At 47.2% G+C, this 280043-nt stretch overlaps 13 protein-coding genes and 4 long non-coding RNA genes across 27 annotated transcripts; 6 read left to right on the top strand and 11 right to left on the bottom strand.

Moving 5' to 3' along the window:
• Positions 1-28574: 28574 nt before the first annotated feature.
• Positions 28575-32536, bottom strand: LOC137852959 (uncharacterized). The gene is made up of 3 exons (XR_011094095.1): positions 32426-32536; positions 29991-30124; positions 28575-28879 (listed from the first exon to the last, which is right to left on the bottom strand). It is a non-coding gene; the product is annotated as an uncharacterized lncRNA (long non-coding RNA).
• A 19703-nt stretch (positions 32537-52239) lies between these two features.
• Positions 52240-72702, bottom strand: DTD1 (D-aminoacyl-tRNA deacylase 1). 2 transcript variants are annotated; one of them, XM_068675776.1, is made up of 6 exons: positions 72247-72620; positions 71294-71384; positions 68817-69052; positions 63225-63322; positions 53733-53909; positions 52240-52855 (listed from the first exon to the last, which is right to left on the bottom strand). In XM_068675776.1, exons 1-5 carry the CDS (start codon positions 72287-72289, stop codon positions 53754-53756), a joined length of 624 nt encoding a protein of 207 aa, XP_068531877.1. In that variant the 5' UTR covers positions 72290-72620; the 3' UTR covers positions 52240-52855; positions 53733-53753. The 2 variants fall into 2 exon arrangements, with proteins under 2 accessions (XP_068531877.1, XP_068531879.1); XM_068675778.1 differs by lacking the exon at positions 52240-52855 and adding an exon at positions 60110-60217 and having other exon boundaries at positions 53770-53909; positions 72247-72702.
• An 806-nt stretch (positions 72703-73508) lies between these two features.
• On the bottom strand, positions 73509-74308 carry SMIM26 (small integral membrane protein 26). The gene is made up of 2 exons (XM_068675780.1): positions 74151-74308; positions 73509-73924 (listed from the first exon to the last, which is right to left on the bottom strand). Exons 1-2 carry the CDS (start codon positions 74266-74268, stop codon positions 73737-73739), a joined length of 306 nt encoding a protein of 101 aa, XP_068531881.1. The 5' UTR covers positions 74269-74308; the 3' UTR covers positions 73509-73736.
• Positions 74309-74334: 26 nt separating this feature from the next.
• On the top strand, positions 74335-79503 carry LOC137853443 (uncharacterized). The gene is made up of 2 exons (XR_011094501.1): positions 74335-74672; positions 76603-79503. It is a non-coding gene; the product is annotated as an uncharacterized lncRNA (long non-coding RNA).
• Positions 79504-79704: 201 nt separating this feature from the next.
• SEC23B (SEC23 homolog B, COPII coat complex component) lies at positions 79705-94617 on the bottom strand. Its single transcript, XM_068675772.1, has 20 exons — positions 94482-94617; positions 94090-94326; positions 93025-93082; positions 92279-92365; positions 91830-92066; positions 91487-91572; positions 90571-90715; positions 89881-90039; positions 88930-89045; positions 88008-88131; positions 87442-87522; positions 87008-87097; positions 86413-86519; positions 86083-86236; positions 84766-84843; positions 84320-84481; positions 83436-83522; positions 81852-82007; positions 80775-80840; positions 79705-79960 (listed from the first exon to the last, which is right to left on the bottom strand). Exons 2-20 carry the CDS (start codon positions 94308-94310, stop codon positions 79871-79873), a joined length of 2304 nt encoding a protein of 767 aa, XP_068531873.1. The 5' UTR covers positions 94311-94326; positions 94482-94617; the 3' UTR covers positions 79705-79870.
• Positions 94618-98199: 3582 nt separating this feature from the next.
• POLR3F (RNA polymerase III subunit F) lies at positions 98200-106270 on the bottom strand. 3 transcript variants are annotated; one of them, XM_068675775.1, is made up of 9 exons: positions 106248-106270; positions 105426-105543; positions 103984-104051; positions 102921-102988; positions 102041-102153; positions 101238-101381; positions 100384-100491; positions 99492-99683; positions 98200-98868 (listed from the first exon to the last, which is right to left on the bottom strand). In XM_068675775.1, the coding sequence occupies exons 2-9, from the start codon at positions 105480-105482 to the stop codon at positions 98791-98793; spliced, it is 828 nt and encodes a 275-aa protein (XP_068531876.1). In that variant the 5' UTR covers positions 105483-105543; positions 106248-106270; the 3' UTR covers positions 98200-98790. The 3 variants fall into 3 exon arrangements, with proteins under 3 accessions (XP_068531876.1, XP_068531874.1, XP_068531875.1); XM_068675773.1 differs by lacking the exon at positions 106248-106270 and adding an exon at positions 105632-105771; XM_068675774.1 differs by lacking the exon at positions 106248-106270 and adding an exon at positions 105628-105707.
• Positions 105843-127652, top strand: DZANK1 (double zinc ribbon and ankyrin repeat domains 1). Its single transcript, XM_068675782.1, has 21 exons — positions 105843-106100; positions 106765-106889; positions 107556-107709; positions 108952-109066; positions 109446-109542; positions 110325-110449; positions 111002-111087; positions 111415-111532; positions 112455-112568; positions 112865-112957; positions 114591-114713; positions 115745-115909; positions 116501-116729; positions 119482-119585; positions 121721-121795; positions 122710-122806; positions 123965-124053; positions 125178-125258; positions 125815-125942; positions 126181-126255; positions 126480-127652. The coding sequence occupies exons 2-21, from the start codon at positions 106781-106783 to the stop codon at positions 126643-126645; spliced, it is 2343 nt and encodes a 780-aa protein (XP_068531883.1). The 5' UTR covers positions 105843-106100; positions 106765-106780; the 3' UTR covers positions 126646-127652.
• LOC137853444 (uncharacterized) lies at positions 109497-124382 on the bottom strand. 2 transcript variants are annotated; one of them, XR_011094503.1, is made up of 5 exons: positions 124032-124382; positions 122367-122499; positions 116470-116569; positions 112505-112591; positions 109497-109585 (listed from the first exon to the last, which is right to left on the bottom strand). It is a non-coding gene; the product is annotated as an uncharacterized lncRNA (long non-coding RNA). The 2 variants fall into 2 exon arrangements; XR_011094502.1 differs by lacking the exon at positions 109497-109585 and having other exon boundaries at positions 112455-112591; positions 124032-124378.
• BIRC5 (baculoviral IAP repeat containing 5) lies at positions 126449-128639 on the bottom strand. Its single transcript, XM_068675779.1, has 4 exons — positions 128479-128639; positions 128250-128359; positions 128019-128136; positions 126449-127761 (listed from the first exon to the last, which is right to left on the bottom strand). The coding sequence occupies exons 1-4, from the start codon at positions 128605-128607 to the stop codon at positions 127678-127680; spliced, it is 441 nt and encodes a 146-aa protein (XP_068531880.1). The 5' UTR covers positions 128608-128639; the 3' UTR covers positions 126449-127677.
• Positions 128640-130084: 1445 nt separating this feature from the next.
• KAT14 (lysine acetyltransferase 14) lies at positions 130085-147093 on the bottom strand. 2 transcript variants are annotated; one of them, XM_068675770.1, is made up of 10 exons: positions 146838-147093; positions 144759-144877; positions 142429-142550; positions 140864-141045; positions 139883-140302; positions 138485-139056; positions 137821-137957; positions 137178-137353; positions 133943-134133; positions 130085-131346 (listed from the first exon to the last, which is right to left on the bottom strand). In XM_068675770.1, the coding sequence occupies exons 1-10, from the start codon at positions 147091-147093 to the stop codon at positions 131173-131175; spliced, it is 2349 nt and encodes a 782-aa protein (XP_068531871.1). In that variant the 3' UTR covers positions 130085-131172. The 2 variants fall into 2 exon arrangements, with proteins under 2 accessions (XP_068531871.1, XP_068531872.1); XM_068675771.1 differs by having other exon boundaries at positions 139883-140299.
• A 272-nt stretch (positions 147094-147365) lies between these two features.
• PET117 (PET117 cytochrome c oxidase chaperone) lies at positions 147366-151153 on the bottom strand. Its single transcript, XM_068675781.1, has 2 exons — positions 150947-151153; positions 147366-147515 (listed from the first exon to the last, which is right to left on the bottom strand). Exons 1-2 carry the CDS (start codon positions 151040-151042, stop codon positions 147366-147368), a joined length of 246 nt encoding a protein of 81 aa, XP_068531882.1. The 5' UTR covers positions 151043-151153.
• Positions 151154-159811: 8658 nt separating this feature from the next.
• Positions 159812-166576, top strand: OVOL2 (ovo like zinc finger 2). 2 transcript variants are annotated; one of them, XM_068675769.1, is made up of 4 exons: positions 159911-160151; positions 160717-160907; positions 163120-163309; positions 165690-166576. In XM_068675769.1, exons 1-4 carry the CDS (start codon positions 160052-160054, stop codon positions 165998-166000), a joined length of 792 nt encoding a protein of 263 aa, XP_068531870.1. In that variant the 5' UTR covers positions 159911-160051; the 3' UTR covers positions 166001-166576. The 2 variants fall into 2 exon arrangements, with proteins under 2 accessions (XP_068531868.1, XP_068531870.1); XM_068675767.1 differs by lacking the exon at positions 160717-160907 and having other exon boundaries at positions 159812-160151.
• A 3722-nt stretch (positions 166577-170298) lies between these two features.
• On the bottom strand, positions 170299-177825 carry MGME1 (mitochondrial genome maintenance exonuclease 1). Of its 2 annotated transcripts, none has more exons than XM_068675766.1 (6): positions 177803-177825; positions 176495-176678; positions 173140-173741; positions 172388-172610; positions 171981-172113; positions 170299-170613 (listed from the first exon to the last, which is right to left on the bottom strand). In XM_068675766.1, exons 3-6 carry the CDS (start codon positions 173675-173677, stop codon positions 170479-170481), a joined length of 1029 nt encoding a protein of 342 aa, XP_068531867.1. In that variant the 5' UTR covers positions 173678-173741; positions 176495-176678; positions 177803-177825; the 3' UTR covers positions 170299-170478. The 2 variants fall into 2 exon arrangements, with proteins under 2 accessions (XP_068531867.1, XP_068531866.1); XM_068675765.1 differs by lacking the exon at positions 177803-177825 and adding an exon at positions 177501-177750.
• Position 177826: 1 nt separating this feature from the next.
• On the top strand, positions 177827-192128 carry SNX5 (sorting nexin 5). 2 transcript variants are annotated; one of them, XM_068675763.1, is made up of 13 exons: positions 177827-177965; positions 183900-184004; positions 184497-184607; positions 185061-185182; positions 185542-185665; positions 186275-186370; positions 187211-187316; positions 187402-187477; positions 188306-188345; positions 188432-188518; positions 189589-189748; positions 190480-190565; positions 191574-192128. In XM_068675763.1, the coding sequence occupies exons 1-13, from the start codon at positions 177933-177935 to the stop codon at positions 191619-191621; spliced, it is 1194 nt and encodes a 397-aa protein (XP_068531864.1). In that variant the 5' UTR covers positions 177827-177932; the 3' UTR covers positions 191622-192128. The 2 variants fall into 2 exon arrangements, with proteins under 2 accessions (XP_068531864.1, XP_068531865.1); XM_068675764.1 differs by lacking the exon at positions 177827-177965 and adding an exon at positions 182175-182199.
• A 34999-nt stretch (positions 192129-227127) lies between these two features.
• RRBP1 (ribosome binding protein 1) lies at positions 227128-246638 on the top strand. Of its 3 annotated transcripts, none has more exons than XM_068675758.1 (24): positions 227128-227279; positions 231572-232276; positions 233609-233757; positions 234017-234139; positions 234599-234751; positions 235063-235181; positions 235888-236041; positions 238292-238430; positions 238581-238768; positions 238919-238956; positions 239610-239700; positions 240337-240429; positions 240811-240903; positions 241015-241095; positions 241196-241285; positions 241740-241832; positions 242581-242652; positions 242860-242955; positions 243244-243327; positions 244156-244248; positions 245018-245101; positions 245346-245444; positions 245659-245802; positions 246062-246638. In XM_068675758.1, exons 2-24 carry the CDS (start codon positions 231592-231594, stop codon positions 246098-246100), a joined length of 3000 nt encoding a protein of 999 aa, XP_068531859.1. In that variant the 5' UTR covers positions 227128-227279; positions 231572-231591; the 3' UTR covers positions 246101-246638. The 3 variants fall into 3 exon arrangements, with proteins under 3 accessions (XP_068531859.1, XP_068531862.1, XP_068531860.1); XM_068675759.1 differs by lacking the exon at positions 227128-227279 and adding an exon at positions 231289-231311; XM_068675761.1 differs by lacking the exon at positions 244156-244248.
• Positions 246639-249446: 2808 nt separating this feature from the next.
• Positions 249447-257941, bottom strand: DSTN (destrin, actin depolymerizing factor). The gene is made up of 4 exons (XM_068675762.1): positions 257807-257941; positions 251222-251529; positions 250913-250989; positions 249447-249734 (listed from the first exon to the last, which is right to left on the bottom strand). Exons 1-4 carry the CDS (start codon positions 257807-257809, stop codon positions 249625-249627), a joined length of 498 nt encoding a protein of 165 aa, XP_068531863.1. The 5' UTR covers positions 257810-257941; the 3' UTR covers positions 249447-249624.
• LOC137853430 (uncharacterized) lies at positions 257839-258724 on the top strand. The gene is made up of 2 exons (XR_011094500.1): positions 257839-257978; positions 258522-258724. It is a non-coding gene; the product is annotated as an uncharacterized lncRNA (long non-coding RNA).
• Positions 258725-280043: the final 21319 nt, after the last annotated feature.

Genomic DNA, 280043 nt, shown 5'->3' with positions numbered 1-280043 from the left:
TTCCAAAATCCAATACACAGTGGAAAGGGGTTCCTGAAGCCTCTGGGTTTCACGAGCAGCAACCAGGAGAGCAAAAGAGCATCTCTGTGCTGAGAGCCAAGTCAAGATGCTCTGGGGAGCGAGGGACCAGCTGCCTGTGGATGGCAGCAGCGCAGGCAGGCACCGTGGTACCGATGTGGGCATCGCCCAGCACCCTGCCTCCTCCCTGCAGCTCTCGGTTTGGGGTTTTCCAGCGTGAGAAGAGCTCCCCCAGGCTGCCAGCCCTCCCCGGCCAATACGTCTGGCAGCACAGCAGGGCAGGAATTGCTACCAGCCCTTGTAGCTCCCCTTTGGTACGCGTACAGAGAAGGCTCAGGGATTTAATTCCTCTTTACCTACATCAGGTTGCTTTAAACCTGCCAGGCGCCTGCTGCTCCTCCCAGCCCTATTTTCCTTCTCTTTCTGCCTTTTTGGAGCTTGCCTGTTCAGTTTCCCAGCTCCAGCTTCCTGCCACTCCCTCCCCCCTTCACCCTTTTTCCTCATTGCATTTGTCTTGTTTTCCCCAAGAGAAAAGAATGAGCCATCCAGACATGAAAATCCATACGCCTATTGGATTAAATAAATACTAGGATGTGTTTGGCTCTGTATACATCCTCCTCACACACATCCCGAGTCCTCCTGCCCCTTTAACATGGTATCCTAGGCAACCTGCATTTTTGTGTTAGGGATGGAACCACCCTTTTTTTCCCTATATAAAAAAAAAATTAACCTTCGCACATCATCTGAGAATTTCAGAAAGCACATAACCTGATTATGCCTAAACTCCATGAATTATTCATTTGTCTGCAAGTAAAATGGTTCAGATTTAATTATGTTTGAGGGGTTTCTTGTGTAGAATTAAGCACTGAAACCCTCATTTGTCTACCTAGTAGTTTTAAGCACAACTTACGCTGGGCTTTAAATACACATACGCATGCATGACATTAGTTCAAAACACGTGCTAAGGGAAACCAAAAATACACAACTACCTCCATGCGTACAAAAGACCTATCTACTCACAAGCTGCTCTTATCTTAAATTCAGAGAAACCTTATCTCCATGATTTTAAAGCAAAAGCAACAATAAATTAATAATACCAAGTTATCTCAAATATGGCCATGGGTCATATGAAACATTTATACACTCCATACGATCGATTTCTGAAGCAGCTACAGGCCAATGTTAGCTATTGAAAAGTGTGCAATCACAAAGTAACAGCCTCTCATCGTGTTTGGCATGCCTTAAATTAACAGCAAAGGTGAGACTTCAATTGTAATCAATGTTAGTCATCTGTGTGAGTACTTTACAGAACACTTTTACTCTGAAACAGATGAAGAGTGCCTTAAAAGAGCTATAATAACAACACAGATGCTTTCACCATTTCAAAAGGAACTCGTTGCCAATATTTAAGATGCACCCTGCCTGTTCACCCCTCATCATGATTATTTGTTTTATGGGCTGACTCACCCCTGTACTGATCATGTTTACTGGTGGACTTGGTAGCGTTAGGTTAATGGTTGGACTTGATCTTAAGGATCTTTTCCAATGATTCTTAAGTGATTCTCGGATTCTCATTTCACATGTGTAGCTTTGATTTCAGTGTAGATGTTGTCAAATGAAACTATAAGCCTATCACAGCTAAGCAATCCCATTATTTCTCTGCATTGAGGGTTTTTTTTTTTTTTTTTTTTCATTATTAATTTTCACTTGAAGCTGCTGATATAAGCCAAAATAATTCACCAACAGTGAGCACTCCGGCATACAGACTAGTTGAGAGGGGACTACTGGTTAAACTTAAGAGACAGCCAGGGACTTCCAAACTTGGTTTTGAAAGCGACCAGGTCACCAGCTGCCAGCTGAGCCACAGCGACTGCCTCGTGTCCAGCCCTTCAGAGCACTGCCTGGGCACTGGGAAGCTCAGTTTGAAGAGCAGGAATGGCTGGTCCACAACTGCTCCTGCTGCTTGATGGACAGCCAGCATGTGCATCAGCATAGGACAACAGCTTATGCATCAACACAGTACAACAGTTGAGGAGAAACCAGGATGGAGAGAATATTTCAGCTTAACAGCTTCCACTGGCCCAAAAGTTGGCCCATGGACAGCCCAGAAGCAGCATTTCACTGGCCATGGCCAAGCAACCCACAGCCACAGCCACCACGTCCCTCACCCCTGCAGCCAGTAATGTGTGAAACCTGCAGGTAAAGTTGCACTGCCTCAGTTTTCCCACCTAAAAAAACACATTCCACTTCCACATATAGTATTCCAGGTTACACTGAGCAAAGGCTTATTTAAGAGGCTGGTATTCTTACTTACAGCTTAGGGGGAGGTTTTGTTTTGATTTTTTTTTTTTTTTTAATGGAGTTAAGTATCACTCATACATACAAAACTCTCCCTAGATGTCTGGCTTTTCAAAGGGATACAAAAGGGATTCGGAGTGAGCTGAAGAACCAGCTTCTCCTGAACATCACGTCTTTAAAGCCTGCAGCTGTCTTATTGCTGAAGTACAACTGCACTTGATAAAATTCATTTGACTGAGGAAAAAAAAAAGCACCACTATGTTTAACAACAAAGAATAAATCTTCACAGACCTCCACATAAAACAGTTAAATGCATCCAAACACTGCAAAAATGGTAGGTCTCAGCTGAAGGATGCTCCATGCCCTTCAGGTGGTGGCAGCTGCAGGGACAGCCCAACAGCTGTTTGTGTGCTCGCGCTGCAAACACAGCACGGTCGCTATCCCCCGGTGGTTTTGAGCTGAACTGATATTTTATAAAAACAGAAGTTTAAAAACCCTAGGCTGCCCAACATGTAATGAATGATTAATATTTCATTACACACACCCTCTGCATTGCTACTGGGGAAAGCGAGCAAGTGACATGAATCGGTATTGGGTAAGGGTCAATACTGCAAAACGCAGATCTGGACTTTGAAACCCCTGAAGACTGTGGGGATGGGATTCTGCATCTAATAACTATACACAGCAAAGACTTCTTTCTTATTTGTATGCCTAGGCCAGAAGGAAACATTACTTACAAACCCAGAAGCCTAAATCTACCCCACTAGATTTCAAATCAGAGGCCTCATTTCAGGATCGAGTGCCAGAGATACTGATTCATTTCCGCAGCACTGAGTCTTCCTTGACAAATCTTGCTTGTGATTCACCAGGAAAGCAAAAATAAACAAGCAGCCCTTTATTTTCCACAATTACTTTCCTTGCCATTTGGAGAAGAGGAGGTCACAGCAGCACGCGCAAGGTATTTCATCCAAAGCACGGCATGCTTTAGTGACACCAGCCTGAATCGTTGCCTACACTTGGGATAAAGCTTGGTTCACACCGCAGCTGGCATCTTATAAAGGAGAGAGACAAACTGTTCAGCCTTCACTGCCCAAAGCTTCACACAGGGTGCAGGCACTCAGACGAGTCGCCCCATTGGCTTCAGTTACTATTCAGCAGTTGGAGCACCAGCATCCCACTAAAGCATCTTCATTTTCAGCTGCTGAGCAGCCATGCGTGCTCAGAGCCAATGGCTCTGAAAATGAGTGCATAATTCTGCCTTCAGGAGGCCAGCAATGGGCATCTGAATGTGACTGTCATAGCTACTGTGAATAGGCACAAATAAGTTACCCTGGTTTTATTCCAGCGTAGGATGCATATTTTAAATACGTGTGGTTGCAAAACTAGAAGAGACCCTGAAAATTGCTTCCTTTCTCCTAACACCTTACTGCACAAATAAAGCTCACAGGCAATGTAAATTCAAGTCTATCCTTATGTTCTTCCCTACAGAATGCCTTCTTAGTGTTTGTTTTCCATTGCAGGGAAATTAGATGGCTAACATTTTAATACTTTAATATATATTGACATTTCTGTTTTGTGAAATATTAATGAGTCCTTAATGCATTCTTACACAGCTGCTATAGGCCTCCAGAATGCCTGCTTTTTTCAGAACTGCTGTACTGCGCAAATTTAGGTTTTCTGTTGCTTTTCTAAATACTTCCTTTTCTGAAATAAACTCCCTGCCTAAACATAGATAAAACATCTACGTGGATGATTGTCTTCACATAACTAGACCCTCACAGAGGGTCTACTTGGGAGTTTAGGGCTTCCTTCCAATCCAACACAAAGTGGAGAGTGCTGTATCAGGTCTCTGTGGAGATTTCTTTTGACTCTGGATTATAAGACACAAGCTTAAAGAGTTACAACTCTAGTCTCCAAGTAGAATGATTATAACTTGAGACCTACCAAATTTACCATGTTTTCTAACAAGCAACAGCCCATATGCTACAATTCATCCTGATACAGCACTGAGCTATGAAAACCACACTCACCAAGTTAGGTGCATGTGTCGATCTGCTCGAGGGTAGGAAGACTCTGCAGGAGGATCTGGATAGGCTGCACCGATGGGCTGAGGTCAACTGTATGAAGTTCAACAAGGCCAAGTGCCAGGTCCTGCACCTGGGGTGCAACAGTGTGCTCAGGTGGCCAAGAAGGCCAACGGCATCCTGGCTTGTATCAGAAACACTGTGACCAGCAGGGCTAGGGAGGTGATCGTCCCCCTGTACTTGGCTCTGGTGAGGCTGCACCTCGAGTACTGTGTTCAGTTTTGGGCCCCTCGCTACAAGAAGGACATCGAGGTGCTTGAGCGGGTCCAGAGAAGGACGACAAAGCTGGTGAGGGGTCTGGAGAACAAGTCCTATGAGGAGCGGCTGAGGGAGCTGGGCTTGTTCAGCCTGGAGAAGAGGAGGCTCAGGGGCGACCTTATCGCTCTCTACAGATACCTTAAAGGAGGCTGTAGCGAGGTGGGGGTTGGCCTGTTCTCCCACGTGCCTGGTGACAGGACGAGGGGGAACGGGCTAAAGTTGCGCCAGGGGAGTTTTAGGCTGGATGTTAGGAGAACTTCTTTACTGAAAGGGTTGTTAGGCACTGGAACAGGCTGCCCAGGGAGGTGGTGGAGTCACCATCCCTGGAGGTCTTTAAAAGACATTTAGATGTAGAGCTTAGGGATATGGTTTAGTGGGGACTGTTAGTGTTAGGTCAGAGGTTGGACTCAATGATCTTGAGGTCTCTTCCAACCTAGAAATTCTGTGATCTGGAGCAATTCCACACACACCTTAAAGCCACCTTTAAACCCTTTCAAGGGACTTTCTCTCCCAGACTCAGTAATCTTGCATAAAAGAAAGGTAACTCCTGAACCCAACAAATTTTACAAGCCTATGTATGTACACTTGCAGACAGCTTACCTGTTGCAAGTCAGCAAAACTCATGCTTCAGGAAGCCTCTCCTCAGCACAACTTCCATGTGGAGGACCAAGGGACTTGCCCTACCTGCTGGTGGATGCAATTACCAGGCCTACTGCTTGCAGGTGGCTGTAGAGCTATATTTATGCTCTTTTCACTGATGACTGATACGAGAAAGCTGGCAGAGACCTAGTTGTGGTTAATATGTGAAAGCTGTGAGACAGCATCGTTATCTTCATAGGGGATGGGAAAGCTGCAGTAACTTATCTGTGGCACAGAAGTGTAAAAAACAGCTGTAAGCTTTAAGAAGTCAGGGACACCTTCTGGTATGACTGCTCTGGGGCCAGAGGTCTGCTTACTTACTCCAGAGGACTAATAGCAACTGAGGTTTCTCAGCTGGTTTCTTCTAGCAACAGTGACCCTGTAAGATAAGCTAAAATAGAGACATTTCTTGGATTTTCAAAAGGAAATTTTTCTTCTGCCAGCAGCCATCATATTCCCTCAAAGCCTTCTTGTTCTAAAGCGGTGTGCATGTGGATTGCACCTGCCCTCGCCTCAAGCACTGAGTTCTAAAGCTCGCCCCTTTGTTCTTAGCAAACCAAGAAGCAGCAAATTTTGGGGCATTTTCACAGAGGAATTCCAAGCCTGCTTCCTTTGCAGATTTGGACTGAAGCAGTGCAAAGTCCCAGATTTTACCCCAGAGCATCACTGGTTTGCTGCCAACCACATTGTAATGTAGCACCTCAAACATCTTCACACCGTGCAGGTCCCCCAGTCTGCAATGCATGCCATCTCTTCCTGCGGTGTTTATCGGCCAGGCAGACAGTATTCCTTTGTAAAGGAGACTCTCTTTTTGTCTTTCTATTTACCTATTACTATGATCTGTACAGCACAGAGCACATAGGACAGTCCTGCAGGTTCCATGTCTGCTGGCAAAGAGATACTTTCCTGGTTTTAAAGCAGGGGAGCCCTACCCTGTGGGCGTGCAGGACTTGGGAAAGTCTAATGATTCATTGATGTCACCTAAAAATGGACTCAAAAATACAAAATAGAAGGTTCTGACCTGGGTGATTTGTTCAAGATCATGCAGTCAGAGATGAGGCAAGAACTAGTAAAGACTCTCCTCTCTGAAAGCACTCTTGATTTAATGAAATTGCAAGTATTTGAAAGCAGTGACCTGAGCTCAGAGTAGCAAATTATGTCTACAAAGGTGCCTTTATGAGCCCATCCAGCTCCCATAGAAATCAATAGGACCCTGTCCATATTTAGCTCAGGCCCTAGAAGACAAATTACTCCTCTCGCTATGTAGGAGTGATCCTTCACACCAGAGCTGTCAGAGCAGAGAAGGAGCAGGCAGGGAAAAATTATTTCCCCATCAGAAATGTTCCAAGGCAAAAAGCTTCAAGACACTCTCTGTGTCTACACAGGCACAGTGTGGCTGCCCTCTATTTTCCAAAAGTTTGGTGTAGGTGTGTATGCTGCATGTTAACAGTTTTCACCCCAATTCATAAAAAGTGCATCTTTCCTCCTTCACTGAAAATAAGAAAGGTCAAGAAAGAGAGGCAGAAAAATATTACTCTGACATTTAAGAAGAAAAAGAAAATTAGTAGGAACTCAAAGCCATTTCAGATTTCACGGATAAGAACGAGGCATAAAGGCTGGGACAGAGAAAGTGATGCACAGCCATTCTCCTTAGCCTTTTGCCCTCTTGTCTGAGAAGGTGCTAAATTTTTTCTTCAAACACTGTTATTCTGTCTACGTCAGTAAGTATCAACGCTGAGCTCCTCGCTGTTTCTAGAATTACAGAGCTCATTAAAGTTACCTAGAGTTAATGCTGCTGATCTTTAATCCTCTCTGCTCTATTTCATAATCACAATTGTATGAAAGCCATTTAAGCTGTGAATTTACTTTCATTGTATTCCCCTGTAGACAGGGCTTGCCTATCATGGAGAAACCTGGAATGAACTCTGAGATCGTATTATGAGTGGCAAAACCTTCCTGGATGTTAACGGTACCGGGATTTCACTCATATCCTTTAGAAGGCACCTTCCTGAATGGCAAACTCTGAGCAGAGTTGAGTAGATTTCTTGAACTAGTCTCTGCCTATGCATTTTTCTCCTTTGAAAATTCACATCGTCTCACCTACCGCAGTTTGGGCACCATAGATAAGGTCACTGTCGACCTGTCTCTTCGGAGAGTATTTTATTGTCACTTGTTGGGACTGATGATAGTGTTGGACACTGGTCTGTGCTTTCTTTCTTGTAGCTAAAGGCTGTATGTTTCAGTCCCATCTTCTGTCCCCTGAAATCTTTCACCTTTGACCCCACTATCTCTTTGCAGAAGCTAAACAGGAGCACTGCAAAGCTGCCTGAAGAGGCTCCAACACAGCTTTAGAGGAGAGTTTCAGCAGCCGCCTCTCTCCCTCGCTGTGGCCATTCATACAGGCGCTGCAGCAGCTGCTGTAACAGTAAGGGACAAAGCTTATGGCCTTCACTTGTAGGGCAGCCAGCTATGAAGGAGGCAGGTTATCACCAGGGGGCTTCCTTGCTTTGTTTTTGGGTCATCTGGGGGTGGAGGAGAGAATCCGGTGGAGTTTCCAGAGATGAAACAAGCCCTGGCTACCAGAAGGACTGGTAGCTAGGGCACACACAGAAAAGTCCCTGCCTTTTAATGACACCTCAACCAAATGGGCTCAGAGAAATTTTGTACCATGACACTTTAACAGCTAACAAGCCACATCACGTTTATTACTGGTTTTGTAACAGCACTTTCATTAGTTTTAAATGCTCTGCTGGCTGTCAGAGGACTTTCCTTTCTGCACCATTTCTGCTGATAGAGCTGCCCAGGTTTGACACGATCAATACTGCCTGAACAAGACACTGGAGACAGCAAACAAGAAAAAGGCAAAGGCTGTACCTCATTCAGAAGCTCAGTCCATCCTCAGATTGTCTCTGCCACACTGCCTCTTTCCTATCTGCACCAGAGAGGCAGGCAGAGCCCCACCGCAGCTTCCCCTGGGCCAGCTTCAGAGCAGAGCCTGCAGCCTTGCCCCACTCCCCTGTGATGCTGGACATCCACATCAATGTGATGTATCACACCATGAGCACATAGAAGTGTAGAAATACAGGTAAAAGTGGCCAGGGGATTGTAGGGCCAGTCTCTGCATCAATTGCCTTTGGCGGAAGGGCTTACAAATAATCCTGACTCCCACTCAGGGTCTTTGTGTTTCCATGACCTGGAAAGTTCAAGCTATTGAGATGGAAGGAGTCAAGTGCCCGTGAACTTACTGCCAGTGTCAAGTGGTGATTCCTTTTTCCAAGCCTGAAATTTCTGCTGATACATTTATACATTCACAGGTTGTAGCATGAGACAACACCTTTAAGATTATTTTTTTCAGGTACAGAAATCCTACTGATACCAGAGCTTCTGTAACATCAAAAACCTATATACAACATACTTTGAAGGTTAAAATTACTCCCGTATGGCTTCCTCTGCTCTTCCAATCTCTCCACCTCTTCCCAAACCTGAAGCCTGAGCTCTTGTTAAAGTAAAGCTGCAGTCAGCGCAGTTCCTCCCCAGGGTAAAATCGCCTGGTAATATGACTGCTCTGCGGTCCCAAGGCTTCTGGTAGTTTGAGATGCAAATCATCTTTTGCAGCAAGGCAGCTGAAGTCTGAGAGAACAAAAACTTGGGATGCTCAGGAGGATTAATAACAATCTCAGGTAGAGTTGTTCTAAGGGAAATCAATAGAAACGGTTTTTGATTTTCTTAGCTCCCTAAAGTTGACATTATTCCTTGCAACATTTGGCTTGGCATTTTGTTCACACCTGCTGCCAACTCCTGCATACATTATTTATATATTCTGAATTGTCTACAGTAGGATCTCCTGTACAGGTTCCCTAGCTTTGGCCTGTATGGGCCTTGAGGCTTTTCTACTTTAGGGGAAGAAACCACAGAAAGATATACAAGATTCAAGCCACAGGCATCTGGGGGAGGAGAGCTGATCTCCTCAAATTGAATGGAGAGAGAAACCTGTCTTTCTGCTGAGAAACTGCAGATGACTTTGGCAGAGCCTAACCTTTCCTGGTATCTTAAATACCTGAGCTTGCCATCTTATTCTCTCCCTTTCTTCAACCACTGAGTATTTCTAACACATCTGTACGGGTGTCATTCTCTCCGGATTTTCATAAGAAGTCAGAATTAATTCTGTCATTATTCATATGGGCAACCAATGGTGTTGAAATCTTTAGACCCACATCACAGACCTACCCAGTCCTTCCTTCCACGTTGTGTCTGAGCAAGTCCAGAGAAGTGCTGTGAAGATGATTAGGGAATGGGAACATCTCTCATATTAGGAGATGCTGGGAGAGCTGGGCCTGTTTAGCTTGGAGAAGGCTGAGAGGGGATCTTATCCAGCTTTATCCCAAACAGAACATGTTCTGTGCAGGTAGCTCTTCAGGAAATGAGGCTCCTAAAACTTGGTCAGCCTCTGCTTTATATGCATTTAACTGCACTGTTTTAAAGGCAAATATTTCACTTTTTACATTCCTGGGGATCTTCCTGCCCAGACTAGAAAATTGTACAACTCTGACCAAAAAGAGACAAAAAAAAAAAAAAAAATCTCCCTCCCCAGAGCAAGGGATCCCTCACACCAGGGATGCGACACAAAATTTCAACCATGGCAAAATCTTGCTGTATTCAAAGTGATTAACATGACTGAAACAGAAACTCAACTAAGCAACTTCCATTTAGCAAAACTCCAACAAGCAAGAAATAGGTTAGATAAACACTAACCTTTACGCTGTCTTTGACACTAATTAGCCAGAGGTAAGTGGCTCGCTGTTTCCCCTGTTGAGACAAACTGCTTTCCAGCATTCAAGTCCCAGGACTGAGAAGGTCATCCCAGCACCAGGGAGGGAGGCATATCTCTATCCCTGTACAGTGAAAGAATGCACAATTATCCCCCTTTCTAAGGTGTGTTTGAATACTTTGAAAGGGACATTGCTGTGAACAAGTAGTCGATGTGTGTTATGTCTCTACAAATGTGAATATACACATGCTAGTTAGCAGGAATATATGGAAGAATATATATCAACAGCAAATGAGAGCAGCTTACTTCTGCCCTGACATTGTTAAATGTGTAAAAAAGATATCTGGGGATTTCCTTCAATACAGTCCTACAAAGTGCAGTTCAATTTATTCAGCTTGTTGAAAAGAAGGTTGAGAGGTGATTGAATCATCGTGTATAGGTAATTACACACAGAAACAGTATCTGATAGCAAGGGACTTCTTAATCTCACAAAGAGCTAGAAAAACCATGTGGCTGGAATCCAAACAAAGCTGGAGCAATTCAACCTTGAAATAAAACTACTCCTGCCATTAACAGAGTAATGGTAATTAGGAGCAGGAGAAGCTTAAAAAGAGAAGCTTTACACTCACTCATTATAGATATTATGACAAGATTAAATGTTTCTCCAACAGATCGGCATTTTATTCAGATTCTGGGACACATTTTACTGGCTGTATATGCAGAGTCCATTTGCAACATCACAGCAGCCCTGCCTTGTCTTGAAATTCCCTTCCTGCATAGTCACCTTCTTTGTTGTGTTCTAAATACATTTATAATATTTGCAATAGTACCGCTAAGATAACTACTACAACTGCCATAACTACCACATTTTGGAGCATCAGATAGCCTGCAGAATTTAGAAACAATATATCTTCCTATTCTCCTCCCACTAATTGTCCATTGATGAGGCATATTATTTTCCTTGGTTTTCTATCATCTTGCTTTCTTGCTTACAAAAAAAAGGGGGGGATTGGACAGGTTGTCAATAAAGACACGACACACCTGGAATGACTGATCAGAACCACAGAGCAGCACAAGGAATGCTCTTAAGCATGCAGTTGGCATACATCCCTCATGCATGCAGCCAAAACTCATACCAGCTTTGAGTAACTAGGAGGAAATTTCCAAAAGAAATTTCCTTCGTTTATCAGACACCACAAGTAGATAGAAAGCATATGGTCAAACAGGTCAAGAGGATAAAACAAGCCATTAACAACCTGCTAGTGATATTTCACCTGAGTTTATGCATCTAGTAGTTTATGCATCAAGCATCTCTTTAACTGGAAAGGAACACCACAAACAGGTCTGTCCTAAGCTGAGATGTCTCTCTCTTTGCCAGCTGCTAGGGACAGTCACCAGTAACTGGTTTGAACAGAATGTGCAGCTTCTAAAGACAGGTTGGCTGGACAGGGTTCAGAGCAGCTCTATTTTTAGTTAAAAATATGGAGATCATAAAGTGAAAACTACTGTAAAATGAAAATATAATTGGTCTGATAGGAGCTCTCCGATACATTTTTTTTCTCTGACATTGTTTATTTATCAAGTGTTGCTAGCACAATGAAAAATTGTTGATATCAGTGACTGCAAAATGAATATTATGTACTAGTAAAGAAAATCTGCAGTTTGCTCCAGCATAGTACATAAGCAAATATTTGAACATACAAAATTCACAAGTTAATCAGATTTTATGCTGCAATTTATACAGAAACAAGGATGTCATTGTTTCCATAATTCTTTTTTTGTGTGTGTATGAAGAAAGCATAAACTTTGAAACGCTCTGCCCAGCAAATGGGAGTAGAAAACTGTGAAGCTATAAAAAACTGTGAAGCTACCTCCTAAATTCATCTATGTAACAAGTAAAACATAAAATGCTTTAATAAACCTAGCAAAATTCATAGTTAGTTATTGTTTTAGGACAGCCTTTGAAACGAATAAATTTATCTTGGAAAACTTTCATAACACAGTCATTATGGAACTCCCAGTAAGTGATTAGTCACAAACATCTCCCAAATCCTGCCTGCTAACACCATCACATAATTTGATATTCCATATTCAGATCAAGTGTTTTCTCTTGAACAAAAGGAAGACATATCTAACAGACTGTGGACATGGCACTAAGGAGATTGGTTTAGTGATGGGACTCAGTAGGTCAGAACTTGATGATGTTCAAGGTCTTTTCCAACCTAGATCATTCTATGATTCTTTGTAGATTTGGTTTCCAGTCCTGCTTTGAGGCAGCATGCATATGGCTGAATGGCATGGAGCTGTCTGGAAGAGTAAAGTCCATAAAACATTCTCCTTACTGCACTTCTGAAATTCTTGGTCTGCTATCCCATCCTTCCCCATCTTACAAAAATATGCACAAACCACAGCTATCATGATGAGGACATCATGAGGGTAAAACAGACTTTTTTACAGAGGATAACAAAATTCCTGCAGATGTTCTTTTTATAGCTAGTATTTGCAATATACTGCAAATCGCATTAAAATTAACTAGCAAAATTATCATTCAGGATGAAAAAGACATTTGAAATTGTGATTTAATGTGAGGTGCAAGGTATAATTCCATTTCTCCAATTCAATCTCCAGATGCAATTCACAGAGGCCGCATTTGAAACCATATCTTTGTATGTCAAGTGCAAAACAATTTAACTGTTAACTTAGACACTGTTATGAGCATCATACATTACCTATAGTAAATAACTATACACCCAATTCAGACTTTTTTTTCCTTAAAAAAAAAAAAAATGCTTTCAAAAATAGAAAATGTTTGCAGACTTAGAACACTACAACAGCACATGAAAGAACTTGCTGTGAACTCCAGGTATGGCATAAAACTGCAGCATGAGAAGATGTTACTACAAAAAATATATTTACAGTAGCTTTTCTCCAGTGTCTGCTAATTGCTGTAATGACATCTGGAGCCCCAGAGTCAAGCCAGTGGCAGTGTCATTGCCGGGCACCAGCTGGAGGGGCTGATGGAAGATGTGGCTCCTGCAGACAAGCTGCGAATGACTGTTCCCAAGCAAACTGGTCACCCTGTAGATGCGCACTCTCTAGGACTGATGGCATCGCAAGATAACAAACATAAGGAAGAAAGGTTGAAAAAAGGCAAAAACAAACAAACAAAAAAAAATCAGTAAGTACAAACACAGGATTATACTGTTAACCTGTTTTTGCCTGATTATGACAGACCCCAAAGAAACAAAACATTTTGTCCTTAATTAGAAAGTTTCATCCAACCAGCCTAAAAGCACTACCTGCCCAGGGAGAGAGAAGCCCATGCACCATTACCAGAAAGCAAAAGGAAGTCTAGAAAGAAGTCAAACATGCCACCTTTTTAGGTAGCATGGGGGAAGACACTTTTAGAACAGGTATTAAATAATACCCTGAGTCATCGATTGTTGTTCAAGTTATCTCAGCTTAATTTCTCTTGATGTATGGACTGCTAAGACTCCTAATTATGTTATTGTACAGAGCATATATGAATCATTAGCTTACTTGCTTCAAAGTGAAATGAGAATCCACTCATTGGAAACAAATTTTCTTCCAATCATGATGTTAAATGACAAATGTTTTCCTCACATCTACCATGTTGTTGCATAATTGGACAAAGGACACACAAAGAGACACTAACAGAACTGCAAAGGTGCATTCACTCCAAAGCAAATCTCATGAAGACGGAGTAGTAGCGTATCCTAATAGAAGCTTGAAATTATTGTCTCAAATATGGCTAGCCAGCACAAAATTCAGGTGCCCGTTGGCACAGGTTGCAAACTTTCACTCTACTGAATCCTCTAGAAGGCTTTATCTTCTCCCACCTTCACATTTGACTTCTTTACAGAAAAGTCTTGTTTCTCACTATCTTCTGCGAAGCCTCTCATTAGAGACAAATGCTGCTGGCCTCCATTCCTAATTACTAAGAAGCCTCCTTCACACCCCTCTGCCAGCACAGCACAGTAAAATTATGCCTTCAATAACCTGGTGGTTCAAGCCAAATCAGAAATGTGATCCCAAGCCCTTTTCCAGTTAAAACATGAACACATTTAAAAGGTACATGTATACATATCTAAGAAATTATATCAAGTCCTTTCATGGAGGTACCTTGTGATGTCACAGTCAAGCCTCATAACTTTTAGAAAGTTTATTTGAATTTGACCGCAGGAAGAAAAAAGGCTAGTTTGAAAAGGGAGGCTTGCTTGAAACCTGCCTGCAAAGGAGATTTCTGTTTCTTTAGATGGGATAAATGCGATGCAATAACAAAGAACATAGACTGAACTCAAGTTGAAGTGGGCTGAAAAGCATGAAAGGAATCAACATCAGGCTTTCTGCCAACACCTTTCAATAGCTAAGAGAAGAAGGGGAGCAAAAGAACCAGCAAAAGGTGTCTGAGCCACATCTCTGGAAAAGAGAACATAGATTTGAGAAAAGTTTGAGTAGGAAGAAAAGCAACTAGAGGAGAAGGCCTCCTGTAGAATAAAAGCAGCTTCTGCCTTCTTGGCTAACTGACAAAGAGGTAAGTTATGGAATAAAAGGTTAATTTAATTAACAAAATACTCAGGTGCAGACGTTACATCATGTCTGTTGGCTGACAGGAAAATAAAAACAATTTCTGATCAGAGTTTAGCATAACCTTTTCACTATTAAAAGGTGGTATTTCATTTTCTTGTTTGTCTACTTAGCAACTGACGATCACACACTGTATCTTTGCTGTCCGTTCCCTGAGATGCATGGCCTGTGGTTACGTGATTTCCATAAGTAATTGTGTGACCTTTATTTCAGGAACAGGAGTGCAGCAGAGCAACAAGAGCTTTTATAAAATACAATGTGCATATATTTGAGAGCTTTAACTGGAAAACAAAATTGTATGTATGTCCCCAATTCCAGACAGGATCAGCCTGAAGTCCTTTCCAGCTCAGACCAGACCCAGTCTATTCCCATCCACTGCCTCGGGCAGGGACACCTCCCACCAGACCAGGTTGCTCAAAGCCCCATCCAGCCTGGCCTTGAACACCTCCAGGGATGGGGCAACCACAGCTTCTCTGGGCAGCCTGTTCAGGTGCCTCACTGCCCTCTGAGTGAAGAATTTCTTCTTTATATCTAATGTAAATCTACCCTCTTTTAGTTTAAAGCCAGTACAACTCGTCCCATCACTACACTCCCTGACAAAGAGTCCCTCCCCAGCTTTCCTGTAGGCTTCCTTTAGGTACTGGAAGGTCTGGAGACTGTAAGGTCTCCCCAGAGCCTTCTCCAGGCTGAACAACCACAACCTAGTTCAACCTCTCCTTCAGCCTGTCTTCACAGGAGAGGTGCTCCAGCTCTCTGACCGTACATGATTCCTGTAGGAGTGCACTAGTCTCACAATGCAAGCCATTTCCACCATAAATGCTCATCAAAGACCCAAATCAATTATTTAGCAATTCTCCAAAAATAATGAATAAAAAATTGATCTAAAACTAAGAAATATATGATTCCTAAAATACTTCTCTAGACATGACAAATAACTTGCACATCTGAAAAAAAAATCGAGCAGATGGTATGAGTCAAGAACAAACTAGCTGTCTTTAATATATATTCTATTCAAAATGGCATCTGTGGTTTCCTCTATATGTTTTTGTCATGCTCAAGCCTGACACTGCATATTCCTGGGAACCAGTTAATGCCAACGGCCATTCCAGTGCCTCCAAGCACTTCTAGAACTGCTTCTCCATTTAGATTATCCCAAAGGAATCTGAAATTTTAACTGCAACCATTTCTGCCTTACTTATGAGAAAGAAACCTAGTTCAGTTTACTTACTTTTTATGGTTCAGGTTGGAGAGGCACCTGATGTGATCAGATTGACCAATCAATCAACCGAACAATCAGACAGATGTTCCCAAATTTTGTCTCTGTAAATCCACATACCTCACCCAGGACTTTGAAATCCTTATTATGTAAAAGAAACTGTGGTTATAGGGGCTGCAATGCCTCCCAAGAAAGCAAAAAGACAAACTCTTCTGATATCCAGACTGAATTTATCACCAATGTTGATGAATCTCATGGTATTTATTACATGTTACGTAACATTTGATATATATATTTTTAAATGATCGCTCTTGAGATGTAATCATATGAGAATAATATTTGCCATTCCTAGAACCAGAGAAAATAAAAATATAAACTTTAAATATTCAAATTATGAATCAAAAATACTAATTTCTTCCTTTGTTTTCAAATCATAATTTTCATTTAATTTCCTGACCAACAGGGAGAAACAGTGTAGAAGAGGCACTTTGAGCTAATATTCACATCTTCTAAAGGCCTGGAACTAACATGTTGATGGGTCCTGTTTTCCAAAATATTTCCGGATTTATAATTGTTACAGGAACCATGGAGAGTGTTTATCTGCAAACAACACTGTACTGAGAACAACAGCGATCGATATGTAACAGCTTTGTTCTCTGTGGAACAGTAACGATCTATTCTTACCTGCCGTCGTCATTCAACTGGTACAGACTTTAGAACAATCTGTTTTTCTAATGAAAAAACTTTAACGTTCAACAAAGCTTGGTGGCATTGTCACTGCAAACAAAACCCAACACATAAAATAAACCTGGTCTGAATTCAGTTAAGAACATATTTTTCTGCTATGGAAGCCATAGCACAATTAATGCAGCTGGTCAGGAGCTTACAGTCACGCTCCCAGAAGCTAAGGCATGGTCCATTTCATAGACCAAGACCTCTTGTAATGTGTAATTGAATACAATATAACACATAGGAACTACACAACGTCTGCTGCACATTTGATGTAATGTAATAACTACAGATAAGTATTGGTTACTTTCCTGTGTTGAACAAGGAGATTAATGTTGGAAGTCCCAGTGGCAAGTCCCAGTGGGTAAGTCATACGACTTATCAATAAAGTACAGAAGTCTCCGCAGTAAATGCAGGATAATGATACTTCTATCGCACTGTAAATCCAAAGCTAGGGATTTTAGCACATTCTCACCAATAAAAATACTGCTTCTTATGGTGGTATCCAAAAAGCAATGAAGTCTATGCACTTTGATACTTCTGATGCTGTTTTCAATCAAAAGGCAGTAGCTTTCCAAACGTAAATCTTAGCTTCAACCTGCCACATTAATGAACTGCATTCAACATCATTCAGTACCACCATAAAGTAATTCCATTTAGTCACATATGCAATCAAAAACATGAGTAATATTTTTAAAAGTGATGTTTGCTTTCCTTATTTCAATCATAATATTCATGTGTTCTACAATACATTTTATGCTGCAAAATGGAAGTCTTGCTATGAATTGCAGAAGAAATCAGTTTCTTGGGAAAGTCTTCCACTGCATACTTGCTATTTAATATCATACAGCTTATTTGAAGAGTGCTGCATACACATCAAGTGACTAAAAACACAGACCTTTTAGATGTAAAAGTGGAAAAGAATCTGGAGGTTGCACTGAAACTTCTCAATTCATCAACCTTTAAGTGCACTGCAGTTCAGAAGTTACATCAGCCCCAGAGACTCTGCGCCCCAGAGACTCTGCGCCCCAGAGACTCTGCGCCCCAGAGACTCTGCGCCCCAGAGACTCTGCGCCCCAGAGACTCTGCGCCCCAGAGACTCTGCGCCCCAGAGACTCTGCGCCCCAGAGACTCTGCGCCCCAGAGACTCTGCGCCCCAGAGACTCTGCGCCCCAGAGACTCTGCGCCCCAGAGACTCTGCGCCCCAGAGACTCTGCGCCCCAGAGACTCTGCGCCCCAGAGACTCTGCGCCCCAGAGACTCTGCGCCCCAGAGACTCTGCGCCCCAGAGACTCTGCGCCCCAGAGACTCTGCGCCCCAGAGACTCTGCGCCCCAGAGACTCTGCGCCCCAGAGACTCTGCGCCCCAGAGACTCTGCGCCCCAGAGACTCTGCGCCCCAGAGACTCTGCGCCCCAGAGACTCTGCGCCCCAGAGACTCTGCGCCCCAGAGACTCTGCGCCCCAGAGACTCTGCGCCCCAGAGACTCTGCGCCCCAGAGACTCTGCGCCCCAGAGACTCTGCGCCCCAGAGACTCTGCGCCCCAGAGACTCTGCGCCCCAGAGACTCTGCGCCCCAGAGACTCTGCGCCCCAGAGACTCTGCGCCCCAGAGACTCTGCGCCCCAGAGACTCTGCGCCCCAGAGACTCTGCGCCCCAGAGACTCTGCGCCCCAGAGACTCTGCGCCCCAGAGACTCTGCGCCCCAGAGACTCTGCGCCCCAGAGACTCTGCGCCCCAGAGACTCTGCGCCCCAGAGACTCTGCGCCCCAGAGACTCTGCGCCCCAGAGACTCTGCGCCCCAGAGACTCTGCGCCCCAGAGACTCTGCGCCCCAGAGACTCTGCGCCCCAGAGACTCTGCGCCCCAGAGACTCTGCGCCCCAGAGACTCTGCGCCCCAGAGACTCTGCGCCCCAGAGACTCTGCGCCCCAGAGACTCTGCGCCCCAGAGACTCTGCGCCCCAGAGACTCTGCGCCCCAGAGACTCTGCGCCCCAGAGACTCTGCGCCCCAGAGACTCTGCGCCCCAGAGACTCTGCGCCCCAGAGACTCTGCGCCCCAGAGACTCTGCGCCCCAGAGACTCTGCGCCCCAGAGACTCTGCGCCCCAGAGACTCTGCGCCCCAGAGACTCTGCGCCCCAGAGACTCTGCGCCCCAGAGACTCTGCGCCCCAGAGACTCTGCGCCCCAGAGACTCTGCGCCCCAGAGACTCTGCGCCCCAGAGACTCTGCGCCCCAGAGACTCTGCGCCCCAGAGACTCTGCGCCCCAGAGACTCTGCGCCCCAGAGACTCTGCGCCCCAGAGACTCTGCGCCCCAGAGACTCTGCGCCCCAGAGACTCTGCGCCCCAGAGACTCTGCGCCCCAGAGACTCTGCGCCCCAGAGACTCTGCGCCCCAGAGACTCTGCGCCCCAGAGACTCTGCGCCCCAGAGACTCTGCGCCCCAGAGACTCTGCGCCCCAGAGACTCTGCGCCCCAGAGACTCTGCGCCCCAGAGACTCTGCGCCCCAGAGACTCTGCGCCCCAGAGACTCTGCGCCCCAGAGACTCTGCGCCCCAGAGACTCTGCGCCCCAGAGACTCTGCGCCCCAGAGACTCTGCGCCCCAGAGACTCTGCGCCCCAGAGACTCTGCGCCCCAGAGACTCTGCGCCCCAGAGACTCTGCGCCCCAGAGACTCTGCGCCCCAGAGACTCTGCGCCCCAGAGACTCTGCGCCCCAGAGACTCTGCGCCCCAGAGACTCTGCGCCCCAGAGACTCTGCGCCCCAGAGACTCTGCGCCCCAGAGACTCTGCGCCCCAGAGACTCTGCGCCCCAGAGACTCTGCGCCCCAGAGACTCTGCGCCCCAGAGACTCTGCGCCCCAGAGACTCTGCGCCCCAGAGACTCTGCGCCCCAGAGACTCTGCGCCCCAGAGACTCTGCGCCCCAGAGACTCTGCGCCCCAGAGACTCTGCGCCCCAGAGACTCTGCGCCCCAGAGACTCTGCGCCCCAGAGACTCTGCGCCCCAGAGACTCTGCGCCCCAGAGACTCTGCGCCCCAGAGACTCTGCGCCCCAGAGACTCTGCGCCCCAGAGACTCTGCGCCCCAGAGACTCTGCGCCCCAGAGACTCTGCGCCCCAGAGACTCTGCGCCCCAGAGACTCTGCGCCCCAGAGACTCTGCGCCCCAGAGACTCTGCGCCCCAGAGACTCTGCGCCCCAGAGACTCTGCGCCCCAGAGACTCTGCGCCCCAGAGACTCTGCGCCCCAGAGACTCTGCGCCCCAGAGACTCTGCGCCCCAGAGACTCTGCGCCCCAGAGACTCTGCGCCCCAGAGACTCTGCGCCCCAGAGACTCTGCGCCCCAGAGACTCTGCGCCCCAGAGACTCTGCGCCCCAGAGACTCTGCGCCCCAGAGACTCTGCGCCCCAGAGACTCTGCGCCCCAGAGACTCTGCGCCCCAGAGACTCTGCGCCCCAGAGACTCTGCGCCCCAGAGACTCTGCGCCCCAGAGACTCTGCGCCCCAGAGACTCTGCGCCCCAGAGACTCTGCGCCCCAGAGACTCTGCGCCCCAGAGACTCTGCGCCCCAGAGACTCTGCGCCCCAGAGACTCTGCGCCCCAGAGACTCTGCGCCCCAGAGACTCTGCGCCCCAGAGACTCTGCGCCCCAGAGACTCTGCGCCCCAGAGACTCTGCGCCCCAGAGACTCTGCGCCCCAGAGACTCTGCGCCCCAGAGACTCTGCGCCCCAGAGACTCTGCGCCCCAGAGACTCTGCGCCCCAGAGACTCTGCGCCCCAGAGACTCTGCGCCCCAGAGACTCTGCGCCCCAGAGACTCTGCGCCCCAGAGACTCTGCGCCCCAGAGACTCTGCGCCCCAGAGACTCTGCGCCCCAGAGACTCTGCGCCCCAGAGACTCTGCGCCCCAGAGACTCTGCGCCCCAGAGACTCTGCGCCCCAGAGACTCTGCGCCCCAGAGACTCTGCGCCCCAGAGACTCTGCGCCCCAGAGACTCTGCGCCCCAGAGACTCTGCGCCCCAGAGACTCTGCGCCCCAGAGACTCTGCGCCCCAGAGACTCTGCGCCCCAGAGACTCTGCGCCCCAGAGACTCTGCGCCCCAGAGACTCTGCGCCCCAGAGACTCTGCGCCCCAGAGACTCTGCGCCCCAGAGACTCTGCGCCCCAGAGACTCTGCGCCCCAGAGACTCTGCGCCCCAGAGACTCTGCGCCCCAGAGACTCTGCGCCCCAGAGACTCTGCGCCCCAGAGACTCTGCGCCCCAGAGACTCTGCGCCCCAGAGACTCTGCGCCCCAGAGACTCTGCGCCCCAGAGACTCTGCGCCCCAGAGACTCTGCGCCCCAGAGACTCTGCGCCCCAGAGACTCTGCGCCCCAGAGACTCTGCGCCCCAGAGACTCTGCGCCCCAGAGACTCTGCGCCCCAGAGACTCTGCGCCCCAGAGACTCTGCGCCCCAGAGACTCTGCGCCCCAGAGACTCTGCGCCCCAGAGACTCTGCGCCCCAGAGACTCTGCGCCCCAGAGACTCTGCGCCCCAGAGACTCTGCGCCCCAGAGACTCTGCGCCCCAGAGACTCTGCGCCCCAGAGACTCTGCGCCCCAGAGACTCTGCGCCCCAGAGACTCTGCGCCCCAGAGACTCTGCGCCCCAGAGACTCTGCGCCCCAGAGACTCTGCGCCCCAGAGACTCTGCGCCCCAGAGACTCTGCGCCCCAGAGACTCTGCGCCCCAGAGACTCTGCGCCCCAGAGACTCTGCGCCCCAGAGACTCTGCGCCCCAGAGACTCTGCGCCCCAGAGACTCTGCGCCCCAGAGACTCTGCGCCCCAGAGACTCTGCGCCCCAGAGACTCTGCGCCCCAGAGACTCTGCGCCCCAGAGACTCTGCGCCCCAGAGACTCTGCGCCCCAGAGACTCTGCGCCCCAGAGACTCTGCGCCCCAGAGACTCTGCGCCCCAGAGACTCTGCGCCCCAGAGACTCTGCGCCCCAGAGACTCTGCGCCCCAGAGACTCTGCGCCCCAGAGACTCTGCGCCCCAGAGACTCTGCGCCCCAGAGACTCTGCGCCCCAGAGACTCTGCGCCCCAGAGACTCTGCGCCCCAGAGACTCTGCGCCCCAGAGACTCTGCGCCCCAGAGACTCTGCGCCCCAGAGACTCTGCGCCCCAGAGACTCTGCGCCCCAGAGACTCTGCGCCCCAGAGACTCTGCGCCCCAGAGACTCTGCGCCCCAGAGACTCTGCGCCCCAGAGACTCTGCGCCCCAGAGACTCTGCGCCCCAGAGACTCTGCGCCCCAGAGACTCTGCGCCCCAGAGACTCTGCGCCCCAGAGACTCTGCGCCCCAGAGACTCTGCGCCCCAGAGACTCTGCGCCCCAGAGACTCTGCGCCCCAGAGACTCTGCGCCCCAGAGACTCTGCGCCCCAGAGACTCTGCGCCCCAGAGACTCTGCGCCCCAGAGACTCTGCGCCCCAGAGACTCTGCGCCCCAGAGACTCTGCGCCCCAGAGACTCTGCGCCCCAGAGACTCTGCGCCCCAGAGACTCTGCGCCCCAGAGACTCTGCGCCCCAGAGACTCTGCGCCCCAGAGACTCTGCGCCCCAGAGACTCTGCGCCCCAGAGACTCTGCGCCCCAGAGACTCTGCGCCCCAGAGACTCTGCGCCCCAGAGACTCTGCGCCCCAGAGACTCTGCGCCCCAGAGACTCTGCGCCCCAGAGACTCTGCGCCCCAGAGACTCTGCGCCCCAGAGACTCTGCGCCCCAGAGACTCTGCGCCCCAGAGACTCTGCGCCCCAGAGACTCTGCGCCCCAGAGACTCTGCGCCCCAGAGACTCTGCGCCCCAGAGACTCTGCGCCCCAGAGACTCTGCGCCCCAGAGACTCTGCGCCCCAGAGACTCTGCGCCCCAGAGACTCTGCGCCCCAGAGACTCTGCGCCCCAGAGACTCTGCGCCCCAGAGACTCTGCGCCCCAGAGACTCTGCGCCCCAGAGACTCTGCGCCCCAGAGACTCTGCGCCCCAGAGACTCTGCGCCCCAGAGACTCTGCGCCCCAGAGACTCTGCGCCCCAGAGACTCTGCGCCCCAGAGACTCTGCGCCCCAGAGACTCTGCGCCCCAGAGACTCTGCGCCCCAGAGACTCTGCGCCCCAGAGACTCTGCGCCCCAGAGACTCTGCGCCCCAGAGACTCTGCGCCCCAGAGACTCTGCGCCCCAGAGACTCTGCGCCCCAGAGACTCTGCGCCCCAGAGACTCTGCGCCCCAGAGACTCTGCGCCCCAGAGACTCTGCGCCCCAGAGACTCTGCGCCCCAGAGACTCTGCGCCCCAGAGACTCTGCGCCCCAGAGACTCTGCGCCCCAGAGACTCTGCGCCCCAGAGACTCTGCGCCCCAGAGACTCTGCGCCCCAGAGACTCTGCGCCCCAGAGACTCTGCGCCCCAGAGACTCTGCGCCCCAGAGACTCTGCGCCCCAGAGACTCTGCGCCCCAGAGACTCTGCGCCCCAGAGACTCTGCGCCCCAGAGACTCTGCGCCCCAGAGACTCTGCGCCCCAGAGACTCTGCGCCCCAGAGACTCTGCGCCCCAGAGACTCTGCGCCCCAGAGACTCTGCGCCCCAGAGACTCTGCGCCCCAGAGACTCTGCGCCCCAGAGACTCTGCGCCCCAGAGACTCTGCGCCCCAGAGACTCTGCGCCCCAGAGACTCTGCGCCCCAGAGACTCTGCGCCCCAGAGACTCTGCGCCCCAGAGACTCTGCGCCCCAGAGACTCTGCGCCCCAGAGACTCTGCGCCCCAGAGACTCTGCGCCCCAGAGACTCTGCGCCCCAGAGACTCTGCGCCCCAGAGACTCTGCGCCCCAGAGACTCTGCGCCCCAGAGACTCTGCGCCCCAGAGACTCTGCGCCCCAGAGACTCTGCGCCCCAGAGACTCTGCGCCCCAGAGACTCTGCGCCCCAGAGACTCTGCGCCCCAGAGACTCTGCGCCCCAGAGACTCTGCGCCCCAGAGACTCTGCGCCCCAGAGACTCTGCGCCCCAGAGACTCTGCGCCCCAGAGACTCTGCGCCCCAGAGACTCTGCGCCCCAGAGACTCTGCGCCCCAGAGACTCTGCGCCCCAGAGACTCTGCGCCCCAGAGACTCTGCGCCCCAGAGACTCTGCGCCCCAGAGACTCTGCGCCCCAGAGACTCTGCGCCCCAGAGACTCTGCGCCCCAGAGACTCTGCGCCCCAGAGACTCTGCGCCCCAGAGACTCTGCGCCCCAGAGACTCTGCGCCCCAGAGACTCTGCGCCCCAGAGACTCTGCGCCCCAGAGACTCTGCGCCCCAGAGACTCTGCGCCCCAGAGACTCTGCGCCCCAGAGACTCTGCGCCCCAGAGACTCTGCGCCCCAGAGACTCTGCGCCCCAGAGACTCTGCGCCCCAGAGACTCTGCGCCCCAGACTCTGCAGTTGGGCTTCTGAGGCCTTTTTTTTTGTTTTCCTCCAGTGCTTGGAAGGGAGCTTAGAACCCACATAAGTAATTTCACAGCAAACAGACAAGGTGAAGGAAGTACTCAAACTCCTCAACAGGAACAACCACAGAACCCAGGAACACTTACCTGCTGTATTCTGAAGTCGAGTCACTTCCAAAGTGCTTCGCAGTGAAATAGTGCCACCCGGGTTTTTCTGCAGAAGTCACCGCCAATATAACTAACTCATAGAGTCTCTAAAACTATTTCACAGAGAGGGTAGAAAACATGAAGGAAAAGCAACCTAGTAGGGAACACTGAGCCCGATTCAGCACGAGAGAAAAACACCCTCGGCTTCCCAAGCCTCAGTCTCTCCTGGGGAGGCAATTCCCCCACCACTCCTCAGGCTTCCTATATAGCAAAGGTGAAATGACCCACACCTGGCAGGTTTCACTTAAAAGGGTGAAGCCAAGAGACCTTGTGGAATAGGCTCATCAACCTGGTTTCAATGTTTAAGGTTCAATTGCTCCTTATCGCTAGTAGAAATAACCTGACAGGGGGCTTAGTGGTTAGAGCTGACCTAATGAATTACATACAAAAGGCATGTAAGGGTCATATTTCTGGTAGTCATTCTGCAAGGAAAATTAGTACAGAGCTTGTTAAAATAAGATAAATCAACATAAATAAAGAAATCAATAAAAGAAAAAAGAAAATGACCTAAAAGGCAAAACTGCCATCCTGGATTTTCACCTGTCTAGTCACGACAGATAAGGAATGTAGCAATCAGAAAGACTTTACTTGACATTAATGTTGCTTAAATTTGCTTTTCTGAGATCTCTTCTTTATGCCGGACTTTTCAAAATCTAGCGCCATGACCTCCCACTGCAGTATTTACTTTGGCTGCACATAAACTATCACGTCTAAATGCCAGGCTCCGGATCCTCTCTCCCTATTCAGGACAAGGACCGGGCTGCAAGTTTGGGCTTTAATTTGGTTACATGACTACATTGTTGTCGTCGTGGTTTCCCCCAGCCGGCAGCTAAGCACCACACAGCCGTTCGCTTGCCCTCCCCACTCTTTCCATGGAATTCATTTCTATGGAACAGGGGAGAGAAATAGGAAAACGAAGCCTGTGGGTCGAGACAGGCAGGACAGAGCAAGAAGCTGAAGCGTCCTTGGCTTGGTGTAAGCACTGCTCTGCAACAATTCAAACATCAGCTTGTTCATCCTAATCCACAACATAGCACCCTACCAGCTCCCGGGAGGAATGATAGCTCTCTCCTAGCTGAAACCAGGACAGCTGTGTTTTGGCAGGTCGCGGGGAGAAGATTGGCTGGCTTGTGGGAGCTTCCGTACACGTGGCTTTTAGGCTGCAGCCAGCGTGTTCCTCTAGATCTGGAAGTTTGAAGATGGCTGAGTGGTTAGAAAGCTGCCTGGTGGAGAAGGAGCTGGGAGTGATGGTGGACAGTCGGCTGAATATGAGCCAGCAGTGTGCTCAGGTGGCCAAGAAGGCCAACGGCATCCTGGCTTGTATCAGAAACACTGTGACCAGCAGGGCTAGGGAGGTGATCGTCCCCCTGTACTCGGCTCTGGTGAGGCCGCACCTCGAGTACTGTGTTCAGTTTTGGGCCCCTCGCTACAAGAAGGACATCGAGGTGCTTGAGCGGGTCCAGAGAAGGGCGACGAAGCTGGTGAGGGGCCTAGAGAACAAGTCCTACGAGGAGCGGCTGAAGGAGCTGGGCTTGTTCAGCCTGGAGAAGAGGAGGCTCAGGGGCGACCTTATTGCTCTCTACAGGTACCTTAAAGGAGGCTGTAGTGAGGTGGGGGTTGGCCTGTTCTCCCACGTGACAGGACGAGGGGGAATGGGCTTAAGTTGCGCCAGGGGAGTTTTAGGTTGGATGTTAGGAAGAATTTCTTTACTGAAAGGGCTGTTAGGCATTGGAACAGGCTGCCCGGGGAAGTGCTGGAGTCCCCATCCCTGGAGATCTTTAAAAGATGTTTAGATGTAGAGCTTAGGGATATGGTTTAGTGGGGACTGTTAGTGGTAGGTGAGAGGTTGGACTGGGTGATCTTGGAGGCCTCTTCCAACCTAGGTGAGTCTCTGTGGTGTGAGGGGGACAGAGGTCGCATGACGGGACACGAGTGGCATGAGGCGATATGGGTGGCATGAAGGACAGGGATAGCACAAGGGGACAGGGATGGTGTGAAGGTAATGGGGATGGTGTGAGACAGCAGGGGTGGCCTGAGGGGACTGGAATTCCCCAAGGGAATTGGAAAGGTGTGCAGGGGATGGAAAGGTATGAGGGCACATGTTTCTCAACCCATCCACCTTGTGGGGCCTGACAGGTTTTGGAGCAAAAAGTCACACCACTACCACCAGGTCTTCAATTGTAGTTTTATTGTCAGTAGGGTGGTGTTCAAATGTCCCCCCCAGGCTCAGCTGCAGAGCCAGCAGCCATGCACACCTATATTGTGTCTCACTGCCCCAGGTAAAGGACAGGGCTGTGGCCAAGAGAGCCCACGCACCAGGGCACACGCTGCTGGCTCTCCTGCAGGCTGGGCTCTTTTACATCCCCTAATGACCACTCAGGTCTGCCTAAACGTCCATACAAATACAACACAATTCCACGGTCAGATTATAAGCAGCACACAGCATGTGCTCTCCAGCTCGTGCTGCCTCTGAGATCACTTCCAGCCTGTGTCCAGGATACTGCTGGAGAGCTATTTGGCTGCACACGGCTCCTTGTACTTCATTAGAGGACCTGTATCTCCCAGGAGTCCCTGTCTGCCCCTTTTCATAGAATCATAGAATGATCTAGGCTGGAAAACACCTTCAAGACCATCAAGCCCAACCATCAACCTGACCTACCAAGTTCTACCTCTAAACCATGTCTGGTAGTGCCACATCCACACATCTCTTAAATACCTCCAGGGATGGGGACTCCAACACTTCCCTGAGCAGCCTGTCCCAGTGCTTGAACACTTTCTTGCGTGGTAGGGGCTGGCTGTGGAGTGGACAGAAAAGGCTGCTACAGCCTGACATAAGTACACAGAGATGCAGACGTCCTTGCTAAAGCAGTGTCCAGGCTGACCATGAGCAGCTCAGTCTCTGCAACAAGCAGAAGAGCAGCAGCTGCTCTTCTAGTGCAGCAGGGTCAGTGTGTCAGGAGCCTAATTAGGCAGGAGTGTAAATTCAGTATGCCAGGGACACACATCAGCTGGAGGTGTGAACACCAGTTCTTGAACTTGTCAGCACAAACCCTTCATTTTTAATTTCCTATGCTCAGCCATGTGACAAGCTTATCTCAATGCAAGTGCTTAGTACTTTTCAAGTGGGAAAGGCTGTATCTCAGCACAGCAGCTGGCCTGCCCATCCTGATTGCTCTTGGCTGAAAGAATAAAAATGTGAAAACTTCTGACTCTTTTTTCCTTTCTCCTCTCTCAGGGTCTGGTTACCAGAGACTGTGCATTCACTGTGCAATGTAGCTGCTTGTCTGCTATAATTTCAGTTAGACAACCAAGGACAGTTCCCCAAAGCCTGGGCAACACCAGCTGCCCACCACATCCTTGCTTCATGTGGAAAGTGTTCCTTAAAAAAATGTTAACTGCAGACTCTTTCTCGTGGCTAGTATCTACTGAGTTAAGTAACTCACAAACAAAGAAACATGAATATATGTGACAATTCTTTTAAATGCAGAGTTTCAAATAGCAAAGGAAACAAAGAAAGAACGCTAAATAAATTTCCCCATGTAAAACCCTTTTTCACTCAAAAAAATATGCTAATTAGCATTTAAAATAATATCCCAAAGAAAGTCATCTTTAATAACATTAACACAATGCAGTGCCTTTCAAAGAAGATTTTTTTTATTTTATTTTATTTTTTGTAAATGAATCTGAAACTCAGCCATTCATCCCCCAGTTATTCAATAACAATGTATAAGTCCTATTGCTAAGTCCATGCGTTAAAGCTGCTTCCTTGGAGGGTGAACATGGCAAGCACTGCTCTATACAGGTTATTGATTTTTTTTTGGCTGACCACATTTTGACTATAGGAGTGACAATGAGCTGTAAATATTTATTATGATAATTTGTGTGGTTTGTGGTTTAATTACTGGCAAGTGCTAACACAGAAGGATAGACACCTCATTGGAAATACAAATCAAATTTAAAAACTAATAAACAAAGCCAGTGGGATATTGCCTCAAAAATGTAATCAAATTATCTTCCCTTCAGTCTTCCAGAAGGATGAACAAGTCATTTTAGGAAGGTGCAGTATGAATTTATGCTCATTGCCCACACTTTGTTTTCCACACACAGCAGAAACCTGGCTGACTACACCCGGTTCCTGGGGCGCACCCCTGACAGCTTCCACCTCCGCATGCCTATACAGCCAGGCAGGACATGTCACCACATCCCAGGTCCTCACCCCATCACAGATCTGGGAATTGCACTTGCAGAATGTATAGGTGTACACACCAGTATAGACATGTTTATGATGATGTAGATGTATAACCAATACTAAAAATACCTCCCTGAAACAAGCTAACTGTTATAAGTTGCCCCCTTAATTAATTTTCAGAGAGCATTGCATTAATAATAGAAAGGAATTTATTGAGTAAGCAACAGCAAGCAAAACAGCGCTGGGCGGCCGGGGAGTCTCGGCTCCGCCAACGGCACGCGCCTCACCCCCCCCCCAGGGTCCCTTTTTATATCTTGGTGATTTCAGGATTACGCAGCACATCTTGGTGTATTCTGCGACTGCGCGCACTGTTGCTAGGGGGTCGTCTCTGTCCCTCTGGTGGTCGTGAAGATGAAGGCCATAGTCTTCCTCGGCGTTGTGGTTCAACTTCTTTCTTTATTTGGTCATGTTGGCCCAGCGTGAGACAGGAAGGCAAGATGTTGATACACTAGTTTAACAACTTATCAGGAGATGGTTACATGAGCTTTGCAGCAGTGTTTTTTGAACAAAAGAGGCTACTGAGATGCAGAAGGGGAGAAGGGGAGAGGGTTCTCTTTTTTGTTACATTAAGCAAAGGAATTTTCATAGTGTCTAGCTAAGCATTATACAGCTCCTTACTTCAGCAGGGAGTTTTCACAACTCCCGTTCCTCAAACAGAACTCCTTGTTTTTACAAAAGACAATGAACAAACATTTATTGTGTATTACACTAACTATGAATTAAACACTGTGATGAGTGAAATGTGTTCAAATATTTTTTTTTTTCTATAAAGGTGTGGTGGTTTTACCCTACTGGGCATCCGAGCTCCACCACAACCACTCCTCTCCACAGGCTGCAGCTCCGGCCTGGGGCCTGCTCCTGCGGGGGCTCTCCATGGGCCGCAGCCTCCTCCAGGCCACATCCACCTGCTCCACCGGGGGCTCCTCCACCCATGGGGGGGCTGCAGCGTGGAGATCTGCTCCATGTGGGACCCATGGGCTGCAGGGGGACAGCCTGCTCCACCAGGGGCCTCTCCACAGGCCACAGGGGAGCTGCTGCTGCCTGCCTGGAGCACCTCCTGCCCTCCTGCTGCACTGACCTTGGGGGCTGCAGGGCTGCTTCTCACTCCTTGCTCCCCCAGCTGCTGTTGCCCAGCAGGATTTTTATCCCTTTCTTAAATCTACTCTCACAGAGGCCCAACCAATGCCACTCAAAGGTTCAACTCTGGCCAGCAGCAGGTCCCTTCTGGATCCAGATGGAGCTGGCGCTGATCTGACAAGGGGCAGCTGCTGGGATCTTCTCACAGGTCACCCCTGCAGCCCCACTGCTGCCAAAGCCTTGCTATGTAAATCCAGTAAATAAATAAATAAATAATAACTGCTATTTCTGCTCCCCAGTTTCTGGGCATGCAATTGCTATTGATAATTTGACCTGCTGATGCCATTGTGCATTAGCATATTGCATTTAGCACCACTGATGTTCTGGAGAGTGGTGCACATAGAGAGGTTCCCCAGATGTATGCTTACCAAAGGGTCTGCTGGAAGCCCCTGATATCTCCTTATTGAGGCCTAGAAGGTTTCACTTTGCAGCTGGAGGCAGTCTGTCCAAGTTCTTGAGCTCCAGAATGACATTAAGGGCATTCTCATTCAGGGGATCAATCCTACATAACAAAACACTCCCATAAAATGTCAATGTTTTATACAATACTTTTACAATATTAATGAGAACAATACCTAGAATTCTTTCCTAACAAATCTCTGACAATCTACACCCTAAGCACTCAAAGATATCCAAGACAATTCTAAAGTAATTTTGACAGAATAACCCTTACTAATGCAATTCTATCTTTCTGTTACTTTTTAGAAATAAATTAGACTGGAGAAGAACATATCTGTTAGCAAATATATATACCTCAGTAACAAGCAACACTCTCCTGTATAGCAGCTTGTTATTCCATTTCCATCTAGGCTTTAACAAGGTCTCTTGTTACCAGGATGTTATAAGCATTTCCATCACATTTGGCGAAAAAGAAGTCAGACCCAGCATATTTAGGTATTTGCTTCATTTTTTAAAAAATACAGAATTCATAAGTGTTTCAAACTCACCTTCCACCAGAGATTGCATTTATGCATATTCAGAAATCAGCGTGACTTAACATTTCAAATCTTAACAATGTACAAAGAACTTTCAATGAAATTTTAACTGGGTAAGTCGGTAAACACAGCAGGTACCAGCAACTGTTACGGCACTACCTATGATAAAAAGCCAAGTAATTTCACAGAATATATTCCTAGCTAGATGTATACCTTCCTGATTTTCCATCTAAGTGGAAAGCTAAATGCTCTAAATGCACAACAATACCAGATGAAAAAAAATTAATAACTTGCTGTTTTCAAGAGACTCACGTCAAAGGTTATTTTATGCATTTTCTAAGTGTTATTATTATTTCTTTTTAGAACATTAAAGGACTTCATGTTTGACTGCAACCAGCAGAAAATATTTTTTATACAATTACTGAAAACCATGAAGGGTAAAGAGCTGATGCCTAACTTTATTTAAGCAAATGCTTATTTTGCTTTGCCACTGGTAAGAGGCACTTAGATTGACCTATCATGCAACTGCTTTGCACAGCAAGCCAGAGACAGTTAATCAACCATGTGCATAAATGTCATTTACTGTCTGCTATTCTCCTGTCATTTTCCAGGATCATATAACTAATATTATAGTTGAGCCTGCAGAAACATCAGTTTTCTAGACTATGTGATAAGCACTATTTAAAAAATACATATTTTTAAATGAGGCAAGCAATTTCTATAAAAGCATTTATGTATTACAAAAATATTAAAATATAAAAATATTAAAAATCGTTATATATTATGTATTTGGAAAGTCAGATATGTATGTTTGTCACTGGATAGCAATAGTGTAGCATGTCTACCCTTTCAATCACATTTAGTTTTCTGTATGAAAATACAATTACAGAATCACAGATGTACCAAGCTGCAAACATGCTTCTCTAACTACTGCTTAGAAAGGCATGAATGTTGATGAATGACAGCAATTCTCTAAATGAAAAACAATAAAACTATAAAAGCCATAACATTGAACTTTTTCAACATTTTTAAATGTGACTTTTAGATTAAAAAAATAGTTTTCTTGAAAATCATTTTGACATCTTACCAGTATCTGAAATACATCTCAATATTTAAAATTAATTAAATCTAAAAATTCTGCTTCTTTCCTAGAGTTAAGTAATAAGTGAAATGAGCTCATACACATCAAATTATTTTGGTAAAAGCTCACAAATGTGGAAGTCAAATCTAAGCATCTTTTCAAGGATAACATCATAATAATAATAATAATAATAATAATAATAATAATAATAATAATAATAATAATAATAATAATAATAATAATTCATAATTTTAAATACAGGTTTAATTCCATATCTAATTAAATATTAGGAATAACTGCTAAATTATATCTACATGCAAAAAAATGCCAAAATCAGTGATATTTTGGTCTTATTCTTTCATTGACACAATCTCTAACTGTATCCGTTTGCTCCCTCCTAACTGTGGCACAGTTTCATTTTCCTTTCATTTCCTACCTCTTCTGACCTCTTTTTTGGAATTTGAAATTCTCCTTCTCACATTTACTCAGATGAATTTGGAGGCTAATATATGTTCAGTGTAAGAATGGAAAAGGATGCCTTTCTATGGGTTGGGATAGTGGTAAAAATCTCAGCTTCCTTAAAAAAAAAAAAAATGCGAAAGAAATTTATTTTAATGAATCTAGCTTTATCCATGAAGTTTTTATTCCAAATTTTCTATAACCCTCACTATTTCTGATTGTGGTAACTAATGATTGTGCACATGTTATACAAGACTTGCACCAGCTTTGGAGAGTAGCATACAACATTTAAAAAAAAAAAAAAAGAAATAGGGAATTATCTGCTTACCAAAACCCACACAGTAAGTGCGCTGGATTAGCCACCTGATTGCAAATACAGCAGCTGCTCTTCCTGCTGTTTATGTGCTTCAGCTCATAGCTTGTGTGCTCTGGCAACTGGTCTGCAGCCCAGCTTCAAGAAGCCTCAAAATAAACTATTCAGGGTACAGGCAATATCCTATATTAATCCATAGCAGGGTGATCACATATTTCATAAGTGTATTAATTAAATTTTAAAAAATAGAAACAGCACACAAGGAACAGCACATCTTGTAAGTGTATCACAGACAGCATCTGCCATTCCATTTCTGCTGATTACCTCTAATAAAACAATTTTCTTTTACCAATGATCTTCCCAAACAGAAAAACCCACCGGGTCCACCCAGAGTGCAGATATTTCTAAGTATCAGCTTAAAATGTAAAACTAGTTTTGAAGACTCAAAACCTTACAGAAAATGCCATGTCCACTTGGTTAGGTTTCACCTTGAAACTGCCATATGAGATATAAACATACTGAACATACTGAACTGAGGATCTGCAACTCATTGAGCTTTCATCAGCATTTTAAAATGCTACTTTTAAATAATAATAAAATATTTATATATTTACTGAAAAATGTTTTACAGGATGTAGTGGAAGTGGCAGGATCCAAGCATTCAAGAGCTGTCAAGCAGGAGTTCATGATGTTAAGTCCTATTTCTGTCTACCCTCAATGTTACAACCAGAGCTACAGACTTCACTCTGTATGTGAGGACATGCATATTTACAAGGCCACTGAATCTGCAAAGTCCATTTCAGCTCACCCAGTAACTCATTCCTTTGTGCACAGGAAAAAATAGAAAGATATCGTCAAAATAATTTGCTTTCCCCTACCCACATTGAAGCTAGCAGTAAATCTTATTTCAACATTTTTTTCATTATTCTGAATATTTTTATAACATGATTAAATTCTGACCAACAATTTGGGCGTTCTTTTTTAGTTAACAATTTCCCTACATTTCACTTCCTTGAAGTGATCTGCAAGCTACCTGCCTCATTGTATGATCTACAGTACATTTTTAGTACGGTCATCATCTATCTCTTTCCTAAGTTATTGTATCATACACCGAGAGTAGGACACAATATGATGACCAAGGATATTTGAAGACATTTCCTAGGTGTTTGCAATGAAAATCGGAACAAATAAACCCCAGGCACCACTTCACTGCAAACCTTATACATAATTTATAGGAGACTGGGTAAAGCACACTGGCTAGTATCCTGGTGTGTGATTTCACATGCGCAGTGCAGGATCTGGATGAGCTCCTGCCTCAAGCAATCTACTTGATCTGCAGCCCAGCCACAGACACTCTGGGCTGTGATAGGTACCATTAGGTAAAAAAACTTCATTTAAAAAAAAAAAAAAAGTGTCCTTTCTGTGTCCTTGAAATAAACGCTTTTAGTTGAAGCAGGGTAAAATCAAGCAAAATATCACTGCAGTCTCTTTCCCTGTAGGAGAACTGCAGAACTGTCAAGTTATTTTATTAGGTCTGGTACCATCCCCAGACCAATGGTACATATGTGTTAGTGTTTTAAAAGTACTTCCTAAGCCAACTGCAAGAAGATGCTATCCTATTAATTACTGCTGTTTAATTCTCAAGAAAGTTAAGTGAAATGTGATCACTTTGCAGCCATATTTGTTTATAAGTTCTTTATGTCTCATTTAACATTTGAGTTCAACAACATACTCAAGATCGATATCAGCAAAATAAATTCAAAGGCAAACAAAAACTTCAGCAAAGATTATCCCAGTCACATTCAACAGCTTTTATCAGGGAAAAGAAGTATATCACCTTCAGAAAACTATTTTTTAAAAGAGTAGGCTTTTATTGAGAAATTACAAGGCAATTTCTCAAATAACCTCCCTACATCTTGTATATTCAAGCCTCACTTGACTACAGAAGTCATGTCATCTACAGACAAAAATCTTCTGGAATGTAATAACAGCTAAAATGTTGTTTAATTTGACTTTTCTTCCTGATAGGAAATAAAAGAAATCAGAGCTGGTCACAATTGGAAGACAAGGCAAAATGAGACACTCAGATCAGGAATTACAAATACAAGCCAGACCCTAGAGTTACCTTTTTTTTTTTTTTTTTGGGGGGGGGGAGGAGGGGGAGAAGGCAGGGGGGTTAACTGGACAATTTGTGATTTTTTTTTTATGTTTTTTAATGGGGATGAACTAAATTCACTGCTATCAAACATTCATGATCTATTGTGTTAGGATTTGAGTTTAAAAAAAAAAAAAAAAAAGATTTTAAAGGCTTTATGAAGTTCTTTTCCTTAAGGAAGCACACTAGCCTCTGGTGCTACTTCACATTGTAATCCTGAGAATTGTCTATAAAGGGTGAACAAAGGGTTTGAAAGGGTTTTGAACTCTTTCAAAAGGTAAAATGAAAGACAGCAACTGGGCACGGTCAAAAAAAAAAATCAGATGCATTTTCTACCACATAAAAATTCTCACTGTCTCTGGTATTCTCCCTGGCTTAAAACACGCTCAGGTGCATGGACACTCAGGAGAAGTGGCTGGTTCACCAGAGGGCCATGATACCATCCAGAGAGACCTAGACAGGCTGGAGATGTAGCCTGACAGGAATCACATGAAGTCCAACAAGAAGAAGTGCAGAGTCCTGCACCTGGGAGCAATGACCCCAGTTGGTATTAAATTGAAAGCATGGTATTCTTGGGGCTACCCAGCTGTAAAGCATCTCTGCAGAAAATGACCTGGGGGTCCTAATGGTAACCAAGGTGAGCAGGAGTCAGCAACGTGCCCTTGCTACTAAGATTACTGGTATTCTTGGCTGCATTAGGCAAAATATCACCAGCAGATCAAGAGAGGTGGTCCTTCCCCTTTACTCAGCACTGGTCAGGACACATCTGGGGTGTTCTGTCTACTTCTGGCCACTCCAGTACAAGAAAGGCCTAGACGTACTGGAAAGAGTCCAACAGAAGGCCACTAAGATGATCAAGGGCCTAGAGCACCTCTCCTATGAGGAGAAGTTGAGATAGTTGGGACTGTTTAACTGTAGTGCCCAGTGCCAGGACAAGAGGCAATGGCCATAAACAGGAACACTGGAGGTTCCCCTGAACGTCAAAAAGTACTCGTGTGCTGTGCAGGTGACTGAGCACTGGCCCAGGTTCCCCAAAGACTGTACAATCTCCCTCCTTGGAGATTTTCAGAAGACACAGGGACGTGGTCCTGGGCAACCTGCTCTAGGTGACCTTGCTTGAGCAGTGGGTTGGATCAGATGGCCTCCAGAGGTCCCTTCCCACCCTAACCATTCTGTGATCCTGCAATTCAAAGTTCCCATGAAAATCTGTAAGGACATTGACACTATAGCTGCAGATGGTATGCAAAACTAGAAACTCCTAAGTGGCTGAGATTTGATCCTGCATCTTGACCTGAGCTGTGTCAATATTTAACCCTTTGAATAATATTTTATGCATTAACTTTGTTTGGTAGGAGGGCAAGGAGACTTAAGAGATAGCAATATATTTAAAAAAATAATAATACCTAAATTAATTCCTGAAAAGTTAGGGATAAGAATCTGCATTATTAAAGGAAAAGTCAGTGATTAATGACATGAAGGCGGCTCACTGACCTACCATATGTATACATGCATATTGAGAAGTAAGTTTTTTATATTTGATTGTTTTTCCTCTGTAATTATAAGTGTTGTATGATAAAGCAACCACTATTTAATTTACTGTTTTATACTAGGTGTGTGTACATCAAGTCATGTAAAAGATGACAAGGGTCATGATCTAAAAGAATTTATCATTTAATTTCAAGTGCTCATTAGATTTGTTGTGCTGAAATAATATTCCTCTTCTATGGCATGGTGATCTTGTTCCAAAACTAATGAAACAAGTGAGAGATGAATGTATGTGGGAGGAAAACTTTAGTTATAAAAGTATGTACAAGACTTTTGTTCCTTTGTTTTCATGCCCAACACTGGCATGAGGAGAAAGTAAATTTGTATTTTGCAATAAGTTGTAATTTCTGAAAAGGATCTAGCTAATTAAGAGTCTGTTTGATTCAATTACAGCAACAAGTCAAGTTCCCAGAAGACAGAGATGGGTTGATAAAGGTTTTTGAAAACAAAAAAACTAGACAGCAATTATGTTCTACAAGATTCCTCTTCAAAGAGCTGAGCTTCTCCAAGGAGATTTCCACAAGGTTGTTTCACTCTTGCATGCGACCCAAACCCCACAGGTTTCAGGTGTTTAAGGTGCAACTCTGATATCTAAAGGGTTGAGGAAGGAGGGCAGGAAAACTCTGCACATCAGGAGAAGGAAAATAGAAAATGAAATGTTAAATAAAGGCCAATGGAGTTATAATTTCAAAATGTAAGATGTATACTTAATATTTTTCTAAAACCATGCACGTGAGTGAATGACCTACAGCTGAAGATTAGGCACTTCTGAGCATCTGGACTGGAACTTTAGGCAACATTTCCAAACACCCTTCATCACCACCATTAGGATACAGGGGGGTACACTTTGTCTTCCACTTTGTCACAGATCCTTTCCCATACGCTGTAAATCACAGATCCTTTCCCATACGCTGTAAATGCTTGGCACTATGGAACAATTACATTTTAATTTTCTCATCATTTCTTGTACAGTCTTTACAGCTTAAGAACAAAATCCTACCTATTTGTTGCACTACTGAATTTGCTTAAAAGAATTTATCATTCAGCAATATGATCATAATGAACAGTGTGCTTTGGCACAGCTTTGTGCCGATGACTAGCTGGGTAAATTACATTGCTACATACAGACTCAAGAGCTGCTAAAACGTTGTATTCCATTATTTTAAGTAAGCAAGGAATAAATGCACTCTAATTAGAACCAGAGACAGAGATGTCATATTATCCTGCAATCCTTTTCACAGCAATACTGAGTGCCCATAGCATGTATTTAGATCCAGACTTCTGTGAAGTTTGGGGGTGAATTGAGCTGCAGACAAAATGAACGTTTCCTTTTGTTCAACAGCACTTACTGAGATACAGATGCAGAATAATCATCCCGTTTCATAATTCACACCTCTCCACACCCTCCATAGTTTGCAGAGATTAGTGAACAAATGCAGGTTCCTTTGATACAAGGATTTATTGACGCTGCACGGAGATTGAAGGCTTGTTGTAAAAGCTACCAAGGCAGTATTTGACTTAAAGATGTTTCTAGTGCTGACAGCTGTGCAACCCAATCTTTCATTCTTAAAAAGCTGAAGAAAACCCAGCTCTCCCTATATCTGCTACGATCTGACCTCCTCATCAGTTGGGGAAGAGACCTCCACCTGGCACAGCTTCAGTGACAGTTCAGCTGATGATCTCCTTTTGGTAATGGTTAAGATCAAGCATCTGATAGTCATTTTGCAGTTAGTGGCCTGCCTTCAATACATTTGTGCTCTCAGTCACGTGCAAATGAAGGTGTTCCCCAGAGGTACTTCTCTGCAATGATCTGCTGCTCCAGGAATTTCTTTCTGCTCTCGAGTTTCTGCTGCAAAACTACTTAGTTCATAGGGACTGGGCAAATCTATAAGTACATTTCTGGAAGGATTAAAGGAACTGCTTTGTGGGTTTGACTTTTTAGCTGGCTCAGCTAATTCATTATTTGCATATGATTACTTCTGCTTCTTCATGGTCATGATTGTAATTCCAATTAAGAGCCATTCAAGTCTCATATGAAGCATAGGTTATTGTTATTTATACTCTAAAATGAAAAAGTCATATGCCCGTTAAGTGAATCGATGTCTGACTCAGCACTGTGGAAATCCCTCTGAACTCATTAGGAGATGGATCAAACTCAGATTAGAGGCTGAATTCAGAATAGTCGTTCACTTTTCTGGGACTGCTACCGGATATTGAAAATATGAAAAGGATTGAAAGATCTGAATGCCAGGCAGCATGATAACTCTCTTCTTTCTTTAAAAGCAGGGTATTCTCTTTGCTACCCACACACGGCACAGCCAGCCCTCACAGCAGGCCACAGCAGAGGTTTCTCCTTGGCTTGGCAGATGATGTTTGCATATGACAAACAGCCAGTACATTGCATGATGGATCATTACCCAACACAAAATAAACAAGTGACTGTTAATTAGTACTTAGGGACTTCACAGGGTGACTTGACCATTTAACGGGTTTTCCATAGCATTAAGCAAACATCTACTAGCTTGCTGTTGTTTAAACTGCCATGCTTCAACATATCACAGCCAGCAACCTTCTCAAATTCTACATGTGAGGATTATAGCAACAAGTTTCCTGTTTTCCTGAATAGGAAAGAATTCACTTATTTTTGAAAAATACTATTTTAAAGAAGATTTGGGGGTCTATAGCTTCTTCATACTAACACAATGGTTCCATGAGGACACATCATATTGGTCACCCTGTTTTTAAGTTAATCACAAAAACACTAAAAATTGCAGTGCAACAAAAAGTCACAATCCTTAGATTGTAGTTATTTATGCTGCACTACTTATATTGTGCTAAAATAACATACTACAGAAGGAAAATCACTTTCTCCATATGAAGGATACTGCCTTTATTCAATATGCTGCCTTTATTCAGCCTTGCTAAGCTGACAGATTGTTAGGTTCATATAGCTACAAATTACTGGCAATATACTGTACACTAATAAAAATGTGTAAGAAGTGGAACTATAAATCATGTTCACTGCTCCTTACTATCTCCAATCCTGCTCAAATGTTACATGTGATTTTCTACTCCCACTGTAAAAGAAGATAATGCTCTCATGGGACCAGGGGAACATCAGTTCAATTCTTTGAAAGATCAGCACAAAAGGAGATAACTTATTTTAGAGATATTCCCCCATGGAATACCAGTTAATATGACCAGTTAGTATGATTTATCTGGTTAGGCTAAGGCATCCTCAGGTTTAATACAGAGTTTTGGTTGAAAAGAATAATTGCACTTAACAAGTTTTATATCTCTATGTGAATGAAACTATTGCTGTCACTGTAGGACTCTACATTCACTGAACAATATCCTATTACATGAGCAATGTCATCAAAACCAAACTACTTTGCTAGAGCTACTAAGGATGTTTAACAATAGCCTGAAATTTGGTCTTTGATCTCATAGGTTTGATTTCCTATTCATGCTGTTACTTAAGGGAAAAAGCATAAAATTACCAAAACATATTAATGGCTTCCCATATCTGTTTGCAACTAAAGTTAAATTGAAAATATTGGAATTAACAATGTCCAAAAATAGTACTAAAACAGTATCTGATGACAATTCAATGCAATTTTAAAAACATAAGCTAAATTACTTATGACCATTACCAGGGGATAGAAGCTTTCTTAAATTCTCCATCTTTCCATGCTGTGCAGTGACAAACAAAGATGTAATTCAAAATCATCCTCACATCCCTTGTTTACTTTTTCCCCCAGGAGGCTTTTTATTTTCTCAGTGTATCCCAAAAATGAATATTTTTGCTCTTAAAAAAACACTGGGAAACAGACACGATCTATGCCAACTGAAGTCAGAAATGTGCAATATATTTGATTCTCTAAATATAAGATGAAAAATTAACGGTGGAACAAATTAGCAAATTTAATTCGCTTTTCACATTTTCTCTTTTACCCAATAAATAGAAATGGGAATTAAATTAGTTTATTAGAACCATTAAGCTCACATTTTTCTGTTCTGGAAATAGGCCATATATCTCACTTAGAAGCGGATACCAAACAGAACTCTTTCTCAAAAAGATCTCATAACAGATTCACTTCCCAAATATAATAAATGAACTCCTAAGTACATGCAATATTTATAATACTTATTGCTTCCTAATAGCTCACATAGTTTTGGATACACTCTTGTAGTGCATTTCAAGCTCATTAGCATTTAGACTGCCTTTTGGTTCTTAGGATAGGTTAGGAAAAATTGCCTGATAACAATGCAAACTGTATACAAATTACCACTCAGAATGCAGCAGTACATGGGAAAGATCTGATAGACTCGCAGGTTGCCTGTAATTTAGGAATTTCATCCTCACCAAGGATGGTGTCCATTAATAGGGGAGCAGGCACTTCACAATGCCTGCATGTCCTTATTCAGCAGCTTCAAACACAACAGTAAAGAAAAAAACGTTCTTCTTAAGGAGATATAATTAAAGGGTTCAGTGAACAGTTTCATGGTTTTGTTGCTACATTCATGCCAAAATAATCACACCTCTACCCTCCCTTCTTAAACACAAAACTGATTTCTCCTAACTGATCAATCAGCAATGATTACCATGATGTTTGTAGTCTAGTCAGTAAATCAAACACACACACGTACTGCCTTCTATTGTGTTTCATGAAAAAGAAATTATTTGCAGCACTACTTAGAGGCAGACAAAAATTTTCAGGTATGGAATGGAATTTTTCAGTGAACGGACAAAAGACAAGTACCTTCCCCTTTCTCCAGGAGGCATAGCAATAGAAATCACAGTCAAGTAAACTTAACAGAATCTATTTTCTAACTTTCAGAATCATGCCACTTTGTTTTAAAAACACTCATTAACCCCAACACAACATGCACGTATGGAAGTTACCACAAATAAAACAAGGTGATCCCTTGTGCAAAATAATCAGAATTACTGCTAAACTTCACATTCAATGATAGAATTTCAGAATTATTTGAAAGAATGCTATCTCTATGTGTTCAAAGAAAAAAATATATTATTTAATATCTTATTCATCTTATTATTTGGAATTTCATCAGACCATTGTAAAAAGTACATTGAAACTATAGGAACTTTCTTGGCTATTTCTATCTAGCTAAGAGTCTCAGGCCTTGAATGTAGTGTTCTGGATGCGTACTCAAGTAAAAATTCAAATAGCCAATTTCCTCACGTCTGTCAGGCCTGACCCAGATCTAGCCAAAGCAAACTGAAGATAACATGGGATTTTACTTCTGATTTAATTTGTAGGTGGGGAGCACAGGGTCAGTCCTGTTACCACTACAAATGATTCCTCATCTACCCTCATATTAAAGAGGATGTGTAAAATGTAACAATTTCTGCTTATCAAAGCAAACAGAGATATAAATAAATATATTAAAAACCTACTAACTGTTTAATCCCCAAAAAGACATCAATAGAAGAAGAGGAAACCCATCTCTTGTTAGACCTATGACTGATTCATCCTGTCAGACACTGCATCACACCTCCAAAAGGCGATGGTTAAATGTCTCTGCATGATACAAATTTAAGATATGTCTGTTGGAAAATAAGGCTTCAAAAACCTCATGCAGCTTTTCAGGAAACCTGAAAGCAGAAGGCAATGGGCATTGTAATAACCTCACATTGGATGTCACAGACTTACCCTGGTAAATCATAGAATTATGATTAGGTTGGAAAAGACCTCTAAAATTATCTAGTCCAGCCTTTAACCTAGTACGTACCAGATTATCCCTGCCTGGGAGCAACAGGTGCATATACATAGGACCAGCAAGATCTGCTGAAAGGAGAAAGGCTGGCAACTCTCAAACCAAACACAAGGAAAAATATTGTGTACAACCACATTGTCTCGAAGATCTAAGAGATACCTTGCATTCAGTAACCCAAGCCAATGCGACAAAGGCACAGCATGTTTCCAGAATACGAAGAGCAGTTGCTCTTCTCACCAGCATCTCCGTATTTCCCCATCAGAAGCATCATTTACAGCTTATTTTATCTGATCTTCTGCCAACCCACACTCATGAAGTAAATCTCCATTTTGTCTGGATGCTGGTGATGCAAGAAACCTGGACTAAATGAATTGGATGACCAGAAGATCTGGAAGTATCACTATCATATGAATAATACCATGGACCAAGAGGCCTTTTCACCTTCCTCAGAACCTCCCCTGTTTTACACGGGAAACAATAACAAGAACATATACAGGACATCAGGGATAAAAGGGTAGGTTATGTCCATTCTTCCTCATTCCTCTGGCATCTTTGAGGAGTCACCAGTCCACAAACAGCTTTTGGCCTCCAGAAGAAGTATATATGTCCAAGGTAAGGCTGGGACTTAATATAAAATAGATTTTACTAGCAGAGCATAGATGGGACAGAGGGTGAACTTCAGAAATCAAACACCGCTCTTCAGAGAGACACAGTTACTGGTGACTGACTGATGAAAATTATTGCAGCGGGTTAAATGAACATTCTAGCAAGTCACAAAGTGTTGATGCCCCAAATTCTTGTTACATATGCACTTAGAGATTAACAGATGGTCACCCTACAGACCCCACTTCAGAGCTCTTCAGACCAAGGGCCGATATATTTTATGTTTTATTTACAGCAGCTATTCTGGGAACACCATTACAGTGCATTTAATTCATCTCCTATGGCATTTACACAAGGCAGTGCTGGGCATTCTGCCATTTGTCTAGAAACTCTACATTAAATTCATACACAAGGCATCACTTACTCCACTTGGTTCCCTCCAAAAAAAAAAAAAAAACACTCTCAGATCCCATCCAAGCTTCCAACTGCTTTCTTTTCCAATTTACTCCACACTACCCCACCGGGGCATCAAAATGATTCACAACTGTACAAGTAAGCAGCTTTTCTTCCTTTCTTGTGATTTTTATGTTATTCTTAAATCCTTTAGAACATTTCTGAAGGCAACACAAAAAACACTTCACAAGCTATGCTAGAAATTGCATGTATGTAGAAGCCCCCATCGGGTGGGCTCATCTTTCAGCATGGAAATATGATAGATGCAGCATGACAGAGGGAAGGGAAGGATTGTGTAGAAGGAAAGGATACTGGAAAATAAGATAAAATGTATTCAAAATCATTAAATGCATCCAGGCATTTCCCTAAGAGGCTACAAGCATAAAATAAAAAAGGAATCCAATGTATTCTGGGTTTCTCTTTACAGATAGAAGTATTTCAAATAGACAACACTCACAAAAAAAAAAAAAAAAAAAAAAAAAAAAAAAAAAAAGTTGTCTGTTCTCATCTCTTTCTGTCTGTTCCAGCATAGGTCAGAAGAAAATCCACAGTGGTACTTGCAGCAGTAGCAGCACCACTCCCCCTGGCCTGAGGTCCCGCTTACCATGAAATTTTTCTAGGATAAACATGGATACCTATGGATAAATAAATGTGAAACCACACGAACACCACAGTTTAAATGCCAAAGCAGACAACAGCAAACAGGTTTAGAAGTTGAAATCAAGAGGTGAGTCCCAATTTCTGGGCTAATTTTGAATCCTTTCTCCTAAACCATGTTCAGCATAATCAGCTGCAATTTTAATCTCAGTATTTTACCTCCTGCAATAATGCACCCTTCAGTATTTACTGCCATGCTGCTCTTCAAGACAGTTTTCTTATCAGCATACCACTCCATCTCCATGAGCTTCTCAATGACAGCTTCTCTTAGACAGAGGACATTAGTCCAGAGATAAATACCGCAATCATTTTTCTTTATGGATTTTATAACAATAACGCACCATATTTCACCACAATTATCTGTAGGAACATTCTGGTTAGCACAATATAGCATAAACAAGGAAACATTATAGAAAAATGTGCAATTCCTCACACCATCTATAATATCTCTAATCAGTTTTCATAGTAGATCAACACAGATTTCAAGTTCTCCAAAATGGGTGGGAAATATAAATTTATTCATAACATCTTAGTTAGACCTGTTAAAAATCTGTGTTTGTTAAACAGGAAATAAAAGCATATTTCTTACCTCCTTCTTTCCCCTGAGACACAGAGGCAGTTTTGCAGCAGGCAGATCACTACTTGACAATTACAGGTGAATCCATGGACGACGTTCCAACAAATTCCCCCAAATTTAAACTTTTTTATTGACATTCTCTTTAACAAATAACAAAGAACCCACTGTTTCAGCTTCCCTCCCCTTTCTGGGAGTCCTCATTTCTTTACCTTCTTCTCACCGCACCCCATCCACATTAACCCAATGAGACTCATGAGGTGTTAAAAAAAAAAAAAAATCACACTTCAGTTTCCATTTATTACCCTTAATAGTAGCGTGGGTGATGTTCAAAGCACAGAGGCAAGGCTATCCAAATGCAGAATCAAGGAGGATCATCCTATCTATATACACACATACAATGTGCACGCACAGACACTGGGGTAGGACAGAGGCTCTACCAGGTCCCACTGAGGTTCCCCCAGCCTAATGAAGAAGGGAAAGGCCAAGCAAGAATAAAATGACCCTTTACCAAACCACTGTTCTGTTCTTCCTCCTTCTCTGATTTTGATACAAATCCCATGTTTGAATCCCTCCCAACCTTCCCAACCAAGTTTCTACCCAAAAGAAACTACCCAAAGGGATAGTTTCTTCCTATGCCTTTGTAGCAGCTCTTCTAAGTAAAAGGAAATTATGCTTATAGTGTAAAAATGGTATAAATTAGCACATCAGAAAATATGTCAGCAGATTCGCTTTTTTTTTTTTCTCAGATTGATTTTTTGAGAACCTTTATCAACTTTTTTGAAATTTTCCATACTGGCTGGGAGTTTGTTGGCTGGGCTTCTTGAGGTTGTTCCCAATACTGCAGAAAACATGCCAAAGAATTTCGAATTTCACCCAACTGATTGCTCCTTTGGCCTGCTCCAAGAAAAACAAAACCCAAAGTTGTAAGACCATGGCAGGGATTCTAAAAACCTACCAGAAAATACAGCAATCAACCCTCCATAGAGATGCTGGGAAAATTCCATTTTACTGTCCTTTTGAAATATTATCTTGAAATGATAACTTAAAAAATGTGAACAAATGTGTTTTAGAATTAACAACAAACGCGTTCTCTCTTTGCATTTTTATCATGTATCTCCCCAACCCAAATAAAACAACAACAACAAAGAACTTAATGAAAACCTATTTACAGCCATCACAAGCTTTTTATTTCTCTGCATGTACAAGTACAAATCCATTGTACAATGAAGAGCGTCCTGGCTAAGGCATCTCGAACAAACTCTCCAGCAATAATGAAATGTACGTCTGCAACCTAATTTAAGCCACAAAGTATCTGCATAAGCAGAGATAAAATATATAGAGCATATTACCTAGAGCAAAGGCAACCTCCCACCATAAAGAAAACATTTATCTGAGCACAGTTTTATTCTGTTTTTATTTAGAAGACAAGCTATCTTCGTAGGCAGATAATTTTTCACTAAACAGTAGTTACAGAATTTGTAAGCGCTGCATTTACCCCAGGAAAAAAAAATACCTCCTACCTTTAAACCTCACCTCTAAATCAGTGCTATACATGTCGACAGTGCCAAAATCACTGCTGTCTGTATTGGCAAACATTTTAAACAAAAGACATCCAAGGTTTTAAGTTTTTATTGTCATTATTTTGTACAAAGCAATAAAGCTAAAAGGAAATATGGAAAAAAAAAAAAAAAAAAAACTTTTTTTCTTGTTTATATTTCAGGGGTGAGAGATGGATACCTGCAGTGCGGGAGAAGTGGTGCAAGCAAAGGCTGGCCCTCGACATCCCTCTTCCAGGAATATCATCTGTGCTGTAGCCTCTGAGTGCAAGATGCTCACATTGCTTTCTTTCCCAAATACAAGTCAAGGGAGCAGAGCTTTACGTCAACACCTCAGAAGCCCTACTTCATTTCCAGTTCCCAGTTTCCATAACCGTAACAGAGAAAATGCTGGCACCAGCAAAGCTGCAGTGTAAGTAGCAGGGAGGTTTAGCAGCAGAGTTCCCAGCAGGGTTGCTACCTCCAAAGCAGAGCTGCCAGCTCCTGAATCCCACCTGTGTTTTCCTTACCAGCCTGAGGATTTTGCACAAACGTAATACTGATCGTATCTGTAAATATGCAAAAATGGGTATATCCTACAGTGCGTGAACAGAGCAGCCATCTACAGAAGGACACAGATTGCACTTGTCGACAAACACACAAATTCTAAAGGAAATAACTATCCCAATTAACGCTTAAATAATTATTTACCTGTAAGGAAGGATGATTTAATAGAAATCACCTTAATCCACTGCAGTGATTTTGTATTTCTTAGGTTTTACTGACACCTGGTGGCAAAAAGGAAAATAGCCTTAAAATGATAAACGTCCACGTTCCTGCTATGTGATCCCTCAACCTCTGAGCGATGATTTGGCATTTCTGTTACAGCAAGACAATGTGCTCAAAGCTTTAGAAGGATTGCCATGGAAGTCTTTTGCAGGTTTAACCTTGAAACATGTACGTATACCATAGGAACTGTTTGCCCCCAAATACTTCTGTCTGGCGTACACCTGTGTTAATGCAAAATGATTAAGAAGATTTATATTACCATCCCATAGCCATAAGCTTTTTGGCCATCCATATAAAATGAATGAGCACACCCAGTTCTTAATGTGAAACAGGTGTTTGCTTTCCTGCCTCAGCTGGCAGTGGTTAGTACCCCCCAGGTAACCTAAACACAAGAGGAAAGAGCTAAATATGCGCAGGGAGCAAAGGGCTCTCTTAAAAAAGTGTAGATCTCTTCTTACTTCACAGCTGAGCCACCAGCCCTGTACACAAGCATTACAACATGTGCATTGTATCAACAGGATTACTGTTTTGTCAAAGTGCTCAATGGAACAGCTCTCTAAAACATTGTTTCTGAAGCCAAATTCCTGAAAAAAAAAAAAAAAAAAAATCAAATACTGTTGACTTTAAGTGTTTAAGTCTTTATTAAAGCAGAGGTGCCCCTTAAATTTAATTATCATGGGAAAAAATATACATATAGGAGTAGGTTTTTTTACAAGGATCTTCTTGGTACACAACTGCTTTTGGTAAAAATCAAGTATTCATTGTATTCAATAAATATTTTACAAGAATATTTTCAGTATATTTTTGTATGAGTCTCAACACTACAACCCTAACCATATATCAGGCACGTGCAGCTCAGTAGTCTCATTAAGACTCCAGCTCTATAATGGTTTATGAAGGCCACTGGTATTTTTCACAAAGCTTGTTTTAAACACCGTTGTCACATTTATTTTTTTTTCCTTTGTAACTTACATTTTTCCATTTTAAAATCATCTTGGCCCTGTAACCCCAGGACTGTTCCCTGGGCCAGTCTGGCCTCCTCCACTTACACGTGGCATTAAATACCATTACCAAGAGTTCCTTTAATGAAGATTTCCCCACGAGACTTCTACCTGCCACAAACTATTTTAAGCAATTAATTTACTTAGTATTCTAAAAAAATTTAAAATGTGAATGGACTTGCAAATAAAGTTAAGACAGCAGCCATGGTGCTGACTGAGTATGGATGGGAGTAAAACACTAAGCCCAAATAATCAGATCATTTGTATTCTGAAGGTTCCATACAGCAGGTTTTAAGCATTCTAATTATGCAACCAAAAGCCATAAAAATGGTTAAAATAAGCAACTGTAATTGCTAAAAAAACACAGCTGATGCAAAACTAGAGAAATCATTGTGGTAAATTTGGATCTCCTGTTGCAACAGCATATAAAAATGAACAGCCCGAGATGCTGTTTGTTAAAGAAAACAAGTGGTGCGGTTGGAAAAGTTGCTGTCATTCTCTACAGGTCTTGCTCTGATTACCCCCACGACACACCACAGCCAGCATAACAAACGCTGTTATAGTTTAATATCATCCACAGGCTGTCTGAAGCGTATCAGCATAAAACTGAATATCCAATTCCTTGCCAATCAGCACAGTGCTGCCAGAACACAAGCAAGGCAAACACTTCTCCTAGCTGCTGGTTGCTCTTTTCTTTTTTTTTTTTTTTTTATTAACATTAAAAAACCTCGGAATACTCAATTATTTTTTTCCATTAGCAGGTTAATGGGAATACATGCAGAGCATACAGAAATGGGAGATCAAAAGCTTTCAAATGTTTAGAAGTGGAAGCTTGAGAGAAAGCCCTAGCAAGAGAGCAGGAGACTAAAATTAAAAAGAAAAGAAAAAAAAAAAAAAAGCATAAAATAAAAATAAAGTATAAAATAGAAAATAAAATAAAATAAAATAAAATAAAATAAAATAAAATAAAATAAAATAAAATAAAATAAAAAAATAAAATAAAATAAAATAAAATAAAATAAAATAAAATAAAATAAAATAAAATATGAATATTTTTGGAAGCACTGCCTTATAGGAATATCCTGTAGCTACCTGGGCACAGCCGACCAGCATCATGGGGCAGAGAAGTGGCTGGAGGAGGTGGGGGGCTCTCGTGGCCACCCCTAGGGTGCAGGACGGGAGCACGTCCCCTCCCAAGGGGCTTTGGGGAACAGCCCAGCCTGTATGAGAGGCCCATGGTGCACACAAGGAAGCTCTGTCTCTGCTCTATCTGCAGCCTGCTGAAAGAATTACAGATCTGTTTTAATTGCCAGCCCCTGAATTAATCGGAGCACTTTTGTCAGCACCGCTATCCAGGCTTGTTTTTGGCACGCTGTTGAAGCATGGTTTAGAAGGACTCACACTCCCCTTGTTCTGTGGCGTGTCAATATGATGGTGCATTTCAGAGAAGAGCAACAAATGATGCTGAGACTGAAACCTGTCATCACAGAACCACCAAAGTGGAACAGAGAGAGAGTTAGAGCCAAGGTTTTCAAATGAGATTTCTCTGAGAAACAGCAAATCTGCAAATCAAACCATTTTAATTCAGTGTCCATGCTACCTCCCAAAACTGGAAACTGTGAGCTTGATCAATTAGCCTTTATTTCCACAGTTAGGAGATTTTTGAGCATTTATGTTGATAGCTGTATGTTATTTTGCCTTTAATTCAATTGTATTGACACACCAAATCAAAATAATCCGAACATATTTTCAAATACCTTTGGCCCATCCTAGGAGCATCCCTTAGTCACATTGCCCCATCCTTAAAATCCTGCTTTTTAAAGCAACGTAATCCATCAGTACCCGAATTGAGGCATTTGCAAAATGCCTTTTGAAACTGGTTTTTACTGCAGTAATGATTATCTTTTCTGGACGCAGCAATCAATGAAAATTAACAGAAGATTGTCAAAGGTCTCCTAGCAGAATTTCTGGTTACCAAGGAGATTTCATTGGGGATCTTCTGCTGAGAATATAAGGATGAAAGAAACACAAGACCTACAGTAGACAGTACAAGCCAGTGTTTCCATACAGCATGATTTGCAGGCACTCCCTTGTTAGCTGGTATTTTAAAAGAAGTTAGAGAAAATATTTGTATTCGGATTCATATCATGTCCCAGACACCTGCTGGGAATTTCAATTTTTCAGTTTCAATTCATAAATCCAATGCAACTTTCTTGCAGGCCCGTCTTATCCACAAACGCTACCAAGTGTTTGCAGAAATCCTACTGAGAATATCTTCTGTAATTTTATGAGTGTGTTTGTTGTACGGGCAGAATTGCTTGTTAAAATACAACCACGTGGCAGCTGCACAGAGACTACAAATACGTTGAACTCTAAATAACCAAAGCCACAACAAAACAAGAGCCTAATGAGGTTCCTGTGCCTGAGGACAGCAGCACTGACCCTCACTTGTCATGCATATGATTTTCACAGCACTCTGATGTTCCCCAGGCATTTCACCGAGGAGGATGATTTTTGCCTGAGCTCAGAAGGCAGAGCAAGGCAGGGAGCAGCGCCAGCACAGGCAGAAGCAGGAAGGCAGCTCTAAGATTCAGTCAGCATCCTTGAAGTGTTATCAGCAAGGCAAACAGCCACAGGTCATTTGGTTTGGGGGGCACTCCCCAAAATAACCACCCCGCAGGTTCTGCTGCACAACTTTAACGTGAGGGTGGTCAGTGTGCAGCTGGAGATCAGACACTGAAGGGTCTCTGAAGGAGAAGCCACTTTATTATAGCTATAAAAATTGTCCACGGCCCTCTTTGAGGATCATCTTCTGGCTCTAGCCCATAAATCACAAAGAGGTGAGCTCTGGCAAACATCTCTGCTCTGTGAATCTGGACAGGAAAATGGAGAAAAGACTGTAAGGCTAAATCTGCAATTTATTCACAAATTCTGTCCTTTAGCGTTATTATTAAATAAATGTGCTTTTTCGTTAAATAAGGTCATTTTCAGCAAGTAAGGGAAGAAAAAAAAATATTAAAAAAAAAAAAAAGCTACCATTCCTTCTAAGATCCTCACCTATTTCACAGACAACAAAAGCCCACCAGGGCACTAGCAGCCAACCAAGCCTAAAAAAACACCAGGCAGAGGAACAGGTACAGGAGTTAGAGTCCTTGGGTTTTGCTTCCATAGCTCGCTATAAGCAACAAGCCATGGGTAAGATTACTGAGTTTCTAAGCTGTGTAACTGCCCTTTCGAACCAGCCTTTTCCCAGTTTTGCTGTCAGCAGAATAGGGATTAATTTTTTGTTAAACAGCACTTTTAACAGAGCTTGGCCTGTTGGGTTTGCACTGAAACCCTGAAACAAGTCACAGTACGTGAAAACACATCAGGCACAGGGCGACAGGAACCATCCCCACGTGGGGACGTCTCCATCCCCATGGACCACGACCACATCCCAAATTTATCCTCACATCTCCCACATGAGACAGGACAGCTATTGATTGGAGAAGCACGGAAAGTCCACATAATCTGGTCACTCAGGGAAAGTGTGGTTGGGCTGGGAGCCGAGCAGCACCTGCACTCATCTTTGGCCAACAGCCATTGTTTTACCTCTGCTTAAATACAGCCAAAGCTTGCCTCCCCTGGGAATTATTTATAATGCTTTTTCTTTTCAGTATTTATCATTCTTTTTTTTAGCTTGGCTTCTACCAGCTTACCTCTCAGGATGCAAGGAGACTGTAGGACTTTCTTCATGCCTTTGTCTTCTTAAGAACAGATTGCAAAGCAGAAGGCAAGATTTCAAAGATGCTGGAGCAAGCAGGAAACTTAAGTTAGATGACACAGGTCTGACACGGCTGCTGATGAACCAGCCCTCAACACCTGTGAGGCGGGCATTCCTCTATCTTCCCAACTGAAGGTGCTCTTTGCAGCCAAGTAAGCACTAATGTGCCAACAGCCTAGTGGGCTCCAGTCCCAGGAGATTGCACCCTGAAGGGACAAGACCCAGCACTTGCACCCGGAGATGAAAAAGTCCTGCTTGTGGCAAGGCTGTGGCTTCAGGCAAGCCAAGTTTCATATAACAGCCAGATGAAAAATTATGTACATCCTTAAAGGCAATAGTAAATCTAACATTTTAATCTACCCAGGCTACTCACCACTCCTTTACGTGGCTTGCAGAACCTTGAGGTTTGTGCATTTTAAATAGCCGTGTCAGAGTGGTTGCACACTGTGCAGCAATATCAGTATGATATGTGTCTGGATTAAGAACAACCATCACCAGTGAGTTGCCCTTAAAATCACACAAAGCTTTGATGGTGGCCATGGCAGTGGCTAGTGAAGACCATAGAACCAAGGCAGACCGGGAGAATACACTTCATAAAAGGTACTGCAACCTCTGAAAGTCAAAGATGCAACTGTTTGCACTCTTCCATCTCCCCTGCCTCAGCCTGCCTGAATCTCCCGTGGCTTTAACAACCAGAGGAGAGCAGTTCTGCAGCCTGCTGCTTCCTGACTCCTTCCCAAACCTGTCTGACATAAATGTCAACACGATGCAGTATGAGGAGCAGTTGCTGATGCACGTTGATGACCACCATAAAGTATCTAAAGGAATTACCGTGTTGGAAAGGGTAGATATTTCAGGGCAGAAACCCGACTTCTAAGTTTCCAAAGGAGAGGCAGATGAGTTACACTGGGAGGTGTTTCTTGGCTGTCACTTTTGCTCTGTGTCACCCTCATTGTCACGCACGTGGCTATGGATGTGGCTATGCAACAAACACCAACAGGCACTCAGCTAGCATCATTTGTTTAATAAAGTCTTTTCTGGTTTTAAAAAAGTTTACAAGACAGATGTGTTTCACATGATAAACAACTAGTGGCTGATCTTTCCTTTTAATAACTTAACCCATGCAGAAAGACTAGACTGCCTAACTTGGTGTTACAGAGCAGCTGGACAATATACCAAAATACACACAGACCTACAGGCTGCCATGGAAACAGGTAGCACATGACATCAGAGAATGAGAATCAAAGTACAAGCTTGCTTGGATAACTTTCAGAATTCAAGTGTAAGTTTAAGGAAAAACCCTGATTTATTTTTGAAATGGAATTTATGTACTGACAGTGAATGTTCTGCTACAATCTGCCTACAGTCATCCTTTATTCAGCAGTCATGTGAAAACACATACACAAAAATGTTACAAGTCCTTTTTACTACTGATACTACACATTAACAACTGAATCTGATAGCATTGCTTTGGTTGTTTCGATACAGAATGATATAGGTTTCTATTGTCTTGGTTCTGTTTTTCCATTTTCCATTCCTATCCAAAGTCCTCAAAGAGTGGTGCTGAGGTGAATGTCTGTAAGGTCTCTCCTCAAGAATCCAGTGTAGCTTTTATATGAGAAACTCTGGAAGGCAAACAAACAGAAACATTACTGTAGGTAGAGTAGAAAAGTACAGGGTTCCTTCAACTCACATGGACAGAAGTATCTTGACTTCCTGTCACGGCATGAAATTTAATGCTAGGTTGCAACATTTTAGAAATGTTCAGCAACCTAGATTTTCAAATGCTGTTAGAAAGGTCAGGCTGATTAAAGCACTCATAAAGCATGCAAACTCCTGCCCTCTAAAATGCTCTTGTATCAACACAGAACCCAGAAACTGTGGGGGAAAGCTTGTGTTCCTGTAGCATGGCAGTAAGGCCAACAGTTGTTGAAATACTGTATGTTCTCATTTTAGTTTCTAAGACAACATCCTCCTTCCCAATGTGCCTACTCATCACCAATATTAAAACAAGAGGATACACTGAGGGGAGGGGAGGGGAACTGTAGCTTCCAGTTCTAGTCTGTCTCCAATTTCCAGAATCTTTTCCACTTCCATTGCTAGGGATGATTTTGAAACAGGCAAAGAAACATGACCGTGTATCTCTCAGCACTGAAGAGCACAAAGCAGGATTCTCAGTTAAGTCACTGCTGTGCTCTAAGACCAACATTTTGGAACTTCAGTCTCAGCCTGAAAACAGTCGTGGCTGGGCCAGATTCAAGACACACACCTCCAGCCAAACACACAGCTAGGGAGAGGTTTTCACCCACTTCTACATTCTGGCATTCTGCTCTGCCAGCTGCAGATCATAAAGGTTACCCACCAGCAAGATTACCAGAATTTCACCATTCAACACATCTAATGTAACTCTCTGTAGACTCCAGGTACTGCTTCAGTGAAGTGCCCAGGGTTAGAGACTGCCAAGCAGGAGGACACAACTTTACAGCAGTGTAAAAGCCATACCTGAGGCCTGCTTTGGAGGAGCTAAGGCTCTCTTTCCGAAGACACATCTCCTTCTGCTCCACTGCTTGCGCTGGGGTCGTCCTTGTTACGGGGGGCATTTCTTTCTCTACTTGATTCAGAGGGTACCTTGGTTCTGGTCTTCTCTTTTCTTTGCTGTTGCTTTTCAAGTTTTGTCAGCTATTTACAAAGCAAGGAAAGTGAGAAAACACTTTATGGAATAAAGTCATTTCAGAAGACAGTATTTCTAAAAAATTGTAAATGTGAGCATTTGTAGCACACCAGTAACTCAGATTCATAATAGCTATACATACATCATTGAGAAACAAAAGAAAAAAAAGGCTTAGATTTTCAGGTATTTGGAAGAGGACAGTGAATTATACACTAGCGTGACCATGACCCCTAGTGTAAATGAGAAGTGCGCATATTCAAAGGACTATCCTCTGCTTTTCCTCTGAGTTCCTTTCCTGCTTGCTCAATGCACTCTGTCAATGTAGACACAAATAAAACACAAGGACCAGAAGGGGTGGCTGGATTCCACCAACCTCCTGTTCTGCTTTGGGTCTTAAGTAGCAGTGTCACAGTCTGCAGGTTTCTAACAAGTTCAGGCATCCATTCATACAATACATTTATTTCTACTAGGAAAAAAAAAAAAAGAGAGAGAGAAAAGAGATGAACTTTAGCATCGCATAGGACATAGAATAACCATTTCAAATCAGCTTGGACAAAGCCTTCAGCTAACACCACCTTGCCACCTCTCCACAGAGATATTATCAATGCTTCTAGAAAAGACAAACTAAGCTGCACTTAGCTGTCACTGTTACATCTCTTTCCCATTTTTCAGAAGCAGGTTGCAGTAAGTTTTGGGGATGCTACAAACTGATAGTTACTTAAATCACTATGGACACTGCGTGCAGTCCATCAGCTTGGTCAATTTCTGTAATTTTTTGATTTTCTCAAGTGCTTCCATGATGATTCCCCAAGGATAAAGCATGCTACTCATAAGTTGTGATTTCATGGCCAACAGATCTTTTCTGAGGTGAAATCTTCATACAATTGAGTAAGTGAGATTAAGTGTGTTGATTATGAATTAGACAGGCTTGTGGAAGATGCATGTGAAGATGTAAATCTGCAAGCCACTATGAGCTTTGAGGGCAGAATGCAGAGTCTGGGGAGGATGCACAGCATCCCCTTGTACCTCATGGCACATACACACCATCCTTACATACCTGCACACATGGGCTACTCAGCTGAAACAGAGTACAATGCATCTATTCAGCATGATCCAGTCCTTGGCACATGCAGATATGTAACAAGCACCCAGGGCACAATATAGGCAATATTCTAACTCACGTGTCTGATAAATGCACATTACTATTCTGCCAACAAGCCTACATAAACAGCACGTGAATGTTAAAAGTGACTGAGAAAGTGAGTGCATCTGCAAGAAGAGAAACAAATGTTTGAGAGCCCTTACTATCAAAGGTGCTAAGCACTGATTAACAGTACTTGCATGATGTCTATGCAGTTGGTTTTTATTTATACAAATGGCACTGGGCTCATTCTGCTGCTAAAACCAGGTTTTTGGAGACCTTCAGAGAACAAAAATGTATTGAAGTGGGAAGGCACGGTATATTAGCTGCAGGCTGCAGAAAGCACAGTTCCTAGGTTGCAAAATATTTATTTGTACACCTTTAAATACCGACATCATTTATCATTGATGTGTGTACATCATTCCTCCCTGGCCTTCAACCTAACAGTTGGTAACTACAAAGTACGCGCAATGCAAAGCCAAACCAGGCAAACTTTTTGCAACAAACCTGTAACCTAAACAGCTGCTGCAGCTGGTACCCCTTTCTTTTGCTGTAGCATCTTGGCTTTTAGTGGTGACCCTTTTGCAGCAATAATGGTGCAGAAAAAGTGTCTGGGTAGCACATAGTTCTGTAACATAACTCCATGAAACAGGAAATCCACTCCTCTCTAACTAGCGTTCTCCTTCTCATTACTTGAAAGAAAAAAAAAAAAAGCCTAAATCACATAGACACAATAGTTTAAATTGAATTACCTTTTCCTTTGAGGAGCTAACCCAATAAAGCCAACCCCAGATTTCCCAAACATGGGAAATAGTGGTGTGTTCACACTGTGAACCTTGCATTATGGAATACAGGATCCACGTAAAGAAGATATATTTGTTCATATATAATTTACACGGAGGCAGAAATGGCTCGATATATACTAGCATGCCATATTAGCATTTCAAACGTGCTTATACTGGCCAGTTTCCAAGGTGGTCTTGAGGGCAAGTAGCATGCTAAGACTTCTGAAGTATACATAGTTATATATCTTGGGCTTATAAATTTATTTATGTACATTTAGTCTTAAGTACAAAGGGATCAAATTCTCTTTTGAAATCTCTGTAGTATTCATATTCTAGAGTAAAAAGTAAGCAACAATTTCTAAAGTTATGACATAAATTTATCACGAAGGATCTCATAAATTACCACTGGTTCTGTCGTTAATTAGTTTGAGAATGGTGTAGTGGAGAAGCACTGATGGCAAACAGAATAACCAGAGAAAAATCCAGATCCATCTTCACACCTAGCTCTGTAGCATGCCCAAGACTGTAAGCATGACAACCTAACTAAACCTCTTCCTCACATCTTTAATAGATGAAGAAGAAACAACACCAGGAATAACCCTGAATTTATAGAACAATGCCCATGTTGGCATGATCTGACAGCAGTACTCACCCAGCTCAAAGAAAAATGACAAGTTCATTTATATGAGGGAAGAGGATAATTTTAATCCATGTTTTATTATAAACAAAAATTAAAAATTTATTGTAAATTATAATAAATTAAAGTTTGTAAATGAACTGTTTCATCCATCTAAAACTCAAGTAACACTGAAATAAATAAAGATTTGTGTGTACCTATGGCCATACACACTCACATACACGCTCTGCAGTCTGTGCATGTACCGTGACCAGTCTATAAACCAAAGTTCGGGCACAGAGATGAAATATGTATTTCTCTGTACTCACAAAATAGACTGATTTTCATTATGCAGGCAATAAAAGAATTACATATCTCTTAAGTTTTTCATGTCCTTGCTTATAAAGCGCTTGGTTGATTGAAAAGGACATTACAGAAGCATGCTCTGCCACAAAAGACCTGCCTGCAAGCTGAAAAAAAAATCATGATGGCTCATTTTTTAGTATTACAGCAAGTAACTCTTCAGATACACAATTCCAGCTCAATGAAACGTATCATTAATGCTTTTCATGTAAGTACAGAGTGTGTTGACAGTTATCATCTCATCTTTAGACCTATCATGAGCTGTTTGTGTCTACTGCACCACGATGCTTGCTGGCTAGCTGCGGAGATGGTGCACCTGCATGGGAAGCACCTAACTCTACATCTAAAATCCTAAATTAAGGCTGAGACCCCTTGGAAGGCTCCTCAGCATTCAAAGCGTGGCCCTCTTACAGCAGACGCAGCGCTGTCATGCAGCAAAAGCACTGTGTGTGCTGATGGTGCAAAGCTGAGTGGTCAGCAGAGTGAGAAGGCTGAGGAGGAGGCAGACAGCTGGAGCCAAGCACACCACAGCCAAACCCTGCTGGCCCCACCAGCACACAAAGAAGGGAAGGAGGCCAGTAACGCAGAAGAATGGAAGCTTAAAATGGCAAGGACCAGCAAGAGGAAGAGACATCCCCCAGGCCTGAGGTGCCCTGGCAGAACTGCTCCACTGCTCTGCGTGCTGAGGATGAAGGACAGGTCACACCAGAGGAGATGGTGGGGCAGACTAAACCAGCCCGATCTGCTCCCTGAGTAACTACCAGTGTGACGGGTGATAGTAGTGGGTGACCCTCTTCTGAAAGGTACGGGGAGAAGCCTGCTCTTCTGGGGTCGGATGGGGTCTGTCTGTCTGAGGAGAGAAAAAGCATCTTTAGTTACAGGCAAAGAGGGCTTTAAACTACAGCTGCTGGGCACAGGGAACGCTGGTCAGCATCAGCAGTGGCTGCCCGGAGAGAAGAAAAGGAGCTGAGGTCAGTGAGAGCACATTAAGAGCAGTAGTCAGCTTCTGTAGGGCCCAATTTAAAGGCCTCTTCACAAACAAGAAAGGGGAGATGGAATTTTAGCCCTGTCTCAGAGCTATGATGCCACAGGCCTCAGTGAGGTGTGTGAGGTGAGCTGAGATGGGTGGCTACAGGCATTGAGGAGAGACAGGCAGGGAAGAAGAGGAGAGTGGTTAGTGGGAGTCCCCACTAAACCATATCTTAGGGATATGGTTTAGTGGGGACTGTTAGTGTTAGGTTAGAGGTTGGACTCGATGATCTTGAGGTCTCTTCCAACCTAGAAATTCTGTGATTCTGTGAGAAGAGGTAGGCCTCTACGTGAGGAAGGGTCTTGATGGCGTGGAGCTTAGTTATGGTGATGGAAGGGTTGAGCACCTTTCGGTAAGGGAAATAATGTGGTAGGAGCACGTTATAGACAACCTCATCAGGATGAAGAAGCAGACAAAATATTCTATAATAATTTAATTCTACAGTAATTTAATGATAAATTATTGAAAGTCGCTTGGTGAGCACTGCTGCCAGCTCCTTCAGTTGCGTCAGGGAAGGTTTAGATGGGATATCGGGAAGAATTTCTTCAGGGAAAATGGGCAGGCACTGGAACAGGCTGCACAGGGAGGTAGTGGAGTCACCACCACCCCTGGGGATATTTAAGAGACACGTGGATGTGGCACTTAGGGACATGGTTTAGCGCTGGAGTGGGTAGGGTTAGGTTGATGGTTGGACTTTATGATCAAAATGGTCTCTGCTAACCTAAGCAATTCTGTGATACTGTGTGTAGTGCGGTTATGTCTGCACAAGCACTGAAACGTTCACATTTATAACACAAGACCAGACGTCCTCTGCGTTGAGCTACAACATGTTAACATACCACAGACAAAAATATGGGCACAGGATTAGAATCAGGACCCCTCAAGCCCTTTAGACAGCCTTACGTACAGACCAAACAGGAGTAACAAAGCCTGAAAAATCACACAAAATAATTTCAGATGTAAACCTGCAAATGCTGATCATTTTATCTAAAGCCACAGTACCCCGGCATGGCTCCATGTTACGACTTTGGCAAGAATCACAACCCACAAACAGATCAGTTGTTCAGAAACTACTAGCAGTCAATCAAAATCTGTGCTTCGCCTCCCTGGGGAATCAGTATCTGGTCTGAGCCTGCTGCTGAATTTCCTAAGCATGGAAGAAGTCAGAAAGATCTTGAAATATCTCAAGTGTCCAAGACCATCTTCCTCGTGACAATACACAAAAATACAAGTCTTCAGTCCACAGAAACTAACTTTTCTTATCTGCCGTTGCAATACAGATATTCGACACTGCTGGGACACTGCTGATAAACAAGACATTTTGAACCTGTGGACACTGCTTCCTTCCCAACAGATTGTCTGAAATACCGAGTAACAGTTTTGGAAAAAGGTCAGAATTTACATTTGGTTTGACAGTTTCTTTGGCACATCCTAGCTTGATGCAATTTAATAGTACATCACAGGCATGAAAAAAAAAAATGAAAATGAAGTAATTATAGTGGAAAGCTAGGCTGCTCTTTGAAACGTTTCACTATTCAGAAATGTCTGCCATTCCATCAGCTGTAATACTATGATACATTACTTTTGAAACCAATTTGCTGTAGGATGAACATGCAAACTAGCACAAGAAGTCCCCTACTTGAAAAAACTAATAATTCTCTGGGTTGTTTGTTTTGCTCAAGTTAATTTCCCACATCCTAAATCTCCTCTCTGTCAGTCTTCCTTGAACAAACAAATACATCCAGCGTTCCTGATTTTCTGTGATCAGTGTGTACACAGAGATTGATTTCTGCTCTCCAGACAGCTTTTCCTTTATTTAACCATCAATAACACCAGGAAAAAGTGAATGACACCATTGGCGGAATTGTTCTGTCAGCAGTCTGCCAGAAAATCAGTGGCAGTACTCATGTTTCTGGAACCACAAGATGATTTGCAGATGTATGTTTTAGATTTCAGTACTTGTGTCCAAGCTGCTACAATTTCAAACCTCAAAGTAAAAAATGAAGAGGAGAAGAGGGGAGGGATTACAACAACTTTAAGGATAGGCTACATTTCCAAGAGACAAATCCTTCAAACTATCATAGGGTCACTACAAATAAAGCAGTTTAGTACTAATATCACTAAGTGACGATAGCACAGAGATAAAATGATTATTAGAGCTTTACTGCAAAAATAAAGCCACTGAAAGGCTGTGGCACAAGGACTGTCTCACAGCCTGCTAAGAAGGCAGCACATCATCTAACTTCTTCATTTTCCTTTCCACATATCTGTACCTTAGTCTTATGATCAAAGCATTATCAGCTTTTTTTCCTTAAGAAGAGGACAGGATCCTTTAGGCCAATGAGCAGCTCACGCACGGAATTGCATACTTCATTTTGTTCCTAAAAGAAACGTAAGCAGCATACAATCAAGTTACAGTATCTGTAACTTCAGCTTGAGGCAAGAGAAGTGGTACCTGCCATTCATCAGTTAGCCTGGTCTAACTGTCCTCCCAGGGGCTTGGAAAAATTCCTTAGCAGAGCAGTTTATCCCTGTGTGGGGATATCTCCACTTGTTCTCCTCCCCATTCTTTATCACCAGTGATACTGTTAACAAGCTGAGCTCTTTTTGGTTCATTTTTCTCACCAAAACTTCTGGTATAAGAAAATGAACTCTTAGGTTTCGGGTTTGTTTAATAAGTAAGCTCAGCATAACTGGAAGAAGGCAAGTATCAGAGAGGCAACACAACATCTAGGAAAAACATCAGCTAAAAGAGTTGAGGAGAGGACTGTACTTTACTTCTCATATGGTGCATATGTCAACATGGGTAGGAAATAAAACTAGATTAAAAAGAAAAATCAGGGAAAATCTATTCTTCCTGCAGATGGAGGCCATCACCATACAGCCATTTACCATAGATTAGGATCACAAAATATTTGACACCAGCTGCATAAGTACAATGGTACTGATCACACAATACTAAAACAATCTCCATCCTTCCCCAAAACAAAAACACAAGCTGAAGCAATACCCTCTTGGGGGAACCAAAAAACCTTCACACTTGTGGTTTGTTTTTCTCCACTTGTGTCCACATCACTTCCCCTAACACTTCTTCCCACTTTTTTTCCATCTGGCTGCTTCTACTAGCTACAAAATCCTTTGAAACAAGATAAATTACATCTTTAGCTTTCCCCAACATAGGATATAAATATACAAAGCACTCTGGGCATTGCTAACCTAAACTCAGCAATGATCACAACAAACTTAACTGAGACAGCACAGACATCTTTTGTCTTGGTGCCTACCTCTGCAATTATCCAAATGGATGCATGCAAATCCAAAAAGTTATAACCCAAAAATTGCTTCATAGGTTAAGGCTGGAAACTGCAGTGCCTGTGATTTGTTACTAGATCATTAAAAAAAATCCTTTTGTTTCCTGCATCGTAACCGCAAGAAATACCCAATCTACCCTCGCTGCAAGACTTTTCAGAAACACTTGATCTACCCTCAGAGATGATGTAGGAAATGTAGAACAGTTCAAATGGGAGATCAAGGCATACCATTGCTCTGCCATCCACATTTCGACAAGTTATATTTTCCCAGCAAATCAGCAGCAGCTCCATTCCTCCACAGGGGAATGTGAGTGCTTACATCTGCTAGCCCTTAATCCAAAGACAGAGCTGCTGCTGCTCCTAATTATGTATGGCCTGGGCTGTGAACTCTGTGCTACAGCTGTGAGAGTACAGACAGGCAGAGAACAGGTTTGTGTAGCTCTTTTAGGGTCTAAAACATCACAAAAGGATGCAGAGCAGAATTTGAAGATAAAAAAAAAAAAACTCCAAAACAATATACCCTAGCTATTTAAGGCAACAAAAATAGACAGCTGCATGCTGTTTACAGCTTGTTAGCTTGTACAATTTTAATTCCAATGCTTTCTCTTCTCAAATGCTTTAGCCATACATGCCACATCAGTAGGATTGGTCCACCTGCTGCTAATCACGTATGGTCTCATCACCAGTCTGAAGAATTGAATGATTTTACTGCAACTGATCCTTTGCTCAGCATTGCAGTACAGATCGCTGATAGAGACCTTCTGTCATTTAAACAGAAAGACTAAACTGAATCTCAAAAGTTCAGATTAAAAGTAGGAAAATGTGGAATAATCCCAGAGCAGAATCAGATGGGTTTTCCTATCTTGGTACATTTATCTTGGTACAGGCAGCATTCCTCTCTTCATACACACAAATAAACAACAGCAAACAGGATGAAAAACATCTGTGACCATGGGAAACAAGATAATTGGGATGGATTTAAACTGCAGAAGTGTTACAAAGACTTAGCCTAAGATTCAAGCTGTAAAGCCCTGGAAAAGATTACCCCATTAAGCACTGGCATCTCCATCCCTGGAGGTTTTTCAGAATCCAATAGCCAACCCTCTGACAGAAATGCACTTGCTCTGGCTGGCCTGGCTGTTGTGCAGGGTGACAGAACTGCTTAACCTCCAGCTAACAACAGCACCCACATACTAGCAAAACTTCTTCCTTGCCCAAACACTGAAGGAGTTGGAGAAGGTGACCTACACAAGTCCCTTCCAACCTCAACCGCTCTGTAATTCTGTAATTAGGGGAACTGTTTATGAGAAGCTAAATAGTCAGAAATACCAAAATACCAATTAAGCTGTTACGTTAGCACTAGGATAAATTTGATTCTGTTCCATCTGATGTTTTCCACTCAATGCCTACTTTCATCTTTAAGATAGCTCAAGGTAAAGTATTTGTCAGTATAGCACTGCTTTCATCAGTTACTGTTATGAATACCTTTAATTAAGAAAATTAATAGGTTTGAGATATGCAAAGGGAGTTTATCTACAAGATATTACTTCAGCTTTTAGCTAGCCTGTTTGTGCAACATGACGCTCAAAGACACGGTGAGCAAGCAAAGGAAGTGCTTTAAATCACCATATTATTGTTCTTGTGTACCCTCTCCTGGTGCCTGTGAGTTGGTTTGTTTTTGTTGTTTAATTTCTTGATGTAGACTTTTTTTTTCAGTTGACAACCTCTTTCAATAGTAAGCATTCATAATTTTAAGGAGAAACTACTGTATAAGAGACAATGCTTTAGACTGTCCCATGTTCTTTTCCCATTAGTCTCCAAATGCCTTAAGTATGGTGGGTTTTTTGAGCTATGAAGAATTCCCAGGAGATGCATAATTCCCTGTATTTTCCAACCTCTGTTAGAACACAAGAGGGAAAAACAGAACAGTGTGCATGAACCCGCCAACTCTGAAGAAAGAGCTCTGCTGCCACAGAGTGCCTTACATGCCAGTATTCCCAAGTACACATAAAGGCAGATGTATGAATTCACAGAGGAGGCACAGCCCCGTACATCTGCCCTTTCCAGACTCTTTTACCTGTTTAGGGTCGACAGCGGCAGCCGGGGACTCCAGCTCTATTGTTACAGGACCGTCGTTCTGGATGTGTACCTGCATGTAGGCACCAAACTTGCCATCTGAAAAGGGAAGAGACAGAAGGGCTGAAAGGGTAACACGTACCAAAATCTTTCCCTAATGTGCTACTTAAATAAGTGATAAGTAAATAAAGGACAGCCAAGTAAAGAACTGCAGAAAGTTACTAAGAAAAAAGTCTACATGCGCTCAGCTTTGTGCTCTGATATTCAGAGACAACAAACACACAGCAAAGTACAGAGATGTCCACAAAACAGAACAAGTCCACAGATAATCACACTTCAGGTGAGGCAGGACACTTCTCATAGGCAGGAGACAAAATTGTAAAGGATGTAACAGTTAAGTCTAGGGATCCAGCCCAGCTAATAAGCTGAAGTTTTGAAGAAATCTTAAATATGGGCAAAGGGTTTAATAAAATAAAAAAAAAAGCCCATTCTGAAGCACTACTTTGGGACATCAGTTTGCAGGGCAATCCAAATCTGATACAGTAATTTCTATGCTTCTGTCTCCAACCTAGGCCATTCTTCGTAGGAGTTTGGTGAATAGCTTTTGAAAGATTATTTTTTTTAAAAAGAATACTTTTTAAATAGCTCTCTGTAACCATATCCTCCCTCTCCTGTACTTTACTCATGAAAAAGGACAGCCATTCACACTTCCCATGCACGCTTGGACCTAAAACAAGCAAACAAAACCCTCCCCAGCACCTTTCTTCAAGGCTGAGAAAGTGGTAGAGAAGCCATCACGTTTACCTGTACCCTCACAGCACTCCCAGGTCACAGCACTTTCTACCTTAATTGTCTCTGCCTCAGAACTGCATTCGAGGGACATCTTTGTAACAGCTCTCTCCCATTCTCCTCATACTTAAACTTCCAGTCTTTTGACCCAAGGAGAATTCACCTCAGGTCAAGGTGAAGCACTGCTCAGAGAGTTTAAGATTAAGAGCTAATGGAAACAGTACTTAAAAGCAGAAAATGCTGCCCTCCTCTGTGGCTTCTCTCTCTTCCAGATATTCCTCTCAGCGCCTTGAAAACACCACAGTATGAAAGGCAGAGCAGGCTTCAGTCGTGGCAATCTCATTCTCTTAAGCAATTTAAAAAGCCATCCAAATGGGAATTTCTTCATGTACTCCAAAATTATTGCACTTATTCCAAAATGTCTTGTGGGCCGCCACTCGCCTCCATCTTCAAACTACTGATTGCAAACTATATATTACAAAGTTGATCTTGTTCCTAGAAGCAGCTGCCACCCCTCCTTACCAAAAACTGATGTGTCCTGTAGTTTCAGGAACTACAGACCCTGTGCTGTGTGTGCTTTCCTTGTAGGATGCTTCTGGGCTTTTGTGCTGGCAGCTTCTTTATACAACAAAACTAAAGGGTTCTAGCGGTGCACCAGTTAGCATGGCTCTTTTCAAAAAGTGGCCTCACTGTAATACCGTTCTTATTCTCTGCAGCTTGGGGGTCTGGTCTTGCCTGAAAGAACAAGAGAAAGCTAAAAACTAAATTCACTTCTTCCATCAATACCCAATTCTTCATTAGAAAGAGATGCTTCTACAGCAGTATCTCCCCCAGTGCTGGCTGCTGGCGTCAAAAACTTGTTCCTGCCTTCCTTCTCTTGTCTTAATGTCAGCAGTAGTTTCAGTATCAGGCACTTCACACAGGCTTTCTGAGAGGGCATTTATCATTTTTATGTTTTGGTTTCCTGAAAGTTGAGACACAAGCCTGACTCCTAAAACAGCCAACATGTGTGTTATTGCTCCATTTTGCATTCACCTCAGAGCACACCTCTGTGGTACTTGGGCAGAAGGGCTGCGAAGGAGCTGATTGTTCTGCCCTTTAATGCAATTTCTGATACTCTGACGGAGACAAATCCCTCTTCTGCACAGGACTGCAAGGAAACTGAGGATTTGGTCTCTTCCATCTCTGTGTCCCAAGGCAAAATGAAGCCTCTCTGGACTGATTTCATATTTCAGTTAGAAAGAAAGGAGCTGAAAGAATCCACCCTCCTACCATGTCACTTGTTACCCTGGTAACTTTGGGTAAATTTATCCCACACATGGTCCTGTAATGACCATGGGAAACACTAGCAACTTACCCACGAATACTATTTCTTTTCCTGCTTTTTCTACCACAACGCTCTTCAAAGTAGTAAGCAATTTTAAGACTTCTTAACTGATCGAGTCAGCTCCTTGCAGCCTCCTCTGCAATAAAATAGGATCCTATAAGTGACAAGTTTATTCTGCTGGCCACCCATCTCTTCAAATTCCTTTGCCCTTAGACTCTGGCACACGCCTTCTTCAGAGGCAAAGAGGATTTTTATCATCTGAGCTGCGAAAGACAAGACAAACCTACGATGTAAAGACTTGAAAATGAAATATAATACACTTTCAGAATATTTTTGGACGTATCTCCAGCCTCATGACCTAGAAATTTCACACTGATTTTATTCAGAAGTTACTTCTAAGCTTGTCTATTTGGAAAGTTATTCCTAATTAACCCCATGTGAGTAACCTTGCTCCAGATAAGCGCACTTTATTCCAAAGTGACAACGCTCACAAAGGGAATTGATCCGCCAGAATAATTCTGCTTTCATCCTGCACCAGACCTTAATCTGAACTAAACTCCTTGTTGTGGAAAAGTCCTCCCACATTGCCTCAGATCTTGCTATTAAGGCAGGGAGATGTTTCACGATCTTTGCCACGCTAATCCTCACTGTCTCAGAAGATTAATCCACGTTCAGGACAGAGAGGGAAGGCCTGACCCACCAGAAGAAGCCTTGTGTAGGCCTAGTTTTCGGATACTAGCTTGTGCAGAGTCCTCAGACTTGCATTCACCAGCTCTGTTCCTCACGGTGAATTGAGGTATTTAGGAATTAATTAAGAATTAATTCCACAACAAGAAGTGCCGAATCAAGAGTAGCACTGATTTCTGATGCACCCTTCTCTCCTTTCAAGATACCGTTTGTCAAATGTTCCCCTGCTCGGGGTGTGAGAGGATGGTTTGCACTTCTCTTTGGGGACCACTGGTCACTCTTAGCTCTCAGTTGGCAAGTTCCAGATAAACCACAGGCCAGATGGAGGAGTCGCCTGCCCCAGCATGTGTAGTACCTGAACTTCTGACAGCCAGATGAGACTAAGGAAACAACAGCAGGAGTAGAAAACACAAGGCTCTTAAGCAATACGGCAATACATTCATGAGCCTTTAACTCAGGTACACAAATACCCTTTTAAATAATGAATTGATTCTTCTAAAAGGCATTAAGCGTATTTGCAAGATCAAAGGGAAAGCCACCTGCACCAACCCAGAGAATCAAACTCTAATCTCCTGGTGACTACAACTGCACGTGTGTGGAGGGGAAATATCTGAGGTCACATTTTGAAGACAGCAGGCAGAGCCTCACGCTGATAAACTAAGCCTATTTTAATAGCCCATCAGCTCATTGATCAGCGCTCCTTCCCAGGGCATCCCCATTACCCTTTGTAACCTAGTGGCACGCAGGACAGACCCCAGGCTCTGTTTTTGTTATGTTTTTGGTTTTGTTACAGCTTTTTCAGCGCAGAATTCAGTACGTTTGCATGTCGCACTGAATCATAGCCCAGGCATCACAACTGCAAAAATCTCTATTTACTCCCGAGCAGTCCTGCTTGCACGTGGCCAGCCAGCATGCAAAGGCTCCATCTTTTAACCCACCTCAGCTCAGGGGAATTGTAAACTCTGCTGGTGCAACCGCATGGCTTAGCCTGCTATCCCAGAAACTGCCAGGCTACAGAAAGCTTGCACCCACAAATCGATAAAGAAATGAATAGCAGACAAACAAAAAACACTGGCAAAGCAATTGGCACAACAGAAACTTCAATTGTAAGAGACTAACAGGCTTGAATGCAGCCCAGTGCAGGCTGGAACAAAACAGAAATAAAGCAAAATGATAAATTAACAGGTGGTTCCAGTGCTGAAAGCAGTTTCAAATGCATGTGTTATCTGACACAGTAGCACAGGCAGCCACTCTGGCATTTCCAAATCTATGTTTTCAGCATGAAAAAAAAGAACAGAAGCAAAGGCTGGCTTTGAAGAAAACATTGGCAATCAAGTGCCAAGATATGGGCACTCAACAGCAGTGGCTATTCATTTCAGGAGTACAACTTATTCACTGAAAAGAGAAGGTTAAAATGTTGCTGTCAGAATGCACAAAATGCTTGAGAAACAGAGCATTTTCCAAATCCCAAGGATAAAGATGTTGATATGTAAAGATGTTGATATGATCAATCTTTATGGACCTTGTTTAAGTGAAAGAAGCAAGCCCATACCTGCTTTTACTTTACCCAGACAAAGGGGCCCAACTTAATCAAATCTTACCAGAGCAAATTTTATTCCCATTGGCTTCCCAGGAAGTTCTGTTATCAGTTTCAGAGGCACAGGAATGGGTCCTAACTTAATCACAATTCAACAAAAGATAAAAATTAGAAAAGCACACACTCTGAATTTGTTAGACCAGACGTTTTTTGTTACGGACCAAAAGGAATGCACGGAAGGGGTGTAAGAAGTGCACTCCTTATCACCAGCAAAGGGTGACTGGAAGAATATATCAAGCTATTGGAAAGTTGACATACGACAAGCATTTTATGCACATGTTTCACTGCACCTCCTTGGAAAACACTTCATAGTAACGGTACCTTATCCTTCATCTACAGTCAACACTGAGGTTAACCTCTAAACCTTCCCCTAGTTTTCTGCCTTTTCTCCCCTTTTCCCTCATAAGGAAAGTAAGGCTGACCATATCATGATCTCAATTTTTCCGCTTCAGTCTAATAATAACCTCCATTTAAAAAAAAAAAGTCCTTCTACACTCATCTTCTGGACAACCATATCAAAAACTCAAGTCTAAATCTGCAAATGGATGGAAAGCAAACAGAAAAGATTAAAGGTGGATAAAGCACAAATGCAAAGGGAAGCCAGGTATTTTCTGGTAAAGAGAAAACTGTTGCATAAACGGCATATAGATGAGGAAAGAGAGTCTACATCAAACGCTGTTTTCAAGCAGCACATTACACCTCCCACTGTCTTCATTATCACTTACCAGAACGCAAAAATAAAGTGACAGATTGAGATGCACTGCCCATCACACGCCAGCAATGCCTTCCAGCCTGGCCAACCCCCTACCCCTCAGAAGAAATGTTTGCCCTGGGTGAGCCTGGCACCAGGACATCCAGCCTTTGAGCAACCCCAGAGCTCATTCTCATGGCTGCAGCCTCCCTGGGTTATGTGGTCAGTCACTGCTCACGCTGTACATCTGACAACAACACAGGAGCATCTAAACATCAAACTGTTCCAGAGGAACACCAAGAAATGGCTTGGCTAGAGGAAAGCTGGACTGATCACCCCATCACGCTGCTTGTAAATGCACTGTAAAACTGCTCATCTACCACTGCATAAAGACAGCTCCTTCGCAACACATACACTCAGAGAATAAGGTAACAAGCACAGAAGAACATACAAATGAGGTCTACTGGTCGCATCAAGGACCTTACCAACCTTTCACCCTTACCTTTAATAAGCTCTGGTTTGTAGGCTTTTCTTAGCTGCTCTAGGAAGTTGTTATAAAAACTCTCCGCCTGCTCTGTGGGCATTGCCATGTGGTAGTCGGGTTTATTTCCTTTCAGGATGCACTGGAGAGTAAACTGGCTCACACACAACACTTCGTACTGTTTATCCATCACACTTTTGGACCAGTGTTTCCCACTTTCATCTTCAAACACTCGCAAGTTTAAGATCTTTCGAACCCTAGAAGGAGAAAAAGATTTACAAAATTTCTAAATTGTCCCATGCAGCATCAACGAGTACAAGTAATACGTACCACACAGGAAGAGGTAAAAGGGATGGCAGATGCACGTTCATTCTGCCTCCACATAACAGATCCCTTTGTCCTTTCCTTCCTAAACCACAGAAATGTCCTCACATTAGGTAGAGCCATAACAAAGAAAGTCTTGCACACAGACATAATACTATCTGACCATTAATTAACATCTTCCGTCTTTTTGTAGAGAACGAGATCAGGACAGAACGACTGCACATCCATCACAGGGTGACATGAAGATGGGATAATAAGTCAGAAAGCCTGTTCTTTACTATCTGATTTTACAAGTCACAACGTTATTTAACAAGTAGAGCTTTGGCAATTTATTCCTCCTACTGCACTGGGAAATCACACTCATTATGAAATGAGATCATCCTGAACTATGGTTGTTACCAAACATGATTCACACACACTCCTCCAGCTTGGTCTCCCACTAGCATGCATCCCAAACCAGATGCCACAAGCCCTGCAAGGAAAGCACTTTTCCATCAGGACCAAAAGAAAAGCTGAGAACAGTGCAGAAATAGAGGGGGCAGCAAAGTGGTGACCGGGATTTGTGACTTAAATTTGCATTAGGGCTGATGTTTGGATGTGGGGGCCAGAAAAGACTGGTTTGAATACTCAAAGAGGACAAGGACAAGGGGACTTTCACAAATGAATCCTAAAAAGCAGCAGGCAGATGTACAACCCCATCAATGGTTGGCCTTCGATTACAAGAGTGCACGCATGCTACTCTCCAGTCTTTAGTTTCTTCTCTTAGCTTCTCCACACCTGCAGCATCTGCCAAGTAAAGCACATCAAGTGCAAAGTATTTCAATCGCAGCTATCAGCCAGACATTTTACCTGCACAAGAGGTGAGGCAGGTAGCATGAAGTAAAGGTGAAACTTTATTATGGGCTAGCTTCAGGCTTTGCCACCACTAAGGCACGGTCACAGAAAAATATCCCTGCCAATTTGTGTATGTCAAAGGCAAACAGAAACAGCTTCTGAATGAAGCACAGTTAGAAGCTTTGCAAGGCCTGGCACATAGGTTTAAATTATCATCACAGCTGTGTTTTAATGAAAAAAGGTATTTGCTGTTTCATCTACAGGATTACAAAAGTTTCCTTTAATAGCACTTGAAGAGCCTGGTTAAGCTGATTTCTTGTTATTTGTTCTTTTCAGATGCCGGCTTCCTGCCTTTTCTGCGTCAGCCATCCAAACATCCTGGCGTTGCGAGCACGGTCGTTGGTGATCACCCACTTGCAATATTCAAAAGCATCTGTCATTCACCAAGGCAGGAATGAGAAAAAACAATATATTAAATGCCACACACCGAAGAGACAAACAGAAAGACAAGACACTGGAGCATGTCTTGATTAAAGTGTCTTCAGCTTTTCTGCCATCTTCCATGAATTTCCTAAGACCTTCCGACCTTCAGTTTGCACCCTCACATTGTACTTTCTCTTCCACATCTGCTAAGCATTGTTCTCACCCTCACTTACATTCTCCTCACTGTCTTCCCTCTTCTTGAATTAACTGTTTCTTCTTTGTCTTTATAGGAACTGAGATCAGCCCCAGAATAATAAAAAACCTGAAGGAGACAGAAGAATCGCCTGGAGAACTCTCTCTTGTGTTTGGTGGCTGAATTGCAATATTTTGCAGCCATGGAAGGGATGGCAGAGCCAGGCCTCCAGGCTGCCAAAATTGATTCATCTTTACAGAAAAATAACTGATGGGATTTTCCAGTCTTTTGGAATAGGAGAATTTGTCATGCACAAACTAAAAGTCTGAGGTTTCTGATATATACCATACTTGAAGCATGGAGTCCTCTAGGGTAAAACTCTTAAAAGTAAAAAGGTCGGACATTCAAATAAGGGAGATAAGAAGAAAAAGAAAAAAAAAAAAAAAAGAAAACATTGATTCTTCCTCTTCTTTACAAAAAAAAAAAAACAAAACACATAGACAGGAGTTGAAAAACTTACTTTCTCAATGGGACATAAAAAGAAAACACCAACTAAAAAAAAAACTGCGTTCCAGGTAAAATCTCAAGAGGAACTAACACTGGCAAAGCCGTGTTTCCCAACAGGAGTGCCTCATTTCCTTGACTAGCAGCATAGGCACTACTGATTCAGAGTCACAAATTTACAAATAAAAGAGTGCAAGGCAAAAGGAAATACATGACTTACATGTGCTCCAGTTCTCTTTGTGTATCTTCCAACGAAATACCCAGCAGCACACAGAGGCCTCGTCCTATTGAACTTATTTGCTCACCACCCACTAGGGAAGAGGAAAAACAAAGATTAAATGCATTGTCTCATTTTGTGGCACAGGTAAGTATTAATTTCAGCTGTACAACCACCACAGAAAACATCATTCTGAACCCTTTTTATCAGTCTTACTTTTACTAAAGAGTAAGGCACTGGGACGGGTTGCCCAGGGAAGTGGTGGCATCACCGTCCCTGGGGGTGTTCAAGGAAAGGCTGGACGTGGTGCTTGGGGACATGGTTTAGTGGGTGACATTGGTGGTAGGGGGATGGTTGGACCAGGTCTTTTCCAACCTTAATGATTTGGTGATATGTACGGATAATTCTTCACTGTGAGGGTGGTGAGGCACTGGCACAGGTTGCCCAGAGAAATTGTGGATGCCCCATCCCTGGAGGTGTTCAAGGCTGGGCTGGATAGGGTTTGAGCAACCTGACGTGGTGGGTGGCATCGCCGTGTGTGGCAGGGGGCTTGGAACATGCTGATCTTTGAGGTCCCTTCCAGCAAGATATCACAGAAGTCCTCCAAATGCAGGGTCTCAGCAGTGAGGCACCCACTCACCACACTCACTTCACCATTTAGGAGCACCGCACACAGCCCACAACCGGCTCAGCAGCGCTACCGAGAGGCACCAGGACTCCCCCCAAACACAAAAATCCCCCCCCAGGTGAGTTATATCCGCGAATTCACCCCATTTCCCCACGGCTCCCCACACAGCCCGAAGGCTGAGCGAGGTGTGGAAGGGGAGACACGGAGGGGGGGGGAGAGAGAGGAGGAGGAGGCGGGGGCGGGCGGAGCGTGGCGGGGGCGGGCGGAGCGCCTCCTCCTCTGCCCCCCGCTCCGTGTCCCGCTGCCGGTCCCGGTGTCGCCCACTGACCTGTGACACTGGCCTGTGCCACCCGCTGGACGATGGCCTTCATGGTGGCGCAGCGGAGGCCCGGATCGGGGAGGCTGCGGCGGCGGCGGCGGAGCTGGGCAGGGGAGGCCCGGGGGGGGGCTGGCAGCGTCCCCTGGCGGGGCGGAGGTGCTGCGGCAGCCCTGGAGGGGCGCCGAGGGTGGTGCCGAGAGGGAAGACCCCTAAGGGAAGCCCCCAAACCCTGGGTTTTAGGGTTTTAGGCGAGGAACCTGCTGGGAGGTACCAGCAGCCTTCTGTAGGAACTCCCTCTGTAGGAATACGGTGTCCGTAGGTGCCCAGGAAACTTCTTCTTGAAGGCTTCTTGAGGAGGTGGTAGGCGTAGGAACAGGGGAGCCAGTAGTTAAAGTGTGTCTGTAAGTTGGGGGCAATGTGGTATAAAAGCCCCTGTGGAATTTGGGGTGGGGCAGCAATGTGTATAAAAGCCCCCTACAAGGTGAGGGGGAGGGACTGGGAAGCAGCTTTCTATACACCAAGGTGGCATCTGCAGTCTGTGGGGAGGCTGTGTAAAGACGAGCAGCAAGCGGGCATCCTCCTATAAAAGGCCAAAGGGAAAGGGGCAAGCCCCTGTAGAAACAGGAAGGTGTCTGCAAGGGCAGGGGCAGTCCCTACAGAAAGGAAGGTCTGCATATGCAGGGAATGCGGTCAGCTTCCTTCAGATGGGAGGCAGCATACAGGAGAAGTCCCTGAAGAAAGTAGGCTATGTCCACAAGGATATGGGGGAAACCTTATAGAAACAAAAGTTACAGTCACAGCAGTGGGAGGCAGCATGTGTAAGGATTAGGGATACCCCTATATGAACAAGAGCATGGCAGGGGCAACCTCCTTTAAAGGGACCCAGAAGCTCTAAGAGGAGAGGAAACCCCCTATAGAAATGAAAGTTAGCAAATTCAGAGAAAAAGGTAATGAGTATAGGGACTGAGGGCAGCTGCACACAGGGTCAAATCACAAGACTTGGTCCCCGTACCTGAACACAGTGCCCACAAAGACCTGCGAGGGGACAGCAGGTCTCTCGTATAGGGGTGCTGTTTGCTATAGGAAGCAGTACCCCTGGAGCCACGTTACACAATACAAAGCTTGCTTGGTCTTTCAGAACATTCTTTGTGCTTGTAACAGAACAAGCACCACCACTGAGCTGGGAAATCACAAAAAGCTGCAGCGGGTACATGGTCAGACTACAGGGCGCAGGACACCAAGCAGCACACAGGCTTATTAACACACCACTCTTAGATGAATCATTCACATTTAATAACTTGAACACAAGTGCAAATACAGCACTGATCTAAGCAGGCGAGAAGGTGACAAGTCTTGCAAAGTGATTTCAGTGATGGAGCTGCTGTTTCAACAAGACAAGAGAGAGTTTTTGACTGACGGTGCGATGCCAAGCTCCAGGACGACCTTCTCAGACAAGGCAGCTCTCCCCCAGCAGCACAGAGTTCAGTTTTCCAGACTACTCACTTTTCAGAAGGAGGGCTGTCAGTAGGGTCAAAGAAAGACTTCACACGCCTGAGCAGCCGGGTAGCAGGAGGCACAAAGTCCTTGTTATACGTTGCTACCGTTGTGACTCTTATCCCTATAGGCGTATCTGTAACGACTACTTCCCGCGAATCCGAGTCTTCTACTGGAGGATGATTTTCATTCTCTAAGGCATAAAAGAAAAACAAAAAAAGTTTAGTACTGTAGTGTTTCACTGCTGTGAACATTTCAGTCCTGTTATTTCCCCCCAGCAGCCTGCTGAGGAGGACCTAGCTCGGGGGGGGCACAGCGAGCCAGCAGCACCCCCGGACCCCCCCCCTGCTTCACCCCCCGGGGCCGGGGTCCACATCCAGCACCCCCAACCCCTCAGGCGAGCCCTCCCGGCCCCGTACCGTCCCCAGCCCCGTCGCTGCTGTAGCTGTAGTGCATCATGCCGCCCAGCGCCGTCCAGCCGCCCACCGAGTACACCAAGGCCCAGCGGGCGTTCCACACGGCCGCCCGCGCCGCCATTATCCCCTCACGCCCCCTGAGGGGCGGGACATGGCGGTGGTGCCGCCATTACCGCCCCGCCCTCCGACCCTCCCTCACAGCCTCCCCCAAGAAAGCGCTCAGGCGATCAGTTTTAGTTTTAATACTTCCTACTGCTTTTTCTTTCCTATTGTTTTTCGGAAGTGGAAAGGAGGCAGGCCAAGCCAATCCAATAACACATTTGGTGCCGTGACTCGGATACGGGTTACCTTGGCCCGGGATCCAAGCTCAGGGGAGGCGCCCCCAGCTTCGGATGCCCACCGGGTGGACGACACCCCGATGAGCCCTGTACCCTAAATCAGGCAAGCAAGCAAAAGAACGCTGCAGTGCCCCATAATTTTTGTGCACGAAGATCCGAACGAAGGCTTAGGACTGAAATAAGTGTGGTAAGTGGTTCCGCTCGGCCGGGGTGGGATTCCCAAAATGTGCCTGAATGAGATGCTCCTGAGGGGCGAAGTGAGTATGGACAGCAAGCCTTCGGACCCCATGGGGGACCCAAGGCAGGATTGCCCGATATACCGCCAGATCATCCCTTGGGGGTAAGGATTGCCCACTGGGAGGATTGGCCATCCAGACGAGGTGAAAGTAGAGAAAATGTGGTACGTTATTGTATGCAGGTGTGGGGTGGGAAACGGATAAGAGGAGACCACCTAATACTTAGTCCTAAAGTGGTCCAGTAATGTGTATTGGGATTTATGAAATTGCTAAGAAGATTGTGGGAGAATGCTTAACATGCCAAAAGGTTAATAAATAACAAGTTAGAGAAAGAATACCCAGAGGGCAGGGACTAGCTAAGAGACGGTTTGAAAAGATGCAAGTTGATTTTACAGAACTTCCCAAGGTTGGGAAGTATAAGTAACAAACCATTTAGCGAACATCAGAGGAAGGATGAGACCCCCACCAAGTGGCTTGAAAGACTACCCTGCCACTCCTGTGAGGCAAGCTCTGTTAAAAACTCAGTTTGTGGTAGCACCAAGAAGTGGAGTTCCTCGTGGATTCTGGGGCAGAAAAATCTACTGTCCAGACAGTGCCCTGGGGATGCTTACCTTCCCCGGAGAAATTACAAGTAATAGGAGCAAAAGGAGAACCTTTTAAGGTCCTGGTAATAAAGGGAGTAGAAATAGAGGCCCCCTCTCGAATCGGAATAGGATCCTTTTTATTAGTGCCTGAAGCAGAATGTAATCTATTAGGAAATAGCGGTTAAATTATGCGCCTTCACTGCGGAGGACGAGGCAAAAATCAATCCTGAGGTGCAGTACACTCCTGAGTCGGTAGGGAAATTAGACATCACCCCTTTTGAAGTTACCATTAGGAATCCTGAAATCCCCATAAGGGTAAAACAGTAAGAGGAATTACCGAATGGGGAGAAATTATTCGTAGATGGATCATCAAGGGTAATAAATGGGAAACCAAAATCAGGTTATGCCATAACAGATGGGAACACCTCGGAGGTAAAAGAATCTGGTCCTTTGGACGCAACCAGGTCGGCCCAGGCATGTGAGTTATATGCAGTATTGAGGGCTTTACAGCTGCTGAAAGGAAAGCTGGGGACTGTGTTTACTGACTCTAGCTATGCATTTGGAGTGGTTCACACGTTTGGGAAAATCTGGGAAGAACAAGGGTTAAATTCTCAGGGGAAGGGTCTGATACATGAGGCTCTGATAAAATAAACCCTGAAGGCCTTGAGAGGACCTAAACAGATTGCGGTTGTACACATGAAAGGTCACCAAAGAGGTACCTCTATTTAGGTACCTTTTTGAAATAACTTAGCTGATGAGGAGGCAAAACGGACCACATTACTGGTAATAAAAGAAGCAGAACAGGTCAGAGAAACAGCAAGAACAGGAGGTAGCAAGAGCTTTACCGCCCAAGAGGCAGAAAAACTGCAAAAAATGGGAATCATTGATAAAGAAGGGAGGTGGGCGCTCCCCGATGGCAGGGAAGTTATTCCTAAAGGCATGGAGAATAATGAAAGAATTCCACAGGCAGACCCACTGGGGAGTACAGGCACCTGTGGCTGAGAACACAGCCTTGGACCCATACTGTGATCTCCCCTTTTGAAATGTTGCATGGGATGCCTTATGATTTAGAAATACCAGTTGAACACCCAAAGGTAGAAGGTGTTAAAAGAGTATATCATCGAGCTCATAAAGCGAAGACAGGAGCTAATAAAGAAGGGATTAGTAGTACAGAGGCCACCCTTAGATATGGCAATATACAAGATTAAGCCAGGGGACAGGGTAATGATTAAAGCTTGGAGAGAATCCTCCCTGACCCCTCGTTGGAAAGGATCCTTTCTCGTTTTACTCACAACAGGCACCGCGGTTCGAACGGTTGAACGAGGATGGACGCGTGCTAGTAGGATAAAGGGACCCGTCCAAGCATCTCATTGGGAGACATTTAGAAACCCCAACAATCTGAAGATCAAGTTCCAGAGAAAAACTGATAGGTGAAACTATCTTCTGTGCCAATTTTTGCATTTGTTTTTGTGCCGACTTCTGTATTTGATATCCTTTTGTTTGTAAAGAAAAGTGGAGGGTTCATTGCTCCTACGGGTATCTTCCTAGAGGTGATTGTGACAGGTACTGCGTGTGGGGGTGGCAACCGGGAAAATCATAAAGGGATCCAGAGAGTGGTATTATAAGTCCTGAGAAGCATCGCTTCCGTGTAAGCAAGCTCTGCCCAACAAAGGCAGAAAATCCTTCAAGTGGCCTGTAGAAGGACAGTGGCCAGGATAAGGTGTGGAGCTAGGGGAGTGAAGCCTCTTAATTAAGGTAGGCTAAAGATGAAGGAGGTTCCCCTGAAGAATACGGCTGCTGCCGAGATGGTACACCCCGTTGCTCCAAGCAAAAGAGTAGACGGAGGAGGCAGAGACGTAATGCTGAGGGGATCGAGGTTGGTGAACCACCTCCGAAATCAGCCCACGAGGCCCCTTGGAATGCCAGTTCCAAGCCAGGTTACCCCAGTACCTCCCCAACATCTCCCACCTTCTACAGGAAGCAACAAGGGTAAAAGACAAAGTGCCCACCAAGAACTCTGGGATAGCCGTAGTAAAGGTAGGACCCCTCCATTTTTCTCGGGCTTAACTTGGTTTGTATGGGTAATGGGATTCCTGATAATCTGGCTAGATGTCACAAAGGGAGAAGAGAGCCCCCACCAGCTCTATAAGTGGAGTTTAATTAGGTGGGATGACCAAACTATCATTAAGCAAGTGACTACGGCAGGTGCACCAAGTTTCCTCACATCTCTTTGTCAACTAGCACCCATAAGTCCATGTCTGAACCAAAAGGGTTTTTACTTCTGCCCCAGCTCGAACCCAGGAAGGGGATATTGCGACTATCCCAACTCCTACTATTGTGCTTATTGGGGTTGTGAAACAATTGCTTCGGATTGGAGTCCAGGAGCAGGGCAGGACCAGTTCCTAACTGTAGGATACGGACCCTACGGGTGTACACCTCCAAGCCGAGACTGGAGCGGAGGGATTCGGATGCCCTATGGAAATTGCGAACAACTCTACGTAAATGTAACGAATCCAACCGACCCTGCCTGGCTCACAGGGCAAACATGGGGTGTGAGATACTGGGAACCTGGGGCTGATAGAGGAGGTTTAATATTTATAAAAAAGGAAAAAGTAAAGAATCTCCCTCAGGGAGTTGGTACTAATAAAGTCCTGGAAGGACCTGAGATAAAGATACCACCTCTCCCGGTTGCGACAAGCACAGTAACCCCGGTTATGGATAATACCATACCACCTCCTACAGGTGTAGCTGAGGAAAACCCTCCCTGGAAAGCAATGCAAGCTACTCATGATACCCTGAATGAAACTAGTGAGCACTGACGCCTCACCCTCCCAGTGCTCTTGGGGAGAGAGGAAAACCGGGATAACCATGCAACACCTCTCTGGTACAGGAGCTTGCAAAGTACCAAAATCTAAGCAAATGCTTTGTAGCTCCCTCCAACCCACTATCAACGAAACTAACAAAAAGTGGGTCGTTCCTCAAGAGGGAGCTCAATGGATATGTTCTAAAACAGGGCTTAACCCATGTGTATCCCCTGAAGTGTTTAATGCCTCTTGAGAATACTGCATTCCAGTCACTATTATTCCACAGATATTATACCATTCAGAAGGGGTGGTTTATGATTATTGGGACACTGAAACACATCACATCATAAAAAGGGAACCTGTAACAGTGGTTACAATAACCACGTTATTGGGCATCGGGGCGGTGGGGGCAGGAACTGGAATAACTTCTCCCATCCAACAGCAACAAGGGTTTAGTTCCCTAAGAGCAGCAGTAGACGAGGACTTGGAATGAACAGAAAAGTCGATAACAGCATTGGAAAAGTCTCTAACTTCATTATCGGAGGTAGTGTTACAGAACAGGAAGGGGATGGATATCCTTTTCCTACAGCAAGGGGGATTCTGCAGCATTCGGGAAGGGCTAGGAAAGCATAGAAGAGAAGCTCAACAAGGATGGTATGAGTCTTGGTTTAGGAGTTCTCCCTGCTTAACTGCCTTGCTATCGCCAATAGCTGGGCCGTTGGTACTGTTAATGCTTATTTTGACCTTTGGACCCTGCATACTGAATAAGGTCATTGGATTAGTAAAGAATAGATTGGAGGCAGCACACCTACTGTTGGTAAGAAAACAATATAAACACCTAGAGGATGACAAGGTTGTTAATAGAGAAACTCCCATCCTCTCCCTAGCCCGAAAAACCATTACTCGGTTTGATGAACAAAATAATAAAAAACAAAAGGGGGGTTGTAATATATATTGCATAATGAATTTGTCAATCAAACTGAAGGGGTTCATCTTACAAGATGGTTCAACCATTGCAAGTTTATATAGCCAGAAAAGTCCCCAACTCCAATATCCTGTTAAATAAAAGGCAGTAACTTGAATGTCCAACTAAGGAAAAGACAATCCTTGGCACATACTGCGCGTGCTCCAACCAGCAAGGCCACAATCCACAACACAGAAGAAGACTACAACCTTCATCCCCACGACCACCAGAGGGGCCCATGACGACCCCCTAGCAACAGGATGAGCAGTCGCAGAGGATACCAGGAACCAGGATGTGCCACGTAAACCTGGAACGACTAGCCCAGAAAACGGGGACTCTGGCAAGGGTGAGCAGAGACTCCCCGGCCGCCCAGCGCTGTTTTATCTGCTTGGTCGCTTGCTTGAATAAATTCTATTTTGCTGAACCATAATTCAGATTGGCTCTTCTGATTTATCACCGCCACGTATAACAACCCGGTTTTATTTTTCGTTATTGCAGGTTGCTAAAATACACTGTTTAAAAGCAAAGAATGTTACAAAATAAGGTAAAGACTGCTAAGGGCTACTTCAGCTCTAATTACAGTATGAAAGATGTGGAGTGAACAATAGAGACAAAAAGGAATGCAAATAAATTAATATCTAAAAGGGCAAAGTACAAAACTCTCCCCCCATATTTATTTCATTCAGTATTTAAAAACCGTATTCTAAAAGAGAAGGAAATGTAAATAGATCGTTCCACTTTTGTCATCACCATGATCCACATAACTCTTCTGTTCTTGCTTCTCTGTTGGATCCAAGTCATGATGCACTGGACACTGCCAGCTTCTTCAGGTGGTCCATGAACACCTGGAGGCTAACATCATCTGTCAGGATTGGAGCTCCTGATTCCTGCAAACAAATTAAAAAAATAATGAGTCTCAAATAGCACCAGGGCCTAACTGAAACCAAATCAGAAGTCAGCAGTCTACTAACACTGATTGCCTATTAAATCAATCACCTTTTCCTTATAAAGGGCAGACCTACTCAAAAGACACCACTTTTTGACAACTGCACTGACAACATCCTTCCGTGCTGTCTGCACCTACAGCAAAAAAGCCTCTTTTTTCTAAAGCCATAGGAAGTTTCCTGCCCAAAGCTCTACACAAACAAGAATACCTGTTATTTGCAGAAAAATTAGGTATGTATCCGTATACTGGTTACTTCTTACAAAACAATACAGTGTCCTAAGCACAAAATGCTGAAAACGGGGGATGGGTTCCACCAAAGAACAGAAGCAGTTTTGCCATCTACACTTGAAACTTCTATTCTGAATATCTTGTCATCTAGCGCTCCCACCAGTACCAATTATCAACAACTATGGACCCAAATAATCATACTGAATGAAAATTTAACCTTACTAGACAAATCTAGTAAATCAGTTGTGTCTTTTAAATGCTACACCTATTACAATCTCAGCCAGTAATTCCATCAGAAATCCTTTGGTGCATAGAAGTGACCTTGCTGCTTTGTGCTGCAAAGCACTGTAAAGTTTTCAAATCCAACCACAGATGTCTTGCAGAAAGCTGTTAGGTGAGAGCAGGACAAACATAGCCACTTTGTGGCCAAATAGCATGCGATGAAGCAGGACTGCCACTATGCAGACAAATATGTAGATGTACATTTTACAGCATTCCCAAACATAAGCAGCTCTTCCATTGCTTACCTGGCCCCATGCATAGAGGTTATTGTGGGTCTGAGAAGGGTTCACTTTAGACAAGAGGAACCGGGCCTATTAAAACAAAACATGGGAAAACTGTTTTGACAAAAGGGCAGCCTTGTCAGCTTTCATAAGACTTACCACCTTAGATACATGAATAGTGATTTTCCTCTGCTTTTACAAGCAACATGCTAGCTTAACTTAAACAGGTTTGAAGTTCAGAAATAGCCCTGCTCCAAAAACGATTTTACTGAACTTAAAACTTGGGATATCTTCCTGCTGTCTCAAAAAGAAAACTGCAAGTTCCGCTAATTGCATTATCTACAGAGTAACAGCAGGGAAGGGAGTTTACCACCAGGTGGTGGCAGTTCCCTATGGGTGCCTCCATTTCGAAAGCAAGGATGTCACCTTGAAGGTCTGCCCACGGGGCATAGCTGTGCTGCAGCAAGCGGTGCCTGCTTGGCAGGGCAGCTCTGGTTCCACGTGACACAGCCACGTCACCAGCAGCGTCCCGTGCAAGTCCCCATCTGCACTGCAGAAAAGAGGTCAACAGAGAACCAAGGTAACACTCATAATATCAGAAATTAACACCAAAATTTAGTTTTGGAGCATGGATTCCTGCCTCTTCACCCCTACAAACAACCCAGCCACAGATAAGCACTGAACTACTGCAATTCTGGAAAGAACAAAAATAGGAACTATTTTATATCCTCATCTGGCATCCGAGAATAAAAGGACAGATGTTTAATCACTCAGTGCGACTTATGGTCATGGCAAACTAACCACACTCCCTGTCTAGATTAAGTTTAGATATGTAGCCAAGTCATTTATTTCCCACCTCTTTTGGGGGGAAATAATCCCCCCACCTTCCATTCTCAGATTTCAAAAGCATACATAGAGAGTGACTGGCTTATTAAAAGACAAAAGTGGCAGTAAGAGCTCATGAGAAAATATACAAGCTCTATACTTTTAAAAGCTAAATTACCACAGTACTTAACTTACAAAACCACTCCTTTTGTAAAGCAGGAAAAGACAGGTATTTGCTTTATTCAACGAAAAGAGTTCCTGAATAAACCTCCTTACCTGACTGCCCCCATGCTCAGTGTGGATGTAACGTGGCATTGGGAATCTAGTCTGCAAGATTTCCTGGGCATCATCCAGCGGGGCTTGCAGTAGGTGCTTGAAGTTTTCATATTCAGGCATGTCTTGATAACCAGCCTTCTGCCACTGTGCAATAGTCTATTGACAGGGAGGAAGATAGAAAGTGGTAGAGATGTCTACAGGCCTCCCCTTTGTAACTGGGGCTTCTTCAGGCAACAGAACACCACACATACTTCCTCTTACAGAATATGAGACAAACGAGCTTTCACTGTTCTGTCAATAATATTGTTTAGTTTCTGTTTGTTCCTTAATTTAAGAAAAGGCACTCAATACAAAATTGGGTAGCAGTCTGTGCAATACAAGAACAATTTGTTCAAAGAAAACTGCAAGCCATTATGTGTCAGCCTGCATTGACATAAAAGTACCAAGCAGCTATAAAATCACTGACACTTGGAATTTGACTTGGTCTTAAACAAAGCAACCACAGTACTACACCATTTTCAAGTGACACTGGTAACTGACAATTGCTCCACACATAGGCAGATCACACACCTCACTCTTCCTTTGTCTAATTTTACCCAGCTGCTGTGTTACTTCAGAACATTTAAGATAGGTAGACACCGGTTAAGGTGACTTTGGGAGATTTATTGTTGTTGACTCCACCATTCAACTCCTGCTCATGTCACTTGCATATCCCTGCTCTCTTCTCAGAGAGAACAAACACTACGTGGAGGAATGTTGGGAGCCAATAATGGAGCTGCTGCAAGCTATCATACCAAAATTTAAGCATTCTAATAACAGTCATTAAATATCAATAGCTCAGTTCAAAAATGAAGGGAAGAGTTAAGACACCTCCTCCAATAAAAAAATAACTAATAGGAATGTTTGACCATAAGCCAAGATGAGTTCATTTAAATTCTAATTCAATTTCATGTTTAGGTAGAAGAAACTTCATGTGGACTACTCCCCAAGCAGGACTGCAAGGATATGAGGGCGGTTAAAAAGACATCAAATAAAAGTGATATTTCCAGAGAAAGAAGAGGAAAGCAAGCCAGCTTCAAGGCTTTGGATACTGACCTAAATCTGAAGGTTCAGAAGGAGCCTGCACCTAAGTGCTTATACCAGTGATGATGGAAGGAATGCAGGAGCAGACTTCAAGAGCATCCAATATTTACAAGCAGAAACTACCAAAATTCGTAACTGACTTCTTTCAGAGTAGCAGTATTTAAGTATCAAAACCCAGGAACCAACTGTGCCACGTATCTGATGAAAAACACCGCAGCTCCCTCTGCCCTGCTGAGTCTCATCCTTCTCTGGCCTTTTCCAGGCACAGCAAGAAAAGTTCATCTGCGTTACCAAGCTAACATGACAGCTGTTGCTCACTGCAGAACACATCCGTAGCTACTCCAGTGGGGTTTTTGTGCCTTACAACTGGCAATATGTGTGTGACGTCGTTCTGCTAGCGCAGGCTTTGCAAGCAGTTTGTTTTGTACTAACAGTGACCTTGTTTGCCTGCATGGCAGGAGGAAGAGTGCAAACAGAGAGCGAGAATGCATTTCACCATACCTCACCAAGGTAAATAACTATCTGGAAGAAGGTATCCATCAGTAGGATTCTGTCAGGAAGAATACTGCTGCTGTCCAAAAGCACCGGCTGCAGAAAACAAAGAAGGTCAGTCACTACTTCGTCCTCAGAACTGTATTAACTTTGACAGCTGGGGGGGAACCATTTGCTCAGCCACACGTGTACAGAGGAGACTGCCGAGGGCTGCTCAGCCCATGAGAATGCCTTGCAGAGCACCATCAGCCTCCTGGGGCATCACTGAATGGAGCAGCAGGTCCTCAGTCACTGTATGAAATGCGTGTGAAAGCAATTTCTATGGCTATCAAATTTAGTTTGAAGTGATCTTAAGCAAAAGTTAAAAAAAAAAAAAACACGGACTCTGGCAAATGCTGCCAAGAATGTTTTTAAGTGTTACTCCAGCAGCTTCTGCGTTGCTTTCCTGCCAGACACACTCCACTCAAGGTAGCTGTCAGAGTTTGTCCAGCAGTTTAACAATGCTGTATAAACAGCTGAAAACAAGCAGCTGGTGAGAGATTATGACCTGCAAGGGCTGAGGCTTGCTGACTTACACAGTGGAGGAGGCAGCCTTTGCAGAGAAACAGAATTGCTACTGAGAGCTTCAAGATTCACCAGGTGTTTGGTTTTTGGTGGTTTTTCTTTGCTGTGTATATGTGTGCGTTCTAAAAGCCTACTGAAAGTATGATTTACATACTGAAAGAAAGCCTACTGAAAATATAATGTATACTTCACATCATCTCAAGTCATCCTCTAGCAATAACCTTGATTAAAAAAAACACACAGTGGCCTTTTTGACAAACTATTGTTATTCTGACTGAACACTCGTTATTTTGGTTTGATCCACCTCTTTCTGTTAAACACAGGCTTACCTCAGGAGGCCCATGGAAAGAATAAGCATAAAGGATGGGCTGGATCATAATGAGAGACTGGGTCAAATCTTGCCTAGCAAAGTGGTGACGGTAATAAGAAGATTCATCTGGGCTGTTATTGAAGACCTGCAGGAATGGGGAGCGTCGCAAATGGAACATGAACTGCAACAGAAAGATGAGTAAGAAGAGAAGTGTCAGTAAGGTTACGCTGAAAGCTCTGTACTCGGAAATCTGTATCGGTGAAAAACAAATTCTTTGGAAAAAATCTCCCAGTGAACTCCTCACTACCAGTCATTTGCAGCACTGAACTACAGAACCAGCCCACCAAAGTCAAAAAGCATCTGTTCCTTCCCTTGTGAATCTGAGGGACGGTACTAGATGCTTTATCATCACTCTCCCTCACCCTTGCACATTTTTCCCAGAGCTCCAAGAAGATAAATTCTTACCTGAGGATACAAAGAAAATGATTCTGACAATCTGAAGGAGTTGGGATCATCTTTGTTGTACTGTCCAAATTTCTGACACTGTAGGAAGCAAAATGCATACTTGGGTTATATCCCTCTCCACACACACACTCCTCAGTATTAACTTTTTTTGAAAAATTTTTTTTTTTTATGTTTTTAAACAGAGCAACCAAGTCATGAATGCAACAAGAAGTAAAATAAGAACAGACTTTAAATTTGCTGTGTATGTCAGTGACTTCTGTATCTAACTAGAATGAGAACGACGACTCAGCTAAGAAAAATCTAGAGTTTTGAATCTAGATTTGAAAAGTTATCTGAGAATTAAAGAAATGGTGCTTCTAGTACCATCCATTTTTCCATTGGATCAGGGTTACTACATCATACTTAAGCTTTGTACACTATGAAACACTTCTGCATTAACTCTGCTTCCTTCTAGAGCAGCAGCAGACTGGAATTTCACTAACTGCTTCACTGAAAACAGGAAGCATTTTCAATAAATTCCTTTATCAGTTTAGAACTTCTTTATCAACTATAAATGACTCCACAATCATTTCAGCATGTGGCACGCCCACGTGTGTTTCGGTGCTCAAATTCCTATTTGACACTGGCTGTTTTTTTTTCCAGTTTTTGATGTGCCGTAACTGTCAGTATCAAATCTGCACAGGTGTTCAGACAACCCTGGAACCGATTTGGTTTAGGTAATTCCAGCCTGTGAAATCTGAAGACAGAGACAGAACGAGGACACAGGACAACGCCATTAGCTGGGAAGTGACAACTCGTCTTTAGTTGGTACTGGTGAGAGCCCATCTGAAGGCTGCGTCCAGTCTGAGGCTTCCTAGTGCAAGACATAAGAGGACGTTCTGAAGCGAGCCTAGCAGATGCCACCAAGCTGATCAGCGGCTGAAGCAGTTGAGTTTGTTCAGCCTAGTGAAGAGTGGGACCTGGGGTCATACTGTAATGTCTGCTGATACCTAGACCCAGAGCAACCTGTAATACAAAGCTAGCCCTGCTTGAACAGGGTGCTGAGACCTCCAGAGGTCCCTTCCCACCTGCACTATCACGGGTCCACTATCACTTCTTTCATCTTGGGTTTGGCCCTTTCAGGACAATGAGATGCTTACCTACCCCACCACAAATCTACTGATCATATCATCTTCCAAATATCACTTACTACAACTACACGACCATGATCAGAGCACAATGAAACAAGACAACCTGGAAAAAGAAAGGTGTTTTCATTCCAATAGACCCTTTTTATTTGAATTAAGACTGCACCCAACTGCAGCCTACTGGTCTTACCAGTCTGATCAGCTGCCTGTCCAGCCACCGCAGGACATCAGGCCCCTCCTCAGATTCAGCTCTGTACACTCCTAGCCGTGCCATCAGCACAGCAGCTGCTTCCTGGTCAAACGCAGCTTCTATGTGCTGGAGTTGACTCTGTGCATCTGCCCAGCTGAAGGATTAGTAAAGGGTTAGCACGTTCATTGTCAGCAAAACCCAAACCAGATTTATCCCCCCTGTGCCAAATATTCTGTGGCCAATGCATGCAATAAAAGGCTAATACAATTCCAGCACAGTCTGTGATGAAGTTTCTGCCATTCTGCCAAAGAACTGGCACGAGATACTCACTTTCTGGCTATGGTGGTGACACGAATGCGTTTCTGCGTACTGGAGTGTTGATACTGAGTGACGAACTGCACTGCCCCTCGGCCTCCCTGAGGAATCGGTGCATTGTGCTGCAAATGAAATAAGGTAAGCCTTCAATTCAGGCTGGCTTTGCCAGAGCTCTGTACGCTACAGGGACAACTCCAGGGCATCAACTGAATAATCATAGAGCAAATTCAAGCTTGAGATGGACAAGAGAAGAGAAAAACATCTGCTTGTGAGCCATCTCATATTACAACTCAGAGGATCAATTCTCCAAGAATTTGAAAGCAATTGTCCTTTTATTCTCCAGAGCACCTAACAGCAAAAAGACTATTTCTTCTTTGCGAATGAATGCCATCAGAAGAAGACAAGAAGAAAGAATGCAGTTCTTGTAGAAGAATTTGTACAATAAAAACATCATGCAATTTATGCATATGGAAACAACCTCTAAGAAAATTACTTTGGCACTTTACAGCCATCCATCAAAAACACAAGCAATGCCATTTCGTTTCCTGGCCCTGTTACAACTACTCAGCTTGTAAAAATAAAGACCAAAAAGAGAAAAGCAAGGGCTGACCTGATTTACCACTTCAAAGTAAATGGCCAGAGTTGTGCTGGGATCCAAACTACAAATCTTCCATTGAGATGTTCCTCCAATTCCAAGTTCCTGCACAGAATTGAAAAGAAAAAAGCCTTTTTGTCTCTGGTAGTGGGTAATGCAAGCAGTTAAATTCCAATCAGAGCTACAAGTCATGGCAGTCCTTCTGCATTTCTTATCTTCCGGGTATGGATTAAGTTACGGAAGGGCATGCAATTACAAAAAGATTTTATAGGGCAAGAACTTAATCTAGGAAAAAATGCCTTTTCCTTTCCAAATCACTCTTCTTGAAAACTCTCACATTCTAGCTGACCTCTAGGTCTAGCCAGAAATTTTGCACTACTGAAGTTTCCTACTTCAGTATAGGTGTGATTTTTTTGTTTGTTTGTTTTCTTACCAGATTGGAAACTTACATTTTCAGAAACACACGGCCCTTTAGCATTCAAGGATACACACGGTCCAATAGCTCCTGCAATTTTCAGCTCCCTAGATGTCTAGAACAATGTCAAAAAAGTTTTCAAATAAAAAAAAAAAAAGAAGTTAGTAGAACAGAACATACACAGACTGAATCAGCTGCTCAGCTTTGATTAGAAATTTAATATACACGGCTACCAGGGAAAGCACCTGTGAGTACCTTCCCAGGTCACCTACTGCTACAGCTGGTGAACATAGGAGAATCTACATGGCCACATTTTAACAGTGGAGACATATCCATAGTCACCATGAGAGAGTATGAAACATTGCTTGCTGAGTGAGGAAAAGCAAAATTCAGAATTTTTATTTTAAGAAAGAAAAAAAATAATAAGCTTTCAAACAAAAATCCCTCCACTCAATCCATTATAGTACTTCTTGCAAAGCAGGCACTACAGCCGACCTCAAACATGTAGAAAATTCTACAACACAGATATTTAACCAGCTTTTCCTATCAACAGCATTTGCATTTCCCAATTCATGTCAGCCAATTTAACTGGAGCCTCACCTTCACTTCCAAACTCGCACCAAAAGCCATCCGAAAGTCCCCATTGAACCCTTTGTTAAACACCCGCTGGAAGGTCTGCTTGAAGAGAGAAGTGTTGAAGGAGTCTCCCATCACCATGTGTCCTCTATGAGAAAAACAAAAAAAAAAAAAAGAAAAAATTGAAACAATTGGAAACCGGAAGTAAATCACAAAGGATACACCCCCCCAACTCTCATGCATGAAAACATGGGCAGAAACTGTTTTAAAAGCATGCATTTGCATAGGTAGAATTCACATTAGAGAACACAGATTAATAAATGCCTCCAAAGCCAGACAAGCTAATGCTCTTTTCCAGCTTGCTTTCTCAATTTATTTCTTGCCATCCTTTCAGCTGCCTTAAAAATGCTCAGGGGTTACAAACATACATCTCAACCCAAAGAGAGCTTTGCTCAGCCTGCTTCCCCTGAGAAAGCAAAATGAGCTGTTAAGCAGAGAAAATCTTGCTCATACAAAGAAAGCTTCTGCCCTCCGTGCCTGAAGCTCTGCTCTTCTGACGGTGCTTCAGTCATGCACGCACCACAACGCATGGGATCTACATCCCATCAATTCTGTGAAGGACGCTCATTACCTCCCAAGGCATTTGAAGGAGTCAAAAGGCATTTGCAAAAGACATGTTGCACCATGCTTTAGAATACCTTTCTCAAAAGCAGGACATCAAGTTTTCTACCAGCAGCGTTAATTCATGTGCTACTGTGAGACTTCAGAAATGTGGACTGGGATCAGGGGAGCTTTGCCAATATAACTCCTGGCAAATTCAAACCACAGTTTAGAATAAAATGACGAAAATCTCTCCCTTTTGTCTTGCAAACTAGCTGCTTTCTGAACCATTCTCCCCCTCCAAAAAATGCAGGTGCCACCTTTGTGTTTCCTGCCGTGAACGTACCCAGTGAGGTTTGCACAACATTTCATCTCCAGCAGTCCGGTCTGATCCAGGGCACAGGCGTAGATGTCGATGCAGTGCCCGTTGGCTGCAGTGCGGTTGGCCAGAGTCTCATAGTGCTGGGGAGAACAGACAACAAACACCACAGTTTTAGGATGCTGCATCAGGCAATGTCTCTTCTGCTCTCCAGCCGAGGCCAACACATTGAGGCACAAAGCACAAATGAAACCAATACCAGGAGTGTAAAGGTAAACGGCTGCCTGCCTAAGCACATTTCTCCTTCCTAGGATGTCTCCCATGGATAAGCTTGAATTGCAAGTCACAGGTACAGAGAAGACATGAACTGCTACCCTCATCCACACACAAGCTCTTTATCTGTGATAACATACAAGAAATTCAAAGGTTTCTAGCTGATAGTGAAGAGGACATGTATGATACTGCTTCCTCTAAGCTGCCAGGCACATCTCGTGCCTGAAATTTTGACTGTTCTTTCATATGTCAAGAGACAAAGGAACCTTTGAGGAAGCTACCAGATTTTGGGAGTACAGGCTTTATTTTATCCTCCTCCTTGAAGGAGATTCAAAGATCTCCACCCACCACAAGCTAGGAAGTAGCACTGAAATACTTCTCTGAGAAGGCACAAAACCAGGCTGGAGAAGTAACTAACAGCAAGTCTCTTTCACCACTCCCTTGAGCTAAAAACACAGAACGACTCATACATATGTTTGTATGCGTCTGTGAAATGTACGTTGTATATGTAACAGACATGCTGTTCCCATATCAAGAAAATGAGATGTTTATTCCCTGAAGAAGGATATTGGACAGCTGTCTACACAGGTTTGTGTCATGTCCCAACACTCACAACACCGTTTTTGTCTTTACATACACACTGTGCCATGCAACAAGCCTAAGCTGCTGCCCGTGGCTTTGCCCCCAGCTGACAGCAGCACCTACTTTGGTGGCCTTCTTCATGAACCTTGCGTTGTCCTTCTCGATGTCATGCCACGAACGAATGGGTGTCTTCAGTTCATCTCCCACCACCATGCCCGGTCCCTGCGTTGGTGGCCCACCTGTAAATAGCATTATTCTGGCCCCTGTGTTTGGAAACGTGCCCTAAAATAAAAATAAGGCCTTACATTAGAGAGTGGGAAGAGTAAAAGGGTGTTTAAAAAGGACAACACTTTATTTAGAGGAGCATCTGCTTGCTCTTCTGCAATATCATTAGGAACCCATCGCTGTTTGAGGCAGCTCTGACAAACAGCAACGCATTTCCTGTCAGGCACCCTCTGGTTTAGGCTCAAGCTACATCAAGCTTCACAACAGGAAACAGGCAGTTTCTGTTCTTTCTACATATATCTCAGATGACCCTCAGAGAAACCCAGTACATGCAATCAACTCCACGTGGCCATATGCACAAGGATCAGAGACCTTTAAACACCTGCATTTTCCGTAATGTAATTTACATTTAATGTAAATCCCCAGCCCACTCTGCACCAGCTGGTGCTGACTCTTGTCAAATGCCAGTAGAGACAAAACGCATCGCTGCATGCCAATATAAAGGGGCCACAAACCAAGCTGGACTGGGACCTGCACGTGTCTCAGCAAAGACAGCTCATCTCAAAGAAACAGCAGCAGCAAGAGTACCTCTAACAAGCCAACAGCAATCGAAAGAGCTACTCCAGTGGAACGTAAAGGCCTCTTTCCCTGGGTCACTGGCCACGGGTCCCTTTGCAGTTCTCCCAAGAGGTCTGTTAAATTCATGTCAATCTTATGAACTGGTTGCAGAAACCTGAAAAAAAAATAAAATGAAATGTTTTCCTGCTTACAAATCCCTTCGGTTTAAGAGAAGAAAAGTGCCTCTGTTCCTTGCACACTTAAATTGCACTGAGACAGAGTTATCAGAAGCAAAAAGTCATGTGGCACACTCCTACACGTACAAACTTTCCAAGGCAAAATAACAGAACTGACCAAAGCAAGTCATCAGGAACCAATGAGAAAGCAAAAAACACACAAAGCATAGGAAAGGGACTTCACTGGTGATTTTGTATACCAAAACACATTGAAGAAGAGGAGCTGAGGAAGAAAACACCGTGTTCAACAAAGGCAAATACAGCTTCATTGTTCATGGTCACTGCCTGCCTACCAATCATTTTTTGGACTTAATTGGGTAAGGAACAGAAGGTGACACGTAGAAATGTCACTCAGACAAGGTCCCCATTGGCTGGTGAACCAAAACCCTTGCTCTAAACACATACAACCCCTGAGCAACAAATATGGGTTCCAAAGACTGCTACCTTATGTTTTTCAGATAGAAATCCAGCCTGAATGGCAATTACATTCTTGCAACTGCAAAACCAAGATGCTACAGGAGCCTAAAACATAGCTCTAGTAAATCCCATCCACACATATCCCATGACGGAGGGAAATAACTGTGACAAGACAACACCATTTAAGTCTTCTTACAAAAAATTCCTCTTAGGAAACCTAGGTTTAGAAGCGTGATCCCAAAGGGTCATAAAACATCTTCCCTGATCTTCTGCTGTGTTGATGTAGCTCTTACCTGCTTGAAATAGCAGGTTGCTCCTGAGTCTGAAGAGGTCTTCCTTGTTGAATGGGGACAGCTGGCCTTGAAAGCCCAAGCATATCCTACAGAACAGAAAAAAAAAGGTTTAGGAAATTAGGAAATCATCAACAGATCAATCATGCAAGATATAAACATTCTATCTTGGACAAGCTTCTAAACATTCACAATGACAAAAAGACAGAGGGGGCACTGGGAAGGCAATGGCATAACAAATAATAAAGAGCACTGAACCTTCCTTCCTCCCTCAGAGCTTGAAAGACAGCAGTGGTGTCAGAACTAACAGGAACAAGCCACTGGCCTGACAGATGGCAGGACATACCTGTATTTGCTTAGCCGTCAGGTCTTTCGTGCCCCTAAACACGTAGCTCTTGGAAATCCCTTCACAGCTCAGTTCGTGAACCTGGACCATTCTGCCAAAAGTGATAAGCCCCACCAGAGCATCAGCAGGCAGCAGACTCAAGGACATCTGGAGGGACTCCTTCAGTGCCTGCAAGTCCTCCTCTTCCAAGCATGTGTCAACAACATACAGGAAGATCAACGGTGTCTGTGGACCTCGCTGGTGTGGAAAGAAATGGGTTTACTAGGCATGTACACATGTTAGGTGACACTTCCTATCATGACTCCAGTCAAAGAATAAAATGAGCCCTATCTTAAGCATCTTATATAAGTCATACTTATTTCCACTATCTTAATTAAAACAAATACATACAAAAGATATCACCAACAAGACAGTTCTGGGGGCTGCAAACTTGCCTATGACTCGCTTACCTGCACAATATATTCAATTGTTGAAAACTGAGGCATAAGCTCTGCTGGTTGATTGACTTCAGATATGCCTGCATACGCTGGAGGGAACTGAAAAACAGAACCAAAAATTAGGACAAGGAATTTGCAGGGCAGAAATGTAGGGCCCTTCTCTGCAGTACAGAGGCTGCCCTGCTTGTGATGTGGTTGTTCAATTCTCTTTACTACCACCAGGCCAATCTGATTAATTCATGACAAGAGCCCGGCTTTCCTAATATTGCTACTTTCCTAAGCACAGACATCGGTGGCCAGCAGTACAGACAGCTACTCACTCACCCCACTCTAAGTGAAAGGCAGGATTAAAGCAGTAGCCACGTGTTAGCAAAAAATTGTTTAACCATGCAACGTTTTCTAATGGCAGAAGTCTTTCCAAACCTACTAAGGTGCACACTTGGCAACAACAGTAAATGTCAAGCGCAAAAAGAACCACACTGGAAACACATGTGGAAAAAAAAAAAACGGCTCACTGTCTCTTTTGTATGCCCTCCATGCTGGTAAAATCATTGACAAAAATGTTGAAAATAGGCAAAATGTCACATAAAACAGGCTCATTAACAAGTACTCTGGCCTGGGTTCATTAAGGGAAAAAGGCCAAGGGATGAAATCTAGAGAGGTGGAATTTCTGCTCTTTTTAGCATCCTTTACCAGGGGAGGCCATCAATAAAACACTCAATGAAAACATAGGAAGGCTGAGGCTTTTTTCAACATACCTGATTTCTCTGAAAACAGAAGTTACAAGCCCAGAGCTTGGCCCGATAGTCAACCTGGCTGCAGGGAAAAGGCAAGGCATTAGTACAACTGTAGGAACAACCTTACAGCCCAGCTTCACAGTTATCTACAGTGCTTCATGGCACTGAGAAAGAAACAAAACACCAGACACTACAGCTCGAATGACAGGGTTGTAGCGATTCAGACTCTTGTTCTTATGTCAGAAAGGCTGTTAGCTCAGCCAGCTTGGCTGCTTCCAGGCTTGCCAGCATGAGGGACCACCAACAGCTCTCTGAAGCTTCGGCTTTAGTAGACAAAAGTTTACGTCTTATTATTCTTTCGCTATGCTTGGGCCTATCTCAGTGATCCCATTGTTTGTATAGCTGCAGCACACAAGTGCTCCAGTCACAGAGCAGCAGGAGCCACCCACCCACATCCTGTATAAACGCAGAACAAACTGCACCGAGGAGTTTACTCTCCTCAGCCCAGTACATACAATAATTGCTAGCGCAGTAAAGCCTGACCATATCCTTATTTCATGGCTTTGATCTCTTCCTACTTCCTCTAACCAGTTTCCTTCCTTTTTCCTCAGCCTGATGCTACGCTCCACGTAAGCGTGATCACCATGTGATTTTGGGACAAAGATTTCATCTTAAATTCTTACAAAAACCGCAAAGATAACCTAGTATTGGAGACAACCCACAACTAATAGGATGTGTGTAAAACCAGGAAACTAAATGAACGCCATGGCCCAGAGAACAACGTCAATACAACCAGCATTTCTGTTTGTTCATTTCATCATTTACCACAAAGTTCTCTGGGATGGTAACAGGACTGCCTGTTTCCATGTTACCTTCAGCTTAACAGCCCTCCTGAAGACAATCCTCTCTCCTCAGGTTCTGGCAGCTCCAGCAATGAGCTGGCATTTAACACACCCAGCGTGGTTTTTACCAGACCCACTACAACCACACGAAGAAAGCTGACAAGCGCCAGGCTGGGGAAAAGGAGGAATGAGGCAGATGAGGATAACGCCTCTCTCCCAGCACCCCCAGCCGAGCGCCACGTACCAGAGCGGGTTGAGCACCGCTTTGCAGGTGGGCCTGCTGCACAGCACCGGCTCGTACTGCAGCGGCGGCAGGTCGGGGCGCTCCTTCAGCGGGGTGAGGAGGCAGGCGAGGGGCACCACCATGCGTGTGGCCTCCAGCCGGCTGGAGGGCCAGACGTTCCAGCTGAAGCGCACCCCGTCGCGCTCCTCATTCTGCTGGATGAACTCCAGGTAGGTCGCCATGGGGGCTGCAGCAGCTCTGGAAGGAACGAAGCAAAGCACGTTGAGGCAGGTTGGCTAAAAACTCACCAAAACCAGCAAAGAAACACGAAAACACCACAGTCGATGCCCAAACGTGAGGTGGGCGCTGTTGGAGGCTGTGGAGCCCCCCCCCCCGCCCTGCCCTCACCTCACCTCAGCGCTCCCCCGGCCGCTGACGCCCGGTCCCGGCAGGCCCCGCTCCGCCGGTAAGGCCAGCTCAGCGGGACGCCGCCTGCCCGCACACAAGATGGCGGCTCCGGCACGCCCCGCCGGCATCTTGCTTAAGGGCACCCGCCCCTCGCACAGCGTTCCGAAAGGGGTGACCGCAACAAACGTGGCGGCGGCGGCGTCTGGAGGCCATCTTGGCTAAGGGTAGAGGGTGAATGGAGGGAAATGGGTGCCCTTAGTAAATATGGGGGAGGCGGCGTCCGCTCCCTCACGGGCACTGCTGGGCTGGCTGTGGGGCGGAGGAGGAAGGGGCTGGCTGAGGGAATGACGAAAATTCCCCGTAGCAGCGCACTCCTAGGCGTGGTGTTAACGCTTGGGTGTTTTTTTTTTCCTGTTTTCTGGCCCCTCTGCCAGCGTTAGGTTCGCTAAAGCACTTAGCAAGTACCGCGAGCGGGCGCACGGAGCAGAATCCCAAAGCCCCGTGTTCATACACAGGCTGCCACCAAAAATCCCAGCAACAATTTTCCCATTCTGTTTACCTGGAGCAGCCAACCAGCTCAAAAATAGAGGGATGGCGGGGTATAAGCCTCCCTCTGTTCCATGTTTAACAACCCCAAGGAGAGCGCTTTGAACTCGGCTCCCTCCCATCCCCACCCACCAGACCTCCACAGCAGCACCAAGTACAATAATTAACAGCTGGACTTGATGACCTGAGGGGTCTTCTCCAAGCTAAACGATTCTAATCAACTTTCTGAGGGAGCAAGTGAACGTTTTCAGCAGAAACTGAGACCATCTGTGGCACACCTTGTGGGACACCCTGTTTCAAAGCGTGAAATGTCTGGAATCAAGAGGAGACCCTGCTGTCCCCACTCAGTGTGGTTTTCTCCCCAGTACCTGCTCTGCCTGTGGAGGCAAAACAGCAAGCCAGCATTTAAAACTTTTTTTCTTTTTCGTCTCAGGGCAGCCATACCAGGAGAGGACAGCAGATGGCACTCGAACAGCAGCAGAGGAACAACCACCACTCCACCTCCTGCAAAGGTGAGATGTGTAAGCAAATTAATTAAAAAAAAAAAAAAAAATCCAAACAGCCAATCAGCCACAATTTGCTTTAAGCTTGTCATTGTTTTAAACTTTGGACTGTGAAGGCTGGGCACGTTAAACAGTACCTGGCAGCTGTACTTTCTCTCAGTTCACAGTACAGCCTGGCACTGTAGTTAATGTTTCTCTTGGAAACAAAAGCAATCCTGCACTTCACTTCACATTAAAATGGCATTTGGGTGTGACCTCCAACTTGCCTCAGGACTGCTGCTTACCGCTGGACAAGCTGCACACCATAGGGCTCATAGGAATGGGACTGAGCTCTCCAGCACAAGAGGTTGAGCATCATCAGATGAACAACCATCGTGCATAACACCTCCAGCAGCAGCGAGAGGTACAAGCAGAGTACGCCTGCTACGTGTGCTCTCTTGTTATGAGGCTAACATAAAGAAAGGAGCAGCTTGTGCTTCCTTCCCAGGGCAAGATGTTTTGGTGGTGATGTGTTTTGGTGTTCAGTACTGCAGCTAGTATAATGTCCTCAAAACATTACATTTCATATCACATTTTAGTGGGGATAGCTTTGCCGGGTAGGAGGAAAAAAAATGAAGGAAGCCAGGGAGGAAAAAAGAATATTAATGTCACCTTTTGGTATTTATTCTCTTTTTAAACAGGCTGATAGGTCAGACGGGTTCATGAAGATCTTGAGTAACAAAGATCATTCTTCTTATTTAGACAGATCAGAGATTCCTATTTTACAGGTAGGAAAGTGAAATTGCTTTATTTTTCTCTATAGGTCTTTTTTTTCTAAATTTGAGAAGTCTTCTAACAACCGCAATGCTAAGAAGGTTCAGGGACCGCAAAGATAAGGTCACCTAAACCAGATAAACCCAGTATAAATGAGCCAGAATATAAAGGGCTTGATAGACCAATTCTTCACTTCCTAAATCTGTTCACTGACAGCAAGCTCTCTGTCCTTTTTCTTATTGTCAGTGAATATGGTCACACCACAAAGTGACACACTTGCATGATACGGATGTGTTGTTTCCCTGAAAGCTGTCTTCTAGCTGAAGCAGAACACAAATAATTTGCGTTATCTCTGCAGCAGCAGGATGCAGACCCTGTTGTGTTAAGTCATCCTTGAAAGCAGCAAGACAAAGGCAATCCCAGCCCCAAACCTCAAACTACCTTTGGCCACATAAAGGATGTCTGAAGCATCCTTTATGCTAAGTCATTTATGTTAAGACTCCTTTCAGTGAAGCATTTTTCTCAGGCTTCAGTGCGCTGAGGGGTTAAAGGCAGCAGAGAAAGAACAAACATATAGTAATTTCACCCCCACATTTCTTTTTTGCCAACACTTCTGCCTCTGTGGATAGAGAGGTGCATCCCTGTCACATCAAGCAAGAGACAACACTACGACAAAAGAGACAGCCTAACACCAAAGTCATTCCCCAGATGTGCCAGTTTGTCATCCCAGTTGTCTGCTCCGGTCTAAGACATCATGCCTGGCTGCCTCTGTGTATACACATTCCCTTTATGGGACAGCAAATGCTTTTATTTTTTTATTCCTTGCACAGTACCTACCGGCATTAGCCTTCTGCCCACAGTCCACATTATAAGCAAAGGTGCTTGACCATTGCCCTCCCAACAGAGTGTCCAGGAGGGCTTATATTCAGACGGAGTTCTGAAAACAGCTCGATGCAGCAGGTCCACTGTTGTGCTCAACCCCACTAATAATTTCCCAGCACTGTGAAGCTATCACAAAGATACTGGGTGGTTGTGTAGACATCCAGCAAGGCTAAGCCATAGGAAACAAGTTGTACTGGGACCAGGCTCTCTCCGCAATGTTCACTTGTCTACAGTGCCCTGCCCATGAGTACTTCATCCCAGCCCTCTGGTTATTCTGGATGGCAGAGAGCTGGCTGTACCATATACGCACAGTATTTTAACTCCTGAAAAAGATGACTTCTCAAGATGTTGCTTGATTGCAGATTAAGGAAGAGGTGATGTAACTAGTTAGCATAACAGTTGGTACAAAAGTCTATTTACTTCCAAAGCAGGATTTGAACCATACTTCCAAAGAGTGTCACGCCTCTGATACTGCCAGATATCCGTAGAGAGCTGTGTCTAGTTTCCTCAAAGAACACATCCGTGTTCCAGCATGCCTTGGGCCACCATCAAGGGCAATAGGCTTATTACAACACAATTTATAAGTTATTGCCAATTCATCAGTCCAGAGAAGCACAGAGGAGCCAGGGAGGCCGTGCTTACAAGAAACACAAATTGGCTCCACATCACAGGAAGAGAAGCTCATGCTTTTTGATGATGTGCCAGTATCGTGCCTCTCTCAGATCACAAACCAAGGCCAGGGGCCATATTTATGTACAAACAGCTGTCACTGGCATCTTTGGCAACCCTGAGGGCATTCAGACAGTCTATAAAAGTTTTTCCTGTACCTGTAGTATCAGGCCAGAGGAACTGTTTCTCTTCTGGAAAACACATCTTTACAGAATACTTACAATCAAAATCTCAGCTGACGTGTGTATATAATGCAGCTGCCAGAACACAGCAACACAGATTAGATGATCCTCTAGCCGTCAGATGAAGGAATAAATAAAGATACATCACCAGATAATGACAGCAGTGGAGATAACGAAGCACAAAAATATGTAAGACAAATCAAACAGCGTTTTAATGATAAATTAGCAGGTAAGAAAGATGGTGAAGAATCAGTGAGTTCTATTTAACATATTTAAGATTTTTCCCACATTAGATTTTTAGCTTCCAATTAGATGGTAGCTATCATGGGGAAAAAAAAGCGTCAGCTTTAGGACTTAAGCTCCCATCAGCAGCATTAGTTGGAATGCAAAGTTTGGGATCTCATTCTTGGCAACACTCACCAGCAAGTTTTTCTGATCAGCTGATGACTTATTTTCTCTCATTTTAAGTAAATGTCAGCAGAGTACTCAACACAGTCCTTGAAAGTGACACATCACCACCCAGTTCTATGACATTTTTCAAGTCACACACATTTTTGTACAAGAATGGATCTGTTTTCACTTCAGCCTTGATCTTCAGTCCTGGTTTGAATTTCAGTCCTCTCACAGGACACACAATTGATGTGTTGCTGCTTCATGTTTACTTGAAAAACAAGGAACTTGAAGTTGTTCACAAATTTGGGAGTCCACTTCTAAAAAAGCAAGCTGCTTTGTCACCTTGGCTATATGGAATGAATCCAGTTTACAGTTTTTCTTTCACCTTAATACTCCAGCCACTCTGTCATATAAATACAGTTTGATGGAGAAATCTCACCACCTTCATGGCAATCATCAAAAACCTGGGAAAGAAAGCCCTGTGTCAGTGGAGTAATTGTGTACATCAAGCATGACTGAACTAGAAGTAGCGTGGTCTTGTGTTTTCTGCTCCTTTCGCTGTAGAAAAACCAGTAGTCTACCGCAGGACAAAGTAAAGGAAGTCTAATACCAGTTCTGAGGAAGAATAATGTGAGCATAGCAAAGCAGAACAGACCCCACTGTAGTAAATGATGCAAACAGACATGCCTGGCAAGTTTCACCCACGTATCAGTTCAGGATCCATTCAGAAAAGACCAAAAGCTAAACAGAAGTTAGTTTGTTAAGATATGAATAGGTGGGGAAAAAAAAAAAAAAAAAAAACTCAGGATCAGATAAGAAGTTATATTTTGGAACAGGCTGGACTTGAAAGCACCCTGTTACATACAGTAAGGGAAAGAGACAGCAGGTAAGTAGGAAACATCCTGGTCTAAACTAAAGACTGCCCCTTACATTAAGATGCTAAATGATACTCATGAGCATAGCTGGCTTAGAAATCCACAAGGAGCACTCACAGGCATAACCCTGATTTACACTGGCTGACCATTTAAAAGGTTTTACCCAAAATTTGCATGCACCCACATATTCACATACGGAATTTGTTACTTACCGGGCAGAGTCCGCAGGGTGTCCTGACTAACCCAGTAGGTTGTAGGAGAGGACTGACAGCTCTGTACAACTTCATCTGTCCATCCACGCTGCCTACCGTCCCTTCCTTTGCAGCAATAATTGTCATCTCCACTTTTCCATCATATATTAGTGTATTTAAAATGGTTTCAATGTCTTCCATTGACAATTCTACCTAAGAAACAGTAAAATAAATACAATAAAGATGTGCCAGTAAGTCCTACAAGGAGAAAATGAGATGAGAAAATGTTCCATAAGAACTCCAAGTCCTTGGAGTTCTAACCTATCCCAGATGAAGACACATTTCTTACTGGGCACTTTATGGGGTTGTGCAGATACAAAAAGAAAAGCAAACAGGTGTCCTTCCTCCCAGGCACTTTTGAATTACACTAGCCTTGATTGGCTAAAAAAGATTTTCCTATGCGCCTCAAGTATCTGCATCAGCCTAGCATGGTACATTTCCAGTTTTACAGCAAAACAATTGTGGAAGAAGAAGAAGTCAGAAATACTGAAGATATGTCTGTTGATGGTGACCAGTAATGGCTTTTTTTTGTCCTTCTAAAACTGTTTGAAGTGCACAGGCAAACTTGAAAGAAATTATAAAACATACCCCAGGTGAGTTTATTAAATGAAAACTAATTCCAGTTTCCATCTGCAAGGATGTGAACACTAACCGACCTACACACTCTGCTAGATTCCCATACAGCACCACTGACACTCCTCAAAAAGCAACAGAGCAGCAAAATCCACCTCCACATCAGTAACTGCAGGGTACTGAGGCACTTATCAGCCTCTTACCAGATTTGCAGGACCTAACTCCTGTACCTAGCCATGTACTGAGAATTTTGAGAGAAGTAATACAAATCTGTTCTGACCTTACTGATGCCCAGTTCACAGATGTACTTCCACACCTCATGGGATGATGCAAATGAGCTGTTCCTCTGAATCATGGGGTTCTGTTTGCTCTCTCGAGCTGCTTCTGCCTGAGGGAAAAAAACAAAGGCGATTTCTCATCAGTACTCATTGACAACAGTTTCCTTCACAGTTCAGTTTCAGGCAGACTGAAAAATAAAAGTTAGTTTGCAAACCATTTCTGGGACATTTTTTTTTTATTTAAAGTTATGTCCTCAAGATTGATATATGTGAGATAATGCAGTGCACATCCAAATGTAAGTTTCATGTCAGTTAGTGTAAAATTGCAGGGTAATTTAGATTGATATGAAGAAATATCAGCATCTGGTGTTTTGTTGACACAATGAAAAGTTTCTGCTGTACCTATCACCTTGTTTATTTATTTAGCAGATAAATCTGCCTAGGACTTGGTTACTGGAGAACATGATTCTATGGTTAAGACTAAAGAAAATTGTCTTCCAGGCACAGCTGCCTGTCTAGAGCCTTTAGTCTCTCTGAAATGAGCAGCCCTGAAGGGAAAAAAAAAAAAATAGCTGTTTTGTTTGGTTCTGTGTCCTTTGCTGCCTATCTTGTCATTGGAGTTTGGAGGTAGGTTTCACTCCCTGTGAAGGGTGCAACAATATGCATTGTTAAAATGCAGTATCATCACACTTGCTGTGACAAACAAAAATCCAGCACAGATTTGCTGATCCAGTTAAAACAATGGGTAACACAGAAGACACAATGGAAAACTTAAGCCTTGTCCATCACTGGTTTTAGAAATAAAAGAATTACTTGCACAATACAAATGGAAAATTGGTTTAGCAGTGGCACTCACCTTACTCTGTAGAAATTTAAAACATTGTTGATTTAACACCTCCACAAATTCAGACTCGAAGTCTTGGTCACTGTACCAGGCCCCCCCAGTCACTGAGCGGTCAGGCTGCAGGTTATACAGCATGTACACCTTCTTTTTGGATGCCTGTTAGAGAGAAGTGCACGGCTCTTAACCGCTAAGAAAAGAAGATTTAACAAAGTATCTACAGAAGAAATGGTTTACTACACCTAAAATCTAGGGCACAGAACTGGCTCAAGCTCTCATTAATGTGTTTGACCCTTAGGTAACATGGACATAAAGAAAAGATTCATACATTTAGACTCCTCATCATTTTATAATATACTGTTAGAGAGTATATTCTACTAACAATGTTAGAGAGACCATCATCATTTTATAATATACTGTTAGAGAGTATATTCTACTAACAATGTTAGAGAGACCATCCTACTAACAATGCACACACAGTTCAAACATCACTGAAGATAATCTCTGAATTTAATTTTTAACCTAATTCCCCTCCACTGGCAAAGGAGGGCAGAAGAAGAGTATCTTTACAGGAACTTGATGTATTTATTACTTAATTAGATTATTAATCAGTTCATTAGTGGTATGCTCAATATTTAGCAAACATTATGGCCTCTTACATCTGGCACACCTCAAACATTCATTCTAAAGGTGGAGAGTCCGGCATCAGTGCATAGTCAGTGACTAAGCTGGTGCCAGAACAAAGCTTCTCTGCTCCCAGTCCCCTGTTCAAACATGTAGCTAACATCTGAAATGGTTAAAAAGTCACAACTACTCACTGCTACGGATTTAACTGCTTTAATTAGTTTCTTGCTTTCCAGGTTTTTCAGTATCTTGTTGATCTCCGTTAAAGGCAGATTACTTTTGTATCTGATGTCCCTGCTCCAAATGCCTGTTTAAAAACAGAGAAATGAACAGAAATTAATTACGAGAAGCAGCCACTTGTTTCTGCAAGTACTCACAAACCAAAAATCACAACACAGCATTGCTTGACTTGCTTGCCAGCCATAGGATGTATTTCTGATTCCTATGACTCCCAGAAAAAACAAAAGGAAGAGTTAAAAGAGGATGGAACAAAAATCAACTGATAAAACAAAACACATATGGCAACGCCATCAAATTGTCCTTCTGCCCTTTATTCTTCTTCTGAGAGCTCTTAAATGCAGATCCCATTTGACTGTTAACATGAATAGATCAAGTAAACGTTCTTGCATTTTTTAGATAACTAGTATTTCCTTCGACAACAACATAAAATACAGCCAGTTCTACCTGCCATCTCTAAAACAGAGTGTGCAAAGACTGCTAAGAAAGCACAGTTACTAGTAGTAGTTTCTGCTGGCAGTACAGATGTTAAACCTCATACAGATGGCAAGTTTTACTTTAAGTAGTGAGTGTTCTGCACAGATTCCTCAGTTTGAGTCCCATAAATAAGTCATAATTCATAATCTGAAAGAGGCCCCAAAAAGCCAACTAGGAGAGGTTATTTTAATAGAGAAATATGTCTTTCTTTGCTTTCGAAGGGGAATATTAGCAACAGACTCATTAAGGGCACTCTAGATTTTATATTTGTATTGTCTGGACAAGCATTTAAAAGTTTGGACAGGAATGGTTCCATGAACAGAGTTAGTACCATTTACGGTTATAATTTATTTGAACTACCTTTGTTGCCTGCATCTTCTATAATTTGGTAAACCAGCTTCTCTTGATTGTCGGAGCCTTTCATTTTACTGTAAAGTAGAACAGACAGCAGGATTTTTAAAAGGCCCAAAGTTTGAAAGTTTTAAACTGAAAATAAATACAATTTAAAAAAAAAAACCACGATGCACAAAGAAGAAAATCTGCACAATAAACCAGCCATTGGCAAATATAATATATGACACTAAACCTCTCCTGATCAATCCAAGTTTGCCAGTGAGAAGCCACAGTAAAGAGAAAAGAGCCCAATTTGAAAAGAAACGTGAATAAGCCAGAGTTACTCAACTTGTCATAACAATGGGGAATTGAAAGCCACGTACTAACACAACTGCGGAAGGTCAGTCACAGAACAGAGCATAATTTGAATAATCTGTCTCTGGAAGGAATGTCTACAAAGGGACAGTAGAGTGGTCCCACCTCTAAAACACAACTTTTCACTGGGCTTAGAAAACCTGAATGCATCAATCTGTTTCTAATGCATTGGAGAGGGTGAGATGCCAGCGTTGAGGATAATTTTGAAGGATCTTTCTTTCTAGAATTAAGTCTGGCACCTCTTACTCACATAGCCATCACAAAACATGGTTTGAAGGTACTTTTTAATAAATCAACTAAAGAGCATGAACTGCAGATCAAGTGGTCTCCTGGAACCTCTATAAATGTGAGCACTGCTCAACCAACATGAGCCATGAGGAAGACCACAGAACCACAGTTGCAGATGGTATGGTCAAACTTAAGCTGGATTTCACCTGAGCATAAACATCTGCTTGCACAGATCACTTTGACAGCTCAGGAACTCCACTAGCACATCACAGGGGGAGTTCCATGATAGCCTCTGTTCAATACAAAGCATTAAAACAGTTTCCAGGTTCATCTCAGGCGAGTTAAATACTTGTTTTAGGAAGGTACACTTAAGTTCTGTAACATTCCTGTTACAGAATCTACGTTAAATTGTTTGGTGGCTTCTCAGCAATGAGGCACAAGCGTCAGAATTGTGTTCAAATATTTATTCAACAAGTGTGAGGCTTACCTTGCATTTTGAGACTCTTTAATTCTATACAGGAGACCTGCATTGCTCCTGAGAAGATCCAGTTGCCCCTAGGAGAAACAGACACAGCATGTTTACTTTCCTTCAAACAGCTTGTTTCAGAATTTGGCAAAAATTCTTCTTAACTTATAAATGAAAAAATAAATAAATAAAGACTTCTGAATAAAATTAAAAAAAAAAAAAGGAAATTTAACATTTCTATCTGCTGGACACAGTGATACTGTTAAGGCTCTTTTTCTCTATGAGTATCCATTTATCATTAGCTATCAGAAAAAAATAAAAAAAAAAAAAGAAGAGATACAGTTCCAGCCTCTTCCCACAACATCTGTGTACTTCCTGTTCTTTCTCCTAAATTTTACTGTTGTACAAGGAGCACCAAGTTCTTGTATACATTTGCTTCCCAACAAAATACTCCATCCAGAAACAATGTTAGAGCTCTACTGAACAAGGGTTTCAAACAGTTCTAACTTCCAGTAGCAAAGGTTGTTTTCTTTTTTGTTTGGTTGTGTTGTTTTGTTTTTTGCTTAAGTATTGATCACTAGAAAACCAACAGCCAGGACTGAGAATTACTAGCATCTCATACACAAAAGACTTGTCCTGCTATGCCTAAGCCAGGCAAATTCCTATTTCCTGTGTTTGGAGAAAGAGACAAGCAATTAGACAAGTTGAAGGACATGCATATAACACCATTAGTTAACATTTGCTCTTCTGTTGCTATTTGATCCCTTCCCTACTTATTAAGGCCTAGCTCTCACCACAGCTCTTTCCCCTACCATAAGGCACTTACTAGATCTCCCCCCGCATCCCACTCCCCAGGACATCTATTTTAAACAAGTTTTAGAGGCTTAGCTGTCTTCGAAGCCTCACTCTGAAATCTGGACAACCAATTCAAAAGCTATTGAACAAAAAAGCTCACAGCCAATGTCCTGATACACATACTGATAAATAGGAAAAACAAAATGAGGTAGGTTAGGTTAGTTCCAGCACCAGGCCTTGTTATCACTGTGACTAACCCCACAGTAACTACACTTGCACTTGCCTGTTACACACAAGAGCGCTGTATCACGTTCTGTTTTACATAGTAAATACAGAAAGTAATACATGGAGGGGGAAGAGCAAAGGATTCTGCACACATCAGAAGACTAACGTGTTACTTCTCGGTGGTAGCTTCCTAACCTACACAGAGAAGTAGACATACACACTGATGTTAACTTTCTGTTACAGAACAGAACCAGTAAATTTTGAGGTATGTTTAATTGGTAATGGAGACCCTACGTGGTTACGGCCACCAAGAAGAAGCTGTGCTAACCATAAAATGACAGCAAAGGCCACTGACTCCAACCAGCCCCGTTTTGGCAGGCTGCCACCACACAGCCCATTCCGTACGAGTGGCACAGGGTGCCTGAAGTACCGGGGGGACCTACCATGGAGAGCAGCCTGTTGATGGCCATGGCTCGCTGCTGGGCTTCCATGTGGGGCATGTCATTCTGGATCACCTGGTCGGTGATGCCGTGAGGGAACTGGTGGCACAGCTCGATTATCCTGCGGGAGGGAGGGAGGAGAGCGAGGTTAAAAACCCTATCCTGCCACATCCCGAAGGCTGGGGGCGAGGAGAGCAGAGCTCACCCACCGGCTCTCGATGTCCACCGGGTCGGGCGCCTCCGGCTTCACCCGCACCTCCGCCATGGCGCCGCCGCGGCGCAAAGCGATGGCGTCGGAGCCGGGCGGGGAGCAAGGGGCGGGACGGGGCGGTTGCTAAGCCGGGATGGTGGCGTCTGTGGTAACATGGGGGGGATCGAGTGGCGAGGGCAGGGATCAAGGAGGCGGGCAGGGGTCGGTGGGGGTGAGCAGGGGCTGTCTGCATGCCGTGGGGTGGGCAAGTCTCTGCTCCGGGATCCAGTGTGAGGGGATGGAGCGGGGCTGTGTGGTGCGAGGAAGGGGCACGGGGGCCTGGTGAGGCTGATGCTGTCTCCTGTGACCTGTGCTGTCCCCCTGGTGGGCTCCCACCATGCTGACCGGGGACCCCGTGCTTCTGCCCTAGGTGTGCGCCAAGAGCTGGTGAGGCTTTGAGGAGAGCGGGTCACAGCCCCCGGTGTCAGGTAAAGGTCTGATCCGCACGCCCTGAGGTGATTTTGCCACAGGGTGCATGCTGCACAAGAGAGCTTTGGCTGAGATAACGACATCATATGTAAATTATGATAAATTAAGTTTGGCACGTGCTTTATAGGTATATTTTCAATGCATACCATAAATGAGATAAGCTTAAGGAATAGCTGTCTCTCTCTAGCCCTCTTCAGGACATCTTCTTGCATTGCCCTGACACCCATTCAGGTGGCCACAACAAAACAAGTAGCTTGTTCTTCCTGCAGAGAAAATGATACCATATCTTTAATGATTAGGGTCAGGATACTTCACTGTTCCCTCTTAGCATGTATCACTGATGTATGATGCTAAAGCTGTTTCACTTGAATACTTGGAAGTCAGTCGTGAGCAAGGAAAGCTGAAGTGAAATAAAGGCAACAGAACTCATCTCAGGCTTTGTTCAAGGAGAAAATGTCAAAAGTGTGATGATGGTTAGGATCTTATTTTTTTTCAATGTGAAAAATATATAAATATTAATGAGTGAGCAGTTTAAAGTATCCAGTGTTCTCTCTCCTAAAATAAACAAATGAAGATGAGGAATTACATTAAAAGACCACATTTCTTAATGCATTCTTCTGTAAAAAAAAATGTTGTCAGCCTTTTTGTTTTTCTGTTTTAAAGATCACTGGTGAGAAAAATGACAGCGGGCTCTGTCTCAGTTCCTCAGGTCATACCACTTCGAATCCCTCTTCCAGGGAAGGCTAAACATGAAATAGATACAAATACTCTCGTAGAAATAAAATCAGGTACGAATAATAGCTTTGACTCTATGTAAAACATTTTCTTATGTGACCATTTGAAACTTTTTTTATCATATGTTTATGAATATCCACTTCCCTGAGTAACTTATAAAATTAACTGTGTTTTGATTCACCAAATACACTTGCACTTGATTTATTAATACAAACAATGTCATTGACATGGGGGCTATTCCTCTATGTTAGCAGTCTTAATTGCTTTCAAGATCAAGCTCTTTAAGTTGTTGCATTTTGCTGTGACTGCAAAAATAGCACTTGAAAGTAGCCTGTGCTAGGCTCACCCTAAAGGACTTCCTTACAATTCCACATTTCATCGTAGGAGAAAATACATTTTTTTGTTTTTAGAACAGATGAGTTTTTGCAATGTTTCCCTACAAAACCATTGTACAGCTACTTTAAGAAGAGAAATACTGCGTACAATTGAAATTGTATTCATTTAGTAACCAATTTTTCATGGGAGAAACAATTTTGGTCATGAACCAATTTTTCATGGGAGAAACAATTTTGGTCATGAACTTTCAGTCATTTATACAACTGCTTTATTCTGTTTATGGGAAAAAAATCAAGCACAGTAGAGAGGATTTCCAGAGGTGTGGAGTTTGTTTTTATTACAGCTCTCACACAGTTTAGCTAATTACTTTCTCTGTCTTTCAGATACACCTGAGGTCTCCATTTATTACACATTAGATGGAAGTAAACCAGAACCCAGTAAGAAACTTGGCTATGGAGAGCACAACACTTTTAAGTATAAAAGTCCTATCATATTACCAGTTGGGAAAATCATGGTCAAGGCACTTGCAGTTACAAAGTAAGTATCCTGGTTTCTTTTAGTTTTATTTTGTCAGGGGATTGATATCCCAGTAGCGGCTTACAGCCATGTTGTTTAAACTACCCTGTATTTGGAAAATAAGAGACAACTCTTTCCCCAGCCAGTTTGCAACCTAAGTGATCTTTATGGGTGCACTGTCTTCACTTTCTCATAACACTTTTTATTCATTGTTTATGGAGATGGATTATCTCCAGAATCTTTATATTCTGTGACATGGATATAGGCCAATGATCCATACAGGCTGTGGGTGAGAGATTAATAAAATACACTATACTCAAAGTTCATCTGTCAACGTGATCAAAATGCCAGAGGGACTAACGTGGTATTTTCTGCCATCAGAAGTCATCCAGCAATTCAACAGATTTAACAAAGCTGGTCTTCCCAGGAATTTGCATAGTTACTCTGGAAGGAGCACAGAATGGCAGACCCCACGGCTCAAGAAAAATGTTGCATGCACAAGAGTAAAGTAAAAATGCAACATTCCAGAGAAATGGATTTTGCTACACAGACACTGATTTTCTCCTAACTTCATGCCTAGAGACAGGGAATGCATGCATTCTCTGTTGTATTTTTATCCTGTTTTTCAAAGGGGACAGAAATACCCAGTCCAGTTGGGAATCTGGACTTGCTGTTCTCCTCTATTAGCACCTGCAGGTTGCCTGTGCTTATATCTGTACTGGAATATTACAACGTTATATTCCTTGTGCAGGGACACGCAAAATCTAGGCCTGGATGTATTTTCTTGGATTAGCACTTGTTTCCAGCATGTTTTCATTAAGACATTTTCAGGCGGGAGAAATAGATGCTCTAGGATGACAGTAAATCCCAAATGAATGGTTTGGACATTCACAAGCCTTTTAACATTACTGCTGTAATTTAAGAAATGCTTGAGAAATACAGTTGCTATATCAAATTAATAGTGTGCTACCTGGTGCTTGGCTGGGAAAATTAATATGGTATTATGAATGGAAGAAAAGTCTGGCTGTCCTCTGTTTTCTGCAATTCTGGCAAACAGTAATTACCTCAGAAAGCAGACACAGCAGTATCAGGAGTTTTACAGGTAAAAGATGTTGAGGGATTAAAATACTAATACATTTTATTGATAACTTGTTGTGCTCACTTTTAACTTTAAATAAAAAAGAACCATGTTCACCAATTATTTACTTTTTGCTGCACATGGCTTCATGACATGTATATAGCTTTGTGAACATTGATTTTCAGGGACTGCAGGGAGAGTACTGTTGTAACAAAGGTGTTTCTGGTAGAGTACAAGCAACCAAACATCTTTTCTGTTGAAGACAATGACAAGAATTTCCTAAAAGTTGTCACCACACAGGCAAGTTTTAACAATTGTAACCCCTTGTCTAAATTTAAAGAGTTGTATGTATGAGATTACTTAAAGATTAAATCTTGATAACCTATACTTTTTATATACTTAATTTTCCCTGTTTGTCCATCTTTGCTGCCTCAGTCCTTTTTGTAATACTAAAAGTTCAAGGCAACATTTTTTTTTCCCACTGGTCTTTCTTGACTAATTCATTTTTAAAATGCATTTATAATTCAAGCTTTTCAAAGTCTTGCACTGAAAATAAGAACCTTAACCTTTAAAGATGTATTTATAGCTTAAAAATCCTAACAAACACCTATAGGAAAAAAGGATTAGAGCAAATATATATGCATATATTGTTTGGAATTCAATTGGAATTACTTTTTAGGAGAGGGAAGATGGATTGTTTACTACAAAGTCAAAGAAAAATGGAATGAACAGGGAAATCAAACCTGCCTGGAGTGAAGCACCCCAAGATTTTCAAGGTGTGGTGTTACTGCATAAAGCTGAAATATACTTCTCTCTTAGCTGAAAGTAGACAGGGTAAGGTTTTCATCTTATATCATTATTAAAATACAGGTCGTTTCAAAACCACCTCAAAAGACTAAACATCTTTTGGGAATTCCAATTTCCAGTTCTTAGCACTGCAAATAGAGAACAAAAGTTGCCTTTACACATATCAAATTGCCTCTTAAAAACATTTTAAAAAAGGTTGTTCAGTTTGAGCAACATAACAAGGCCCCCATTTGTGCCAGAAAATGCTGTTAAATTGATTGGATTGCAAATCCTTTACATTTTTATTTTTTTTTTTACTGATATTTGAATGTTGCCAGCAGTAATATTCCAAAATAAATACACAAAGTAAAAGTGAAAGCTTGACCCAGATTTCCTGTATAAGGGCTTTTATCCCATGGTCACAGGAATGGGACTGTTTAAGAGTAGGGAATCACATTAATGTTTACAAATTAATTTACTCTTATAAGATGGATTTTTTTTGACAATGTAGGAAGGAAGAAAAGCCTAAACTGAGAAAAATATAAAAGTATGCTCTTTTAGAGAGGAATGAGGTTTCTTCTAGTTTAACTTCCTGCAATTCCATGGAGTTTGTTTTAACCCAAAATATGGATTTGAAAATAATTTTGGAATAATGACTAGAAACATGCTTGCCTATTGGGACATAAAACTTGAGAGCATATAATGTTCATGTTAACATATATCTTAACTCCATGAAGTAAATGACAGTGGAATAACAGGTTTGTAATTTTAGACTTGGAAACAGAAAAAAAGACTTATCACAAGTCCCTGCAAGGACCACAGCTCCTGAACTGCCATTTGGAAACAACAGGACGCAGAGAGGAATCCATCTCAGCACTACCAACAGAGTCACTGCAGGCAAGCAGAGGGGTGTTGAAGAAAAACATAAAAGTCTGTCATAAGAACTGAGGTCTAAAAAATGTAAAGATTTGAAAATTTGTGATCGTTTTCATATAATCTCTCAGAAGCTAATACTTTGGACTGTACGATATGGCACTAGTTTAAATTTATAGGTAATGACATGCTGGAATAGGGACGCCCAAAGCAGTACAGAGTTATCAATAAAGACAAAACCAGGCAAGGCAAATTAGCAATGCCTGCATTCCTACTAATCCTCTTCTAATACGTTACTGAATCTGCAATTAGCAATATTTAAAACTTAAGATATAGTAATGCTCACTTGGAAGTAAATATTTTTTTGAAGAAGAATTAGAAGAAAAGGATGTGGGTCCTTAAAACAGCTAATGGGGGAATCAAGATACAGTAGATGCTCTTTAATGCACTGCATTTCAGTGCACTTTAACTCAAATAACATGTCTTTAGCTGAATCTGTTAGACGCAATTGTGTGTATCTTCTATGCATTTTGCAAACATTAGCTAAATAATGCTAAAGAATTGCCTTTTTTTCAGTTTGCTACTTCTTCTGTGGTGACTAGCCGAAAAAGCTTAGCAAGCACACAGGTGGCAAGGATCCAGAGGGAGACGAATTTCCTCAGGTAAGTGACTTCTGCTTTTAACATCTTTGTCCTTGGAAGGTAACAGAGCAATTGCTACTAGCAACCAAGTTGATAATACTATGAGACTCTGTTAAAAATTAGGAAAGACAAAGCAGATACTGGCTTATAGCAGAATATGATCTAGTTCAGTGTTTTGAAAATTCTCTCTCTTATATATAATTTTATTTTCATATCAGTGTTTAATATTATAAACTTTCTTACCATCCTTTTAAAAATTCCTAACGCTTGTACGATCACAGGAAAAGCTGTATTTTCAAATTAGAAAAAATATCAAAACACGCTCAGCTAGTTTGCTCTTATTCTCAGATGTGCACACTGTTCTGCACCTCGCCTGTCTGACCCCTTGGCTCACTTCTGCCAGGAATGTGGATCTCCTATCCCACCTGTGCCAGTACGTCACTTCCCGCCCCCTGAAGGAGCACAGGTCAGCAAAAATCATAACACAACAAATCCTCTTCATAGGACCAACCTTCCTCAGCAAACTACATATTCACTATTTAGTCACAGTTTCTTTTAGGGCGTTCTGCTTGTTTTGTTTTAAATTGTTTTGTAACTTCAGCAGTGGATCCAAAGTAATTCTTAAATGATGGACAAAATTAACCATGGATTACTTCAAGTGCCATATATTTTAATAAGGATAACATCAAAAAGGTAAATTTGTGTTTTATTCACTTCTGTTGGGAAACATCACCAAATTCAACTTCCTGCAACAACCACCACTACATCTTCAGGATCTGCATGTGCATCTTACTCCAGTGCTGACTAGTGGAGTTAGTAACTAGTATTTGTGTCATAGCTGTAGAAGATCCATCTAGTTTGCCTGAAGATTTTAACAGTGGTATGTGTGCATATGCAAGAACACCCTGAGTTTTTACAGTGCTGCCTATAACTGTCTTCCGTGATCTCTTCTCATGAAATAGTAACCCTATCTAACAAGTCAAAGGTGATTTTTTTTTTTCTGTATCCTCAAAAAGAAGTCTTGTCTGGAACAATGCTGTAGTCTCAAGTGATGACTGAAAATATTCAGCACCTCTTTAGATGAGGTTCATAGTTAGAAGGATTTGAAATACCTACACACATATTATGGTAGCATTTAAATCTACTGAAAGTAATTCAACACCTTTCTGGCACACATAATAGTCATCACTAAAGCATTCTCATTCTGGTTGTCTTTGTGATTTCTCAATAGCCTTTGACCTTTATATCAACACCATTTTCCTGTCAATTGCTGTGTTTACAGTGACTGCTGCTGAGGTAGACTTTAATAAGCAAAATATTGAAAATCTCACAATAAACTTAATGATCTAATCATGGTCCTTAATAAGGTACAATGTGTCTTCTTTCAGATGGCACCATGTCTTGAATGCAGACATCTCGTGCCAATGAATACTCCCACCTGCATTGTATGTGAGTCACCAATAGCTCCACAGCTGCAGCCCCAAACCAACATCTGCTTGAAGGTAATTGACAAAGCAATCTGAAACTAATGTATAAAAAGATCTGGAGTTACTGATAACAGATCTCACAAGTGACCTGTACCATAGCTTAAACAAAACTGGCACCAAGATACGCAAATTTGTGATGACTAGGCAATATGGCTCAACTAAAACTTAACTCCACAGCACAGACTTGAAGGATCTCTTCTGTCTGCAGAGCTGAATAACCACAGCACTTTCTGTGATCAAGTCCTCTTCTTATTATTGTTGCTAACAGTTTTCAAATACCATGTGAAACATATTCTTTTTCTATTTAAAAGGGCAAAGTACTTTGTCAGGCATGCGGCACAGGAAATCCTCTTCACCATAAATATTGTGTGACTTGTGAAAGCAAACTGCCTGAAGCACAGATGGTAAGGCTTCTTGCATCAATTGCAGTTGGGTTACTCAAGTCAAAACATAAAGTTATTTTCTTTTGAAAAATGAATTACTATCCCTTTGTGCCTATATTACAAAAGCAGAGAATCCCTCCCACACGCCATGTTCCAGACCAGAACTCTCACTGATATGCCATCACAAATACCATGCTAAATATTATAAATATACCCTATACCTCCAAATTTCTCCTGTGGAAGTCAGGATTGCAAAGCTCAGAATGCACTTAAAAAACAGAGACTCTTTGGGAGTCCTGCTGGTATCCAAATCATTAATTGCAATACAGAACTTGAGTAGATACATCCAAAAGATCATTCTCATTCACCTCAATTACTTTTTGAAAACAAAATAATCTTTTACCTTATTTTTGTTAACTCAGTTTGCTGCTGCCCCTATGCACATACAGCTACTGTGCTTGTATTTGTCAGTGATTCTGCACTGAGGGGAGAAACACAATAAATGTTCCCCTAAAATCACTGTCTGTTTCAACTCCCAGTTTAGCTTACTTACTTATTGGATTCCTTGGTAAAAAGAGGTCTTATATAAAAAGCTTAAGATACATTTCACTTAGGCCACATTTCAGCCAGTGAAGGGTCATTTCAAAGTGAATTTCAGATGAAAACTGTACTTGTTTAAAGAAGATAATCATGTATTTAACTGCTTCACTGAATGCAGATGTGAATGTGTAACCACATAAAGTTAGGCATATGACTTTAATGGCGAGCTCTGTAGAAGCTAAGAGAAATTTCACTGCTCACTGAATTACTATTAATAGCAATCACAAATGTTACTAGTTATAGTGATTAATTAGTAATTAGTGATGACCAATAACAAATCCTGAATAATTGATCATTAGTAATGAAACTGGTTACTATTATTATTAATAACCATTAAGTACTGTTAATGGTTATAAAATAATTTAGACTAATAACATGCTTGGACTTATATCCCTGTTAGACTCCTGAGGCAAAACCAAACAAAACATTTTAAGACTTGTTTGTCCTAGCTAGGATCTATACTCAACCTCCAAGTTTCAGCTGAAAAATCTGTTTTCTTTTGTATACCTATATAAGTTAATTGTAGTGGGAAAACTAGGTAATATATAACTTGTATGAGGTAAAAGGGTACAAAAATATTTATGTAGCAAATATCAAACTGGGAAAAAAAACTTGTTTTCTGAACACACTCCTCCCACCATACCACAACAAAGACTTTAAAAGGTAATAAGAAAAATAGCAGTTGTGTTTTGGATTTGAAAGTACAAGTTTATCAGCAGAGCAACCTCCCTGTTTATTTCAAGTGTACTTACACATTGGGCCATATTAATGAAGTACTCAATATAAATTAAGGACACAACTGATAAGGAAATATTTTTTTTTGCACTTATTCCTACTAAAACAATCAAACAAATTAATGCCACATTTTACAGTGCTTTTGAAATGTTGCAAGTTAGATCAAAATCAGTCTGTTGCTTATTCTACGTTGAAATAATTCTTTTAGACTACACATTATTTTATCAAAGTTGTTTAATTTTCTATTTTGCCTTAGTTAGCTACTGAACTTTTCTTTATAAGAAGTGGTTTCTGCCTGATGTTTGTTTTGTTTTACTAGCACATGCTTCAAAGAGATACCCCCCCACCTTATAGCAGCCAGCAAGGGAAGACAATTTCCTGCTCAAAATGCAATCGTGTTAACCAGTGTGACGCTCGTTTCTGTGACTGGTGTGGAGCCAAGGTACATGCTGTTGGTGTTTGCGTTGACAAATCTGGTTTTACTCATCTATGAGCTGAAACACTTTCAATCTTCTATTCACAAAACTCTTACCAGTTAGTACATAGCTTATTATTATCAAAATACTTGCTTAAAGCACATAGGATAATATAAAGAAACATTAAATGCTCAGGTTAATTAAAAAGTTCTTGACCCTACTTTTGTCAATGACTTAGGGTTTTAGAGATGTAAATATATTGTTGTGGGGCCAACGAGCATCACCTCATTGCATCAGATAAGATGCATTAGCTGCGTACTCCACCAGAGTAGCTTATCCATCAAAGGCTAAAGCATAGGCTAACCTAACTCAAGTTCTCCCACAACTACACTGGGTCATGATCATCTGTACAGGGAATTACCAGAGATAAGATGATGCATGTTGTTCTTTTGGCTGAAGACCTCATTAACTTCAGTAAAGACAAGTGTTTTGTCAACTGATGCTCTGTTGAGTTTTGCATGGTACAACCAACGTGAACATTTTCTTTGGGCATGTATTTTGTTTGTAGCGTTTCAAGGTAACATTACACTGGTGGAGAATAACATTTTTTTTTTTAACATGAGCTGAGTCTACATAAAATTTTAAGCAGTCCCCTGCATGCATGCACAATTATTGCTATCTATACTGTTCCAGGAAAGCTCAAAAGCTTAAAACTGGAAGGGTTTCAGTCAGTATTTGGTATTAGAGCACCACACTAGTAATGACAGGGTTTTGACAAAGAACATAAATATTTTTTGAAGTATACATTAAAAATAATATGCCAAAATAGTAAATCTGTCTGGAAAAAACGTTTGCCTCCTTAACACAGTGCTGAGATCACTAAAGATTCACTGTCTTGCATCTGCTGGTGTGTTAACAGTTTGGTACCCTAGTTACTATTCTAATCACTTTAGGTATTCTTATTTTGCTTCCTTTTAATTTGTGTCATTGTTTTTATCTCTCCTGAAATGCTCATCGTATGTTTCTGTAGTAACAAGTGTTTCATTAAACTTTCCAGCCTGATCCTCCTCCGTGCTACTTTTCTTGTTTCAAGTGTGGTACAGACAACCGTCCATATGCTCGGTTCTGTGCGTTCTGTGGTGTTTACATAGAGCCTCCATCAAGGGTGAGCTCCCAGAATGGAGTTCTCATGGATGCTGGGGACTCGCTGAGGTTTTCTGAGGTAAGACACACAGTATTACAAAGTCAGGCTTGAACACAGCTAAAGGATAGGCCAGTCCACTACTGGTATAAATCAACACAGCTTAACTTCTTTTTTAAGATGTTTCTGTGAGAATTCTGGACCAAAACCAAACATATGTTTATTCTGAGAGCCATTTTCTGCAAAAATGTAGCCTTAGCCAAAGGCTTTAAAAGCCTCATTCTAAATATCAAAGTGGGAAACTAGCAGTTTTTCAAAAGTTTTCATTCTGTAAGTATTTTATCTTACTACTTATGAATTACTGTGTCCTACTAATACAAAGTAATCCTTCATGCATTGAAAACTGTGTTTTAAGAAGAGACCATAACACTTAGCAAGGACAGCTAAGCAGCCTGATTCTTCCGACAGTCATGAAGAGTTTTGCTTTCTTGAATATATCTGATAAATCACATCATCGTTACTGATTGGTAATTATAATCAGTAATCGTTAATGATTCTCCCTTCTAGCTTTGTCATTCTTTACAATTTTTAGTTTATTTTTGCTTGTAAGTCATTTAATTATATCTACTTATTTTACTTACACTTTTTCTTCCCCTCCACACTCTCCCACAGACTAAACCACTTCAAGCTCAAGTTGCCTGGCAGTCTCTTCCTATTTCCTTGTCCAAATCACGAGTAGATCTAAAAGAAACAGAAGATAAAGGAACCCAAACCATTGGACTTTTTTACCCATCTAGCAAACTGTTGGAAAAGAAGGAACTTGAGCTGATTTTACACAAAGAAAAGCTGGAGAAAATGAGTGATCGTAAGCCTCTCCTGACAGCCATCAGTCCCGGAAAAGGTTAGGAAGAGTTTGATTTTATGTAATCATAAAGAAAAATTCTTACTCAAAACAAAGCTGTGAAATATGAGTTTGTTTTTCTTCATAAGATTATAGTCTATGGAATGTGCCATCAGCAGGTCACTAACTTCTTTACAAATCTGTCTTTCCAACTGGAAACGCAGTGCCTTAGAAGTTAGATCACCGATCTCCAATAATAGCTAAAAGAAAGCCTGGCAACAATCATCAAAGTTGTGGCTAACAAGTCCTGTACATTTTTACTAGCTTGCTAGTGGTTTGATTTTTTTTTAGATCCCACAAGATCGGGGCATGCGTGTCCTATATTTGAATTGGAAACCACTAAACAACCCCTATTCCATGCCAAAAGTTAAGTTCAGTTAGTACTGCGATAGAGCCTGCTGGGAGTATTATTTAACAAAACTCTGATGTGCTGGAGGTTGTAGCATTTGAAAAATACGATGAGACACGTCTATGTGAAAAACCTGTTTGGAATGCTGTTGTGAAATAAATGATACAAGTCTTGGAAGCAACACAAACTAAAACAGAGAAATGCATTCTTAACGGCATTACAAGAAATAAGGGTTGGTAGAAATTTTGAGAGCTCTTGTAGTCCCCTTTTTCCATCCCCCTAAGGTATCTGTCTCACTGCAGAGACCATCCATGCGGGGACTACTGTATCACTCCTGCAGACTGCTTTGTTTTGCAGTTGCTGGTTTGGTCAGCAGGAGTTCTTTGTGGAATCACTTGACTGCTGTCAACCCCTCAGGCCATTAGCACCCAAGAGATAAATAACTCTGATAATGAACGTTAGAATTTCCTGTTTTGACCCTGTATATAAATATGAACGTGATACACTTTTGTTTTTTAAATTATTACTAGAGAAATTTTTTTTCCTACTCGCTTGCTCTGAAATGTGGCATGTTCTCTTGGAGACATGACTGTAGGAAATAAAACATTTGACTCAACTCAACATGTGAGGGAGCTTAATCTATTCAGAGATCATAAAGGACTGGCCTACAATAATACTGAGAAAAAAATAGTAACACTAAACATTCATGTGTCTGTGTCAGAAGTCCAGCTCTTGACTTGTAAGAGAACTCCATTTACTAGGAAAGGTTGGGAATAAATTCTGGTTTTGTCCTACACCAGACTTGTCAATTTTTTTCCAGTTAGAAACCTCAACTTTGTTGAAGGTGCACTGTGTAATGCGTTCTCCTTCAGACACTGCCAAGGCCTGGGGAATATATTTCATTCTATAAATCAATAAGTGTCTGCTACAGTCAAATATTTCCTGCTGCTCTATTTCCTTGATGCTAAGCTGTCTAAAAGGCTTGACACTACATATATCAACAAGACCGTATGCTATCACACCAAGAAATCTTGTTTACATAGGCCAGATTGTTCTGTTTTTCTTGAATTCAAATAGTATCAGACATTTGATATTAAAGTTATTAAATGCAAGTGATTTAATAAGCAATTTGTTGTTGCTGTCCTTGACCATATCAACCATTAACTAACCTTCTTCTCTGTTGTGAGGATTAAAAATAAACTCTTAGGACAGGGTGAAATAACAAAAGCACCAAAATACAAATCCTCTGATGCGTACTGTATTTCTTTCTTTTTGCTGTATTTTCATTCTGTTTTGAACAGAAGCCAAGTCATTTACCAGGTAAACTTTATAAAGAAACCTCCCCTTTTCCACTCTAACAATCTGTAAATCAGTGTGATCTAGGTGTAAGCAACAGCATGTGTTGAAGTATTCTATCAACGCTGCCCAAAAGCCTTTTAGATGTAATAAAAAGTCAAAAGTGCAAGAACATGTTCCTGGCCATCTGGAATTTTTTTTTTTTTTTTTTAAATGAAAGCAAGCTGAGGACCTAGGCTAGTCATCAACCAGTTTATTGCAAATAATACTGACATCCCTGGAGGGATCACTCATAAGGTAGTACCATGGCTTAGATTTTTAATTAGTATTTTCAACTTGTATTCAACTTGGTTTTTTACAATTTATGTTGCTCTGCGGGTCAACCATCCTTCTTTTTTATATTCCTTTAAGCTGCCTGACAACTAAGACTTGCGGTTTTAGTTTGTCATAATTTCTACCAGCTCTGACTTGGAAAGACTCCTTCAAGCACAAAAATCCCTGCGCACTTGTGTTTTCTCTTGTAAATGTCAGAGAGCAGCCCTTCTGGCTTGGCTTCTTTTCACTCTTATGAGCTTCACTTACTGTGACGGGACAGATAAGGTCAGAGCAACTTCACTGTGTAAGCTAAACAAGGTTACCCTACCTACCCAATTTATTTACAACAAAATAAATCTGTTGTAAATTTATTTACAACAAAATAAGCTGTACTTCCCATAAGTGTGCTCAAAAATAGATTTATCCTGATAACAATCACTTGAGAATGAGACCAAGACCTTTTCTTTCTTTCTCTAATGAAAACAGAAAGCTGCTGTGAAAGTAGTTGTATGATAGATGCAAAAACTCTGAATGGCTTAAGCTGAGTTTTGAATACAGGAGCAACAAGTGTTTCATGCCCTGTACTAGCATAACAGCATGGTAACTCTTTCAAAGAGATTCTGACAGGCAAAAGAGCAGGAATGCTGAAGCTTTTAACACGCTCTCCCATATAAAATTGAAATGAATGCAGTGAAAATCTGCTATTTTTTAAATCATTTAATCAGATGAGTAGAAGAAATGTTAACCACAGTCTCAAGGATTTTTTTCTCCTGCTTAATTCTCTCTGATCAGGTTACTGGAGAAAGCAGCTGGATCATGTCTGTGCTCACCTTAGAAGCTACGCCCAGAACAACCTTGAATTCAGAGCACTGATTGGAGAACCTCGAATGGGAAAGGTAGGAAGGGCCTTGTGAGTAATATCTTCCTGTGCAGTGTCATGAGAAGAATATTTTGGCTGCTAGATAAACACTGGAAAAATAAATACCTCTGTTTTCTTTAGACCTAAACTTGTTTATATGTGGGGATGTTTGTTTTTGTTGTTCCATTTCTTTCTTAGTCTTTCACTGAAGATTTTTTCTGCTTTCTTTTTAATATGGCAGTTTCTTTTCTTCTCTCACCTCACAGCTATAAGAGAAGTGATAGAAGCCAGAAAGCTCTTGCTCAGCTGTTTTTACAGAATCCTGCAGCAGGCAATCAAGAAAAAGAAGAGCCAACTGACATCTGTGTAGTTGGTCAGTTAAATAAACCCTGCTAGAAATTGGATTTAGATGATATGTTTGTCCCAACTTAGAGCTAGATTACACCAGCAGATAGCAGCAATTCTCTTTGGTTATATAGCCTACTTCTAATGTAAACTATACCAGTAGTGGAAGACTGTATTCCTTCCATACTGGAGACGTGGCCTTCAGTGCACCAACCTGCATGATAATGATTAAAAGGGTGATAGCAACCAAAGGCGGAAACTGGAGACCCTGCCTAAAGAGTCCTAGAAGACAGGGCTGGAATGACTGAGAGATCATTTGGTCCCTGTCCTGAGAGAGGAACAGCTCTGCCTAAACGGTTCCTGACAGATGTTTGTCTTGAAGCTTTTAAAATTCACCAACAATGGAGATTTCACAATTGCCCCAGGCAGTCCATTTCTGCGCTCAATTATCCTTTACAGTTCAGCTGAAGCACTGTATTGCTTTCTTTGGCAGCTCTGCTGGATTAAGGAGTTGCTTCCCCCCCTCACTGCTTCCTGGTGATGCCAGCACAACTGCTTGTGCCAATGGCCTGTCTACTGGGATCAATGAACTGACCCAGGCTAAAAATAGTTGGAAAAAAGGAAAGAAAAGAAAAGAAAAAAAAAAAAAAAAAGGTGCATCAGTGCTAGTAAAAAAAAAAAAAAAGCCGTAAGTAGGATGCAGGCAGAAGTAGGCTTGGCAATCCCTTAAACTGGCATAGATACTGGGAAGCTCTTTCTTGGTGACTGACCTGAATCTCCCCTTACAGTTTAAACTCACTACATCTTATCCTGACCTGAGATATGGCATATCAATCAAAAAAAAGTTATTGTAGCACATAGAAACAACTCTAGAAAAGCTAATGAATACTAAGGATGACAAATGTAATTGGTATTTGGTCACATTATTTTTTTGGGAGGCTTAACAGCAGATATTTTGCATCTCAATTACATCTGAGACCTCTTTGGTACACCAGTGTGTTCAGAAACTAATGCAAATATAAACATAAAAGATATCTGCTTGGTATAGGTGGTACAGGACGTGAGGTGTAGGTCCACTGCAACTCATTTCCTTTGCCAGAGGATTCAGAAGGATATGCCTGAATCACCTACAACTGGCTACTCCTGCTGCTTTTCTGGCCTTTTGTCATTCTATTGTCTTGAAATCACTGCCTACAGAAATAACAGAAGCGCTTCAAAGTAGATGCCAACTCTCTGGGTTCAATGCCTTGTTATCAGTTATCATACAGATTAGAGATAAAATCAACCTTATCTCAGGATTCCCAACCTACTGCAATATAACATTGTCTGCTTCATTTCAATTCTGTATAATCCTGTCCATTTGTTTATATAGCTTCAAGAGACTCGTCAGCACTACACTTTTAAAGATATAGAAAGTTACTTATGTTTTAGTACAGCTTGTACCTCCACAGGCTGGTACAACTAAAGCAGCAGCCACTTCTTCTGGCGTGGGGAATCTTAAGGACCACACGGCCTTTCATGCAACTGCAAAGTTTGGGTGGAAAAATGACCACACTTTCATGAAACATAGCATTACCACATCTTTTATATTCATTTGGCAGTTGTGTCATTCTGATGTTCCCAGCTACTCAAAACGCCACCTGTCCCTTCCTCACATAAGTACAGGTGCCACTTCAGAAACAGGCAAAGGTCACTGGCCGCGTGTGATTTTGTGCATTGGCTCCACAATAAACATCAGCAGCCCATCACTGTGACTTATTCCTAAAAAATATTTGTGTCCTTTTTGTAAGAGATACTAACATTTGCTCGGTTGCTCTTTCCCTACAGATTACTTCTGCTGCCATCTGTGAGAACGACTATCAAGTCACTGTTACCTTAAATTATGCTCTTGCCAGTAACAAGGTCAGTCTGGGGGATGCGGCCGGTTGTTAGGCAGCTGGTCTAAAGCTGTTGCTAGAGCAGTCAGGGTAACACTGACACATTTTAAATTCAGGTCTAAACAAGAAATTCTTTTGTTTGCAAGGTGTTAACTCATCACTTCAGAGAAAAGAGTCTTTTTCTTTTCTTTTGGAGCTGGTTGAACAGGTATCTTTATATGATTAAGCCAGGCTTCATGGATATGTTACTATCATCTTGTATTTCGTTAGTTTTCTAGTAATATTGACATTCTTCTTTCTATTGATATTTAGTCATTCTAGCACCCCTTAGCTCCTGATCTTAGAACCTCCTTTTCTTCAGTCCACATATTGTGCTCTTAAGAAACAAGCTTAGTGATTTTTAATAGTTTGGAGATAACATTTACCAAATCTCCTGTTAACAGTATTCAAACACTTAAAATCCCTACCTCCGGAATCACCACGTTCCAAAAAAAACACCCACATATTCATTTCCAGCTTTTCAAAGAGGAAAATCTGCCATTTCAAAGATCCAAAATTAAGACTGTATCTGTTGTGTAGAATCTTAAAAAGCTTACCTTGCCAAATGGTGCCTGAAAAGGAGTATCACATCATTTCACAAGCGAGGAATTAGTCAGATTTCTCAGCTGGCAGTGGCACTTCCACTTGGATGAGAATCGAATCTTTTTTTCAGTGAGGTTGTATCAGTTTCTAAAAAATCAAAACAAACTAACACGTAGTTTAGGAAAAAACAGTACATTATGTTGTGTCAAAACAGAGTTTAATTACAGATGATCATGTTTTATGCTAATTTGAGACTGATTTAAAGCCTATATAATTTTTTATTGTTTTGTGCTACTGAGTTTATAACAGCATTGCATGACAGTCTGATCAACTTCCTGCATTTTGATGATCCTACAGGATATTCATACCAGTAAACCAGTGAAATTCAATAATCATTACCTAAATAGCGTAACAGAAGACAGAGATGATCTGGATGGCAGCCAGACTAGTTTTGGTGAGATTCTTTTTCTGTCTTTATGATATAACAAACGTAGTCAAGAACAGGGAACTAGTGCTTACAGACTGGGACAGGCACATTAATAAATTGGCACATTCTGCACCTTCCGAAGTTGATCTTTAAGTCTCAAAATGTGTTTGAGTTGTGATTTCAGCAATGTACAGACTGGCAAAAGCTCGTGGGTATGATTCATCTCTAGAGGACAGCTGGAGAGGTCACTAAACTGCAGCCACTGCTCAGTGCAGTGTTTTTATTCTAGCAATAAACATGCTCTGCATATTCTTTACCAATACAAGCCATAAGCACCAATATCATCTACATTTGAGCTATGCCAGGGACTTCAGCATTGGTACATTTCGTAAAGATAAGAAATGCTGAAATACATCAATTCTAGTTTTCAGAGATGCTTACTATGCATTTCCCATTGATGTCAGTAGCTGCTCAGCCTTTAAGGCAACTCATACGGGACTTTGGTTTCCATTGCATAAATTATTTGTAAATTCAGCATTAGAAAGCAGAAATGCCTCGGGTATCAGCTGACATTTCAGTTCACGTACATATTGAGGCCACTTTGTGCTTCTACTGTGAGACTTTGCAAACAGCAGTCGGAGCTGGTTTTCCAGACTGCCAATGATGTGGCTGTGCTTCCAGGCTCCAGTAGCACCAACTCACAGGGTCCCCACATGCTTCACAATTTATCAGTCCTCCTGCGCAGCGGTAGATTGCGTGTCTTAAAAATAATGGACATGCATATCTACTAAAGGTCCTCTAGTCTTGTTCTTAAATATCTGGGAACTAAACAGCATTGAAAAAATTGTGAGGTTTTTGGTCAAAACAATTCATGAATCCAAGTCAAGCCTGTTGAATAGCTGCAGCTAGTTAAAAGACTCAAACCCCCAGAACTCTACATTTCATTGAATCTTAACTTCCAAATAGCAAGTTTCTAAGTCTGCTTGAGTGCAAACCTTTTGTTAAAACCAGTCTGATCTGCAACAAATATTTCATCACTTTCTCTTGTAGAAAATTTATAAATATTGCCTTCATTTCAGCACAAAATAAAATATTTTTTGGATAAATTATTTCCAGATTTTTTCCCCCCCGAGTTCTTGTTAGGATACTGACTTTGAATTGTTTGCTTGTTTCCCTTTCTGGTAGGCAAAGAAGATCACGATCTTTCACATTCAAGAGGCAAAATAAAGAGAACAAAGTCAAGAACACTTACAGAAAAAGAAGATAAGCTCCCTGTAAATATCTTCTGCTGGTACAGAAAAATAAAAGAAATAGATATAGAGCAGTACTAATATGAAGGAGGGCATCCAAGGATAAAAATAGAAAGCTTTTAACACTAACAAGGGAAGGGGGGGAGAACAGACAAAAGTCCAACTTAATATAAAACCTGAAAAACTGATGGCTGACATTTATTGCAAAACTGGAAATAGACAAGCTTTGTTCCTACCAAAAGCTTAATTAGATTGCTCTCCTCGTTTTTTTTGTTTTGTTTTGTTTTAATGACACAGCACCAGGTCTAAGCTGTTGCAGACTGATTTTGTTACAAGTTTTTCTAAGAAGCAGCACCAGAAGGAGGTGTTGCCATCTTCCCTTGACACCTGGCTCTGACTCCACAGGACATAACCTTAGCTGTGTCATAGCTGCTGTTTGCACAGCTTGACTGAACAAAACCCATACAGCAAGCTTTTATTTAGGTCAGCTCTGTTTTTTAATCAAGCTGAGGTACCAGAACAACTATGGGATACCTTAGAAGATAAGCAAGAAGGAAGCTTTCTTTCCACTAGAAACCAAACATCCTGGAAGTACTGCCAAATTAACGTATTGCCAGTAATGGCAGAGAATGTTTGAAAAGTGCAATGTGCTGTTATCTAGGTTTGGATCACTTTGCTAACTCAATGGGTAGAAGATGTAGAGCTTTGTGATAGTCCAGAAAAAAATGCTTGGCCAAGCTATTGGGCTTTTGAAAGGGGAAAGGAAGGAAGTAGAAGGATGGGAAAAAGAAAAAAGATTTCTGGTTTTAAGATTTGGTTAACTAACTTCTGCAAGGCAAGCATGTTAAATTTCTAAATAAAACACTTCCACTGGTTCTAGAAGCCTCAGACGTAGGTGTATCGATGTAAAGCTGATAATTTGCAGATTCAAGACTTGAGATAATAGCCTGGGTTATCCAACATTTGCTCAGAATCCAAAATTCACACAGAAGGGTCATGGGTAATACTGAAGCTCAGCTATATGGCATTGTCCCCTCAGCTGCATTCATGCCATTGTGTGCATTTCCAACCTTTAGTCAAATGCAAGAAGAGCCCACTTGTATTTTCCCTGCATGAAATCTTAGCGGCTGTTTTCTGTGCTTCCACAGCCAGAGTCCAGACAACTGCTGGAAGAACTGGGTCCCCATGGGAAAGGAAGAATCACTTTGATAGAACAGTTGCTCAGAGAAGTAAGTTACTGCTTCACCTTACAGCTCTTCGACCATTTACTGCAATTAACGTCAGCCTGGCACACGACTTCAATCTCACGCTTAGGGGGCAGCATCCAAGCAGTACAGCAATCTTTAGGTTGAAAGAGCATTTTAAATGAGGAAAAAATACTTTACAGTTATTTTATCGTCCCAGTTTCTGTTTTGCAGGTATTTAGGGCATCCTTCTCTGGGTTTGGCAAAGCCATGCAGAAAGAAAAAAATATATGAATAGTGTAGTTTAGGGTAAAGTCTTTTGTATAGCAAAGCAAAGCACAACCTCTACGTTTTGGCTGTGCAGTAAGAGCATCTTGACCACAGGAATCTAGTTTGACTGTCCTTGCTATGCACACATACTCCGGTTTTGAGCTAGCAACCGTTTTCAGAAGAAACATGAGGAATCAATTCCACAATTTGAGTATTTTTTCCCTTGAAAACAAAGACCATTTGCCAACATAAATTGGTGTTAAAGCCAGGTGGAAGCTGAAGAACCTTTACGGCTTGTAACAGCTTACCTTCCCTCTCCTGCACATCCCAGGGCGCTGACCCAAACTGCACCGGCGATGACGACCGACCTGCCCTGACAGTGGCTGTCCTTAACAGGCATGCAGAAGCGATCCCTCTTCTCGTGCAGAAAGGTGCTCACGTTGACCAGCAGTCAGGACTGTAAGTGAGCAGTGACTCTGTACCTCGGGTCTTTTGAAGTTTTACCAAAAAGGTGTTATTTCAGTTAAAAATGCTGTTCTATTCAATTCCTTTTCCTATTAACTTAATTCACACACCAAAGCCTATGAAAGATCACTGTGACTACTTTTTTATCTTCCTACTCATTTTCTATACCATTCCTTTATGTACCCGGACGGTTTCCTTAGGTATAAGAACACTGCTGATTCCTCCCATGCAGGTACAACAACACCGCCCTCCACGAGGCCGTTCTGCTTGGATTAGAGGGAGAGGAGTGCGTCCGAGCCCTGCTACGGTAAGTGTGCAGCTGGGCACCCACCCACAGCCCACCTGCACGGATCTGAAGGACCAGAGCCTGCCCCAGCCTCAGCGCCCTCATCGCAGCTCTGTCCTTGCAGGAAGAGGCATCCAGGAATCTGCAGCGACTCCACATCAACATTTACCTAGAAGCAACTTTACTAACTCCAGTAACTTGAAATGAATCTAAGTAGCTTAACACAATCTGTTCTTTATTTACAGCTGCAATGCAAGCATAAAAAAGAAGAATACAAAAGGGCAATCAGCATATGATTTGGCTGTTACAGATGGAAATAATGAAGTGATTTCATTGTTCGCGAGTAAGCTCGGAGAGGGAATGTTGGACGAACTTACGAAACCCAGGAGCATTGCTCTCATCAGTGTTTGATCGTGACGGCCTTCTCTCCAAAATGGAGCCTGATGTTCTTTGAGGTTGGGAGAGCTTAAACCCACACAGCCAGTTCTGCCTACTGACTTCGCTGAACCATGCAATCAACTCTGACCCTTTAACAGCTGCTTACTTGGTACAACCTTCTCCCACTCTTTCCCAGCAGCTCAGAGCACAATTCTTCACTACCTGTACTCTGTTCAGTGAGGTTTCTTTTCATTTCCAAGCATGCACAAGGAGAACGTTCAACCTTATCTTCCAAGGCATTAAAACATTTTAAGGCCACATGGTGAATACTAACTGACGGTTTGACACTTGAGCAACAGCACTACAAACTGTACTTTGATGGGGTTATTTTCCATTTTGAAGTTAAAACTGCATTCAGTGTAGCTCATTGTAATAAAGGTCAATATTTTTTTCCTCCAGAGAATTAAGTAAAATTACTTTGCTGTTTTGCCTTCCACTTTTAACTATAAACGCATCACCATGAGGCAGCAGACAGATAAAACCAGAAGTTCATAAGGACAAGTAAGCACACTAAGATTTGGTACATTGCTAGACATCATTAGCCAACACAATCCTAAATCCCTGAAGGAGTTTTTTTAAGGTCCTTCCCCTTTTTTGTTTTAAAAGTTACCCATATTCATTGGTACATTCAGTAAAAGAAATGGAAGTGTCTGCCAACTCTTGCAAGAAACACAAGTTTTTGCAGCAAGGCTACCAGTACCCTCCAAAATAAGAACAACTAGGTTTACAAAAGAAATTAAGAACAAACGAAAACACAAGCTTTTAAACACTCCTAAATTAAACTAACTGGAAGAATAGGGGAATCCCTGCAGAAGAATATTATCTATGCAGTGCATCAGATCCCAGGTACTTCCTGGACAGTCTCAAGTGAGAGGAGGAGCATCCAGAGTTGTTACGCTTCTCACAGGTGTGGCTGTTACAAAAGTGGTCCCAGGAAACAGTTGTTCAGTGGACGTGGCAGTGTCACAGTCTGTACACAAGACGGATGGCAGAGGCTGGTGCAGCCTAGGAGGCCAGCTTCTCTATTTCACGACGCACAGACTTGGCAGTATCTTCAACCTCGGTCACCTTCTGCGAAATTTGTTTTTTCTGCAAACAAAAAAATAAAAGTCACTGCCTGCCGCTGCTTTGAGCGTCAGTTAGGTGTCAGGGAGGGAGCAGGCTGTGTCTCTGGTGTGGCAAAGGCTGAGAACCAGGAGGACAAGCCATCTGAGCCAAAGGAACCCTAGAAGCACCAAGCTAGTTTGGCAGTGGTGCAATAGGGAAGCGAGAGGCCAGGTAAACAGCCCTGAGACATGACACTGAACCACTTCCAGCCTCAGAGGGCATGGAAAACGTTTACGTACAATCGCATTCTTCATCCTCTCCTTGTCCAGCTTCAGGAACTCCTGCAGCGTCAGGCTGGCGGGATCCTTCTGTAGGGCGACAAACGCGCAGCCGGCAGAGTGCTTCTTGTGCTCCTCCCTACAACACAACAGCAGGAACCCACCCGGGGGGCTGCCAGCACCGCTCACACCCCCCCAGCTCCCTCCCCTTCCCCGCTCCCTCCCCACCGGGGCAGCGGCCCCGCTCCTCACAGCGGGTCGTCGTCGGGCTCCCAGCCCTCCAGCTCCTTGAGGCAGAAGAAGCACTGCGCCACGTCGGGGCCGTTCTCGCTGGGGCAGTGCACGAAGCCGGCCGCCGCCATCTGCGGACAGGGGGAGAAGGAGAAAAAGGAGAAAAAAGAGAAAAAGGGGGAAGGGGGGGGGGTCAGCGGGAGCCGCTGCCAGCCGCCGCCCCTCGCCCCCCCGCCGCCCCCGGGCTCACCCTGTCGGGCGTGCAGGCGCAGCCCTCGGTGAAGGGCCAGTTGCGGAAGGTGGCGACGCGGGTGGGGACGAGGTAGAGGCGCCAGGCTTCGGGCAGCGCCTCCGCCGCCATGGGCGCCACAGCCGCCATGGTTCAAATGGAGGCGGTTGGCGAGCGGGGCAAGGCGGGAGCCGGAGGGGCCGCGGGGCAGGCCGGGAGTTGTAGTCCTGGCCCTGAGGGGGATGGCGCCGCCATGTTGGGGGGGGGCGCGCCACTTCACCTCGGGAAGGAAAATTCGCCTTCAGGAAACTGCAAAGCATCAGTTTTACCACATTGCTGTCTCACAACAATCCCCATACACTGCAGATAACAAGCAATAAAAAGCTAACTACACCAGACAGCCTCCTGGTTGTGAAGCATCAAGCACACGCAAGCACCTCCACAGGTGTGGGCTTTGCCACCCTTTTAGGAAAGGGTCAAGTTCCACCTTTATTCTCCAATAAAAATTTATTTGGCTAAATCAGGTCACGTTTGGCAGCTGTGATCATCACTACAGTCATTGCGCGGCTCAAGGAAGCACAGTGTAATTGTGCCATTACGCGGGGTGGGCGCTGGCTTGCTAATCCCAGCTAAAGGAACCTCACGCTGGTCTCCAAGGCACACAGAGGAGGGAAGTGCACGGTTTGGTTCGTTCACACAAATTAGGAAGGTCTTCTTGGGTCACGGCCCTTTGTCTTTGCCCAGACCATCAGTAAAATGACCCTTGAGACAGCTGCACACACACCCTTTTCTCACCAAAGCCCTAAGGATCAACAGGGAAGGATTTCATGGTGAACAAGTCAAAGCCACGTCAGATTTTCACCAAGGATCAGTATCCCAGAGTGCATAAAATAACAAAAAGGAATCAAAACTTAAGCCTATAGTCAGTTCCAGGAAAGTGAAATATAATAGATCAGTTAACTGGCTGATTTTCCAAGAAATAGGGGCAAATGAGCACAAGACAAGCCCTCTCCACATAAATCCTAGTGGACGTGCAAGGCCACAGAGCAATTTCTTGTTTCTGCAGATCAGACATTTGCTCTCCAACCTTTGTAACCTTTACTGAAGCATCCTCTCTTGGCCATATGTGAGTTTTCTAAATTTCAATGAAAAAAGATGATGGAACAAACAGTACAACTACGGGGAGGCTTTTTCAAGGGAAGGGCTTTAATTCCATTCATAAAGACAATTTTTCTCCTTTCCAAGTACAGCTAACTCGTAACATCAGTTAACATCAAAAATTTTCACGTAGTCATAAAGCAGGCTGAAATGGGCATGGATGTTAGGGCACGCAGCTCTTGGGTAGGCTCTGTTTTCCTCCCACTAACTCCTGGCTACACAAAAATGTACACGTCCACCTTCCTGCTGCTAACGAAATGAAGAGCTGATGCAAAAGGAACGGGACAGTGGGTATGGTTCATGTTTGGAAAGCACTGACTGGCCTTCAGTCAGGCAGCAGAGCCACCTGCCAACTCGCTGCTCTTCTGCAGTAAAAAACAGGGAGAGAGAAAAGCTGCTAACTGTGCAAACAAACTTTTTTTTTTTCTTAAATTCTTGGCTGTTTCTTTTTTTTTTTTTCTCTCTCCTCTTTACTATTTTTTCTCTCTCACATTACTGTGAAATCACTGCCTAGATGCTTCCAAGAACTGGCACTGGCTCACCTCTGCCCTCTGCCCCCTCCCAGCTGCACACAGGTTGCTCCTACAAACTCGAGCCTGCGTTTCAAACCTCGCCTCCGTCTTTTGTTCTGTTTGTGGCAGGAGGAGGTGGGTGCTGGCTGGAGCCTGTGAGGCTGGCTCTGTGGTTAGAGGTGTGCCCAAAGGGCTGATCTGCAGCACCAACAACTGGCACAGAGGCTGCAGGATTTCAGAGAGCTGATTTGGCAGCTGTTGTGTCCTCCCTCACCTAGCTGTGAGCCTACTTGACATCTTGTTTCTGAACACAAAACACTGCGCACCACAAGAACTTCACATTGAGCACAGGGGCAATGGGGGGGGGAGGGGAAGGAAGGCCGCAGGGAAGGGACAGAACAAAGATATCTCCTCTGAGCCCTTCACTCAGGATGACATGAGTTCACACACACTTCATTATTCCTAAAACATGGTTCCAGTACTGCTGTTCTGGCCCGTGTAGAGCTTTCCTAAAGTCAGCATCCAGATATATGCACCAATATTGCATTCCCCTTCGTGAATTCAAGACACCGTTCCTAACAGAGCAATCAAATCACAGAAACACTGTGGATGATTGAAGTTTAGATGTTCATTTTCCATAAACAAAAACAGAAACAAAAACTCCTGCAACTTTGGATAGGTTTCAAAATTTGAAATCCATGGGGCCCCTCTGAAATGAACAGTTTTTTTTTGTTGTTTTTTATTTTAAATCAGTGGGGCTCTCTCTCCAAAGTGACAGTGTCAGAAAAGCTCCCCATAAGAACGTCAGTCTTCCAGTGGCTTCAGCATGTGCCAGTTGGCATTTCCAGGCCTCTCCCTTGGAGAGCATGAATCAATCCCCATGGATTGTGTTTTCAGCACGCAATCCAGCACTGCTGATATTAGAAGTCCTAGGGAAAAAGGCATAGGTGTGTTCCAGCTCTCACGTGACAGCCAACATCCTCTGCTGAAGGCCATGCTCGACAGGCTGGGCTTCCCGCACATCCTCCCCAGCAGCTCGGGCAGATCAGCGCCGCAGTCTGAGGAAGAACGCGTGCTTGCACTCCTTGCTGTCCAAGGGATAATACTTGTCATAAAAATCCAAAATGTATTCTTCAGTCTTAAATCCAAATTTTTGGTAGAGCAGCATAGCAGGGTTGCTTGCAGAGACGTGAAGGGTTACGTCTTTGCCCATGCAGGTCTGCCAAGGGAGGAAAAGGAAAAAAAAAAACGGTATCACAGCAAGAGAATGAGAAAGCCTCTGGGGGAATGCGGAGGTGAAGAGATTCATCAGGTCTGGTATTTAAGTTACTGAGGAAACGTGAGAAAATCACAGGTCTCAACACAGAAGTTACCACACATAGCACCAGCTGAAACGTGAAGGGAGGCCAGCTACTGTTCCTCAGAGCCTCTGTTTCTGAGAAACGGGGACCCTCTGACAATAAAAACAAGGCTTTGGATTATAATATCTCAGCTTTCCATTGTCAAAGTCTAAGCAATTGTTCATTATAAATAATCCCAGCATACAGCACTAATCTCAAATACTTAATAACAACGGCCTGAAGACAAAACATGCCAAAGGATCAGGCGCTGTGCTCCTCCCCATCAGCAAACAGAGCTGAACTCTCTGGGACCGTGCTGCAGCACCACACCACCTCTGGGCTGTCACACTGGAATTCCTCTGCATCCCACCCAGCTCCTCTCCCATCCTTCAGGGCACAGCACTCGCCTCCCGAGAAGGCAAGGGAGTTCAGACAGCAAATGGCATCGCTGAAGTTCCCGTAAAGATCCGAGATTATAGGGGCAGCTTTATCTTTGATAAAACTGTAATATAATAATAAAGTACTGTTTTCTTGCTTTCATCTAGTGCTTTAGTAGCATTCTCTGTATACTGCATGTATGGTAACTCTAAATGGCAATAGTAACACCCTTTAGGAAATCTACGTGGCAGATCACTCGAAGGGAAAAGGTCTCACAGGGATTTAATAAAAAAAAAAAAAAGTGAAATAATGAGGAGCCATTTTGGGGAAAAGGAGGTTGGAATTCATCTTATTAAGAAGATGCAGTTTGGTCCTCACCACTTCCATCAAAACATTTTTTGTTAGATTATGCTCTCTCCAAGAATTCACCCCCAACCTAAACACACTGATCTTTATCTTCAGCAGAGAGACGGAGTTACCCTTCATCCAAAGGATATTAAGGTGGCCTCAGCTACCGAGAGCAGACCCTGGTATCAGCCCGGGTAGGCTGCGAAGCAGCACACACAGCCTGGCAGCAGAGGGAGAGAAGGGCACTGTCACCACTTCTACACGAGTGTCCGCCATCTACCACTGACATGCAGCAGTGGAAAAATAAATCTAACACGAGCCGAATGTACAATGGTGATCTCTCCCTGCTAGCGAGTCTCATCAGCCTCAGACCTGCCTGGCTGTTCTCCACGTGCTCCTGAAAGCAGGAACAGGTTAATTGGTGTCATAGGTGCTACAAAAAGCTGTGGTGATTCCCCACAGCTGACTTGCAAACGCATCCCAGTCCTGCTGGAGAGACAGGAGTCCGGCGGCTGCATCCCTGCAAACGCTGGCTCATCTCTGGGCCTGTTGTTTGTAGGTGTTGACATCTCACATCAGCCGACTGCAGTTGAGGGCAATTTACTCAAACACTTCACACAGAGAGGCTCAGGAAATGCAAGAGGTGAATGTAAAATAGATTGCTCTGCATGTTGGCACAGGCTAGTAAGCAGCGAGAGGTGGGCACTGCAGAAAGCTGTGTTGGTAGAAGAATTACCCTCAGGTGGCCAAGAGGAGTTGCTCTTGGTGGGAACTGCTTTTCTAAGGTACAGATCACTGTTCCCAAGGACCTGCCAGCACTCCCTATCTCTCTTTATCCAAACGAGTACAAGTAAAAACAGTTTCAATGGAGAGTTGTTGGTAGTACAGCTCATCTCATCTCAACTAAAACAAGTTGGGGAATCTTTCACACCAGCAGCTCTGCCAGGAGAGCTCAGGGAGTGCTAAAGTGGGTCCTGAGGAGGCACAGTTGGGCTCTAGAAAAGGACATCTGCCTGCATCCTTACTCAGATTTGTGCAATTTAATCCAAGGAAGTAAATGGAATGAAGGCCACCTGAAAAACAGCATCCATTCAGTGGTTTAATGAAGTTTAACTACTCTAACACTACTCCTTTAGTTAGCTCAGATTAATTTTCCCAAGTGTCCCTGTGCAACCAAGCCCAGTACAAGCCAGTCTGAACAAATCCGAATGAGGCTGCAAACACTTCAACTCTGCTGCATTTGAACCAGTGCATTTGAGAAGTGGACGAGAATGATTAAAATCAGTAAGAGATTTCAGGCAACTGCACCAGTCCCAGAATAAGCTTCCAGGTGTATATAAGGAAAGCTACCATGTATTCTAACCAAACTATTAGCACATTTACCAATTTGTTCCCTTCAAACCCCAAATTTACATTATTACTGTTATGTGAACTATTGACCATTGGAGAATGCAAAATTAATCCCGAGACAAAGTCCATAGCATCTCACTAATTCTGAGGGCCTGACCAGTGCCGTTACTCTTCTAAACACACTTCAGTTTCTGCTTTTGAAGCAATTCCCCCCAAAAACATCCACATGGGCTGCTGACAGTGGACAATTTGTGCTGCTGTGTGAGTAAAGAAAGGGCAAGGAGAAAGAGACCAAAGGGAGGAACACAACACTACCTCCTCTCCAACACACGCATGTGTGCACACAGGGAAGGAGGGGGAGCTAGTTAATTCAGCACAGACAGGGGATTTTTTCATTACCTGAATAAGATGATAAATCATGAAGGTTGCAATTCCAGCTCTCCTCCACTCAGGGTGAACAAACAGAAAAGAGATGTAAGCTTCATTGTATTTCACATCTGGCACCATGAAGCCAAAGGCAATAATAACTTTTTTGTAAAGGACAACGACACTGAAGTCTGGGTACTGTAGGCATTCTGACAAATCAATTCCTACAAAGAAAGAGATAACAGTTGAAAGCACTGCAAACCAAGCAGAAAGCAGACTACGCTGTGTCATACTTCCATGGAAATTCAGATTATTAAGCCCTTTCATAAACACTTGATTTCTTCCTTTTGCCTTATTTCAAAACTCTGTGACTGACAGATGCTTCAACCAAGCCCTTAGACAAAAATGAGACTTCTGGCACTGATGTCAATAGGTGCACACGTTAGCATAGCACACACAACGGGGAAAAGACTCCTTTACTCGTGGAGAAGAGACATTAAAGCCAACTTCCTTCTGAATGACCTACGGATAAAACCCAAACCAAAAAAAACAAATGGTTTATATGTATATATGTGTGTATATATGTGTGTGTGTGTGTCACTATGTCAGCAGCCAGCTAATCTCTCCTTAGTTTGTATGCTGAGCCATATCAGCAGACTGTTAAGAATCCAGTTCTAGACGTGCATATGGGTAAAGTCACTTGCATGTGCAAATGTTTGCTGGATTGGGTCCCAGTCAGTTTGTGCCCCTCGCCTGGGGCTCTAAGGGCTACGGAACCACTGGAGGGAAAGGGCCAGGCCAGCAGCAGGCTGGCACACACCATCACCGCTCCACTCTGCAAACGCTGAAGGACCTGCCCGCAGACAAGCACGGGGGCAATGCAGTGTATCAGCTACTCCATCCTCTTCCTCCTGCAAACTCTCTCCGGGTGCAGCAGACCTGAAATGGGGTTTCAGCTTTTTCAGTGTTACCTGCCGAGAGTTCTCGTCTTTTTCTCTCCCTGGCCTCTCCTCCTGCTTCCTCCGTTACCTGTACTGAGCTGTTTTGTGAGCTACACTGTGAACCCAGCCACAGCTTTCAACGCTATCAAAACGTTCGCTTTTAGCACGCAAATTCTCTAATCTGGGGTCTGAAACAGCCTCTCTGCCAGCAGTGCTTCTATGAGTCAGAGGCTGGAGAGAAACACCTGAAGTCAGTGACTTCTGAGCGGAGTTTGTTACCCTGCCTAACCACGCTGCTCTCGCAGCCTAAGAACATCTACGCAGCATGTTAGGGCCAAGCAGCTTAGCTCACAGCACCGAGGCCTGCTTGGTAATTTGGCTGTGTAGCCAGGCCCTAAGCGAAGTGCAACACACGGCAGTCATGCCATAAATGCTAGTTTCAGCCTCAAACCGGCGATCACAGATATATTTGGAACGTGGGGTAAGAAAACAGCAGAGGATGTTTTCCAGCAACGTTTATCACTCTTGATGAGATGCAAGACCTCATAAAGCGCTAGGCAGAGAGAAGCGGGTGAATTATTTTCTTGCTCGAGAGTGAGCAGGGTGGGGTAAGACGTGGGAGGAATTGATTGGCAATAGGGAGCAGCGTTAATTATCTCAAGGCTGCAATTGACTGTGAAGTGCCTTACAGCGTGTCTGTACAGGAGCACTACATTGCCCTGAGCGCTCTGGCATGGTTGATGAAGCGGTGCCGTCCCCTCAGCACGCAGCTATTCCTGCAGGAAGGTGCTTAGCTCAGTAGGGTTCGCCACTTGTTTGCTCAGGAGATGTTTCCCGTTAGGACACGAAGGCTCCGGATACCGTGAGAGGAATCTCGCTTCGTGTCAGCTCATTTGTGGTTACTACCTGCGAGCTCGTTTCTGCCGTGAGAGGAACAAGAAAAGCTCTGACAGGAAGGATTTGGGGAGGTGTAATAACTAAAGCCTGGACTCACAGCACCTTGTGAAGTGCCCAAGAACTCAGCCAACAAGACAGCATCACTACTAGGACGCGACTGGGCACGTATCCCACCCCAACACCACTCCAGCAATTACACCGTGAAGTTAAACCCTTTGTGTCCACGCAGACACCACGTTTTATCTCCTGAAGTATCACATCCTCATTTCTCTCTCCTAATAAAACAGACCAAGGTACAATAATCCTATTATCCCAGCCCCAGAAAATGTACACCATGGAAGAAATTTTGATTCCTGTTTGGAGGCTGCTGGGAGTGTCAGCTCTCTGATTTAACGATGCACAGCCCATAGGAGGGTGGAACACACCCACGCTCCTTATGTTAAATAAAACTGGGTGAGTCCTGAAGAACTTAATGAAGGTGCAAAGCAACTTGGCCAGAACTTCAAATGCATTATCAGAAGAGGAGAGTCTATGACAAAGGGGTTCAGCCTCTGTCAGGATTGCAGAGTGTCTCACGAGCTCCAAAACAGCTTGTGAAGGGAAGACATGCCAAGCTATCTACCCCCGGATTGTACAATTTGGACAGTAAGTGGCACAAATAGCTCTGATGCTGACTGCAGCTTACGAGCACTGCTGAACTACAAACAACGTTGAATCACTATCTGCAAATCAAAACGTAAAGTAAACAGTTACTTGGAATAAAGGTGTGGACTGTTTACACGGGGCTTTCTAAATTAGTCTGCAGTGCTGACTGCTGATCAGAAGCTGATCGAGGCATTAGATGAACGTTACAATTCTTATTTCATAAGAATTTGAGACAACAGTCACATAACTGTGGCCCCAATCCCACCCCGCAAAGGGCAGCCACTGTCCCAGGGATCTTACAATTAAAGAGATGGTTCATGAAAATCAACACCCAACTTCTCCCATACACTGCCAATACTGAGGCTTGAAGAAATAAAGAACACCATAGCGAAGCTTACAGTAGTTAGCAATTCCCAGATTTCACTCCAATGAGCATTAGATCTCTAAGCAGTTTGTATACATCAAGCGCCCACCCCAAGCTGGATTCTGCTGGATGTTTGATTTTAGTAACTGTCTATTTCTATTGGCATCAATGGTGTTACCCAAAACGACCTCTTTCTTTAAGTGCTGTGCTAATTAGGGCCTAATTGCCCAGTTCTAAATGATCTCAGAAAACAAAAGACACCAAACTCATGTCTCCATCTCAACTACATTCCTATGACATCAGATAATGGTTTTCTAAGAACTGAGCCAGACACCAACTGAAGACACATTTGGCCAAAGATTTTTTTTTTCTGAACAAAACCACTTCCTTCTTAGAAAACCCAGCACAGAAGGAATCTTACCAGGCCAGAAGAATTCATGGCACATGGAGTTTATAGTGGGGATGTGATTAGGGCGAACGTAGCAGTAATCAACAGGTGCTTCTGGCTCAGCCTTCCAGTGAGGATTATTCCTGTGTGGATACGCCCGGATTTCTGCCAGCAGCCTGAGTTTTGGGGGCTTTGTCTCATAGTCACGCCTGCCAGTTAACATGGAAAGCAAACACAGAAGGTGAGTGAGCAAAAATAAATGCTACAGCAGCTGAACGGGCACTGCCCATGAAATATTTTCTGACATGCTCAACTTGGAACAAAAGAAGTCTTCCATTCATGTGGGAAAACAGCACCCAGCTCAGCAAAAACAGCCTCGTGCCAGAGCTGAGGACACTTCCTGGATCCACAGCACATCGAGCCAGCCTGTCTGAACAGCAGGACTAAGGGTGTTACGGGCTTCCCCTAAAAGCAGGTGCACCCTGCATTCAGTGACTATGGTGACTCCTCTGCCTTGTTGTCTCTTCAAGATTCTCCTCCCTGCTGCAGGGATGAGCGAGGATCGCTGCCCAAAAGAAAAGCGTCCCCTCCCACAAAGATACTTCGATCACTGCCCAAGAAATGTGGGCTGCTGCTTCCCAGGCCAAGAGCAAGTTCAACCTCTGCCCATCCGTACCTGATATAAGGTTTCAGGACACGGGATGTGTAAGGGCTGACAATGCTGTGGTCTGTCAGCAGGTCTTCTGAGCCTACCAATCGGTACAGAAACTTCGTCGTCTGTTGTCGATATCCCTTCATGGCAGGCAGCATCGTCTGTACAAAAAATATCCAGAACACATCAGGAAAAGTAGTCAATGACTTAACACAAGGGAAGCACATCAACAGAGAAAGAATAAGGGCCTTTCCCTATAAAAGGGTGATCTGAACAATCCTACAATCCTACCTCAGAGGACTCTGCAGTGCACTCTCAGGTTCAGCACCCAATGCTATGAGCTGCACATACTGCTCAGCAAAGCACTGCAGGCAACTGCTCTCCCACATGGCATGAAAGAGCAGTTAGGTACTTCCAGGCCTCCACCATCAACATTTGTGCAGGGGTGGAATACAAATACATAAACATTTGTGGTGCTTATACTGACAGAAAGTTGTTCTGCTGGAACATTGCCTGAGAAGAAAGGGGCTGGTGAGATAATTAGTGGGGACAGAGCCCCAAGTCAAAACGAGCCTTGTTCACATAATTCTTTTCATGTTCATGGCATCCCCACAGTGGTGCTGTTCTCTGCAGCAAGAGCTCTAAAATAACCAGTGTCAAAAACCCACTTAAATTTGATGACACTCACCTGGTATCTGTCCAAGATCCTGAAGTCCTGACTAGTAGTTCTGTATGTTGCTTGCCCTTCTGGAGACCTGGAAACTCCTCCTTCTTTGGCTCCATAAATCCCATCAACCAAGAGCAGCGCAGCATTCACAACCTGGTCCAGGTCAAAGAGTGGCAGCCCTCTTTCCCTCTTGGCCTGCCTCACTATCAGCTTGCGCCTCAGTCTCCGGGCCTCTGGGGTCATGCTCATGGCATTGGGGCAGGCTTCCAACCTCTTCAGCAGCAGCTTTTCCTCATAAATACTAACAGAGGTATGCTTGGGAGCTCGGGGTTTAGCATCTTTCTCCACCTGTGGTTTCCTCTTGTCTCGCCCCCTCACCTGCAGCGATGCGTTTGACTCTTCAGGATCCTCACTGTCACCTTCCATCCTTTCCGTTTTTTCCTCTTCACTCTCCACCTCTTGCTTGATCTGCTCAGCTGTCTTCACTTTTTTCCTGCCTGCTATCACAGTGCCAGCACCAGCAGCCCCACTGGGAGGGGGAACATACTCTATTCCCGGGTCTATGACTCCATCCCCTTCCATCTCCTCATCATCTGTTCAACAGATCAAAAAAATCCAGGGAAAAAAAAACATAAACAATGTCCCATTTCAAAGGGGGTTCCTGAAAGACTTTTCTGCTAAGGAGAACTAACGTGGATTTACCCAACACACTTTATTTTCTATTTACTTTTGGGCCTCCAGAGTTTGGACAGGGGATGTGTTAAGGGGTCCTATTTCAGGACACAGAATCAATCCTTTTCCTAAGGTCTCCTGCCTTTGGCATCCAAAAAACACTGCATCCTGGGCTGTGAGCTCATGCTCTTTGATAAACACTAAATTGTTGGAAATTCCTGAAGATTGGGGATCAAATGATCAAGCTCTGTCTTTAGCTAGCATACCCTGGAGAAGTTCAGTTTAAAATCAGGGAACAACAATGAGGTAGTACAAAAGGACAGCATTTGACCCTCTGCAGAGCATGTCCAACAAGAACTGCTTTACTCTCTGTTTTCTTAATTAGAACAAGGTCCGACCCCTTGAAGAACTACCAGTATTTAGCCTTGCATTTCTGCTTTGCAACCTGATCAAAATTTATGATCTGTTAATTAGGATGATGTTGCTAGGTGACATCTTCTACCCACTGGGTATTCAGGATGCCTCAGAAGACAATGGTGGTTCCTTCTGGTCTCAGAAACTGTGACTACAACTGTGAAAACCTATTTAAGACTTCAATGCAACCAAGACCAACAGAATTTAACCAGTTACTTTCCGTCTTATCTTGAAAATATCCTGCAGCTCATTGGAAGTTTCTTTTTTAATTAGATGTTTTCCTTGATAACTACGTGTGGCTTATTATTAAACCAAAACCAGAGCATCTCTTACCATGAAACAGAGCCTGTGGCGGCATGACGTCTGGGATGAGATCTGCTTCGGAGAGAAGGCTGGGAGTAGCTGAATGCGAGGCTGGAGTGCCGGGAGCAGAGAAGTCCAGAGATGGGGAAGGAGAAGGGCTTGTCAGAGGCGTGCGATCTGAAGAGCTCAAGGAGGAGAAGTCAATCACCTCGCCTTTCTCAAGGACGATATCGGGACGACGGCCTCGGCTGCTGAATTTAACAGGAGTGGAGGAGGTGCTGCGGTCCAGGAAGCCAGCCGCCTCCTTCTGGGCTCGCCGAATATCCTTGGCTTCCTGAGTGCGAGATCTCTTCTCCTTCAGCTCCATGGCTGATTCCACCGGATTGCGGCTCACTCGTTTCCTGAGGCCTTCCACGGTAATGATGGGATCCAGAGGTGGCTTTGAAGCTGCTAAAGAAGTAGCTTGCTTATTCTAACAGACACCGAGCTCCTGCAGTCACTGTATACGTGCTTATGGTCATAAGGACAGATTGGCTAGAAATTTTAGAAGATGTGTTCTCAAAATACACAAGAAATTCATTCCAAGGCATGCAGCATAAAGTTAATGCACCGCTAGAGCCTCACTTAAAACCCAATTCTGCTTCTCTGCACAGAAGGGAATTTGCATCCAATGTGGACAAAAGAAAGAAAGAAAAAAAAACATTCCCCGGGGTAAAGAGGAACAGAAGAACAACATATTTCAGCTGCAAAAAAATGCACAAATCTCAAAAGCCTTACAATCAGTTAGCACAATGCAAAAAGGCACTGAAATGAAATATAAAAGGCTGCTCATACTACAGTGCACGCAACATAGTCCTCTTAAATCAGCCATTCCAACAGAGCAAAACTAAGACAAAAAATCCTGCCCTGTAACTGTCCATGCACAGGAACACCTCGTTTTAAGTAAACTTTTGTCATGCCTTCCAGCTCTGGCCCAGCTGGGAACCTAAACACCATTTGGGCAAGAGTTACCTTTTGCCTTTAGTGCAGATGCAGACAGCTTCTCTCCTTCAGGCTTCATTGTTGGGGGTTTATTATGAACCAGTTTCCACCACCCTGGTTCTCCAAATTCCTGGGCCCCTGAGCGGAAGAACAAGGGGCTCCCCACTGAGAGACAGCCAGCAACTGTGCTCCACCATGTCGAGGTCTTTTTCCTACAGTGGGAGACATGAAAAAAAGCGTTAGGTCCCCACTCACCAGCTACACCTTCATCCTGAAGCCTCGAGGAGGTCACAACACGCTCAGCCTACAAAGGACACTGCCACTAGCACCCCAATCATTCAAACACTCAGGTTCCTACCTTAGCTAGCCATAGCCTTCTGAAATCAATACTTATCTACAGCAAAATGTGAACAGGATCCTAGTGATGGCCGTGTTGACCTGACATTACAGGGACGTGTTCCCTTACTGAAGACAGCAAACAGGACTCTGGGTACACAGGATGGGAGAGGTAAGGGAAAGGCAGTAATAAAGGTTTCACTTCACGTAAAAGGAAAGAGAAACTTAATTTAGACATCTGCTTTGGTGACTTTGAGATTTCAACACATTCAGCAAAGCCTGCTCCCAAAGCTGTGGGACAGAATCCTGAAGGCTGAATTCACAGGGGGCACTGGGATTCAATGGCTCTGCTCTCCATAGCTGCAGCTGTGCCAGGCACTGCAGAGAAGGAGAGCCAGGGCCTGAGAGATCACTGAGGACAACTGAGCTGCAGAAATTTCAGGGAACAGAGGAAAGCCTATGCCTGTCCCACAGACATAAAAGCATGAGCTCTATTCAAGACCTGTCTTGGAGTTTTCTGTCATAAAACCTCTCCTGTAGCACAGCAAAGAGGATCCCCATTAATCAGCATACCTGCATCAGCCCTCACTGAACTGCTTTTGAATTGCATTTTTGGCCACTTGGAGGCAGGGAGCTGCATTTAAGCCCTTCACTTCCCAGGACAGTGTGCTACAGTGGGCATCTGAGCACTTTCTGGTCTTCTAAGAACTTATCATGGGGCTAATGTAAACATCATTTAGGAAAGAAAGAAATTAAGATATTTAAAAATATTTAAAAATGGCTCGTGGCCAGTAACTGAGATACTCCCTTGAATATGGGAGAATCAGGTTCGTGGTATAGAGTCTCAAACCATATTTGCACCGGCTCTCAGGATTCCTTCTTGCCTTTGCACACCCCCACTGGCCAACATTTCAGCACTTGGGCTAGGCAACTTACAGTCATGTCCCTCAAAACATGGGGGATTAACATCAAGCACCCCAGATCAGGGCTTGGAGCATCTAGATAAGATGCTGCTTAATATGCCAAGGATGTAAAGTGTAGCACTTCTTGAACTGGGACACAGATTGGTCAGCTGTCCCTGCCCCACCAGCAGCTAGTCCAGGCAAGGCAGCGATCACTTCATCTGAATCTGATCAGAGCCAAGCAGGTCTCAAAAGACAGCAGGCTCAGCAGACATCACTGAATTAAACAGGATTCTTGTCCGGTTTTAATTCATTTTGCTCAGCAAACAGAGCCTTGGGGAAACATCATGCCTTTACCTGTTTCCTAACAAGAAATTCCAGTGTTTCTCAATGAAAGCACAAATGTCTTCTTTCCACCTGAAGTACCCTTGCCGGCCAGTTCCTTCCAGGGACAAATTGTACATTGCCAGCATAACGACCTGGAACAGAAAGAGGTGGATACCAGTGCATCTTTTCTGCTTCAGCTGGTGAGCTGTCACCCAGCCACGTGATGTCATACGCACCCAAATCTCTGCTGTCTCGTAAATTTCTTATTTTTGCAACATCTGAAGCAATTTCTGCAATCCGTCTTTGTCCTGCTTTCATGGTGCCCTTTCTAATTTTCCTATTGTTAGATGCACGTTCTGCTGTTTTTCTGAGATTGCTCCATCCCAGGGGAATAAAAGCAGCCTAACTAGGCAGGTTTACGACGAGGCAAACTTTTGCACTGGGCAGTATAAATGAATTATATCACAACTGGGATCTGAATGTAGGGTGGAAGTATGAAAAAAGTCTTTCAAAAAGAGAAAAAAATCTGTGACAAGTAATCCCACCACCTTATCCATCAGACACATTGTCACCGCAGTCTTTCTAGATACTTGCTGCTGCATTTCAAATTGAACAGAGGTTAAACTAGGTAAAGCTACTTGGCATTTACTATTTAGTCTTGGTATGGAGGAATTAAGTTTGTCATTTCATTAAATGATACTTTTACAGATCTTCTACATGCTTCATAACCAAATTCAGTCTGACCTATTATAGGACAGGTTTGAAAAATAACACTCCTCTTTCGAAATAAACCCCAGGTGACCAGCGGTTAAATATATTTAATGAATGCATTTGAATACAACTAAAATCATAAAGCTAGGCTGGGATCGTCTTTAACAATCCCACAGCCTTGACTGGACACTACTTCTAAAGGGGACATATTGTTCACTGCCACACAGGTTTGAAGTCTTGTTTTTGTTGTTGGGGGATGTTTTGTTCGTTTGCTATTTTTAATCAGAGGTGGTCTCCTAGCAGTGGGCAGCTGCTTTTGAAAAGACATCACTGAAAACGCCAAAATGAAGAAATTATGAAGAAAATTGACAAAATTAAGAAATAGACAGCCTTAATGTCCCCGATACTCTTATTTCTGGCTCACAAGCCCTCTTAGTGTACTATTTCTCTAGAATTTCGTATTGATAAAGTTAGGTGGGACAGTTCTTCACAACTTTAAATATATATGTGTGTGTGTGTATATATATATATATCTTTACAACTGGCCATAAGGATCTGTTGAGGTCACATAGTCTGAAAAAGTTCAGAAATCACCGTCCACATTTTTCCTGCTTCAGACAGATCAATTTTACCACTTCCTTCAAACTGTTGAACTCAGAAGCAGCAGCTCTGGCTGCTGGAGGCCTAGGGAGACCTTCTTCTTCACCAGTTTAGATCCTGTCTTTCTCTTGCCCATGCCACTCTCCTTCCTATCTTCTGCACAGAGCTGAGCGTAACGCTAGCAGCCTTTGCTTCCCAGGTCTGTAATCTGCTGAAACTCCACCACTCTGTCAACCACAGACAGCCCCTCTAACCTTTCCCAGCCCTGCCCTGGGCACCACCAGAAAGCACAGCAGAAGTTACAACTAATGTTTTAAATGAACTGTTACAAGGCAGTGCACTGCTACTGTCCCAAAGGACAAAAAGATGTCTTGCCCCCCCTGCCCAGTGTTTGGCACCTGGAAGCACTTCAGGCAGCAGTTCCTGCTTGACCAAATCCACTTTCTGCAGAAGTGCTCAGCACTGCCTGCCCCTCCTCAAACTAAACCAGCCCCGTACTCAGAACAAGATATTGTGCATTGATCTACCCCTGCAGCGGTTACTGCATAATGCAGAGTATTTTGATGGCTCGGGTGTGCAAGTGACTGAAACAGCAGAATTCCACAAGGACTACTGCTAGCAAGCAGGCAGTCAAGCCAGAGCTCTGCGTTCAGGGAGCTGGCAAGCTCTCTGTTTGTGTGTTGCTACCTCACAAGTTTTACATTTGTTCGTATATATAAAAAAAGCTCTTCATGCCTCGCAGCCAAATTAAAATTTGCTTCTCCAAACTTGCCCGAAGCCATGAAATTCATGAGCAACATGAATGAGGGAAAAGAAAAAAAAAAAAAAGAAAAATGAGGAATGTGGTTTGTGTGATTATATTTCAATTTACTTGCCAAATGCTCAAGTTCTAATCTGCAGGCAATCCCTAGCTAATTAATTTCTGAAGTTCATGTATACGGTTCTTTGTCATCTATACCCAGTCCTCCTTTTCTAGGTAGTACATACACAACAAACAACAATTTTAGAAAGTCCTGTGGTTATTCTCCTGGCACAAACATTCGACTTACTTGTTGCCACGTTAATCTCAGCCGTTCAAATTGCTCCTTCCCATCTTCTGAGCAATCCGAGCAAGTAAATCTGAAAAAGTTGTCTCCTTTGAGGTAGCTGAGCTGTTCTCTCAGTTGACCTAAAATGCATAGGCAAAAGGTCAGACTTTAGGTCCTTTCACAGGAAAAATAATTCCCTACAACATCAGGCAGGGAAGTATTTTTTCATGGAGTCCAGAGACTCCAGGGAAGACTCCTTGGGAAGTCGCTGTGATGTAACGTATGGATCAATTTTACAGTTACAGCAGTCAGCAGTGACCAAGTGAAAACCACAGGCATTAAAAAGGGGCATCTGAACACATGGACAAAGCCAAAACATTTCCTTACTTCCTCTGCATTTTTCACTCCTGCTTGCTTCCCCAGAATAACCTACACACTGCAATAAATAACTGTTTCTCCACTCTACTTTAAAAAACAGCTGACTTGCTAACCTCGAATATAAGTTGAACAAAAGTGATCTACTGGGATAGAGACACCTATAAAACCCCACACATCCAAAGCTAAAGGCTCAAATTCTGTTTCGGCAGCAGAGCACGGGGGAAGAAAAATCAAGTGAATCAGGACTTCTAAACTCAACATTCATTAAAGAAATACGAAAAAATGAAATCACAGGACAGGGAAACAGTTAAGTCTATATATAATATTTCCAAAATTCACATACGAAAGGTCTTTCTCCAAACTCATTCCATCTCTTTTATTATATCACTACAGCGGATCAAGCACTTGCAATGTATGGCTGCTCTGCTTTTGCAGTCAGTTGCAGAATCCAACTACAAAAGTTGCACCAATGTTTGTTGGAGAAAGCCAAACCAACCGATTTGGCAGTTTGACAGAATGTTTAGATGGCAACTCAATGTGGCAAGGGATTATTTGCCTGAGCTCATTGGTAACTTTCGTGTCAATTGATAGATGTATAACTGAACAATTAGCAAAGAGAACAGCATTTTCTTTTTCCAGCTTGTTTACTTTACCCATTTGTATCTAGTTACTGTTGCTCTGTGACTGGCTTTCTCTGCTCTTCGGATTTGTTCCACAGCAACAAGAAAGAGGAACATCTTTGTAAAATTGAACAAATTGAATGTTAAATCGAGTGCTCTCAGGTGGGATACCTCATGTTACCTTTACTACCTTTAACTCTGATCTCTCTTTTTTTTTTTTTAATTAATACATTTCAAGTTAACGCGTCCCATTACCTGCATCTTAATGGTGCTATGCTGGCTCCACTCACTAACAGCAAGGTGCTCACTAACCATGCCTTGAGAGGAGATTTCTACACTAGGCTCCTGGCAAGCTCTAGGATGGCAATAAGGGCAGCTCCAATACAGCTGCAAGGCAGATGCCAACTGAAGAGCTCGGTATTTCTAAATGCAGAAGTAATAATAAGCACACACAAAAGCAGATAATAAAACCAGTGCTTAATAATTTCTAGGTTTTGCATCTAATAACAGATCCAACAATGTAGAATCAGAAAGGGAAGCCAAGTCTATTACTTAGCTAACAGAATGTATCATATGTCAAGGAGCAAGAGCAAAAGGATCGAATGATATAGCTTGCTCCGAGTGCATCCCAAAGCCAGCTGCTAAGGGCTGGACATGCTTCTGTCAAAGCTGCACTAAATTCACATTCTGGACACACTTCTGTGAAAGATGAATTCAATTCACATTATCAGGAAATCATCAGGGCTGAGATTTAGCCACAAACTCGGAAAAGGAAAAAAGTAGCACTACCTACAAAGTCCTGCTCCTCCCAAACCTCTGCAGGAAGCGTTATCTTTACCTGAGAGGAGTGAAAGGCCAAGACCCTTGGCCAAAGCCCCTTAACAAGCCAGTGCCTGACACACAGGAAGGTGTGCACGTTCCTGAAATCATCCCCTTGGTTGGTTACCAGTTAGAGCAAACAGTCCCATTTCTTGCAGGGAATGCCAGTCTCAGACACCCGCCTGGCTCTTGGGTCAGCGTGCCCACATGGTAAATCACAACCCTAGCAGTGTCAACTACATACAGGGAGGGCAACAAGAGACAGCAACACCAGCCCCCTTACTTGCTGGAATCCACTTCTGACACTTCTCGCAGTAGTAGGACATCTCCTCCATCCAGGACGCATCGCCCTCGTCACTGTTCAGCGAGTCTCCGCTCTGGTCATGGGATAAATCCACCGAGGCCTGGTCTTCAGACTCCACAATCAGGAGGGTTTCTCCTTCCACCTCGCCCTCTTCCAGACCCTCCGAGGTCGATGTCCTTGTGGCTTCATCGTCGTGGCGGCTCAGCAGCCCGCTCATGTGGACGTTATTAGCCATCCCTCACCGCCTAAAGCGGGACGGTGTTTGTGCTACAAGGAGCCCACCATCCCCACACTTACAAGCCCCTCCACGCTGGAGGTACCAGCCAGGTGTCCGCAAGTAATACTGCTGGAAGAAATATTTTGGGTATGCTCTATGGCTTTTGGAACAGGAATATAATGTATCTGAAAGAAAGCCTTTCAGAAATGTCTGTTTACTGAAATGCAAGTAGTTAGACACAAATCATCTCCAAACGCCTTTAGTCAAACCTCGAATGCCTCAGGTCCTGCCTAGGACTGCTGAGAGCTCTTCTCCATGAGCATCTTGTCTCTCTCTTCCTTAAGCTGCTTTGTCAAAGCAATCTGCTCTTCCAACAGGCGAATATTCTCCTTCTTCTGATGTTGTCGCTCCAGATCTCTGAGAACTCCTCTGTGCAGCCTCTGAAAGCACAAAGGGACAGGGTTCATCATAGCCTGTTTGGTAGCAAGTGTAACCAACCCCACCCCAGCTCCAGTCCCTCCCGCAGAAGTGCTCGCCGTGCCCTGCTGCCTCTGTAAACCTTAGTCCTCTGCCACCTCCTGCAGCCACACCACTTAAAACTAAAGCTGTGGGAGGTGGCACCTGGTGTTGATGGTGCTGCAGCAAACCCACTTTGTTTGTACTCGCTTCAGATGGATGCATTTTCTGAGCAGGAGAGACACTGGGCAAAGAAATGCTTTGCACCAGTAGCTCCCATGCTGCGCAGGGTGCACATGACCTGTAACAGCCTTGTACCTCCAAAACTTGTACCTCTGCTTGGAGAAAATTTGGTGGTAAACTGAAAATAATTTTAAGAAAAACAGTTTGTCTTCATCTGCTTCTTTCTGCTTATGTCTTCCTCTTTAAAAAACAAACAAACCAAAAAAGGCTGGTACTTGCTGCAAGGAAGGTAAAAGTCCTACAGCCTGTCTACGCCAAGCTCTTGAAAAATAATGGCACTTCATTCAAAAGATGTACAAACCCTTTACCAAAAATGTTTGCTATAAATAAATTGTGCAACACAGACTGGTGGTTTGCACATAGATGCGTAGGCCACCAAAGGAATGTAAAAAACCCTAAGAAAATCCTATGTAGTCTTTGTTTCCTCCTTATACTTGCCTGTGTCTGCTACCTGGAAGGCTTTCTTACTCAGCTAATGAAATGCTCGACCCTCACGTCTCACCAGGTGAACGCAGAATGAGCGAAACCAGAACTAATGACGGGGACTGGGATGGGGAAAAGGAGGGGAGGGACTATCGGGGAACCAGCTCTTCGGACTGCAGATGTACGCGCCTGGGAGCAGGCCAGGCAGCAGAGAGATATAAATGGAGGGATGGTGAAACTAAGGCATGGGATGGAGATGCCAAGACTGACAGTGACTCTGGGAGGACAGGAGACCACAGGGAGGGTTTAACTGGTTGGGCACCTTGTGCAGGGGACAGCAGCTGGGCCTGGTTCTGCAGAGGAACACAAAGCGACCTCGGTGGGCTCCGGGTGCAGGCACCCAGCCACTCCCGCAGCACTTCGGAGGCTGTGCGAGGCGTCCTTCTCAGCTCGGCTGGGGCTCCCGGGGCAGGCAGGCGTTTTTACGTGTTCAGACATTTACTAGGTGTCAAAGCAATAGTCAGAAGCTTGTCAGAAAATATTATGCGTGAGGGCAGAATATCCACGTTACTTATTTCCACTGTGTTACCTAAAGAACTGGGTTCCTTAAACCAGAAGCCATTATAACCGGACTTGAAAATACAGAATTATAAAATGAAAAGCTCAGGTTTCATTTATAAAAATACAAGCTTTGAGCCTTAGGCTTTCTGAGTAGCATTTCACATCAAGTTTAAACTGATTGCTGGTAACATAAAACTGAGCATTTTGGCTTTGCTTCTGCAGCAGCAGCATCTCAAGGAATGCTCCTACCCCTGCAAGTACATAATTTGCATCACCTTCAGCTGCTGGGGACATCTCTTCTAACTCTAGAGGCTGTGCTAACCCATCCCCAAATATACAGCTCAGGCACCTCTGAACTCCTCTGTCAGGTGTACATTTTGGGAGAAGAGGGTTTTTTTGGGAGGCAAGACAGACCCAGGCATGCTGCCTGGTACAAGATGTGGGAGCTTGCCTGTAGCCATGCAATTCTTTTTCCCTTCCTGGCATTCAGAGGCTGTGCCCTCACTTGGGTATTTGGATGGATAGAAAACAACAGGTTATTATTTTTTTTGTGTGTGTGGCAAGGGACAACATTTTAATTCACATATTCAAAAAAAATTTTTTTGCCCCCCAAAAGGTTTTCCACTGACCAACTGGATCCTTTGGCTCTTTCATCTCTAGGAAACTCAGCAAAAGTGCCTATCTGCAGGCAGCAAAACATCACCTACCCACAGTAACGGCTGCTTCTAGTTGTGGGAAAATGTATTAAAACAGACCCATGGGGAGAAAATTGCCCATTGCTGTCGATAAATTAGGCAGCATTTGGTAGAGGTAGCATTTACCCAGACAGAAGCGGCCTCAGGTGTAACAACCAAAGCTATTTAACAGTATTTTGCAAATGAAACAACAAGAGGAACACACAAAGAGCTGCAAGTCCCCATTTACTTCCTGATGTCGTTAGGAATATATGAATCAACCAGAGGGCATCACCCATATCAGCTCATTTGTGGATGATGCTCTTTTTATTAAAGACATTGCATATGCTGGAGGAATGCACGTTACAGACTTGGACTTGTGCCCTCTGTTTACCCATGGTTTGAGTTCGGATGCAGTCCCTGCACACCAGGGCACCGTGCTCAGGATGAGGTGCTCAGCGTTTGGTTTCTCGTGACTTGTTTAGCCTGTTGCCTGCGGCATTGTGTACTTCGTGATAAGCAGATCCTGCTTGGATGGTAGAGCAACTTATTTCCTTGAGGACTTTTCTATGCCTGTTACCTCTTCATCACAGAATCACAGAAACATCTAGGTTGGAAGAGGCCTCCAAGATCACCCAGTCCAACCTCTGACCTAACACTAACCAGTCCTCCACTAAACCGTATCACTGAGCTCTACATCTAAACGTCTTTTAAAGACCTCCAGGGATGGTGACTCCGCCACTGCCCTGGGCAGCCCATTCTGTTGCCTAACAACCCTTTTGGCAAAGGAGTTCTTCCCAATCTCCAACTTAAAGCACCTCTTTCCTTCTCAGATCAGTCTCATCCTCCGAGATCCCTTGTTCTTAAGTGCTGCCAGGGACAATATCTCTAGGATAAAATGTAATCTTGTCATTACGGATGGCACAGCAACAGGCACCTGAGCTGCGGTGTGGACTGGCAGCTTGAACTGTGAGGTTTGTAGCTCCTGACTACTTCAGACCTTTAGTAAAAGACATTTACCATAAGACTTTGTGGTGTGTGTTTGGTGTGCTTTAAAACATCTACATTTAAACCAGATGCATGCCCTCATCCTGGCACTCACTGGGCTCACCGGCAGAGCTAAAACCAGCTTTTTGCCCATGTGTCCACCACGTGCAGCTTGTCCCTTCCGAACACATTGCCCTGAGTCGGCTTCACCCACCCCCTGCCCACCACCCCCCTGACACCGGGCCGCGGAGCCCCCCCCGCCCCCCACCCGCCCGCCTCCCCACAGGGCGCACACTGCGCGCCGCGGCCTGAGGCACCGGGGGGGAGCCCGAGGGGGCGTGGCCACGGGTGAGGGGGCGTGGCCAACCGAGACGAGGCCACGCCCCTTTTGTACCTGCAGGTGAGGGGCGGGGCCGAGCCGTGTGGGCGTGGCCACGGGGCCGGGTGGGCGTGGCCTGATGAAAGGGGGCGTGGCCTGGCTCCCCCCCTCCCTCCCCCGCCCCCCCCGTCCCGGCGGCCCCGCTCACCTCCTGCTCCCGCCGCTGCTGGACGTGCACGGCCGCCACGGTGGCGGCGGAGAGGAGCGCGGTGACGGCCAGCACCGCCCGGGAGCTCCTCGACATCGCCGCCGCCGCCGCCGCCGTTGCCGAAGCCGGGCCGGGCGCGCGAGCGGCCGTTGGCGGCCGTTGGAGGGGGGTGGGGGTGGATGGGGGAGGTGCGGCCACGCCGAGCGCTGAGCGCGTCGAGCTAGGCCTGAGCAATCGAGCGCCGAGCGGCGGGGGGAGGGATGGATCGGGGTATGGGGGCGGGGGGGGGGGTGTCGCAAAATGGCGGCCGCCCCTTCTCGCGTGCTGGGGCTGCTGGTGTGAAAAGCAAATAAAAGTGTTTTTTATCTGAGCCCGAGATTGTGTTGTTTTGTTTTTTGGTGTTATGGTACGCGGAGCTCCTTGCCTCGCACACGGAGCCGTGCGGAGGGCTTCAGGTGCTGTGTTTCAGGGCACTTTTCCCCTATAGCACACGAAAATCCCACTGGCTCCTGTGGGGCTGGCAAGAGGCTGGCTCCCAAAGAGCGAGGAGCGTGTGAGCAATCACCATCTGCTGCGTAACACCACAAATCTGCAAACACAAATACACGGCAGCAACATCACAGGCTCACCTAGGCTGGAAGAGACCTGCAAGATCCCCCAGTCCAACCCCTGCCCTAACACTGACCAGTCCCCCACTAAACCATACCCCTGAGCTCCACATCTAAACATCTTTTAAAGCCCTCCAGGGATGGAGACCCAACCACTGCCCTGGGCAGCCCACCCCAATGCCCAACAACCCTCTCAGTATAAGGTGACACTTGGGAATTTCCCAAGCAAAGGGATGTCCGGCGGGGAGGTGGGATACCCCATGAGCTCTGCAAATCCTGAAGGAGGTCAGAGAACAACCGCTCACCCTTCCCCACACTACCGTGGTAGCCAGGTAGGTGGATATGGATAGAAAGCTTAACCAAAAAGTACGTTTTTCCATGACGTATGAGCAAATTGTGGAAGCCAGCCCCATGTGCTGCAGAAGCTGAGCTTATCTACAGATTCAGAAAGGATCCGGGCAAATCTGTGGACCACCATTGCTGTCGAGATGTTGCTTTCAGCTCATGAATTCTGTAAACCACAAGTGAACCGTCAGGTGGAAGGTTTATTGTGAAAGGCGTAGTCTTATCACTGACTGACTTCTTTCCTGTTTTTTGTTTGTTTTTTTTTTTTTTTTTTTTTTTTTTCCAGGCATTTGCTGCTGCTCTCCGTCAGGCAGGACTGTGGGCACAAAGATTTTCAACTTTGGCAGCTACCACCGTCCCTAGCTGCAAAACAGGCTCAAATACCTCCAGGTAGAGCTTGGCAGTGCTGCACTGCAGTCAGCTTCTGGGACGTGAATGGGACCCTCTGCTGCGCGGAGGCAGCCGTGTCACGTCCCCAGCCCAGCCCTGAGCAGAGGAGGCAAACCAGATGTGTGAAGCCAGCCCTTCCTCGTTACAATCTTCTTCATCTGTCTGCTGAACAAATGTGATTAAAATGAAAGGCGAAATTAATGGGAATGATAACATTTCAATTTAGTATAATAGTTCTGCTCACATCGGTGTGTTTACTGTTATTAAGACGTATGCATAAAGTGCTTGTAGCGCAGCCAGCGCCACTGGAGTGCCAAGAACTGGGTCGAGCCAGCTGCACGGCAGATGTGAGCCAGCGTGTAGTGCCCTGGGCACCGTGGAAGGGCTCACCCCAGCTGGGAGCCGAGTGCCTCTGCCCGAGCCTGGCATTAATCACTCGAGGGGCTAAAACCCCAGACGGGGAATATTCAGGATGTGGTTTCACAGGGGAGCTCTGGCTTAAGGTGTTCTCATGTTCTCTTTCCATCCCTCCCGAGGACCAGGGATTGCCACAGGGCTCACCTTCCCCGGGTTCAGTCTGCTGTCCTGCTCTCCTCTTCTTCTGGTGGCTCTCCTTTCTGTGCTCGGGGAAGGCTCGCTGAGGAGGTGACCTAGTAGAAAACCCAGCTGTGGGCCAGGCTGGCAACTAGGTCTGGCAACTGCGTGGAAAAAAAAAGGAGATTTCAGAGTTCCCCGCAACAAATGCAATCTTAACAACTCAGCCCTTCGCAGAGATGTCTCACAGGGCTTGTGGGGCCGATGGAGCGTGTGTGACTGGCAAGCTGCTGGTGGCTTCCTGCAGGGAGTCAAGCCACATCGCTGAGCCAGTGCCGAGGGAAGTGTGGTTTGGGAGGGCCTATTTATTTATTTTCTGGCCCTACTGGCTCCTTTCCACATGAGGTTTCCTCAAATAAACGCGGTGGTTGCTGAAGGAAGGTTCCCGGGGTGTTGTGTCAGTCCCAGTCTTGCGTTGTGTTTCCTGTGTCTCCGCTCCTCCTTTGCTAGCCTGGGCACAGCGGCACGCGTCAGCGCGCGGGCAGGGATTGCTGATCAGTCAGCAGAGGGTTTGCTCACATGCAGCGGGGACGAAAAGCTAAAGGCCATTTCCCCTCCTGGGCAAACAGCTCAGATCTCGACGGTTATCTTGGATAACGCATCAGAAGCCAGTGCTTGGGGGGCATTTCTATCCCGGTTTCCTAAGAAAACGAGGCTTGTGCAATCCCCCAGCCTCATTCACCCCCTCCCTTCCCCTCTTACACAGGCGTCTGCCAGTCTCCCTAATGAGGCTGAGACGCCGTTTCGGTGTCGGGAAGGCTTCCCCACCGATCTGCAGCCCCATCCCACAGGCGTGGAGGCGCGTGAAGGCGTGGTGGCAGCACCATGAGAGAAAGGGGACGGCAGCGGCAGCTCAGCCCTCGCCTCGCCACCAGGGACCCCACACAACGGGGCACTCGCTCGTGGCTTGCCCGAGCAGGCCAGCAGTCACCATAAATCCCAGGGAAAGCCCTGTGAAATACGGCAGGGGTGGATGTAGAGCCTCGGGGAGCCAGCAGCAGAGGGGAGCGCGCTGTCCTGCTGCCGTTAGCGTCGCCTTTCCTATTAGAGCAGCACTGATAACAGGGGTGAAATGATCACCAGCGTGTCGTGGGCTCTTTTTTTTCTCACCGTGATAGCATTTCCCTTCTGAGAAATGTAATTATCTCCCCCCCACCCACCCCCCAGCGCCAACAGATGTGATTGCAGCAACGTGGACGTTGTTCGGGTGCAGCCTACCTGGGCGGGCAGGACGTTTTTCTGCGGAATCCGCAGGGTAGGGGGTGCTGCATTGCGAGCACGAGAAGACGAGGAAAAAAAAAAAGGAAAAAAAAAGGTAAATGTGCTAAAGGTTTCACGTCCTCACTCTGTAATTAAGAGGCAGAGCAGCCCAGGGCTTCTGTGTGTGCAGGCTCAAGAATAAATTGGGATGAATGGAAAAAGACAAACCCGTGAGGGTGGCAGAAAGCGAGGGCGCCCCAACCTCCCCCTGCCCTGGCAGGGCGCCGTGTCGAACAGTTACTTCTCAACTCGGTTCGCCTTTGCTCTTCCTCCTTCCCAGGGGAGGGCGGACGCCCCAGGGGAAGCCGGTGCGAACGTGCCGAGGGTTTTACAGCCGGCGACGGCTGGTTACAGGTTAGCCAGCGAGCCCTGCTGCGCCCCTGCTCCAGGAAAACCAAGCCGTGGGCTCGGCTGCTGTCACCCCGCTGCTCCACATCACCCCGCTTCCCCCACGGCACAGTTTCCCTGCTTTTTCCCCACCTCCCGTGGTTTTGGGGAGTTCTGGGGTGCGGGTGCCAGGCTGAGGAGCTTCCCCTGGGCCCCCCCCCCCCTTGGTGCAGGGACAGGCGGGTGAAATGCAGGTCGAGGCCAAAGTCTAGCGGCGCGGTGGCGAGAGGAGGATGTGGAAACAACACTTGATAATTATATTGGTGGCAATTTCACAGACCCTTGTCCGCAGACAGGCAGCGCTGCTGGGAGCTCGGGGTGGGCAGGGACGCTCCGAAGGTGTGTGGAGTTTTTTTTTTTTTTTTTTTTTTTTCTCCCCCTTCTGGTAAACATTGTAAAAGGCATTGGTGATAAAAACCGTTGTGCAAAAAAAAAAAAAAAAAAAAGAACCGTTGGCAGAGTAATCCTGAAAGCAATCACCCCGCAGCCTGCATGACAAAGGTGGCTCTGCTGGAAAAAGCCGAGCTGCTGCTCCCGGGGAAGGTCCCATCCCTGTCCCAGTCCCAGTTCCAGTCCCCATCCCAGTCCTCATCCCCAGAAACCCCCAGCTCTGTGGGCTCCCCAAGGCTGGGGAGGATTTATCTGTGGATACAAAGGATTTGGGGTCATCCTCTGCCCCAGCGAGGTTAAACCCAAGCCTCTGGCCGGGGCGGTGGCCTGGCTTGGCTGTCCCTCTCCCCCCGGAGGCAAAGGGGCTGCAAGGGCAATTTGGGGTCTCTCTGGGGTCAGTGCAGGGTGAGGGTGCCCCTGAGGGGCAGATCCAGCTCCAAATCACTCGTCCCCCCTCAAACCCAGCCGGAGACGGAGGGGTCACGGCCGTGCGGGAGCAGAGGGAGCAAAAGTCCGGATTTGGCCTCCGTCTGCCTGGCTGGGAGCGGCAGCCGGGAGCTCCCGGGGCGATTTTCCAGGCAGCGGGTGCCTGCGCTGATGGGTAACTGGCTCTGGGCATGTTTGGACAGACGCTGTGCTGCGGCAGCGCGCTGGGTCCCCGCGGGGAGCACCGGGAAAGCTCCATCTGCAACCGAGTTAACTGCCCCGAGCATCCCCCGGCCAAGCTCGGGGCTGTTACTGCTTCCTCCAGCTCATCCCTGTCTCTCTGCGCCCCTATAAGCGCTCCCTGGAAACCTGCAGGGGTGTCAGGGAGGGCACCCCGCTGCTCCCCGAGGCGCCCTCCCACCCGCCTGAGAGGGTAAAGAAGTGCCCCATATGCATACAATGGGTTTTATGGCCGCCGGTCATCCCGCAGGAATGAGGAAGTCTCCCCCCCCTGAGCCCCAGAGGTGCCATACGGGGATTTTCTCCCCCGGGGAGGTCTGGGTTGAGGGGGGGATGCCGGAGCTTGCCGCAGAGGCTCAGGCGCGCCCGTTAGCCCCCGAGCAGCGCCTTATCGGCGCGTGCCAGCTGCAGGAAGCGGGGATTGGAAGCCCGTCCTGAGAGCACGCTCGGTATTTTTAGGAACCCAGCTAGAGGGCTGACGGGGTCAGAGCCCAGCCTTCTCCCACCAGCTGATGCCATACTTCTCAGGGAGAGCTTTCCCAAGCCGGCTGGCCGACCGTAGGCAAAATGTGGCTTTTTTGGGGTGTCACCCCACGGGATCACACACCGGCCGAGCCGTGACACGGGGATGCAGAAACACAGGGGTGAGAGGAGCTGAGCAGGACGTGCTGAGCAAGCATCTCCCCCCAGAAGGGAGGCAGCAGAACCCATCGGGGATGAAAGCAGCGGGAGAGGGCGAGCAGGTGCTGCTCATCCCCTTGGTGGCCGGGTGCTGCTGAGGTGTCCCCTGAGGAAATGTCCGAGACCACAGCACCACCGGGTCACCTCCGGAGCCAGGGGGGCTCTGCTTTGTGTGGATGCTGCTTTGGGAGGTTGACACTGGTCCCTAATAAAGCTGGTGGTGGCTTTCTGAGCACAGTGGGGACATTAACCAGGAGCAGCTTTCCCAAATCTCCTCAGCCCCTGACTTGCAGGTGGGATTTTGGTACCGGTGCCTGCCGCATCCAGCCCGGCGGCAGCACCGCACCTCGCCGGGGCGCCGCTGGGTGCCCCAGGGAGCGGAGCCGCGGCGAGTGGGCGGCCGGGGAGACAGCGCCAAGCCGGGAGGGGAGCGGGAAGGAAGCGGAGGTATCGGTGGAGAAAGACAGGGAGACGCTGGGAGTGGCAGGGGATGTGGGAGGCCGGGAGCCGGGAGCCCGGTGAGTCAGCGCGGTGGGGTGCTTTGAAAGCGGGCAGGGAAGCACACGCAGCCCCAGCCCGGGGAGGTGTTTTCACCCCCATGCTGGTGCCTGCTGCGTCCCGCTTGCCCTGGCTGCTCCCTGGGCTCCCTCCTCTGAGAGAGGCCCCGTCCGGCTGGGCTGTCCCCAGGGGGATGCTGTAGGACCGCGAGCTTTTCGTCCCAGGATGGAGAGCAGCTTCTCCCGTCCAGCTCCCCGTCCTGCTGCACAGGGTGCACGTGGAGCCCTCGAGGTGCCAAGCCAGGTGCTCTCTCAAAATGCCAGGTGGAATTTGGACATCCAGCCCCATCCCTGACTCTCCCAAAATCCCTCTGGGAGAAGCAGAGGGGAGCCAGACACAGGGAGCAGCCGGCAACATGGGGCAGCCCGGGTCACACTGCAGCACCCAGGAGATGAAGGACACGAAGTTTTCCACTTTTTCCACCTTATTTCTTTATTATATCCACCAGGCTGATGCTGGCAGTGAAAGGGAGCCCTACAGGCAGGAGCGGTGCCCCACGTCAGTCCGTCCCCATGTCAAGGGTTTGCCCGGGATGGAGGGGGTTGTGATTGCGACACCATCGCGTGGCTGATGCATTGTTTGATCCCATCTCTCTCCCTTCTCACTCCCAAATGATTTGAGTCAAATGAAACACATTTTAGTAGTCAAATATGTAAGGGTGGGTCCCATTGTGCTTTGACCCTACAGGGCGTTTTGTACGTTTAATTTGATTTACACCCAAAATGTTAATTTAACATACTGGATTTTCTTCCACACCCAAGCAAGGCTGAAAATGAAACAAGATCCTACAGAAAGGTTTGTGTGCCATTATCTCGTTAGCGTTGCTATTTATTAGGTAACGAGGACGCTGGGGCTGTACGCGTAGCGTTTCTGCAGGGTTTCAGTGGGGAAGGACACCGGGAGACGTGTGACTAAATAACAGCTAGGAATGGAGGTTGTTTTAGGTGTTTTTTTGCCTTCTGCTTCCCAACAGGCTTAGAGGTGTCTGAAGCAGTGAGTGGTGCTGGAGTGATGCTCGCCCTCTTGCTCCTTCCCTCAACATCCAGGAGCTGGATGGGGGACGCTCCCTGCCCCGTTCCCCCCATGTCCCCAAAGCTCTGCAGCCAGTTTGGGGCAGAAATGCTGCGCACAGAGCAGAGTGGGCTAAGCCCAAGCAACACCAAGGTATGGTCAGTCCCCTGCTGGCTCAAGGAGAAGGCAGCCCACCACCAGCTGCTCCGTCTGATCCAGGCGGTGTCTCCCCGTGCCACCTCTCCATCCTGCTCCTCGCCCTGCAGGAGGCTGCAGGACCTCCTCTCCTCCCTGTGCCATCAACATGGGGCACACGGCAGCCCTGACCGCTCATTAGGGCTCCAGAGCTGATAGTAATAATAACAATAATAACAATAATAACAATAATAACAATAACAATAATAATAATAATAATAAACAACCAAGTTCCTGATTCAGCCATGCATGTAAGCGCACGTCCGACTTGGAGAACCCAATTAACGTGGAGAGCGTGCCCCGGTACCTCGCTGAGTGGGAACCTCAAAGCAGGGTCTGAAGAAGCCAGGAACACTCCTGGAGTAGTCACAGCAAGCTCTTCATTCAGGAGTGTCGTGATTAATGACGTTTGCTGCCTCCGTTGGCTTAAAAGGCAAGGAGTGGTTGAAATAAAAGAAACCTCAAGTTGAAAGCGTTGCAAAAAAAAAAAAAAAAAAATCAATTAAAAGCCGTGTAGTTGTATCTTGACCTGGAGCAAAATCGCAGACATAACAGAGGAATTACATAGCCTTAAAGAGGAAGGCAGAAAGGGGAGGTTTATGTGCGGTATCCCCCCGAAGGCACGCTCAGGTCACTTCTCCCCCAGTGCCCGCGGGTGCTGCGGTGCCCCCGGGAGCAGCAGGGGGGTCCCTGCCAAAATACAGCTGGCCGGGAACCCCAGGGGTTGGGATGCTCAGCCCTGAGAGCTTCCCGGGCCATGGGGCACCACGGGGCGAACACTGCAGGTCCTGGCCTCGGGGTCTGGATGGACACACGGGGACCTGCCACATTTGAGGGCACGTCCCTTCCAAAAAAACCCCAACCCCATCCCCTGCCACCAAACAGCGAGCCCCCCGTGGTCTCCCCATGCTCTTTGGGAGGAAAATGGCAATTTTTGGGGGGAGCGATGCCGTCCGCAAGGCCTCCCCGTGCAGGAGGCAGCTCTCCACACACAGCCCCAGCAACCCCGTGAGGATGTGCCCGGGGAGGAAGGTTTGGAAACAGCGGGCAGAGGGCAGGAGCAAGCACCCCTGGGTGGTGGTAAATGTTCAAGGACACGCCGTGCGCTCGGGAGGCTCCTCAGCAGACTTTTGTGGGTTTTCTTCTGTTTCTCGTGCTTCCTTCCCCCCACCCGTCCTCTTTTCTTTTGTTTCATTTCCACTTCGGGAAGAGGGGGGAGAGGACAAGAGGCAAATAAAAAAAATAAAAAAAAAAAAATAGGGGGGGGGGGGAGGATAGAGAGAAAAGACCGAGGCCTTGACACGTTTCTCATTTGAAACGAACTACAATAAAATAAAGAAATAAAGCCTTTTTTAAGTATTTTTTTCCTCCTTCTCAGAAGAAAAGCTTGTCATTAAGAAAAAAAAAAAAATAATAATAATAACACCAACAACTTTCCCTGCCCGCTGCCGCCCCGGGGGGGCCCAGGCCCAGCCGCTCACCCCCGGGGGCAGCACCCAGGGGTGGGGGGCACCCCACAGCGAGGGGGGGGGGGGGGCTGCGGAGATGAGGCAGCAACAGCGTGGTGTTTTTTTTTTTTTTTTTTTTTTTCTTTTCTTTTTTTTTTTTCTTAATTTTCAGCCGTGAAAATTCTTTTGCAAACATTCATGCCTTAGGAAGGGCTGGAACAAAGCTCGGCCGCTCCAACCGGTCGGACAGGTAGGCAGACTTGTTGACACCGTTATGTTTGCAGCACGCATGCTCCTTCCCAAGTTTCCTGGTGCATTTTTCTATTCCACCTTATGAAACTTTCCCCCCTCCACCACCACCACCACCTCCTCCTCCTCCTCCTCTCTCTCTCCCCTCACTTTTTTTTTTTTTTTTTCCCTCTCTCTCTCTCTCTTCTTTTCGCACCCTCCCCTTCTCCCCTCCCCGCTCCGGGCGGCAGCGCAGCGCCCGCTCCCCGCCGGGGTGGCGGCCACCGGCGGGGGGGGACAAGCTCCGTGCCCAGCCGTGCCCAGCCGTGCCCCCTGCCCTCGCCATGCCCAGAGCCTTCCTGGTCAAGCGGCGGAGCCCGCAGCCGGCCGTGCGGAGCTGGGCTGGGCTGCCCGACGAGGAGCGAGCCGACACCTACATCCCAGGTGAGGCAGCGCCCGGCCCCATTGTGTCCCCCCCCCGGGGAAATGGGGAAGCGACCCCCGAGCACCGCTGCCCCCCTTGGGGAAAAATGGGGGCGGTGGGGAAAGGGGAGCCCGGAGCTTCACAGCGCGTTCCCCCAGGGAGGGGTTTGGGAGCCCCCCGTCTTGGGTGGGAGGTGTGGGGTGGTGTGTGTGGGGCGAAATGGGGCTGGGGGTCCTCCCGGCTTGCCCCCTGTCCCGCTGCTTCCTCCTCCTCCTCCTCTTCCTCCTCGCCTGCCCTTGCCCGGGGTATAACGGGCAGGCAGGCGGCGGAGCGGAGCTGGCTTGTTTGAACTTTGGGACCGTCCGTGTTTGAGTTTCCGATTGCGGAGCGAGCCGGGGAACCTGCCCCGGGGCCCGCCCGCAGGTTAAACAGCCCCTGCCCACGGCACGGCCCTGGGGGGCCCCATCCCGCTGCCCCCCGCTGCCCCCCGATCTCCCCTCACGCCGCCTCCGCTCCCCGTTCCTCATCCCGCTCCGCTTCTCGCTCTCCCTCTTCTCCCCATCCCCACCCTCGGCCCCGCTGCAGGCGGCGTCGGCTGCGTCCTTCTGGGCTACGAAGACAGCTGCAGCCTGGAGAGCAGCGGCAGCAGCGGGACGAGGGACGCCGAGCCCAGCGACCCCCCGACACCGCAGCCGGCCCCCGCCGACCTGGGCACGGCCGGGGGGATGCTGCTGGACCTGGCCGTGAAGCGCCCCGTGGTCAGGTCGAAAATCAAGGTAACCAGCACGGGTGGCCCCCCCTGTGGTCACCCCACGTTGAGGGAGGGTGGTGGGGGGCACCCGGCACCGAGCTCAGCTCCGTTAGTGCGAGGTGCCGGCACCCAGCCCGCAAACCAGGCTGGCCGCCCCCCAGGAGCAGGATGGCGGCGTTGGGGCAAGCCTGGCGAGCGGCGTACCGTAATCTTCCAGCGCCCTTTGCCTTCCCTTAGCCCTGCCCGGGGCCGTGCCGCCCCTGACCTGCTTGGCTGCGAACCCAGGAGGAAGCACCAACGTGAGGAGTCGTGCCCCATGGGACGGGGGTGGATCTGGCCCTCTGCATGGGGCCTCCTCCACAGCCCTTCTCCCTGTGGTGACCCAGTGGCCACCCCCCTTGGGGAGGCTTCCTGGCAGCCCCGTGCCCTCTTGGCTTATCAGGGCAGTGCCTGGGAGAGGTCCTCTTGGCACCTCGCTGGGTCTTGGTGCTTATCTCAACGTGGGAAGCCCACGGGCAGGAGCTGTGACAGGACGGGTCCTCTAGGCAGGCAGTGCTTTCACCCCAAAGGATGTGAGGGGAAATGGGGAATGGGCTCCTCGTGGCGCTCAGACCCCAAACTCCTGCCCGGTGTGGTGGGATGTGAGGCACGGGACCATGCCCAGCTGTGAGCACACCGGCTGCCCCTTGAGGTGGTGTCAGACCCCCAGGCCACCCCTGTGCTGGGAAGGAGGAGATGCCTTTAGCCATGGCTAGTTAGCACCTCGTTAAACCCTGGCTGCTGCTCTGCTGGACCGAGCTGTAAATGTTCCTGCTGTCTGTGGGGATTACAGGGTTTCAGCCAAGATTTATCAATCTTGTGATGAACATTACATTTTTCCCCTCCTTACATGCAGCCAAGGTGAGGTGGAGCCCTACCTGTTGCCCAACGTGCTTCTCCCTCTGCTGCCCCTCTAGTTTCACATCCTGATGTCTCACAGCTAGCTTTTTTTTTTTTTTGGCTTTTCCAAACCATTTCAGGTAACGTTACTTCATGAGTAAGCGAAGGAGGAGGAGCAGGAAAATAACTGGCTCTTCAGGAAGAAGAACCCCCAAACCTATTCCTCTTTTCATGCTTCGCTGCTGTTTGAGCTGAGCCCACTGCTTACAATTTACTTTGTGCCGTTAGCAAAAATTACATCGAAATCCACAGAGAGGACCTGTGTAGTTAACCTCGTTCCTGCAGAGCTAGGCTTTCTACAAATGCCACAGAAACTTGCCAAAAGCACCCCGAGTGCTGATGCCGTGTGCGTGGTGCCGCTGCTCTGCTTGCTTTCACCTGGCTCGAGTGGCCAGCAGCGAGCGCGTCGGCTGCCCCGAGAATAATTAAAATAATAGTGAAGTGTTTGCATATCCCAGACGTTAAACTTTCGTTGTAAGGAATGCTCTTCCCAGGAGCTGAATCATCAATGTCTCCCTTAGTCAAGTTAGGTCATGGAGTTGGCGCAATATTTTTGGTGTTAGAACTGGGAATGAGGAGATTAACCCATAATGACACTCTCAAGCTAATTAACCAGCAACGGGGACCGATGGAAGGAGATTAGTGCCATTGTTTTAGTCTCCACTGAGTCAGCACAACCTCGCTTCGGTTTATCTCTCCAAATTTACCTGCGCAGCCAGAAACACCATTAACTCTTTTTTTTTTTTTTTGGTGAAAAACTTTCAGCAGAAACCGGTGATATTTGCAGGGAGGGGCATCCCCGGGGAAGATGTGGCTGGCTGCGGGAGCATCTCCGAAGGGGAGGCTGCAGGGCACCCTGGCATCTCCCGCAGCCCTGAGTTGAGAATTAACATCAGCTTTCCCTCCCGATGCTCCTCCTGCGCTCTGAGGGGCTTTTTTTGGGTCCGCTGCTCTGTCTCCTTCAGCCGGGGAGGGATTCAAGCTGAGCTTGCCTTACACAGCTCCTTTTTTTTAACCTCGCTGAGCCGGGCACGGGCAGCATCACCGCTGCTCCTCGAGGCAGGCAGGGGGAGAAGCGTGAGGAGCGGAGGTGCTGCTGGCAGGGCTCGTGGCCAAAGCAGGCGTGCTGGATGCGGCTGGATGAGGGTCCCTGCTGCTGGGGGGCTCAAGGCACAGCCCGGGAGGGGGTCAGCGGGTGGTGGAGAGGGGGCTGCTCCCTAGGCACGAGGTCTTTTTTTTTTTTGCTTGTGGTCTTTGCCATGTCGATACAACTCAGCCGGTCCCGTTCCCTTCCCCAGTTCACCACGGGCACCTGTAACGATGCCACGGTGCACTCCTGCGAGCTGTGTGGCAAGGGCTTCCGCCTGCAGCGCATGCTCAACCGCCACATCAAGTGCCACAGCCAGGTGAAGAGACACTTGTGCACCTTCTGCGGGAAAGGCTTCAACGACACCTTTGATCTGAAAAGGCACGTCCGGACCCACACTGGTGAGCCTGCTGCGCCCGGGGGCTCCGGGCTGCTCGGCAGGGGGGTGGGAGAAAGGGGTGAGATGGAACAGGAGGGTGAGAATCCACGGGGAAAATGCAAAGCCAAGGTAAGCCAAAATTAGCAAAAAAATACATAGCGGCGATGTGGTGGAGGGAAGGGAACGGTGTGAGCCCATCTCCCAGCACGCCTGGGTCCCGCCAGCCCCAGCCACGCGCTGGGTGAAAACGCTTTGCCCTCTAGAGGAAACGAGCAGCAGTTTCTCCTGCCGTGGTGCGAGCCGGCCCTGCGGGCTGGGCTGTGGGAAGGGGCTGTGGTGTGATTTTGGCGCTGTCTGGAGAAAGCAGAGCGTGGCTCACGCTGCGCCTCCGGCTTTTGGGAAGCCAGGCGACGCGTCCGCGGGCAGCCCGCAAGCAGCACTGCACCGTCCCGTGCCTGCGTGCTGAACTTGCCTTAACTCAGGCAGGAGTTTATGAGCCTGGTTTGTACCCTGCGACAATTTAAAAATCAGATTTATGAGGGTCTGTCCTCATTCTGAATGAGCTTGGGTCAAAGCAAAGCATTTCAGACACTGGAAAGAGGGTGCTCACCCCGTGCTCTATGCACAGAAGCGCTCGTGCTAACCTGGAGCAGGGGGAAGGCTGCTTTTTTTTCCTTTTTTTTTTTTCCCTTAAAGTGGAAGTGGTGGTTTAAACGCCCTTCAAGTCCATCCTCACCAAGCAGGACGCTTGCTGGCAAGCCAGGCTGGCTGCGCTCCGCAGGCTTTTAATTTGCACTGCAGGGCACCCGGACGATGCCGCCACGTCTCCTGGGCGCGCTCCACCTTTCCGCATTTGCCGTTGCCTGCAGGACCTGCTGGTTGCTTGGGGTTGCTCTGCACTGCCCTTTCCCTTTGCTTATGGGATGGGGCAGAATGAAGCAGGTGCACTGCTAGCGGTGCAGCAAGAGCCACAGTTGATTTTTTTTTTCCCAAATTGCTGTTGAGGGAAGCTGGGAGATGTTTGAATACTGGGGCTAGGAGCAGTAGCGTGGGCTTTATTCTGGCGCAGCAGGTGCTGGTTGACACCTGCTTCACTGAATTTCAGTGTCCCGGTGGGAATTGTTTGTCACTGGACTTTGCAACAGCGGGGTAGTGTCACAGGGTGGGAAAGCCGAGCCTGCCAGCCCAGGTTCACAGCATAGGCAGAGTTAAATGTTAAAAAGTAACTGATATAAGCAGTTAAAGGAAATTTAGAAATGAAGAGGCACAGCTCCTGATGAGCTGACAGAGGTCTAGACCCCTGCAGATGCTGAGGGGGTGACTCGACTCAGCACCAAGATGCTTCTTATTGCAACTCCTAATTAGTTGGGATTTCTGGTAGATTACAGCAAGCGAGTTGTGAACTTAACACAATTTCCTTACAAAGTTAAAACCGTCCATGTGAACACCTCTGCTTTACACTTCACCCTTTTTTGCCTGCCTATTACTCACCCTAGGTCTCATCTTCCTCTGATGGAAGAAAAAGAGGGTTTGGGCTAACATTGTGCAAGCTTAAAGGCTGATCCTTGCTGCAAAACTTACTGAGCTGCTCCATAATAAGTCAAATCACAACAGTGTTTGGGGTTTTCTAGTGTTGGTAAACCCTACAGTATTTTCCTGTCAGGTGCTGGGGGGTTGTTGCTAAATCAGCGCTGACTGGTGATAAAATGGGTGCTCTACTGCTTGGTCTCTTTTATAACGAAACTGTTCAGGCATTCAAATCACAAGCCAGCTCCTTCTTTCTTCTCCGGAGCATGCATACGTCTTTCTTTCATCTTAATGCACTTCTTTCCTAGAACCTGAGCCTGTAAGCCCAATAATTAAAACTCTATCCTGTGAAAACAGCCTTGCTTGTTTGAAGTGCTGCGATCACTGAGTGCTCGTGTTTGGCAGCCGTCCACCGAAGTGTTATTAAGCTTTGCTCACTAGAAGAAAAAAATTAACAACGTACCGAGATAGAAGATTTTGTTCATTACCAGTGCCAAGATGAAGGGTTAGCTGGAACCAGCAGTTTTACCTAATCACAGGGCTAAAATTCTCAGTCAGATATTTTAAGGAGTAGGTTACACCAGAGTGGATAACGGTTTCTTCTGTGGGACCAAAACGCCAATGGGCACCTGTTGGCTTCAGCATCTGCCTGAGCCTTATCAAAACATTTCTGTGTTCCCCAATGTATCAAACAGTTCCTGAAGATTTTAGCCTAAAAGTAAAATGTCTTATTTAGAGTTTCCTGGACTAGCAGCTACCTACGGCTAGGAATTTGCTCAGTATTTAGTTAAACAGAGCCTTTCTCTTAGCTGGTTCCTCACTCGGCTGTAATAAACATAAACCAGAAGAGTAATCGCTGTCTTTTCATGTTGTAGGAATTCGTCCTTACAAATGTGAGGTCTGCAACAAAGCATTCACCCAGCGGTGTTCCCTGGAATCCCACCTGAAGAAGATTCATGGGGTGCAGCAGCAATATGCCTACAAGCAGAGGCGAGATAAACTTTACGTCTGCGAGGATTGCGGCTACACCGGCCCCACGCAGGAGGACCTGTACCTGCACGTCAGTAGCGTTCACCCTGGCAGTGCTTTCCTGAAAAAGACCTCAAAAAAACTGGCGGCAGTCTTGCAAAACAAACTGAGCCCTGTCCTGCAGAGGAACTCCAAAGACGACGACAAGGACGAATAACGCGGTGGATTACAGTGGGCTGCAGGAGTGAAGTTTACATGTAGGACTACGTTTATATTATTATTTTTTTAAAAAAAAACAATTTTGGAAGAAATCCCTGACAGAAAGGGGATGCTTTTGTTAACGGGACTGTATTGATACTGGCAGAACCTCAACTTGAAAGAAATATTGCCGTACGTGATGCAAACATCAGACTTCTGTCTGGTCAAAAAACCAAAAGACTGGAAGGAGCGGTCACCTCACCTACTCGACGGAGTCTTTTCTGAACTGGCATTCAGGTGACCTGCTTTGTTTCAGCTCTGCTACACATCCGGATGGCTGCTGACCACTAAGTTCGCCGTTCCCCAGCGCGTTTCTTACAGATGACAACAGTTACCTCCTGTAAAAATTGCCTGTGAGAGGTTTGGGTGAGAGGGGCCGTGTAAGAGCAGCTACACGTACACTGTTCTCATGTGCACAAGTAATTAAAACGGGCTTACAACCAGGAACACACTGTATCGGTACCTAAGTTTAAATGTGCAAATAACCTTTACTCTGACCCCCCGTGCAGTAAACTAATGATTTCCAGAACCGTGATCCAAGGTGAGCTGAAACTTTATTTAAAAGGACGCAGAACGTTTTCCCCTCTTAAACTTTCTCTTCTAGCAAGTAACATTCCAGGGCAGCCTTACGGTCACGTTCTAGGTACTTTAAGCTGTGAACTCCTTTTATCATATTTAGATTTAAGTGTGTAACCTTAACTCTGGCTGTCCTGGACTTGTTACGCATGCTTTGGGGATTATTACCACATCCTCTTAACATACATCAGTACCAAGCCAGAAACTCAAAGAAAACACTTTAATGACTTGAAGATTTCTATTTTCTGTCACGTTGAAATGCATTTTTGTGTGTATTTTATGGTGTGCATGTGTGTGTGTTGTTTGTTTTTAATTTTTAAAACCCAGGTGCCTTTAGTTACTACAACAGAGCTGCGCAATGCAGTTAAGAGCACAGCTTAGGCTGTCTGCCTCACGAGATCAGTGCAAAACTATACGCATGTATCTGGCCCCTAATGTGTAATCAGTCAGTTTAGAAGGCTCCTGGCAAGACTGATGCTACGAGGGAAGAAGGTGGTGATGATGACAGGGGACTGGTACGATGTCTTTGATGTTTTCAGCCTCCCCTTATATTCCTGCTCCAGCTCCTGTTGAGCCAGGACAACCGGGATGGTAGTGCTATAGGGACCATCAAGTGCAAATTCAGGGACTAAAAAAAAAGAAGTAGAGGTGCCATAACTGTTGTTGCTGAAACTGCGTGACACTTTAAACCTCCTCAGAAGTTGCTGCAGCCCTTCCTGGGCACTTGGGTGTCTTAAGTTAGGAAAGTCAGGGTGGGGTGGAACTTCCTCAGCAATCACAGGTTATGCTGGTCCAAGCACATGTTATTCGTCTGTCTCATGTCTTAATGGACACGGCTGCTAAACAGGTTTTAATTAACTTAAATGCATCATAATTAATGGTGTTCGCTTTTAAATGCCCCCAAAGTCATTTGTGTTTCAAAATAAAGCTGTACTTTTGGGGAAGATCATGCCACATTCTGTGTATGTTGAAAGAAAAAGCTGAACTATAACAGACCTGAAATAGAGTCATGGCCAGGACCAGAATAATCACTGCTACCAAAATGGTAAGATTCTGAGAATCAAACAAAACAGAACAAAAAACCTCTCAAGATGCCTTGGTCTTGTACAGACACCTGCTTGAGTTCTTGCAGGGAAGAGCTTTTAGGGTTTCTAAAGATACAAGTATTTTATTCAGCACAACTGTGGGTGCTTGGGACCTTGAAAATGATGATAATAAAGTGATACTACTGTGTAAAGAACAAACTCGTAATCTGTGTAACAGGGAAGTTCGCAGAATACTTCAATAAATAGCAAGTCCACAGAAGAAAAAGCATCTGAGGAAGAAAAACATCTAAAGTTCACGCACTGATCCTCAGTTCTTCTGAGCCGGTGCCCCTGCAACTGAATGGTGTCAGTGGAGGGTTGTAGGACACGGTGCTTTTGATTTCCCTCCAGTATGCCAAACTATGTCTCTGCTGAAAGAACCAGACACACTGAGGTGGGTCCTCTAAGTGGCTTCAAAGCAAGCACTCAGGGCAGCAGAACAAAGTCATACATAACAGCAAACAGCAGGATCGAAACCGCTCTGTCAGGAGAGCAAAGCTCCAACGAGGCTGACACCATAGCTGCAATCACTGCCCCCAGCACCTGACTGCTTTCTGCAGATGACAGATACTCCCTGGAGCAGGTGCCTTGGGCACGTCAATTTGACAGTCAGACAAGTCAGTTTAAGCTGGTGACAAAGTGGGTTTCAGTTTGCATGGGACTGGCAACGGCTCGTTACGGGACAAAACTGGCAGCAGCTTCTTCAGAACTGTTTGAGAGCTCCCACAGGGATGCCTGAGGCAGCTGGGCTTCCAGAAGTGCTAGACACAAGTAACTTGTACCGATACTCTCTCTGAAGACTGCCTACCTCCTCCTGGCTCTGCTGTCACAGACTCCTCCAAGACTTAAGGACAGTTTTAGGATCTGGCATTGTCTGAGGAAGGCTGCCAACTTCAATGGCAGAAGGCTTTTGTTATACAAAAAGGTGAAGCCAACAGGCGCCTGTGCTGCCCAGGCTCCAGCCTTGTCCTTTTAGCAGCAGGCAGGATGAGGATGAAAACTGACACGGTCCTGAGACACCCAATGGCTGTAGGTACGATGGAGGATGCAGACCCACCCCAGTGCTGCCCAGTTGTTCCACACCCCTTTGATTTACCCAATCCCAATTGACACGTGAAATCCAGAACATTTTTATCACCTCCTGCTTCTGCCCAAAGCAACTCCTCTTTTCTTTATGCCCGCCTTTATACCTACAGAGCCACCCCACACAGAAAATCGACTGTGTTCAGCGACACTGGCCTACCCACTTGCTAAAATGCTGTGATGTGGGGATGTACTTGCCAAACAGGTACAACATCTGAGCACGCACGCAGCTTTGTAGTCATCAGCCATCTCTGAACCTAGCTTCTGTCTCTGCGTTTGTCTCTTTAGTTAGAAATGTAATTAACCACGCTGTCACCAGACCAGTGTTTGAATAAGCATGCACCAGTACAACTAAAGGTTTTACTGCTCAGCTTTCCACAGTGCAGTACTCTAGAGGAGCTGATGACTAAACTCTACAGAGGCTCAGGTTTCTTCAGCAGCAAGCTTGCCCACTGCTTTTTTAGATATGGTTCTGGCTGATTTCCTTGAAGTTTAGGGGTTGGGCTTATTTTTATATGCAATCTTCAGTGGAATTATGAAAACTCATACCTACAATTCAGAGAAAATGGATGAAGAAAGCTTTCCAGGCATGCAACGCACAAAGCATTATCCCCTGACATCACCAAGGCTCATTCCATGTCTATAAACTTAATTTTATGAAACAAGCTTCAAAAGTAACACTTCTGTTTCAGGATATTTATTCACAAACTTACTTGAAAACAAATAAACAAAACCAATTCAAAAAAAACAACCAAACAAACAAAAAAAAAAACAGCTCTTTGTTCCTCAGAAGGCTCAGCTTCAAAGTCACAGGTCTGTGACTGTTATAAGGAAATGTACTTGCCTGGCAAACGCTACAACCTGACACTGCAGATAGGTCCTTATGGGAAGGCTCCTTGTCCCCTCAGACCCACAGCAAAGTCAGAGGAGCCCTAGACAGTCGCAGACCCGGCCTGCAGAGCCCACTGTAAGGTCACAACCTAGGGCACAAAGCCCGTTTCCACTTTCATATTTATTTTACGTGGGCTACACAACCTGTTAAGAACCCTGCAGGAGGATTTACCAGCAGCAGCCAACCTTCCCACCTTCCAGAACACTTGCTGGAAATTTTTAAGTGTACCAGTTACAATTCTGCCCCCCTGTTCCTCAGCCACTTCTGTTACACAATCAGCTTTTACTTGGTATTTTAAACAAGTACTTATGAGTTTGGTTGTAATTCACAGTGCAGTTTTTCCAACTGTTGCTGTAACAAAAAATACAAATAGTAACAGACCCGTTAATGGCTATCTTTGAAATGGGCAAGAACTAAGCTGACTGAAACCCAGTCTACTACGTTCATTCGTTGTTTACATTTCTTTCAGCTCAGACGGTGCAGATGTTGTTTTGCTTTCGTTTACCCATCCCGTTTTCAGAGTCTCAGCTCTGCAACAACTTTTTCTCAAAAATGAGAAAAGGATAATTCAACTAACTGAAGTCTCCTACAACTTAGGCAAATATACATTCCCCATTTGCATTTTTCTTTCCTTTTTTTTTTTTTTTTCTAAGGGGAAAGATGATAATAAGAAATTAGCTCAAGTTACTAGAAAAAGAATATTTCTTACAGTATAAAAAAAAAGATTAAAAAAAAAATGATGTGTGCCTTGGATCTGTGCTCAGACCACTTGCCTTGACCACCTGTATAGGTTGGTTTGGGTCAGTTTCTGTCCATGTATTCCTCGAGGCGCAGAAGCCACTTATTCCAGTACTGTGAGCACAGCTCTGGACCCATGAAGTGCGGATGTGCGGGGCAACCGTTCTTATAGGCAACCACTATGAGTCCACAATTGACCTGCAATTAAAACCAGGAGGCTGTTAGAAACAGAACGTTAACGTGCAACTTCAGCCAGCAGTTTTAGAGACCAAACCTGACTGTAAAATGTCAGCTTACACATACACATCACAGAATCAAATAGCTGGGGTGGGAAGAGACCTCTGCAGGCCAGCTGGTCCAACCCTCTGCTCGAGCAGGGACACCCAGAGCAGGGTGCCCAGGACCACGTCCAGGTGGTTTAGAAGATCTCCAAGGAGGGAGATTCCAAAACCTCTGGGCAGCCTGTGTCAGTGCTCTGTCACCTGCACAGGAACAAAGTGCTCCTTCATACCTTAAATCAGAAGCATTTAGTTTATAAGAAATATCTTAAGAAATGAGGAACAAAACCCAGCAATAATTCACAGTAACATACTTAAAAGATAGACATTCAAACTTTGAGAGTCCAGAGCTCTGACTGACCTGGGTGAGAACTGGAGGGCTCAAACTCTGAATATCAATTTTTAGGGTCCACTTACACCTTCCAGATGCTGGTAAAATTTCCAGTGACTGATGAGGCTTTGCCTGGGGTCATATGATCAGCCTGACACCATTCTCCAGCACCAGCCTGAGCGCGAACGCTTACCTAGGCCTGTTCTGAAATATTTAGTGCCTGACAAACAGCTCTAATCCAAACCCCGAGCAGCCAACGGGGGGGAAGAGAAAGTGGTGGAGTCAGAAGGCTGATGGCAGAATCCTTGCATTACTGCCTGTAGTGCATTCTAAGGATCATGTTTATGAAGCACTTCTGATCAGGAAACCGATCTCTGTAATATCCTAGAAAGTCCTTTGCAGAACCCATGCATTACCCTGCTCTCTGCTTTACATTTTTCCCCCTTCAAGGCTTTGCATTGAAATAACAAACCTTCAGGCCAAGCAGGCCTGGCTAGATTGCCTGTGGAGTCTTTGAAGCAACTCCTGATGTGAGCAATGCGCTCCCATCCCATTTCCCTGTTTGCATGATCTTCTGCTTCACTTCCTCTCTCTCCTCCTGCTTCCTACTCCCCACACAAACCAAAAACATATGAACAAAGCACTGGGGACTGGCCAAATGTCAAGTAACTGGGATTTTACCTGACCTCCTGGGACACCGAGCATCCATCCCTGAACAGGGTTTCCCTTAAAACCAGGGCCAAGATGCTACTGACAAACCATGGCAGCAGGATAAGCAAGAATTATTTTACAGTACAGTTTTATGTCAGTTAAACCTGATCTAAGCCCAGGCTGCTTTGTTATAAATCCTACCAACACCCTAATCATGGCCAGCAGGTGCTGGAGGCAGTAAGTGGGGAGAAATGAAAGGAACAGGGGCGCTGCTGCTTTTCTCGGCAGGCAGCAGGCCTGCTGACCTGGAAGTCATAATTGGCATCGTGATTGATGGCCCCAACATACGCTGCAACCTGCAGTGGGTTGTCAAAAGTATTCTTCAGGGACGGCTTCAGTTTCTCTGATGTCTTCCAGTCAATCACACACAACTGGCCTCTGCATAAGACAACAAGAAAGGACAATATTTTTAGTTTAAATTTAGTCACAGCAGGAAATTAGACACAGCACAGCAAAGACAGGTGTAACACTCAGCCCATTTCAACCCTGTTGCTCATCATCACTTCCAGTCTAAGGAAGTCTCCCCCATGCTGGCAGCTTAGATCCCAAAACTCTTTCCAGCTTCCCCTCAACAGCTCACCAAGGCAGCTGCTCCAGCCTCCCATGTGCCACAGAGCACCAATTTTCGGGTCTCAGAGAACCAGGACCTCACCGATACTTAGCCACGCAGTCTACCAGGCCCAGATACTGAAGAGTTCCATGCTGAACTGCGCTTTCCAGAACTCTGACTTCACTGATGTCTTTTAAGACGTGTTGCACGCTTGATAAGTAGCCAGAAATAGCAGCGTCTTCTCCCTGCTCCTTAGCTGCCGACTCTTCAGGCAAAAACATAGATTCCAAAGCTGCGTGGAAGAGCTCTCCTTGAAGGAAAAGATCTAAGAAAGATGCGACGTTTTAGACACTGCTCATGATACGTGATGGACATTATTAGACATAATAACGTTAGACATTACACGACAAACCCTTAAATCAGACTTTTTTGTACTGAAAACTTAAGCATGTGGGGAGGAGAAGGGAATGAGATAGAAAAATAACTTTTGTTAACAGTGAAATTATCTCTTTTACATTAATGCTTACTCTTTTTTTTTTGTCTCTAATTCTGCAGAAAAAAAAGATGAGCTTTAATTTACTGTTTATTAAAAGGCATTATTGTACTGTACTCTACAGTCTAATTCCAGTTTCCCCACTCGATTCTGAATCAGTTTTAGAAGCCCTAGAACAAAGATTAGGGCTTATATTCATCAAGGACAGGTGCCCTCATCATACGCTCTTGTCCCCTGAAATGGAAACAAGGGATTTTCAAAACACTCCACTTCTAGAGCTGGATAAAGCAGCTCCGGTAATGTGTCCCAGACAATTATCCAAACCCTTGCTCCTGCTTTGTCCTCATGTGATGAGACTTACTTTTAGTATACTCTGCAAAGCCATCCTTCCCAAGTTCCTCTATCATTTTCTGCTTCCACCTTTCTAGGTAAAAGGCTTGCTGTGGAGGGATGGTCTGTTGAAGGATACGGGTAACGCTGGGGATTTTTGTTTTCTGCAAAGCAATTTTCATGGGCAGGTTGGAGTCGCTGTCAAGAAGCGGAGTCCTCTTGTTGGGGTTTATGAGAGGAATCCAGTTCTTGGGAGTTTTTGTTTCAGCTTCATCTGGAGGTGCGTGTTTAAGTGGCTGTCCATATAACAAACCGTCTTCTTCAAGTATTGTCTCTGGTGTTTGGGCACTGGCTTTGTAAGATGTAACAGAAAAGACCAAGCTTTTGTATTTTTCTTGATCAACTTGCTCATAACTGTTCACTTTTTTCTTCTTGCTGTAAAGACAAGCGGAGGTAGCCAGACACATGTATGGGAACTGCTTTTTGCAATGCCGTAGTTGAAAAACCATTTCCAGTCTCTCGGGTTTCCTGCACAGTAGCTGTAGGAAAGTCATTCTGACACGAAGCATTTGTGAGTAGTTACAGTTCTCTTCCTTCTGTTAGGAGCAGTCTGCAGGATACCAAAATCTGCCCCTGTAGAAAAATAAATCAGTCATTTTCAGAGTCATAAAACACCACCAACCATTTGTCCTTAGCCACATAAAGAACTCCTACGGTCATAAAGTGCCTTCATACACTTTATACCACCAAAATTTAGATAAACAATACAATAACAAAAACCTGTAAGTAAGGAAAGAGGAAACGATCCTGAAAAGAACCAGCGCTGGCTGGCAAAATCTGAAACAGCAAACACAAAGATGCTGCAAGTAGCAAAAACTGCAGAAGATGCTCTTACAGCAACAGCATCAGAACTGTCATGAAAGGAAACACACAAACTGATCTGTAACAAACCACCAAAAGTGGCAGAGGGAAATAAGAAACAAACACACAAAAAATCCTGTGTAGAAGAGAATGAAGCAAACCCATTGATGTGAGATAATAAATTTGATTAAGTTTTTTCAGTGCCTGCTGAAATTGGGAGTCTTTAGACTGGGAAAGTCAGAGAGAAACCAGACACATTGCAAGTACCTTCAGACGCAAATAAATCTTTTAAAGACCAGAGTAAAATATAAAAGTGTTTTTTCAAGAGAAGTTTCAACCAAAGTTACGTTCTAAGACACTTAGGAAGCTTTAAAAGAAAACCTGTAGATCACAGTTCTTGTTCGTGGCATAGCTTTCAAAACCATATTATAGCTTCAACGTCAAGTCCCATGGAAGTCTACGAACATGGCTAAAACAAACACGTGAACTGTGGCATTTAAATCAACACTAAATAATTGCAGAATTAAGGCCTTTGCTCCTACTGAAACTTATCTGCTGACCACCACAAAGTTCCCTTCCATCCACCCTCTGCAAAAAAATACAGACACCACACATCGCCAACCAACATCAGCATTTTGCTTCGGACAATACTTGTAACAGTACTCTTTTTCTTTTCCCCCCACACTTCTTACACAGCACTGCCCAAAATGTAGGCAGCACAGAAGACAAATACGTGCTAGAAGGAGTTATTTTGCATGGACAGATCCTGAACTCACGCAGAACCGCAGGGACACCAGAGTGTGGGTGCAGGCATCTGTCACACAGAACAACTTGCGAAGCGGGGCGATACCAGCTGCAGCTGTTTAGATCAAGGAACCTTGTAACAAAAGGGGGAGACCTTGGACTCTGGTTCCATAAATATTGTTCTTCGCTTGTGAAGGACAAGACCTGCCAGCTGCAGAAGTTTAATCAGCAGTAGGCAGATACACCGCATTTTTTCTTTACTGGCTTTACACTTTTCACACTGACTTTGTCAAGTTTGGGCACATAATAACAGATCTAACAAAAAGCATTCATAAAACATCAACGGGGAAAACACATAGCATGCAACCTCTGCAGAATTAACGTGTTGAAAGCAGGCAATTTCAACCGTTTTATTGCCGTGAAAGCGCGCAAGTTTTGCCAAAAAACAGAGCAACCTGTTTTAGGCAGGTTACACAACAGTGAGAAATTGGATTGTCCACATTCCGTAACTTCTGCCCTGCTTTGTTTCATGGATGTCTGAGGAAGCTTTACAATGTTGAGAGAAATATAACCAAATTCTCTACTACTCTCATTTTCATTCAATGTCAAGGAACTGTTTCTATGATTTGCCAGAAATTTGTAAGAGCTTAAGAAGGTACTTTTTATGAAGTACCCATCTGTGTGAATTCTTCAGTCCTTCTTAGGTTTTCAGCCAGTGAATTTTGTATGGCCTTATTTTTACTACTAATCATTCTAACACATTTCTTTTTAAGAAGCTCTCTGTGTTTTGCTTTTTAACTATCAGAAAGTAGCTCACTTCTGCAAAGCTGCTATGCCAAAATTTGCAACAACTCATTCTTCTAAGAAGAAGATCACATTTTAATGGATTTTTGATCTTGGAATTGGTTACCTGTCAGAATCTGCCACTTGCTAAAAAAGGAATAATGAACTATATTAGCACATTACATCAGGTTTCACTTTGCTGTGTGTGGTAACAAGAAATAGGAAAAGCTGCAGAAGAATACCTAAAGGTCAGACCTTAATACCATAAGCAATTTTTTTTTAAAGGTATTTTTTCCATCATAAATAGCAGGGTGCAAAAATTAATCTCTTCTCTTCCTGGGGTTTGCCCCTAAATTGAGTTACTGAAACTGTAGTGTGAACTAAGTAGGAGGAAAAAAAAACAACCCTTACTCAAACGCAGTAGTGTCTGAGCTTGCAGTTTCTTGGGCCGTTGTTTAATGGCCATTACAATCTTACCCAAGTGCATTAATCAGAACAGAATACACACTGGGTCATTGACTGGGTATTTGTTAAGCTAGCCAGAGCACAAAAGAAATAGTTTATGCTGGCTTTGTGTCAGTGGCAGCAGGCAAGATGATACCTGATCAAGCATTAAGCTCAGTTGTAGTAATCTAACCCTCAATAATTTTTAAGGAGTAACCTTATACCAGAGCGGTGCTGTAAATCAGGGGGCCATGAGAATGCTCAGTATTACAAGCACTACAGCTAATTTACTGTAACACTCATGCAGTATTTCAGTAGTATCTAGTATGTATTTTAAATTTACAGCCTGTTTTGGTCTGGAGTACTGTGTCTGGAAACGTTTGTGCACACTATGAAGCGAACAGCGGAGAAAGGAAAAGCTTGTCTGCTGCTGTGCTGTTCCACAAAGATGTTCTAGGACCAGCCAGAAATAAAGCACGCTTGTACTTACCCTACTAAAGAATCACATGCGTTGTGCGGTTAATCACAGTGACATTTCTGTACAAAGAACTTACATTTACAAGAAAGCAACGGGTCTGGGGCGGCCTGGATCTGCTCTCACACAGACAGAGCAGAACTTGATGGGTATTTCTCTCAGGGGAAGCGTCTCCCTTCTCTCTCAAACCGTTGGTGCTGGTACAGTTGTTTCAAGTACTGCACGATGAGCCAGACCGCAGACTCGAACTGAAATAAAATAACCTGAAAAAAACACAACAAGGAGAACTTTTCTTAACTGTCCCAAGCTCATTGACTCTGCAGCTCCAACATTAGCGGCACCAACAGAACGGAGGAGGTTTTCCCAGGATACAAACGAGCAGAAACTGAAAGGCTCGCTTCAGTGTTCACGGCCATAAGGCACTGCTGCAGCCAGGGCTTCAGGCAGCACCCAGCAGGGCTTTTCCTTCTCTCACCCATCGAGCAAACAGGGGCACAAGCTCACTTCAGAGACACTAGGAAAGGGCACTGCTAAGCGTGCTTACAGACCTGCTACTCTACATGCCTAATTTGGGTACATCGAACCCAGTTACGAAGGTATAATTTTAAGCTACTATCACAGGCTTTTGCCTGATAAGAAGCAGCCTTACTAGTTGATGTAGAGGCAATAACAACTTATTTATTTATTTTTTCGCCAGAAAAGCAACAGCAAGCCACGTTTTTCATCAGAACAACCGCTTCCCCTTTATTTTTCATTGTATCTTCATAAGGTGAGGCTCTGAGAGCCCTGTAACCCCCGGGACCCCGCACAGTTGCTCATCCCCATCTCTCTCCACCACAGGTGACCAGCTCCCAGCCCTCAGCCTGGAAACCAGGAGCGCGGGGAGAACAAGGCGCTTCCCCATTAAAAAAACAAAGGTAATAAGGCTCAGCTCAGCAGCCCAGCCTCCATCACAAGCCCATAACGGAGAGAAAGGAGCCCCCCGGCAGGCAGCAGCCCCTCTGCACTGCCCCAAATCCCCTCACAGAGCCGCCCCCAACACAGCCCCCCCCCCACCGGGGCGCCCCCTCAGGGGGCGCCGGTACCTCAGGGCCGCGCTGCCCGCCCGCCAACACACGTGCGGCAGCGACACCGCACCCACTGCGCATGCGCCGGCGCCCCGCTGCCTCTCGGGATTTGTAGTTCTCACAGAATTTCTAGGTTGGAAGAGACCTCAAGATCATCGAGTCCGAGCCCCTAAGAACTGTTGCAATGGGATTATTCTCCTTCTTTAGGTTTTCATCCTTTTCATTTCGAAGGCTCCCGAAACGTTTAAAAGCGAAGGGAAAAAAAAAGAGAGGAAAGCGCCGCCATCTTGGATGAAGGCGAAGCGGCGCCCTGCCCTCACCCAAGATGGCCGCCGCCGCGCGGGGGCCGCCGGGAGGGAGGGGGGCGGTGGCGGTGATGGCGGCGTGAGGCGGCTCCGCCCCGGGCTATATCAGGCGCGGCGGGGCGGGGGGCGGGCGGCTGCCGGCGACATGGCCCTGCTCCGGGAGGACGCGCAGAGCAAGGTGAGGGCTGCCCGGCTGCTGCCCAGGCTCGGAGGGGCAGCGGGGAGCCGCCTGGCTCAGTGTTATGCCCGGGCTGGGTGTGCCGGGGGGCGGCTGGTGCGGGGGGCGTGGGGGCTGCCTCCTCCTCCGAGCTCCCCCCAGCCCTGTGGGGGTGTCTCGGGAGGAGCAGAGCGGGGTTGGGCGTTTCGTGTTGTGTGGGTGTCCGCTTTGGGCTGCGAATGAGTCAGGGCTTCCCCCTCCTGATCCGCCTGGAAGTTGGTTTTTGGGGAAATATCCGCGCTCGCACCTCTTGCTGCTCCGCGTTAAACTTAGCAACGAGTCAAACATCTCTAACGTGAGGATAGCGAGCCAAAAAGCCTCGCTGTGGGGTTGTGTCAGCGGGTGGGGAGGTGAAATGCCCGCTGCCTCACAGCACCTGGTGCCTTTGGTCCTGTGCTTCCCTCATCGCTATGGGGGAAGGGGAAGGGGGAGGCGGCTGCCGAGGGTCCGGGAGCTTGAACCCGGGCAGAAAGCAGGCAAAAATTAACCAGGTTGGAGAGGCAGGGGGGCTGCCGGGGGGTTTGGGCAGCTGGGAGGGGGGATAGGAGGGCTGCTGTCTTCTCCACTCCTGTTTGCTCAAGGAAAGGGCAGCGCGGAGCGGGTGTGTGGCACCCAGATAAAAACCGGGCTGGCTGCGAGGGAAGCTTCGCGAGGTGTTAACCTTGAGTGGGAAGCGCTGGGAGGTGTCAACTGGGAGCTGACCCTGAGCTGGGCAGGCTGGGGAGGGCCGGGAGACGTGGGAAAAGGGAGGGAGGGAGGGGAGGATAAGGGGGGACTGGAGGTGCGGTGGGAAAGGCAGCGTGTGGGGAGGGAAAGGCTCTAAGTGAATCCCACTAAGTGAAGGAGTGGGATTGCCCAGCTTGTGTGAACATACCCGTGTTTCCTAATGTTGCTGTATTGATTACTGAAGTGCAGGCTTGAGCTTTATGAATACTTATCCAGATCAAAATGGTGACACTAGGTATTGTAGCAGCTCTTCCAAAAATAAAAATAAAATAAAAAAATGAAATGCGATGTTGTGGCCAGGGTCTGTCTGTTATCACTTCCTAACAGCAGTTCTCAGTGCCAGGCAGCTTCTTCTGGGTGCTCTGGGAAGAGTGAGGCCTCTCAGCTCTTGCTTCTGCTCCACAAGGGAGCTGCTGCATGGGAGCAAAAGAAAAAGCTCATTCCGAGATAAACTGCTAGCAAGGTGAATCCTACCGGACAGGATAATGTACTACCCAGGACATAAACCTCTGTAAAGCTGGCCCAGCAGCATGGACTAATGGTGAAATTTCAGATCCAAGAGAGCTGGAGAATGCATGGTGGGGCTGTGTCGCACAGTCCCTTCTGCCAGCCCTGGCCTCGCTGCAGGAGGCCACTAAAACATCCCTGTAAGTGCTGAACACGGCTTAGGGGCTTGCTTCTGTTGCACAGTTTCCATCGTAGCTGGGCATACGTCGTGTTACAGATGAAATAAGGGCTTTCACTTGAAATACGGGATCCTTGAATGCTGCCAGCCCCGTCCCTCTGTAGGTGTGTGACCGCTTGCTTTCTGCAGAGTGAAGCTGAGATCCCTGTGGCAGAGCAGAGTGCTCGGGCCTGCTCGTTGCACAACCACTCGCAACAGGTGCTGTGGCCGTAGACCTTGCCTCCTGCTCACTTGGCAGGCACCCTGTGTGGTGAGGAACAGCATCTCAGCACGGCTAAACCAAGCTGCTGTTTGTCTTACAACCAAGACTAAGAAGGCATAATGAAACCAGTGCATCCCCGCAGTTCTGCCGTCCAAAATCACCAAACTGGGGTCTGCTGTAACATCAGTAGTGATGTGAGGAGTGCGTGTGAGAAGGCTGGTTCAGTTTTCCTGGTGATGTGTAATCTCTTCTACTTCAGGACTGTTTCAACTAAATATCAGAGAGCTAACAGCAGGTATATCATAAAGGCTCCAAAATCAAAGCTTTTCATCTCCTGTACTAGCTCCTTGCTGCTCTAGGAACGCAGGGTACTTTCAGGCATACTTTTACTGCCGTGATTAAGGGGAAACTTCAGTTCCGTGTGCTGAATATGACTGAAATGTAATTCTAGCAACTAATGCCTCTGAAATGTGCTGTCTGGATACTCTGAAAGGCTGCTGGTTAGCTTCTGGGCGTTGAAACGAGGCACTCTGGAGCTGAAAGGTCTGTATGAACTTCCAGAAAGCATCACGATCTTCTAGTGCTCTCTGGAGAGCACTTACGCTGGTTTAATTAGACTGCTCTCTAAAAACTAATGGATGCTGGGTAGTGTCAGATGTAATTACTGCTGACGTCTTATTTGTGGCTGCTTGAGTGGCAGCAGGGAGGCGAGCAGCGAAAGGGTGCTTGGTTAGAAGGTAGCTGATAATGCATAGAAAGAATAAGAAATAAGTTCCTTGCTCCTTCTGGGAGCCCAGTTTTGTTGGAAACCCCTGGATTAAATGGGTTTTGAGGATGAATATGGGTTGAATATGGGTTCCTACGTCACTAGTGGCTGGATGCTGTGTCACAGCTGCTTGCACTGGCAGATTCTGTTCTTAGAATGGAGAAGTGACGTGGCCATCTAAAGAAACTTGTTCAGGTTGAAGCCTGAGGAGCTGATGGTCAGTGCTGGATTGTGTTTAGGTGGTCTGACTTCTTTTTTTATTGTCTTTAAGCAATGGCAACAAACAGCTGTTGTAAAACTCGGCCTGGGTTGGCTGGAGTAGTGCTGTCCCTGCTGTCTCTTCTCTTGGGCTCCTCGAGGAGGTGACTATCATAGTGCTAGAACATCTGGGTTGTCGTGGAGCTGGAAGCCATCGATATGATGGTTCTGTTGCTCTGGAGAGCTCTGCTTGGTGTCCTGCTCTAATTTCTGGGTCAGGTTAAGCAGGAGTCACAGTGGACAGCCTGAACAGGGAAGAGTTTTTCCCCTGAATCCTCAAGAAAGCCAAAGGATCCCAATACAAGTCACTAAAGAGGCACAAGCCCAGAATTTGAAAGCATCAGAGCAGCTGCGACAACTGCTGTGGGTGTTGCAAACCAGAAGCCTCCGGAGCCTTTCTGAGGAAGGGAAACGAGAGGTGAAAGTGGGGGCACTGTGTGGGGATTGGGGAACTGCTCAGGTTTCTAACCCAATCTGCGGGGCTGCCATCCCTGCAGTGTGTGAGGCACGCTGTCACCTCTGCTGAGCTCTGGGTATGGCTGAATTTGGGGAGCTCAGCTGGGGTGGCTCCCTGGGAAGGCCTTGGGCAGGAAAACCAGCCTGGGGCCTGCGGATGAAAGGAGGCTTGGCAAAGCCTCCGTGTGACTGTGAGCGAGTTGTGTCTCATTCCTGCATGTGGGGTGGGTGTAGAAGGAATGGGGTAAAGCATCCTTGGAGGGTGAGCTGCTGGTGCGGAGCATCTGCTCGGGGTGCTTGCTGGGTGAGCGCCTCGTGGAGCTGGGACCTGGAGGGGGCTTCTTGCTCCTGGTTTGCTGGAGAAATGCTGCCCCAGCGCTTCCTGCCGGGCAGCAAAGCCCTCTGCCCCGAGGTTGGGCAGTGTGAATGCTCTCTTTGTAGTTTGGGCCTTTCTGCCATGGCTGTGTAATCCGAAAGGTCCCTGGCCTGCAGTGACCTTTGCAGGATGGAGTAGGCCAGTGGTTTTCTGCTCCTCAGCTTCACGTTACTGAAGGGCCTGAGGCTGAGACTCCTTAGGGGCAGAGTTGATGATCCCGTGCTCTTTTCCAGAAGTGATACTCTTGCTGTTTCAGCCTGCAGTGGTCTATAAGCATAAACTGGGCCTTGTAGGTTCACAGCAGATGTAATGGCACACGCTGCTTTGACCTGGCGAAGCACTACCACCCCGTGTCCATACGTCCCCACCTCCTGTGCAGGCAGCTACTCGGCACGGAGGGGGGTGAGGACAGCATCTCACCACGGGTTACTTTCTCTACAGCACTTAAGAAGAAAGCCCACAACTTCGGGACTGGATGATTTGTGTAATCCTTCCCGTAGTTTAGCTGAGGGGAAGCAGTTTCCTTTGGCTTATCGTGCTTTTCCCAGACTCAGCAGTTTGTATTGTTAGCTCTGCTGATCCTGTTTGGACAGTGAAGATAAGTAAGCAGGATGCAAAACACCGAGTGGAAGGGGCTGCAGCTCATAGTCCTGCTGTGGTGTAGCAGGACGTGCTCTGGAAGCTCAGCGCCCTCCCGAACCCCAGCGAGCAGCTGGGATGCAGCAGGTAGGAATCTTCTTACCATGGCTGGGGTATCCCTCGCTCAGGCGTGAGGAGCTGAGGATAACAGGAACCGCTGGTGACAGCCAGAGCCAGCCAGCGGCAGGCTGGGTGGAGGCAAAAGGAGGCAAAAACCATCCCGTGAGAGGCTCAGCAGCCCAATGTCTGCGTGCTCTGCAGGCTGGCAGCGAGGTTTCTTGCCTGCTGCTCCGGCTTGCAGGTCCCAGATGGCCAGACCCGGGGGAGGGAGCCTCTGAAGCTTTTTGGAAGTGACACCTCACCTTAAAAAGGGCAGCCTCTCAACAGCTCTTCTGCGGCTTTACAGGAGCTTAAAGCGGCATCCGAGCCATCTGTAACGTGAGGGGGTTGCTCAGATGCTGGGCTCGGTGCTGTGTTTTGTGGCTGGCAGGTGGTACTTGCAGGCGCCTGCAAGTACCTTTTTGTGTGGCAAAACAGCATCAGTCCCATCCCAGCTCTCTGCCTTTCCTCATAATTCATTCTAAATTCTCCCTAAAGGACAGCCCTGGGGTTTGGCCCAGCTCTGACAGCTGCTCCTCAGCACGCTTCCCCCGTTGTGATCCCTGGCAGTTCCTCCCTTGAGCAGAAAATAAGAGTGGTGTGTTAGTGCTGAAGGAAGAGCCTCTGGAAAGACGAGTCCCATGGCAGAGGAAGGCACCGTATGGTGGTAGGCTGGGCTTCTTGAAGAAATAAGTTCCCTCCTGCTAAGGAAGGCGCTGGCCTCAGTCACTGGAGGTAAATCTGGTCTCTGTCGAAGCTGGTGTGCTCTAGGGCCTCCTGCAGACGGTGTACTTGCAGCCCAGCCTCACAGCGTGCTCTGAAACCTCTTCCAGGCTGCTCTGAGTAGAAGCAAATAGCATTAAAATGTTGCCAGGCCCAAAGCTCTGTCTAGAGAAGATAAGACCTGAATTTAGCAGGGGGAAGGAGGCTCGTGGCTGCAAGCATAAATAGCTTTTGTAGAGCCAAGTTCAGGTATCGTTGTATCTAGTTTTTATTCTAGCTTATTGGGGCTTTTTTAAAGTGTGCATTCTAGCAGCAATTAATAATGTGATGCTGGGTATTTTGAGAGTCAGTTAATGCAGATGTGGTGTTAGTGCCCTGGTGTTCTTGGGGTTTGGTGCTCTTTTTAGCAAGCAGTTGGACCTGAGGCTCATCTGGGACTCGGGCACCCAGCCTGTGGCTTGCACTTTGCAACAGATAAAATCACTTAATTCTTCTCGTGCCAGACTACAGCAGCTGCCTGATGTAAGGGTGAGGAAACAGATCACAAGACTAGGCTATTAAGCCTGGGATAACTAAGAGAATATTATTAGGGTTGTTACTCTCTTCAAAATGGCATAGTAGGCTTTGGCTTGCTGTGCTCCAAGTAAAGAAGCTGGAGAAGTGCTGTAAGGAGGATGCTTCCTCCTAGAAATATTCCACAAATACCCCTAGTGTGATCTCTAACAATTGGTTCTGCAGACCTTAAGCTGCAAGCCTTTAAGCTTTTTTTTCCTTTCATGTGTTTGGAAGGGAAGGCTTGTTGCAGTGCTGTGCAGGCTGTGTCAAGGCTGTCATATTCCTGTGTGTACTGCTCCTGGAGGCAGCAGTCCAGTGCAACATGGTTCTTGCTGGCAATGATGAGCAGTCTGGCTTTGTTAAATCTGCTTGATGCTTAACCAGGGCTTTTTCTGTGAAATCTGTTACAGCTGAGGTCCGTGTCTGTAGACCTGAATGTTGATCCTTCTCTTCAAATTGACATACCGGATGCCCTGAGTGAAAAGGACAGAGTGAAGTTCACGGTACATACTAAGGTAAGAAGATCGTGGGGTATGAAGTGGACTCTGTAAATATGCTGCAAATGCTGTTTGTAACACACATACCTGCAAGGATGGGCTTGGCCATGAGGAAAATCTCATTAGATGGAGTTCTTCCACTTAAAGGTGGCCTGAGGCTAAAAAGGCAGAAACTTTAAGTTTCCTAAAACTTGAATGCTCTGTTTAGAGACAAGGTAACCGATACGCTAGGTTGGCTTTCCCAAGAAACTAGCCTGAGATCAGAAGGCTGGGGGGTGGGGAAGCCAGCCACTGTGGAACTTCACAAAATAAACTGTGTTAACGCTGTTCTGCAGCAGCGCCTGTTCTTTAAATAGTGTCCTTAGTAGTAAGACTCACTCGAGTGCCAGCTCAGCTAAAAGAGTAGGCGAGGCTCTTAGTAGGCAAAATAGCTTCCTTTGGAAGTCGACAGAACTGTTTCTAAAAGCACTAATTTACAAAACAGTAGGCCTTCTATATCTTCTCTTCCAGACTACGCTGCCAGCTTTTCAAAGCTCTGAGTTTTCAGTTACAAGGCAGCACGAAGACTTTGTGTGGCTGCACGATACGCTCACTGAAACTGAGGAATATGCCGGCCTCATTGTAAGTACTTCCTGAAAATGCGCTTCTAAACAAAATGCTACGGTGATTTCGTATGGAAACTAGTAAAGACACGAAGTTTGCTTTACCATTGTTATGAGTTTCATGACTCGGGTAGTCCCTATGGTATCTGCCTGTTGATGACACTGGGTTGCTCTATTAAATAGTCTCTTTTGTCAGGATTATTCAGCTGCCACAGGAGCCTCTGGCTAGTGGGTGGAGAGTAGAGGCTGTTCCTCTTATATTCCTTTTGGAAGGGCTGGTTTGCTTCAGGGGTAGCACAGAGCTGGGAGGGGCAATCAAGGACCTAGACACCAACTTTCCTTGAGGCTTCCTGGGTCCAGAACCTTCCTGGCTTGGTATGACCATGAGAAAGAGCCTCTCCACAGAAGGCTAGAAGTAATTTTGGGTAACTTATGATTGCTACCATCTATCACTAACCAATTCCTTGCCTAGATACCTCCCGCACCTTCAAAGCCGGACTTTGATGGTCCCAGAGAGAAGATGCAGAAACTAGGAGAAGGGGAAGTGTCTATGACAAAAGAGGAGTTTGCCAAAATGAAGCAAGAACTGGAAGCGTAAGTAGAATTGAGTCTACTGCTGAAGGCTGAATGTAAATAAGTCTCCTGGGAGAGCAACATATTTGTTGGTAGCTGATGTTGAGTGTCTCTGTTTTGAAGAGGGTCTGCTGCTGCTGCCTGGTATTTTGTTAAAAAAAAATAAAAAAAATCACTGGAACTGGGGAGTAGTCCAAAGCTTTGCTCAAACTGGAAAACTTCCTCAAATGAAAGATTGAAAATGGCTTCTCTCTCTCTATAGAGAAGCTCTGTCACTACTTCAGAAACACACTGAATATTTTTCCTGGAAAAACATAATGCAATTACTTGCCCAATGAAATGGGTAGTACAGAAGGGATCTGTGGTTTTTTTCCTTTCAGTGAATACCTTGCTGTCTTCAAGAAGACTGTATCATCACATGAGATCTTCCTTCAGAGGATTTCTTCTCACCCTGTGCTCAGCAAAGATCGCAATTTTCATGTTTTCCTGGAGTATGACCAGGATGTAAGTCACTCTTTCCTTTCCATGTGAGGCAAGGTGTTAAAGTGCTATCCCTCTCCTAGGCAGTTAAAATGTAATGTAAATCAACACAGTGTCAGCAAGCAGATATTGCCTGTACTTCTGTGAGATGATGAAAAGGTGAAGACCTGTCTTTAGACCTTCTGCCATAAATCTCATAGCATTTCTTAATCCTACTCAAGTTGGTTAGGAAGCCAATTTGGTGTGTCGTGGGATCTTAGGAACAAGCACGGTTCAGGTGTGCCTTTATGTGTGCCTCATGGTCCTTAAAATGGAAGTGTATTGAAGTTAATACCACATGTTTTGTTGCCTCAGTATCAGTGGTGGATGCTGGTCCAGGAAATGTAAGGAGAAACCAAACTGTTCCTGGGAATGGGAAAAATCTCTGGCACAGAATAGTTGAACTTCTAGTAAAGCCATTTGTTACACGAACAATCCATTGTACAACTTAGAGGGGTGGTCTTGGAGAGCTTGTAAATCAGGCTGCTTTATCATGTGCTAGATAGAAATTAGATTACTACTCTGCTAATGTTTAAAATAGTCACTTTTCCCCTGTTGGATGACATTGAAGCTGTCTTGGCCTCTCTATTCTAGCTGAGTGTTCGAAGGAAAAACACAAAAGAGATGTTTGGTGGCTTTCTAAAAAGTGTGGTAAAGAGTGCTGATGAAGTTCTCTTCTCTGGAGTCAAGGTAAGGTTTTCCTCCTGGTCACCTTACTCTTGATTGCTTCTTGCTTCCTTCTTCAGGGAAGTTGGTTATCTGCTTTGGGCTGGCTTGGTGTGTGAGGCTTGGAGATGCTATGCTAACTTTGGACAGCAGTGTGGAGTAGCCTATATTCTGACTACTTTATTTGAAAAATAAAAGGACATTGAGGCTATAGACTGTTTGAAAATTCAAGTATATTTCAAGTATCTGATGCACAAGAGTTGCCTGAACATGTGATACTGGTGGGGAGGAAGGAATTATACCTTCAGCAAATATATTTTTGGCTACTTCAGGGTCTGAATAAACATGATTTACAGGTTTTTGCTTGTACTAGTTAAGATCAAATACCAAAGACTCCTGTAAGTGGTCCAGCTTCAGCTTTTCTACCCTGTTGCCATGGCAGTTCTTCCTCATAGACTTGCTGTCTGAAAGGCAATGTCATAAAACATTACAGTACGTGTGTTTTGTATAGGTGTGAAACAGGCTTGTAAACTGTTTAGTGTTCATCTACCATGCAGTGGCAGGCCTGGGAATCAAAATTCCAACAGCTTTGAGGGCTCTCTGATAACTTACTGGTTACTTCAGACAGCCTGCAGCACTGAATAGTTGAGTGTCAAATCCATCTTCACTTCACTGTGAAGAAGGAACTGAACAAATGGTTTGGAAATCCTCAGTGTTTTTTTTTGTGAACTCTGCTTTTCAATAGTGAGTGACAAGCATAATCTTCAGGTGGCTAAAGTTCTTTGTTTGGACCCTTCCCTAAAAAGGGAAGAGCCTGTGTTGTGTGGTGAAGTAACTGACTTAACAGGTTATACTCTCTTTCAGGAAGTAGATGACTTTTTTGAGCAAGAGAAGACTTTTCTTGTAAACTACTACAACAGAATCAAGGATGCATGTGCAAAAGCAGATAAGATGACAAGATCTCATAAAAGTGAATCTTTTCAAAGACCTTTCTAAAGACCTGCAGTCTTGCTGAGTGATTTTTGTAGCCTGAAAGCCTTGTCTTGTTCTTGCAGATGTTGCAGATGACTATATTTATACTTCAGCTTGCTTGAACAGCCTGGCATTAGAAGAACCTACAGTTATCAAAAAGTAAGCAACACTAACTATTCATAAACATTCTGAGTCCAGGTATTTTATGCTTTCAGAAAATCAAGGGGAGTGAGTCATAGCTGGTTTCAGTTTCTTGAACTGCATGCAAGTGGCATTGAAACTCTTCCCTTTTATGTTCCTGGTGTGACATTTCTAAAACTATCAATTGCATTGGACTCTCAGATTAGCTGATCTCTTGCCAGTTGTGCAGTAGAGCTGAATTGTACTGCTCAAAGCTCCTTCTAAATAGCTAAATAGAAGTCTCCCTGAATGTTGTTCAGGTCACAAACTTCTGGAGAACATATGAGAAGTTAAGGGGTTATGCACCTGTGTTCTAATGTGCTGTTAAATACATCTATAGCTTATACTAAGCCTGTATCATCTTCTGGACCTCAGAGGTTCCAAAATAGTTGTTTTTTCCAACTTATGGAAACCTGGTCATTTTAAGAGGTAAATACTCTTTAATAACTTTGCTATCAATTTGATGAAACCTTGTTAATACAGTTAACAGCTGAATAAACAAAATGATCCATCAGTCTTGGGGAGTAGCAGTGGGGAAATTCTGTACAGTATCTTCATACTGCTTATTGTTGCTATTCTTAATGGTGTCCAGCTGCTTATCTCTACTGGTCTGTTAGGCTGGAATCCAGCACCTCTGGCATTAAACCTTTTGTCTAGGACTGTGCCTAGACCTTCTTTCAAAGCTCTTGTCTGGATATGTGTAGGAACAAACTCTAGCCTTCAGCTTTTTGGTTTCATGATAATTGATTTTGGCATTTTATGCACTAAGATATCTAACATTCACTTGCAATTTTCTTCTTCCCCAAGGTATCTCTTGAAAGTTGCTGAGCTCTTTGAGAAACTCAGGGTAAGAGAAGTCTTGGAAAAATTAAATCTGTATATGTGGGTGATGCTGTGTCCTGTTACATACAAACTATATCATCTCTTCTGCAGAAAGTGGAGAGTAGAGTTTCTTCAGATGAAGACTTAAAGCTCTCTGAACTGTTGAGATACTACATGCTCAATATAGAAGCTGCTAAGGTGAGAAATGTTTTCTTTTTTAAGCTTAGTTTTATTATGGGAATTGTGACCCACTCTTATTTGTGCTTGAAGAAGACGGGAAGGTGAACCCTTGTCTTGCTTAAGCAATCTGGTACAGCTGGATGACAGCAGGATATAGAAGCCATGCATTGGCTAGCTGCGGTCCAGTCCCTTACTGCACTAAGGGTGCAGATCTCTGACCGGTTTCTCTTTGGCATGTAGAGGAAAAGAACTCATTGGATTCCTGCAAGTTAGAGCCAGCTGAGTTTGCAGTAGTGTTCTGGCACATCCATTGCGTAAGTTCTCATGACACATACTGATGACTATAGCACTTGGGATTTACTGAACGGTTTCTGATTAGTCCTTGTATGTGGACACATGATAACGTGAAAGCAACCGGAGTTAGGAATTCTATCAGTCCTGCCTGGTAGACTGATGTGACTGCAAAACACTTGCCAGTAACAAATATTTGGTTTGGCAAGGGTGTGAATATGCTGAGGAATGGTACCTGGATATATTCTGACAGACCTCTCCTTCCAGTGCCATCGCCAGTGTCACATACCCTGGGGCATCCAGTACAGGCTGTGTGTGTGTGATGTACTGCTCCAAGTACTAAGACTATTCTGCTGCTAGATTAGAAAGGAATCGGCACTGAGACCTGTGCTGCTGCTCATGTCTAGGTTAGTACAGTGCTTCAGTCAAATTGCCAACTCTCCAAGGAATGAAATGCACTCTATGCCCTGCTGGAAGCAGACTGAGGGAATTCAAAAAGTGCTATTACTACTTGGTGGGAAGGCTCACCTTATAGAAGGATGAAGCTACTTTCAGGGAAGAAGTGGTGACTACAATAGCCCTCAAACTTCCTTGATTAAGGCACAAGTGACTGTCCTGAACATGTGTACTGGTGAAAGGCTTTTCTTGCTGTGCTAAGAATACAGCAGGTTATAACAGCTTCTTAGAGAAAGCATAATCTGGTGCTGAAAGAAGTGATATCTCCTGCTAAAGGATTTATAACTGCAGTTTGGGCAATAGTCTTCTTAAGGCTTTGCATTATTCCTGTCTACTTCCAGGATCTTCTGTACAGACGTACAAGGGCTCTTGTCAATTATGAAAATTCAAACAAAGCTCTAGACAAAGCCAGGCTAAAGAGCAAGGACGTCAGGCTGGCGGAGGAACATCAGCAGGACTGTTGTCAGAAGTTTGAAAAGATTTCAGAATCTGCAAAACAAGGTAAAACAGGCTTTGCTGTATTTCTCCTGAAGGGAGACTCTGATGCGGCCCAGGTCTCCATCTGATCTTCAGCAACCAAAGTGAAGCAAGTGGTCCATACATACCAGGGACAGTGTAAATGCCTGTGAAAGTTGATGCAACTCAATCTTTTGAAGAACGATTGCCTGAAGCTGATCAATGTCAGTACTAAACCAATCTCAAGTATAAGCCCCTGCTTGCTTTGTATTTTGAACTCGTCAGCCTGCATCTGAGTATAACAACTCAGGCTCCTGATTTTCTCAAATAGAACTGTGCAAGTAGGTTTTTCAGCTGTACTGGGACAGAGCAGTGCCTGATACCAAGTCTCACGCTGCTTTTTAGTGGATGTCTTCGGCCAATATAAAATAGAGGAGATGTACCTTTATGGTATACACTGCTGCTCCCTTCCTATTCCCAGTTTTTAAATGCTCCAGTTTCTCTCAGAACTTGTGTGGCCTACTCCTGTTTAATTCCTGTTGTCTTCCCATAAAACCTTCCTGTCTTACCAGAGAAATAACTATATTGTCTAGTAAAACAGCAGCGTTGTGTGATGGAATGCATCTTCTGGCTAGAAATGAGACTAAACCCTTCAATCTCTTTGTGGTCAAATGCTGTAACTAGAGCTGTATACTATGAAACAAAGGGCATTACTGAAACTTTAGTCACTACTCTGTACATCTGTCTTACCTGTGCTTATTCTTTCTTCCCTACAGAATTGATGAGCTTCAAACAGAAGAGAATAGCAGCCTTCCGCAAAAACCTAATTGAAATGGCAGAACTGGAAATAAAACATGCAAAGGTGTGTTCTTTGGAATTTGACATATGTAGCTTGAAGAAAGTGGCTAATGTTTAACTTAGAGGACTTGCTGGGTTTTCTTTAAGGCTAGGAAGTCTAAAAAGGAATAGGCAGGTGCTCTGGCTGAGATCTGAAGGGGGGGGGAAGAAAGGAATTGAAGGCTTGTGCATACAATGAACAAGTGCTGGCAGTCTTACCTGTCTCATACAGTCCGTTTTCAGCCTGTCACTCCTAGGACATTGGCCTATTGTGCTGTAAGTAAGAAGTCTGTTTTGCAGGTAGTAGGCAATATCATCTCCCTTATCTACAGGCATCACAGGAAGTTGCTTCATCTTATGGAATTTCCTCACTGAATTCAGGAGGGGGTCAGCTACTGTCTGTGTTCAAGTGCTGTGAGCATGTTTTGCAGCCTGTGAGCTAGCTGTCAGCCCTTCTTACCTAGCTTATTGGTGAAGGGAGACACTGGCTTGCGGGTCTGTCATGAGGCCTCTGTCAAGGTGTGCTGAGCCTGCTTGAAGTAGGATGAGGAGGCCACACTATTGTCAGCTTAAGCTAGGAAAGTACATGCTGGTTGCTCTCTGTGCTAAGTTAGCAGAACCTACAAAGTGGGAAGCCTCAGGAAGAGGTAACCCCAGCCTCTCTGAGCAAGGAGAACTTAACTTTCTACTTCCTGATTGCCCTGAACTTCACCACAGGTAGCTATTTCAGTGCTGTGCTTGAATGTGACACAGGAAAGGCTCAGTTTGGCCCACTGAAGTTTACTGCTTTCCTAGTCTCCTGCTCCTCTCTTCCCACGAAGTCACAGTTGCAGGCCTGCAGGGAGGGGCAGATAGCAGACTGATCTGTTTGACACATTGCCTGAGTACTTGTTCCTGCAATATAATCTCTTAGCACTGTGACAATCTACAAAATCCTGGGATGGACCTACTATTTTGAAAGCTCCTTCATTGTGGAAGGCAGGATTTAAACAATCAGTCATACTCATCTGAAACTAATTCTCTTCCTTTCCAGAACAATGTGTCTCTCCTGCAAAGCTGTATTGACTTGTTCAAGAACTAAGGCGCCTTACTCTGAAAATGTGAAGAAAAAGCATCAGTTGCACTCAATGGCCAAGGGGAACTTATTGGCTTAATTTCATTAGCTTAAAATAAATATTGTCACTGAGATTATGACTAATACCTAAATATATTGATAGTGATGCATTGAGTTGGTATAAATGAGAGCTGAAATGCGTATGAATTGTCTGGATGTAGCTAACATCCTGTTGGCTGATAACTCAAAATGAGTCAAATGTAAGAAATCAATTTGATGTTGACTGACTCTTTAGCAGAAAATGTTTTCTGAGAACTTTTTGTTTCAGCATCATAAAGTGATCTGTCATCATAGCCCTGATATATTTGAAACTTGCAAGTGGGAATGGCTTGTGTAGTAATTTTATAAAGTAAATATCTTAACATTCCACTTCCCAGACAGATTTCTACTACAGTATATTTTGAATTTCTATAAACACATTCAGTATTTGTACACTTGGATGATACAGCAAATAAAGATGTCTGATAAAAACAAGCTGTTGTGCTGTGGCAGGACTGTCACTTTACATCCCACACAAACGGGCTTCAAGTGCAGAATTACCAATTACCCCATTACTCATCACCTGGAGCTCTTCACTGAGAGCACTAGAGATTATATACAGTTGACTTGGTAGGATTGCTTTCAGAAGGAGTGTGACATGAAATGTGGGGACTTCAGGTCACGCTGCTGTCTGAGTAGCTCTCAGACTTCTAATTCCTCTATGCTATATGCCAAGAAAACTAATCCTTTCTAGAACAGAACAGTGTCTACATGGCTTGGATTCCTTCAGGCTATGTTAAAGCAGTTCGTACTTATCCATCTTGATACCTCCTGTTGGCAAGGGCTGCCCTTCCAGGAGTCTTGAAGTCCTCTATGTAAGCTCACCCTCTCTTTGTCTGGCTGGCCATGCAAAGCTTACATGGCCATAGTTTAGGCAACTTGGCCTATAAATTCCAAGGTCACCTTGCTACGTTTTGGCTGTCACATAGCATATGTGAAGATGAGTCAGCAAGCTCTACCCTTCCTGAGGTGGCTTTCTGTGGAGTGAACAGAGTATCTGAGCATTTTATTACTTATGTCTAAGATTTCTTATGTCTAACTTCCCCTTATGCACGAAGTAGGCTGTGTAGCTACCTCCTGAGCAGGCTGCCTGAAGCAGCTTCAGTAAGAGAAGCTCTGAGAAGGGGCTGCTCAGCAGCAGTATCTTATAATAATTGATCAGTAGTTTACTTTTCCATAACCTATTTCTTTAATTGAACCCCTATGGAAACTGTGCAGCTCTTGGTAGCCACAACATCCTGCAGTGGTCTAGATGAGAAATACCTGAACTCTGTCACCTTTTAACTTCATTTGGCAGGAACAGTTTCAGCTTATGGTTGATGAGATTTCTGGCATTCGTGTTCAACCCCTACCCAAATAGGTCACTTACAGCAGCAGTTACAAAAGCATGCTGCTTGTGGACATCTGGCCCTTTATAGGTAGGGTTGGTAGGTACCATTGCACAGGCACTACATTGCATATGACAAGGATAAACCACTTGTCCTGGTTAATTATTCCTCCCAAACTGGACAGTTCATGCTGACAAAGCTTTGACTTTTTCTAAAACTACACAGCCTTTCGCACTCACTTTGGCTGCTTCAGAGAGCAGGCTGGAGATGCTGGGCTTTGTTGGTATGCCAGCTGTGCCACAATGAACTTCTGCTCTGCTGTGGCTCACAAAAGCTGTGGTTGCTTCTTTCCCTTCTATAACTATTGCACATGCTATAGGGCAAGTAGTATCCCCTTCCTTATCATGCTTGGCGGTAACACGCTGTTTATATGGTGGATCTTCCTGAAACTAGCTGCAGTAGTTGGGTTATCTTTGTAAATTGAAGTCAGTAGCAAGGAGTGTATGGGTTTTATCAGTATTAATGTTGAATCTGAAGAATATACAATCCTGATGTTGTAGTTAGTTAAATCACAGTAACCCCAGGAATCCAGCTATGCAGTAGCCTTTGTCAGTGTCTCTGTTGCTTTAAAGGCAGCTGCTTTGTGTTAGCTGTGCCAGTAGAGTGCATCACAATCGTCTTCAGTGTCTGAAGCAAGTTGACTTGGAAAATACTGCTCACAGCACGGATCATGTTCCTGGAGGCCAGTGGGTGGCAGCCTGGGACAGCTGCTGGTAGCCACTAGCACCACGCTTGCTTTCAGTCCGAGCTGTGGTGAAATACTGGAAAGATGCTGCGTACCCTGGTTCCTTACCTGGCAGCTAGACTGATGTTGGTATTTAGGAAGTTGTCTGCATGTGTGAACAGTCCTGACTGCTGACTGTACTCTTACCCATCGCAGCTGTGAAGCAGTTTACGTTTACAGCCTCGTCACTGCTCTAGGAGTTGTGCTTCTTCACCAAAGCCCATCCGCAAGCTTCACTATTGTCGTGGTTATTGTGGTACGTGGCTTTTCGTGTAAAGTCAGAGGGAATGCTAACGTTTGATGAAGTTTACTCAGGCTTGTTAAACATCCAGCTCTGATTTTGACAGAGGCAGTCACTGCTATTACCTGGAGGTAGGAGATAGCACAGAGAAACTGCCCTCTGAGGGAGAGGGTGCTTCTGCTGGCGTGCAGCTTCTGGGCTACACGGGGTGTTGTAGGATACAGTGCTCCCTTCCACGCATGGTAAGTTTGGAGTCTGGCTTTTCCTTTTTTAAAAAAAAAAAACAGAAGATAGCTGGATGCAGAAGGCCATGGTCTTGGTATGGTGAGTTCGCAGCGGGTGAGACATTAAAATGAGAGCGTTTGGGGGATGGGTGAAATAGGTGTCAATTGTGCCCAGGGTGTAGGCAGCATCTGGGCATTGGAAAACTGCAGGTGGGAACCAACCTGGTCAAGTGTGATAAGCTGATAAATGTGTCCTGTTGCAGGAGATTGCTATTTCAAGCAGTGCAAGAAATGAGGAATTCAATAAAACAGCACTCTGTAGCCACAGAAAGGGTATGATTAAGGGTCAAGTGTGCTAAGAAAAAGAGCTGTTTTAGTATGATTTATGCAAGTACTAATGATTCTAGGGAGACACATCACATGCTAAGGCTGGTGAACCACAAAAAGAACAGTTCCCGTGCCTTTGGGATACAGAAAGCCCAGAGAAGCTGTGAGCATGGATTGTCTGTGCTAAGTTATTGCCCGTTTTGTGATGCTCACAGTGGTCCTGCAGCTGTGACTAGCTTCACGAGCCTGAGAAACTCTGTGAAACACCCTGGTCCTGGCTGGAGGGAGAAATTCAGCTGCAGTCTGAGTTGTCTTGGGACGATTACTGGTGTTTTAATTAGGTTTATCACCACTAGTTGTTGTTTTTTTTTTTTTTTTAATGTGCTCCTGATTTTTTTCAGTTCCTCTCCTCTCTGCTCTATTCTGTTTCTTCTTGATTCCGTGCACTTCAGGGGTGCTCTGCTCTGATCTGAGGCCCTGTCCTCCAGCAGCTTTGTAGCTTTGTGCTACGCTTTTGATAGCAGCAAACGTGAATTTCTCTACATGTGGAGCTGGGAAGATTCTCCTGGTAGGTATTAATAGCCTCTGGCACCTGCAGCCTCTCTTAAAAGACGGGGAGGAACAGCTTGCTTGCTTGTGCTGTGAAGCAGAGAGCTCTGCAGAGGTCCCATTCTGGAGTGTAGCTTTCAGTGCTCTCCTGCTATCCCAGCACTTGCTGCTGCATCTGAGCGAGCAGCTCTGAGTTATTTCAGCTCGTGCGCTTGAGAAACACCTGCGTCACCACTTGGTTACAGTGGAATAGCTGAACTGGCTTTGAAACGTGTCCATTTGCAGCTCGCTAGTCACCGGGGAATGAACACCAGCTCTGGTGATCCGTTTTAATCCCTCAGGTCATTGCCTGGTCCTGGCATTAGACCTGCAGCCCCCTGCTTTCTGGAAACGTGCTTTATCTGCTATCAAACACCGCCCAGTGGCTGAGCTCTGGCGTGGGCTCAGCCTTGCTTTCTGTTTACTTTTTATATTACGAAGCTGATGAGAAGGCCCAGCTGAGATCAGAGTCCATCTCAGCTGGGTTTTCGTGCTTGCGTGCTAAAAATAACCCCTGCTGGGACAGCCTTATAATTTGAACAGACCAGCCAGAACAGGACCCCTTTTGCAGGGGAGGGGATTCACGTAGAGCATGGAAAAGGTGACTGGCCTGTCATCCCACAGGGAACGTGCAGCACAGGCAGAAATTTAACTTGGATCTAAAATCCCGGTCCGGGGGCTCCCGCTGCCTCGATCTGCTGCTGCTGGAAGCGGCCAAAGGAGTTTGTGATTTCAGCCTGGCTGTCCCTTGGCTGCGCTTTACTGCTCTTCTGGGGAAACGTGGTGGCTGCTGGTGTGGCTGCTCCGTGTCCAGCCCAAACGCAGTGAAATGTGTCAGCTTAAGTGGCTTTTAGTGCTCTGTTCTGTGGGTCTGTTTTACTTGGCAGCGGCGTTGCAAGGTCACTTTTTGCAGGGAGGGCGGCGGAGTCCCAGGCACTTGGAAATGCATTGCAAGTACATGTACTTTGCTGCTGATACCTCAGCTCCTTGTCAGCACTGAAAGGCAGAGCGCAGCGGCCAGGTCGTGTGTGCTTACTGCTTATAACACCTTAACTTCTTTGGGTAAGGCTGTGGGATTGTCCCTGTCGGTTAAAGGGATTTTAATTAATTTTTTGTTCCTTTTATTTAGCGTTGCTTTGCTGTTCCTTACCAACTTCCCTAAGCCTGTTCTTTATGAAACGTGCCTCTGAGAGTCAGACTCACTGGTATAAAAGATGAGTGAAAAGTATTTTAAGGTTCCTTTTTGATGCTAGCCTACTGCCTGCTTTGAAACCAATTTACCACTTCACCGTGTCTGTTTTAGCTTGGATCGGGTTTGTTCTGACCAAAACCACCCAGGCATCTCACAGGTTTAGTCTGCACCTGTGGCTCAGCCCAAAAACTTACCTCAGGTTTGGCTTCATTTAGTCAGAGGCTCCCAGCTCTTTCCTAAGTACTCCTCCTTGAAGGTCTTGCTCAAAAAAAACCACCCGTCTTTAGGCATAAGAGGTTAATGAGCGAGTTAGCAGAGCTACGCTAGTAAAGTTGTCTAATTGAATCTGGACAGTGAAAGATGTAGTTTCATCACGAGCTTGCTGCCACTGAAAGGGGATGGCCTCGCTTCCCCTCCTGTTTTGTTCCTATTGCTTCCCTTGGGCTGGTCCTGATGTTCGTGTGGCCGCGTGCCAAGCTGATGTAACTCACTAAAATGGCATGAGATGGGCCAAAATGGAGGTGGGCCAAACCAAAGACGGGCCCGTCGCCAGCTCAGTGTACTGAGCCTGTGTTCCTGGAGCAGAGCAACACGCAGGCAGGCCGGGAGGGGATGTGAAGGGGAGACTTTGCAGGGAAGGCTTAGCTCAGCTCAGCTTTGAAACTGTTGGACCAGTGCTTCCTTTTCGGGAGGGAGTGACAATCCTTATTTCTAAACCTGCAGGGCGAAAACGTGGGTCACGTAACCCCAAGGCTGTCTGCACGATGGGGACTGACCCCAAATTGAGAATCGTGCCTTGTTAGCAAAGCCTTTGGAAGGTGGTTAGTCAGCTAGCTGGAGGTGATGGTGCCTTCTTTGGAAAGATTAGTTTCTGAAGTACTCCTAGGGACTGAGATCGGTTTCTGAAGTGCTGGTAGGGGTCAGGAATAGCTTCCCATGTGGGGGCAGTTGCAACACTGGAGATTTGCCCCATTCACGAGTGGATGTGGCAAACGCCAGCGAGCTGAAGCCCGGAGCGAACAGGCAGTGCCACTTTAAAATTTTTCATTCTGCTGTGGAGATTATTGGCACGGCCTCCTTCAGTAAATGCAAGGTTGTTGCCATGGAGGACAGGAAATCCCTCGTCTGCACAGAGAAGGAAAACATTGGAAACTGTCCTACTGTAAAGCACAGCTGCCTCTGTGCGGGGAGAGGGGTGCTTGCTAGCACGGGGTGTTTTCCAAAGGTCTCGGTTTTGTCTGCAGATCTCTGCACGTTTGCTCCGTCTTAGTGCACTTCGTGTGTGTTTGAAGAGGCGATGGACAAAGGAAGTGGGAGCAGCTGGTTAGGACTAGTCCTAAGTGCCCTGATTAATGTGAGAAGCAGAAGGGATTTTCTCTTGGGAGTAAGATATTTAGCAAATTTACACGATTTGCCTCTTTAAATCCACAGCTCCTCTTATTCCTTTTTTCCTCTACTGTTTGCAGAGGAAGGTCTCTGCATTTTCTTCCACTGGGTGCTTCCACTGCAGGCTCTGCGAGAGGACCCGGTTCCTGCAGGAGCTGAGACCAGCTAAGCCCGTGGAGCTAATTAGCTTCATCGAGCCATCGCTGTTAACTTCAAGTTTCGTAAAGGTTGGGGTACTTGGGTGCTGCCAGGTGCAACCACAATACCTGTGGCCAATATTTGTCTGTCTTTCCCACCGTCAGCCTCAGAGGCCAGACCAGCAGATTACCACTGATGCACACCAGTGGTTACTGATAATCTGCAGAGGGGCCACTGCATCAGGAGTTTCCCTGCCTTCAGAAACAGGTTTGTCTGTTCAGGTCTGGTTCTGTCCCATTGCTGTCCTGTCTGTCCACACTGTTGTAGTCCTGGGTTGTGGTAGGTGCTGAACAGAAGCAGGTAGAGAAAATCCTGCCTGACTCCTGGAGCTTTAACCTCTGCTTGGCAATGTTTTCTGGGCCAAATTTTTATGCTGACACTCACGAAGCTGAACTTGCTGTTGCGAGGCTCCAGAGGATACTCCTGCATTGTATCCTGTGGTGTTATACGAGGTGTCCTGGCTGGAGAGGAAAGGCAGCTTGTGCTTTTCAGCTCCTCAGTACACACCAGTCAGTGTTGACTTGTAACATGGTATGTTTAAATGAGCCGTGTGCTTCCTAATGCTGTATGCTGTTGAATCAGCTGCATTGCCTCTGGGTTATGTCTAGGGGGTTGCTCATAGGAATGATGTGGGTGAAGCCAAGCACCTTTGACAAGCAACGTGATGGGAACAGCATCAAAAACTCAGCAGGGCTCTGGTGGAGGGGTGAAACTCCCAGATCTTCCCTAAAGCGACTCCAGGATTTCCCTGGCAGCTGTTCCCGGACTTGCCACAGCCCAGCTTTTTTTGCAGTGCAGGATGATGCAATCCTAGTTCAAACAAGCCTCTTGCACGGTTTCTTCTCATATTGGGAGAGGAGGCTGGAGTGTCTTCTGATGTAACCTGGCATCACGTTGACTTGCACGGATGCAAGGCTGATTTACACCGATAGGGCTCCATGGCCGTGTTTGTCTAGCTCCGAACATGGTTGCTTTTGACGTCTGTCTGGAGTCAGTATGCAGTGACCCGATCCATGTCTTCCTTTTATGACTGACCACAAAGCATCACCACCTCCTTTCTATACCAGCCCTCCCTAGGTATATTTGCACAAGTCACGTCCCACCCTCTGTGCTGCTTTATTTTCCCATTGATAACTGACAGTGTGTTTATATGTCTTCACCTTGACCTGGTTCCTCTGCCCAGATGGGAGAGCAGGCTTTTTAGGCTTAGCTGAGGCCTGTGTATTTGCATCTATCTACTGCAGAAAGTTTCTTGCAACCCTGGGATGGCCTTCTAGGTCTGAGCTGGCACCATTTGGCCCGCTGGTGCAGGTCCTGGCTCAGTTTCTTTAAGGCTGTCTGATCCTTGTGGGATTTTGGCCCTATGCCCTGTGAAACATGCAAGGTGACTCAGAAGCTGGTCACTGACACTGACAAGATGACATGAAAAAACCTTGCCTGTCCCTTGTGTGTGCCAAGAGAAACAAAATGTAGGAATTCAAGGCAGCAAATGAAGACGGTGACAGTGTTATCTCCAGTTTGGCTGTCAGCGACAACTGTTCTGGCAACTGTGTGCTGCGTGGAGTCTGTCTGTTATTTTCTGGAGGGACCAGGCCATCCTTCAGTCAGAATAAGGGGGCAAAGGACCATGGATCTGGGGATAATCAATGAATTGTATGTCACATTAGACTTCAGGACAGTGTCTCCTCGTCCTGTAGCAAAGCTTGGCAAAAGCGCAGTCAGCATTAGCACAAAGCGTTACGTGGGGCCTGGATGCTGCAAGCGGCTCAAATTTGGGGCGAGGGGAAGAAGGAAAATGCAGTGTTTATTTGCTGTCCTTGGGACTGTGCATGTAATGTTTGCCTGCTTGAGTGAAATTGCAAGCTGGGGGATCTATTCTGAAGGAAGAAAGATGACGCTTGGCTGAAAAACTTTCCTGAGGCAGGGTAATTTAGTCTACAGAAACTGGTTAATCATAGGAGCTATGTGGTGTGCGAGTATGCAAACCCTGAACCACCACAGCTCCCTCAGTGCACACAACAACCAGGGGGAGGTACAATGAAAACAGGGAGTTCTCTGTGGGAGACAAGCATCCCTGTGTCTCAGTGGGGAAATCTTTGTAAATAAACCACCTGGCTGTGTTTGGTTACAGAGGAGCTAAAAAAGGAGCAAGGACGCTGAGGAGATGGACGCCCTGGCTGGTAGCAGATGAGAAATGGATTACTTCAGTGAAAGACGGAGGTAGCGACGGCTTCCTCCCCTCTTTCCTCCTTCACCCATGGCAGAAAGGATGTGGGAATCGTCTTATCTCATGTTAGTGTTGTGCTGTTGAATATTTCTGCTTGGTGTCTGGTGCCCCAGCAGCAGACGAGCTGCCTCCTTGCTCCTCTTGGCGCTCTGTCTGGTGCAACATGGAGCAGTGGCCCCAGCTCCCTCATGGGCCAAATGGACAAAGCACTTTGGGGGGAGCTGCAGGAGGTTCAAAGAAGGACCACTTCTTCTGAAAGCACAACACAGAAGGGGAAACGGGAGGCTTGAGGGCACCCCTGCCCTCTGTCGGCCCTGGTGTGCCGCTCTGTGCGTCAGCAGGGCCTGCCAAAGCTGGCAACCAAGCCTGGTTGCAGGACCATGTCTTAAGCCCCCTCCTATCAAAGAATTTAGGGGTGGCTGTCTCCATATCTGCGACCGCCTTGTTTGCTGAGCGTCCCCACAGCCCCACCACGGCCTGCGTCTCGGCTAGGCCTCCTGTCGGGCCGTGCGAGATGTGCTCTCGCCATCTGGTTTTTGTTGCCATGAATGAGTGAGGCCAGAAATCCGATATGTGAAAGCAATATCACGGCTGATTTCCTGGGCTGGTAAGTGGGGGAATTAGAGAAGTACTTTGGCGTGTTTCAGTGAGGTGCTTCTTGTAGCGTAGCGCGGGGCTTGGGGGACGAAAAAGCAGAAAGTGGAGGGCGATCAGCTGCGACAAGGACACCGCAGCAGGTGGGCGAAGGTTTTTAACGTGTTTCCATACTTCAAGGTCCTACTGTAAATTTGGGAGGAGTACGCTGCTTTGCCGAGGCAAGGCTGGATGAAATTCTCCCTGTTAAACATCAAAAGCCGGCTCTGCTTCCCTGGCCAACAGCTTGCTTCAGCCTTGGAAAAAAAAAAAAAAGAAAAACCCCAGGAAACTGGCCTGAGGCTTCAGATGTCTGCAAAGGTCAAATCAAAGAAGAATTTCTGCAAGAAAACCCGAGTGAAAGGGCATCCAGCCCTCACCCGCCCCCATCCCTCCCCCAGGGTGCTTGTCTTTAGGTCTCGAAATGGAGAAAGGAAGATGCAAGGCGGGCACATTTCTTCCAGTACGTATGCAGGAGTGTTTTGTGTCCCAGCTGGCTGGGTTTGGCCAAGTCCACGTATTATTAAACGACCTCCAGAGCAGGGCAGCCATGTTCCTGCTGCCTGCTGGAAATGCTGTCTGGCCCACGCTATCTAGAATCTGGGATATCTGCAGAACGAAGCGACTTGGCGTGAGCTCAAACCACACCAAGGATCTTCCTAACAGCCACATTTCCAGTTCCCAGCCATGTTTCCTGGTATGTTTAAGTACTTTATTCCTAGAACACTGAAACTGCCTCCTCCTCCCCTTGGTACAGCACAAGGCTGGTTTGTCCTTGCTGGTGCACACCAGGGCAGGGGGATGTCCCATCTCCAGGATGTGCTGGACAACAAGGACTGAACATATTGAAAGAGGGCATTTTTGGCATTTAGCACTGACCAGGAGGTGCTGGTGGTGTTCCCATGGTCGCTTCCCTCTCTCACCACAGTGCCAGCCCTCACTGTGGGCAGCAGGCTCGTCGTGGCAGCGATGCCTGGCATGGGGTGTTGTGGTGGTGATCCAGCTGGCGTGCTGGAGAGCCTCGTGGAGTCAGGCAGGTTAACACAATTGCTTCCCCCACCCTCAGCTGTGTCCATCGGCTTTCAACCAAATGCCTTGAAATCAGCCCAAGGAAGATGCTTTGCTGCCGAATCCAGGATTTGCCGGGTCTGTCTTGGGGTCAGGCACCCGCCACAGGTACCCTGGTATCTCCGTTGGCTGCTCAGCAGCACCCACAAGCACAATGTCTGGCAGAGCTCCCGCCTTCTCCTCGTCAGTAAATATTTGCATCCTTTCCTTGCCATCAGCAGCCTGGTGTTTGCGCAGGGAGAAGGTAACAGATGTTTGAAGAACTAATTTTCTGTGCAGCCTGTTCGCAGGAGCTGTGTAGGAAGGCTTCTCGGGGTGACTGCAGCGTAGCCAAGCAGCGAAAGCAGCGGTGCTGCCTTCTGCCAAGGGGCACGGTCCCAGCAATGTTCTCCATGTGATTTATGGAGCACTGAGCTTATCTAGCACCTGCCCACAAAACAGGAGGTGCTATCGGCTCGAAGCACCAGTATTTGTAGGCTGCTGTGCCCAAGAGGAAAGAACGGGGCTGTGGGTCAATGAACAGCATGTCTAATCTCTCACCTTTCAATGCTCTCCTGAAGCAGCCAGTTTAGTGCTTACAGTTTTATGGTTTCTTTCTTCTAAGACTTGCTGGGGGTTCGCTTTGGCTGGGCATCCTGAGGCAGGACGTGTTGGCAGGCATCTTGTTCCTGCAGAGCAATGCTTGCCCAAGGTCCCAGCACCCTGGTTTCCCTCCTGCTCCTCAGTGGTGGGCAGGTTTCTGCTTCCATGGGGAGGGAACCAAGGTGGGGGCTGTACGATTGCCTCAGTCCATCGTACCAAACAGCCTCATGTTTTCAAAATGTGGTGGTCTCCTGCCCCCACTGTCCATGGTGTTTAATAGGGAGCACACCTTCACCACCAGCCAGCCCAAGGGGCAAAGATGGGGAGGAGAGCCAAGTCCGGGGAAAGCAGGTTAATTTTTTCATCTCTTCACCTGCTGCAATTGCTGTAGAAGTTGTAACGTGTGCCTTAAGGGCATGTCTGCGTTGGTCCTTGGACAAAGCTGGTTTGAAACAGGCTGATGTGTGCTGCGTGCTTAAGCAATGCCTTCTCTTCCTGCCTCCCGTTCGGTCACGATCCTGGTTTGCAGGGTGAGGTGTGAAACAGCAGGGGACTGACCCTGGCTGAAACAAACCAGCAGAAGCAGTGTTTTAGGGTTTTAGGTGTTGCTGCTGACACTGCTTGTGGAACCGTGGCCTTGGGCAGAGCAGGTAGGTGGGATTTAAGATTTCTGCTCTAGGTTTTCAGTTACGGGCACCTTTTGTCTAAAAAGCTGCAAGGCCAATATTAGGGATGTTGTTTAGAAACGTGCTTTCTCTGCTGGCATGCCAGTTCTTGAAGGAATAACAGGGGGTTTCAGATCAGGAAAGCCCCAAACCCTTAATCCCTCCTAGAAAAGGCCAAATTGAGGGCAAATCATGCCCCAGCCCATGTCTCTCCCCTGACGTTTCATTTTCTGATTGGGTTCCGGAGGAGGCACTTGCCCTTGTTAGAGGGGTGTAACACTTGCATAGTATCGAACGCTTTATTTTGATCTACCAGAAGCAAAGCAAGGAGCAGAGGGGAATTAGCCAATATTAGCACCAGAAAAACCAGGAGGCAGCTGGAATTATTGCGGGTAAGTCCCTGCTGGCCCTCTCGCATGCTGTGTATTTCCCAGGAAGAGTGCCCAGCCACTTCTACACCAGGGCAATAACATTTGCCTGCTGGGGGGGGCTTGCAAGAAGGGCTGTAGCTTTTGTGTGATTCAAGCAAGCAGTAATTAGGGACGCGGCAGCACTTTGTGGGGCTCAAAGGGACAGCAGGCTGCTGTAACGTGGCACAGCTAAGCCACAGCTTTGTCTTGGCTGAAGATTGATCCCCAGCCTCGCTTTATTTAGCATCAAAGGAAACCCCAGGGAATAGTTGGGAGTGCTGTTGACATTTGCTAGCAGGTTCTCTTCCAGAGGAGACAAGGGCTGATCCCAAAGTATGCTCCCAGAGCGGGCTGGGATATCCCAAGGAACACAAGGGAACTGAGTGTCTGAGCCTTCCCAAGAGGGACAGAGTGTCTGCCTCCTTTTGGTCTGTGTTAACAGCTTGTCCCTTCGGTATTTTTGGAAAACCGGGCTTGTAGCATGGGCAGAAATTCCCTTTGAGTTCTGTGGGCTTTGCGCATGTCCAGCACCCCCTAGAAACACCTTCCGCAGCTGGGTAAAGGCAAGGAGTATGTCACTGCCTGTTTTCTGCCATGGTAAACGTTCGGTGTGTGTGCAAACGTGCAAAACATTGCTGGTGGCCGGGCTGGGACATCCTCAGTGCCTCGGGATGTTGTGTGTGTCACACTGCTGCGAGCTGGCACCGGCTGCGTCCGAGGCGTCCCCGCAGGAGTGTGCCAGGCCTGGGTGAAGAAACTGCTGCTCTGCTCTGCTCCCCGCCCTGCGAGGGCTACCCACCAACTCCTGAAAACACATCCCATCTGTTCTCAGCCTGCGGGCTGCTCGAGATAGGGGCTGTCATTGCTGTGTGTGTTTGAACAGCGCTGCAGAGAAGGGGTCCTGGCCTTGGGCGCGATGACAAGAACAGCACGACGCTTCTGGTGAAGTGGCTGCGTGTCCTGGCATGGCCATAGGCTGCTGAAGCTCTCGAGGGAAATGGCTTGTTCTTGTGCTTTCAGCCATGTGCAGAAGCCATCACAACTGCAGAATTAGGTCTGCTCGCTTTGGAGGTGTTTTCCATCCCCTTACAGCTGCTGCCTTCGCATCGTGGGTACGGCTAAACCACGCCGTTCTCCCGGATCTGTTTTTTCCATGCTGTTTTTTTTACTGCCATATCCCAAGTTTCCTGGACTTTTTGCTTTTCTGGGAGCGTGGTGGAGGAGCTGAGGTTTGTGCCTGTGCCTCTGTGTGGTCCTGACTTAACCAGATCTCCTGGATCCCTCTCCAGAGCGAGGCGAGCGCGCCGCTCATCACGCGCCACGTCCTGTGCCGCCTCCTGCCCTCTGCCATGGTTTCGCCCCAGGCTGGAGGCTGTGGTTTCAGGGCTCCTGATAACCACATCAAAAGTATCCTGGCCCCGTGACGCAAGGCTCTAATTACCAATGCAAACTCACTTTTCTGGTCTGGATCTGTTAAATACTTCTGGCAGGCCGACTGGAGAGCCTTGTGCCACATCGGGCGCTGCCCTCCCCGTGTCCGTGCCCTGCGTGTCGGGTCGCCTGTGTGCCTGCACACACACAGCGTAAACCCCACAGCCATGGCTAATCGGGCAGAAATTAGATGTTCTGCTCGGGCAAAACCTAGACCAAATGTGTGCTTCTCAGCGCTCTGGTGCACAGATGCCGTGTTGCTGAGCGAGGAAGCGCAGCTCGCAGGGACGGGAGACCCGGTGTGGTCCTGTCTCGGGGTGGGCGATGCTGCTCCATCGCTCGCTCTTCTCCACAGCCTTGGCTGCAGGTTCGTGGTTATGTGGCTCATTCGTAAAGTCCTCACAGTTTGTAGGGTCTGGAATCAATTTTTTTTTTTTCCTGCTGTAAAATTGTTGCCGTGTAATTACATGTTGCAACCTTCCGGATGGGCAAATCTGTCAGGTTTTGACATTTGACAGCATTCTGTGTATGATTTTTATTAGAAGTGGGCTTTTACCGAACATCTCAATAACCACCTCAGTTTAAAAGCACGTCTAAAGGTCAGCTTACCTAACGTCATTTTGGGGAATGTTTTAACTTTAAAAAAAAAAAGGCATAAAAAAAAAATAAATCAGTCTACATGACAGTAAAAATGCGGTCATCTCTCCTCGCTCCCTGGGTGGTGGCAGAGAGAAGCTGTGATCCGATTTGCTTTCATCCTTCTTGGCTATGCCTACACGGATAACTTAACCTGCTCTCAGACCCCAGATCGAAATTACTCCAGCCACCTTCTGCCTGTGGATACATCGTGAGCCCCAAAGGCGGTGCCGGCTGCGCGCTGCTGTCCTGTGGGGGCGTGAGGAGGAGCACGGGGCTGGGGAATCTCTTAAAAATGTTATGACCATCAGGAAGCCAGCCCCTGCAGCCCGACTCGTGCCAGCGAGCTGTTTGCCAGCCGTGCGGGCAGGCTTAGTGCGTGGGTCATGTGGCGTGGAGGCGAATTTAGCACGCTTGGAGACTGAGCTAAGCCTGGGAGCTGTAGGGTAAGCCTGGGAGACCAGCTGCTGGGGCAGCGGGTAAACGGCTAGAGAGCAAAAAACACTATTTCCCTGTTTCGGAGACAGAGAAATCTCTGTGTGTTTTGTGCTTAGGGCCCTGCAGCGAGGTTTGGGGTTTTACCATGGGACCCAGGTGGGAGTAATGGTCTTGCAGCCCTCAAAGGATGGCTGAGCCCCCAGCTTTTTTTTTTTTTTTTTTTTTCTGGGTGGAAATGAGTATGTTTACCTGGCTTCCAATCCCGTGCCAACGGAGGAACCATGGAGAGACGTTTTGATATTGAAGGGTTAAGCAGCGTGGACACAAGGAATGAGCCCTGGTGCTCCTTTTGTGAGTCAAAGGGGGAAAAATGCGCCCTCCCTCGCTGATGTTTCCCTCTGCCCAAAAAAGGCTAAATGGGCTCAGCTAAAGAAACCGAGGAGGCATTCCTCATATTCTCTGGAGTAATTAGATTTAAAAGCCCGGATTTAAAGGGGTAGCTTGCAGCAAATTCCATGTGGCTCTGGGAGGAGCTCACCTTCTGCAGGGAAGCCAGGACGAGCTGGGGAAGACAAGGCTGTGTCAGAGATGGACGTTAACGAGCGATCCATTAGTCAGCACAGATTATTAAACACAGGAGGGCAGTTTGTCTCCCGTGTTTTATGGGGGATGGCTGACGTGCGGCAATAACCACAGGGCTCAGCTGGGTTCGCAGCAGCTCCCGAGTGCGCAGGTTAATGGGATCTACCCGGCTCCAAAACCCATTCATGTCAACGGGAGACTTTCCAGTGACTTTCAACGCACTTTGGAGCGCGACCAGAGCTAGTTTAATAAGCTGCTTTAATGTATCCTGTGATCCGTCCGCAGCCAAACGGCCTGTGCTGGCTGCACTGCACCGGGATCGCAGGCACTTGCTGCATCCCTGCCTGCGGCGAGACACACGTGAGGGCTGGTTGGCAGCACACATGATGAGGGGGAAGGAAAAGCTTTAAAAAATAAAGGAAAATGAAGAATAAAGGAACATCGTGACTGCGTTGTGGTCTTTTGTTCCCATCTCTGGCCAGCCGGAGATGCTGATAGCATGGGGCAAGTCTTTGGTATGGATTAATTGTTGCCTCCCCCTCTTGACAGGTCCAGAGCTGGAGAGGTGCCTGCCTGCTCCTGGCTGCCCAAAAGCAGGGTTTTAGGGAGGCTGGGCTATGAACAGAGCCACCCTTGCCCTAGGGAATAAGCAGGAAGATCCCTGGTAAGCCATGAATCACGGGGCATAGGTGGGACTGACAGCAATGTGCATTAAATCCCATCCCTTTTAAATCCCCACTAAATGACCTAAAGCCTCAAAGCCCCGTGAGCAGAGGTTTCCCCCGTTCTACACCACATGGAGGATCCCATTATTTTGAGATGGGTTTTCATCAAATCTCTTCTCAATTTCTGTCCCAGGCTATGGGACTGTGTGAAATGTGGAATTCAGGAGAGAAAGCAGGGGAAGAAGGAATCTGCTGGTGGCTTTCACCCTCCAAAAGCTGGCCACCTGCATAGGAAGCCAAACCCAGGGCTTCTGAGCCATGGGTCCTTCCCCAACACGTTTCCAGCAGCGTGCTGGCACAGAGCAGCACCGATGCCGGGCAGCACTTCCATGAGGTCAGGCCCTCAGATTTCAGGGTGTCGCTGCCCTGTGTTTCCTCAAGCACTTTCCCATCTGACTTCCGTGTGTTTAATTTGTGAGTTAAATTGCACTTGTGCCTTGCCTGCAGACTGTCCTGCAGCAGTGGGAATACCTGCCCGGCTTTGCTGTGGAGCACAGCCAGCCCCGACAGCCTGGTGAAGTTGAGCAGGAATGTGTTTAACGGGAGGGAAGGGCTGTGGTGTGCCTGGGCTTTTCCTTGCAAGGAAACGCCGTTCAGGAGGTTCTGGGAGCTTCCTCCTCAGCGTGCCTTGTTCTGGGGTGCATTGTGGGCAGAGCATCCTTCGGGGAGGGGGGTCTGGCCCCTGGAAATCAAAGGAGAGCCTGCTGGAAAATAGCTCGTTTGGTGAGACTCGTTCTCACCCAGCTTTTGTGGAGTCAGCCGTGTGCAAGTCAGTCCTCGGTGCTTGGTTTAGGATCTCAGCAGGATGCTGGGGTGATGCTGGCCGAGCCTCTGTGGTCAGGGTGCCCCGAATAGCCTGAAATAGATGGGAGGAGGAAAGGCGAGGTTAGGAACGCATCATGAACTGAGAGAATTAATTCCTGCCTGCATTGACTTTTTCTTGGGGTGCAAAAGTTGCTTTTCTCTCAACTTGCAGACCTATCAGCTGTATGGTTACACCAGCCCCCCTCCCTTTTTCTTCCCCCTCAGTGTAAAATGGCAATCGCTAAGCAAAACCAGCAGCTGGGGTGTGTTGAGGAGCGTGACTCAGCCTTTGGAACAGCGAGTGCCCGGTGCTCTCAGCTGTTCAGCTTGCACGGTCGGGTGCAGGTGAGTGCTCAAGGGCTTTGTTTTTTTGGCCCGAAGTCTCCCATTTCCCTCAATTTCAAACTGGCTGCTGAGCTTTCCTTTAGGGGAGTGTGCACCTGCATCATGGGCATGGGCAGGGCAAGGGGGTCAGCAGGACGCTTCTGCAGCCCACCCGTATTCCTGTCTTCTGAACGGGACCCTTCTCCCAGCTTTAGGATGTTCTGCCTTTTATTTTCTTAATACACAGCCAAGTCTTAAGAGATGGCAGGCTGAAAGCACGATGCATATCTCTGGCTGTCCTCCTTCCCTGCTAGTAATGTGGATCAGATCCCTGGAGGAGGGACACGTCTCCGTTTACCCTTAGGGAGTTGGACTGCACTTTTCCAGGGAGAGAGAACCAACATTTTGATCCTATTAAAGCCTCTGACCCGCGAGCATCATTTTGCTGCCAGCTCAGTGTCAAAAAGGAGGGAACCAGAAGTGCTTCAAAAAAAATGAAAAAGTGCCAAAACTCACTTTTAACATATTTTTCTCCGTGACCTAGAAGAGCAGAAGCCCGTGTGTCTTGTGTGTGTGCTGCTTTGCACAAAAGCTGACATTTCTTCGCACTCCTGACTTATCTGCAGTTGAGAAGCCCCCACCAGACACCATGGGAGCCACGAGCATTGCGAGATGGAAAACATCTTCCACTTTCCCTCCCTGGCCTGTAAGGGGAAGCAGGTAGAAAGCCTTGTTTCTTTCTTTATGCAAGAAAAGAGATTTGAAAGGACTGCGGCAGCAGCTGAAAACCAGGCAGCTCGCACGTGACCCCCCCATGCCACCTTCTCCATGGCTGCCCCTTTTCCTGGCAGACGCGGGCATTTTCCACGACATTTCAAGTTTGGGAGAGCATCCACATCTCTGGGACAAAGAAACACCTGGAGGCAAACTTTCTGCCTTGCCTAGCGGGGCCGTGGGCAGCCATGTGGTGTGGCGTGGCCGTGGGGAAAGCCTACGTGCCGGTCGGTGCCTTTCTTCTGCCGTCAGCTGCTGGAAGCATCTCCCGTGCCCGCGGGATGACTCCGTGCCTGGCGGAGGCAGGGAGGGCAGGCGGCCCCCGACCCATGCCCGAACAGGCTGGGCTTTGTGCTGGTTGGCTTAAAGGAGCTTTATGGCTCCTCCGGGCACGGCGTGTGCCCCGGCTCCCGCACAGGACCCTCTTTGTGGGGGTGACGTGGGGCTGGGGTGGAGGCGAGGCACGGGCTCGAGGTGTCCCCGGAGGGCTGCAGGCACTGCGGCACCCCCAGCCACATCCCCAGCCATACGTCAGCATTGAAGGTCTCATAAACAGCCTGGGAGGGCTTAGTAACACCCACCTTGCCAAGAGTCTCCTAATTACATGTAAATGTGTGAAATCTCGGCGCTGCGAGGGTTTTGTTCCCACTTCTGCTGCTTGGTTTCGTGTTAAACCCCCCTCTGCAGCTGCAGTCTCTTTCGGTTGCAGGGACAACGCTGTGAATAAGTGTTTTGGCAGTTTGGCTCGCAAACCAAAATATTGATTTGGGGCTCACCTGGATGAAAGAAGGTTTTGATAACTTGCCACAAAACAGGCTGAGCGTGGAAGGATTTGTTTGCTTCTAATATTCCCAGCAGGACTTAAACCTTAAAACATCGTTTCAAAATGAAAAGAGTTCTCACACCTTCTCAAACAAGAAGTTTTGACATTAAAAAAAAAAAAAAAAAAAGGATTTTTTTTCTTTTTTTGGCAGAACGGTTCACTGGTTATGGCGTGAATCTGCAAACACTTGTTTCAGCTGGAGCTGCATATTTTGGCAACAGGAATTAGTCACCTGAATAATTGCACCAGCTCTGTTTGCCGTTCTTGCCTAGTGCTTCCCACCTGCTAGTCGAGTGTTTCCAACGCCGTTTCTGGAGACAGTTTCTCACTCTTTCCTCGCCCATTTACTTCTGTGGGTAACAGAAGTGGGAAATCTGTGCTCTCTCATCTCCACCCAACACCGCTGCCCGCCGCACAGCTCCCACATTTGTGGGAAACCAAGCCGCAGCTTTATTAAAATCCTCACAGCCTCAGGGTGCTACGGAGGTTGTAAACGTTGGGTCCCGTGATGCCGCCTGCGTTGCACGGAGTTGGTTGGCTCCTCTCCTTCCCCGAGGGCTGGGCACTCCTCCTGCTGGTGGGGCTTTTTGCAGCGTGCCTGCATGTCCCTTAGTGTCACATCCATGGCTCTAGAACATCTCCAGGGATGGGGACTCCACCACTAACCTGGGCAGCCCATTCCCATTATAATCACCTTTTTCATGAAGAAATTTTTCCTAATTCCCAAGCTAAACCTCCTCAGTGCAGCTTGAGACCGTAGCTTTATTGCAGTTTTAGGGCTCCACCACTTATGCCATGTTACCTCACCGGCTGCAGGGCATTTGCACAGCTGAAAGTCTGGAATGACACAAGGTGAGCCTGGTCTTAAACATGCATAGGAACAGCTAAAATTGGGTAATTTTTTTTATACGGATGCTGCTGAGCCCAAAGAAGGGTGCTCAGCGAGATGTTTGACCAGTGCTTTGGAAAGCAGTTGCTGCCAAGGAGGAAGGACAGAAGTCTGCATTTCATGTATAACAGGGCCACAGCTCCTCAAAACTGAGAAGAAACCTGGCTTCACTGCTCCTGTATGCAGCTTTATGGATAAGGAGAACCAGGATGAGCACGTGGCCTGGTGGCAGGATGTGTGTTTTTCGTGTGGCCTCCAATGTCAGTGCACCTGCTGTGTGGTGTGTGCTAGCAAGTCAGCAGTGTCATGAGGAGAAAATGCTCCTTCACTGTGCAGGTGACGGAGCCCTGGCACAGGGTGCCCACAGAGGCTGTGGGGTCTCCTCCTTGGAGATCTTCAGGCCCAACCTGGACGTGGTCCTGGGCAAGCAGCTCCGGGTGGCCCTGTTTGAGCAGGGGGTGCACCAGATGGCCCCAGAGGTCCCTTCCCACCTCAGCCCTTCTGGGATCCGTGACCAGATCTGGAGCAGACGGGGTCTGTAACCAAGAGGTTTGCCCGTGGGCCCAACAGCATGCTCAGCCCAGCAGATCCCAGCCCCAGGGCACTCAAGGCTGACAGGATGGGCATTTGTAGGCCGGGACTTATCGGTGCTGGGCCAGCCCTTGGCACTTCTGAGAGAAATCACTATTATGCATGTGTTTCTGTCCAGAAACCCATGCAGCTGCAGGGCTGGGAGATACCAGTGCACCTGAAACTGCAGAAGAGCACGATGCTGTTTTAAATGCCCCCTGCATCAGGCATTGTGAGCTAAGATGTAAAGCGAAAAAAGATGGTATGCCTCTTTGTTGTGGGAAATAGCTTGCTAGCAGCCAAACAGGGACACTGAAGTTGGGCTGACAGGTGAATTAACACCACTACTAGCCACCCTTTTAGTTCTTGAAAGTCCCAGGGTGTATTTTTAGCACCAGGGTTTTAGGTGTTTTAGGCCTGAAAACACCTCGGAGTCTGAAAGTCAAGCCCGCCCTGCCAAACCACGCAGCTGCACTTGGGCAGCCAGGCGTTGAGAAAGGAAAAGCCACGTAGTTAGAGAATTCAAACAAAAGCTGTCATGGTTCCCCAGCTGGGGAGATGCAGTGGGGCTGGGGAGAAAATGGTTGCTGGGGAACATTGCTGCTCTGTGAAGAGGGTTTGGGGGGATTTGGTGATTAGAAATGCCCGGTTCCTGCAGCAACAGGGACTGCAGTCTGCCAGGATTAATGCCATCTTGTTACCACTGAAGTGCTCTGGGGTCGGGTGGTGCATGGTGTCTGGGCAACGAAACCTGAGCTCTTGAGAGAAGAGGGGATTTTTAATCAGGAACCGTGAAATGATTCACCTTTGCCAAGCCATTTGGGGGAAAGAGCTGATTTTTGGATAAGAGAGAGATCTGTGGAAAGATCTGTCTTACAGAGTCGTCTTTTGGCTGGCTGTGCTGCCTCTGTCTGTGGCACAGATTTCAGCTGAACTAATCCTGTAAAAATGCTGCAACATCCTCTTAATTCCCTCTAAACCAGACTTTCCTCGGGATAACCACAGCAGAGGCCTGAATCAGTGCAGGCTGTGTTCAGACGTTTCCCGTTGCCTTGAATCACAGTTTGGATGAGCTGAGCTGAGATGCTGGGAGGGCTGGTGGGTCTCATGCTCTCCTGCCACCCTTTGATGGGGCAATAAATTTGGCTGGAGGGCCTGTGGGATGGCCAGGCTTCTTTTTTTTTTTTTTTATTTAATATATATATAATATTTTTTATATTTAATATGTATAAATAGAAAAGGAGGGAAAACAACCCTTAAAATTCTTTCTTTCCTTGTCCAGCTTTCTACAGAAAAATCAAGGAGAAAAAGTCCCAGGAGAGAAGTCATTTGGGGCGTAGGCAGGGGGTCCATCCAGATTTGCTGAGTCCAGAGACAAGACACAAAACACATTGCACCAAGTCCCTGGTTTCTTCCTCTTCATGCCATGAAGAACATTTTCTTAAGTGAGAGCACTGTGCCATGCAGTTTGCAGACCTCCTGCAATGAAATTTAGAGGGGAAGGAAATCCCCCAGTTTTCTGGGTCCTGAGGGAGCAAAAGGTCTAAACCCAATGGTGTACTAAACCCTTAGGGCTGATATTCTTACATCAGGATCTGAGGCTGCTGGTTTTTCATGGTGCTGGGACATGGCTGGAGGAAATCCCAGGGGACTTGGAAGGAAACAGAGAGGGGAGAGACAAAGAGAAGACGGAGAAAGACAGAGGACAGGCTGATTGAGATGATCAACATGTAAATGTAGCTAAAAGCTGGAGAGCGTGTCAAAACCACGTTCCCTGGCATCTTGTACAACCTCCCATGATTTTACAGAGGCGATATCCATGGTTTATCAACAACAGCAGGTGAGTACAACACTGAGACTGCTCTGGTGCCTCTTAATCCCTTTAGCACAGCCCCATGCATCCTGAGGGCAATGTTATGTGCGTCAGCACAGCAGGACCATCATCTTACGAACAATCTCACATCCTTCTACTGTGACGACCAGGGCTTTCACACAGAGATGGGGCCTGCTTCTCTCACTCAGCTGGTTGCCTTGCTCTTCTCTGAGAGAGCAGAAGACACACTTGCCCCTCAGTGCCCTTCGGATGTTTTAAGGAGTTGGGCTGAGCCTGGTCAGGCATGGAAGGAGGGTTGAAGGAGGAACCTACAGGTCTTCTGCCTACAGAAAAGAGAGATGACAGTAGCATTGGAGATAAATGCTTTGTCTCCAGCTATTTAACGGTGCTGATTCCTGCTCACCGAGCCTAGACAGGCCTTTCAGTGAAAGTCTAAACATTAACAAGCCGAGCGGTGTGCACACAGCGGAGCAGCTCAAACACGGCGTGGGTGGCATGCTGGCGGGCATTCACACGCAGACACAAAGGAAGGGGTCCTCCAGTGTTCAAGGCTGCCTTCTATCGCTTCGTCAAATATTTGTTTGCATCTGTGACCTTCCGGCATTCCCATCATGGGGGTGATTTCGGCTGCAGCTACGCTGGCAGCCACTTGGGATTGCAGCAGGGACCTGGAAGCAGGGCAGGTCAGCAGAAATCCTCACAGGCGGGGTTCCTCCAGGAGGTCTTCATTCCTGCAGCACCCAGTGCCAGGCCCTGGCCAAATTCACCAGTGCCCTCTGGCAAGGCTCTCCCAAGTGCTCTTTTCTTCAGAAAGGTTTTTCTGAGGTAAAGTGGGGCCAGAGGAACCCCTGGTTTGGTGCAGGACAGCGCTGCAGCCCTGGGGATGGAGCTGCCTTGGGCTGCTTCAGCTGCAGGCCATGCGGTGCGAGGGGGTGAGGAGGAGCCGTGCGCCGCTGCCAGCCATGGGTCAAGGGCTTCCCTGCTCGGGGCTGCTGTAAGCTCAGCCTTTTAAAACACCGCCACGCCGGCCAAAAGGCTCTTTCCACGTGTTGGGAAGGCAAATAGAGCCGAGCACCAGGGATCAGGCACAACTGGCCTGTAGTTGCCAGCTCCTCTTGGCGGGTCAGAGAGGATGTTTCCTAAGACCTACTGTATGTCCCTCTATTTTTTTTTTTTTTTAATTTATTTACGGCAGGGTGCAGAGCCGGGGGCTGGGGTAGGACGTACACAAACTCACCATGTGTTCGGCATCAGTCCGCTACATTAGGGAATTCTTTGCACCCTGGTTGCCCCTTCTCACCTCATGGAGCTGCAGCCTGCTTGGGAGCAATGCCACCACAGCGCTGGGACCCGGAGCAGGTCCTGCCTCCAAAAATAATCCTCTGTCTGCCCAGTATCCACTTTATTTATTTATTTATTTTAAGCTGGATCCGTTCCCTGATCAGACCCGTGACAGGGTGAGCTGTGGTGGGCTGCTGTGGAGGGAAAGGTGGCATTTTCCTGCACAGGCCTTGGATATTCCTGCGCAGGATGGCCTGGTAGGCTGGCCACTAAAAGCCCTGTCAGAATCAGAGCAGAGGGATAAAGCACCACAAATATTGCCTGATGCTCCTCAAGCAGCAGAAGCTCCCAGAGCCTGCAGCGTCTGGTGGACAGGCCCTTGTTATTATGCCCCAATGACAAGCTGTGTCCAAGGAACGTCGAAGAGCATTGCTGATGTTCGTGAGATAGCCTACAGGCTCACGGACCCATCCCAACACCACTTAGTGCTTTGGTGAGACCATCTACCTGGGATAGATGTTTACCACCCTGGTCACACATTTCAGGCTAGCAGGGCTCTGAAATACTATGATGAGGAGGAAATAACTGTGAGGAAATAGAGACCAGGTCTTTGTCCTCTAGCGTAAGGTGGCCTGGGGAAAGGGGGGAAAGGGATGGAACCTCTGGTTCTTGACCTGCAGAGAAGTTAAGTTGTGCACCTGATCTGAGCCACTGCTGAGATGGTAACCTCATCTGGGTCGATGCCGAGCTGGTTCTGGTAGGTGATGCTGAATCTAGCACGGGAACTGGCTCACCTGTCCTCTGATGGGGAGACGAGATCTCTCTCTGTTCCTTCTGGACCATTAGAGGGCAGTTCTCATTATTTCTGGCTAGTCTTCTTGCATTTCTCTGCCTGGTTCTGTCTGCATTGTGGAAGTCAGGACTTAACTTGCCTTTGTTAAACTTCAGAAATTGGTTGCTTTGCTTTGTCAGAGTACTAGGCTAGCTCTGTGCCTTGAGCAGCATGTCTCTAGTCCTTGGACAAAGCTCCAAGAGGCTGGGACATGGATCCTTCAGGCCCTTCCTCTAACAACAGTTGGGTATCTCTAACTCTAGGGAGTCAGATGCCTTTGTAATGCTGATGGCCCTTGAGAATGTGTGCCCTGACCCTCCCTGGCACAGTCACAAATTCCACTTGAGAAAGGGAAGTCAATAGGAACATCAGCTGTAACACTCACAAATGCCAGAAGATCATACTGTGCCTCAGTAAAGGATGAAAATCCCCAAATGCTGACGATGGCACTAATGTCTGAGGTGCTTCTCTGGCTCTTGGAAGAGGTTTGGTGCTGGGAGGTGACGTGGGTGGGAAGGCGAGTTTCACTTCAGCCATATGACCGGCATCTTCTGCAAAAGCAGACCTGGCCAGACTACGGGCACCTGATCTGCTGCCCTTTGATTTCGTAAAAAGGAAACCCATCTGGTTGCTGTGGCGGGGAGAAAACTAGGGGAAGAGACATGCAAGTTGGCAGCAGGGGAAGTCCCCTGGAAGCACCTTTAAACCATTAGCAGGACACAGCCTGGGCCTTCGAGGTGGCCCACTGAGCCCAAACTACCCAGATGGGAGAGAACAGGGCATGGTCCTCACCTTCCAGAGGCCCTCAGAGGTCACACCACAGAGGTGGGGTGCATCACACCACCACCAGCGATCCTGAACATCGCTAATTTTGGGTGCCAGCTCTGGACCTGTGCTGTCACTGGCACAGAGGGTGGCACCACGTGGGTGGTGACACACTGCCTGCCTCATTCGGCGAGGATGTGACCTCCGGGGAGCGGATGGGGGGCATGGAAAACCTGAAACTTCGCTGCCACGTCATCCCACCTTGGTTTTCTCCTCGCCCACAGGCAGATGCCAGCTGTGGGTCTCATGGGTGGCAAAGCTGCTCCCAGCTGCTGGCACCGAAGCCCATCAGGCTCACGTCCCTCAGGACAAGGACCTACCCCAAGTGGTTGTGCCCGTCTGATGCCTGGGACTAGGGATCTGTGCCTGGCATTGGCTTTTCTGATGTCTGATGGTGGTTGAACTCATGTTCCTTGCTGGTGGGCTTTGTAGGAGCTCTTCTCCATCTCCCTTGTCCTCAGAAAACTTATGGGAACTTAACTATCTTCAACAGCTCTCACACCCTGCCAAATCTGAAAGCTCTCGGTGGGTTAAAATGTTAGAAGAGGGGGAGTGAGGAGCAGATGCAGCTCTTCCTTAATTTTTACGGCCTTAAGGACCCGTGCTAAAAACAAGTTAAGAAAAAAAGAGTTATTACCAGGAAAAGTTTTCAAAAGTCTCAGCTTCATTTCCTTTCCAGGGTCACGAAACCTGCTCTTTGATAAAAAAAATGTAATTTAAAAAACATATACAAAACCAACAGTCTTATTTTTTTCTGCACTTTAATGTTGTAAATTCTGTGGGGGAAGGGAGTGCTCAGAAATAATGGCAGATGTAGAGAAAAAAAAAAGGTCTGTGCTTTCTCACAGCTTGTTCTTAGGAAGACACTTTTTTTTTTTTCTTTTTTTTTTCTTTTTTTTTTTTTCTGACTAAGATCTTTGGAAAGTGGTTTTCTTAGCTCTGCCCTGACCTGAAACTGGTGGTAAAACTTGTCAGCATGGAGAAACTGAGTGGTCTGGCCAGAGGGGAACAGCACTCATGGCAGCACCAGCAGCTTTTCCTCTGACTCCGCTGCACTGGTGCTGAGCGATCCCACCCGTGAGCAAACCCTCAAGCTGTACTGCAGCTGCTGACTCGAGGCACATTTCTTTTCCTAGATGTCACCTTGGGTTTCCTCCCCGCCTCCCCAGCCTCTCTGGGTTTCTAGGATGCCTGAACTCATTGCTGACTGTGGCAGTGCTGATGTGGATGGGCTGGGCTGCATATTTGGGATCTGATTCAAAGCCCACTGAAGGCAGGAGCAGTTTGCTGCTGATGTCAGTGGTCTCGGCAGCAGGCACTGTGTAGCTGCTATTTGTTATATGGACGATCACAGTTAAAGGGACCGAAGAAAAAAAACCATTCATTTTAAAGGTAAATAAAGGAGGGGTGATTCTCTGGGGGAGGGAAAGATGCCCCCTTGCCCACCTTGGTGCCTCTGTGGCCATCACCAAAAATAATAATAAGAAGGGCCTGTCCACCTCCAGCCATGCCCATGGCTCAACGCCTGCTCTGCCAGCTGCTGAGCACCCAAATTAAGGATCCTGCTTAAACCAGAGCATTGCACCCCCAAAGCACAGAGCCACCAAAAGGCAGGGGTTGTGATTATTCTTACTTTTTCTAGTAATTCCAATTCTCATAGGGGCAGCTGCTCCAGAAGAGATGCTTATGCACAATGCGTGCAGGCTGGTGCAGACTCCCAGCGTGGGGCCAGGCTGCAGGTGAGGAGCTGCCAGGGGAGGCGTGTGAGATTTGGGTGGGTATTTAATTGGGGAGAATTACCGAGTCATTGGGACTGGATTGCTTATTTGACTTTCTTTGGGCTTCATCCAAAGCTTGCTAAAGCTAACGTGATTTTTTCCACTGACTTCCGTGGGCTTTGGATCGGGATCTTTGTGCCTACAGGGTTATCTCCATTTCCTGGAACTCGTTCGCTGTTTGAATTTGCTAAGTATATTTACTGCCAGCCTTCTTTCTTCTTTAACTCCCGCAGTTGGATTGCAACAAGTTCCCGGCAGCTGCTGGTCGCAGGGGCCACGTCGCTGTCTCGCAATCCGCCACGGAGGTCCCTGGGTGTCCCCTGCCCTGGCTGGCTCCGTGTAACCCTTACCGAGTCAGATCCGCTGTGAATTTCCCTCTTGCAGGAGGGGCTGAACCTTCTGAAGCAGCTGACGATTCAGGAGTGTCAGAAAGAATTATGATGCTTTTCTTTTGGAGCCTCAGACCCTCTCTCTCCAAGGCACGGAGACCTGCCTGCTGTCAGTGAGAGCGAAAGCAAGGCCCTGAGTTTGCGCAGTCCATAGTACGAGCTGTGATGTACTGTACTGTTCTGATGCAGGTGCTGATGGAAATCTCAGTCTTTCAGGAAAATATGTTTGTTTTTCATCCAGGAGTCGAGATAGCCCTTTAATTTTGGGCACCAAACGAGAAAAAAAGAGCAGCTTTTAAGCCAACTCCCTCTTCCCTCGAGCACTTCTTAGCCCTCCAAGTAGACCTGGTCTCCTGCGTGGGGCACAGCCTGTCTGCACATGCTGTGTATTTTCTGGAGACAGTGTTCAACCTGAGCGTCTGACCCTGGACTGCCATTTCGGCTGGGCTTGGAGTCTACTTTAAGCTTCGTTCATTTATTTTTAACTAGTGATTTGCATTTCAGAAGTTGATGAGTTGGTCTACAATTAGGAGCAGAGATGGGTTGTAGAGCAGCTTTACATTGCCACGCTCCAGGTAAATATTTCCCTTGAGCACACAGAGCCAAAGTACAGCTTGCACATATATAAAATCAGGGACAAGCTGCAGCTTTCCAGCAGCGAATATCCCTGTTTTATTCTGGGTCAGTGCTGGCACAGCCCTCTTCTGCCCGGGTGCTGCGACCTCTTGCAGTTATAGCAGGGGCTGCTGCCGCTGTGAAGCTCTGCCCCAAGCCTGCTCCTCCAGCGTCCTGTGGACATGGGAGATTGCAGCTGCTGTCAGAAAGCCTGCGTGTCCATTTCTAACCCAGATGGCTGGGAAAAAGCCTAGAAACTATAACCCTCTTCCCTCCACTAAGTCCTACTGAGTCAGAAGGACCCCAAATGAATTATTTGAAGGGATCCAGTGTTTTTTGTTTTGTTTTGTTTTAATTTGAGATAATCTTGGCACGTATGTCACATCATAATGCTCGGGGTTTATGACACGTTGTTCTTTGCGAGTGACTTCCACAGCTCAATTACGTCGTATGAAGGGATTAATTAACTTTACGAGAGTCGCAGCCTCTGGCAGTGGGAGCAGGAACCGCTCCTGCTGGCTGGGCTGGAGCCAAGCTGGTTCTGCACACAGGCTCTGCCTGGGCGCGCTCCTCCTCCTCCCTGGCACCCGAGCGGCACGCGAGCCTGGCAAGCAGGGATACAGCACACGGGTCTCCAAACAGTGGTGGTGGAGCCCTGCTGTCCCCCCTGCAACCATCCCCCGAGCAGGACAGTGCTTTGGGAGGCGTTTTCCCTTTGCACGGGGCTGCCTGAGATCTCCCCACTGCGTGGTCCCAGGAGGAGCCCGGGCAGCGCGGCGCTGCCGTGTCAGAGCGCTTCAAACTGACACATGTCGCGATGACCTTATTTCCCCAGCTTTCCCTCGTTCGGCCTCTTCGTGGCCTGGTTTTATTTTTAAGGCCGTGGACAAAGACCGAAAAATGTTCCCCTTTGCCAAGGCGAGCGCTGGCCAAAAGTCCTCCGTGCCGCTGCGCTCCCCGCCGCTCACCCACGGGTCGGGAGGACCCCGCACCGGGCTCAAACATCAGCCTGGGCCCGGGGCGCAATCATGCTCGTAGTGGGAGAGGTCTGTCTTATTTGCTAAGGTAAAAACCCCTGAGCACAAGGCGTTGTTTTGAGGCTGAAAGGCGAGCACAGCGTGTTCTGGGACAGCGGGGCGCAGGTACGCGGCGCTGCCCTAAGAAGAGCAATTCAGAGCTGGGATTTACCTTGGCATCGCTTGGTGCCACCTCACACAGGTTTAACCTCTCCCAAGGCCTGACATTCCCCGATGGATTTTTTGGAAGGAAAACTGCTTAACATTTATTTTCCCTCCTCCCTCCCCCCCCCCCCCCCCCCCTTTTTTTTTTCCTTCTCATTTTCTCTCTTAACTTCTTTTTCTCCTTCTCCTACTTCTTCGTCTTCCCCTCAGGATCTGGTTCCCCGGCACCGTCACGGAGGCCGTGTGCTCCGAGCGCTCCCCTGACAGCTGCTCTGCCTCGCTGGGTAAATAACCATCCCTAGGTGTGTCTGGACACATTTCCATGCTGATGTGGCAGATCCCAGGAGCTCTGCAGCCAGGCTTTTCCTGCACAGACGGAGAGGCACTGCCGGCCCTTTTGCCTAGCCCCCATCGCAGTGGTGCAAAGTCACTCTCCATCTTTTTTAAAAGCCCCCTTTAAGTACTGAAAGGCCTCGCTGAGGTCTCCCTGAGGTCTCCCAAGCACAGATGGTGGGACATGCTCAAAGTGGAGTCCGCACACTCAGCTAGGACGTAGGAGATCCCTCCACCACTGGCCCAGCAGAGACCTAGGAGAAGCTGCATCCTCCTGACTGAGCTTCTTTTCCTAAAAAGCAGAGTGGATGCTGCTGCCTTTCTATCCCGAGCGCTTCACAGCTGCTTGGTGTCACGTTCTGGAAGTTGGCATTCGTAGCACATCCGTGAGGACCCAACCCAAAGCCTCAGGGAGAGATTTTCCTGCTGGCTCGTGCCCAAGCGCCCCTGGGCAGCCCAGGACGGTGCCTTCAGACACGTGTGTTTGCCTTTCCCACTTGTCGCTGCTGAGCAGGACCCAGGGTAGGAGAGCCTCACACATGGTAAACGCTGCGTGCCAGGATGACGTGGTGGTTATAAATAAAGACGTAAAACCAAATTACCTGTCTGCAGGCGAGTGGCTGGGTGGAAGGCGTTATCTCTGCCTGCAGCTTTGATTGCATTACGGAAGAGCAGAAACCCCTTCAGATCTTCTCTCTGCCTTTTGCCATCATTTTGCCATCCCTCCGGGTACACCAAAGCCTCCGACCACAGAGGTGGTTCAAACTTTTCTCCCTTTGGCTCCAGGAAAATAAAAATAAACAAAAACAAACAGCCTGGAGAGAAGAGTATGGGGAGCTGGTGTGGCACGCTGATGGCTGTCCTGATTTGCCTGCCAGCCACGCTTTCAGCTCCCTCTTCTCTTTGGCCTTATGACCAGTGATTGCCCTGTTACCATCTGCTGGCAGTGGAGGGAAACAAGCTGCCTGTCCCTGAGTCACCTCACCAGATTTTGCACGTCCTGAAGCATTTGGTATATCTCATTTTGGAGTCACAGAGCTTCTGTCCAGCCAAAATTTGGGGAGAGGCATAAAGTTACCTGCACCTAAAGGCGATTTGGGAGGGAGATGGGATGCTCCCCCTCCCTGAATGTCCCCTCCTGAGGATGAAGGGCCCCTGGAGGAGCTCTCACTACCTTTTCCTTGCCCAGAGGGGGACGCCCTTTCTTCCAAACTGCATACAGCCCTCGGTTGCATGGTGAAGGATTAGGTAATTTCCTTCCCTCCCCTCCCCTTATGGAAGGTGCTTTGATTAGCATGACCATTGTGTTCCCAAATTAGCTCCTGTCTCTGGCTTTGCCTTTAGGCTGGCTCTTCCTGTCACAAGCAGGCTCTGGCACTGCGATACAGCTTTCCACCAGCCTGCTGCTGACGTCCCAGCCACCCCGCTGGCACTGCTGGCGCATTGGGTGGGAGGCAGGGGCCTGATTCTGATAAAACCAAAGCAAAGATAAACCGCCTGCAGCCCCTGGTCCTCCTTGGCCTCAGGGGCTGGCAGATCAGACAAGAAGGGGGGGTTGGCATGCATGGGGTGGATGGACGGATGTCATGCCAGTAGCTGGCATCTCTCCTTGTCTGAATTACACATAGGCAGTCACAAACCATGCTGAGGTCGCTGATGAGCTTTTCCAAGATTTCCTCAGGCCTGTCATTGCCAGGCTGCCCGGAAGAAGCTGTACAACAGCTGGGAGTCCTGCAGCCCTGCCAGAAGGACACACAAAATGAAGACATTTTAACAGGAAAAGGTGCTTTCAGGCCATAAAGGTGGATCCAGCTGTTCTTAGCGATTCATTTATTTCCTTTGCACAGCTGTAAGATGAAGATTAGATGAAGATGGCGAGGAGATCAGACTTGGTGCTTGTCAGAAGATGGCTGAGGTGGGAAGGGACCTCGGGAGGTCACCTGGTCCATTTGTGCCAATATTGTCCCTATCATTGACTGGGACACCCCGTGAGCCCATCAGCTTTTGGATCAGGATGGATCTGGCTATGCCCCGTCCAACAGCTGCCCTTCCAGAGTTCACGTACCTCACGGTGAGACCACAGAGAGCTCGTCCTGCTGCTCTCCAGTGCCTGGGACAGGCGTGTTGAAGCTTTCAGGCAAACAGGCTTTGATGTGAGGCTTGTGGGACCATGGCGAGTGCTGGGCTGAGACCAGCAGCAGAAGGCACAAAGGTGCATCCCCTTCTCTGCCATGGCATCAGAGAGAACATGGAGGAAAGGGTTGGAGGTAGAGTTTACAGAGGAGCAAGGACAGACTGTGCTGATCAGGCACACGGCATGGCCAGACAAGCACACTGACCGGCCCCTGCAGGGCTTTTGTTCCCTTACCCCTGTTTTCCTCGAGTGACCACACCTGCCATTGTTCCTCAGGGCTCTCTCGGTGTGCCTGCAGACAAACTTCTCCCTGCTTCGCCTTGCACATTGTTCCAGTACCTGGCACAGGGAAATTTAGGCTTTCTCTGCTCTCTGGGCCCTGTTGCTGCTTCACCCCGTGTTGGTGCTTCACCTGCAGAGCCACAGGCGTCATCCCACCAGGTCTGTGCACATCTTGTTCCTCAGCTCTGCAGTCCTCCCTTTCCCTTTAAGTTCATAAGCCACCAGGGTTGTTGCTTTTCCAAAATAAATAAATAAATCATTTAAGCCCAGAGAAGACCAAGTGACCCTTTTTCAGGAGGAGGATCCGGCCTAGCAGGATGCATGCCTGGAAAGTGAAGCAGGAGAGCATATGCTGGCTTACAATTTACGTCACAGGAGACATACGACTTGCCTGCAAACCACGTTAGCTGCTCTGAAAGCCATGGCTCTGGGTAATGTCTGTGGGCAAATGCAGCTGGGATGGCTCATTTTGCTGCTGCCAACCTCACATCCCTCTTGTTGGCTTCCCCACATGTCTTCAGAGAAGGAAGGGAGCAGCTATGGAGCTACATCTCCTGCTCACAGGTCCTGCTGGCATTAGAGATGGGAGAAATCAGCGTGCAAAGCCCCCTTGCTGCTTGTGGTGGTCCATCAGGGACCCCTGAGCACCATGGAGAGCAGGATCTGCTTGCAGAGCAGCTCTGGTCAGGCATGCAGCTGGGAAGCTGAAGTTAGTAGTTGGCAGGTCTCTTTGGTGCCAAGTCTTGTCCCCAGAAGGTGTGTCCAGGGGTCCCAAATCAGCTAACACAGCTGGCTGAGGAGGTGGCATTGCAGTTTCACAACCCCCTCTCAGCTGAGGTAAGTCTGTCCAAGAAAATCCAGCAGCAGCACGAGTTCAAATGTGCTCTGCCTAAAGCCTCTCTGAAGACAGATGAAGGCACTGAAGAACCACACGGACGTTTGACCTTGCCCTGCTTCAAAGCACATGTCACCGTGCCTTCAAATGGCCCGGAGCAATCGGACACCAGACTTCAGGCAGGCCTACACAGGGGGAGCCCTGTTATGGCCAGGGAGGCAGAAGAAAGGACACCACAAAAATGTGATGTCCTCAATGAGGTCAGCGGGCAAAGCGGGAAGTAGCTGGGGAGGAAAGAAAGAGATTATCTGGTACAAAACTTTATCACTTCATCAGCTAATTCAGCTCCAGGCTCCCCATCAATGCCATCTACTTCTCTAATGGTTTTATTGTCAGAGGTCCGAAAGATAACGTAACTGAACTCTTGGCTCCTGGTTGCCATTTCTGCAGGCTGGAGTGCCTGGAAAAACGAGGGAAAGCACAAACTAAAATACAGATGTGTGGCTTGTGATTCGGTGCGGGCTTGTGGAGATGTTGCAAGAGCAGGGGCCGGCCAGCAGCCTCAGCATCACGCAGCCAAGGTGGTCTCCTCGCCTGGGGACAGCTGTGCTGTGACACCCTTTTCATAACCCCCTTTGCTCCATCGTGGCTGGGCTTTGTGGCTATGTGCTCACCCCCGCCATGGGTTGGCCGTGCCAGGTGCCTTGTTTTGCAGGCTGAAAATCTGTGGATGGGTTTTGTGCTTGTTTCTCTGCCAGAACAGCCTCGTAACTCCTCACTTAACGCTCTGCTCTTCTTAGCTGTGCTGTTCTCAGGGGAATACCGTGCTGCAGAAGCAGGCCTGGTCACCTCTGCAGTGACACGGGGATCTTTCCAACGCAAAACTCGGCCACGCCACCACAGAAATGTCTGCAAGGAGGGGCAGGAGCGATCCAGAGGCAATTGCTGTGAGCTCCGTGTGTCTGCATGGCTGGTAAATAAAGCAGTGCTTGTGGTGCAGGCACATCCCGAGTCAAAGGCCGCCTCTCCTCTGCCTCCTGCCAGCCTTTGCGGCGTGTTTCTGCACCGGCACACCATGGCAGCACGGGTGGCAGACACGTCCCCACGTCCCCGTGGGCACCACCAGGTCCCGTAACACAACGCAGGCCGTGTGAGAGCCGAGCCCTGGCTCCGAGGCAGGCCTCGGTCCCGCCTGGCCCTCCAGGAGGAGAAGGGAGCCGGGGAGCCCTGCGGAGCGTCCCCCGGCCTCGCAGCAGGGTTTGTTTGACGGCCCAGGCGCAGAGCTAAAAATATCCCCGCGATGGTTATGAGTTTAGGATAACTAATACATCCAGCGGGAAGATTTGGAGCTGCTCCAGGGCTAAACAACAGCTTCTTCACCGGCGGCCAAGGACTTGTGGATGCAAAAATAACTAGGGACTAAAAAACCTGAGCTGGAGCAGGGGGGGGGTTCAGATCGAACCCAAGAAAAACTTTCTAGCGGTGAGGATGACCGTGGAGAGTCGCCAGCACTTTGGTTATTTTAACAACAGGGTACACAGGGCTCTGGTGGGGCTGGATTTGGGCTGGGTGCTGCCTCTGGGCAAGGGCTGGGCAGAGGACAGCCAGGTCCATAACCTCCATGCCTTTGCCTGAAGGGCTGAGCGTTGGATCGCTCTCTGCCCACCTCCATCCTTTGTGCTCGTGGGTCTTGCCAGTCCAGGTCCAGCCCATGGCAGGGAGCCTTGCCCTGCTTTGCCCAACCACCTTCTTTGCCTGCAGCGGGCAGAAAACCCACAAAAGTCACCAAGATCTCACGAGTGCTGAGCATAGAAGTGTCGGTGCCTATTTCAGGTCCCTCTGCAGAAGCCGCGCTATCGTAATTAGCCGAAACGTTTCTCCCATTAGCATATTTTCCTCAAATTTCCTCACACCAGCCTGCATGAAACAGTCGCTTATTCTCCTTGCCATTGTGTCGAGATGTACCAGGCTGAGGACAGGACCTGCTGCCCGGCCCAGCCCGGCCTCAATAGCACAGCTTGTTCTCCACGCACGGGGTGGCGATGCTGTGGCAGCTGATGTAAATCCCAGGGATTGCCACCCTGCGAGGGACTCTGTCCACTGAAACGCATTAATGTTGTTATCCCCCTCACTCTTCAATCACCTGAAATTTCCTTCTGCCCAAATGCTGCCCAAATTCTCCCTGGGACCCAGCTCTGCTGCCTCCATGCTGACAACTCCCTGCAATAATGTTAAATTATGTCCCCCTCCCAGCCACTTCCCATCAGAAATGAACTTTTTTTCTCTACATTCAGTGCCTATTAAGTGCAGGAGCCACAGTGTGCACCACAACACGGCCAGGGCTGAGCAGGAGATGGCAGGAGATGGCTTTGAGCTTGGCTGAAGATGTGGAGACACAAGGGGCATTCCCACCTGAGTCCAGGCCTTTTGTGCAGCTTTGGGTGAAAAGCATAAATAACGCAATTCCTGGGTTACAGAGTAGGCAGCAAACTTCTGTTCTGGCCCTTTGCAATGCTCATCACCCCGTGGTTCTTGCCTGGTTGGGTGGCCAGTTGGTTTGGCTGGTTGGGTAGGGGGTTGGCTGAGAAGGTAGTTGGCTTGTAGGGTGGTGGGTTGGTTGTTCGGGGGGTTGGCTGAGCAGGTTTTACATATATATGGTCATATACATATATATGTACATTAAGGTAGTTGTTTTTTGGGGAGGGGAGTTGGTTGGTTGGGAGGTTGGTTAAGCAGATGGCTGGTTTGTTGGGTGGTTGGTTGGGGGGTTGTTTGAGCAGGTAGTTGTTTTTTGGGGAGGTGGGCTGGTTGGTTGGGGGTTTAGTTGAGCAGATGGTTAGTTTGTTGGGTCATTTGCTGTTTTATTGCGTGGTTGGTTGAGCAGGTAGCTATTTTTTGGGGAGGTGGGTTGGGTGGTTGGGGGGTTGGTTGAGCAGATGGCTGGTTTGTTGGGTGGTTGGGGGGTTGGTTGAGCAGGTAGTTGGCTTGTAGGGTGGGTTGGTTGGTTGGTGGGTTATTTTTGGAGACACAGTCCTACAGAGACAAGCCTCAGGCCATACCAGGATGGCTCTCACAGCACCCATCAGGGTAGAGAATCTCCCAAAGGCTGCCTCACACCCCCTTACCCCACCCCGAGCCGGGCCACCCCCACCTCCCGGCGTTCCCCCCTCACCTCCCCAACCCCAATTCCCCCCATTGCCCAGCGGGTCGGCTGGAAGGGGGGGGCGAAACTACAGCCCCCAGGGGCCGTGGCGGCCCTTCCCTTCCCTTCTCTTCCCTTCCCCGTCCCGTCCCGTCCCGTCCCCGTCCCGCCCCGCCTCGCTGAGTGGCCCCGCGGCCGGGAGCGGGGCGGGCCCGGCAGAAAGTGCCACGACTCCACACGGCCGCGGCGGCGGGCAGCGACCGCGACACGGCGCCGGTAGGGACCGGGGGGGGGGGACAGCGGGGACAAGGGGGGGGCTCGGGGAACCGGGCTGCGGCTCCGTGCCAGGGGGGCACCCGAGCGGGGAGAGGCAATGGGGAGTGGGGGGGGGGGGGACACCCATCCCGTGCCCCCCCTCCTGCTCGTGCTGAGTCCCACAGAGAGGGGGAAAAAGGGGGACGAAGGGGTCCGGGGGGGTGTCCCCTCGGGGTGTCCCCGGTTTTTGGGGCGGGGGGGGATGAATGGCCCGCGGCGTGCCGGGGCGCTGCGGAATGGCGACGTGTGCAGGCGGCCGGGGAGGGGCCGCCCCGCCGGATGATGGACGAAGCCGCCGCCTCCTCTTCCTCCCCCTCCAGCCCCCCTCCGGATGAGGGGACACCCCCCCCAATTATTCCCTCCAAGCCCTCTGCTTACCTCCCACCCCCCCCCCCCTTTTCAATCCCATCCCCTTGTTTTTCCCCTCTAACTTGGCGCCCCGCTCGCCCCGTCTGCGGCTGTCCCGAAGAAATTGCCAAGAGCCGGCCGTAGGAAATGCCGTAAGCTGATGCAGCGCGGTTGCAAAAAAAAAAAAAAAAAAAAAAAAAAAAGGTCACGGCTGCGAGGAGGTTGTTCCTTTTTTTTTTTTTTTTTTTTTTTTTCTGCAGCCAGGCGAAACGTGTCGCAGAGAGGGGTCCGGGTATGGGAGAGATGCTGGAAGGGACCGCAGGACAGAGGTGTGGGGAAGGTGGGGTGGGGGGTGGGACAGGGTGGCTGGCACCCCGTGGGCACCACAATATTCCCAGCTTGGCTCTTATGAGCTGTCCTGCATGTGGTGCCCGTAGCAGGACGTCCCACCAGGGCAGGAGCGTGGTGGGGAGAGCGTCTGCGAGGCCACCTCCGTGCCCGAGCTGTTGGCTTTCAGGCTGTGGCTGCTGCTTGTTCACATCACAGAAAGGTCGAGACCCAGCAGCTGAATGCCACTTCGGGCCAGGGAGAGGAGAGAGAGGTGTAAAAGCTGCCACCGAGAGGGGTCACGCCACAGCTGTGCTACGTGCTGCACTGTGCTTCCTTCCAGTCCATATACGTGTGGTGTATCTGAGTGCCACGTGCCAGGCGAGACCAGAAGTGCACGGCCACTTACTCAGAAAGCCCATTTACCCCAGAGCTCCCAGGGACGTGGGTGGGATCCTCTCGAGGAGTCTGTGTTTGGTTGGGCTTTCGGTTTTGCCTCTGTCTGTTGCAGCCGGGTGGAGGGAGAAGCTTCAGGAGATGGATCTGGTGATCGTCTTTTATCTGCTGACAGCGCTGCCTTCTGCTGCTGCCAGGCTGCCCCGCTGTCGGCAGGGTCTGGCCTCCAGGTTCCCTCTCTGCTGGAGGAGCGCTGGCCCTGGGGATGCCTCTGTCCCCTGCTCAGGCTGGTGGCCCGGGAGATAACTTTGCCCTTTGGCAGGAGCTGAAATCTCAGCCTGGAAACCTGTGTGCCAGCTCGGCCAGCCTCGACCCACCTGCGTGTGGTTAAAGCAAAGGGAGCTGCAGGCGCCGTGCAGGCAGACGTGGCTTCGGGCTGTGCAGAGCCCAGCTGCACAAACCCCGTTCCCTGCCCTCCAACACCCATTCACAGCTTTTTCTGCGTTACTCTAGCTGGAGGCGCTGCTTTGGCACTGGAGCAAGGTGCAAGCTTTGGATTGCAGGGGGACACCGTGCCCTGGCTGCAGAAAGCATCTTTTCCCTTCAAAAGCAGGGTACATGGTAGGTGCGTTTCCCTTTGGCTGTAGGGAAATAAGGTTTCTGTGGTTGCTGCACAACCTGTCAGGAGCAATCCTTTGCTCCTGCCTCCACAGCCGGAGTTTTGGCTCTTTCCTGCTCCTGGCAAATGCACGTGCAAGGCATCGAGCGTGGCCCACGTGGCACACGTGTGTGGGCACACCTCCTGGAGGCTGTGCTGCGCGTAAAGCCCGCGAGGCCGAGGGCTTTGCTGCTTTCACTTCCTCGTGGGGAGCTGGACTTTTGCTCGGGGCAAACGGAGGTGGCTGTGCGGTGCGGGGTGCTGAGGGAAACCTGCTCTCCTGGGCTGTTAGCTGGGGTTTTGGGAGGTTTGGTGGGTCGCCAGAAAACGCCACAGGGACTGCAGAGGTAGAGGATGACTTCGCACGTAGCTCCTTTAGGTGAAAAGGCAAAATAGCGATTGTCTGCCTTGTTCCTGTTCTGGTGGTGGTAAAAGGAGCCGGTACAGAGGGGAAGATGCTGAAGTCTTGGAGCCTCTTCAGAGCCGAGCCGTTGAACCAAGGCCATCAAGTGTGAGATGTCGCTCGAGGCATCTGCAAGCAGATAAACCGTGGTGCCTCCTGTGCCCTATTTCCCCTGCCCTCGCTGGCAGGCTTTCCTCTGTCACCAAGCTCGTGAGAGGGGCTGTGCTGTGCCCTGAAAACCCAGAAGCAAACTTTGAGCCCTCCAAAGGCAGAGCTGGAGCTCCTGGGGCAGGCAGCAAGCTCAGGAAATGCCAAAGCGGAGCTTTGCTCCCGGTCCTGGCGCTTCGTCTTACGTTTGTGCAGCGGGGAGTTCCTGGGGGAAGCCTTTTTAAGAAAACTCCCAGCCCAGGCTGTGTGCAACAGGACTGACATCCCCTTCGCCTGGAGGCGTTGCTGCCCGCTTGGTGTTTCTCGGCCTCATTTCAGGTTTTATCCTTGGGAGCAGCCGAGGGGTCACATCGGGATCTGCCTCCTCTCTGCTGCCTCCGGGAGCTCCCGAGGAGCTCTGCGACCGCCCTGCCAGCAGGTTCAGGGCATCCTCCTGGGTCAGTGGGGTAAGCTGCTGCCTCCTTCCTTGCAGAGAGGCTTCACAGCTTCAGCAAAACCCCCTGAACGTTGCCCCATCCCTGCAGCATTGCCACGTGGATGTTGACGTGCCAGCTCAGATTTTCTCCCTCGTTCAGCAGCAAAACCACTGAAGGTGCTGGAGCCCCAGGGGAGAAAACCAGGACCCTTTGTGCCAGGCAACAGCTGGTGCTGTGGGTTTGTTTTTTTTTTTTGTACTTTTTTTTGGAGGTGGGGGCTGTTTGGTTTAGCTAGGAAGGACTTCTCACTGCTAATCTCCGCCGTTATCTCGCCCTGGCTGTAAAGTGCACGAGGAGGCAAGGTCCAGGCTTTTACTGCGGCGTGGCTGGGTGAGGCTCGGGCACCCCGCTGCGGGTCCCTGCGTGGGCTTCGAGGAGGGGCAGCAGCGTGGGGTGGGACGTGGGGTGAGCAAGGAGCTGCCTGCCTCACCCCCTCACTGCTCCAAGCCCTGTGTGCTGACACCGTCCTGCCTCCTGGGGCTCCCCGCGCACGTGGGACGTGTCCGCAGCAGAGGCTGGAACTGCAGGAGCCCCCTCTGCAGCACCCTGCCACGGGCACTGCTCTGGAAAGGTGCTTCTGGTGCCAGGCTGTTGGTTTGCCTTGTCTTTTTCTTCCATTCCCATCCTCCCCGGGCTCCGTGCAGCTGCTTTTGGAGGTGGTGGTGGCAGCTGGTGGGGTTTGCCAGCACTCGGTGATGCCCTTGCCCCGAGGCAAGAGGGCCGGGCTGCGGCTCCTCCTGGCTCTGCATCATCTTTTTCAGCGTTGGAGAAAGGTTTTGATGTGCGTGGTGTGTGTTGTGGTGGCTGTCCTCATCGCGCTGTCACCCGCTAGCTGCAAGCGTGGCTTGGGCTTCGGCTCCGGGTGTGAGTTTGCTGCTCCGGCTGGTAGCAAGAAAAAGCCTCCGAGGTCTCCCCTTCAAGCAGCAAAGTTTTGAAAAGATGCTGATCTCCTTAGTTTTACTTATTTTTGCCTGCTCCCCTCCCTCCTCAACCCGCAACCTCTTAGAAAGGAAACTTGATAATGTTTTCAGTTAAGTGTGGGGATGGGAACTCTCAAGGACTTTCTGCATTTTCCTGATTATGTTTTTGAGGCGCAATGATGAGAAACTCTCCTTGCTTTCCTGGAAAGCGTTCCTTTGCATCTCAGCTCTTCAGCTCCTGCATCCCCAGCTGGGGGCTAACGAGCCGCCTCGGGACCACGTGGAGGTTATCCGCTGGTAGGAGAAATGCGAGTGGGACAGCAGGGAAGGGATTGGTTTAGGGGCTTGGGACAAGCACTGTGGATAGGCAGCGTAGTGGAGGAGCAAAAGCTGGTGATGTCTGTGCCCTGCTGGCCCTCACCAAGGGGTCTGTGAATCTTGGCCATCACTGCAGGGTGATGTTTGGAGATGCAAATGTCCTTTCAAAGTCCCTGCTTGGTGAGGTGATTACTTCTTTGGGTTTTCCCCTGGCTAACTGCTGTTCTCCTGTCTTGCAGGCGCAGAAGAATAAGGCAGGATGGATGTGTATGACCCCCAGACGCTGGGTGTTGTGGTCTTCGGAGGCTTTATGGTGATATCAGCCATTGGGATCTTTCTGGTGTCCACCTTCTCCATGAAGGAGACGTCTTACGAGGAAGCCTTGGCAAAGCAACGTAAAGAGCTTGAGAAGACCAACCAGCACAAAATAGAGAAAAAGAAGAAGGAGAAACCTGTCGAGAAAAAAGGAAAAGCAAAGAAAAAGGAAGAAAAACCGAATGGGAAGATACCGGAGCAGCAGCTGCCTCAGGAAGGGACGGACTCTTCCAAGGACGTGGTGCTTGAGCCTGCTGTGGTGCCTGAGCCCGTAGCTCCCGTCGAGCCTCCGATCGCAGTGGTGTCGGTGCCCCCCCAGGAAAAGGAGAAACCTGCTCCGTCTCCGAAGGAGAAGAGGAAGAAGGAGAAGAAGGTGGCAAAGGTAGAGCCTGCTCCTAGCCCGGCGTTGGCTTCCCCTCCCGTCAGTGTTCCCAAAGGTTCTCCCGTCTTGGAGGTGACCCCCAAGGAGGTGCCTGTTGTGGCTGTGCCACCGGTGGGCACGCAGCAAAGTGCCCCCGTTGTCAGCTCTGTCCCCGTCAAAAAAAACGAGGCTGTTCCAGCCCCCGAGGAGCAGAAGCACGATGGACCTGCCAAGAAGAAGGCCGCGTCCAAGAAGAAGGCTGAGCCAGGTAAGGCCAAATTCCGGTGTGTATCCCCGCTGAGTAAGCAGGGAAGGTGGGTGAGTCTGAAAGCTTCCTCCTTGTTCAGCGGAGGTGAAAAAAGCTGCCTGGTGGAGGAGAGAGGAATGAGGTTGTTTCACACCGCAGGGGACTCCTCATGGAGTAGTTGGAGAGAAGTGACGGGATGTGTTGGGGCAGAGGGAAGGTTGCCCATCACAGGTCAAGCCTCACTTGGTGGACTTGGAGATAGAAGAGAGAAAAAAATCAGGGGTATGGACTCTGCAGGGTGTAAATACCATGGAAGTGTCTCCGTATGGCCACGTGGCAGAAATCTCTCAGGTGTTCTCAGAAATGTGATGCCTGTGTTCCCGTGCACCCGTGTTTTGGGAGAGGACCTGCTGCTCAGCAGGACGTCTGGTCTCCAAGGTCGGGTTAAAGCCCTTGGACCTGCTCCTTCGGGGAAAGGATTTTATTAAAGGCCGGCTCCCTATAACAGTGAGGGAAATGGGAGGTGGCTGGGAATGCTGGGGGTGACTGGTTTGGCGTGGGCACCTGGGGATCCAGCACCGCTGCTCCAGCACTGCCAAACATCGCCCTGAACCCAAGCTGCAACAGCTGGGGCAGCGTGGATGGGAGACAAACCCTCAGCTCTTGTTTGCAGCAGGGAGGTTTTTGGCTGCTGGGCGCATCCATTCCTTCAGGTACGAAGCACAGATCCCGCGTGTCTTGGAGGCTGAGGGTGTCTGAGGCACTCCTGCGGGATTTTTCAAAGGAAGGCTCCTGGCAATGTTTGCACCATGAAGCTGGCTGCAGTGTTGTGGGCAGCCTGTCAGGGCGGGCTGCGGTCTCCCCTTTTTCAAAGGGAACAGACAGCAAAACCCGACGGGAGTGGCCTGGGGGTCTCGTGTGGTTTGTTTTCAGTCTCTGGCGTTGCGAAAAGCGCTTGCTTGCAGGTGGTTAACGTGGACTTGGGTCCCAGGTCGTTAGCTCTGAGAGCAGAGCCGGGCTCTGCCTTGAAATGCGCGTGGGTGCCTGGTCAGGGCTGCGCTGCTGAATCAGCTCCTGCCTTTGGGCCTCCAGGGAAGGAGCAATTCACGTCTCCGGTGCCACACGTGAGCAGAAGGATAGGGAATGATGGAAATGCAGGGTGGGTGAGGTTGGAAGGCACCTCTGGAGGCCGTCTGGGCCAGCCCCTGCTCACACAGGGACTCCTAGAGCTGCTTGCCCAGACGGGGAAGGAACTGAAACATCAGTTGTGGGGCTGGAGCCTGCCTCAGGTGTTTGTTTTAAAAGCTCTGCCATAACCTGAGTGGTCCCAGCTCCTCTTCTTTCCTCCCTAAGCCCCTGCGGACGCGGATGGGCCCCTCTACCTGCCCTACAAGACGCTCGTGTCCAGCATCAGCAGCATGGTGTTCAGCGAGGGAGAGGCCCAGCAGCTCATCGAGATCCTGTCGGAGAAAGCGGGCATCGTCCAGGACACCTGGCACACGGTAGGGCTCTGGGCACCTCGGTGGCCATTTACTGCTGGCCCTGCCTCTCTGCCGAGCCTTGGGAGGGAGAGCTCCACGTTTTTTTGGCAGGTTGGGGCCCTGCTAACCTCGAGGGCCAGTTCTGGAGACCTAGAGATGATTTTTGTTGTTGGAAACAGAGGCAGGATCCTGTCCTACATGTTGGGTGGCTCCTGCCTGTGGGGGAAGAGGTGGGTTTGGAGGTGGTGGGCCCCACTGATGCGCTGCCTCGTGCTCACAGGCGACGCAGAAGGGGGACCCGGTCACCGTCCTGAAACGCCAGCTGGAAGAGAAGGAGAAGCAGCTCGCTGCTGAGCAGGAGGACGTCTCTGCTGCCAGAAACAAGCTGCGGGAGCTGAGCAAGGTAGGTGCTGCACAGCTTTCCTGGTGTCGTGGTAGCTCACCCTGTTCTGACAAAGCGGCGGTGCCACCAGCCTCTTGCTCCCCCACATCTCATCCCCCTGGGAAGTGCAGTATTTAGTGTTTGGTATTTAGTGTTTGTTTGTTTTTTTTCCTCCCTGCTTCGTGCCAAATTTTGTGTGATGATCCAGAAAAAAAAAAAAATCTAGACTGTCTTACTTCTTCCTCACTGCTGGCCCAGTGTGGAACAACAGTGGCATCCAGTGGCCACAGTGCCCAAAACAAAATGCAAAAGGAAATCGAAGTGCTAAGCGACTTGGCCTGGCTGTGCTGCGCAGGTGGCTGGTAGCTCTTACAAGGCAGAACTTTTATATCTTCTGAATTAGAAAGCCCAGTTCTGCACTTCCCTGAAACGAGGGAACCGGAGCACCGAGGACTAAGCAGGTGACTCCTCTCCTTGCAGGAACTTGCAGCGGAGAAGGCCAAGGCGGTGGCCAGCGAGAGCAAGCTGAAGGAGCAGCTGGTTGCTCGCGAGCGGGAGATCACCGCCGTTCAGGCACGGATGCAGGCGAGCTACCAGGACCACGTCAGTGAAACGCAGCAGCTCCAGGGAAAGGTAGGCTCTGGAGCATCCGGACGGATTTTGGCCTCTGGGAGTCTACAGAGATGGAGAGCGGGGAGACCAGAGGCGTGGGGAGGTGGGGGTGACCCTGTGCTGCTCGGTTCCTCTGTGAGGGCTTTCCTGGACCGTGGTTCAGGTGTGTGGGAGCATCCTCATGAGACATCGTGTTCCTGGGGGCCAGCAGTGTCTGTAGAATGAGGAAGGGGGCAAAAAACCTGTGGGCACGTCCCTCTGTGCCCAGCAGGCTGGGCTGGGATGTCGCCTGCTCCCCACCAAGCGGCATAACTCCTGCTGCCTTCCTCTAGATTCGGACCCTGCAGGAGCAGCTGGAGAACGGCCCCAACACGCAGCTCGCCCGCCTGCAGCAGGAGAACTCCATCCTGAGGGATGCGCTCAACCAGGCCACCAGCCAGACGGAGAGCAAGTAAGACCACGGCTGGGCTGGGGGGCAGAGGCTGGGGCTGCCCTTCTGGGACTGGCAGGGGAAATGAGGATGTTTTTCCCATGCTGTGGCTCGTGACAAAGTGGGAGGGCAGGGGAAAGCCTCTCTGCCGTGAGGCGAGGGCTACTTGTGCTGATGCTGGAGCCAGCGGGCAGTGGGAGGAGAAGGGACTGGGAGGTAGCGAGGCCCTTCCCTGCCCAGGTGAGCTCCTGCTTCCTGGCTTGAGAAGAAATCCAGCTGGCTCTCGGAAGCGAGTGATGCTGCAGAGAAAGAACCGAGATGTGCCTGATGCCTGTAGAACAAATACGAGCTAGATAGAAGAATTTCACACTCCTTTTTATAGAAAATACGAAATAGCTGGTGATTAACAGCGGTAAAATAATTACAGACTGGACTCCAGATGCTTAGAGAACTTCCTCTGGTGTCTGGGAACACAGCTCCTCATGTCCTCTACTTCATACGAAAGGAATGTCTCCTGTGATTGAAATACCGCTTCTGAAAGGAGATTTGTCAACTCTTTCCACCCCCTCCCTGGAGCAGCAGGCGTGCCCTAGAAATAGGAAAACGCAGCCACGAGAATGTTTCGAGTCCCGTATCAGGCCCGTGGGGGGCCGTGTCCCCCTGTACGTAACGCCCAGGATACTCGGCCATCCTGCGGGCTGCAATAACCCTGCTTTTTCTGCTCCAGGCAAAACGCTGAGCTGGCCAAGCTGCGGCAGGAATGCAACAAGCTGGGGAAAGAGCTGTCTGAAAAATCCGAGGTGCTGCAGCAGGAGGAGCAGCAGAGAAAGAGCTGGGAGATGAAAGCGGTGGCCTCCGAGAAGCAGCTGGAGCAGTTGCAGGTCAGGCAGGCGCTGGCAGGGCCGCGGTGGCTTGTGGCGAGGGGACAGCTGGCTGAGCCAAAGCAGGAGCGCGGGGCTTTGCCAGATGTTTTCCCTCTCATCTTGTCTGGGTTGCTTCATCTCCGTGTGGTTCTGGTCATTCTCTCGGAAAAGCTCACGCAGGAGGGTGGACGGAGAGAGGGAGAGCTCACCGGGAGAGCCAAGCCCCGCGGTGTGCTGGGTTTGGGACCTTAGGTGGTCTTTTTTTTAAATTATTATTATTTTTTTTTTCCAATGGAAATTGAAAATGGCAGCTGCTCAGAGGAAAGGCATCCCGTAACGCCCCTTCTCCCTCGGCACCCTTCGGAAGGTGCTAATGTCACCCCCTGCCTCTCCCCCCTCTGCAGGGGGGTGCTCACAAGGGAACACTGCCTGTAGGGAATCGGGCTCTGTTAATTCAGCTGTCCAGGCTGCGTGCGTGCTCCTGATGCAGGCGTATTTTGCACACACACATTCCCCCCTCAGTAAAATCGTCCCTTTCCAGGTTAGTTAGGGGCTACGAGGCTCTGATGTCCTGAAGGGGAGCTGAATTGCTTGGAAATGGCCTTGGAAGGAGCTCGGAGAGACCTTACCAGACACAGCTGGAAGGCAAACTGCCTTGCAGATCTCTTACTCACCTCTCCCGTGTTAGTTCGTCTCACGCATTGTGGCTTTCTTGCATCATCCGTCACCAGCAAAGCCCAGGCAGCACGAGACCCAGCTAAAACCATTCTCCTCACACATCTCTGAGCCTGGTGTGAAGGTGTTGGGGGAGATCTAGGCTGTACGTGCTGCTCGGCGTGCCTGCTGCTGCCAAATGCCCTGGGCCTGACCTGGCAGGCTGCAGCTGACCGTGCCTCCTGCTCCCTTCTGTCCCAAATGTGGCCAGGCGTCGAGCCCGCTCTGCTGCCTTCTGATGGTGCTGAAAGCCTTGGAGGCAGTAGGGTCCTAGCTCTTGATTTTTGGGGTGCCTGAGGGCGCAGATCTTCTTCCAGCAGACTGGTTTTGGCCCCTGCTGCTTTTGCAGAGAAAGTGAGGGGCCTGAGGGGTGATGTGGGCACGGTGCGAGGGCAGAAGCTGCCTTAAAACCCCAAATGCCTCAATGTTAGTCTAATAATAATGATAATAATAATAATAATAATAATAATAATAACAATAATAATAATAATAATAATAATAATAATAATAATAATAATAATAATAATAAGCTGCAGGTCTTTAAAGCCAGGGATGTGTTTAAGGTGCCTGTGGGGATGGGGAAAATGTGCTTCATGGTCACTCCTGCAGCTCTGAGCTGAGGACTTGGTGGTAAAGCCTCAGAAAGAGGAGAAGCACTGCTTTTTCTGGCAGTTTTGGGAGCATCGTTCAGACAGAGCCTGGGCTGCTCGTTGGCCTCGTTCTGTCCCCGTCACATGAAGATTTCGTGATGGTGTGACTCGTGGGGCTGCTGGTTCACAGCACGCCTCACACCCCTCGCTCTGCCTCCCCCCCTCCAAGCGCACGCCTTGGCCAGGCCTCTCCTCTGCTGCTTTCGAAGACGGAAAAAAGCCTTCCCTGGCCCAAACCACACAGAAAATTCCACCGCCTGTGGAAACACGTGGCTGGCCGGCTGCGTCCCGCTAATCGCCCTGACGGTACCTCTCCGTGCTGGGCTGGGGCACCAGCTGCCTGCACGGGATCTGCTCGTCGGGAGCCAAAAGCACCGAGGCCGCTGTCCCTGGTGTAACGAGCACGTGTCGCTCCCCGCCTGCTGGCAGCAGGGCGTTTTCCTCCTCTCCCTCCCTGCACAGTGGCAGCTGTGAACGGGGTCGGGAAACGGAGCCACGGGGCGGCTGCCAGAACAAACCCGCAGCAGAAAGGGTTTGGAGACGTCGCCTGGGCTCCGAGCGCTGGCTGGGGCTTTGCGAAGGGGAAGCTTTCTGCGGGGCTGCCCGGCCAAGGCTGTGCTTTAGGGTCGGAGCTCAGGGTTTTTTTTCAGCATCCAGCTCCTCTCTTCCAGGCTGGAGGGGAACAGAGAGGGTTGGTGGTGGTGCTGACCCAGAACGGAGACGTCAGGGTGTTGTCTGATTGCCCCCTGCTTACAAAACGAGGGGCTTCATGCAGAGGGGAAGCATGGCAGCCCCACTCCCCCAAAACACAGCTTGAAAATCACGCCAGGTGCCCCTGAGCTTTGCCTCACGTTGGCCAGGACGCCTAACGTGCTGTTTAAAGCCTCCTTTTCCCCCTGTGCAGGCTTCCCAAAGGGAGGTGGAGGCGACGCTGCAGAAGAGGTTGGATGAAGTAGGTGACGAGCTGCGCAAAACCCAGGCCAGCTACAAGAGCCTCTTAGCAGATGCTGAGAAGTCCAAAGGGCAGCAGCAGAGCATCGCTGGTGAGGACCACAAAACAGCACAGGGAGAGCCGTGGGGCAGCTGAAACGCAGGGCAGAGCTTGAGTTTGAGACCCTGACTCCTCAGGATGGGGGGTCTCTGAGTTTGTTTGCACCTAACCTGACTGTGTTCCTCTCCCCTTCCTCCAACAGATCTGCAGGCCAAGCTGCTGAGCTCCGAAGCAGAGCTTAAAAGCAAACTGTCGGAGCTGGACAGCGTGAAGGGGAAGCTGCAGGATGCCAGCTCGGAGAACACCAAGCTCCTGGAGAGGATCAAATCCATCGAAGCTCTGCTGGAAGCAGGCCAGATGAGGGAGGCAGAAAAAGACAGAGACCTGCAGGTCCTGGGCGTTTTTAATCGGGGTGGGAGGAGGATAATGTTAGTGTTAGTGCCCGTGTTAGCTCTGTTATCTCCCTGTGGGGTGCCATGGAGATGGCTGATCTGCATCCCTGGTTTAGGACAGGCAATGAAAGTGATTTCTGTCTTCCAGGCAGCCAACGAAGCAGAACTGAAGCAGACGCAATTAAGGTAGGTCTAAGGGCTGCCTAGCACCCAGGAGCTGCTTGCTCTCTCTTCCAGCTTGCTCCTTGACCCCAAATAACAGCCAGTCCGTGCTGAGGTGGCACTTTGATTGCTGTCAGGCACGTGAAGGCTCACGCTTCCTGTAAGACTGCCTGTGCGATCTGTGTGGGTGCTGGGGGTGGAGAGGGACCTGGGATGCCTCTGTGCTCACAGCTGGGCCATCCAGAGTAAAATTTTGGGGCTGTTTTAGGGGAATTTGGGGTATTTTCAAGGATGGAGACTCACCACTTGTGTCTGTTGCCTTTTACCCCTGTTCAGGGCACCTCTGAAGAGGTTCAGGCTCTGTCCATGGCAGAATTTCTCAGATGCCCTTGCTGTCAGCAGGCACCTGGTGCTCCTCTAAAGGAGGGCACTTGTTCAACCTAGGGTCCTGGTACCCCAAGAGATTGGAGTGGTTCCCATCAGGGGCTTGCATCTTTTTTGGTCTGCTCCAGCTGAGCCTTGCTGCAGGACAACTGGCGGATCTGAGGGTGTGGAGGGAAGCTGCAGGCTCGGAGGTGTAGCTGGTGGTGCAGCTTCCCAGAGCAGACCCCAAATGCAAAATCCCACCCGGATGGGAGGTGGAGGTGGAAGCTCACCCCTGCATCGTGTCGTTCCAGGCTGCAGGAGAAAACAGACCAGCTCTCGTCTTTGGAAAGGGAAGCAGCAGAGCTGCGGGAAGGAATGGAGCAACAGAAGACAAAAAACAACGTACGTGAGTGAACCGGGCGTGGATTTGCCACTTGGATCACTCTGTGGGGCAGCACCAGGCTCTGCCAGCCCCGTGGAGCTCAGGGGGTGCCTCCTTGTCTGCCAGAGAGCAGGAGGGCCCCAGCTGGGTGTATACCCCGTGTGCTCGAGCTGGTGGGCTGCACGGGTGGGGTGTCCCTACCCTGTCCTCCTGGGAGCCTTAGGGCCTGGTAAGCAGGGAGATGCTCTCCAGCAAGGTCAAGGGAACCCCTGCTCGTGGTCCCTCACTCCTCGTTGCCTCTCTGCTCCTTTTCCCTCTACTGCAAGGCTGCACCCGTTGTCTGGAGGCAACCTCGCAGCCTCCTGTCAGGCCTACGTCCTCTTCAGGCAACTCAGGGCTTCTTTTGGAGCTTGTCTCCACCCAGCTCTGCTCTGCTCGAAGAAAGCTCGAGCCTTCAGGCACTGCCTGAGCAACGCGCTGCCTTGGGTGGCCGCAGGGTTAGAGGAGAAAGGAGTGCACGTGGGCAGTGGGGTGGGAGATCCTCGACAGAAGCCATGGGCTGCCCGTTGTCCCGTGGCTTCGGTGTCCTCCAAAGGCAGCTCGGTGGCCTTCAGCACGCCGCGTGGCTCATTGCCTCGTGTGTGTGGTCGTGGCAGGACCTTCGTGAGAAGAACTGGAAAGCGATGGAAGCCTTGGCCACGGTGGAGAAGGCGTGTGAGGAGAAGCTCCTTGCTGCTACAAAAGCGAAGGTGAGCCTGGGATTTCTGCTCAGTGGTGATGTTGGTGGTGCAGGGGAAGCAGTCACACTCCCCAGGCCTCCCAAATTGTTTGCCCTGGGTTTCCTGCCTCATCTTGGGAGCAGCGCTGGCCTATCCTTGCTGACAGCTTCTCCAAATCTTGCCTCGAGGGCTGTGTCCTGCTGTGTCCACAGGACAGCTCACAGCTGGGGAACCGGGGCCGTGGGTGAACTGGGGGGAAGATTTTGGTGACTCTCAGCAGCACTGTTCCCTGCTTGCTGGCTTCCCCATGCCAGTTACCCGTGCAGACACAGAAAAGCAGGGCTGGTACAGGCAGCCTGGCCCCACAGGCACCTCAGACCTCCTCTCCACGCCGATTTGTCCCTCTTACAGGAGGAGCTGGCCCAACAGCTCGACGCCTTCCAGACACGAACCAAGCAGACGCTGCTCTCTGCCCTCCCGCAGGTTACCGTGTCCTCGCAGCAGGTAGGCACCTGCCTGTTCAGACCCCTGCAGGGCCTCTGCCATGCAGGTACGTCAGACATCTAAGTGTCCTTTTCCTTTCTTTTCCCCTCCTTGTCCTTTTTTCACACCCAGGATTATGATACGTGGCTACAAGAATTTAAGGAGCAGGCAGTGAATGTGCTAAAGCAGCACACCAGTACGACAGAGCCCGCGGTGAGTGAAGGGGCTGGAAAGCGGAGGGGCGAGGGAACGTTTAAGTCTCATTTCTTTCCCTCATCTCTCTTCTTTCTCCATCCTTCTCCTCCCCTCTCAGGATTCAGCACTTAAATTAAAAGAGGCAGAGGAAGCGCAGAGCACTTTACAGGCAGAATGTGAGCAGTACAGAGCCATCCTCGCAGAGACGGTGAGTTACAGCTCCTCGCCACGGCTCGGTCTTCGGTTAGGAACTCAACTCCATCTCCCAGCAGCCCAGATCCTGCCGATGGGCTTGTGGTGGGCATCACACAGCATGCTGGGGCTGCCATGGACAAGATTATTTGCTGGTGAGACAAAGGGAGAGAAGAAATACGAATTTCTAGAGTTTTTCTTCAGCCTAATTATGCTGGAAACCTTCCTTGTGGACATGGGATGTTGTTTGATGCGTCGTGGCACAAGCAAGGGCTCCACTAAGCAGGGTGGTTGAGCTAGCCTGGGAGCTGGGAGCCCCTAACCCCACCTGGGGCACACAATTCTGCTGCTCATGCTTTGTCCTTTGGGAAGAATTGGGTATTTCAGGGCACCCAGCCCTGGCAGCAGCCCTGGTGCTCCCCTCCGGAGGGCTGGAGGGCGCTGGGGCTCAGCTGGGGCTTTGCCAACAGGAGGGGATGCTGCGAGACCTACAGAAGAGCGTGGAGGAGGAGGAGCAGGTGTGGAAAGCAAAGCTCACGGTCTCCGAAGAGGAACTCCAAAAGGTGGGTGTGCGGGGCACGCCTGACTTGGCTGCTGATGGTCAGAGGCTCCTGGAGCAGGGAGGCTGGTGGCTGTAAGGCAGATGCTGACCCCAACTGTTCCTGCCAGCCTTGAGCTCTGAGGCCTGACAGGGGAGCTCCCATACAAGAAATGTTGAATTTCTCAGCTGGTCGCTGGTGCGAGGGCTGGTGGTGAGCACGCAGGGGTGAGGTGGCTGCTGCCTCTCCGTGGAGAAGAGCTGAATTCCTCCCTTGTGGAGAATTCCACAGCCTGAAGTCCTTCTTGGAAATAAATCCAGCCTTGAATAAAACAGCATACTTGGAGCTTTTGGATAATTTGGCTCCTCTTCGTAGCAAAGCCAGGGACACCTCATTGGAAAAACTGCTCCGCTGCTTCCAGACCCAAGGTGCTCCCAGCAGGGGTTGAGCCGAGTTTGGGGCCAGTTCCTTGGGTGTTGAAAGCTGCCGGCAGCCAGCAGGCAAAGGCTGTTACCTTGCTTCACGATTTATGGCCCGGGCTTGTTGGACTGACCCTTCCTGGGGGGAAATGCTCCTGCTGGCTGCAGGCTGGGGAGCTCAGAAGAAAGTGGGGGAGGTGGGAGCAAAGCACCAGCTGGTTACTGGTTGTGCAAAGCGTGTTCAGGACCACAGTGAAATGCCATTTACTGCCCCTTTTTTAATTATTTTTATTTTTATTTTTATTTTTATTTTCATTTTCATTTTTATTTTTATTTTTATTTTTTTGGCTTAGTCACAACTCCAGTTGAAATCCCTTGAAGACATGGTAGAGAAGTTGAAAGCGGAGCTGCAGAGCACGGATCAGGTAAGGATTTCTGGGTGCTTGGGAGAAGCTGGGTGCTGCCAGGACTCTGGGAATTCCCTGCTCGGGCAGCAGGCAGAGGTGTGCTGTGCCTGGGCTGGACCAGAACCCACCTCCTGACTCCCCTGTGGAAGGTGGGCTTGCAGCGTGGCGCGCGTTTGGGATGCCCGGCACCTCAAACACCCTCCGTGCTCTTCCCTTTTAACCCAGCTAAAGGAATACATCTCTCTTCTGGAGGCACAACTGGAAAATCACTTGCAGACAGCCAGCTCCGAGCGCCAGAACTACACAAAAGAAGTTGAAGTCGTAAGTGCGACAGCCATTACCTTCAGTGTTTCTTCTTCTGATCCACCACCCGTCCCCGTTTCGGGGATTTGACGAGTGCCCTGGGGGTTTGGATCTTTGCAAAGCAGGAGAAGATAGAGGGATGTTTGCTCCAGTCTGGGTTGTGGATGCCTAATGCCAAGAGATGCATTAGCAGGGTGCTGCAGGGCACCAGGGTGGTTTGGAGGTGGGGGGGAAAAAAAGAAAAAGCCCCAACCCTAACGCTCTTCCTCACCCCCGTTTCTGTTTCTTTCTGTTTCCCCCGGCCAGTTGAGGCAGCTCTTATCAGAGTCCCAGGAGCAGCTGGAGGCAGCGAAGACAGAAACGCAGAAGCAGAGCCAAGAGCTGGCCCTGGTAAGGGAGATCCCTGGGGGTGCAGCACCCGCCTGCACGCAGGGCAGCTCCTTGGCCTCGGGGCAGTTCACAAAGGGCGACCCCAGGGTTTCAGGGTTGATATTGGTGACCCAGCAGGGGATTTTACCTGCCTTTCTTTCCTCTCTGATGGTGGCTGGAAGGAACGAAGAGCAGCAAAGCTGGTGTGAGCTGGGATGTAGCACAAAACCCCAGCTGTCCCCCTGATGGACGCTGACTGCCCCCACCACCACCCTGGGCGGACATTTGGGTGCCTTAAGCATCCAGCCAGCCAGCTCTGGGTGGGGTGAATTTTGTCGTGTGTCCCCTGGGTGTTGGAGGAGTTGCTTGGAGGGCTGGAAGATGGGGCTGGGGTTCTGCGGGTAAGCGGGAGAGAGGCCTGGGATAAAGGGCCGGGAAAGCCATCAGACCTGCCAAATTCATGAGGGCTTTTGCTTTTTAAATCAGTCCTTTGATTGAGACAGCAGTCGCTGCTTTGCTTTTTAATATTTAAAGGCTTCATTCTTTGGAGGCATATCTCACCAGTGAGGTTTAGGAGTCTGTGTTAGGGTAGGGCTCCAGCCTTTCAGCACCCCAGTGAGCCCTGCTGCAGCGAACAGAGGGTCAGGAGGTTTATTTTTTAAAGTCCTGGGTGGTATCCCTGGCTTGCAGGGGTGCTCAGAGCACAGTGAGCTGGGAGTTCAGTTTCTTCTGGCCATTTCTCCCTGTGTGCTGGCACAAAGGCTGCCCAAACTGCTCCGTAGCTCCTCGTGTAGGGCCGTGCTGGGGGGCGTGTAACCGAGCCAGCCTCGCTGCTCCTCCTCCTTGCAGGTCAGGCAGCAGCTGGGTGAGATGAAGAGCCACGTGCAGGACGGAGGAGTCGTGGGGTCACGAGCTGAGCCGAGCGATCCCGAGCCCTTCGAGGTTAGGGGGGGTGAGGCCGTGGCTCGCAGTCCCGCGCCCCGTCCCGCATGGCCAACTGCACGAGGCTTTGCTCTCCTGGCCTGTGCCAGGCTCGTGGAGCCCCTCCAAACACACGTCCTGCTCCTTCACCTGTACCCCCGGGAGCCCTCTGTGCCAGCAGCAGGCTGGGGATGTTTTTGGGGAGGCAGGCAGGGAGCGCTGCCTCGAGCCGGGGTTGCCACACGGCCTCGGGCCTGCTCAGGGGCTGGGATTAGGATTACAGAGCTCACGCAGGGGCAGAGGCCCTGCAAATCTCGCCGGAGCCGGGCTGAAGGCATTAGCAGCGGCTGCTCCCCGCAGGCTAACACCTCTTGGCGGTGGCAGCTGCCGCCCCAAGCTGGGCTCTGCCTCTCTCTCCTTTAATCCTGTTAACCGTGGAGCCTTCTCCTGGGCGCTGCTCGTCTGCCGCAGCATGGGGACCTGCCCGATACACCCTTCACTCTGGTGTGCCTCTTGTCCAAATCCCAGCTTGTGCTGCCCAAAAATTCAAGCACAATTTGGCAGTGCCAAACCAACCCCGGGCTCACCATCAGCATCCTCCCGGCTTCGTGCAGAGGCCAATGATGGTACCCGTTGCCCCTCGGTGCCTTGGACAAAGCTCCAGGTTTTGTTTCTTCTGTGTAGCCCAGCTTCCCTGGTACTGGAAGAAGCTCCTCGTCTAGGCCTTTGTTTTTTTAAATTATTATTATTTTTATTTTCTCTTCTGGACGCTTTCCCCTTCTCCATGCAGTTGAAAACGCAGCTGGAGCAGAATGAAGCGCTGGTGGAGAAGGAGCAAGCGCTGAGGCAGAAGCTGGTGCAGGAGCTGGAGGAGGTGGGTGCCGGGGGCGAGCGGGGAGCGAGGGTTTGCCCCTGGAGGGGGCCTTGGGGCTGCGAAAAAGCACCTCTGGAGAGCGGCCAAAAAACGCTGGGGCAGTGCAGCCAGCTGCCTGAGGGTGGCTCTGTAACCCACCGACAGCAGAGGGACAGCCACAGGCCTTGGTGCATGGGGCAGGGTGCAGGAGGAGCCCGCTGGCACCGGCTGGTGAGTTGTTAAAGGTTGTGCGTCCCCCTTGCAGGCACAGAGCTCGGCACGCAGCTTGCAGGCGGAGCTGGAGAAGCTGAGAGTGGCTGAAAACGCAGCGGCGTCAGGCACGGAGGAGGCCCAGCATCTCAAGGTGATCTGGCTGCTGCCTCGGCTCAGCACCAGGCGCAAAAAAGCCTTTACCCAGCAGGACTGTGGGCGTGATTTGTGGTTCCTGGGGATGGTGGGGCAGGGTAGATGGTTCCCAAGGAAGGTGTAGGCGTGTTTTGGAGGGAGGGGGTCCCCTGCGAGCAGCCTGGACTGCAGGGGGAGGCTCAGGCAGATGGCTTCTTTTTACTCCCGTGTAGGAAAGACTTGAAAAAGAAAAAAAACTAACAAAGGACTTGGGCCAAGCAGCAACCAAACTCCAGGAGCTACTGAAGGTCACCCAGGACCAACTGGCCAAAGAGAGAGAAACGGTGAAGAAGTTGAAAGAACAGCTTCATGAAACGGTACTTGCTGCCAGCACCAGCCTCAACCAGGCCTTCCCTTGATACAGGCGGGGAAATGTGGTGGTTTAAAATGGGAGCAGTGGGGCACCTACTGCCAGAACCCACCCGGCTGGCTTCTGGCAGCCCCTGGGACTGCGTTGGGTGGTGGTCACGATCCTTCCCTGCCCAGGAGGGAAGATGTGGCCAGGCTGCGAAATGCTCTGCTGCTTAACCTCGAGAGCCCGCCAAGTAACTGAGCTCTCCTGTGTTTCTTCTGCAGGGGGAAGAGGACAGTTCAAAGGAAGGGACTTCGGTTTGACGAGTCTGTGACTTAGAACTTAACCCTTCAACTTACCAAAATGCCTTACACATTCCTAAAAATAAAAAGTATATGCTGAATTTACTGTAGATAAAATACAAGCCATTAGTGACCCGAAACCTAGTTTTGAAACTTTAAGAAAAAAAAAAAAAAAGGAAAAAAAAAAAAAAGAAACCACCACCAACCAGTAAACACTGCAGGTGTACGTCTGTAGGAAAACCTTCATACTGTTTTGTACAACCCTTCGTTCCCGTGGGTGCTGCTCCCGACACGTTGGGGCAGGTGCCGGGGCTCGACCCTGCTGGAGCGGCAGAACTCGCGAATGTGTGAAAAGGGAAGACTGTGTTTGTACATCAACCGGTGCAATTATTATTTTATATATATATAAATATATATATATTATTTTTTTTTGGAGTGAGAGAAGTGTGAAAGTAAGACCCACCAGTGGAAGGAAGCCTCTCTCTGACGGGTGGCTCTCGGCGCGTATCCTTTGTGTATTTTCTGGGTGTCGATGCAATTAAAATGACGTCGTAGCGAAGAGCCTGTGCTTTATTTTTCTGGTCACTTTTCAAAGTTGCTGTGCCAGGAATGTCTTGGGGACGACTGAAGCCTGACCCTGCGTTGCCCAGAGGTGGCTGCTTTGTTCTGTTGCTGTGCTGCAGCTGCTGGCCCCTGCTTTTCTTCCAGTGCAAGCAAAGGAGGCGCAGAGCTGCAGCCGTGGTGCCCCAGCTGTGATTAAAGTGGTTGGGGTCCCACAGCCTTTGGGGCCTTGTCTGAGGCCCTAAAGCTGCGGGGTGCCCCTTCCACCTCCCCACCGTGGCGCAACGCTGCCTCTTCCTGCAGGAAAACCACAAAGCTGCCTTCCCCCGAGGGGGGCAGCTCAGGAGCAGAGCCGCTGCTGGCCCTGCTCCTCCTGCTCCCACACGGAATTGGGGGCTGAGCGCTGCCCAGCCCGGTTCTGGGGTGTTGGAGGGGGGATTTTTGGGGTGGGGCAATGGCTTTGGGGGTGATGGGGCTCAGGCACGTGGCTGGAGGGGAGCTGGTGGCTGCCTCCTGCTGCAGGATGGTGGCCTCAGCCCCTTGGGTGGCTGCCACCCCCCCAAAAAATATATGTATTAAAACCACAAAAGCAAATCCACCCTACCAAGAAACCCAGAGGCTGGAAGGAGCTGCTGAGGGGCTGGGGGTGGTCAGAGAGCAGGTGGGGGGCTGGGCCCCAAAGCAGCGAGCGCGATGTGATGAAACCCTTCGGTTTGCTCTGTTCTTGCTTTTGCAACAGCTTCTTCCTTCACGGGGCTCGCTTGTGCAAAGCAGAGCACGCTCACGAGAGCAGGAACTGCGCCCCCAAACACAGCCAAAACCAGGGGATGGGATGGTGATGCAGGCACTGCAGGGCTGGGTGGGCACCGCTGGGGCTCCAAAAACCACGTGAAAGGAGATTTGGGCTCCCTAGCACGAGGGACACGTTGCTGTTCCTTCAGGCCAGCACTGAGGCAGCTATTTTTGGACAGCAGAGAGGGGCTGGTCGTGTTTGGTAAAGCTGATGGTGGAAAAGTGTCTCTGGGGCCAGATGTTTAGCCCCGTTTCAGCTCCTGGAGTGGCACCGCGAGGTTTTTTTGTCGCATTTTGTGCTGATCTTTTAAAGACCAGCGGCTCTGCTGGGTGCCCCAGGGCTGCCCGGGGTCGCTGCTTCCCCTTGTGGTGCAGGAGGGCTCCTGCATGAAGCCGGCAGCTTCCACCTCTCCTGGCAGGACCCCGCAGGCTCAAGGCACTGATTTTGGTTGTCTCCTGGCCGGGAGCTCCCTTCCCAGGCCCCGCTCCCACCCAGTCACTCCCAGTTTCTTATCTGAGCCCGGACTTTGGACAGACAGCAGCGCTGCAGCCACCGAGGTGAGGACAAGCGCTTTATGGGGACGATGACCCACCTGGGCGAGGTCTGAGGCAGGGACCGGGAGCACCCACGGGTCCCAGCCCAGCGTCCTCACAGCCAGAAAGCTTCGCTGCGGGTGATCACGTCAGCAACCTGTGCTCCCACCCCTGGGCGCTAAGGCAGAGCACACAGACAGCGCCTGCCTCTAGGTTAAGGGAGCAAACAGCACAGGGTGGTGCACGAGGCCAAGGAGGGCACCAAGACTGCGGAGAAACCAAAGTGCTTGCTCCCCACCGACCCAGGGGAAGGAAAAAAAAACCCCGTGGATGCAGGATTCAGGCTGTTTGAGTTTGGCACGCACAGAACACAGCACAGTAACGCACTGGAGGCTAAGGGTTTGTTTTTTTTTCTTTTTTTTTTTTTCTTCTCTACAGACATACAGGAAAACTCTATGCAACTCCCATGTACACATTACACGAAGGAAACAGCTTTAATCAACCACTGGTGAAACATGGAAGCTTTTCAGATCTCTGTAGCTGGCACAGGAATGTTCTCTACCCCCCTCCCCCCCCATACAAAAGGCATTTCAGGTCAAACTTTCTAGTAGGTGATATTTCCATGCATTTCTACAGAATTAAAGAAGCTAACAGACAAAAAGCCCAGATCGAGCCGTATTAGTCAGGCTGATTGGTTCTACTAAGTTAAATCAAGAGTAATTATGGACAAATGGACCAAGTGACCAAAGACTGGGGCTGAGAACACCACTTCTCATCTCGGAATATTTTTCAAGTGGCTCCTTCTCGTCGTACTACCCATAGCTGGAGAGCTCTGATAGAAGAATCTGCACTTGGAAAAGCCTTAGAAGCATCTGATCCGCTACAAGTGTGTGTTAGTGAAACTAAGGTAGTTCTAAATTAACCTATGTCGAAAGGAAAGCAGATTTAATAGAATTGTTCAGGCTTGGAGGAGGCCTCAAGACACTTCATAACAAGGAAATCGAACCGGTAGAACAAGTGAACCTTTAAATATCACTGCACAGTGAGTTCACGAGAGAGTGATTCGGACTCTTTCTCCAGAAAAGTGTGTCTATTTTATCTCTATTTTAACTTCATAATTAACCTTAATTAGCATGGCCCTGCAACCGCAAGCACTCGAGAGTTTAACCCTGTTCTGGTGCTAGCAGGTTGCTTCAGCCTACCCTTAACTACAGGTTTGCAGCTTTTCAGTTTCGCATTACACGGTTACAGGGGAAAGTTTTGAGTTTGGCAATTTGGCCAGTAGCCTCCAAAAGACTACCTGAATTTACCTTAATTACAACTTAGAAAAGAGCAGGAACCAGGCTGTTCTCATACCTCCCACCCCTTTCATCCCACGACACACTGCTGCATTGGACCAAAACTTTTGGAGACCTTTAGTGTTAATCCATTGGGGACAGTATTGGGCTGGACAACCAATGCAAATATTAATACACCAAGATAAATCCTTAATTTGATTTATTTATGGTCATTTGTACATACAAGCTACATCTTCATAATCTACTTTATTCTAAGACAGCTTCCCTACAGTTAGTGAAACCCTTGCCTAGAATGGATGTTTTACATAACTGATATATTAAAACATGGAATGCTTGTAGAGTTGTGGCACTGTATGACATCTACACGGGACTTCCTTCAAAAGCTACGACTAGGGAGCCTCCTAGCTTCTCAGCAATACAAGCTCGGTTGAGGTCCTCTGGCCCATTTGCTTGGCATTCATGCTTTATGCCTAAAAAAAGAGGCAACACACTCAATAATGCAGCATTTCAACACGCTAGTAGTCAACCAAAGAAACACATTTAGTAGAAATATTAGAACAGGCAAGCTGCTCGCTCAAGCCCTGCCTTAGAGAGAGAACAAAGGAATTTGGATGTTTCCCTCCCCGATACGTGACAGGAGACATCTGGGTACACATCCCCACAGAAATACCAGGGAGAAGATTTTCGCTAGCTCAGTGCTCAGACTTTCAGTCTCCTCTAAGCATTCATGAGCCAACTGTCTCGTTTCGAGTGCTACCCAGGACGTGGCAGCTGAGGGAGCTACAAGCAAGCGCTGAGATGGCTGACAGAACCCACGTGGGAACCCTGCAAGGCCTCTCTGCCTGTACACAGAATTAACAGAGGTTTCTTTTTCGGAGAGCAGGGAGTCCAACCCTGCCTTATGTGGAGAAAAGCAGAAAAGGCACGTTGTTCCTTTTCTGTTTCAGCCTGGCCATGTGCAGCACGCCACATTATTCCTGAGCAGTCCCAACCCACTGGTGCTGTCCTGTGAGGGACCGGCACTGCTGCGTGCTGCTGCTGTCAGCCCTACGCGCTGCGAGACTTTGGCCCGGGCACACAGAGCTGCAGGAGTAGCGCTGCCTGGCCAGGGGCCATCGCTTCTCTAGAATGAAATTTCGCAGCGCTGCAGCAAGGTGTTTACTCCTTTGTTAGCGGTGCCTGACGGGCTGAATGAAACTTTGCTTCCCCACTCAGAGCCGCGATGCCTTTGGAATGAGTAACCACAGCTGCGTGGCTAAATCGAGTGACTTGTTAATTACTAGGGCAGCATGGTAAGGCCACGAGGCTCTGTACTTCAACAGGCGCAGGCCTGGAAGTCCTCTGCCACGCTCGAAATCCAGTTCGGCGTTAAGGATCTAAGGGTTTGTAGGCTGCGTGGTGCAAACCAGTTGCTCCGTGCAGCAGCATCGCACACTGTGAAGCCTGCTCCTGTCCTCTAGCCCCTCTAACACAGTCGGATATTTTAAGTTTTAACCTGAGCTTACTTAGCTCTGTCACAGGGCATTTTACCCGTGAAGTTCTCGCCTCACTAGCGCCTCAAAAAAGCCAATTAGTCCATGGTTAAGCCTTGCTGTGTAAGCATCTCGGAGGGCACAGCACAGCGAGGAGTGTTGGCTGCACTACCTACCTTGAAACTTCTTTTTGATTGCATCCTTGGAGCTGGCGTAGATCATCTTACTTTTGAGAGGTGCTTGTTCTGGCGCCCTGGTGGAAAACACCAAAAATAGCAAAATTAGTGGCATTTATTACCCAACAAGGACAGAAAACCTGCCGATTATGAACAGGTGAAACCTCTCGTGGCTCACAACACAAGCATCAGGCTGTTCTGAGCACTTCAAGCCTGCCATCTTGCAGGCCTGAGCAAAACAAATGCTCCCAGACCTCACCCAGTCTTGGAGCTCACGCTAGGAATGAGCGAGCTGGCAAGCCTGCTTACCACAAGAAGAACATCAGCTCTTCTTTTTTGGATTCCTTGGTCTCGAAGCTTGCATCATACAAGGCATAACGGCAATCCTTCTCAGGAAGCATCTGCACAAAATGCTTGAAAGGGTCGGTAACTGTCACGCCGACATCTCCCACTAGAATCTCTTTGCCTTCTTCCACGATAATGCACTTTTTGTCTGGACTGAGGCAGAAGATGACGGCCTTCTTCCTCTTCTTGATTTCCTCAGGCGTAGAGCACTTCCGCACTTTCATGTCATAGAAGATACGGCATACCTCATCGGCAACTTGTACTCCAGATGCCTGCAAGGAGGAGAACAAAGACCTTTAGAGCCACCGCTGAGTGTTTTCACAGCTACATTACTGTACTGCCTTAAATCTGGGGATAGAAGACGAGCAGTGCTCGCAACAGTCACCCACAGCTCCAGAGCCCAGTGAGGGAAGGCTGCAGGCCCTCCTTCTGCAGCCCAAGCAAAGAATCTGGAGCCTCGATGCTGCCCACAGCCAGCTGCCAAACCAAAACTATTCCCAACAAGGCCCGATCCTACTAATATTAGCACATTATTTCAGAGCAGCTTCACACGCACATCCACCCCTTGTCCTCTGAGGTTCAGCCGTGGCAGATGCTTTGGCGTCGCAGCAACTTGATTTTTTTAGCCTCTGCAGGCGGGCTGGGCTACCAGGATCACTTCCACTCAGTTTCCTGGCCATTTTTAGCATACTTGCTATCAGACCCGGTTAAAACACGGTCAAACTCCATGCTCCTCACCTGGACTTGGTTTAGAGGTCAACAGAAGTTGCTCTTGATTCAGCATTTTTAAGGGAGAGCTTGCAAATCTCGCCATTAATTAGTCTACTTCCTCCAGCAGTAAAAAGGCAGCCTGCTTTAATCCCCTCCCCCCCTTCCTGATGAGCAATCCCAGTTCGTTAGCGGCATCCTCCCGTGCTAATCGTGGCAGGAAGTGCAGGGCCTGCAGCACCAACCCGGAGCTGAAGGCAGCAGCAGTGACTGAGGACAAGGCCTGGCAGGAAAGCCAAGAGGCTGAACTGCATTTTCAGGCTGCTGCCTTTTCCCAAATGCAACGGGAGAGAAGAGACGGCAGGACAGAAGCGTTTATATCTGAGTTTTATACTGGGAATCACTAAATTTTGAGAGTTTAAAGTCAGCTGTGCAGCAGTGCAAACAGCTCCTTTCTACTGCTGCCTCTTCCCCTGTTGCTTCTGGGGCTCCCAAAGTCAAGCAGCTTTATGCTCAGACATGGCAACTCCTATCTCAGAAGGAAAAACCACCCTCCTCCTCCTCCTCCTCCCTCTGTGCAAACTGCCACACGTCGCTGTTCTGAGCACAGGCAGGCAAAGCATCACGTGAGAGACACCAACAGAAAAAGACTGAAGGTTGTTACAGATTTGAGTTCCCCCTAAGCTCAGCCCCAACACGTGCCTCATGGACTCATTTTGTGGGGGACCTGGGAACATCCCCGCTCTACCACGGTGTGAACAAGCAGCAGTTTGGGCAGAAAACCAGGGAAATTGGAGGTGAAGGTGACCTGCACAGTGCTAACCTCTCTGTCCTTCAGAGAGGCCAAGGACCGGGTGGCTACTTCACACATTTTTTTCCCCCAAAGCCTCCTGTGCATCACTGCTCAGATGACCTCAGACTTTCTTCCACCGAGATTCCTTCTGTACCTTCCAGGAGCTCACACAGCCCTGCTAAGCCAGCAGAGGTTGTCCCAGGCACACGCAGCTGGCACCATCGATGACCGTGGATTTTACCTTGATTTTCTCTGATTTTCTCTCTCCAGAGCTGGGAGATCTGGCTGCCAATCCTTCACAGCAAGGAATCCGAGCTGGAAGCTGTCTTTAGGGGTTTCCTCCACAAATCTACCTGGCACCCCCTGCATTTACTCCTGCGAGCAGCAGGCACGCAGCAGAGGGAGGAAGTCACCGCGCCTCAGCTGCCTGGCAGGCGGCCACCCTCCTGCCCGTCCCCAGCAGCACAAGGCAGAGCCAGCAGATAAAGCTTATTCAAGGATAAACTCCAGCAAAAGCGCAAACATCGCCGCCAAGTGACTCACTGCCCCGCCACCTCCTCCATCCCCAGGGCCTGCACTTTGTCAGGTAACTACCGAGGGGTAAAGGTCTCCTTCCTCCTGTCCCTGAGGCTGGTGCAGGCAAGAGGAAGACTCGAAATGATACGGGGCTGCCCTAATAAAGCAAACAGCACAGCAACCGGGACTATTGCATCATTTGCTAAGGTTGTCTGGAGTTCACTGTGGGTCTCAGCCCTTTTTCCCCCCCCCCCCCCCCGTTGTTCTAGATTCACAAAAACCTGAAGATTTTGTGTAGAAAATGCACAGGAAGCCTGACGTAGTGCAGGGGAGTGATGCTATCAAAGTTAGCATCAGCTACCTCCGCCGCTATCAGCTCCTGCTCTTTGCTCCAGAAGGACATCGTTACTCAGCTGCTGCCTGGCCAGGAGCGTGCCCCCACGCTGGGAGCGGAGTTGTTTCCTTATAAAGGAACCGAGCGCTGCTGGCAACTCGGTTCAGATTCCAAAAATGTTGGGAGCATTCGGCCTGGAAACTCAAAATTCACGGTTAGGCTGCTGCTGGGACTGAGCAGAGCCCGGAGAGACTCGGTTAAGCCTGGATTTTTTTTTTTTTTGTTTTGTACTTTCCAAAGCAGAAGGTTGTTAGGAGCTGGTGCTGCTCCTTCCCCCAGCTGCTGTGCAGCCTCTGGAGCCATCCACAGGCTGATGCTGGCGGTTCTGACGTTGCCAGGGCCAAACCAGATATCTTCAGCCTGAGGAAACCTTACAGCTGTGTCCCAGTAGGGCTTGAAATGAACCCCCAAGCCCCCAGTGCAGCTCACTGCTTCCTAAAAGGAGGTAAAAGCCTGGAACAAAGGGCCTCCCCCTTCAACGCGGGGCTTGTACCACGATGGGAGTGCTGTAAACGTACTGAAAAAGGGAATAAAAACAAAACCCTGCACAGCTTTTGTTGTGATTTTAATTGCAATTGTGTCGTAACTGCGCAGGGCAGCAGGGGGAGGTCTGGGAAGGCCGCTGCAGCAGGGAGGAAGGAAGGCCGGGCTCCCAACTCCACGCTCTCAGCTGGCGTTTTAACCCTGCCCCTGCTGGCCCGTCCTGAAGAACAGCTGGCGGGGAGCCTCCGCCCGCCAGCAGCGAGCGAATAAAGCGCCTGTTTGTTAGCCTGGATTCCCTCCCTGGCCCAGTACCACGCTGCTCGAGGCCTCAATGCAGCACATTCTTTGTGTGTGTGTGTGTGTGTGTGTGTGTGAGCAGTGGCTGGAATACTGCTGAGCTCAGAGAGAGGGCTTGGCCCTGCTCTTTTTTCTTGTAGAAGCCCTCGACACGGGCAAAAATCCCTTAAAACCGTGCTCAGGGGGCAGCGGGGGAGAACAGCGGGGCCGAGCAGCCAGGCTGCTCCTGCCCAGGGCCGCCCAACCTCGCCGAAACGAGGAGGCACGGCCCCAAACCATCAGCCTGGAGAGATGACGACACCACAGCACAGCCAGGGCGACCCGCGAGGCCGAACGTGCGAGTTTTATACTCGTTTTTAGGCGCTGCGCTGATATCCACGAGCCCCCAGCAGCGATGCCCGCGCACGGTTATCTACAGGAGCATTTTGGGAACCAGCCCCGGGCTTGGTTTGTTTGGGCACCACGTGCACGCCCTGCACATAGCGGCACGGACTGCCCACAGCCTCTCAAGCGGAAAGTTGTGCTTCGCAGAGGAGCACCATCAGTTTTTCCACCGCCGAGGTGTGCCCGCCTCGGCTGCGGAGATGTGAGAGCAGCACAGGCTTCCCTGCCCGCCGCTCACCTCGCTGCCAGCTGTCTGCTTCCCAATTCCCTGAGCAAACCCCTCCCTGGGCCCGGCGCAGCGCCCCACCCCTCCTATCTCCCTTACAGACCCCTCCCTGCTGCCAGAACCGCCCGGGGGAGCAGGCGGCGCTTCCACCTGACTCAGTCCCGTGTCACGACCAACGCCGCTTTCAATTAAAGCCGCTGGCACCTGGCCGCTCGGGGACAGCGGCCTTCCCGAAGCCACCCCCTGAGCACCTGGAGCAGCCCGAAGCTTCAATTCTGACCCGAAGCACAACAGGAAATGTAACTGCCTTTTTTTTTTTTACTGCTGTTGTGTAAGAGGCCATTATTTACACACCATAAAGCAGCAAGAAGTACGGGGTTATTTGCATATCACTTGCAGGCAGGCCTTGCCAGCTGGACTCGAGTTTCTTTTATTTTGCTTTCTTGGGTCTCTTTTTTGCAGGGAAGGGAATCAAAACCCTATTCAGCGATTTCTGTTCCTGCCAATAGGGGGTTACCCACTGGACCAGGAGAGATGAGGCGAGCAATCACCGAGAGGCAGAACAAAAAAATAAATCCCTGCTGAATTCCTGGAGGTTATTTCCTCTGGCTGAAAGCTGAGGAAAGCATCCCCTGCACTCAGCTCCCGGTGACCGCCCGGGTAGGCAGAACAAGCACTGCCGGCGGAGAGAGGCAATCCCAGCAGCACTGCTGAAAAACAGGAAGCGTGGCAGCCAGGGGGAGGGCAGAAATTTTGAGCAGCGCCCGTTCCTCTCTGAAACACACATTTGTGAGGTAATGCGGGTATAAGCCGGCACTCGGCGGGGCTCCTGCCGGAAAGCAAAGCTTCTTAGAGCACAGAAATCAGCCAGTGTGAGCCTAACTGTCCGCAGGAATTTCCTCGTGGTCCTCTGCACTCCTATATTAACCTCAAGATCACCCTTAAAAACAGCTTCTGAAGGCCTCTCTAGGCACCCCAGACAATGGTTATCAAGATATCCTTGAGACTGCCGCCAGCAGCGAGCAGTCAGGTGAGCAGGAGGCTCCAAACAGCTTCAGATGCAAGTTCTGGCTGTCCGCAGGCTCTGAGATTGCTGAGCTCAGCCCTCGCTCCCCAGCGGAGCCTCCTGGTAGCGATATCCCGGCGCTGCGAGCAGGAACACGCCACACACCCACACCGCCCATTGTCAGGAGGCTGTCAGCTCGCATACGAGGCACACGTACCTTGTAATCACACGGACTGGGGGCTAACAACGAGGAAAAAATGATTTGCACAGTCCCCCAAAGACCGTGGAATCATTTAATCCAGTAGCAAGGAAACCGAACCTTGTGGCAAAGCAGCTAAAAGTAGCAAATCCCACGTTGTTTGGATGTAAAGCGATGCCCTGCTGCTTGGTGCTATGGTACGCTGCCAAAAGGCCTACACGCTGCCCAAAAGCAGGATCGTTTGCTGCAACTAGAAAGCATCTAAAAATGTAACTAAAAAAAAAGCCAAAAAAAAAAAAAAGAAAAACCCACACCCTGTTCCAAAAAGGAGATCACTATGAGAAATACGAGTTCTGGCCGACTTGGGAATTGCCTGCTTCTGAAGCAAGATGCAGCCTGACGCGCCGAGGAGTCATTTCAAACTAGGTTTGCGTACTGCAGAGGTGGTAGCTAGCTTGTTCAGACAAGCCTATTTTAAACAAGAGCTGCAAGTCTCGCCAGACTTTTCGGCAGCTTCATCTGCAACTCCCATTAGCTCTGCTCCACGCCGCGGCCCGGGGGATGCTCCGGCTGCGGGGTGCAGGAAGCAGGGAGACGGCCAGCACATCCTGTGCGAGGTGAGCTCATTGGGGAGCTGCGCCCTGCGCCAGGGGCAGTGAGGGTGAAGGCTGCGGGTGGGCTGCGATGCCCTTCAGAGCTGGCGGTGAGCAACCTAACGGGGGGTGCTCAGAGATCCGGATGCCTGGCGCTGGGAAGGCGTTTGTGCGCGAAAATAGGTAGATAATAACGCACTAATTCCTGAATTCATCAATCTCAGCAGTGCGGCTTACACAGAGAGGGTGTGGGGGGCCAAATTTCGCCTCTACCCCCCCCCCATCCACCGGGGCACAGCGGCTGGGCGGCTCTGGGGGGCGTTGTTCTCCCCTTGGGGGCCGAGGCAGGGCTCGCCCCCCCCCCCTCCTCCTCCTCCTCCTCCTCCTCCTCCTCCTCCTCCTCCTCCCCCCCCCCAGAGGCCTTGAGCCCCCCCCCCCATCCCCGAGGAAGATGGCTCCCGCCGCGCGGCCGGATGCGGCCGGGGGCAGCCGCAGCTTCCTGCCGGCCCCCCCCCCCCTTCCCCGACCTACAAAAAAGCCCCATAATGGGGAAGGGGGGGGGGGTGAGGGGGGGATGGGGGGGGTGCGGGCCGCGCCCTGCGGCACAGGCGGGGAGCGCTGGGAGGGGCCCCGCGGCTCCGTCCCCCCCCCGCGCCGCGCAATGGACGCGCTCAGCCCCCCGCGCGCGCACGAGGCGCGGGCCGTACCATCGCGCCTCATGGGGGGGGGGGGGGCGCACTGTGAGGGGTGAGGGGGGGATGGAACGTACCACCGCCACGCTAAAGGGGGGGGGGGAAGGTTCCATGAGGGGGGGGATAAAGGGGGGGGGGGGGGGGGGGGGTTCGCCGCCTCCCTCACAGCGCTGGGCGCCCCCAGGGAGCGGAGGGCGGCGGGGAGCGGGGGGGGGGAGGCGGGGAGGAGGCGAAGGGGGAGCCCGGCGGGGGCCTCACCATGGCGGCGGCGGCGGGCGGCGGAGCGCGGTGCGGCGGCGGCTGCTCCCCTCGGCGGCTGGGCGCGGCGCGGGCTCCGGCGGCAGGAAGGGAAGCGGCGAGGGCGCGAGCCGGGCGGAAACGCTGCGACGTCACGGCCGCCGGGGCCCGGAGGAGGAAGCGGTTGCTATGGGTGGGTGAGCCTCACCCCCCCCCCTCTCACCCACCGTGGCAACGCCCAGATGGCTTCACTCGAGGCAGAGCGCATGCGCGCCCGATGAGGGGAGGGAGGAGTGGGGAGCGGGATGTCCAATGGGAGGAGGAGAAGGGGGGTGATTGATGGGTTGCTGGCCAATGGTGGCGCGCGGAGGGGGGAGAGGGGCGGGGCTACCTGCCCTAAGGTGTGTGTGGTGAGGTGGGGGGGGCGTGAGGGAATGGGCGGGAGGGGAGGGTAAAAGGGGGGGGGGGCAAAAATGGGGGGGGTGAGGGGACAAAAAGGGGCAAAAAGGGGATTTTATGAGGTAAAAATGGGATTTTATGAGGTAAAAAGGGGATTTTAGGGGGTAAAAAAGGGATTTAGGGGGGTAAAAGGGGGCTGTGAGGGGCAGGGAGCAACCGTGAGGCGGCCGGGCGGGGGCGGGGGCTGAGGGCTGAGGAGGCGGTGAGGGGGAGGTGAGGGGGAGGTGGCTTCGCTCGCTTTTTTTTTTTTCTCTCTAACATTTTTTTTTTTTTTCAGGGTTTTTCACTACCTACTTTGGTGCGATCTCAGCCAGCCACTCGTGATTGGCTGGCGCCGGCCGCGGCGAGCTGAGGAAACCCTGTGCAACGAGCCCGGCCCAGACAAAGCGCCCGCCGCCGCTGCTGCTGCTGGGGAACCCGCCCCGAAATGCTGAAAAAAAAAAACAACACTAAAAAAACACAATAAAAATAATACAAATATCATCGTTTCCTTAACGTTTCTGGGCGACGCGCGGCGGGGTTTCTGTGATCAGGCTGTTAGCTGGTTGCAGAAGCGCCTAACGTGGAAAAGCAGCGGTGGTTCGGCTTCGTTTCTGGGTGCTGCCAGGAATCGATGAGCGCAGAACCCCCAGCAGCACGCCTGTTGTTGGGCCTCTCTCTCTCTCTCTGTGCCTGCTTCTCAGCAGAAAACAAAGCAGGACTTGTGTGGCTGCTTTCAGGGCCGGGGTGTGAGGCGGCGATATTTCTGGCTTACATCTGACATAAAGCCTCAACAACAAAGGTGTAAGCTGTACCTTACAGTTTTTATCCATATTCCTCTGTTCTAGCTACACACACACATATATATTTTTAACCTCCCTGCTGCATACCCCTGTCGTTTCCCTTTTTAGATGCTGTTGTGCCCGCTCACTTGAGATACGGGTTGCTGAAAGATCACATATTGAAAATGCATGTGTTGAAAAAGCAGTCCTGTGCCGGCAGGCTCTATTGTTGGGTGCCTTACGCTGGCAAGGGGTCTCTTTTGCAAGAGTGTTTCCATCAGATTTGTGGTGAAATGAAGTGGTACTGGTGAGTCTTTTGCTAGACTGAAATGGGAGTGGGTGGGTTGTTCCTCCCTGTGCGCCTTTCTGATGTATTTAATCAAGGAATGTTTAAATTGGGAGCAAAGTCTTTGTCTTTGAAAGTAAAAAGAATTGAGTGGGAACATTTTTTTTTTTTTAAATGTATAGTTCTAAAACAAGTCAGGTAAAATGCCTCTGAAACAGAGCACCAGACCTACAAGTACATTTCTCTAGACAACCCTTTCTGGTCCTGAATTTTGACACTAGCTGTTGGCACGGTGAGGGTGAAAGCTACAGCTCATCGGTATTGGGAGGGAAAATCGAGGCACATACTGACTGCTGGAGCCTCTGCACAGTGTCGTAGCAGACCTCCATCTCCATCTCCAGTGGCATGAGATTGGGACCCGGGGCAGCTGTGCTTTTCGGTGTTCCTTCATGTGGGCGATTTGTCTGCCATTGTTCTGAGCTTGCTCTCGATAATTCGGTTTCGCTATGAGAGAGCGGGGTGCAGAAGTCAGATGTCCTGGGGAGGAGGGGAAGGGATGATGTAAGGCCATGAGAACAGGGCCGGGGCTGTTTCAATGCTGTATACTTATAAGGGAAAATGAATTGAAACCGGCCCCTTGGCTCAGGCTGTTTCAAGAGGGTTTTGTTGTGTTTTTGGAAACGTTGCAACGGGTTGAGAAGGTACCTGACAAGTTAAAGGCGCCTCAGCGAGGAAGCGCTTCTGCAAGGACTCTCACTTGTTTCCATCTCCTGTGACAGATGCGCTCCCTCTGCGAAGGGCAGGTCACAGAGAGCCACGATGCCTTTTTTAAAGGCTTTGTGCCCAAAAAGACGAAACGGTGCAGCCCGGTGGGGTGTAAACCCAGCGGGTGCAGTGCTCTGAGGAGGCTGGATGCGCATGACCTGGCTCTGCAGACAGCACAGGCACCGCTGAGCAACACAGCTCGGGTTTGTCACAGCAGGGGTTCCCCAGGCTGTGGGAACCCCACAGAAACCCACAGAAACCTTCCATGAAGGGGAATGGGAGTCTGCTTTTCCAGCCCGGCAGTCGAGCAGCCCATTCCCTGCAGCCCCACAAACGTGAGCATCGCCCGGGATGCTCGCGGTGCTGCGGCTTTCCTCACAGAGGCCTCGCAGCAGGGCCCTGTGAGGCTGCTCCGTAGCTGCCTGCTCGCTGCCTGAGCCCAGGGGAAGCTCCCGTGTTTGGGGAAGGAATTTTGGGGCTTCTTTTTACTGATTCCCTCATCGCCGGGCCTGTCCTTTGATGGGACAGATACCCGGGGTGGAGGTGAGGAAGCTGTGCCCTTCACCTGCCTGGGTGGGCCAGGCTCCCAGGCCCCCAGGCCTTCCCCTTCAGCCCCAGGACGTAAATGCAGAGCAAAATTATTAAGGAGAAAGAAATTAACACGTCAGTTGCTACAACTGTGCTGTGGAAATGGAGTCGCTTTTGGTTTTTTATTTGTTTTAATGTGCTTCTTTCCAGCACTGAATAAGCTCTGTCCTTTTCTCCTGGTATTAGTGCTATGAGTAAGCTAGGTGGAAAGCTCCAGCTGGATGTTCAGACGAACCACCTCAAAATGTGACCCCCCCTCCCCCCCTCCGAATTCCCCTCCCTCTCTCAAGGCAAGCTGCCTTTGCAATTAACCTGAAACCTCCCTCCAGAAAAATCTGTCCCCCAGCCACACAAGTAAGCCTGAGAAGCTTCAGCAGCACTGCTGCTGCTCATGGCTGCTTTCTGCTTTGGCTGCAGTCTGAAGCGCTGGATGAACTGCAGCCAGCAAGCTTCTGTCAGCTGAAGGGCCACTTCAAAACCCAGCACGGTCAATAGAAAAAATTGTCTGCGGATTCCTGTTTGGGGATGAGCCCCTGCATCTACAGACATCGGAGATCAATACTACCTCCACCTCGCTGTGTTTCTAGCAGTTGAGATGGTGACTACTTGCTTACTTTATATGCCTCAGCTATGTGAACTCCCCCTCCTGTCCTCCAAGCTACTGACTCATTTCCTCCTCTAAAACCTTCCTTTTTTAGCCTTTCGCTCTCAAGTATTTGGTAGCTGTTTTGAGCCGCCTGTTCCATGCCTTACTTAGGCAAACTCCTACATGACAGCCCTGCAAGCTTTGCTTTTGTACCATAGAAATCAATTTATTTTTTTCCCCAATACTTTCAGTTCTGAGGGGCAGTTTTGGCTACTGACTGTGCTCTTAGGCAAATTGCTGCTTTGCTGCTGCAACTCAGGGAGGCAGACAATTGGCAAAGCAGCTGGTGAGCTGAGGCTGCTGCTGCTTATGCTAATTGCTGTTGTCTCCCTTTTAGCCCCACATTTCCCCCATCTGTCTAGACCCACCTGCTGCCTTTTCATACCCTTTTGCCCCATTCTCCCTGTTCACTGCTTTTCAAGCAGGGATTGCAGAGATTCCTCTTCATTTGGACAAGCCCCCACAACCGTGGAGCCCCTGGGTGGCAGGATCAGGCCCCGACTTTGTGTGCTCTCATGCAGCAAAGAAACAAGTGGTCCCCTTGTGCATGGAATGGCGGGGGCTCTGAGCCATGGTCATGACTGATGGATGCTGCTGTAACCTAACTTGCTCTGTGTGCCTGAAATCCAGTAGTCCATATTTCTCGGGGTTTATGGAATATTGGCTCTGTGCTCTTGGCGTCGCAAGGCTCAGCAAAGATAATTTTAGACAGGAACAGAAAGTCTCTGTAAACCTTGCAGTCATTGCTATTTCACTGGCAGAAACAAAGCAATGAGAAATCCATTGCTGTGCACTGCTGAAACGTTCAGCTTAGGAGATATGCTGGCATCAAAATTTACAGGGAAATTTCAGGGGAGGAGGTGAGCCTAAAGATGCTCCATCCCTTTTCTGAAGATACGGTGCAGCACAGCAGGCAGCGCACAGGAGCCAAGAGCCTGGAGTCTGGCCCAAAGCCCTGCCCTGGCCTCTGGGGTGAGGTTGGGCCAGCTGTTTTACCTCTTTGCCTTAGTTTCTCATTTGTGAAGTGTTAACCTTGTTACTGTACTGCGATTTGAGATTTTTTAGTGGATATCGAAGCTGGATGCTGCTTATAAATACATGCTATTTTTGCAGTAATGAAAAGGCTGTCCCAAGTTGCTAAAGATTGAATGTCAGAAATTTATTATTTTAATTTGCTCTCAGCTTCCACAGTTGCTGCAGGTTGCAGTCCTCTTAATTCCCATATGGTAAAAACTCTGCAGCCTGTGAACAACGGGAGCAGAATCTGACCTTGCTTACTGCTATAAATCCCAGGTAGTTTTACCAACCTCATCAGAACCATTCTGGATCAAGCATGATGGGGGAGGTATCCAGGTGCTTCATTACCACCTGGTGGCATTTTCATCACTAGAAAGATGAAGGAGGGAATAAAACAAAAAGGCAGCTCAGGAATGGAACAGCCCTGTGTTAATTTAAAAATGCAAGAATGTTGTCAGGCTACTCTCACAGAATGAATCATAGAATGGCTTGGGTTGGAAAGGACCTTAAAGATCATCAAACTCCACCCCCCCGACATTGACAGGGATGCCACCCACCAGATCAGGTTGGCCAAAGCCCCATCCAACCTGGTCTTGAACACCTCCAGGGATGGGGCATCCACAGCTGCTCTTGGCAAGCTGTTTCAGTGTCTCACTACCCTCTGAGTGAAGAATTTCCTCCTAACGTCTAATCTAAATCTACCCTCTTTTAGTTTAAGACCCTTCCGCCTTGTCCTATCATCTACTCAAGTAAAGAGTCCTTCCCTGTCCTTTTTATAAGAACCCTTTAAGTATTGAAAGGCTGGAATGAGGTCTCCCCAGAGCCTTCTCTTCTCCAGGCTAAACATGCCCAGCTCTCTCAGCCTGGTGTCATCTTCTACCTGGCTTGTTTTATTATTTTATTTTATTTTATTTTATTTTATTTTATTTTATTTTATTTTATTTTATTTTATTTTATTTTATTTTATTTTATTTTATTTTATTTTATTTTATTTTATTTTATTTTATTTTATTTTATTTTATTTTATTTTTCTGTTGTTGCCGCTCGACTGCCTGCGCTAAGTCCTCAATATGATGAGAATGAAATGCATCCTGGAATCAGCTTAAGGACTAACCACTGCTCATCTCTCAATTAAACCATCAAAATAGGCAATAAGCAACACTTAAAATGATGTGTTGGTTTTCCTGCATGCACTTGAATTGTCTTAAACCCCCCTCGGCCTGAGAAGGGAAGGGTGTGTTGAGCACACTGAGGCCTTGGACTGCTCCGAACCTGTGGGTAAAGGTTTAAGCAGTCTCTCTGGCTGTATTATCTGAATGCTTTGCCTTGCCAGCATGGTTGTGCTCCTGAGCTTTTGCTGTGACACCGTGCTGTGTCTGCAACCTCTTTTATAGAGGGGCAGGGCTGAGCTGTGGGAGGCTGCGTGACACCCAGCCCCAGGCAGGAAATCTGTGGTAGGGCTGATGCACTCTTTGCTGCCATTTATGGGGTAACACCCTAACTAACCTTTAGGCCATTTCTTCTCTGAGCCTGTAAGATGATCATGTTTGTCGAAGGCAGCATGGCTGTAAGAATTTCTTAGAGAATAAGCATTTGTGGCTTATGTGGGCTTTGTTCCAGGTGTGGAGGTGGTTGCTGCTGACATCTATCTGCAATGCCATTAATAAACTTGTTTTTTTTTTTTTTTTTTTTTTCTTCCTCAAGATGAAATTAACCCCTGCTACTCTTACGGTGTGACCCAGGCAGAAGGTTTTTGCAGCAGGTTGTTTTTCACAATAGGGTTTGCACTTGGCTGCCTCAGAATAATGACGAAACCTTGTGGCGGCGTGTTGCTTCTGCAGGATGCCTGTTTCTTCTGACTTGGAAACTCCAGGCCTGGTTGTGTTTGTTGGGGTTGAGGCTACTTGTTGAACCTGTCTGGGAATGGGGCTCTTTTTGCTGGGGTGGTTAAAATTAGCAGCTAATTTTAAGGAGGGTTTCTGAGGGTCAGATTGGGCAGCATGTGAATTAGCCCTACCACATGCATCACCAATCGTGCAAGGTTCTGTACAGGCATTGCCTGGAAAGTCCCCACCCTGATCTGCTTACTATCTAGCCATAAGATAAGAAACGTATGGGGTAATGAAAAAGGAAGCAATGAGACCGTATTAGTCAGCATGACGGTGTTCATCAAGAGCAGCCTGATAGCTGGGAAGGCCTTTGAGGAGGTTTGCTAGAGGGTAATGAAAGCCCCCAAACTCCCTTCAAAACTCTCCAAAACCAGTGTTCGAGCACTGAATATGATTTCTGAGGATGCGTTGTTGTATGGGGAGGGCACGGGGTGCTGCTCTGAGAATTCAGGAGGGTTACAGGAGGCAGCTGTGGAGAGGTAAGCACACAACCAGCATGGGCAGCAGGACAATTCTGCCTGCAGGTTGTGCTAGCAGAAAGGGTGTTATTTTCCTCATGAACCTGCCTCAGGCACATACAGACAACATTCCTACCACTTCTGCCACGTGGGCTGTGCGAAGTGATGAGTGGGCGGCTGTCACAGGGATGGATGCTAGGAGAGATGAGGGTCTGGCTGTGTTTCCTCAAGCATGCAGGCAGACGGTGGACATAGCAGTCTGGGGGTGGGAAGCTCTGACTGTATCCCTGACCTCTGTCTGTGTTGTGGGCACTGTCGGCCAGCAGGATGTGGTCTGTATGTGTAGATCGAGAATGGGGTCAAGAGGGGCTCGGTAGCTACTGCTCTGCTAGCCAGCTGGGCCATGGCGAGCTATGCATTCCTGTTGTGGCTGCTCTTGTACAAAGAAGTGGCTATGGGGAAGCTTCCACAGACAAGCAGGGTCCTGACAGTGTCTTTCTGAGCCACAGCACTGCCAGAGCGGCTCGGTCTCAGACGGCCAGTGACGACAGCCATACGTGGGTGCTGGCACGGGGCATGGCCGCGGCTGCATTGCCAAGGGAGGCCAGGAAGCACAGGCAGCCAGCTGATGGTGTGTGGGCTGAATCTGGCCTGCCAGAACAACTTCTTCCTCATGCAGGCTCCCCTGCCGTCCTTCCTCAGGGCCCTGCTGCTTCCCCAGGCTCATAAGCACTGAATGTAACCAAAACACAGTTCTTGGATCGGGCTCTCCCTGTCACCGAGGGCTTTCTCCTGACAGACAGCACTTCACCCTCCCTGGCTGCACCTCCAGCCGGGCTCTCGGTTGTCTTTCCTCTCCCAGTTTAGCCTTTTGGTCCCACACTCAGAGCCCAGACAGCCTGGTCGGGGTGGAGATGTTCCAGCTGCCCTCAGGTGGCTGCTGGGGAGGACAGGGCCCATCAAAATCCTGCTGGAGCAGGAGAGCAGAGGGCACAGGGCCTGGCTGGCCACTCCCGTGAAGCCAGGGCACCATCTTGTGGCATGAAAGTAATTTGTCCTCACAGCTGTAGGAGAGCGGTCCTGACTTTCTCAGCCAGACACAGCCTGGTGGTAGTTGCCAGCATTCTTTTTTTTGTTTTAGTCCAGCTTCTTTCCTGTGATTTATACTCCTTTCTGTGGCTTTCCCCACCTGCTTGTTTCTCCCCAGCTGCTGGGACCACCTCTCGCAGAGAGGCTTAAGCTAACAAATTTGACCAGCTCCTGGTTGACCCTGACACGTTTTCTCAGACGGAGAAGGAGCTGCAGAGGGAGTTAGCTAAGGACAGGCTCTGCTAGGACTTGAGGTGTGACAGCTCCACGTCCATCAGAGCTGCCCAAAGTCAGATCAAAGGTCCAAGTCGCGTCATGTCCTCTTCCTGACAGCAGATCCCTAGGGAAGGATGGGTGAAGGCAATGAGGCAGCAGCAGGAGATCTGCTAAGCAGCCTACCAGCCTCCAGTGTGCAGAGCAGGAACATCTTGACATACGCCTCTGTTGGAACAACCTTTCTGGTTGTTCAGACAACTTTTCCCTGCACTAAAAATCACCTTGTCCCGTCTTTCATTCGGCTGCTCTCTGGTGAGAGGTGCTCTGGGTGGATCTCCTCTAGGAGAGGGCAGCACAGGACTGTTTTTCAGCTGTGCTCTTGTGCCTTTCCCGTGAGCAGGGAAAAGCAGTGGGGCCACTGAAAATTCACCTGTGCAAATTCACATGTTGCCACCAGAGAGCTCCCATCCTTCACACCAGTCCAAGGGTGAAGAAATGCTGGCCAACAAGGGAAAACTGACTCCACCACATCCCAGCATGTATAGCAAGGGCTGAACTTCATGTTTTCTCTGCCTTATTATTATGGCTATTTTTATTATTTCTGTTGTTATTATTATCGTAGTGCTTGGATGAATTTTGCCCCTTCATTGCAGACTTCATATGGAAGGAGGAATATTTAGGTTGGGAATGTTGAGACTGGCTGATCGGCAAAAACACAGCGAGCAGGTGGAAATCTGGTGGCAGCAGTGCAGGTTTCCTCTCTGGTGGTTTTGCACAGCCTTGCTGATGGGATAGCAGGAATGGAAAGGTTTTGCTTGCAGCACACCCTCGCTGTAAGCAGCCCTACAGAAGAACACAGCACTACAGAGGAACGTGGCACTTCTGCTTGCACCTGTGACCTGTGCTTCACAGAGCTGTTGGCACATACCGTAGGTTTAAGTTTGTACTAATTTGAGTTTGTAATCACTGGTGATAACACTTTTCCTGTTTAATTACTGGGTTGAAGCATTAACTCCCCAGGACAATCTAATTCTGGCTTTTTCCATATTCTTTCCTCCCTACCAGTGCCTGGCTCCTGTTCCCACTCTGGCTCTTTTAACCAACATATATTGCCCCCTGCCCCATTCCTGCTTTGCTGAGGAGACAAGTCGTCTGCCCTTGGAGGAAAAGATGGGTAATTGGTTTAGTTGGTGAATGGTTTACATTGTGAAACTGAAAATTGTTCCTGACTGACAGGTCCAGATGCTACAGGGAGACTGGAAAATGAGCGTGCTCCCTTCTTTGGGGGCTGCTGTGATGTCTTGCCTTCCTTCTGCACCTGTCTGCCTTGCCCCTTACCCATGCTGAGAGCCTGAGGAAGCCCTGGAGCTGCTGCGATGTCAGGCGAGGGGCAGGTCTTCTCTTCATGGCCTCCCCATGGCATTCTGAGGGAGGCGAATCTGGAAACTAAGAGTCTCAGCTGCCTGCTCCTGATTGAAGGGCCCATCCTTCCAACTGCTCTCAATTCACTCGATCTACTCTATCCTTCCTTAGACACCCCTCATTTGTGATGTCCCATACCTGACAGAAATCCCAAAGGAATTTTGGAACTTGGGGAACATAAGGGACTGTAGGTAAAGGTAAAAGCTCACGTTAGTTTAGAAAGTGTGGTCTTCAAGGGAATATGCATGGAGCTGGAAGGCTGCTTAATTTAAGGATGAAAGCACTTAAGAGTTCACAGCAATCTCCAAACTTATGTGAGGGTCAGCTGCAGAAAATTAACGTGTTCTTTGTGCTTATGCTAGTTGAAGAAAAGCTGTATTGGTCTGAGATCACAGAAAGGGACGCTTGGGGTTACAAGGATGTTTCCAAAGGTGAGAAGAGCAAACCAGTGGACTAGGTTATTTGGGAAAGAAATGGCTGTCCTTTCTTGGAGGTTCTTGGTGAGAAGTTTGCTTCTCTTGGTGAGAAGCAAACCAACAAAAACCACCAGAAGCAAACCAGGAGAACAGACCAGCTAGCTTGGATCTGGAGATCTCATCAGCAGAGCCCTCTCCTTCCTGCTGAGCTCCTTGCTCCGGGTGCGGAGCCTGATTCTCACGCCAGTGTGCTGGGATTTTAAATGGGGTGTGAATTATTCTGGCGCCATATGAAGTGTCCTGTTTTTGGCATGAAGGATCTTTAGCATAGATGAGAGTTGGCTCTAATGCTGCAGCAGCCATGAGCTAAACAAGTACCACTTTAAGGTGAAGTAGGTTTTCATGAAGCATTGTTGCTCTCTGGATTTTTTTTTTTTCCACCAAAAGCATATCTAAAGAATGTGTATCTTGGGTGATCATCACAGTCCCAGAATGGCTTCTTAGCCTGGAGGAATCCTGCTGCTGCAACAAAACCACAACACAACTGCATCACAGCACTAAAACCCTGCGTAGAGATTTGCATCCTGGAAGGCTTTCTGCTCTGAAAAAGTACTTCGAAATAGCAAGGCACCTGCAGTTGTAAACCTGGCGTAGCTCTGGGGAAGTGTTTCAAAAGTTAGGGTGCACCTGGGGGCATACATGTAGCAAGATTGACATATATTAGTGCATTTGTGTGCGAATGTCCACCTGCAACAAAGAGCCAGGGCTCTTCTAGAGTGGGAGAACTCGCGTCCTCATTTATTTACATGGTCCAACACTTGCATTTTCATGAGGCTTAGATATTTCACGTGCTTGCCAGAACAAACACAGCACAGGACTCTTCTAAGCAGTTGAAATCATTACGGGGGCTCTGTGTCTACTTGTGATTTTCCACTTGTTTGAGCTGACTTCAAGATGTGAACATAAAATCTGGCACGCGCAGGCACCATGTGGATTTGTGATGGTCTTGGGAGCACTGCTTCTCCATAAAACAATGCCTTGATCACATCCAAGCACAGATGTTGTTTGTTTTTCTGTGACAGGTGCAGTATCAGTGATATTTGCTTTTTGAGCCATCCAAGTCAGGCTTCAATGGAAATTCTTTTAAGAAGTTACAGATAGTTCATTTCAGTACGCTGCTTCAGTAAAGACTGCAGCAAACTCTTTGGCAGAGAGGATGAATGATAAAATAAGAGAGTTGTCTGTGGAAGGGAAACGGACAGCAATTTTTTTTTAATGGCATATTGTAGTGGTTACTAAGCATTATGGTCTTGTCAGCAGTCTCAGGATGTTGTATCTATATTTTTTCTTGAATTCCCAGCTGCTGGAAGGAAGATATTGCATAAGAATCTCCATTTTCTCATTTAAAAAAAGTAAATCTCTAAACCTTGTGGTTGCTTAGAAAAACATGAGAACATGAGCTGAGTGTTCCAGATAGGATGTTGAAATCAAAACCAAACACAATGGAAAACTTAGTTCACAGCTTTAAAATCCAGACGGCAGATAAACAGCCTCAGCTTGCTTTAGGCTGCCATTTGGAAGTATATCAATATCTCACTTTTTGAGGCCTGACTGCTGGCAGGAGGGCACATGTGATTTCGGAATCAGAGCTCAGTCTCTTTTTGGTTAGACAGCACTGATTTTTTATCAGAAGTCAGTATTTCTGTGAAATAAAATCTTTATTTTTATTTTTTTAGAGCTCCTCTTTTTCAACTTTTTAGCATTGCTCCAGTCTCACTTTGTCTCTTGTTTTGTTTCCCAGCTCTGAGTTGGGAATTGGGTTCTGAGCTGAGAATTTCACAGAATCACAGAATGGTTGAGGCTGGGAGGAACCTCTGGAGATCACCTGGTCCAACCCCTGTGCTGAGCAGGGTCACCTAATTTCATCCTGACTCTCTTCTGGTTCATGCTTCTTACCCTTTGGGCTTTAATGTTTCTGTCTGGAGACTTGCATTTGGTTTGATGTTCACCTTGGGTTTGGTGTTTTCTTCCTTTCCTTATTTTAGCTTCTTCATCCTGTCTGTCACTTTCCAGCTTTGTTTTGAGCTGGTGCTGGAAAATTCCACCTTGAGCAGTAGTGGTGGTGCACCTAGATATTGCCTTTTATCGGCCGAGTACGTGATGTTTTTGAGTGCAGTGCAGCCACTCAAAGTCATATTTGAGCTCATCTTCTCATGACTGGGGAAGTTAGTGACTTTTTTTTTTTTTTTTTTTTTTTTTCCAGAGATGACTGAATTTTTGGTGAAAGGCACACACGTTGCAGGAATTCATGGAGATGGAGGTTGAGTTCTCCAAGCAGAACTGGCCCTGAAGGTCTGCAGGGGGGCGCACTGCTGATAAAGCTGTTGGATGGTGTGAGGAGTTGGAGGATGAAAAACAAGGAGATCCTTCTCTCTCTGATCCCCTACTTGCATGACATGGGAGTAATGACTGTAAATCTTCATCTGTGTTGCAGCTGATAGTCCAGGTTGTTCTTGCACACCATTCCTGGAGCTAAAAGACCATTTCAAGCTGAGATGCTTGGCCCCAGGCATGGTGCTTTCTGAAATTTGGAAGATGCAGGTGTAAACATGCTTGCTGCAAGCCTATGATCTTTCTCCTGGGAGCTGACTGAATTTGGCACAGCCCAGTCACTGCAGCTAACCTGAGCCTGGTTCTTCCAGCATAGGTATTTCATACCCAAGTCGTGGTCACCTTCGCAGCCTGTAATGAGAACAGAAACCCTGCTGTGTCCAGGGCTTAACCCTGCCCATTATCTTGCAGAAGAGGTCTCGTTTCTGACCCTCCTGACTGACTCCCAATCTCACATGGGGAACTGTATTCCCTATTTGCAGAATGAAAATAAAGGGTCTGCAAAGCACTGCTTGTTGGAGTCCCAAGGAACAGCAGTGGAATAAATGTGACAAACACAGGAAGCTCATGGCAGGAGAATTGGGGAAATCCTGGCCCAGGGAAGGTGAGGAACCAGTGTGTAGCATTGTCCAAGGCTCACAGCCCATCTGAAGAGGATCCTGAGGTGCATATGGCTGTTGTGAGTGCAGGAACAAAAGAAAGAGAAGATGAAGTTTTGTCTCCCAACAAAAGAAAGAGAAGATGAAGTTAGTTATCTCTGCATCGCCCATCTGCAAACGACATGGTTTCTTTGAAGCCAGTACAGCTACCAGCTCTTGTCCAGAGACCACTGTCCTGCTCCAAAACCATCTGTTTTGGAAAGGGTATGGTTTCTCTCCTAGACTGTGGGAGGCAGATTGCTGCCCATGTGTCTGCATTTCGGGACAAAACCAGGGGTGGGAGGTAGCACTTCCACCCAGTATTGAACTCTGTGACTTGCTGACTGCTGCCTCTCAGCATCTGCAATCAGTCAGGCTCCATTTAGGACTATTTCCTCCTGGGAGGATGTGGTGCCACCAGGCTTTCTGTGACTTCTGTCAGTACCTTCCAGCAGCTCTCAGCTGAAACTACTTGGCTCAGACAGGCAGGGTAAGGTAGAGGTCAGCATGGCCAACTGCTAAGCTGCTGTGCTTAAAAAAAAATAAAAATCTTCAATTTGCGATTAGAAATGGTTCAAAAATTATTCTTTTCAGCTTTTCCAAAACCAGGCTCTCATCCCTTTCTGTGTCACGATAAATCTTACATATTTTTTTTCCTACTTCAATAAGAAGCATTATAAAAAACTTGTTTGTATTTATTTGCACCTCTATATATGGAAACTTTGTTTTGGGAAGACTGGTTCTCTTGTTGTATGTCTTTAAGTTAACTGCACATACAAACATCCATAGGTGAAATGATTTTTTTAGACCATGACCTTAAAATGTTTAAGGGGAGACAAAGATACTAGTTCTGCTGTGATTTTTCTTTTCCAGGTGTCTTTCCCTATTTTGTTAAGGTTAAATATACTCAGAATAAGATCTGCAGCTGTGAGCGTCATACATGAGACAGAACTAAATGTCTTTAGCACCACACAGGCTTGCTAGAGCTTATTTGTCAGAGTCCTTGTCTTCAGAGCTTGAGTGTCTGTATCCGTTGTCCTGTAGGAGACCTATGGCTGTCCAGGACCTTGAGGCCACGTGGAGGACTAGCAGATGGGACAAGACCCTGAGTTTCCTGGTCGAGCTGGATCTGATTCAAGCAGGGAGCTGACCTCCAAAATCTCTTCCAAAACCTATATTATTCCGTGATTAAATCATCCCCCTGCATCCTAGGGTAGGCTGAGCTATCCCTGCTCCTCCAGCATCTGCCTAACAAATAAAGAAAAGTACGAGTGGAATAGCTGGGGAGAGAGGTCTGGGGAGAGGCATTCCTTGGAGCTACACCTCAAGTCATACCTCATAGCACAGACTCGCTTATCTGTGTTTGCCAGCCTTCGGTAAGTGGTGTGCGTGCACATTATGGAGGAAGCTGCTTAAATAGTGGCAAATAGTGATTAGAAGCACTTGAGCAGGCAGCAGGAGACACAGAAAGTTAGAGGTGGCATGGCCAGATCTTTGAAGGTGCTGTGGCACGGCTGGTCTCCAGAGCAACTGGCTGCCCTCTTATTAAACACTCCTTTCTGAACTGCTGCTTAAAATTCCTAAGCAAGGACTTTGCACAAAGCTTGAGCGTAGAGTGGGGCTGGTGGGAGTTCACATGCTTGCAGGAGTAAGAGGCACCTTCAGTGGTAGAAAAAAACGAAATATGCTAATTTTTATTTTTCTCTACAGGCTTTCTCAGCTTCTCAAACTCCAAAGTGTGTGGCAGTTTGACCATCAGAGCCCAGATCTGTGAGCTGTAGTCTGTTCTGTTCATGTTAGGTCTGAGAGAAGGGGTTTCTGGCAGATCTGATGTTTTCAGAGCTCACTTCTCCTTCCTTCTCCCTGCCCAGATGGGGTGTTGATGCAAGGTGACTCTGGGCCTTTTCAGTGTTATTTATTTTATTTTATTTTATTTTATTTTATTTTATTTTATTTTATTTTATTTTATTTTATTTTATTTTATTTTATTTTATTTTATTTTATTCTATTTTATTTTATTTTATTTTTTACTTTATTTGCCTGTGCCTAGTCATGGGGTTCGTTTGGGAGCAGCTTGCTGGAATACTCTTATCTGAGAAACATCTCCCGTGGGATACTTGTTCTCTATGAGGAGTCTGGTATTTCTTACCCTTTTAAAACCAGGTTTGCAGTGTAAGGGCCCGCAGAAAATCTGTATTTTGGCTTTTTTAGGTAATATCTGCTTGCAATTGGCTTGTACTGTAAATATTCCTGCCAATAAACTTGTGAGAATCAACAGAGAGCAAAGTTCTGTCATTTGGTATAGTTAGAAACTTTCTCAACATTTGGGTATAACAAATGCTGCGACATGCTGCCAAGTTCACTGCAGAGAGTATAATGCTGGGAAAAGTTATATTTATGTCCCCGTTACTTGTCTGAGTTGTTTTTTAAGCCCCAGGTTTTGCAAGTTTTGTGTTGTGCAAAAGGAAGGAAGGGTATCACTCCTTCCTAAGGCTAGGAGATGTCTTCCTGTCCTACATACTACACATAGACCTAACACTTGAGACATGTTTTTCATGATGTCTCCACCATCCTTCCTTCTACCTGTCCTCTGCACACCCCCCTGCTATGTATTCTGCCCCTTTTCCGTTCAGGAAGCTCAGAGGTAGCCCATGTGTTTTTTTTTTCAGCATATCCTGGGCTGAGAAATGAGTCCTAACCAGTAGGTTCGCTGACAGGTATTGGATGTTCTGGGATTTTGGAGGTGGGTGCTGGCTTTGTGCTAGGGACAGCAGGGAGGAGTAACCTTGGCATTGCAAAATCAGGAGGCTGGTGATGTAGAAGATCACAGCTGCAGGTTGCTACTGATGAGGAGACCAAGTGCCACCTGGTGAGCAGGGCCTACACCCCTCAGCAAAAGCAGAAAATAACAGAGGAAGGTGAAGCTACAGCTTTCTGTCTCATATTAAACACGTGTAACACAATGATTTTTACATCCCAGGGTCCTTCTGTTGTCCTTTGATTGGCATCAATAGGTAGGAAGATTGTTCTCAATCTTCTGAAGTCTGAGAAACCTGAGGAAAAACAGGCAGAGGACTGGACTTGTACCAGGAAAGAAAAAAAGTAGAGAAAAATGGTTGGAAATCTATTCCCACCCTCACTTCCAGTAAAAGTCTTCAGGGTGAAGACTTTTTGGGAAGAGGAGATGGGTCCCTGGCTGTTGTGTCTCCTGGTGGCCCCCAGAGCACTGTGGTTATAGGAGAAATGAGGCTGGAAATGTTAGGGTGGGGGTTGTTAAACAACCCCATGTTGTTAAACATGGGGTTAATGTTAAACAATCCCTTCCACGTCTGTGTTTCTGAGGTGTAGCCTGAAGGAAGAACTCCCCAGCTGAAGAGGAATTGGCTCCGCTTCCTTCCTCACCTCCATCTCAGTCACCAGCTGGATGTCACCTGTCGGGGTCTGGGGAGCTTCCAGGCCAGGCCTCTGCCTTCAGTAGTGTGTGTATTACACACAAACACCCCTATTATTTAAGAGTGGATGGTAGTGATGGAGAAGACACCCCTTTTTTTATAAGCAAGGGCCTTGGATTAAGCAGGCCGTAGGTGCTCGCAATGGAGATTGCTTTGGTCCTGTGGTATCTGCACTGACTGAATTATTTACTTGCAGTGGTCATTGCATCCCTCTGCCTGGACTTCTGCCACAGGGCGATCATGTGGGCCTGCTGTGCCTTTGTTCTCCCAGGAACGTCAGTGAGAGACTCAGAAAACGTTGGCCTTGGCATAGCTGTGGCGGGCCTGTGGCTGTGGGGGTGTGCAAGCAATGGGATGATCCTCTCACCACTCACCCCAGATCCCTTTGCAGAACTTGGCATCTTCCTGAGTTACCTTCCTGAACAGCCACGCATTTTATATCTTGTGTCCAAGACTTCATGTCGTGACAGAATGACCGTTCTCAGCCCAGTGGGAACTCGAGCAGTGGAGTTCACAAGAGAGCTCCCTGGCCACGCAGCCTGAGGAAGGGTGGGATTTGTGCCCCAGGCTGATAAACAGAATTAAGGTAGGGATTGAACTAGGAGCTCGGCCAGTGTGTTTTTAGGAAACGAAAGGAAAACACGACTTCCCAGCTTATATCAGGTATGTGTGCTTGCAAGCAAATGTGGGATGTCTGCAAAGTTTCATAGGACTGGTCTGCTCCTATTTGTCTTAGGGAGAAGTCTCCAAGTAAAGGTGATGAAATACAAGCGTGGTTCTGTACACACCCTCACCCCTTCTGTTTTTGTCCTCTCTAAGTGCTGTATTCCTGCATACAAAGCACAGAGCTTGTGGTAGGTACTATTCATTTGAGTGGCTTAGCAGATTTTCCTGGCTGTTACAAGGGTTAGATTTGCACAATATCCTTGATAACCATCTTTTGCAGGGTCACTCCTCACAGTACTTTGTATCTCCAAATTGGCATGGATCAGAACAGCTCCCAGGCCTTGCAGCCTTATGTATTGCTCTGGCTGGGATCCTCTTATCTAGGAAATGGAGGCCAGATCGCCTTACCTCACCCAGGCCACATGGAGGCTGGTGGCAGCGCTCACAGGGCTAGGATTTGACAGATCCCAGGTCTCAGCCCTGCCTGAAAGCCCCAGGCAAATCGTCTCACTTCTTTCTTCTGTTTCTCTCCATTTGCTTGTGCTGGGAGCTCCTTGAGCCAAGGATTGTCTCATGAAAGCAGCAGCCAGCCAACCACCCTCATCTTAGGGCTCCATTCCCAAATGTCCACATGGTCCGGACCGCCTCATGATACTGAGACCAGCTATTGATTTACTTCTGCTTGTTTCCCTTTTTTTTTTCTTTCCAGAATCTCTAACGCCAACTGGTCGATGACTGAATGACTCCTAGCGTGGCAGGATGCTTTCACCACTGACATCCAGCGGTGAAGACTTCACAGCAGAGGACAGCTTGTTGTGGGGGCTGGCTGGCCGGCAGCTGTCTTGAGCACGAGTGAGAGGGTTTTGGAGAAAGTGGCTTTCATGTGGGCTCGGGGTCAGAGGCAGGACTGCAGAGGCAATTACTCCCATGTTCAGTGGAACTGCTCCCGCTTGCCGCAGGCTGCAACTTGGCTCACCCCAGCAGTGAGTCAGCGCAGCAGGCGGAGCTGGTCAGATCCAGGCAGGGAAGGGGGAACAGCAGGGATCAGAGGTGAGGGCGTCCCCAGGCCCTGTCTGATCACCAGGATGGAGGCAGGAGGGGAGCAGAACGGGGGCACTTAGAGGTACCTCGTGTTTCCTTCATCACGTGGCCTCTCCCTCAGCCTCCTCTCTTCTGTGGAAGAGACTGTGGGGGTGACCTTGACATGCTGGACCCTTTAACAGCCCAAATCCTTTGGGGTGGGGGAAAGAGAGCCGGCATTCCTGACGTTATTAAACTGGACATGGTTAATTATGTGTGAGGGTGGATTACTGTGTGGCATGCAATGAGTTGTTAATGCTAATCAATCAGAATTACAGGGAATATGCCTTTTTCTTTATTAGCAATGGCCTCCTGGAGGGACTTCCCCCTGCGGATGAAGGGAATTATGCTGAGGGGAGAAAGAAAGAAATAATGATGGAATTAAATGAGTGGTATCGAGGCTTGTTTCTGGTCTCCCTCTCCTGAAGCTGGGCCCTGATTCAAAACTCATTCTGTGTATTCAGCTCCTTCGCATGTTCTTGAGCACTAACCTGCAGTTGAACTAGAAGTTTAATAAATGGGCATATTGATGGCTCCCTGAATTCACAGTTTGCTTCTCCAGGAAAGATCTAATCTTCAAGAAGGATGTTGAAGATTACACAGGACAAGTCTTCACTCAGTGCAAGCTGACTTAGCCCAGTGAACTCCAAATGATTGGTGGTGTCGTGGGACCTAAGCACTGTGTCAGCAAGCTCTTGCTGCTAAGAGCTTCAAATTGCTGTGTGACATGAACAACTGGACCTACACAGAGGGAAACAGGGGCAAGTAGCTGAAGGACAGAGCTTTAATGCACTTGTTTCCTACCCAGTACTTTTTTTCTTTATTTTTTCCCCCCTCATCAAAGCAAAGCAATGTTTTGTCCTGGAATTTGAAGGAAAAGAGGGAGGTGGCCTTGGGAGTAGTTTAAATGAGTACTTTTGGAGAAGAAACACATTTTTCCCCAGGGAGCCAACAGTGGGTTCAAGAGACATACCCTTGAAAATTATGGAGAGCTAAGGAGTTGGTCCCCCTTCTGCTGTTTGCATCAAGAAAACATTACCCAAACCTGGCAAACTGATGTTATTTGGTTGCCTGTGTGTTTTCAAGCCCAGAACTGGAGTGCTGGGCTGTAGTGCCTGCAGGCTTCTTGCTCTGTACAGACTGTGCTGGGCACAGCGGGATTCCTGGGCAGATAATGCTGCTTGATGCTGAAGTGGCCGTGGCATGCCTGTAATGACTGCCTCAAGGCTTGCCTAACCACTCTCTATTTTTGTAGTGCAGTGCAGCCATGGCAAATAAGGCCTGCCTGTTGTAGAGTGATTTCCTAATAGGTAAAGAACTGCTGGGTTGGAGTCCTGAAATTTAGTGGACAGTAGCTAAGTGGAATACTTTGACCTGACACAAAATGGTTCAGGATGACTGGAAAGAAAATATCAAATGTCAGTGCGGTGAACTAATTCCACGCTGAGCTGCCTCACTTCTCTTTATTCTGTCCCCTCTGATATTAGAGCTCCCTGGCTTTCAAAAAGAGGAAGTGTCGAAGTCGTAATTTCAGTCAATTCTCCAAATGAGACCGCCTGTTTGATCAGGAAGGAGCTGTTTCAAACATCTCCCTGGCAATTTAGCTTGTTAATTCTTAAAGGTTTTGTCTCCTCCAAGAAATCTCAGAATAATTTGTAGATTTTGTTCGAGTTCCAGCCTCTGGATTGACGTGAACGTATGCAAATCCTGCTACTTCTTATATTGTGTTTGCTTCTGGCTGCCAGTTTCACAGAGGAAAACCGGAAAATTTAACCCTGATTTATGACTGATATATTTTAAAAAGAATAATAATGAAAATGCAGATATAAAAAGCATTTAGATTGTGTTGCCTTTAAAACCTGCGATATTTCAGAGGTAATGTCCTAGCTTTGGGGAGCATAATTACTCATTTTTCAACATCTGAGGCTTGCTATCTTGTTGCTTAGAGACAGGAAAAAAATGTTGTCCCCTTTGCCAGCCCTGCTTTCCACCCCGAGTGCCTTGCAGAGATTAGAGCTGGCTTTCCAGCCCTGGAGGAACCCGCGCGGGGCTGGGCTAAACGGAATTATCATTAGATAAATGCAGATAGTGGGTTGGAATGGAGGTAGCTAGATAACGTTCAAGGGACTGCAATACCGACGATTATTTTGGGAAGTGCGGCCGAATTCTCTAAGTCTGTGCCCAGAGTTAGGAACAAGTTAGGAACTGCGAAAGCTGAGAGCAGAAGACAAAATCCCCCATGCTTAAGTGTATGATAGCCTTTTCATAAATAAATAAATAAGTAAACACGCATAAATAAACGCCCCCATGTTTTTTTCCATACTATTAAAGCAAACCTGGGAACGTGGCCCATAGCAACACAACCTACTGATGTGTGCCATCACAAAGGGGGCACTTTCACCTGCCATTTCACTTGTTGGTGCCTTTATAAGCACGATGTTACAAATCTTACCCTTGAATTAAAGTGGGGACCTTGGCTGGAGGCTAAAGAAATTTATATGAAAGGTTTTCTGGAAATATGAACGTATTCTAATAGCTACAGTTTCACAGACAAAGCTTTCCTGTTTCAGAAATCTAATTTTGAGTGGTAGAGAATGAAGAAAATGTGAACTAATTTATTACTGAATGCTTGCAAAAGACTTAATACCCATAAAACCAGCGGTGTGCCACAGACGATGCAGGAGATCCTGTGGTGGGTCTCGGCACGTTTCCTTGCAAAGCTATGCCAAAGCCCCTTAATCCTGGTGGTAATTATTTCGGTGGGAGGCATTTGCTGAGCAAAGAACTGCCACTGTGTCAAGTCTGTGCACTGAGCTTTGTGAGGAGGCCAAAACGTCCAGCTAGGTCCATTGGCGGTGGTGGAAGTCTGGTGATTTTAAGAGAAAGGCCTGACCCACCTTGCTCTTTCTACAGAAGCCAGCCCTGCAGCTTCCACTGCCTCTAACAGTACAGATCATCTGCCTCTTACAGGGCTGGCATGGGTTTTCTGGGCACTTGGGACCTCCTTTTTTTTTTGCAATTCCCTGCACCCTTGTCAAGTTCCTCTTCAAATTTTGTCCTGTTGGTGTTTTCCAGCTCTGTGTCACTGGCTGCTGGCATTCCCCCTCCTTGCTCAGATGGCTGGAGCGAACCAACACACAGACAATAGAAGCAGTCTTGCTCACCCTCAAATAACCATTGTCTGGTCTGAATAAAGGCCTCACTCTGAAAGCGAGCCTCTCTGTGCTTGGGCTTCCTGAAACCTGGAGGATGGCTGGCTATAAATGCGGGATGCAACATGGCCTGAAGATGAAGCTGTGGGGCCTTTCTAGGTATTATTTTTTTAATGATAACACATGCAGAACTCTTCCATATGTGTAACAACGCCTACTCTTCAGACAGGCCATGTGGTATTTCAGAGTGGGCCGGTCCCTTTGCTGGATGTATGTGTGTAGAACAGCATGTGCACGGCTGGCTGGGTGAATTTTGGGGTTGCTCACAATCTCACTTCCCTTTTGCGGAAACCCAAGTGGCCACGTAACCCCGTTTGACAAGGGTGACCGCCTGGTTCTGCTGGCGAGCTGCTTTGACTTCCTAAGGATTTCTGCGTTGCCATTGTTAAAACATTACACGTATCCCTCCCTCCCCTTCCCAGTGGTTCAAGTCCTACAGGAACAGTATAGAAGAGCGCTTAAGTCCTTTCTAATGAGAAGCAGCCAGGACTCATGCTGGCAGGCCAGCCCCTTGAGAACAGGCTGTTCTCTGCTCTCTGGTGTTCCACAGACCAGAGTTTTGCTTCCTTATACCAAAAAAAAAAACTGTAACCAGGAAGAATCTGTTCTTCTCAAATACTGTGTGAGCAGAAACCATAACCACTTCAAGCCCTGAGCAGAGGTCGTACGTACATAGGGTCTGCAAATGCAGCCAGGCCGTGCACCATCAGTGGTGTGTCCTCTAACGAGAAATGCAGTCACTCGGTGCCACGACCATTGTCTCTGCAAAAACCAACAACAAACAAACAAAAAATAAATCCTGTGGCA

The sequence above is a fragment of the Anas acuta genome, chromosome 3 (assembly GCF_963932015.1).
Source record: "Anas acuta chromosome 3, bAnaAcu1.1, whole genome shotgun sequence".
NCBI lineage: Eukaryota > Metazoa > Chordata > Aves > Anseriformes > Anatidae > Anas > Anas acuta.
Note: the sequence above shows the minus strand (reverse complement) of the source record. Positions and strands in the feature narration are given on the sequence as shown.

Excerpts from the sequence above, each read along its gene's own strand:
- DTD1 (XM_068675776.1), bottom strand. The coding sequence starts at position 72,289 with ATGAAGGCCATCGTCCAGCGGGTGGCACAGGCCAGTGTCACAG. Across the intron at positions 69,053-71,293 it reads CAAAGAGAACTGGAGCACAT|GGTTCGAAAGATCTTAAACT; the intron begins GTAAGTCATGTA and ends TTCTCCTTCTAG. Across the intron at positions 53,910-63,224 it reads CCGCTGTCGACCCTAAACAG|CTGACAAAACTTGAAAAGCA; the intron begins GTAAAAGAGTCT and ends CTTTGTAAATAG.
- SMIM26 (XM_068675780.1), bottom strand. The coding sequence starts at position 74,268 with ATGGCGGCGCGGGCGGCCGTGTGGAACGCCCGCTGGGCCTTGGTGTAC. Across the intron at positions 73,925-74,150 it reads CAGCGACGGGGCTGGGGACG|AGAATGAAAATCATCCTCCA; the intron begins GTACGGGGCCGG and ends TTTATGCCTTAG.
- SEC23B (XM_068675772.1), bottom strand. The coding sequence starts at position 94,310 with ATGGCGACCTACCTGGAGTTCATCCAGCAGAATGAGGAGCGCGACGGG. Across the intron at positions 91,573-91,829 it reads TGACGGCTAAGCAAATACAG|GATATGCTTGGGCTTTCAAG; the intron begins GTATGTCCTGCC and ends TCTGTTCTGTAG. Across the intron at positions 87,523-88,007 it reads GTGCGAGTTTGGAAGTGAAG|ACATCTAGGGAGCTGAAAAT; the intron begins GTGAGGCTCCAG and ends ACATTGTTCTAG.
- POLR3F (XM_068675773.1), bottom strand. The coding sequence starts at position 105,687 with ATGGCGGAGGTGCGGGTGAAGCCGGAGGCGCCCGACCCGGTGGACATC. Across the intron at positions 102,989-103,983 it reads AAAGAGTCTCAAAATGCAAG|TAAAATGAAAGGCTCCGACA; the intron begins GTAAGCCTCACA and ends TCTACTTTACAG. Across the intron at positions 99,684-100,383 it reads GTGAACTGGGCATCAGTAAG|GTAGAATTGTCAATGGAAGA; the intron begins GTCAGAACAGAT and ends ACTGTTTCTTAG.
- DZANK1 (XM_068675782.1), top strand. The coding sequence starts at position 106,781 with ATGACAGCGGGCTCTGTCTCAGTTCCTCAGGTCATACCACTTCGAATC. Across the intron at positions 114,714-115,744 it reads GTGACTGGTGTGGAGCCAAG|CCTGATCCTCCTCCGTGCTA; the intron begins GTACATGCTGTT and ends TAAACTTTCCAG. Across the intron at positions 115,910-116,500 it reads ACTCGCTGAGGTTTTCTGAG|ACTAAACCACTTCAAGCTCA; the intron begins GTAAGACACACA and ends ACTCTCCCACAG.
- BIRC5 (XM_068675779.1), bottom strand. The coding sequence starts at position 128,607 with ATGGCGGCTGTGGCGCCCATGGCGGCGGAGGCGCTGCCCGAAGCCTGG. Across the intron at positions 128,360-128,478 it reads GCGCCTGCACGCCCGACAGG|ATGGCGGCGGCCGGCTTCGT; the intron begins GTGAGCCCGGGG and ends CCCTGTCCGCAG. Across the intron at positions 128,137-128,249 it reads GAGCCCGACGACGACCCGCT|GGAGGAGCACAAGAAGCACT; the intron begins GTGAGGAGCGGG and ends GTTGTGTTGTAG.
- KAT14 (XM_068675770.1), bottom strand. The coding sequence starts at position 147,093 with ATGGCTAATAACGTCCACATGAGCGGGCTGCTGAGCCGCCACGACGAT. Across the intron at positions 144,878-146,837 it reads TCAGAAGTGGATTCCAGCAA|GTCAACTGAGAGAACAGCTC; the intron begins GTAAGGGGGCTG and ends TATGCATTTTAG. Across the intron at positions 142,551-144,758 it reads TGAGATTAACGTGGCAACAA|GTCGTTATGCTGGCAATGTA; the intron begins GTAAGTCGAATG and ends TTTCTGTTCCAG.
- PET117 (XM_068675781.1), bottom strand. The coding sequence starts at position 151,042 with ATGTCGAGGAGCTCCCGGGCGGTGCTGGCCGTCACCGCGCTCCTCTCC. Across the intron at positions 147,516-150,946 it reads AGCAGCGGCGGGAGCAGGAG|AGGCTGCACAGAGGAGTTCT; the intron begins GTGAGCGGGGCC and ends TTGTGCTTTCAG.
- OVOL2 (XM_068675767.1), top strand. The coding sequence starts at position 159,813 with ATGAAACTTTCCCCCCTCCACCACCACCACCACCTCCTCCTCCTCCTC. Across the intron at positions 160,152-163,119 it reads AGCCGACACCTACATCCCAG|TTCACCACGGGCACCTGTAA; the intron begins GTGAGGCAGCGC and ends TCCCTTCCCCAG. Across the intron at positions 163,310-165,689 it reads GCACGTCCGGACCCACACTG|GAATTCGTCCTTACAAATGT; the intron begins GTGAGCCTGCTG and ends TTCATGTTGTAG.
- MGME1 (XM_068675766.1), bottom strand. The coding sequence starts at position 173,677 with ATGCTTCGTGTCAGAATGACTTTCCTACAGCTACTGTGCAGGAAACCC. Across the intron at positions 172,611-173,139 it reads CTTTGCAGAGTATACTAAAA|ATCTTTTCCTTCAAGGAGAG; the intron begins GTAAGTCTCATC and ends CATCTTTCTTAG. Across the intron at positions 172,114-172,387 it reads GACTGCGTGGCTAAGTATCG|AGGCCAGTTGTGTGTGATTG; the intron begins GTGAGGTCCTGG and ends TGTCTTATGCAG.
- SNX5 (XM_068675763.1), top strand. The coding sequence starts at position 177,933 with ATGGCCCTGCTCCGGGAGGACGCGCAGAGCAAG. Across the intron at positions 177,966-183,899 it reads GGGAGGACGCGCAGAGCAAG|CTGAGGTCCGTGTCTGTAGA; the intron begins GTGAGGGCTGCC and ends AATCTGTTACAG. Across the intron at positions 184,005-184,496 it reads AGTTCACGGTACATACTAAG|ACTACGCTGCCAGCTTTTCA; the intron begins GTAAGAAGATCG and ends CTTCTCTTCCAG.
- RRBP1 (XM_068675758.1), top strand. The coding sequence starts at position 231,592 with ATGGATGTGTATGACCCCCAGACGCTGGGTGTTGTGGTCTTCGGAGGC. Across the intron at positions 232,277-233,608 it reads CAAGAAGAAGGCTGAGCCAG|CCCCTGCGGACGCGGATGGG; the intron begins GTAAGGCCAAAT and ends TTCCTCCCTAAG. Across the intron at positions 239,701-240,336 it reads AACAGAAGACAAAAAACAAC|GACCTTCGTGAGAAGAACTG; the intron begins GTACGTGAGTGA and ends TGGTCGTGGCAG.
- DSTN (XM_068675762.1), bottom strand. Across the intron at positions 250,990-251,221 it reads GAGCTGATGTTCTTCTTGTG|GGCGCCAGAACAAGCACCTC; the intron begins GTAAGCAGGCTT and ends GTTTTCCACCAG. Across the intron at positions 249,735-250,912 it reads AATCAAAAAGAAGTTTCAAG|GCATAAAGCATGAATGCCAA; the intron begins GTAGGTAGTGCA and ends CTCTTTTTTTAG.